The 228,419-nt window shown below is 48.3% G+C and overlaps 4 protein-coding genes and 1 pseudogene across 16 annotated transcripts; 2 read left to right on the forward strand and 3 right to left on the reverse strand.

The window, feature by feature from the left end:
- Positions 1–16,368: 16,368 nt before the first annotated feature.
- Positions 16,369–49,401, reverse strand: C10H6orf89 (chromosome 10 C6orf89 homolog). Of its 8 annotated transcripts, XM_022581774.3 has the most exons (10): positions 49,298–49,398; positions 45,847–45,938; positions 44,755–44,862; positions 41,169–41,376; positions 40,498–40,711; positions 29,347–29,501; positions 29,089–29,228; positions 27,797–27,926; positions 24,808–24,931; positions 16,369–21,922 (listed from the first exon to the last, which is right to left on the reverse strand). In XM_022581774.3, the coding sequence occupies exons 4-10, from the start codon at positions 41,355–41,357 to the stop codon at positions 21,828–21,830; spliced, it is 1,047 nt and encodes a 348-aa protein (XP_022437482.1). In that variant the 5' UTR covers positions 41,358–41,376; positions 44,755–44,862; positions 45,847–45,938; positions 49,298–49,398; the 3' UTR covers positions 16,369–21,827. The 8 variants fall into 8 exon arrangements, 7 of the variants coding, with proteins under 7 accessions (XP_022437482.1, XP_022437483.1, XP_089774935.1 ...); XR_016394628.1 differs by lacking the exon at positions 44,755–44,862 and having other exon boundaries at positions 16,369–20,968; positions 21,232–21,922; positions 45,370–49,397; XM_022581775.2 differs by lacking the exon at positions 44,755–44,862.
- Positions 49,402–53,344: 3,943 nt separating this feature from the next.
- On the forward strand, positions 53,345–79,590 carry PPIL1 (peptidylprolyl isomerase like 1). Of its 2 annotated transcripts, none has more exons than XM_089918817.1 (4): positions 53,345–53,643; positions 56,062–56,310; positions 73,043–73,111; positions 73,653–79,590. In XM_089918817.1, the coding sequence occupies exons 2-4, from the start codon at positions 56,079–56,081 to the stop codon at positions 73,871–73,873; spliced, it is 522 nt and encodes a 173-aa protein (XP_089774943.1). In that variant the 5' UTR covers positions 53,345–53,643; positions 56,062–56,078; the 3' UTR covers positions 73,874–79,590. The 2 variants fall into 2 exon arrangements, with proteins under 2 accessions (XP_089774943.1, XP_022437480.1); XM_022581772.3 differs by having other exon boundaries at positions 53,346–53,643; positions 56,156–56,310; positions 73,653–79,589.
- A 9,039-nt stretch (positions 79,591–88,629) lies between these two features.
- On the forward strand, positions 88,630–181,385 carry CPNE5 (copine 5). Of its 2 annotated transcripts, XM_022581768.3 has the most exons (22): positions 88,630–89,073; positions 102,700–102,740; positions 104,745–104,791; positions 129,112–129,215; positions 130,684–130,723; positions 130,938–131,014; positions 132,786–132,845; positions 134,988–135,038; positions 135,324–135,387; positions 146,772–146,875; positions 151,645–151,749; positions 159,089–159,130; positions 161,200–161,275; positions 165,280–165,333; positions 168,601–168,662; positions 171,776–171,822; positions 173,441–173,622; positions 174,532–174,659; positions 174,901–175,003; positions 175,772–175,829; positions 176,258–176,331; positions 177,548–181,385. In XM_022581768.3, the coding sequence occupies exons 1-22, from the start codon at positions 88,979–88,981 to the stop codon at positions 177,764–177,766; spliced, it is 1,833 nt and encodes a 610-aa protein (XP_022437476.1). In that variant the 5' UTR covers positions 88,630–88,978; the 3' UTR covers positions 177,767–181,385. The 2 variants fall into 2 exon arrangements, with proteins under 2 accessions (XP_022437476.1, XP_022437478.1); XM_022581770.3 differs by lacking the exon at positions 134,988–135,038 and having other exon boundaries at positions 88,632–89,073.
- LOC111178747 (allatostatin-A receptor-like) lies at positions 180,869–185,353 on the reverse strand (annotated as a pseudogene).
- A 115-nt stretch (positions 185,354–185,468) lies between these two features.
- On the reverse strand, positions 185,469–218,529 carry RAB44 (RAB44, member RAS oncogene family). 4 transcript variants are annotated; one of them, XM_022581761.2, is made up of 14 exons: positions 218,406–218,529; positions 211,276–211,495; positions 203,656–203,767; positions 201,781–201,955; positions 200,417–200,563; positions 199,661–199,751; positions 199,158–199,253; positions 196,971–197,158; positions 194,916–196,378; positions 191,524–191,605; positions 190,360–190,474; positions 189,185–189,286; positions 187,552–187,628; positions 186,115–186,370 (listed from the first exon to the last, which is right to left on the reverse strand). In XM_022581761.2, exons 2-14 carry the CDS (start codon positions 211,480–211,482, stop codon positions 186,130–186,132), a joined length of 3,096 nt encoding a protein of 1,031 aa, XP_022437469.2. In that variant the 5' UTR covers positions 211,483–211,495; positions 218,406–218,529; the 3' UTR covers positions 186,115–186,129. The 4 variants fall into 4 exon arrangements, with proteins under 4 accessions (XP_022437467.2, XP_022437469.2, XP_022437468.2 ...); XM_022581760.3 differs by lacking the exon at positions 218,406–218,529 and adding an exon at positions 217,782–218,375; XM_022581759.3 differs by lacking the exons at positions 186,115–186,370; positions 218,406–218,529 and adding an exon at positions 185,469–186,108 and having other exon boundaries at positions 211,276–218,373.
- Positions 218,530–228,419: the final 9,890 nt, after the last annotated feature.

A 228,419-nucleotide genomic window follows, 5' to 3' on the forward strand; every position in this document is an offset into this window, starting at 1 on the left:
ATAGTAGGCTCTCAGTAACAGTAGACAACAACCACCCAGCCTTGGAATAGGCTTTTCACTATGGATACAATTGTGGCTTGCATGTGCTTGAGGTGCTCATTTGGAAGTGGGATGCTGGGACCCTTCCTGCTCTGAATATGTAGAAAATAGAATGTGTCTGTTTTTGACATCAAGAGAGAGCAGAAAAGCAGAGTGGTGAGTGAGTTGATATAGCAGGAGCTCTGAGGTGGGTGTATTGGAAGGGAAATAGGCCCAGTGGCCAAGCACTTGCATTGCAATGACCATGCAAGGGCAGGGACCAAGGTCTTGGCCTTGGTCCCTGCCCTTGCATGAGGTAGGAAGTGGGAACCAGTACTCTCGAGTTTAGCTGGGATCCTTGAAGCCTGCACTTTCAGTGAACTATACACATAAAACTGGTTAAGATAGCCCAATGAGCAGCATTTATTCACCCATTCATTCATCTGTTCATTCAACAAAGATTTACAGAGCTTCTCCATTGTGCCAGGCACTGAGCTGGGTGAATAAGACAGATCTGGTCCCCACCATCACGAAGCAGGGAAACTGCCAGGAAACGTGTAGAGCATTGCGGTTAAGTGCATGGGGCTTATCATCTGGGTGGCCTTGGGCAAGCTATTTCCCTGCTTGCTGGCCTCAGTTTCTGTAAATTGGGCTTAGAACAGAACCTACCTCATAGGATGGTCATGAGCATTAAATGAGTTAGTACACTGATAGGGCTTGGGATAATGCCTGGCACATACTAAGTGCTCATTGAGTTAGCCAGTATGAATGTATTCATTATTATTATTATTACAGGTGGGAGAAATTACAGGGCCTCAAGTTGTAGTAGAGAAAAAAATACAGCAGCCTGGCCTGGCTTTTCCTCTGGGGAGGAACCCCCTTGGCCTGGCGGATCTCACAGCTGGACGGGGAGGACATGCACCCTTGGAGGGCAGAGGATGCAGACTGAGGAGGTGGAGAAGGAGCCTGGTTTGCCTGAGAGGGGAGGGTGAGATGGAACAAGACTGGGAGGCCGACCAGAGCTGGCCCGAGTGTTTGCGGACCGCTGCATGCAGCCAGAGGGCCCTGCTCTGTACATGCACATGCCCACACAGTGCTCAGAGTCCTTGCTGTGTGGGTGACCTCATTTACTCCTCATATGACAGCTCTGAGGTGGGTCTCATAATCACCACACACGAGGAAACTGATGCTCAGAGAGGTGAAGTGATTTCCTCAATGTTGGGGGCTGGGGAGGGGTGCACCAGAGCCTGGGACCTGCCACTGGGGAGAGAGGGAGGTTGAGGGCAAGCAGACTGGGGAGAGAGAGGAATGGAGGACAGGAGGCGAAGTTAGGGGAGGAGGAGAGGGAGGGGTGGTGACACATTTAAGCACATGCAGGATTGGCTGTGGTTTACATCAACTGTGTTTTTCTCTTTAACCAGAACTCGGGGGAAATTTATTTTGTGTTACTATCTATACATGCCTTAAATCGTTTCTTTTTTTTTGGCTGCACCGGGCGGCTTGCAGGATCTTAGTTCCGTGACCAGGGATTGAACCTGGGCCCCCGCAGTGAAAGTGGAGTCCTAACCACTGGACTGCCAGGGAATTCCTTAAATTGTTTCATTTTGAATAGCAATATAATTCCACAACAAAAAATTAAGCCAAAGAGGGGAAAAAAAAATCCCACCTCTAGTATTTGCTTCTCGTCTTTGAGCAGGTGCTACTCAAAGTGTGGTCAACAGCCCAGTGCCATTCTGCCAGATGTTCACTACTGCTTCTCAGCACAACAGGTGCAGAAAACAAGAGTGGGCATTGAGGAACTCTTAACGGCAATTTGACATAGTTGTTTTATGTCTGCTGAACATCTTATTCAAAAATTGAGGCTTGCATCTTTTTTTTAAAATTAATTAATTAATTAATGGCTGTGTTGGGTCTTCATTGCTGCGCAGTCTTTCTCTAGTTGCGGTGAGTGGGGGCTACTCTTTCTCGCGGTGCGCGGGCTTCTCATTGCGGTGGCTTCTTTTGTTGCAGAGCAGGGACTCTAGGCGCGCAGACCTCAGTAGTTGCGGCACGCAGGCTCAGGAGTTGTGGCTTGCGGGCCCTAGAGCGTGGGCTCAGTAGTTGTGGCACACGGGCTTAGTTGCTCCGCGGCATGTGGGATCTTCCCGGACCAGGGCTCGAACCTGTGTCTCCTGCACTGGCAGGCGGATTCTTAACCACTGTGCCACCAGGGAAGTCCCCAGCTTGCATCTTGTATATCTAGTTTTCATTTTGCTTTTCTAATAATAATAATAATTTTTTAATGTTTTATGTTGTTTTAAGCTGCCCAGTTTGTGGTAGTTTGTTATGCAGCCCTAGGAAACTGATGTGGTCATTTTAATCGGCGTGCAGTGAGATCTCATTGTGGTTTTACTCTGCATATCCTAGTGGATCATTTGATAGTGAACATCTTTTCATGTGCTTATTTGCCATCCTCTTTGGTGAAGTGTCTGTTCATGTCTTTTGTTCATTTCGAATTGGATTGTTTTGTGTGTTTTTTGACTGTTTAGTTTTGCAAGTTTTTAAAAAAGTATAATTTTAGGGCTTCCCTGGTGGCGCAGTGGCTGGGAGTCTGCCTGCCGATGCAGGGGACCCGGGTTCGTGCCCCGATCCGGGAAGATCCCACATGCCGCGGAGCGGCTAGGCCCGTGAGCCATGGCTGCTGAGCCTGCACGTGCGGAGCCTGTGCTCCGCAACAGGAGAGAGCACAACAGTGAGAGGCCCGCGTACCGCAAAAAAAAAAACCTACAATTTTAGATGCTCGTCCTTTGACGCATACATGTTTGTCGTTTATTTTTATGGTATTTTACAAAACTGTTGGTTTGTAATGGACTGGAAATTTTAAAAACACAAACTCATCCTTTACCACTGACAATTTGAGAAGCACGGTCCTAGTATGTTTCCTTTTTCTTTCCTTAATGAAGGAATAGCACATGTACAATGTTGGGTTGTGACTTTTTTTTTTCTCCAACTTGCTCATACCTTTCTAACTACCACTTTGCAATGTTCGCAAAATATTCCACAGAGTAGCTGTGGTGTAACTTATCCCGTTCTCAAGGTTAGACATCAGGTGAATCATTTGCCTTTGGGCGCAAGGCTTTTTCTTATATCGTGGATATTATTTTCTTAGTTCCTATTCTCACCATTGTAGCTCAGCTTGCTCTTTTATTAGAATTTACACGTCAGGCTCAGGTCAGATTGCTGGATGCCACATTCCGTGTTCTCATGGAAACGAAAGGTCACCGGCACTGAATCCAAACCCTGGAAGCCTGGCTTTTGCAGTCCCAGCCACTTGATGGTACACAATTCACTGTATAGTGAATTATCTTTGTGTTTCTGGGTCAGGGAAGGAGAGGGAGTAGGGGAGATGGGAAATGGGGCAAAGAGAAAGGAGCAGAGGAGGGAGTCACACAGAGGTTCAGAGAAAGGCTGGGGAGGAAGAGACAGACTGAAGGGCAGGGAGGCAGGGTGAGTGCCAGAGGAAGGGAGAGGAAAAGGGGGTCAAGAGAGTTCAGAGGTGAAAACAGGTCAGACACATCCACATTCTAAGCATGACTGTCATACATTAGCTGGGCAAATCATTTACCCCCTCAACCCTCACTTTGTTCATATGTAAAATGGGATAATACCACCTTCCTCAGAGACTTGCAAGGATGATTCAATAAAATCAATGTCAAATACGTAGCACTTGATAAATGGTAGCTGTTTTGAATCAGTGGAAAGAGGCAGGAGGTCCCCAGGTGCCTCAACAGGGGCAGAATGGGATCTGCTAACTAATTTCCTGGTCTAGGGTTTCTTGCTTTGGGAATAGGGACTAGGGGCTCTGAGGAGACAGCATCCCCACCAGAGTGGGGGCCACAACAAGTGGCTCCAAAGAGGAGAGCCTAGCTGACCCAGCCAGCTCCGAATCATGACCAGGTCCCGGCGCCCAGCCCACTGGGGTCGGAGTCTCCCTCTCTCCCCTGAAATACCAAGCTCAGCTAAGGCCCAAAGCCTGCATCCCGGAGACTCTTGGCCTCAGCAGGTCTGGGCGCCTGGCCCAGACCTCCCCTGGGCCACTGGCTTCCTGGTGCAAATTCCTGACAGAGCACAGCTGTCCCAGGCCTTGCTGGGACACTAATGGGACATGAATGGCCCTCTGTAGGAGTGTGGGCCGGCTTGGTTTTGGAGCTGGGGTGAAGGAGCCTGTGGTCAGAATTGTGGGAGCTAAGTCTGGGCCAGCAGGAGGGCCACCTGGAGGTGTGTGTGTGACCAGCAGGGGGCCAGCCTCTACAGGTGTTTGTGCCTGCCCCCGTCACAGCTGTCTGGAGGCCAGGTAACCAGGGCGACGAGGACCAGAGAAGAGTGTCTATGAGGATGGAGGATGGTGATGGCAACAAGGGAGTGGCTGAATGGTACACGTGGGACGGTGTGGATACCAGAATGAGGAAGGTCAGATATCCCCGCAGGCAGCACCACCCCCTTCCTCCTGCCATTTTCCAGGCAAAAAATTCAAGCCATTTTTGTCTCCTGCCTGGCCTGTATGCAGTCTTCATCACATTGTCCTTCAGGTCCATTCCAATCTTCTTTTTTCTTTTTTTTTGGCTGCATTGGGTCTTCGTTGCTGCACTCGGGCTTTCTCTAGTTGTGGCAAGCAGTGGCTACTCTTCGTTGCGGTGTGTGGGCTTCTCATTGCGGTGGCTTCTTTTATTTCGGAGCATGGGCTCTTAGGCACGCGAGCTTCAGTAGTTGCAGCACGCGGGCTCTAGAGCACAGGCTCAGTAGTTGTGGTGCACGGGCTTAGTTGGTCCGTGGCATGTGGGTTCTTCCAGGACCAGGAACCCATGTCCCCTGCATTGGCAGGCAGATTCTTAACCACTGTGCCACCAGGGAAGTCCCAGTCCATCTTCTTTAAAAATGTATTTATTATGAAATGCTTAAGGCATAGGAAAGTATAGATGATAATATAATGAGCACTCATCTAGCCACCACCTGGCTTCGGAGATAAAACATGGAAGCCCCTAGTGTCCCTTCTCTGATCCTAACACTCACCTTCCCAGGCATACCACTGTCTGAATTTGTTCGACATTTGCATGATCTCCATTGTACTTTTACTATACATTCCTTATCCAGGCACAATATGTAATATTGTTTTGTATGTTTTAAAAGGTCAGCGCTGTCCAAAGGAACTCTCTGTGATGGTGGAAATGTTATCTGCACCATCCAGTATGGTAGCCACTAATTGCATGTGGTTATCAAGCACTTGAAATGTGGCTAGTGGGGCTAAGGAACTGCATTTTTATTTTAATTAATTTAAGCTTAAATAGCCACATGTAGCTTGTGGCTACTGCATTGGACAGCATGGGTTAGATCCTTCTAAAACTTGTTTTTCCCTTCTTTCCCTCTTCCCTCTTTCCTTCCTAAGATTTCTTGACATCAAGGCATGTAGAGCTACCTGGTCATTTTCCCTGCTGTACAGTATTCTACTGTATGAATACATAGCCATCTACCTATCTGTTTTCCTACTGATGGACATTTGGGTTGTTTCCTTTTTGTTTTTTTGTTTTGTTTTGTTTTCAATAATACAAACGATGCTGCAGCAATGCTTTTTGTACATATCCCTGCCGGTCTTTCCCAACTTTATTTCTAGTGCCTGCTGTGGCAAACAGTCCCATGACCCTGATGTGGGTTATTCCACAGCCTCCTAGCTAACTGCCTGGCCCCCGGTCTCTGCCCCCCACATTCCCATTCCTCTCCTGGCACCTGTCAGCAGCCCAGCCAGGCTGTTGATACTCAAACACCACTTTCATCCTGTGTCATTCCTTCTGAGGAACTCAATGGCTCCCACTGCATGGCATCTGATCTCACAACCTGGCCCTACCCTAGGACTCGCTGTTTGCCAGCCTCCTTCTGGTCCTCTGCACACATCGTGCTCTCCCTACCTCTGTGCCTTCATTTTCCATGCAAAGCACCCATTCTGGAATATCTATTTTCCTGCCCCTCGTCCACATACCTAAGTCCTTTAACATATTTGAGGGTCCAGCTCAGGCCTCACGTTCTCTGGGGTAGTTTTCATCCTGCAGCATTCATTCAGGAAACGCTCGTGAAGAGCAGTGTCCTCATGGAGCTCACAGCCTGGCTTTCACCAGCGACTCCAGTCCACCCCTGCCCCCCACCCCCTGCTCCCAGCTTTCTGCACTCCCCTGGCAGCTTAGCATGGATGAAGCTCTGGAATCCAGGGAGGTGTGGGTAAGGCCAGTTATGCCAACCACCTGGGGGGCATTGTCTCCCCAGTCAGATGGGCACCACCAGCCTCTGCCTCCAAGGCTCTCCCTTTTCTGGGCTTCCACCGGTGGCCACTCTCTCCATTTTCTGATGGGCACAATCTTTACATTAATGTTTCTCTATGTTATATCTCCATTCTGATTTCAGTCAAGTCTGGAAACCATTCCTTCAGGTGGCTTTGCATCTAATTCATCTTGTATTGATACGGTTTAATCCTCAGAGAGCATCTTACTTCCCAGTATTTAGTTCTTAAAGTGCACTTTACACTTGATCCCCATGTCTCCACAACAAGATTTTTAAACCTCAAGGGGCTGGGACCACGTTCTTTTCTGTAACCCCAAGGATATCTAGACTAAAACATAACACGTACAGCCAGCCCTTGGTGCTCTGCACAGCTCGACTCAAGATGCCTGGAGACTGGCAGAGGATAGACCTGCAGGCACTGGGGGTCGGGCAGGAGTTGGGGAGCCTGAGGGCCAAGAAGTATCTTCTGGGCCAAGACAGTTCTCTCTGATGCCTCGTAAGTATGCTGTTGGCTGCACATCTGTGTAGAGTTTTGTCCTCAGCCAGGAAGGGATCTGTGTGGGTGGAAGGAGAATGTGGCTGCCTCTGTCCACATGATCCGCCTTAGGGAACCAGAGGGCAGGAGAGCAGCATGGGGCCTCTGACAGAACATTGAAGGACCCAGCCTCTCGAAGGAGCTGGCGATGAATTCAGCTGAAAAGAACGAGCTTTGTCCTTGTTCCACAAACCCGGGCCAGACAGGGTGAAGGAAAGCATTAAATGCTGGGAGCCAGCAAAGAGGATGAAGGCTGAGCTTGGTGGGAGGCTGGGAGGTGGTATCTTCAGGTGATTTTTACCGAGGGTTCAGGATGGAACTGGGCTAAGGGGAGCCAAGGAGAGGACTATGCAGGGTACCGGGGAGCAGAAAGACAGTATTTCCATCAACCTAAGAGGATTGGTGGTCGGGAGCACTGGGTGGGTGCTTCCACTCTTGATTCAGCCACCAACTACGGGCCTCAGCTTTACCTATTCATAAAAAGGGAGGGGGTGATTAGAGAACCTTTGGGGTCTGGTCTAACTCTGCCTGTGATTTCAAGGATGGCTCTTGAGGCTGGGGGAGGGCTGTCCACAGTGGAGGGCAGAAGCTAACTGTGAGAGAGGACACAGGCTGAGGATGAGAGGAAAGTGGGAGAACACACCGAGTCCCTGATCTGTGCAGGGACAGAGCTGGGCCCTTCACATACCTGGTCTCAGGTATCTTTATACTGATGTTCCGAAGACAGGATTAGCTGCATTGATTTAGGGATGAGGAAACCAAAACCAGAGAGGTCAGTGGAACTCCCCAAGGTCAGTGTCCCAGCAAGCCAGAAGTGGGATTCCTACTGAGGCCTTTGGCTCCTGAGTCCCTGGCCCTTCCACCTCAGGGGGAGGCTCCTGAGGGGCAAGGAGGCCCTGTGTGTGGGTATGTGCCTGAGTGGATGAAAAGGAAGGGACTATTGAGTTGGCTTTTAGACTAATGCTGTAGTTTCTTAGATTTACAAGGTTTTCATTAACTTAGTTTTCAGTACTTTCACTTTGTGGGGATGGAAAATAAGGATTTTTTTTTTTTAAACAAGAAGATGGAATATGGTAGGAAGTTGAGAAAATATGAGTTCCTGATCAGGACAGAGTGAAGACAGAGAAAGTCGACTCGAGGTCAGGAAGACAGGGAGAGAGAGTCTCAGCTGTCTACCTGGTGAGGAGGATCCTCAGGTAAGAAAGTGCAAAGATGGGGCTTTTGTGGCAAGTGCTAAATGGGTTGCATAAGTCAATACTTCGTTAATATGGTAAAACGTTAGCATTTGTAAAATCTTAGTGGTGGGTACAGACGCTGTTAGAATTGAGAATGTACCCAGATTATACAGAAACAAACAAAAGGTTTGGCCAGAGCTGCCATGTTAAGCATGAGACATTGAAAAGAAATGGCAGGGTAGCTACAGAAATATATGAAAGAAAGGAACATGTATGTGATCGATGAAAACCAAGTCTAGAAAAAAATGTAACCCAAGGAACAGAAAAAAATTTTCCTACAGCATTTGAACTACAGAAAAATTTAACGGGACGTCCCTGGTGGCACAGTGGTTGAGAATCCGCCTGCCAATGCAGGAGACATGGGTTCAATCCCTGGGCTGGGAAGATCCCAAATGCCAAGGAGCAACTAAGCCTGTGCGCCACAACTACTGAGCCTGCACTCCAGAGCCCGCGAGCCACAACTACTGAGCCCACAAGCAGCAACTACTGAAGCCCTCGCACTCTAGGGCCCACGTGTCGCAACTACTTAGCCCATGTGCTGCAACTACTGAAGCCCACGCGCCTACAGCCTGTGCTCCACAACAAGAGAAGCCACCGCAATGAGAAGCCCTCGCACCACAATGAAGAGTAGCCGCTACTCACCACAATGAAGAGTAGCCACAGCTCACCACAACTAGAGAAAGCCCGTGCACAGCAATGAAGACCCAACGCAATCAAAAATAATAAAATAAAATTTAAAAAAATTAACAACAACATGAATTCAAGTAAGCAAAGGTGAAATGACAGAATGAGATAAAAAGGGAACAAACTGATGGCACTTTTATAAAACTAACATATCAGAAGTAACAAGAAACTGAGTAGATATGGCTGAAAAATAAACTGATATGGAGGGAAGACTTAAGATAATCATGGTAAATGAGAAAAAAGGTAAGTTTTTTTATGGTATTCATAATAAGACTACATTAAAGCCTTTTATTGTATTCCCTAGACCACCAGGTACAACACCCAACACGTGGTATTTTAAAAATTATTGTTAGGGCTTCCCTGGTGGCACAGTGGTTAAGAGTCCGCCTGCCGATGCAGGGGACACGGGTTTGTGCCCCAGTCCGGGAAGATCCCACATGCCGCAGAGCGGCTAGGCCCGTGAGCCATGGCCACTGAGCCTGCGCATCTGGAGCCTGTGCTCCACAACAGGAGAGGCCACAACAGTGAGAGGCGCGTGTACCGCAAAAAAAAAGAAAAAGAAATTATTGTTAAACTGTACCAAGTAAATGTAACTGTATATGCTAATACACAAAATGTCCAGTTCTAGATTCAGCATAAGATATAAGTATACCTCCACAGAGAGGCAAAAAGCTAGATGCTATTTTTACATATTTATAAGGCCCAAACAGGTTAATGTACATTCTTGACATCACAGATTTATTTCTGTGTTAATTCACTTTCAGAAAGCATGTATAACCATAATATACATGGTGAGAAAGTAATTTTATTCATATGTTTGGACATAAAAAATATCATTATGCAGTGTAATAATCCCAGTTGACAGAATCATTTTTTTTAAAAAAACAGATATATTAAGAAAGAATTCAAGAAAAGCAACAACCAAGCCCTGATCAGGCTCCTCTGTTTTGCCGGGTGGCACTGATTTATACCAGCTGTGTACAGTCATTTGTGAGTTCATTTCACGATCAACGCCTGGCCGAGTTTGCTTTTATACATTACGGAAAGTCATCTCAACATTTGCATTTGTGCAAGCAGGCCTGCTAAAGAACTCTGCCTCTGCTTTGCAGGCAACTGAGAAAGCAGTTCATCTTTTTTTTTTTTCCCCTGTTTTATTTACATACTGAATATTTTTTTTTACCCTGTGATGACAGCACAGGTACTGATCTCTGGAGAAACACCGAAGTTCTACTATACACCATTTCAAAAGCTTAAATGGGGTTATTTTAGATGTCGGTGCAAATCTTTCCCCAAAATAAGAAAGGACATTTTTATTCTGTTTGGGTAACGCTGAGATTTTTCTAAAGAGATTTAACCTAGAAGGCGTGAAAGTCAATCAGGGAATGCTGCTCTTCACTATCTTTGCCAAGAGTGGGGCCCCAAGGTCAGGCCAGCCTCCAGCCAGCCCACAAGCTGTGGGTAAATCGTGCGCTTCTCGGACAGAGCTGAGCCCCTACACTTCCCTCCGCCCACGATGAACACAGAGAGAAAATGGCTCCATTCTTTGGAACCACAGACCATTGAGAGAACTTCGTAAGATGGCTTTTTTCCTTCCTTTTGAGAAAAAAGGTAAGTATTAAAAAAGAGAAGACACTAGTCATAAAAGATCAAGACAATAAAACAAAGGAATAAATATAGAATCTGAAACAGAGAACCTAACAAATGGAAAAGAAAAAGTAGTCATTTTAAAGAAAATACAAACCACCTTCCCCAGAATGAAGAATGGAATTGCAACTCAAAAGAGCACACCTTGGGAATTCCCTGGCGGTCCAGTGGTTAGGACTCGGTGCTTTCACTGCAGGGGCCCGGATTCAATCCCTGGTCAGGGAACTAAGATCCCCCAAGCCGCGCACAGTGTGGCCAAAAAAAAAAAAAAAAAGCGCACACCTTTTTCCAGGAAAAACTGATAAAGAACAAGAAAGAAAGAATTCTTCAGGTACATAGATGAAGAAGAAGGAGGAGGACTTCCCTGGTGGCGCAGTGGTTAAGAATCCGCCTGCCAATGCAGGGGACACGGGGTCAAGCCCTGGTCTGGGAAGATCCCACATGCCGCGGAGCAACTAAGCCCGTGCACCACAACTACTGTGCCTGCGCTCTACACCCCGCGAGCCACAACTACTGAGCCTGCATGCCACGACTACTGAAGCCTGCGTGCCTAGAGCCCGTGCTCCTCAACAAAAGAAGCCACCGCAATGAGAAGCCCACGTACCACAACAAAGAGTAGCCCCCGCACGCCGCCACTAGAGAAAGCCCTCGCACAGCAACGAAGACCCAACGCAGCCAAATAAATAAATAAATACACTTATTTGGGAAAAAAAAAAGGAGAGGAAGAAGAATGAGGAGCGGGGGGGGGGGAGGGGAGGAAGAATAAGAAAGAAAAAGAGGGGAGGAAGAATAAGAAAGAAAAAAAGAAAGGCACCTTCATTTTAAAGGGGAATCTTAGGCTGGCCTGTCTTGTCCCTACCAACAGTCAATGCTGCCAAATGACAATGGAGAAATGCCTCCGAAGTTCTGAGCAAAAGGAAATGTGATGCAAGAATATTTTATTCAGCCAAGTCATATTCAAGCATAAAGACCACAGAAACATTCTCAAATACAGAAAACACAGCGTTGATGAGCCATCCTTGAAAAACTTAGTGATGATTCAGCCAACTGAGAGTTTAAAAACAACTCAGGAATGAAGAAGTGATGGTAAAAGTACTGGTGGTGAGTCACAAATCATTTTAAATATAAAATGAAGGCTAAATAACTCTGAGAATTATGGTTTCAGAGCAGAAGGAAATGCAATAGACCCTGATAATGTCAATATAGTTATAATTCACACAAATTGGAAAGTAGAGGAAGAGATAAAGTTGGTAAAAGAGCAGGCTATTCCCTTATCTTCAGAGCCTTGAACCATGCCATCTAAAAAGGAAACCTTATTAAGAACAGCTGTAGTTTCTCAATGTTTCTCATCATCTTAACTTCACAGAGATCTTTTAGGAATTAATTTTTTGTGTGTGTGGGAAAGAAATGTCTACTTCACTTTCTTTTTCTTCTGTTACATTCACATAAAATTGATGTAGTGTTTTTATTCTTTAAATGGCATGACTGGGCCCATTTTAATAAAAGCATTTCTATCTAGCCTTCTAACTAGAAATACCCTCGAGATACCTAGAATGCTGTTCACCTAAAGTCAGTAGTTATCGCTGGGTGGAGGTTTTCATAAGATCACTCAAACTGTCTTCAATTCTTTATAAGATGAATCATTTTTATAGAAATAATAAAGTCATTATTATGAAAAAATAAGATTGGTGAAATATCTACATGGTACCTAGAGGCTTGTCAGTTGGATTTATTAAGAAAGCCTAAAGTACATGTGTCATGTTGAAGGAATGTGCCCTAATACAATGGAATTCAAACTGAGCAAAAGGACATATTGGAGTATAAAAATATTATCATGGGATAGGAATTATAACTTCTAATTTAAAACAACCTGGATGCAACTAGATCTGCAGAGTCAACGCAATCTCAATCAAAATTCCAGCAAGTTATTTTGTGAATTTCAACAAACTGATTCTGAAGTTTACGAAAGGCAAAGGACCCAGAATAGCCAACTCAATATTGGAGAAGAATAAAGTCAGACAACTGACAATACTGGACCTCAAGACTTACTATAAAGCTACAGTAATCAAAACAATGTGGTATTGGAAAAAGAAGAGACAAAGTATCAATAGAGCAGAGTAGGGAGCCCAGAAATAGATCCACATAAATATGGCAAATTGATCTTTGACGAATGAGCAAAGGCAATACAATGAAGCAAAGATAGTATTTTCAACAAATGGTGCTGAAAGAACTGGACACCCACACGCCAAAAAATGAATCTAGGGCTTCCCTGGTGGCGCAGTGGTTGAGAGTCTGCCTGCCGGTGCAGGGGATGTGGGTTCGTGCCCTGGTCCAGGAAGATCCCGCATGCCGCGGAGCGGCTGGGCCCGTGAGCCATGGCCGCTGAGCCTGCGTGTCCGGAGTCTGTGCTCCGCGACGGGAGAGGCCACGGTGGTGAGAGGCCCGCGTAACGCAAAAAATAAATAAATAAATAAAGAATCTAGACCCAGACCTTATACCCTTCATAAAAATTAAAATGGGTTATGGACCTAAATGTAAAATGCAAAACTATAAAACTCCTAGAAGATAACATAGGTGAAAACCTAGGTGACTTTGGGTATGGGGATGACTTTTTGGATACAACACTAGAGGCATGATCCATGAAAGAAACAATTGATAGGATGGACTTCATTAAAATTTTGAATTTCTGCACTATGAAAGATAATGTCAAGAGAATGAGAAGACAAGCCACCAGTGGGAGAAAATATTTACGAAACATATGTTTGATCAAGGACTATTATCCAAAATATACATAGTCTTAAAACTCAACAATAAAAAACTGAACTACCTGATTACAAAATGGGCCAAGGCCTGAACAGACACCTCACTGAAGAAGATACACAGATGGCAAGTAAGCATATGAAAAGATGTTCAACATCGTATGTTATAGGGAATTGCAAATTAAAACAATGAGGTATCACTATACAACTATTAAACTGGCCAAAATCCAGAGCGCTGACAACACCTAATGCTGATGAGGATGAAGAGCACAGGCACTCATTCATTATCAGTGGAAATGCAAAATGGTACAGACGTTTTATAAGAGCTTGGCAGTTTCTTACAAAACTAAACATTACTCTTACCATACGATCCAGCAATTGTGCTTTTTGGGTATTACCCAAAGGACTTGAAAACTTATGTCCCTACAAAAAACTGCACATGGATGTTCATAGAAGCTTTACTCATAATTGCCAAAACTTGGAAGCAACCAAGTAGGTGAATGGATAAACTGTGGTACATTCAATGGAATATCATTCAGCACTAAAAAGAAATGAGCTTTCAAGCTATGAAAAGACATGGAGAAAACTCAAATGCATATTTCTAAGTGAAAGAAGCCAATCTGAAAAGGCTACATATTGTGTGATTGATGTCAACTATATGACACTCTGGAAAAGGCAGAACTATGGAGACAGTAAAAAGATCAGTGGTGGCCAGGGGTTAACAGGGGGGGAGGGTTGAAGTGGCAGAGCACAGAGTATTTTTTAGGGCAGTGAAACTATTCTATATATTATATTGTGTATGATACTATAATGATGGATACATGTCAGTATACATTTGTCCAAACCCACAGAACGTAGAACACCAAGTGTGACCCCTAATGCAAATGGACTATGGATTCTGGGTGATGATGTGCCAGTGTAGGTTCACTGACTGTGACAGATGTACCACTGTGGTGCAGGAAGTCAGTGGTGGGGAAGCTGTGTCTGTGTGGGACCGGGGGTATACAGGAACTCTCTGAACTTTTTGTTCAGTTTTGCTATGAACCTAAAACTGCTCTTAACACACACACACACACACACACACACACAAAACACACACATAGCCTGGATGCTTCCAGGAATTATGGATGGTCTAGTAGAGGTGGGACACAGGAGATGAGGAGGGGAGGCAAAGCCAAGAAGTGGAATGAGGCTGGAGGGGCCAGCCAGGACTTCTTGTCTTGTGGGTAAGGGAGAGCCATTGAGGAGTGCTGAGCACGGAAGTGAAGTGACACGTGCTTTAGAAAGATCACTGTGGCAGCTAAGTGGACGGTGAATTGGGATGGTAGGATGTGCGTGAGAAACAAATGAGGTGGGGGGTCGGGGGGGTGGGAGGGAGGTCCAAGAGGGAGGGGATATAGGTATATATACAGCTGATTCACTTCACTGTACAGCAGAAACTAACACAACATGGTAAAGCAATTATACTCCAATTAAAAAAAAACTGGAAAAAAAATAAAGTCATGAATTCACAGCCAAAAAAAAAAGAGAAACATATTAGGCAATTACTGGCAAAGCCTAGGAGTGAAACAGCAAGGTTCTAAACTGAGGCAGTAGCCAGGGGGTTGGACATGTGACAAGGAGGCAAACGCTCCAGAGCTTGGTCCTGACCAGAAGTAGAGGTGCTTTGGGAGACAGCTGATGGAGATGAGCTCCTGACACTTGGATTTACAGGACTAGAGCTCAAGTGAGAAGTGGGCTGGGCACGGAGGTTGCCCATGGGTGGAAGGTAAAGCACAGAGTTGAGATCTCTCCCAGGGAGAAAGAAAAGAGGAGAACCCAAGGGCAGACTGGTAGGGGAGACCAGTGTTTCAGAGACAGGCAGAAGATCCTACAGCGGAGACAAGCGGAAAGAGGAGGTTCAGGAGGGGAGTAGTGAGTTTCACAGAAGCCGAGGGAGGGAGGTGTTTTCCACAGGTCAGTGTCAAGGGCTACAGAGGGATTGAGAAAGAAGAGGACTGAAAACAGGCAACTCTGCCACCTTTTTACATGGAATCAAGCCTTACTTTTATTTATCTATCTATTTATTTATGTTGAAGTGCATTTTTCAAGCAGGTAAATGAATAGCACTGTGGAATGGGATAATTTTTGAAGAACCTACATGAGACTTGGAGCAAATGAGAAGGGATATACATTTTTTAAAAACAAGTATTTTAAAAATTAACTGCAGACTTCTTGACTTATAATCCGGATAATCATTTAACAGGATGTGATTTACCGACAACGGTTGAATTCATACCATGGAATATTAGCCATTAAAAAGAATGGATTAGAGAGCTATGCCAGCTGACTTGAAGAGAACTCTGTGGGGTATTGAGTAAGAAAAGCAAGAAACATCAAGCGCCTGTAATATGATCCCAATATTGGCAAAGCAATGACCAAAATCTTATGATTTCTGATTGTGATTAGAGAACAAGGAAGAAAGTGTGGAAAGATACATGGCAGGGTATGGCTGTGTATATATTACATTTACCTGACATGGGAAGGGGGAGGGATAAGGAGGAGGAGAGGGAGAAGGGTGCAGCAAGTAATAAAAGAAAACAGGACACTAAACACTATATAAGAAATGGCCATATTTATGCATTTATATAAAACTATGCATATATTAAAAAGAAATTATAAAAAAATGAACACACAAAAATGACTTAAATCAAATCTCGACTGAGTTGAGCGCTGAGTGGCCCTAATCTTGTGGCAGCGGGGGTGAGCCAGCAAGGGGGCCTGGCTGTCCTCCTGCAAGGACCAAGGACATTCACGGATGAAGTGACACTGTGAGGGCACCTGGGCCGTGTGCAGCCGTCTGGGAGAAGGAAAATGGCGTTGAGGGTCTCATTTGAATTTTGGGCAAAGTGCAAGAACAGGGGAGAGTATTAACAGGAGGACTGAGATTTGAGAACTCATGGAACAGGAGATCAGAAGTCATTGTGGGCAAAGGGTTAGAACAGGGATAACAGAAGAATCTGTGAACGCAGGCGAGTACAAAGCCGGGTGTAGGTGTTAGAAGGACCAAGGCCCATGTGGACAGGTAACCCGGAGGCCCACAGAAGAGCCTTGAGGCCTGCCTCACGAGTAGGATGTGGCTACAAGTCTCCGAGTTACGGGTGAAGAGAAAACTGGAAACCAAAGAATGACATCAAGTACAGGAAAGTTCTTATCAACCAACGTACACACTTTTAATTGCAAAAAGTAAAAATTTTTGTTACATAAAAGTTTAATTTACATACATTCTTTACAAGTTTGCAGGACATTAAGTTATGGTCAACATTCCACACTGAACACAGAGTAAGAGCTTAGACCATTTGGAGCACTCGTGGCGGGACAGGTGTCCCCCTTCCTCTGCTCACTGGGACCACCCAGGCCCACCACCCTGGTTCCCTGAAGACGAGCTGCAGCCGTCCTGGCTCCCGTCCCTGATGGCGGCGGGGAAGAGGCTGAGCACTGAGTTCCTGCTTCCCTTTGCCTCTCCAGTGTTCTCCCCCAGCCTAGGTGTCTGTTACTGACCTTTCCCCAGGAGGGAGGGGGAGGAAGAGACCACAGCCAGCACTTTTCTGAGGGTGAAACTATGGAAAGAAGTTTGGAGGGAAAGTCGCCTATGAGGCTGGGGCTTCTCTGGGAATGCCACAGGTCTGTCAGTTTCCGTCACCAATTTTCATAGGTTAAGTGCGAGTTTGTTCCTTGAAAGGCTGGAAGTGCTCTGAGGGGCTGAAGTTTGAAGGGTGGGACACTGCTGACCTCACCTACCCCACAGAGCTGTTGTTAGGAATAATGAGGACAATTATGCCTGGCACAAAGCAGATGTCCCGACACTCCAATTTCTGTCTGAAACTCTAAATTGGTTTCCCTCCTCAGCACAGGTGCTTGCAGCTGTGGCTCACTCTTGGATTGATATGGGCTGACTGACAGATTTCAGCTGCATGAAGACAGGAGGAATGGCCTGTGGGCAGCCCCACCATGTCTGGACAGTTCCAGGCCTCCACTTGCAGTTAACATTTCTTCTCTCTACTATTCTGAAGAGGGCTGGACATTTCACAGTCTCCAGAGAGGGAGAAATGACAGATTTATAGCTCTAATGCTTAAATTACGCAGGACAGGGAAACCAGACACTAGAGGACCTGGACCATAGACGAGCTGGCTGGAAGGTTTCTCACCAAGGCCAGCACTTAAAGCCACGTTGCGCCCAGTGGGTGGACTCGGATGTGGTGCACAAGGGAGACCGCCCGTCCATCTTCTCTGAGATGCTTTTGCAGAAGAAGCTGCTGGAGATATGGGGAGGCTGATGGCGACACAGCACGTTCCCAGAGCCTCCCATTTTTCATTTGTGACAGGGCTCTCTCCATAAGCGCCTGACCTTCATAGCCTCCTGGCTCAGATATGCGTCTGCTCTGGACCCAATATATGCAGGTCCAAACGTGGAGAGGCTCTCAAACCAAAATGCTATTTTAAAGCACATCTCTGGCACTCCCGTCCTTCAACCAATTTTAGTGGGTGAAAAAGTTTAAAAATTAAAGTTAATGAGTGTGGAACTTGTAACTCAGGAGAGTTTTTCTTCCATCGATAGGAGAACTCAGAAGCCTAAGAGATTCCTGTTTAATAATTGATTCTCAAAAGGTAGACAAGAGTGTCTTTCTCCTTGCAACCAGACTTCACTTTCCCCTACGACCTGGCCTTCTGCTGGACAAGGATTAGATGAGAAGCAAACATCTGCTTTGAGGTTTTGAATTTTCACTATGGAAGGCACTGGTTAATGAGCAAAATATCATCTAGATTGTATTAAAATGCTTGAGGCCATCACCTGCAGCTGAGGAACTATCTTGTTTTAAAATAATTGTTCCTACGCTGAGGTGTATGCTGGGTTTTGGAAGAAGGGAATAGAAAACCGAGAACTCAAAAACAAGTGATGTAAACTCCAAGGGGACCCACAACCGGAATTGGGCAGAGTCCTTCTTCTGGTCACACATCTGGAAACTTGTGGTGATGGGAAGATGGCTGGACATGGTTGTGTTCCAGCCACATTCACTCTTAAAAGAGCTTTCAGATGGGGAGGGAAAAAGTGAAAGGCTTTTTACAAAAGTCATCTGTTAGATTCTCTCCATTTCTGGCTAAAACAGTTTTGAAAACAAACCCTGAAGAGTTCCCGGCTTGCTGACCCTGCCCCTAGGTTCTCCTACCTGGCTGGGCACACCTGAGTCAATTAAACCCACAGCTTCATTCCTGGGCACCATACTTGCTGTAGCAGGAAAATAATGTGGAACCATTATTGGTGGAACCAGCCATCTACAGGACAGTCCTCAGCCCCAGGACTGTCCTGTTTCTTTACTTGTAAAATGAGGATCTAATACCTGCTTTACAGGACTGACAAAAGATCAGAGATCATGTATATCGAGACACTTTTTCTTAAAATTAATTAATTATTTTTTTGGTTGTGTTGGGTCTTCGTTGCTGCGCGCGGGCTGTCTCTAGTTGTAGCGAGCAGGGGCTACTTTTCTCTGTGGTGCATGGGCTTCTCACTGCGGTGGCTTCTCCTTGTTGCGGAGCACGGGCTATAGGCGCGCAGGCTCAGTAGTTGTGGCGCACGGGCTCAGTAGTTGTGGTGCATGGGCTTAGTTGCTCTGCGGCATGTGGAATCTTCCCAGACCAGGGCTTGAACCCATGTCCCCTGCATTGGCAGGTGGATTCTAAACCACTGTGCCACCAGGGAAGCCCCTTGAGACACTCAAGCTGGAATGGACTGGACAAATGTTACTATTTCTTTCTCTCAGAAAATGACCCCAAATTTGTCCACTTCATAGACGTTTTGTATTTTGCCGAAGAGGCAGATTCTGTTTTCATAAACCAGTTATTTCACTCTCTCCTTTCCTTGAAAAATTGAGAGTGGCGAGCGGGTAAGTTCTACCTCTCTTCATAAGCCAGAACAGGTGTAGAGTCTGTTCAACACCTGACTCCTGGGGACCTCAGGACACCTGGATGTAATACTTCAAACTGGTGCCAAAGCAGCCTTTCTCCCCTGAGAGCTGAATTCTGGGGACATGAGCCTCTGCTCTGGGAACTGACAAGAAAGGGAACCTAACCCATGCGCGGAGGTCACCGCCATGTGACCTCTTACTAAACAACTCAAATTCACGAGAGCAAGTCCCTCTGTTTAAAGCAAGCTCTGCGGTTTTGCTCTTACTGTGGTGGTAGAGATGGGGAGTTATGTGGTCCCACCAGCCCCCCGACCCTGTTTCCTCATCTTTATGACCTTTTTCCCACACCGGGAAACGTGGAGGGACTTTTGCTGCTTCAACGGAGGAGCTGAGAGCTAGGTGAGCAGGGGAGATCCTGCGGCACCCTCACACAAAGACTTGGATAACTAGAAAGGAATTGGCTGGCAACCCATTGATCATTGACTGGTCAGTGGTAGATTCTGCTTTTCAGAATTACCTTGAGAAAAAGGTGAATTACTTCTCAGTATCCAGTAATTAAAAGTGGAAAACCTCTTTGGAGAACTTCTCCCCTAACATAAATCTATATTCAATTCTGAACTGGACAGATTTTTAAATGATTTTAAAAAGTCTCTACTTATCTGCTGCCATACCATTCTTTGTTGAACTGTAGACAGCTCAGGGGACCTCCCAGAGGATGACTCAGAACACCAACACATACAACGGTTTTTCAGTTTTGAGCTGAGGAAGGTATTTTATGAACATTTAAGGTGTAAAGGGCTGGAGTAAAATGGGGAAGGAACACAGGGTAATTCATAAAAACAGAAATTTCCATCAACAAAACAGTTGCTTTGCTCCTAAGGAACCCTGTCTTTTGTTAACCCAGAGGACCTAATTTAAGAAAAACGCTGAGAGGCCTCTAAAGAACTTGTTTACGTATAAACCTTCCCCTTATGCAGTAGGGGTAAGGACACTGAAAAGGCTCGAAAAACTTGCACAAAGCTGGCCTCCAAATGATCTCTCTGATCTAAAACCTCTTAAATTGTAACTGCTTAGCAGCATGACTTTCATATGGACACAAAGTTTTGTTTTTCCTGTATCAATTCACACAAGGCCTGATTCTTTTAAGGAAAAATTCCCTCAGGTACAATTCATCCTAGTTTCACTCAAGACCGTGGAGGAGGCTCTGAGCTTTTCCACCCTGGACTCTGCGAACCCTCCACGTCCTTTACAAGCCCACACACAGGCCACTCAAGCACCTGACGATCCTCACTGCTGCTTGTGAGATGTGTAGAGAAAGAGGGCCTGGGGACAAGGTGCAGGGGTGCCTGCAAGGATGAAGAAGACCCCATAAGGAGTCACACCCACCCTCTTCCCTCACCACTGTCTGCCTCTGGTCTGTAACTCGACACAGACACCTCCAGTATCTGTTTGATTTCTGCAGTTCAGAACCAGGGCTGCAGTGTGGTTTGCTTTTTCTTCAACTTGGCAATGGCATTTTCAGAAGCCAGATTTTTAAGAGTCGATAAAGGAATAATAAAGGGAAAAAGGAAACAAGAAAAGAGTGTCCTTCTTTACACACTTAAGACACACTAAAAGCACTTGGGGAAAACAATGAGCATAGTGAATCATCCAATCAAAAGAACATGATTTTATAATTTCACAAAAAATAAAAACACCTCACCTTGGCTCCCAGTACAGAGAGAGAAATCATTTCAAGACAGAGGGTCACACAGTCGTACGCCCAGCTGGCCAAGACTCTGGGTCTGGAGTTCCTTCCCCAACCACATTACAACATCAGCTTGACACGTCTGTAAAACATCTTTCCTGCAGAAAGTTGGACCCTAAAGATCAAACCCGGGGAGGCACCCTCTCCCCCTCCGAAGACATTTGGTAAAAGCAACAGAGCTGACAAGAGCAGTGCTGCCTCAGCAGTAAAGGGCGCTGGCCCATCCAAGGGAGGGGGACCAGGAGCCCAACTTCTGAGAAGCCATCCAGATACGCAAGGGAGAAGCGGAGGGAGGGGAGAGGCATAAGAACTGATAGAATGGAGACAAGAATTACCATTTCAATTACAATCAGACTCTGACCTGGCATCGCTGATACTCCAAGAGCCATGGACACTGGGAAAGAAGTGCACTTCTTGAGTGCAGTTTGAGGTTATTTGATCCTTTTTCACCGGTTCTAGATTCCATTCTGCTTGGGAAACTGCAATGACTTCTTTAATCATCCATGGCTTTCCAAAAAAAGTACAGGGTGGTGTGACCAGGAAGAGAGGACAGGCAGGCCCACCTGGTAGAGGATGGCTCTAAAGTCAGGACCTGGTGACTGCCCTCTCGTGGCCGGGGAGCCAGCAGAGGGGATCATGTCATGCAAGTGAGGGAAGGTATCAACCGTGCTCCCTGCCTGAAGGGCAGCCTCAAGGCTTTGGTGCCAAAAGGCCTGGAAGAGGCCAGTCTCTCACAGATGGGTATTGGCAAGGTCCTGGCCAAGCAGCTGGGCTGGAAGAGTTGGGAGGGCTGGGCTCTGGCCTTTGCTTCCAGCACACAACTGGCTCACACACGCATGCACAGGGCAGGCAACTAAGCAACCAACCCCTGGAAAGTGGTTTCATCGTTTTTTGTTTTTATTTTCCCCCTTTCGATCCGGTCTTCAGCTCTCAAACCTGTTCCTTTAGTTCTGTTTCCTACAGTTCTGAGAGGGTGGTTCCATCACAAATGACCAAAGGCTGGACCCCTCTGGCTATAATGTAGACCTTCCAGTGGGTGGCGCCAGCATAGCCTTGAAGGGAGACACGAACAAGGAAAGCATGTGAATGTCAGGCCTACCCGCGGGCACGAGCAAGGCAGGTCCACCAGAGCTGCCCTCAGATTCACCTACAGACTCAGAGGCAATGCTTGCTCTGGAGGTCTTTTAGCTCTTCCTGGCATAAGTATCCCCAGTTATTATCAGTCCTCTCTGTAACCTGACAGCCAATGGGAGCCACTATGAACCAAAGTGCTTCATCACCAGCCCTCACCTGGGTAATTGTGAATCACCATTCAGCAGTTTTACAAAAGCAGGATGCTCTAGATAAGGCTGATATGGGACATCAATTCTCAGGTCTCATTTTTTCCAGCAAGAAGACAGAACGGGTTCTGAGGGGCGCCAGGACCCCCTATCCAATTCTCCTGAGGTTATACATAATATGGTCTCATTACAGAATTTCCAGATTAACCCAAACCAGTATTTCCTAAATTGTATTCTGCAGACAGTAGCATCCCATAAAATAGTCCAAGGAAAAAGGGTTCCCTGGTCAAGTAAGTTTGAAAAACACTGGATTTCTCCAAGGCTTCTCAGAGCCTTTTGTACACTAATGTATACTATGTTTCAACAAGACAGGCATTTCCCAAAGTCAATGACTCAAGAGCCCTATTTGCCAAAGGTCTTTCCAAGGGGCTCCTATTTGCCCCCTAGGGTCATGAGTGATCCGAAGAATCGATTAGGAAACACTGACCTATATCATTTGAGCAATACGAATAGGCTAGGAAGGTAAAGTTACACAATTTTAACACTTCAATAACTTCCTGATGGAAACATTTCTAGAGAATGATATATACCACCCATCTTTGAACTGACAGCACTGAACGGGATGTGCCCTCTACTTGGTGGCTCCAGAAAGGTTACTACGAGCCGTGACTGTACCATCATGGCAGGTGTGTGGGCTCACCAGCATCAACCTCTGATGCCTGACTGACACCCACGTCATTCTTGAAAACGCCGCCCGTCACAGGTTTTCTGGTGATCCCCTTCCCCTCCGCTTTCACAGGATAATGCTTATTTTGTCAAAAAACACAGAACCTGCTTGTCACAGTGCTATTCTTAAGGGTCTCTTAGGTGCATGAGCTGCCACCTGTCCTACAGCCACTAAATTAGTCCCCTCCACTGTCAGGGTCTGCTTTCTTGCCCTCATTTTTCACTGTGGCAGCTGCGGCCACTGCTTCTATTTCTGCCGCTGCTTCAAGTGTCCACTGTCCTCCTCCGCCCTCTCCACCTCCACTCTTCTCCTGACTTGCCCGCTTCCCCTTGCTCTGGTCGGTCTCCATTAGTTCTCGACGTTCCTGTCATGTGCTGGCCTTCATGGACGCTGCCGACCACAGGGCTCCTTCCCCTCTGGTCAGCAGTCTGCCGGTCACAGCACAACAAGCATCAGGCTCTGGATTTTAAGCTGTTCTGGACCAGCCGCAGCAGGCTTTGTGGCGCAAAGCTTCTTGGATCACTGCCACTCACCATCTTTTTTTCTTTTTCCCTAATTCTATAATTGGCATTCTGGATGCTTGTGGGAGCCGAAAACATGGAATTTGGATAACTAAAGTGTTTCTGTAGTTGTCTGAACTGTCAGGCGTTTGTAGAACATAAGGCAGAAACTTTTTCAAGCACAACTACACACTGCAAACCCAGAATGCCATACAGACTTGTGCAGCGTCACTCCACTAAAGGAAGATGGTTTTGGAATAATTTCCACATAAGAATCCTCTTTTCCGCAGTAAGTCTCAAGGGCCAGACCAGCTGTGCTCCATTATCGGTTAATGCTTAATTTGTGCATTATTTTTATTTTTTCATTTTTAAATGGAAATAAAAGTTACGTAACTTGGTTGGGTTAAAGTTTGGCAGTTCGCAGTCTGCATCCGACCTCCAAATGAGATGAGAGGTTTCTAGGGATTGGGATCTTCCGAATAGATAAAATTAAAAGAAATCAACTGGAAAACCAGTCTGGGCTCTGCCAGGAACTCCAGGGCTCCCCTAGGTTTTGTGAGGCAAGAAAAACAAGGAGGATGATGGTGATGCTTGCTGATTTATGTGCTTCTGCCAAGGAAATTCCACTGTCAAACTGACAGCTACTGACAGCAGTTGATTCAAGGCTGTTTCTTTGGAACGGATTTTTAGAATATCAGGTACAGAACAAGTCACATTGGGAAATCATGGAGCCAAGGGTGAGTGATGACTGTGAGGCTGTGACCTGGCTGTGGGACACACACGGAGGGTAGTATTTCCTTGGGTGGCTGCTGCCCTTACATACTGCCTGCATCATTTTATTAGCAAAATAGGCACAGAAAGGCTTTCCTCAAATCTGAACTGTACCTCCTCTGGCCTGACTCAGTGAAAGGAGTCACTTAACACTGATGCTTTGCCTAACTGATGGTGGGGCCTTGAGGTGGTCACCTCTCCTCTCTGGATCTCAATCTTCTTATCCGTAAAATAAAGGACCACTCTAAATACTCCCCATAATAATTCTTTCTAAATTGAAATCTCTAAAGCCAATGGAGGGAATTCCCTGGCAGTCCAGTGGTTAGGACTCCATGCTCTCACTGCTGAGGAACTGGGTTCGATCCCTGGTCGGGGAACTAAAATGCCACAAGCCACGTGGTGTGGCCAAAAAAATAAATAAATAAAGCCAATGGACACATACATTCTAAATGTGCATACAAGACATTTCTCTCTGCTACATTTTCTCATTACTTCTCATTACATCTAAGCATAAATATTGACCTTTTTAATAAAAGAAGGCTATTTTTGACTCTACTTAATGAATCTTTGTGAAGGCAATATTTAATTTTTAGAATGTTTTTTGAGTTAAAAAGTAAAAAGACCCTCCAGTGACCTTGCCCGCCGGAGGCTCCACCTACCAATATCCCCTGGCTCTAGTGGCATCGCCATGGACTGGCAATGTCTTCGGCACTGGAAGGGAGGGATGAGTTGCAACATGGCCTCGCCGCTGCCAATGGTAAACAGGTCATGCATCCTATGCATCTGGAGGAAAAGACATGGGGGAAGAAAAGGAAGGAAAGGAAAACAAAATAAAACCCCGGAGCATGGGACAGTAATACACAAAAACTCTTACACATATGGCTCTGAGCTTCCTCGCAGCCTAAGCAAAGGGGAAAACAGTACCAAGAACACAATTCACAGTTATGTCCAAAAGACAAAAACAAACTAGTTTCTCCTAAGTATGGCATCTCCTGGTACTGAGACCAGGGTAAGATTTCTTCTATGGTTTTTCCTAAAGAGACGTCGTGTAGTTTTGTGGGCACCATCCTCAATGACAGCCCTGTAGCAGAAATGGCACGAGCTTCATAATTCACAACTATTTCTAGCCACAGTTTCAAAGTAGGTCAAAGGCAAAGTACCTAATTGTATTTTAACAAAAGTCTAGCAGAGGCCAACATGTGGTGATCTAAATAGGCAATCTTCTGAGGGTCTGGTTTGACCCAGATAGATAGTTTGCATATCCTTCGGACAATGGTCCATGGAACATTATCACTTACTGTTAGGCTTTTGACAGCAGCAAGTTCAAGTTTATACTTTTTGGCAAGACTCAAGTGAGCAGATACATGTTGCTACTGATTAAAAACTAATGACAGTAAGATCAGCCTCTGATTCTGAAAGCTAAGGAGATAACAGGATATACACCTACACAGGTAACTACTGCACTGCTGAGGGCATAATACTGCTACCAACAGGCATTAAGTGCAACCTGCTGTGTACCAGGTAGAGCTGTGAACCCTGGGGTTGGGGAGGGGCAGGGAGTAGAGATAAAGGGAGAGGTTGGTCTTGCTCAGGCTTCTCTTCCTGTCTAGATGGTGAGAGAAAATCCTAGCGTCTCCCGTTCCCTCCCCTCTTCCCCCTCCTCCCAGCCCCTGCCCTCTAGGGAAGCTCTTTATATGCCCTTATAAAGCAGGGGTAAGAAGTCTGACTCCCTGGGCCACATCCTGGTTTTTCCTTCACCGCTTGGGTCCTCTAGAGCCTTGGGATGTGGCCCTATCTTCTCCTGCTTCCCAACCCTGGTCTCTTGGTTGCTCCCACAGGCCCTGGCCATGACTCTGTGTCCATGGAAACGCTAGCGCCATTTCAACTGCTGCTATAGTGACAGAAGGAGGACTAGTGTCTTGAGCTGGCCTGTGACTAACTGGTAGTAACACTGGCAGAAACCCTGACATATGCAGTCTTGAAAAAATCCCAGAAGACAAAAATAAGCGGATGTATCTCTGTTTCATATAGGCCTGAGAGGGGGTGGGACCATGTTCCTCCACATTCAGGATGAGGAGGAACTGACAACGGGATGGAGTGGGCCAGCCCTAGGCAACACCGTGGGGTGGGTAAAGTGGGCCTTGGAACCCCTCACCTCTTCCCCCAGGGCCTCTCAACAATCAGCCCCCACTGCTTATCTTCTATCCCAAGGCTGCCTCTTGGATTCTGGGCCCACAGACATGTGACTTTACCAGGGTCCAGGGCACAGGGATGTGGACCAAGGGCGGAGTAACAAGGCTGTGGAGGAAGGACAGCCTGGGCCAGGGTGGGGAACAGATGCTCTAAGAAATCAGACTCTCAGGATTTTTGCCTATTTGGGCCACTCCCCTTCCCAAAACATCCTTGAGAACTGCAACAAGATGACTCTGACAGTCTGTGTAACTGTGTATTTAACCCTTTGGCTGGGCTCCTTGGTGTCCCTGTTAAGCAGACTGGTGAAATTAACTTAAGGCTCAAGTGGGAAAACCCAAGATAAAGATCGAGGCCCTCACCCAGAATTATATCATAATTATGAAGATGAAATCATACTATGGCCCCGAGTTCTAGCCGAAAACAGCAGGATAAACTTCTTTAAAATCTGAGGCAACAGCCCAGCACCTCCACCCTACAGCTGGCAGACAGAAGTTCTTACTTCTAGATGGAATGATTGTTTTTAAAGGCTTTGAAATTCCTTTAACACGATTCAGCAAATTGGAGCCAAACAATAGTGTCAGGAGGTTAAAGACACAACCCAGAGTGGGTAGGGGTCACAGTTCAGCAAATTTAATTTTTTAATAAAGGAAAACTCATCCTTTTAATTATTCCAAACCAATCCAGGCTCAAAAACCTTCTTCAGGAATGAGACTCAAAAAAAGAGCAATTCAGAGAAAAGTAAACAGACACAAACACAGAACAGCTATGCCCAGTCCGCTGGCCCCAGAGACGGTAAATGTGGGCTCTGGGTACTTGGCCACGGACTGAGGTGAGAACCACTGCCACACACACTGGGCTGCCTGCCTCAGGCACAGGCTTGTCAGCCCTTTTGTTCCCAAACCTCTCCATGCTCCCAAGCTTTTTGCTTTCCCGGTTCTCTATCTGAAGTTTCTCATTTGTTTTTTTCTGGGGAAAGCCAACCTGGGAGTGGAGGGTGAGGAGAGACCTCTTATTAACTTGCTGTGTCCTTGGGCAAATGACAATCTCTCTGGGGCTCAGTTTCCTTCTCTATAAAATGAGTAAGCTGGACTATTCATTTACATACTATTCATTCATAGTCTGCCTGCTTTCTACTTGGAGGTAGGGAAGTCAGACTAACGGGATGCTCAGGACCCTTCAGTTTTTAGGATTTTACTTCCTTTAATATAGAAAAGTAACTTGCCCCCAGGTGTTAAGGGCAGGAAATACATCTGCAAGGTAACTAGACTTTCTGTAAGTGTGTCTTCAGTAAAAAAAGTCAGGTCTGTTGGCAAGCAGGAGGAGGAGAGAACTTTAGATTATGTGGCTGACCCCTCAATTCAACCCCTAAGTTGACACGCAGGGAAGGCTTTATGACATCAGCCCAGGTACCAAATGAGAAAAATTCTAGAGCCAAGTCCTCTCAAAATTTCCTACCTTACTCCCCACAGTAGGTTCTGGTTGAAGAAGGAAGCACTTTTTCAAGGAGGCTTCTTTTGGAAACGGCAGGTAGGTGAACACAGGAAAAAGCTCACGTAAAAGGTGTGATCTGTTCAGAGGTCTTCTCCTGTAAAATGTGTAAAAGAGAAAAATGTAGTTAAACTGGGCAAGCCAGCCTAACTCCGTGACTAACAGAGAGCTCGGCAAGGGTGGGAAAACTGTGGGCGGTGGGTGAAGAGGGAAAAATGTCAGGACAATATCTGAAGTATTAGGTCCATGAAGAACAGTCATGCCCAATCAATTAATAGTAAAATGTACACACACACACAAACTCTACTGCCATGATTTGTCTGTGTGGGTGGGGTGTTTATAAAATCCAGCTAAAACAACATATAGAGGGAGAAAAGAAACACTCCATTCATCCTCTTGGCAAAAAGACTGAAGTAACAGCAGACAGGGCAAGATAGAAGAAGGGAGGAGGAGGAAGCAAAAATCGTGAACCTTCTGAGGTGGAGCAGCATGAAGGGGGAAGCCTGTATCAGCTTGTAACACTGAGTATTTGATCATGTAAATAAACGACAAATTTAAAGAAAGGCAGAAGCACAGAAATCATCCGACAAAATGCCTGAAAAAGCAGTTTTAATTCTCTTTGGAATGGTTCTAGAAGTAAACTGGCCTTCCTTTTCTTCTAGAAAACAACTTTCACCTGAAGAAACAGACCATGTCTTCTATAGGACACAGCAAGGAACAAGGAGATAGACCTGGGTTTCAATTCTGGCTGGGTGACCTTAAGCAAGGTACTTAACCTGATTCCCACTTTTCTGATCTGAAAAATGACAGTGATAATTCCTACTTCCCAGAGCTATTATGAGCATCACCAACGAGTAACAGATACTCAGTACCAAGGCACACAGCCTGGCTGCCAAGAAATAACTTTCCCTTTTATTCTTTGTGCTCTCTCTGCAGTCCTCAATGCTCAGGGCCCACTCAGCATGAACACAAATGCTAAACACATACTTAGAAGTAAATTATGAGTCTATCAGGCAATCTCGGTGTCCACCACAGTGGTGCCCCTCTTGACACACCTCTTTGGACTCACCCACTTTCTCTCATCAAGTTTGCAACAGTGCACTCCTGAGTATCATTTGACTTGAAGAGTGTATTGTAAAGTGCTTGCACAGTGCTGGGCATAGCAGCGTCTTGGCAGTAATTATCCATAGTACGGTTCTGACATTTGGTCTGCCCCCTCTCTGCACACATGCACGCTGAGCGGCCCTTTCCACACTCACCATGGGTAAGGAAACGGGAACCACCGTTCAGGAAAGCAGCGCCACCACTTGGTGAAAAACCCTTCGGTGAAGCCTTCTGTAACCTCAGGGTACTGGCACAAAAAACGCTGAAGCCCCTCAGATGACAGGGGTTGTCCGGTCTTGGCAAGGCAGAAAACAAAAGTGCAACAAGACAACATGGAATTACTAATCACGAATGTCACAGCCTAGCCATGAAATGGGTAATCGATCAGTGGGAGAATCTGCCTTCTTGCTCACCTTGATCACCAGAGGATGGAGTCTCTCAAATTTCCTTGGGGTGTCTTCCAGGAGCATCACCTTGAGGGGTAATTTCTGGGCACAGCCGGTGCAGTTGGCAGGGATGGGGTCCGACTCATTCTGCTCACACTCATTGGTCCACCAGGGGTCAAAGTCTGAGAGAGGAAGGGATATGGAGAAAACAGATAGAGCTGGTAAATCTAGTCGCCATAGCAATGGAAGCAGAAAGACATAAGAATAATTTTAAAACCTAACAGTGATAAGCGCATGTGACCTCTGAAAAGGTACATATCAAATACATTAACCCCAGAGAAGGGAATAGAGAGAGGGCTTAGGGGCCAGAGGTGGAAAGGAGAGGTACTTTTCTCTGTATACTCTTCTAGGCTTTGTGGAAAATATTTTTTAACACATACAAGTATCTCCTAAGTCAAATCAACAACTGAAGTCGAACAGTTTGAGGAGCTATATTCAGAGACATGGGGTTGGAGATGCAGTTCTTCCACCATTTTCAAACCTGCAACCCATACGCCTGACCCGGCTACAGCACATGGGGGAGGGGCAGGCAGGAAGGGTGGTCCCATCGTCAGTGATGAGCCCCTCTGCATGCATGTCTTCTCTGACACCCTAGGCCCTGGGTTCACAAGTACAAGTGGAGGCCAGGACGGCTCTGGGAAGGAAAACTGAGAAAAGGGCACAGACAGTAGGGATGGAAAGGAGAGACAGGACTTTTCAGGGGCCCATCTTTGGAGTGGAGTGAACTGCATCTGCCCGTTAAGCACTCTGTCCGAGCTCAGGGTGGGTAGGGGCTACTAATCATGGTTTCTAGCCCCAAGGACTGCAGGTTGGTCAGAACTAGAAGAATGTCCCACCCAGACCCTGATGTGACAGCTTGCTGGCTCCCCACACCTTTCTCTGGTCCTTCTGTGAGGGGTTGGCTCTGTTTCTATGCAGCTCTTCTCAGTTTCTCTGTGTTCCTTCCCTCTGAGACTATTCTGTTCATATTATTATTACATTATTTCTTGTTTGCTTTCTGTTCCGTTCTGGGTTTCACCTCTGTTCTCTGAGATAGATGTTTCTTTCCTTTTTTTTTTTAAGATGAATTTTTCCCCAATATTTTATTATGAAAGATTTCCAGAATACAGTAAAGTTGAAAGAATTTTGCAGTAGATATCAGTATATCCACTACCTAGGTTCTACCATTAACATTTTACTATGCTAGTTTTATCATATATCTATCACTGCTACTTTATTGCTTACAGAAGGGATTTAGAGAGACAAGTAGTAGCTTTCTAACCAACAACTTCCTGTTCTAAGTCATACATAAAAGTTAAAGTATAGTAGACAGTACTGTATTGGTCAGAAAGAGTTGTAACTGTTCACATGTGTTTCAAACAAGTGGGGCTTTTCAAATACCTCAACTAACAAATCACCATCTCCCTTTAGTTCATTTAAATGTTCATATTTTTACTCATTTGATTAGTAGTAAAAGAACTGAGGTATTTAATGTTAAATTGCTTTATATTAAATCATTACATATAATTGAGTTTGTGATTGACTTTATTCACAACTAATCCTAAGGGACCAGATACAACGTAACCATATAGCACTTTAATTTTAGTATTTGAAGCATACATGCTAGGAGGCTAATGTAACATAGCAGGTCTTTTGAGTGGCCATTGTTGACTGCCCAGAATCCCAACATCTCAGTTTTCTTGAATCTGCTATAGTTAATAGAGAACATTTCATGTAAAAAAAATATGCTAGAGAATTGAGATAGATGTTTCTGATAAACTCTAATTTGAATCCAAAATGTTTCACCAGATGGTTTCTGATTAAAACCCAATGGAAACCCAATCAGGAGAGAGCCTACAACAAAAGACGACAGACAACCAAATGTGGCCGAAACCAAGTCAGCTCTTTAAACCAATAAACACATGTGGAAACCGACTCTTAACCACAAAACATTTTCTGTAGTCAGCAGAAGGCAGCAGTCATGCAGTATAAGAAATCCTCATCGGGGGGAGGGCTGTGTTTGTTCTCAGCATGTCTCCTGAGCATCCTCCATCTCCTGCAGACAGAACCTGTGTTTCCCTGAGGCAGCTGCCACCCACTCTTCTCATCCAGGGGACTGCGCACACCTTGGCACACACAGTGTTCACCATGAGCCTCCAGGGGCAGCAGAAAACCCTTTCATGGAACTTGTTTCAGTGGCACACTGAGGCTGCAGTATGCTTTTTTTTTCCAGTGGCATACTCAGGCTGCAATTAAACTTTTTTTTTTCCCTTCTGGAATATTTTCAAATGTTCCTTATTAGAGGTCAAATATGATGAATTCTTGCCAAAATACAAGAACTCTGGGTAATGGACATACAACGAGGCATAAATAATCGTAACAACATGTTACAATTATACAGCATTTCCATTTCCAAAGTACTTGTGAGGGAGGCGGTAGGAAGCGGAAAGAAAACTAACGTGCTCAGCGCCAAGCCCAATACGAGTCATTTCTGCAGGTAATATATCGTTTACTCTTTACCACATAATTACTGAGGAGGCACTGCTATTCTCATTTTACAGATGAGCAGACTGAGACTGAGAGGCAAGAGGAATTACCGAGGCACCTGGGTGCAGTGGGAAGAGCACAGGGGATGCGGTGGGGCGGGGATAAGAGGACAGAGGCTGCTGAGGAAGACTGTGATGAGGACTTCTAGGGCTTCCTTCTAGGAAGGTTATTCTGGATTGTGACTAGGGTGTCCTGGAAGAGAGAGGCTGGGAAGAGGAAGACCCGGTTGTACTTTGTTTTTGTCCTTTTTTGGGGGAGGGAGGGGTTGTACTGTGATGAGAGGTGAAATACGAGAGTCTTTTTTCTTTAAAAAAAAAATTTTTTTTTGGCCGCAATGTGCAGCATGTGGGATCTTAGTTCCCCAACCAGGGATTGAACCCACACGCCCCTGCACTGGAAGCACGGAGTCTTAACCACTGGACTGCCAGGGAAGTCCCTATAACGAGAGTCTTAACTGAGGTAGTGGGCTTGGGAAGAAAGGGGTGATTCCGGAGGCAGTGATAACACAATCTATGGCTCTAAGTAGCACTATGGAGAACGTCTGTGCAGGCTGAGATGGCACAAGAGCTCCTCATCTAAGGGAGACACTGGAGAGCTGCATATATTTATCATCACATTTTTCTGTAGTAATGTGTCATATTCCAAATGAATCAATTAATTATGACAATCTTCCCAGGAGATAAGAGTAAAGTGTCAGGAGAAATTCTTCTAATTTATACAGAGGTGCTTCATGGGCTATAGTAGCAGGCAGTTCTGAACCTAAGGGTATCAAGAGATTATTTTAACTGTAACTTATTTTAGTTTTATTCTGAGCTTTAGATATTCTTGGGATTAACAGGTAGAGATATGTGAAAAGCAGGTGGAGGAAGAAAACCCAAAGAAAGTCAAGAAAGGAAAAGAAAACAATAACAGATAATTTAACAAGGCGGCAGAACACAAGATGAGATCTGTAGACATGTAAACATCAATAGTGTTCTTACAGTGCGGACCATAATCATTTAAAAATGGAAATGGAAAATGATCTCATTGATAAAGACTGGCAATAAATTTAACAAGAAAGGTAAAACTAGAAAATTTTACTGAAGGATATAAAATAAGACCTAAATAAACATATCATACCATGATCCTCGATGGGAAGACTAAATGTCATAAAGATGTCAAGTCTACTCAAAAAATACATATATGAACCTTAATACAACTTGGATAGAATCCCATCAGAGTCTCTTACTGGTGAAGGTGCAGATGGGGTGGGGTTGTGACCACGGCATTCTAAAGTTCATCTAGAAGAGAAAATGTGTGAGAATGGCAACAGGCAACAACCCGCCCCCTGACAAATTAACTCTGGGAAATACTTAAGTGCCAGAAGGCATGCTGGGGTAATACAAATGAATCACGAAGTATGGTCACGGCTTAAAATCTACAGCAGATACTCCCCTCAGGGCACAGATAGAGTCAGAGACTATATTAAGAGCCTCATGTGACAGACACTGGGCAGACTGTGGACCTGAGGACCCTCACCTCTGACTGCTCATGGGTCACTGGAGAGCTCGAGCCTCTCTTTGTGCCACACATGAGGAGAGCAGGACTAGAGGGAAAGGGCATTGCTTTGCTCTCTCTGTGTAGATAATATGAACAAGTAATTCACGAAAAATAAACACAAATGGCCTAAAAGAAACACATGAAAAGACATCCAACTCCACTAAAAGGTGACTTAAAGTGAGATACCACTTTTCAGTTTCTTGACTGGCAAAACAACGGCAATATCCAGTGTTGATGATCTACATATGCTGTTAATAGAAGTTACACATCAGTGTAAGTTTACGTAGATAATTTGTTAGTATTTATTAAAATGTAAAATGTGAACGATCTTTGACCCAGCTATTCTACTTCCGAGAATCTATCTTACAGAAATAATAGTATATGTATATAAAAGTGTGTGTATATGAATGTCCCTAGTCTTTTTTTTTATAATAGTAAAAAATCTAGAAACTGTTCAATTATGGAATACTCACAGAATGGAATAATATAAAATCTTGAAAAATGTGTATACTGGGTTGAATAGCGTCCCCCTTAAAATTGAAGTCCTTCTGGAACCTCAGAAGATGACCATATTTGAAAATAGGGTCCTTGCAGATGTAATTAAACATGAGGTGATACTGAAGTAGGGTTGGTCCTAAATTCAATCTAAATGGTGTCCTTATTAGAAGAGGAGAGGACGCACAATGACACACAGTGGGAAGATGGCCCTGCAGAGATGGGGACTGGAGTTATGCTACCACAGCTAAGGAATGCCAAGGATTGATGGCAACCACCAGAACCTGGAAGAGGCAAAGAAGGATTCTTCCCTAGAGCCTTTGAGAAGAAGAGCCCTAAAACACCTTGATTTTGGACTTCTAGCCTCCAGAACTGTGAGAAAATTAATTTCTATTGTTTTAACCCACCTGCCTTTGGTACTTTGTTACGACAGCCTTGGAAACTAATACAATGTGTCTAGCCAAAAATATGGACATAAGCCCTTTCTTGCATGTGTGACTCAAAAACTATTTTATATTTATAGATATTAAGTATAGCTATCTGTACAGCCATGGAAAAATTCAGAAAGATGTATATGAAATTATTACCAGTGGTTGCTTGGGTGGAAGAGTTAGAGGGATAGAGGTGAGAAAATTCACTTCATTAAAAGTATATTTTTGAAAATCAAAAATCTCATACCTCTTTTTTTGTTTTCGTATGTAAGTGTTTTTTTTGGCTGCGCCGCACGGCATGTGGGATCCTAGTTCCCTGCTAGGGATTGAACCCTCGCCCCCTGCATTGGAAGCACAGAGTCTTAACCACTGGACCGCCAGGGAAGTCCCTGTATGTAAATGTTTTATGTTATTTTCCAAATAAAAATGTCTTTGGAGGGAATTCCCTGGCGGTCCAGTGGTTAGGACTCCACATTTTAACTGCCGAGGGCCCAGGTTCAATCCCTGGTCAGGGAACTAAGATCCTGCAAGCCGTGCGGCACGGCAGGGGAGAGGGGCGGAATAGATATACGTATATGTATAACTGAATCACTTTGCTGTACACCTGAAACTAACACAACATTGTTAACAACTATGCTTCAATATAAACTAAATTTTTTTTTAAAAAAAAGGTCTTTGGAGACCATGAAAACTCAAGCTGAGATTGTTACCTTTTAATGTAGAGTTCAGTCATCATGGAAGGCAGGCCCCTGGAGAGGTATCCGACAGAAGAAGAGGCACTGTGGCTAGGCTGGCGGCCAGCCAAGGAAGAGGGGACTGATGAGGAAAAAAGATCACTGGAAAGGGGTAGTTTATACCATCCATCTGAATTAGGGGAGCACACTGCAAGAGGAAGAGCTACTTTTGATTTCTCTGCAGGCTTCGTCCTCAAGGTGGATAAAGAATGTGCTTATATTTGGTCTGAGGGACTGAGGAATGGCCAGGCAGTGAGTAGGGGGCAGTGTACAGTTGGGGCTCCTTCTCCCCTTCGCATAGAATTTCCAAAAACAAGGAGAAGTGCCCAGACTTCAACTTGGCCTCCATCTATCTGAAAAGGTTTTATCTGATGTGTGCACTATACAACTGGCTGGAGCCAACATACCACGGAGTGATCAAAGTCCCATGCTAGAAAACAGCCAGGAGCACACAGAAAACCATCCCATGCCACCCCAGGCCACAACTTTTCTTCAATTACCTAACATGCTGCATCTCACTTCTCTGCAGCCCTCCTCTGCTTCTATCCACTCCTCCAGCACCAGACAGAAAGGCGAGTGGAAGCTGGATAGCGACTTCCTAACTTTCTTTTGATTTCCAAGGCTTCTTTATGCAAGACATCCTTCTTATACTAGCTATTTCATACTAAAAAAAGGTGTGACAAAGAAGTGAAACTCCATATCTAAGAGTTCAATAAAACACCATGGTCTGTATTCCAAATTCTCACCGTGATTATGGAATCATTTTGCTGTCTGAGGTGTCAAAAATGGTCTTGCAGACAAAACACAGCCTTGAAGTTAAGAAAGGCAGAAACTGTAACCGCCCAGCCTTCTCTGCAAGTTGGGCACTCTGCAGAACAATGGTGAGCCAAGACTGTCAGGAGGCTTCCTGGTGCCTGAGAGTTGTTTACAAAGAAAACGCACTCAGGCTGGCTCGCTGTGGACAACCATAACATACTCTGGAATTCTAAGTGGAGAGAGTCCTTTTACACAGACTATTAATCTGGTGAAAAGCAAAAAGCAAAAAAATAAAAAATAAAAAACAGATTTTTTTCCAGGACCAAAAAAACCTCCCTCTGGGTAAAAAGGATAGAGAAGAAGAAAGGCACAAAGCCAAGACTAGCTCTGCAAGAGGAGGGGGACTGTTTTGTTCACTGCTCTGTTGAGAACAGTTGCTGGTGTACAGTAGGATCTGAATACACACTCACTGAATGAATGAATGAATGAATGAAACCTTGACTTTTCAGAAGCTTTAACAATAGGATTAAGTCCAGGGGGAGAAAAGTCAAACAAGTAATCTGAACTTGGAGAAACCTCAAAATAAGGATTAAATAAATATAACCTCATGATTTCTTAGATTTCTCATATTAGAAACGTATCCAAGAAAACCCTGCAAAAGTCCACGACAAAGTCTCTGTGACTTTCACTGGTACGTGCTCAGTATTTAATCAGGCTACTCTCCAGCAGCTTGTTTTGCTTAGCACTTCTAGCATCCTGGGCGTGAGGCAGGGGTGATGTCTTGACCTTGGCCAGGCCCCCTGCATGGGTGGTAATAGGCCCAGAGCCACTTTCGTACACCGTAGGGATGGAAGGAACCCAAGAAATCATCTCGCCAACAGCTTTGCCTTCAGGAAGCAACACGTTTGAACCATTCCAAACCAGAAAGTCCATCTATTTTTATAAGTTCTCCTTGTATAAAAATTTGTCTCTAAATGTGAGACTTTTGGCAAGTTAGTCAACCCCCTTGCTCATCAGCTTCATCTTTGAAATGGACATAAAAATATTAACTACCTTACGTGACTAATGTGAAGACTGAGGAATACATGGCACAGTATACAGCACAGTGCCAAGTATACTCTAAGTGCCCGACAGACCTGTTATCACTTTACTCTTTTATTTGTAAATAAACAGGTCCTAGCATTTCACGCTGAGCACTGGCCTGGACTCTAATTCTGATTAGGTCCTTACCTTAGTTCTAAGTCAGTGAATGATCTGCTTGTGAATGATCCCAAACTCCTTGATATTGGTAGATCTACTTCAACCTTCCCTTGAAAGTTCATGGGTACATAAAGTTCCAATTATGCAGTACAGATACAGAGATGCAGCTTCTCATTGTATGTGAGAACTGTCCCAGGCCCCCTCAGTATATATGGATGTTACAATTACAAATTATAAATGCCCCAAGTAAACAAAACAGTTGGGCCTAACATTCTGGAACCTGGCTTGAATGAGGGCAGAGGCAGCAGACAGTAACTGTAATGTGCTAGACTAAAGAAACTAAGGTTCAAGTGCTAGTCTGTCACATTTAGCTGGGTAAGCAAGCTATTTCACCTCTCCTGGTTTCAATTTCCTCTTTACAAAACAGGGGTATGTACCAGATCAACTCTATAAAGTTCCTTTTGAGCTCTAAGACTCAATGATTCCACAGAAGGGTGAAAGCCAAGAGGGTGGCTGGCAGGGTCAAAGCAGATATAAAGATATGAGGCCAGGGGCGGGGGTGGGTAAGAACTAAGAATGTGAATGTGAAGAGAAAACTGCAGGTTAATAAGAGAAAGGACTTAGTCAAACAGTAAGTCAAACCTTACCTATAAGGGTGCAGACTGGGAGGATGAGCTGGGCTGAATGCCTAGGAAAAGACTAGTTCAGGAAAATTCTAAAGGGCCAATGGCTTGGAGGACCATTTATTTTTGGACGTGCAGTACCAGCCAGAAAGAACCTTATTTCTTCGGGGACTAGGGAGCTGAGAGAGAAGGCATCTGGTGACCTGAAAGAGTGTTGAACTCCAAAATCAAACTTACAGCTAGACTCTTCAGGTATACCATGTAGCTACAAACTACTCATATCAGAGGTTAAGAGCTCAGACTCTGAAGATGGGCGGCCTAGGTTCAAATCATGGTTCCATGACTAACTAGCCTTATTAGATCAGGCAAGTGAGCTAATCGCACTCTACTTCAGTGTCTTCATCTGTAAAACAGACATAAAACCAGAGCCTACTGCATAGGGATACTGTAAAGATCAAATGAGCCAATATATGGAAAGCCCTTTGAACAGGGCCTGGCATCTGGTAAGTACTAAATAAGTCAGCTTATTTTCTGCTGCAGAGTGGGATTTTACATGACTCACTGCAGAGTCACTTCATTCACTCCATGAAGAGGAGTTAGGGTCAGGGTATCCTACCCAAGGCTGAAACTTAGAAGAAGAACAACTTCTGTTGCCTTTTGTTCCCTGGGTAGAGTCAAGCGGAAAACCCACCAGTGGTCAGGAAGAAACCTAGCAGCACTGGAGGCGGTGAAACTGGTAGGTCACTGCTGCTCCCTTCAAGGAGTGTCAGATGATCCCCGGGAGCGTTAGGCCAGCCCTTAAGGAAACAATACGCTGAAGGGCTTTCCCACGGGAGCTACATTCACTTTACATTCTCCCTCGGCATTTACTTTAAAGGTAATGCTAAGTAGTCCTAACTGAAAGGCAGCTGCTTTGGGGTACCATGACAATAGGAATGAGTTATATATTTTTTACTTTTCTGGCCCTCTTTCAGGCCCAGCAGTTTGCCCTTCTTATACCTAGTTCTCCCCAGTATGTTTCTATTCACCACTTAATTATGCATTCTTAAGTTTCCTTCCAAGTGCTATGCAAAATGCTGTTAGTTTTACATGTCTACAGCTTCCCAGAATTATCACACATAGGAAAATAGGGTGCAGTATCTCCATTTACAAGTAAAAGCAGCACTTTAATAGAATCAACAACATTAAAGACCTAAAACCACACCCTTCCAATGCTCTCTCTTTACAAGTGAGCTCTAAGGACTCATTTTTATTTCTATCTGCAAGGCAACATATTCATTTGGAGTGGCCAAACAACCTGGCTTGTTGACAAGACACCTATGTTTCTTGACCTTTTAAACTCCGATACACAGAATGAGCAATCACTGTCCATTGACTATTATTGCTTAACTCAACAGTCTGTGGAGATGTACTTTGTAAGATGGGGAGAAAGAAAGTAGGTGCCATCAACTTGGTCCTAAAAATTGTTGACTTCATCTCATGTGCCAAAGAGTAGAAAATGACTTTAGGGAGGCTGTGAGGGGAAGACAGGAAAGGAGGCTGATGCATCCGAGGCAGCAGCACAGGCTGGCCTAACTGACACGTTTCTCTGGCTCTTTCCCCTACATGCTCTGGACCTTCCTGATAGGAGCTGGAAACTTCATTTTTTTGAGCTTTGTTGTTTCAAAAACAACCTCCCCAGTAAATACAAGAAAGTTATATATTTGGAATTTAAACGTTTAAATACATAAGTTGATTTTTTAAAAAAACTTACGAGGCTGGGTTTTTGTTTTACAATGTTCCCTTCCTCTGATTTTGATACAATTCTCGAAATCTTTCCATGATTTCCTCAAGTGCACAAAAATAGCTTTGAAAGGAGACCCAAACCAAGTGATGATTTTTATGACTGATTAGATCTTGGCTTAAAGAGTAGCATTATGATTATAAAGCTTAGTTTCAACTGCTAAATATTTTTTGAAAACACTGAAGAGAAAACATACTTCCTCAACAGTTATGCTGAAGCCTAAAGGTTTCAGAACACAGTTAAACAAAAAGTTCTATAATCCATTTGTGATATTAACTTACATATTCCTTCATACAGGCAAATAAGATAAACACTAAGATAAAACAATAATAAATGAATAAAATAAAATCCCCAAATAATACCCCCTTATTCTTTCTCAAAAGTAAATTTCGAATCTTACCACATTACACTATTCTCAAAAGGGAACTCCTCAAATGGTCTATCGGACCAGGAATTCCTATGCTACCATTGATACATTGTTACTAAATTTAAGTGCTTCTTTAATTCAACTTACTGGCAAAATTGTATACTCAGGAGCACCACATAGTGAACTGTGAAACAGAGAGAAAAGACTCAATTGAAAGAGAGGGATATACCTAGACAAAAACCTAGCCAACAAGCTAAGGATTATTAGAGGATATGGACTCAGATGCTTTCAATAAACCAATAGCTATTTATTAAAATCTATTACGGATAGGGATCACAGGAGAGAAAACAGTAGAGTAAGATACACTCAAATCCCTCCTATGAGCGAAAACACTCATCCCCATCATGTGTTTTATAATCAGGGGCTTGAATTTGGCTCCACCCGGTGTGTTTCTCTGACAAGCTTCTTAATCCTCTGAGCCTCAGTTTCTCAATCTGCAAAATGGGGTAATAAAACCCATCCCATAGAGTTTCCCTGAGGATTGAATTAAATGAGACAACATAGGGAAAGTGTCTCTCATTAGATGTCAGTAAATGTTATTTCCTTTCTCATGATATACTGCCAAGAAAGCCGTATCTAATAAATAACAAATGCAGTATTCTACCTGGAAAGGGTCTGTCTGCATCACCCCCATGCAGAGGAACTCCCTTATTTTCTGGCATATACTTCTTGGTAATGGGCAAAGACATCAGCCGGATGTGATGGATGAGTGAGCGCCAGGTATGAGCTCCAGAAAGCACTGGTTCAGGTGGTAATGGGCTGAAAGGTTGAATCACAAAGTAGGCAGTGAGCAAGATTAATCCCAGGGTTACGACGACCTACAAGGAAAGACAGGAAATGGATTAATAATTGTTACAGCAAACAAAATACTTTTAGGCCAAGGAAAAAAAAACAGGCATCTTCTACTATTTCCAGTGTGCTTTAAGAACTAATCCGTTTTCATAAACAAGCCATTGACATTCACTTCTGAAAGCATTTAAAGCTTGAGAACTGTGAGGACTGCAAGGCTCACCAAGCTTTTATCATACAGACCAGGGGCTATGTCCATCATTTAAAAATATACACAGATACAGTTAATGATAAATACACATCTTTCATCTAGAACATTTAACAAAGTAGTCAAATTTGCTAATAACACATCGTAACAAAGAGTAAAGGCCAATTTATTCATAGAAAAACCAAGGTTCAGTGGTGGAATCAGTCAACAGTAATATTTGGGGAGAATGTTGAAGAGTTTGTGCTCTAAGCTATTTCCAAGTCAGAACACATTTTTACCTTGTACACAGCTAGAAGGAGGGGATACTGGGGTGGCCCCCTCTGAGGTTCATTCTTTTCCAGTAGCTGTCTGATAAATTTTTCAATTGCTTTCTCTGACATGCCACACTGATGGCCCGTCTGTCTTACCAAATCAACAGTCTCTGAAAGTTTGTCATAAATGCTGAGCTCATTAGCAGCAAGATCCATGTCTTCTAATACAAAATCCCTGAGAGAGAGAGAAAATGAATGCAAAAAGAAAGATGGTTTCTTTAAAGTACTTCCTCCACAAAGTTATTTCCTTTAGAACAGTGCTTTCTGACCACCTGTGGGGAAGGAACAATTCTTCTGTAAAACACAATGAATACACTGAGACAATGTCAAGATGCAATACAAGTTTTTAAGTGTTTTTTAATTGTGGGCTAGTAATAAATGGTTCACAGGCCAGCACTTTGAGGAATACCTGTCCAGGGCACAATAAATCCCTAATGGGACTCAGAAACACTAGCGCCATCCAAAATGATTTCTGAAACCAATCACAGGAGATCTGCTGCTGGTAATTTACTAAAATAAAAAGAAATGAAATATGGAAAGTGTTGTTGATCAATTATTTATTTCCTTTCACATCAGATGAACCTTTTAGCAACACAAGGGGAGGAACTTATCACTGAAGGCAAGATTTACTGAGGAACACATTGATATGCTTTGCTCCTGACAGACCAAGAATTTCAGACAACACAAAACCATGGCATGGTAGCGCTTCAGACTTAGCAGGTTGCAGTCCTCATGCTTTTCTGCAAATACAATCTCAGACAATAAAGGGCATTCTGTTTATATTTTACATACTTAAAGGCCTAAGATCTATAACTCATTTCAAAATTCAATTTGCATTCTAATAGTTATTTTAAAGCCAGATTGTTTCACAGTGGCCACAGAATCAAAGGCAAAAAAGAATTCTCTCTGTATCATGTTTCACAGTGGCCACAGAATAAAAGACAAAAATTAAAGGCAAAATAGAATTCTCTGTATCATTTGTAAAATGAAATAAAAAAGTTCTTTTAAAAAGTGCTTGTGCTACAGAACAATGTTTTTCTTCATTTGTAGGAGGAAAAGCAGTGCTTGGGATCTGTGCTCTCTTCTGCTGGCTGGGTTTTGTTGTTGTTGTTATTTTCTTGCTTTTACATTGCAGAGGGTCCTCTTATTTCACATATTTCATCCCCAAGGTGTTGCTAAGATCAAAAAGCACTGACATGGTACAACTATTTCCTCAGTAAGGAGATGCTGCCCCCTGTAGAACAGAGGACAACAGTCATGAAGCTCCAGCAGAGGAAGAGGTCTGCACTGCCACAAACCAGCACACATCCCGGCATAGCTCCTCTTCTAACAATGCCTCCTCTGATGACTCCTTCCCTTTGGTCCTCTTTCTATTAACCTTTTACTTCACTGGTTCTTAACTGTGCCTGCACATTAGAATCACCTAGAGAGCTTTTAATGAATGCTCATACCAGGGCCCCAACCCAAGACCAACTAAATCAGAATCAGACTTCTAATGGTGGATTAACAGGCAGGTAATCTAGACTTTGGGGATTGGGGGAGGGAGGGAGGAACCCCACATTAAAGGGGACACAACCTTTCTCCAAACTCTCTGCCGTTGCTCAAACTGTTTTTTTAAGACCACAAAGGCCTTCATTTCAAGGTTCAGGTAAAAGGATGGTGAAAACTCTATTTTAAAATGTGCAGTTTTGGGAATTCCGTGGCGGTCCAGTGGTTGGGACTCAGTGCTTTCACTGCTAAGGGCCCAGGTTCAATCCGTGGTCGGGGAACTAGGATCCCACAAGCTGTGTGGCGTGGCCAAATAAAATAAAATGTGTATTTTCCACAAATGGTGCTGGGACAACTGCATATCCACATGCAAAAGAATGAAGTTGGATGCTTCCTTATACCACAGACAAAAATTAACTCAAAACGGATAAAAGACCTAAACTTAAGAGTTAAACTATAAAACTCTTAGAAGAAAACAAAGGGGGAAATTTTTATAACACTGGATTAGGCAATGGCTTCTTAGATATGACACCAAAAGCACAAGTAGCAAAAGAAAAATAAATTAGACTACATCAAAATTAACAATTTTTGTACTTCAGATGATACCATCAAGAAAGTAAAACGACAACCTACAGAATGGGGGGGCAATATTTGCAAATCATATATCTGTTAAGGGACAGGTATTCAGAGTTCATGAAGAATTCTTACAACTCAATTATAAAAAGACAAATACCCAATTAAAAATGGGCAAAGTATTTGAATAGATATTTCTCCACAGAAGATATACAAATGGCCAACAAACTCATGAAAAGATGTTTAACATCATTAGCCATCAAGGAAGTGTAAATCAAAACCACAATAAGATACCACTTCTCACCCACTGGGGTGACTATAATCAAAAAGTCAGATAATAACAAGTGCTGGCAGTGGAACTCTTGTACACTGTGGCTAGGAATGTAAAATGATGCAGCTGCTTTGGAAAACAGTTTGGCAGTTCCTCAAAAACTCAAATGTAGAGTTACCATATGACCCAGGAATTCCACGTGTATGTACCCACGATAATTTACAACAAATATCCACACAAAAACTTGTATGTGAACATTTAAGCAGCATTATTCATAATAGCTCAAAAATGGAAGCAACCCAAATGTCCATAAATGGATACACAAAATGGATATTAATAATATCCATACATCAATAATATTCATACCATGGAATATTACTGGACAATAAAAAGGAATAAAGTACTGATACATGCTACAACATGGATGAACCTTGAAAACATTATGCTAAGTGAAGGAAGACACTCACAAAAGACTACGTATTACATGACTGCATTTATATGAAAAGTCAAGGATAGGCAAATCTATAGAGACAGAAAATAGATTAATTAGGGGTTGCCTAGGGGAGGGGGTGGGGAGGAATGGGGAGCGACTGTTAATATAGGGTTTCTCCCTGGAGTGACAAAAATGTTCAAAACAAATTGTGATGGTTGCACAACTTTGTGAATATACAAAAACCACTGAATTGTACATTTTATAATGAATTTCATGGTGAATTTCATGGCATAGAAATTATATCTCAATAAAGATGTTGTAAAATGTGGACTTATAGAATCTGAACTTACCCTGTTGTGGCATTTATTACACTCATTGCTATGATTCTGGCTAAGTCACTCGGTCTATTTCCTCATCCAAAAGATAAGAGGATTGAACCAGAAAATTTTTCAAGTTTCCTCTAGCTCTAAAATTCTAGGAGTATATGAATATTTCAGGAAGCAGAAAAAATTCAATACATTAGAAGTTAAAGCCTTATGTCCAACTGCATTCCTATATTACCATTTCTTGTTATGCCATCTGATATGCCAGGTGTTGTGCTAAGCACTGCAGAAACATTATCTCAGTAAATCGTCACAGCAATCCCATACGGTAAGTGTGATTAATCCCGTTTCACAGATGTGGAAACTAAGGCTCAGAAAGGTTTCATAACTCGCCAGGATGTGAACACAAGTGTGCCTGACTTCAGGGCTGGTGCTTTTAATCTTTATGCACGCTGCCTCCCTTACCAAGTATGTTCCTATTCTGAGCAGGCAGTTCCGAAACCACAACACCGTGTCCCTTGATTATCACAAATGAGTGGTTGAAAACTGGAAAGTGATCGACTACAATGATTCCTGAAAAAAGAATAAAGCAATAACTTATTACAATATTTTTCACATCTTGCTTTTGTGACCAGTGATTCCAGAGACACAGCATTTTCCTGTTTAAATGAACAAAGATATTCCAAGCAAGCAAGCAAGCTACAATAAATTATCCAACAATACCCAGTCAAAATCCATTAAAACTCAGTAGAGGACCAGAAAAGGAAAGCAGTGGGAATTCTAAAAAAAAAATTCCAGTAAAAAACTTTAAAGATTTGAGAGGTGGGGGCACCTGTAGGTATCCTCAGGGAGAAGAGAACGTCACATTGGTGTGCACTTAGGGGCACCGTGAAGGGGAAAGTGCAGGTGAGGCTAAAAGGAGAACCAACTATCATCGGTTTTGAAGACTGTTTCACAATCTTTGTAAACCTCTGACCACTTTTGATACGCATAAAAATCTCATTAAACTCCCAGTTTGTGTTGCAAATAGGGTTTTTTAAATTTCAAGTACACAGTGGTAATATGATACTGAATACATACATTTTTGCAAGCTGTACATCCTTCTTCTCCGAGATTCTGACACATTTCTCAAGTTATCAGAAGGGTAGTTACTAATAATTTAGTGACGTTTTCAAGAGCACATGGAGGTCCTGATAAAAAGCCTTCCTTTCGCCTTTGGTAAGATCAGTGGTTCTCAACTGGGGGCAACTCTGCCCCTGTGGGGATATTTGGAAAGTCTGGAGACATTTGTGATTGTCACACTTGAGGGTACTACTGGCATCTAGTGGCTATGACGTTAATTAAACAACAAAAAAATCTTGTCCCTTTAGGTCAGACTATAGAGCAGCTCCCTTGCTGCAATCTGCTGCAATTCAACCCTCAACACGACAGTTTGTATTAAAAACAAAAACAAAAAACTTGTCCCTTAAAAAAAAACACACAAAATCATGGCTAAGCATCAAGTATATTCATTTAGACTGAGTGAAATCAGCTGAAGCTTGATGGCAATCCCTTTACCTCCAGAAAGAAGGTCCAACTCTGGCAGAAATGAGCTTTGCCTCAGAGGGAAGTTCCGATGAGCGAGCTTGACTCTTAACACTGGCTTATACCTGCAAGGGCACAGGCAGAATCACTTGCAGAGTTGCAAAAATCAAGGTATCATGCACCACCTTGGATATACTGAATTGTCAGAACCTTGGGAATGGGACCCAGGTGCAGATTTCAAACCTCTTCCCTACTGATTACAGACACACCCCACAATTAGGAGACTTTGCTGCGGAACAGTGGAATCTCAACTGGGGTGATTCTGCTCCAGAATCATAGCTATTAAAATGAATAATTCTCTAACATCACCTAATATCTAGTCCACAGTCAAATTTCCCCCAAAGGTCCAAAAAAAAGAAAGAAAGAAAGGCAAGCCATGTAACTTTTTAGAAGTCTAGGATACAACCAATGATCACATTATCACAGTGAGCTGTCATGTCTCTTTGGTCTACTTAAATCTACAATAGATGCTGGTGTGTGTGTGTTTTTTTTTTCTGGCCTTTTATGACATTGACATATTTGAAGCAGGAATCCCCACATCTTTAAACATATTTCTACTTATTCCTATCTTCACCACTTCTAGTTTCTACCATTAAAAAAAAAAAATCCTTCCTCTTCAGATTTCCAGAGCTCATACTCTTCCTCCCTTCAGAGCCAAGCTCCCTTTAAAAAAAAAAAAAAGTATCACTTCACCTTCTTGTTTCTCAGGTCACCATTCGTTTCTGACCCCCTCAGGCCACTGATACTGCTCTCACTAAGGTCACCAAAGGCTTTCTACACATGCCAAGTCCAAAGGACGTTTTTTCAGTTAACACCTTATCTGACCTCTCTGCAGCAGCTGCCATTGCTACCCATTATCTCCCTCAAGGGCTCTCAAACCTTGGCATAATTCTCTTGTTCTCTTCTGAGTCTATGTCCTGGAATGTTGGTATTCATCACGGTTGTCCTTGACCGTCTCATTCCCTCCATGGCTTTAATCACCAGCTATTAGTGATTTCCAAATCTCTTCTCCAGTCTAGAACTCTCTCCAAAACTCAAGACCCATCTATCTACCTACCTACCAGACACCCTGGCCCAAATTTCCTATAGTCCCCTATATGTAATGTGTTCCTAACTGACTTATTTTTCCCCTGCAAACCATTTCTCCTACTATATTCCTTTTCTTAATTAATGGAAACACCAGTTCTCCAAATTTAAAACCTCTCCTCCTGCTTCTTCATCCCCACTAATGAACCAATCACCAAATCCTCAATTCTACATCCTGTATAGCTCTCACATTCATCACCTCCTCTTCAGCTCTACGTGAGCGGCAGTCAAGGCCCTCAACATCTCTCCCACACACCATCACAAAGATATATTTAATCTCTATATTTCCAATCCTCTTTCTCCTTTCTTATCCATCCTCTACAAGTTATTTTTCTAAAACACAAATTGGTGCACATTGCTCATCTATTTAAAGCACCCTCCTTGACTTCCCATGTCCTGCTAGGGAACAATTTAGCATGGTGGTTAAGAACACAGGCACCGGAGTTAGAAAAAGCTGAATGCAAATACTGGATTCTCCATCTACTGTGTGGCCATGAGTCACTGTTTACCCTCTTTAAGCCTCAAATTTTCATTTATAAAATGAGGATAATTGTGTCTTTCCAACCATGTTGTTAAGGGATTATAAGGTGATGTATCGAAAACATTTGTCTCAATACCCAAATTAAATACTTAATAATTATTATAAGATGAAGTCCAAATTACTTAGCATGGCCCTTTATGATCTGGTTACTGCCTACCTGTTCAGTCTCATTTCCCATTCCTCCCTCACAGTTTTCACTGCCATACTATTTCACATCTTTTTGCTTTTGTACACGTAATTTCCTTTGCTTACAAAACCTAGCCCCCAGTGCTTTGCCCAATGACTGAACGCTATCCCAACCTTCATTTTTGCCCTATGAACCTTAAACACAATTCTATCATTTTGTATTACATCTACTTCCTTGTCTTCCTCTCACACTAAATTGTTTCTTGAAAGCAGAGATAAGTGGAGAAAATAACAACACAAATAACAGACATGGAAATTCACCTCAGAGACATGGAACCTTATCAGTGTCTGTTGAACAAATTTATAGAAAAGATCTAAAGTGATCATTTTGTTCTCAAACTAATTTGATGTAAGTAATGGTTCATTTATTTTACTTTTTCTTCTTATTTTTTAAAAATACATCAGCCTAATGAGAGGTTAGGTGAGCAAGTTAGGAACTTTACACTTGGATATTTTTTGTCGAGTTTGAGAGCAGCTGTGGAAGAATAGGGATTCAAACTGGGTCTCGAAAATTGTTTTGGTCCAAAGCAGAAAGGGTAAACAGGGCCTATGGTATTCAAGCTGGGCGATGTGAACTTCAGTCAAAAGTTCAATGTAGGGCTTCCCTGGTGGCGCAGTGGTTGAGAGTCCGCCTGCCGATGCAGGGGACGCGGGTTTGTGCCCCGGTCCGGGAGGATCCCACATGCCGCGGAGTGGCTGGGCCCGTGAGTCATGGCCGCTGAGCCTGCGCGTAAAACTTCAACGTAGCAAAGCTAAATTTGGTTAAGGCATGTTGTTCCTTAGAGGGAAACTGTGATAACTCAAACTCAAATAAGCAAACTTATTAAGGGAGAGATGCCCAAAGAACATTTCACCATGGGAACAACTAAATGAGCAAACAGAAAAAGCCAGAATAGTAAGTATCTGGGAATAGTCTCTATTATAAGGAGACGACCAAATACTTTAAAAGAAGTATACTGGTGAATACCAAGGCTATGCAGGCTCTTAGACCAGAAAAAGTGTGGCTTGCAGGGTTAATGGTCTTAAAATACTACGCGGAACACGAGGCAGGCAAATTTCCTTGTTCTAAAAGATTACAAACAGCTCATTTACTTGGGTTAATAAACCAAGTCATATTCCTTTCTGAAATCCGAGATGCCATGTTTATCATATACCAAGATCACACTTTAAAAAAGCATTCTCTCCTTAACAATTATTAGAAAAAGATGTTTCGGAGGGGGGGCGGGGAATCTACTCTCAACCTACCAAAAAGAAAAAAAATTAGAAATCTGTCCAAAGGGCAGTGAAATCTAGACTTCGCTAGCACCGCTGTGTTGGACACTGCTTATGACGCCCGCGAAACAAGTTCAATTAAGATCGAACTCGCTTTGCTCACCCCGGCAGAGCCAAGAAAAAAAGAGGAAAAGTCACAAGGGACTCGACCCCGGGGGAGTTGCAGGAGGATGCCGTCAGTCTGCAAAACGCCGAAGGCTCAGAAAAGGGGTCAGCCCAGGGACAGGAGTGGCAGTGGCCCCGAAAGGTGGGCTGCGCGAGGATGTCATAGACGGGTGCGGTGACGAGGCTGTCACGAAGCTGCCTCCCCCCTCCCGGCCTCGGGCCCCAGTCACTCACATGCGGGGCCCGCGCCCCCTCGGGCTCCTCCCGCCTCGGGGACACTAAACTGCCGGGCGTGGAGTATAGGCCGACAACTTCCTGCTTCCGGGCGCGCAACCCGGAAGCAACTCCTACGCCAAAGGCGAGGCAGCGCTCTTTCTACCCGCCCCACGCTTCCGCCAGAAGCCGAAAGCACAAAGACTCGGAGCGCTCGGGAACTCTCGCGAGATCTGGAGAGAACGGGTTCCTGCTCCCCCTGGCGTCCTTTCTTCTTCGGTCCTCTTCAGTTCTCTCCAGGGTTTCTCCTCTTCGTGGGCTACCACGGACTTCATAGCTGAACTGATTCATTCAGTGAGCGTTTGCTGAGCCTACTACGTGCCAGGCAGCGTGTTAGGCATTAAGGGGTCGGAGTGGGAGGGATAACGTAAATGGTGGGCAGGCCCTTGGGATCTAAAAGAAAGGCAGGCAAACAAATCACTCAGATTTACACACTGCCCACTCATTAATGTTAATTGAGAGTTTACTCTTTGCCAGACATTACAAAGGACTTTACATTCGCGAAACTGCTTCAACAACCTCCATTTACCCTCATACCAAACAAGCTGAAGTTTATGGAAAGGTTAAATTGCTCGAGATTACACTGGAAGCTCCCTCTGTTCAGGTTCTGGTGTGGAACAGGCCGTGTGAATGTTGAACTGAATTAGGACATGGTCCGTAACATGGGCTGTTAACAATCTTCTCGGTGAGAAGAAAATCTGACCCAAGCAGTTAGACAACGATGGAAGGCGGCACTGAATTAAAGACCAAGAAGAGAGAAGGGGAGAGAGTCTGCTGTAGACAGGAAGAGTAGAGACGTTTTCTGAAGGAGTTGGAACAAGGACATGGGCGAAGTTTGGGAAAGCATTGCAAGGAAAAGGACTAGCTTGGGCAGAGGTCTGGAAGTGGGAATGCTGGTGCCACATTTAAGGCTTGGATAATAAAATAATAGGAAATCAGGCTGGAGAAGTCAGTGAGTGGTCAATGATGAAGGGCCTTCAAGCCCAGGCCAAGTGATTTGGGACTTTAATGGGCAAAGGGAAGCCATTTAATACTTCATGGCAATATCTTGTAGTATTTCGGGAGGAGGGCTTTGGCTTCTGTGTGTAAGATGTATTAGTGGGGGGAAGCCAAAAGGCAGGGAACCCAGCAAAGGGGCTTCTGAAATAATCCTGGTGTTAAAGGTCTGAAACAGCGGTGGGAATGGGAAGGAAGGGATACAATTTGGGGATCTTTGGAAAAAAGAACTGACACATCTTGATGTGTCACTCATAGGGAGCAGAGAGAAAGAGGATGATCTTCAGGTTTCCAGCTCAAAAAATGATGTTTCTGTAAAAGTTTATAATTTTGTTTTTAGTAAGGGACATTTATTCAGAAGACACATTAAGCTTAGATACAGAATAAATGAAGTATTATACAAGCTACAATTTAATAGTGAATTTAGAAAAGGAATCCACACCTCTTTGTCAACTCTGTCCTGAAGTCACATCTAATGTTCTCTTGGGGACAAAAAGGCCAACAAATACTGAGCCTCTTGAGGAAGGATTTGGAATGAGCCAGCAAGACGCTGTCTTATTCTTGTGTTAAACCCCAATACGTCCTCATGGTACCCTAAGCCTCCCAAGGTATACAGTAAGGAACTACATAAAGTCCAAAGAAAGGAAACTCAGATAACAGACAGAAAGGACCAATGATGAAAACTTTTCCATCCAGCTCAAGGGTCATAACACAAAACTGCAGGAAGTGTAAAATTAATTATACCTTACATTAGCACAACACTCATCAGTCTAAAAAGTTATTTTCTGTCCATTAGTCATTCAATGAAACCTGAGCATCCTATGTTCAGTCCTCTTCAAGGAGGGCACAAAGATGAAGGAGGCACAGTTATACTTTCAAGGAGCTCACTGTCTACTTTGACCTTTACAACCTTGTATACCCTTATTCCTGCTTGGCAATTAAGGAAACTAGGATTGAACTGTGGTCAAGAGCACAGGCTCACAGCTGTGGTACTTTGAGCAAATTATTTAATCTCTGTAAGCCTCAGTTTCCTCAAAGTAAAAAGGGAATAGTGATATCTACCTCCTGTGGGTTTGAAGATTAAGTGTTGTCAAAAGTTCAGAAATAAGCTACAAGGATATATTGCATAGCACAGGGAATAGAGCAATAGAGCAATATTTTATAATAACTATAAATGGAGTAAAACTTTTAAATATTGTGAATCACTAGGTTATACACCTGAAACTTACAAAATATTGTAAATCGACTGTACCTCAGTTTTTGTTTTTTTAATTTTTATTTATGTCTGTGTTCGGTCTTCGTTTCTGTGCGAGGGCTTTCTCTAGTTGTGGCGAGCGGGCCTCTCACTGTCGCGGCCTCTCTTGTTGTGAAGCACAGGCTCCAGACGCGCAGGCTCAGTAGTTGTGGCTCACGGGCCTAGTTGTTCTGCGGCATGTGGGATCTTCCCAGACCAGGGCTCGAACCCATGTCCCCTGCGTTGGCAGGCAGATTCTCAACCACTGCGCCACCAGTAAACCCCTGTACCTCAGTTTAAAGAAAAATTTTTTTAATCTTTGGCTGCGTTGGGTCTTCATTGCTGCATATGGGCTTTCTCTAGTTGCGGCAAGAGGGGGCTACTCTTTGTTGCGGTGCGCAGGCTTCTCATTGCTGTGGCTTCTCTTGTTGTGGAGCACGGGCTCTAGGCGCAGGGGTTTCAGTAGTTGTGGCACGTGGGCTTAGTTGCTCTGTGGCATGTGGGATCTTCACAGACGAGGGATCGAACCCATGTCCCCTGCATTGGCAGGCGGATTCTTAACCACTGCACCAGCAGGGAAGTCCCTGTACCTCAGTTTTTTAAAAATTTCAGAAATAGCAGAAGTAAAACACTGGATCACTGGAATAGTAGTTAGTAAAATTTATTGCACACACACACAATCACACACACACACACATACACACAACAGTTTGCAAACTGGGGCACTCAGAACATGGAAAGAGGCTCAAAGGTATATGTTTATAAAGCAGCTTATACAGTGAGGAGGCAGTGATTGTTTATTCTTCACAGTGGTTGGTTATACTATTAAGAGTTTTCCTAGTGATAGGGAATGGGTTAAAAGTGGTTACCTCACATTAATTTTGGGGAAGTTTAAGTTTCGTTTATGATTTTCAGAGGCATTAACAAGAAATGGCCCAAGTTAAGTTTTGCTTGTTTTACAGAATAAGCTAAATTAAGTTTTACTTGTATGACTAACCTGATTTGTCTGCTCAGGGAATTTCCAAGTCTGGGCTCCATTTGTGTTTGATTCTTAACAATGTGAAAGTACACAATAGTCCTTAGCTGGATGCCAGGCACAAAGTAAGCATTCATTTAGCCATCATTATTAAGTGGTGTGCAAAGCATTTACTATATGTTTATTTACCCCATTTCTTTTTTGTCCTCCCTCCAAACCTCGTCTCATTGCCTCTACTTTGCTTCTCTTTGATCCTGAGCAAACTCTAACAACCTTGGGGCATCATCTATCCCAGCCACAGTCACTCTAAGCCTTGCTCTAGCCCTGATCTATTTGATCTTCATTCTCCTGTCTCTCCCTTCCCTTATCTCTCATTTTCTTCCCTGTCCTTCCCTCTCCCCTCTCTCCAGACTGTGCCTTTGGAGTCTAGAAGCTCTGATTTGCTGTATGGCTATGGACAAATAAGTCCTTTAATTGCTGAGTCTCAGTTTTCACATCTGAAAAATGGGAATAACAACATCTACTTTATATGATTGTTTTGCGCAGTAGATTATAATGTTCAAGTGCTCTGTAAATATACAGCGCCTTACAAGCGTTAGTTACTGGCGTCTCTCATCTCTATTCCCTTCCACTCTTCCTCTCCTTAGACTGTGGGACTTAGTGAATTCTTCCAAATGAAAGGTTAGGATTTAACGCCAATAGAAGTGCAAATTTGCTGGTTGGTCACGCCTTCCACGCCTAAAAGAACCAATCAGAGCGTCCGGAGAGTGGCGCGGCCTCTCTCCACTTGGAGGCCAACTTTTATAGAGCTTGCACTTTTCTCCGTCCTTGCGGACAGCTTGCTTTCGCCTTGCACCCCGGATTCTCGTCCTTGGAGGTGGGGGTCCTTCCCCTTCCTCATCTCAAACACCCAAATTTTGGCATCGCTAGAGGTGAATGGCGGGAACCGGAAGTGTGTGCAGCGGCGGCGGGTACCCGGCGAATCGGGTCCCAGGCGAATCGCCGGAAGTAACAATTGCTACGGGAAGTTTCCGCCAGCTTCGCTATGGCGGCGATCCCTCCAGACTCCTGGCAGCCGCCCAACGTATACTTGGAGACCAGGTGAGGGTCTGGCCTCTGGGCCTGGGCTGGCGGAGGCGACGCGGAGCCCAGGCTTAGCCGCGGGGCTGGGTTCCCGGCGCGCTCCTTCTGGAGGCCGACCTCCTCGTGGAGCCGCGGTCGTGGGGGCGGCCTGAGGGCTGAGTGGGGACCGCCAATGCCCGCGTCCGAGCTCCGCACCGACTCGCGCTGAGACTTTAGCGACAGAGGCCCGATTGCCTTCCTCTCACCCCTCCGTTCATTCATCCTTTCATTCAACTAACGTGTATTGAATCTACAGGCCGGGGACGTAGGATCTGAGGGTCAGAGGTGGATAAAACACAGCCTTGCCTTTAGAAGCTTACAGTATAGTGAAGGAGACAGATTTGTAAATATTAAGGTTGTAAGTAGCACAGTTGTATAAACAGATTCTTAGGAGAACACAGGAAGAAGCACATTTATTCTCTCCTATCAAAGAGTGATAATATTGAGCACAAACAGCTAGTGCCATGCCCCTGATGTGTAGCATCCCATTTAGTTTAATCCTCTTAGCAACTCAGATCATGTAGGTACAATTCCAGCTTCTCTCCAGTTTTAGCAGGAGAAATGTCAAAATTTGCAGAGTAGATGGCTTGATTAAACCCATGTAGCTAGTAAGTAGGGGAACCTCATTTGGAGCCTGGTCTGTCTGCCTCACGTGCTAGGTTCTTTAGCCCCATTCATTCCATTGCCTCCTTGGAAAAAGTTAAAAGTGATCTTTCCAAAGTAGGACAAATAACCTTAAGTAACTTCTTACTACTACAACAGTATAAAATTGAAATTCTGTAGTCTGACCTTCATCCTGGCCTTTGCCTACCTCTCTCCCTACATCTGCTGTTCTCACATCAGCAGCCAAGTTCCAGCCATCGTCTTTCCATCTTTCTATTCTTGCCCATGCTGCTTTTCCATCAGCGCACAGTTCTCTGAGATGCTGCTCTTGCCCCTTGGCCATTTTCCCCACCTTCTTAATGAGAAAATTCTACTTTTTCTGGCCTCAACTTGAAAGTATGTTATTTCTGAATTCACCTGTTAGTTTTTTAATTACAACATAAATCAAAATTTAAATCCAAGCAGTTGTAGAAGTGTATAGAATAAGAAGTGAAAGCAACTCCTCTCTGTAAAAACACCATTAGTAGTTTGTTGGATGACCATCCAGATCTTTTTCTCTGTACACACAGGCATCTCTTTTATGTTCTATTTTTAAACAATAATAAGATTGTATGATCATATTATATATATATATATATTTTCTGTAATTTGCTTTTCTTTCGCACACTAGTACATGCAGCCTTCCGTAGTATTGATATTTCATAATTTAGTCATTCCCTCTTTGAAGACTCAAATTGCTTCTCATATTTTTTTTTGTTAGGACAAATAACTGGCATAAACATCCTTGCACATATTGTATTCTTAAGCATTTTTGTAAGTTTCTCCATAGAATAGAAACTTAGAAGTTGAAATTGCTGTCAAAAGGTATGCACATTTCCAACTTGTATAGGTATTTTCTGATTGCCATTCCAAAAAGTTATTCCCTGTATTTTACAAATATCCACCAGAATGTTGCTCTGTGAGAGGAAAAGCACTTAGAACTGTATCTTGCAGAGTAGTTGTTAATCCGTGTTGAATGTTAGGAGTGTGAAGGATGAATTGCCAGTAGAAAGGCTTTCAGAAAGCTATGTTCTAGCACATAGTACATTTATTAATAGAGTGCTCACACTGTGCTTGGCACTGGGTATTCAGGCTATACAGAGTTGACTCAGTTCACACATTCTTGGAGCTTAAAGTCTAGGTGAGTGATGAAATGGAGGGGAAGGCACCTGTCCTAAGTCTTACTTCTTCCTTTTCCTTAGCACTACTTCTAGGGGAAAAGCACTCATCACATTGGGCAGGTATAAAGCTTTGAAGTAATCAGATTTTGCCTTTGTTGTACCCTTCCTAAATACACACAAACTATACCTTTTTTTTTTTCCCATTAAATTTTTTAATGAATAGGTAGTAATTTACATAGCTCTAAACTACAAAAGCTTAAAAAAGATGTTCACTGAAAACCTTCCTGTCTCCCATTTACCCACTTTCCACCCCCACCCAGAAACTTATATATGTATAAATAAATTTGAATTCCCAATTTTTTAATGTCCAACTTAAAAAAAATTACAAATTAAGTGTAAGATTTTTTTCCCCTAATTCAGGGGTTGGTTATATTGGTTTCCAATGATCAGTGATTTCTTGTATACAAGGTGTTAGAATTTTTAGTTGTCCATGGTTATTTTGCTTAAAAGAAGTACCAGAAGCCCCTGCATGTTTTACTCAAAGGAGGTATCTGTGTTTATGTTATTTGCATTGTGTTGTTTTCCTTTGCTGAGCATGAAATCTGATATTTATCATAATTTCATGATTTATAAGCTTGAAAAGGAAGAGTCATGGAGCAGTCCCATAACGTTTCTGTCTGCTGTGACCTTGTTCTTGACTGGAGCTCTACTGTCCTCTCCCCCTGCAGCATGGGGATCATCGTGCTGGAGCTGTACTGGAAGCATGCTCCAAAGACTTGTAAGAACTTTGCTGAATTGGCTCGTCGAGGTTACTACAATGGCACCAAATTCCACAGAATCATCAAAGACTTTATGATCCAGGGAGGTGACCCAACAGGGACAGGTACAGTTAAGTCAACGTTAGTTTCTGAAGCCTCATGCTGTTATAACTGAGTAGAAGGTAGCCAGGGCTCTCTTCCACATACCAGGGACTGGGTTAGTTGATTCTGGTGACTACTTCTGCCCTTGCTAGCACACCCCCTTCCCCAAACACACACAAGTGGAATTGACCAGAAACCAATCTTGACTCCCGGACTCTATAGAGCTTCTCATGACTTCTGTGTATTGCTTACTAAGAGCAAATAATGTTTGCCTGAATTATAGTAATGCATAGAGTAGTCTGGATAATCAGGAGTAAAGAAGGACATTTTCAGTGTTTTGAGGAAAAGAAAATAGTGGGTTCTTAGATTGATTCATTCATTTAACAAATACTGAGCACCTGCCTTGTGTCATATATTTTTCTGAGCTCTGGGATATGGCTGTGCCTAGAGAAAAAAAAAAAAACAAAACTTCCTGCTCTCAATAAAGCAGGAAAAGGATGTGGGGATGGGATTTTAGTAGAAAGGTCAGGGAAGTCCTGTCTGAAAGATGTGATTGGAACAGAGATCTGAAGGAAGTGAAGGAATGAACCTTGTGACTGAGAGAAGAACATTCCCATGGAGGGAAGAGTAGACCCAGAGGCTGTGAGTCAGGAGCCTAGATAGGAGATCATGTAGGACCTTGTAGGGCATAGTAGAGACTTTGGGTTTTATTCTGAATAAGATGGGAGCCATTAGAAGGTTTTGAGCAAAGGAGTGACATGATCTGACTTATTCTTTAAAAAGATCACTCTGGGAATTCCCTGGCGGTCCAGTGGTTAGGGGTCTGTGCTTCCACTGCAGGGGGCACGGGTTCGATCGCTGGTCGTCAGGGAACTAAGATCCCACATGCTGTGTGGCACAGCCAAAAAAAAAAAGGTCACTCTGACTGCTGTTTGGAGAATAGATGATGTGGGGCAAGAGTGAGAGCTGGGAACCAGTTGGAAAGCTGTTGTAGTCATCCAGTCTAGATATATGTGGTTGGACTAGCCTAATAGTATAGACGGTGGTGAGAAGTGACTGGATTCAGGTTATGTTTTGATAGAAATGGAGCCAGTGGGATTTGCTGAGGTTGGAAGCTGGGAAGGACAGGCGTGTGAGAAAGAGGTGGTCAAGAATGACTTCAAGGGTTTTAACTGGAGTTAAGTGAAATGTGAAGGTGGAGAGAGGAGCATGTTTGGAGGGGGAACATCAAAAATTTGGTTTTGGTTCTGGACACACTATGTTTGAAATGCTTGTCAGATCTTCTGGTGGAAATGTTGATTAATGGGATATGAGTGTAGAGTTCATGGAAAGGTTGGGGATGGAGGTATGAATTTGGGAGTTATCATTGTTGAGTTGGGATTTATTAGTGAAATTGGTAGATGCCAACATTTATAAGTTTCAAGGGCCCTTGCTTCCCAGTCTGCATTTTCTCTGCTAATTCCTATTCCTGCTCTTTTGCCTTTAAATAAGCTTGGTTCTCTCTGTGGCAGTTTTTTCTCAGTCTTTTTCTTCCTTGTCATTCTCAGTTGTCCTTTATCCTTTATGATGAAGAGGCATTCTAGTTTTTCAATATATATGGACGCATTTCAAAATATAGAATATAGAGGAAAGTAGAAAAAAGAATGGAAAAATCACTCATAAGAGGGAATTTCCTTGTGGTCCAGTGGTTAGGACTCTCTGGTTGGGGAGCTAAGATCCTGCAAGCCACGCGGCGTGGCCAAAAAAGAAAAGAAAAGGAAAAAAAAATCACTCATAAGTTTAGCTCCTAAAGATTCCTAACCACCATTAGCTATTCCCCCAATGTCCCACCTCTCAGAAATGATGAACGTTAACTTTTGGCGGCCATTATTCTAGACATCTTTCATTTCAGATACCTAGTTAAAAGGATGGATAACTAGCTAGATGGAAATAATTTCAAGAGAATAGGCTATGTCATGCATGTTATTGTTTTTAAAACAAAAAGTATTTTATTTAATTTTGTATATACTTAACAGAAAAATTGACTTCCTGCTATGAAAGATGAGACAGTTAGTACTTAAATTTCTACCCATTCCTATTGTTTAGGGAAAACTTAGTTTTACTTGCTTCCTATGTTGGGAAAAACTCAGTTCTTCCCTCCTGGGTTTTTCCTTTACTTTTATATGGTCGCACAGAACACTTCACTGACACTTCTGGTCACCAAATGTATGGAATTTTTTCCCCACAACAAGCAGTTCCCTGTGACACCAGCTGTGTTTGATTAATTTGCTAGAGCAGGTCAGAGAACTCAGGGAAACCTAAGTGCTTACTTACATTTACCAGTTTATTAAAGGATATTGTAAGGGATACAGATGAACAGAGATGCTTCAGGTGAGGTCTGGGAAGGTGCTGAGAATGGGAAATTCTGTCCCCATGGAGTTGGGGTGCATCATCCTCCCAGGGTGGATGTGTTCGTCTGCTTTGAAACTCTATAAACCCTGTACTATTGGGATTTTATGGAGGCTCCCTCATGTAGGCATGATCAATTATTAGCTCCATTTCTAGCCTTTCTCCCCTCCTTCCCTCTCTGGAGAAGGGGGTGGGGCAGGCACTGAAAATTCCAAGCTTCTAATCATGACTTGGTCTTTCTGGTGACCAGCCCCCATCCAGGATTCCACCCAGAGTCACCTCATTAGAACAAAAGATGGTCCTAGTGCTCTAATCACTTAGGAATTTATAAGGGTTTCAGGAGCCTGACCCTATCCCCTGTGTCAGGGATAGGGTCAAAGACCAAATATTAGAACAAGAGATGCTCCTGGTGTTCTTACCACTTAGGAATTTACAAAGGTTTTAGAGGCTCTGTATACATAGATACATCTTTTTTTCTATTATCTCACACCTGTCCTCCCTCCCTTGCTCCCACTTTTTTGTTGTTAGTTTTATTTTTCCTTATCAGAGTTTCCAGCATTTTCCATTCTGCACCCGTGAGTCCCTCAGTTACAGTGTGGGTTCTACATTTCAGAGGGTTCAGTGCTCACCACTAGGCTTTTCTATTCACAAGTGGTAGAAGGCAGAATTTATTGTTGAGTGGTTTTTATTGCAAGGGCTGGAGGGTGTTATATTTTCAAACTCAATCATGTTTGAGAATTTCTGCCAGTTACGCTTATAGTTGAAAAAGATCATGGGGCTTCCCTGGTGGAGCAGTGGTTGAGAGTCCGCCTGCCGATGCAGGGGACACGGGTTCGTGCCCCGGTCTGGGAAGATCCCACATGCCACGGAGCGGCTGGGCCCGTGAGCCACGGCTGCTGAGCCTGCGCGTCCGGAGCCTGTGCTCCGCGGCAGGAGAGGCCACAACAGTGAGAGGCCCGCGTACCGCAAAAAAAAAAAAAAAAAGATCATGACTTATTTACTGTTTTTGGGCCAGACTAATTCTCTCAGATCTTTTTAGACAATTCTGCTCCATTGCCTTCTGGTTTTGAACATGGCTCTGGAGAATACTGAGGCCAGATTTACTCCTTCCTTCAGTTCAGGGAAATTTTTAAATTTGTATTTCTGAATATTTTCTCTGTTACACTTACTGGATTTTCTGTTTCAGGAAACTAGTTATTCCTTATTTCATTGCCTTTGCCTTCCATATCTGTCACATTTCTCCTGAGTAAGTGAGATGATATTTTTCTATTTTTTCCTGCATCCACTGAAATAATCTCAGACCTTTACTCTGTGCCTTATTCAGTTTTGAGCCCTGTTTATTCTGTTCTTTACTGCTCTAATTTATTTATTAGAGCTGTCTTGGTGTCATTTGGCTCTCAGCCTGTTTTCTCAGCTCTGCAATCTTTTCACCTTATTCTGTCGATTTGTTATCTTGTCTTTGAGCTCTTGTTTTCTTGGATTCTTATTTTTGTTGAAGCATCTGTAGCTGAGACAACCATGGAGAAGCCCTTCTTGGATTATATTTTCTCCCTTCTTTTTTTTTTTTTTTTTTTCGGTACGCAGGCCTCTCACTGTTGTGGCCTCTCCCGTTGCGGAGCACAGGCTCCGGACGCGCAGGCTCAGCGGCCATGGCTCACGGCCCCAGCTGCTCTGCAGCATGTGGGATCTTCCCGGACCGGGGCGCACGAACCCGTGTCCCCTGCATCGGCAGGCGGACTCTCAACCACTGTGCCACCAGGGAAGCCCATATTTTCTCCCTTCTTTCTCTCCTTCCATTTGTTGTATATGTTTGCGTAGTCTCTGTGCCATTTCTTGTTGTCACATCCACGCTTAACGTCGGAACCTGCATTGACCTTATCTTTTATTTGCTTGGGTACAGTGTAAGTGGATTCTCTTTGTCACTCTCCCTACCTTTGTGGGACCAGTCATCTTCCCCATCCCAAATGCTAGGTTGCTTTCTTTCCATTTTATTCTAGCCTGCTGAGGGTGTGGGAGAGAACACCAGCTCAGCCCACAGTGAGCCCCTGTGGGAGGGCTGACTTTTGTTCTATCTTCCCAGACTCCATGCTGGTGGTGTCCCTCTACCCCCACCCCAGGCCCTGGGTAGCCCCTGAGTACAGCTGTAGCAGAGGAAAAAGAGGCCTCATACCTTTTTTTCGTTTTCAGCTGGGTTTCTATAACAGAAGACATATTAGCGAGAGAAAAGCATACAAATTTATTTAATATAAGTTCTGCATGACATTTCCTTTATAGGGAAATGAAGACCTGAAGAAGGGGTTACCTTGAGCGTTTTTAGGCTAGGTTTGATAAAGAGTGGAAAGTTGTGGGAAAATGTGAGTGGACAAAAGGGTTATGAGTATAAGCTCAGTGTAGTAAACTAGGAGAGACTTAGCAAGGCTTGTTCATTCAGATTCCTCTTGGGTGTCCCTCTTTCATGAAAGTAGGGATGTTCCTTTCCTCCAGGTATATGGAGGGGACCTCTCATTTGAGAGTCTTATGACCCACTTCAGAGGAATGTCAGAAAGTCCTTCCTGCACCTGCTGTTTCTCACATTCCTTCAACTTGAAATACTCATTATGCCAGGGTGCCTAATTTTGGAGTAGCATGTCCTGATCCCTGTCATGGCCCTGTGTTCCTCCACCTGACTAAGGTGGTCGTTGCTATTATCTTGACCTGCCACTCCTGAGCGCCTGTGGTGTGTGGGCTTCTGTCTTCAAGGGCTTCTTAACTTCTTCAGGGTTGTTCACCCACTCCCCTTGTTGGCTTCTCAAAATTGGATGGTATTTGTGAGAATTCTCTGGGTGACACTCCTCCTTTCCTGATTACTACTTTTCAGGAGTGCAGGCAGAAGGATCTCTTATTTCTTTCCCTGACTGACTCTTTTCAGAATCTTTGGAATAAGTTTGTCTCCCTTTTCTTATTTGGTTGTTGCTGATGAATTTTTGGCTTTGAAAGAAAGTGAATTTTTTGTGTTTGCTTCATCAGTTATTGGGGAAGGCTGAGTCTAATTCTGCTTCAGTCCACTTTCTTTATCTGAAAATGTCCTGTCAACACTTTGTTGTACTTCTTTCCTGTCTTCTTCCTCTTTCTTGTTGTTATGAGATAAAATTTTAATTCATAACACCAGTGAACTGAGAGTTCTTGATTAGTGTACAAGAATTGGAAGTGACTCAGATGTGAGTGCTCTTGTCAGAGCTTCCCTGTATTTCTGTAATTAGTTTGCAATCCTTCATAATGTCACATTTCCATGAGGTAATTTTAATGAAATTGAATCACTCAAAAGATTTCCAAATAATTGCGTCCAGCCTCAAGTATAGTGAGCCTGTTGGCAGGCTTATGGTGGAAGGCAAACAGGAGTTAGGCCCTCCTGGGTCACTAGTATGGACTGCTGGCTGACTAGGTAACATAATTTTTGCTGAACATCTCAGATGACCAGCATGTGGCATTCTGGGCTCTTCAGCAGGTCGATGTAGCTTTTCTATCCCCGATGTATCCTTTCTGTCCCTCAGTCCGGCTCCTCTGGAACTATACTTTCCATGTCTTTCTTTCTTTCTTTTTTTTTTTTTAATTAATTAATTAATTTTTGGCCGCATTGGGTCTTCGTTGCTGCGTGCAGGCTTTTCTAGTTGTGGTGAACAGGGGCTACTCTTCATTGTGGTATGTGGGTTTCTCATTGTGGTGGCTTCTCTTGTTGTGGAGCACAGGCTCTAGGCGCGAGGGCTTCAGTAGTTGTGGCACATTGGCTCAGTAGTTGTGGCTCGTGGGCTCTAGAGCACGGGCTCAGTAGTTGTGGCACACGGGCTTAGTTGCTCCGTGGCATGTGGGATCTTCCCAGACCAGGGATCGAACCCGTGTCCCCTGCATTGGCAGGCGGATTCTTAACCACTGTGCCACCAGGGAAGTCCTCCAGGGTCTTTCTGATACACCTTTGCCAGATGTTTTCTCAATTCAGATGTCTTTGACCTCCTGCTTCATTTTAAACCATTTTTCTTCTTTTAAATTTCCTTTATTGTAATAACTCTATGCTGGATCTTCTCTTAGCCCTCTGAATGTCTTTTCTCTGTTTTCTACTAACTTCTTCTCTTTATCCTCTTCCTATAAGACATGGCATCCTATCAAGCTCTTCCTTTCACGTTTCCAGCTCTGCACTTAGCCCCACAGTGCTCACCAGCTGCCATGATTACAGTGATTAATTATGTGCTGATTATGCTGTGTGTCCCCCTCACTCTGATTTCATCTCACCTCTTAGTAGCTCCAGGAACACCTGAAATTTAACGTGTTGAACAGCAAGCTCTTGTTAATTTTATTCATTTGATGAATATTTGCTAAGAATCTGTGGGGTATCCTGTACTATTCTAAGGCCTGTGAGGAGTATTTAAGCATTAGAAGCCAAGGCATTTTTCTCTTCTTTGCAGAGAACCCTGCCCTGCCAAGAAGACAGTGTATTCATTATAAGAAACAACTAGAAAGTAATAATATGATAAATATGCAAATGCATGGTGGTATGCTATGGATTATGTATAGAACATTTGTTGGAATAATTCATAATGAGAGAAAAAGTACAGTGGAATGGGGTTAGAATGGGATGGAGTAATATTTTGAGGTGGGCCTTGAAGGAAATGTAGAATTTTAACTTTTGAGAGGACAGGGAAGGGCATTTTATTGATAGATTTAGGAAGAAGAGTGAATACAGAATGGAGGCACAAGTGACACACCTGTAGGGTGTGAAGGAGAACCCACCACCCCAGGTGTCGCGTCTCATGCTGGACTGGCTCTGTGACGTGACCCAGCCACCTCTCCACGCCCAGGACAGATGCATAAAATGTGATTTCTAAGACCCCCGAACTGCATGCTTAGGGGAGAGTAAGGGAGGAGCAGTTTGGGGCAGAGTGCACAGAGTAGTAGGAGACAGCATGGGGGTTAAGATCGGGCCAGTTCATGGAGACTCCCAGATGGGAGTTCAGATTTGACTTAGCATCATTCGGGGACCATATGGGACTCTTGATTAGAAAAATGTGTGAGGGCATTTAATCCAGCCGTGATATACGGCAAGGTAGTATAGTGTGGGGGTGAACAGAGGGTCGTGGAGCCCGCTGGGCTTGGGGTTGAATCTTGGCTTCACACGAACACTTACTAAGTGTTATGTTAGACAACTTATGTGACCTTGCTGAGCCTTCTTATATATAAATGGGGAGTGTGGTTATATGTACCTCATGAAGATTGTTGTGAGTAGTAAACGAGCAGATGTTTATAAAATGGTTAGCACAGGTTCAACACAAAATAGGAGCTCAAAAAAGTATGAGTGTTTATTATTTATTTTGGTTGTTAATTCATTTAACAAATGTCTGTTGGACTCCAGGCATTATTCTAAGAGCTGGGGATACAATAATGAATAAGAAAGCCCTCATGGAACTCTCATTCTGGTGGGAGAGGCAGTGAACAAATAAGTACGTAGTACACTGTCAGGTTGTACATGACAAATGATATGGAAAAAATGATGTACAAGGGGTTAGAGCAGGGATTCTCAGCCTTGGCAGTACTGACATTTTAAGCTGGATAATTCTTTGTTGTGGGGGCCGTCCTGTGTATTGTAGAATGTTCAGCTGCATCCCTGACCTCTACTCCCTAGATGCCAGTAGAAGTCCTCGGTGTGACAGCCAAAAATGTCTCCACGCATTGTTCAGTGTCCCCAGGGGGCAGAGTCACCCCTGGTTGAGAACCACTGGGATAGTGAGGGAGGTGCTACTGTGGATAGTGTGATTAGGGAAGACCTCTCTGATAAGAAGGAATTTGAGCAGAGCTCTGGATAAAATAAAGTAATGAACCATGAGAATGTCAGGGACAAGGACAATCCAGAGGGAATGGCAGTCAGAGGTCTTAGAACCAGAATGTGCTCTGCAAGAAACAGCACAGAGGCCACTGTGGCTGGAGCAGGTGAGTGAGGGGGAGAGTGGCAGGAGGTATCAGAGAACCAGATCATGGAAAGTCTTGTAAGTTGTGATGAAGACTTTGGACTTTGTCTGAAGTGTGATGAAATGTCACTGGAGGATTTTGAGCAGAGGACTGCCATGATGAGACTTGTTTTAAAAGGATCCCCTGACTTCCACATGCAGAATAGACTGGTGTGGAAAGCAGGAGGCAAGGCCGGAAGCAGGGAGATGAATTAGAAACTTTCATTGTTGTCAAAGCTAAAGCTTATAGTTTGCACTATGGTGATAGGGGTTCTGTTGGTTCTGGTCCTCTGGGAAGCACATGCCAAGACAGAGTGAGAAATCCAAGAGATTTAATGGGGTAACACTTGTGAAAGGTAAAGGGGGGAGGGAGCAAGTATTGGAAGGAGAAGTCTTCACATATCAGTGCAGGTCTAACTTCTGTGAAAGGAGAGAGGGAAGTGGAGAAGGAGCCAGTAGAGGAAAATGAAGAGCTGCCAGTAAGGTGGGATTTCAAGAAAGGTGACATCAACTGTCCGATGCTGCTGTTGGATCAGGCAGGGTGAGGCCTGAGGATTGACCAGTGGATTTAATGACAACGTGGTGGTTCTGATGACCTTGACAAGAGCAGTTTCAGGGAAGTGGTGAGGGCAAACATCTGAATGGAGAGCGTTCAAGAGGCTGGAGAAGAAGTGGGATGGGTTTTTTCTGGAAATTGATGAAGAGAAATGGGGAGATACTTGGAAGACAGTGTTGTTGTCGTTTTTCCAAAATGTGAAATAGTAATACCATGTTTTTATGCTGATAGGAGTGATCTATCAGAAAGAAAAACTGATACAGGAGAAGGGAAAATTGTACCTGCAAAGTTCCTTAAAGGTGAATGGGATTGATTAGTATGTGGTGGTGGGATAGTCATTTGAACAATTTATTTATACAGTGTATTAATAATGGATGAAGCAAGGTAAATGGGTAGAGATGTAGGAAGGAAAGTGGATTTGGTGATGAGAACATGTGAAAGCTTTCTTCCTTTTTCTCAGTGAAATAAGAAGCAAAGTTATCCACAAAGGGCAAGGAGCAGAGGGGGAATGGTGGAGGTTTGAAGACAGAGGAACTGGCGTAAACTTGGCCAGACTGCCTCCCAAGGTGGACTGTTGGTCACAACCTACAGTCGTCTCTCAAAGAAAATGCTCAGATTATCTCAGTTAAAGGAGGCTCATCATCACTGATACTACTGTGTTTGCTTCATGTTATATACTACATGGTTTCCATGCATTGTCTTATTTAATTCTTATAACAGTCCTATGAGACATAAGTGCTACTACTGTTCCTATTTTTTGGACAAGGAAACTGGGGCTTAGAGAGGGTAAGTATATTGCTTAAGGTTACACAGCTAGTAAGTGGTGGAGTGGGAACCGAAATCCAGATCTCTCTGACCCCAAAGGCAAGTGAGGAAAAGAGGACTCTATCTTAAGAGCTAAAGCTTCTTGGAGAACTGTAGTATTGTTTGCTGTGTTAGATCTGGTATCTGGCATTTGCCCTGGTAATCCAATAGTAGCTCCACTAGTCAGTTCACCCTTCCTACTGTTACTAACAAAGTGATTGTATCAATTTGGGATGCTTCTGGCTGCAAGTAACAGAAAACTCAACCACAGAGGCTTAAACAAAGAGAGATTTTGTTTTTCTCACATAACAAAATGTCTGGAGGTAAGCAGTTGCAGGCACTGGTTCATCTGCCCAGCAGAGTTGTCAGGGACCCAGCCTTGCTGTGTCCTTCCACTCCATCATTCTCAGTGTGTTGGCCTTTGGTCTCAAACTTGTCTTATGGTTGCCAGGTGGCTGCTGCTGCTCCTGACATCACCTCTGCTTTCAAAGAAGGAAGATGAGGAAAGAGCTATGGGTGAAAGACAAGAGTGTGTTGTCCTTTTTTAATCAGGAAAGCTATAGCTTTCCTAGAAGCTCTACTCAGTGGCTACTGTTTATGTCAGTAAGTCAGAACTGGGTCATCTGGCAACCCCTAGCTGCTAACGGGACTGGTCAGTACCTGCCTTTTTTGTCTCTGAGGTTGAGGTAGGCCATGGAGAAGGGGTTGGAAATGCTCAGAGGATATTTGCGGTATGTGTTAGAGGCTCTCTTGCTGGAAGAGAGGCTTTGATTGGTTTGGTTAGTTGCCTTCTTGTGTCGAATGCCCCAGGCAGAGCTTTCATGTGGGCCTCCTAATGGCTAACTGGCTGACCTGTGGCTGCTTTAGGGCTGGATATTAATCCGTGATTCCATCAGCTGTGGCATGGGAGTGGTAGGCACAGGTAGCACCAAGTATGGTAATCTTTGTGTAAGAGACCACTCTCCATGTCTTAGATGCCACTCTAGTTCATCTTGAGAGGTTTCTACAGTCAGTGAGCAGGAGAAGGAAGAAGCACATCAGAGCAGTCTTGGGGATAAGACAGGTTTTTTGTTTTTGTTTTTTAAAGAAACAGAAAGCACAGATCATAAAGAAAAAGATTAAGGAATTTCAACTGCAAAAAATTCTTTGCATGAGAAGATCCCATTAAAAGAGTGAAAAAAGTAGGAAGATGGCGGAAGAGTAAGACGCGGAGATCACCTTCCTCCAAACATTTAGAGAAGAGCTAACACCTATCCTTCTCAAACTTTTCCAAAATATAGCAGAGGGAGGAACACTCCCAAACTCATTCTACGAGGCCACCATCACCTTGATACCAAAACCAGACAAAGATGTCACAAAGAAAGAAAACTACAGGCCAATATCACTGATGAACATAGATGCAAAAATCCTCAACAAAATACTAGCAAACAGAATCCAACAGCACGTTAAGAGGATCATACACCATGATCAAGTGGGGTTTATTCCAGGAATGCAAGGATTCTTCAATATATGCAAAACAATCAATGTGATAAACCATATTAACAAATTGAAGGAGAAAAACCATATGATCATCTCAATAGATGCAGAGAAAGCTTTCGACAAAATTTAACACACATTTATGATAAAAACCCTGCAGAAAGTAGGCATAGAGGTGAACTTTGCTCAACATAATAAAGGCCATATATGACAAACCCACAGCCAACATTGTCCTCAATGGTGAAAAACTGAAAGCATTTCCGCTAAGATCAGGAACAAGACAAGGTTGCCCACTCTCACCACTCTTATTCAACATAGTTTTGGAAGTTTTAGCCACAGCAATCACAGAAGAAAAGGAAATAAAAGGAATCCAAATCAGAAAAGAAGAAGTAAAGCTGTCACTGTTTGCAGATGACATGATACTATACATAAAGAATCCTAAAGATGCTACCAGAAAACTACTAGAGCTAATCAATGAATTTGGTAAAGTAGCAGGATACAAAATTAATGCACAGAAATCTCTGGCATTCCTATACACTAATGAAAAATCTGAAAGTGAAACAAGAAAACACTCCCATTTACCATTGCAACAAAAAGAATAAAATATCTAGGAATAAACCTACCTAAGGAGACAAAAGACCTGTATGCAGAAAATTATAAGACACTGATGAAAGAAATTAAAGATGATACAAATAGATGGAGAGATATACCATGTTCTTGGATTGGAAGAATCAACATTGTGAAAATGACTCTACTACCCAAAGCAATCTACAGATTCAATGCAATCCCTATCAAACTACCACTGGCATTTTTGACAGAACTAGAACAAAAAATTGCACAATTTATATGGAAACACCAAAGACCCCGAATAGCCAAAGCAACCTTGAGAACAAAAAACGGAGCTGGAGGAATCAGGCTCCCTGACTTCAGACTATACTACAAAGCTACAGTAATCAAGACAGTACGGTACTGGCACCAAAACAGAAAGATAGATCAATGGAACAGGATAGAAAGCCCAGAGATAAACCCACGCACATATGGTCACCTTTTCTTTGATAAAGGAGGCAGGAATGTACAGTGGAGAAAGGACAGCCTCTTCAATAAGTGGTGCTTGGAAAACTGGACAGGTATATGTAAAAGTATGAGATTAGATCATTCCCTAACACCATACACAAAAATAAGCTCAAAATGGATTAAAGACCTAAATGTAAGTCCAGAAACTATCAAACTCTTAGAGGAAAACATAGGCAGAACACTCTATGACATAAATCACAGCAAGATCCTTTTTGACCCACCTCCTAGAGAAATGGAAATAAAAACAAAAATAAACAAATGGGACCTAATGAAACTTCAAAGCTTTGGCACAGCAAAGGAAACCATAAACAAGACCAAAAGACAACCCTCAGAATGGGAGAAAATATTTGCAAATGAAGCAACTGATAAAGGATTAATCTCCAAAATTTATAAGCAGTTCATGCAGCTGAATAACAAAAAAACGAACAACCCAATCCAAAAATGGGCAGAAGACCTAAATAGACATTTCTCCAAAGAAGATATACAGACTGCCAACAAACACATGAAAGAATGCTCAACTTCATTAATCATTAGAGAAATGCAAATCAAAACTACAATGAGATATCATCTTACACCAGTCAGAATGGCCATCATCAAAAAATCTAGAAACAATAAATGCTGAAGAGGGTGTGGAGAAAAGGTAATCGTCTTGCACTGTTGGTGGGAATGTAAATTGATACAGCCACAGTGGAGAACAGTATGCAGGTTCCTTAAAAAACTACAAATAGAACTACCGTATGACCCAGCAATCCCACTACTGGGCATATACCCTGAGAAAACCATAATTCAGAAAGAGTCATGTACCAACGGAGATGGAAACAACCTAAGTGTCCATCATCGGATGAATGGATAAAGAAGATGTGGCACATATATACAATGGAATATTACTCAGCCATAGAAAGAAACGAAATTGAGCTATTTGTAATGAGGTGGATAGACCTAGAGTCTGTCACACAGAGTGAAGTAAGTCAGAAAGAGAAAGACAAATACTGTATGCTAACACATATATATGGAATTTAAGAAAAAAAAAATGTCATGAAGAACCTAGGGGTAAGACAGGAATAAAGACACAGACCTACTAGAGAATGGACTTGAGGATATGGGGAGGGGGAAGGGTAAGCTGTGACAAAGCGAGAGAGTGGCATGGACATATATACACTACCAAACGTAAGGTAGATAGCTAGTGGGAAGCAGCCGCATAGCACAGGGAGATCAGCTCGTGCTTTGTGACCACCTGGAGGGGTGGGATAGGGAGGATGGGAGGGAGGGAGACGCAAGAGGGAAGAGATACGGGAACATATGTATATGTATAACTGATTCACTTTGTTATAAAGCAGAAAAAAAAAGTGAAAAAAGTAAACTGGAAAAAAGTATTTGCAAAAGCATTAACTGACAAAGGATTAGTGTCTAGAATAATCCTGCTAATAAAATATATATAAATTTTAAAATGTGAAACCACTCGGTAGAAATGTGGCTGTTGACAGGAGGGAAGCTAAATAGCCAGTAAACAGGAAATTACGCACAGCTTCAGGGAAACGCAGTTTAAAACACACAAGAGATCTGACACCTTTCAGACCGACAAACATTAGAAAAAGCCTGGCAAAAGGACCTCGAGCAGTAAGGGTAAGAGTGAGAGCGCTGTGGGTGGGACGCACATTGGGGCCACTTCTGGCAAGATAGTTGGGGAAATCTAGTAATGGTGAAATGCTGATACACTGTGAGCCTGCATATCCCCCATGAGGTATAGTCCCTGAGAGCTCCTGCACTTGTGTTTGGGAGACAGTATAAGAATGGTTATTGCAGCATGGTTTATGATAGCAAAAACATTGGAAAGATCCTAACTACCCATCACCGTGAGAAAAGATGGTGTTGTAATCATTTAGTGGAACGAATGCTACAGAGAGCTGCATGGAACAAAATGGACGAATATCACTTACAGTGGTGACCCAGAAAAAGCTAACTGAAGAAGAATATATAGAGTATAATACCATTTATATAAACCTAAACACATGCAAACAACAGTACATTTGTTTAGGGATGCATACAATATGTAGTAGAAAAGAAAATGCACGGAAATGACAAAACTCCTGGTCAGAAAGGGTAGTGGTGACCTGAGAGGAAAATGAGATCCTTCACAGCAGTTGTTAGCTCTTGGGGGAGTGGTGGAGTTGGGGTAGGGAAACAGGGTGTGTGTGCCTGGGGTCTTCGACTGGATTGGCCACACTTTATTTCTTGAGGGGAGGCTGCACAGTTGTTTGTCGTATTATTCTTTGTATCTTTTTATGTCTGAACTATTAAATACATTGAATAAATGTTTAAAGGAGAGGGCAGAAGAGTGGAAGAACTTTGAGGGCACAGAGTTTGGAAAACAGGCCTGTGCCTGTCTCCCTTGTATCTGTACTAGAGGAGGCACACAGCACGTTTTTACCACAGAGCTTCCTAATTTTTGGCTTTATATGTGATCATTGACATCTGTTGCCTGCTGTGCACCAGAGAACTCTTTAATCACTCCCTGTCCATTTCCCCACTATTCTGCATGCCCAAAGGAATGTTTTGATTGGAATTATTTGTCTTTCTGACAATTTGCTGCAAACCCTACTGAGTTGAATTAGGTTATGAAAAGATAACATATTATGATTAAATGGTGCCTTCGAGGCCCAAACTACTTGGAGTTGGTCAAACTATGCCTAGTGAGTGAAGTGGGGCTTCCATGCCCTTTCCTCTCATCTCCTTCCGATTGCTTAAGCCCCCAGGCTTTATCTGTGACTCTTGACTGGCCTATCCTGTTTGTGGTGCCATTCATATGTTCGGTTTCAGTTCCTTGAGAGTGCGGCCCTGAGGTTCTGGCAGTCCTTGGCTTGCAGAGATCACACTTCCAAGGCTCAGCCTGCAGACAGACAGTGCACTGCTGAGTTTCATCCTCATCATGCTCATTCAAGCCCTGGAGGTAGGGCTTGACCTTAGTTTGTCCCCATAGCCCTCTTTCTCCTCTCTCATCTTCAGCCCTAGCACTTCTACTAACCAACCCCCCACCCCAAGCTCAAGCAGGAACCTTGACTCTGTAGTCAGAGGGAACATACTGCTTATATAATTGCTGTTTGGAGGTATACTGGCATGTTGGAATTTTTGGAATGAATTTTTACATAGTTTGGTAGTTCAGTAATTTTCCAGAAGCATGGGTAGCCTGGGCCAGGTGGGAGGTTTCCCCAACTCTGTTAACATTCACCCCCATTCCTCTTTGCATGAGAACAGCGTTTTCTTCCTGAACCGGGGGCTGTGACAGGCTCCCTGTGATGGAGCATCCTAAAAGACACAGCAAAGGATTTTTTTACCATGGAAACACCTTAGCAGGGCCCAGGGGCCTCTGGGGGTGGACATGGTGCTTTAACATGCTACTTTCACAGCAGGCTGTAAGAGGAAGTGAGCTCCTTGCCTCTGGCCTGTTTCCTGTCTGCCAGGCAAGCAGAGTAAGCTGATAAATCTGTTCACTTTGTTTCAGGCTGTTTTGTCTTGACTGGTCAACTTGGAGAAACCAAAGTAGTTCAACAAGACATATGGTTGACTAAATAATTAAGAGAGGTATCTCCTATTAGGACATTTTTTCCTATGGAAAAATCGTATTTAACGTATCATTTTTCTCTAACAACAAAACCTGGGTGCCCAGAACAGCAAGGGTATGGACTCTTGTGGATATATAAATAACCTGTGATGTTGCTAGCAAATCATTCCCAATGCCATGTTTCTTCATATTCTCCTTACAGCATACTGCTTCTCCTCCCAATGAATTCTCCCTACTGTAATATTATTCTTTTCTGCCACATTGCCACTCAGCACTGTCCTTGTTTCTCCTTAAGCTAGTTATCTTTGACTTAAATGAATTTTATTTTCCTTCATCTAGGTTAAGGATGACAAATAGGTTTCAATTCTTATGCTGTATCTGATCCATTAAAAATGGCTGCCTGGATTTCTGGGTTGATAAGGATTCAGAGCCCAGTCTAAGCTCAGCAGGGAAGAGTGCTGATTGATTAGCAGTGTCTGTGATGGACATAGGGTTAGGACTTGGAGCACTCCTGTCTAAAGTACCCATAAAAATGTAAAAAATTAGGAAACCTCTTAACACATCAAACCATGAATGGTGGTTATTTGTAGATGGTTAGATTACAGGGGACTTTAATGTTCCTTTGATAATGATCTATGTTTTCTACATTTTGACAGTGAAAATGTATCACTTTCATAAGCAGGAAAAAAACACTCAGTGTTATTTTGAAAAGAAACGTCTTACCTAACTGAAACCAGTGACTTGAATGTGCTGTGCCAATGCTCGATTCTGCTGCCGGGCTGTGTAGTTGCAGTGTACTTAGCACAGTGCTAGGCGTGCTCACTGATTTTCCTTGCCTGTACTCCAAAAGTCATTTAACCCTGGACTGTGGTTCTTGGTGTGAGGTGGAATGTGGGCTGATTGGTTTCCTGTCTTCTAACTGGCAGGTCGAGGTGGTGCATCTATCTATGGCAAGCAGTTTGAAGATGAACTTCATCCAGACTTGAAATTCACAGGTAGGCATATGACCTGTCTGGACTGGGTAGGAAGAGGGAGTGGATTTTAAAAGCTCACTCTTTTGGCTGTGATTCAAGGTGAATGCCTGACACCGTGGCCCGGTGCCATGTAGCTGCCCAGCTGCAGAGCCACAAAGAGCGCTGGCGGATTAGAGAAAGCGGCCTCAAGAGTCCTGAGCGATTCAGAGTGCCAATCTGAGTGATCTTGATTCTAACTACTTGTTGAATGTTGCTGTTATAAGCTTCCTCAAAGAAGCAGTTGACCTTCTTGAATTTTTGAGGGGAATTGAGAACATGGTCCAGAGTTTAGCAGGGATCATGATGGATAGAGGCTAGGGAGTAGGTGAAGACAAGGAAGATGAGGCCATCGGGTAGTGCAGTTTTTAGCCCTTGTGCAAGGGCAGAGAGCCTGCCCTGAGGGGAAGGTTGTCTGGTCGGGTGGTTGGTCTGGCTTCTTTTTATCCCTAGGCTGGTGTTGCAGATCCAGGCTGGAGCTATTGGGGTTATTCATACTCTTTCCTCTCTTCCTTTTTCCCGCCAGGGGCTGGAATTCTCGCAATGGCCAATGCCGGGCCAGACACCAACGGGAGCCAGTTCTTTGTGACCCTGGCTCCCACTCAGTGGCTTGACGGCAAGCACACCATTTTTGGCCGTGTGTGCCAGGGTATAGGAATGGTGAATCGAGTAGGAATGGTGGAAACAAACTCCCAGGACCGTCCTGTGGACGATGTGAAGATCATTAAGGCATACCCTTCTGGGTAGACTTGCCGCACTCTTGCGCACGCCCAGGTCTTCTGAGATGGCCCCAGTGAACCAGTTTCCAGATGACCTAGAATGACACGTAACTCTAAACTGCATTTTGGTCTTGCAAATCTGAGGCGCTGAGGAGGCCTGGGGTCTTGGGTGAGTTAGAGATGGAAGTGTATTTTAATAGGATGCTTCTTTTCTCTTCCCCAGTGCCTGTGTTAACAGAGCATTTGCAGAAATGCCCATGCATGATTGTTCACAGGTTACTGCTCACTGCAAATGACCCATACTGCTCCTTCTTGTGTGTATCTGCTCTATACACTTGGAATGAAATGAAGCCAACTCTGTCATTTCGCAGTGCCTAACCAGCCTCTTCTTGCAGAAATTTATATTCTGGGCTACACTGCAGTCTTTGGTGGCTGACAGCCGTAGAATTCAAAACCAAGTAGTGTCTATCAGCCTTCTTAACTGTGTGCACCCCCTATTTCAGTCTCTTGCCTTTGTTCTTCCAGGGATTGTATGCATCTCTCTGTATATTTTCCCTCTCAAAACCAGAACATCAACACTGCTGTTTCCGACACTTAGACATCCCACGCAAAGCCACATTGAATTTTTGCCAAGTGAAAAATGCATCCAACAATCAAGTTTCTAAGAATGTGTCAAGTGGGGAATGATAATGTGTAATAATTGAGAAATTAATTTATTAAAAAGAAGCAGAAGCATTGACCATTTTTTCCCCAGGAAGGAGTAGAAATCTATAGTGAGCATACGGAAAGACTATGAATTCTTCTTAGAAAGCAGTATCCTCATAAAGGAGAAGCACCACTTAAGTTTTTTTTTTTTTTTTTTTGCGGTACGCGGGCCTCTTACTGTTGTGGCCTCTCCCGTTGCGGAGCACAGGCTCCAGACGCGCAGGCTCAGCGGCCGTGGCTCACGGGCATAGCTGCTCTGTGGCATGTGGGATCTTCCTGGACTGGGGCACGAACCCGTGTCCCTTGCATCGGCAGGCGGACTTTCAACCACTGCGCCACCAGGGAAGCCCACCACTTAAGTTTTTTAACCTAAGACTTTAGAGAAACTAGATAAGAGATTTTATATATATATTTTTTAATCTTTCTGATTTTTTTAGGGAGGGGGCAGTGAGAGAAAGGAAGTTAATACCTATGGAATACATAGAACTTCCAAAATAAAATGCCATTGATGGTTGAAATCACTGCTGTAGTTTGATTTTAAATATTGTATGAGGTTCTAACAGCCATTTGGACCTCTGAGCCCTTTCAAGTAGTATTGCAGGACTGATATTCAAGTTTTCATATCATTTTAGGTTTTTGCATCTCTAGTAGACTTCTCCCATCCAATAGTAGGTTTGACTTTAAAAAAGCAGCACCAAAGAAAGAAGTGATGTTGATTAGCATTTCTGAGTGAGGGGGAATCCCCTGTAGATTGACCAAGTGGATGTGCTGAGAGACCTGAACCATTCCCTGAACTTGGAAGAGATACACCTGCATGTCATCACAAGCCCAGAGGCAAAATGTGTTGTGGTGTTTGTTTTCTTTTTTTTTTTTGCGGTACACGGACCTCTCACTGTTGTGGCCTCTCCCATTGCGGAGCACAGGCTCCGGACGCGCAGGTTCAGAGGCCATGGCTCACGGGCCCAGCCGCTCCGCGACATGTGGGATCTTGCCGGACCGGGGCACGAACCCGTGTCCCCTGCATCGGCAGGCGGACTCTCAACCACTGCGCCACCAGGGAAGCCCCATTGTGTTTGTTTTCTTAAATGGGTAGTTTGTTGATTGAAAAGGGGATTATAGCTTAACTGTTCATCCTTATCACTCTACATATTTTGGAAATGGTGATTTACTTTATGGAATGGCCAAACAAGGTTCTGTTCCCCAAGCCTTCCCCATGTTCAGCCTCTTTCTCCATCTTTCTGTCTCTTTTCTCTGAAAAACAAAAAAGCAAAACCCATCAACAAACTATATAAATGACTTTGTAACCTCCCAGAGATGGTTTTGGGGTATAGAGTACTGTTCTGGGAAAATAGAAATATATTTCTTTCAGCCTGGACTGGGTGGACATAATTGGACCCACCTCTAGGAGCAAGGAATAAGACACTCAACCACTGACCTTCCAGAATTATAATCCTGAAAATCCCTGCTTTCACCCAGGTCATTGAGAGAGGTGGAAACATATCATCGCTACTTTGAGAAGTAAAGAAGGTTGTGATTACACTGGGAAGAGCTACACAGGCACAGGTCCTTGTTTCTGGATAATATACCAGATGTATGCCGAGGTGATCACACATGCAACATATGCCAGTTTTCCTAAAGGATGTGACCTCAAAGAGTAAAACTTGAACTGTTTCAGTTTCCAGTGATTCTGCCAGTTAGCCAGAGATATAGAAATTCCTGACTCTGTGTAAAGGGAGCTTGCGTAAAAGGAATCCTGGTTGATCCTTTCGTCATACGAGTGTCTACACCCTCTCTGGAAAAGTACAGTTACGACAAGTCTTGTGGAAGTGGGGTGTGCTAGGGCACAGATAGCTCATTTCAGTCACAGCTCAGATAGATCAAGGTGAAGGTAGGTTACGCAGAGAATGCAGGATGAGTTTGTAACTTAGATGGAGATTAATGAAGATAGGTTGTGGGACTGTGAGAGCTAATCAAGGGACAGGAGATATATAGCTTTGGTGGGAAGGGTAGGAGATTCCAGACTTTTTAGAGAAGGCTTGAAGTTGGGAGTAGATAAGCCAACGAAAGAAGCCTTCAAACAACTGCCCATGGGATGGGTTAGAAGTTTGGTACCCAGACTGGAAAGTGCGTGGCCCCCAAGGGTCTTAGCCCAGGGCTTCTCACTCTTTGCCACACTCAAGAATCACCGGGGAGTCTGCTAGAAAGCAGATCCGGATTCAGCATCCGGCTAGAGCTTCTGGGTTTCTAACCAGCTCCCAGGAGATGGTGACTGCTGGTCCAGATACTACACTTTGTGTGGTGAGAGCCTAAAGGTCATGTTTGTCAACATGAAATTGGGGGGGGGAGTGGTTCCTAGAGCATGGAGCAATCAGGACAATAACCTTTTCTTCTGCCTCCTAGACCAGTAGTGGTCTTAGAAAACGGAAGGGATTCAAAGCTCTTGGCTTTGGCTGCTAAGATTGAGCTTTAAGAAACAATGCTCTTCCACCTTCCGTTCCCATTTAGTACACCGCGGACATCAGACCATGTGTGACACTAAGATCCTGTGAGGGTACCAGCGTGGGTGAGATGGTATGGTTCAGTAGATATCACAGAAATTCAGGGGAGAGGTCATCAGCAATTATGACACTGAGGATAAAGGGCTCTGGAACCAGACGCCAGAGTTCAGAGCCCAGCTTCACTGCTTAGCAGCAGTGTGATGAACTATTAATAGTTTCTTAATCTCCCTGTGCCTTAGTTTCCTCAACTATAAAATGAGGATAATGGTCCTAACCTCATAAGGCTATTGTGAAGATTAAATGAGCTAGAGCAGGTACTTAGAACAGGGACCAGTATTTAGGAAACAGCTGTCCTTATTACCGGCGGCCCTTGAAGCCACCACATACTTCTGCCTTTTCACACCAACGTTTCAGCAGCCTGACCTTGCACACCTCTCCCTCCCGCTGGGCTAACCTCTGAGAGCAAAAGCCCTTGTCTTATTCCCCTCTGGGAGTTCTCTTAGCACCTTATGCAATTCTTTGAGGTTATTGCTGAATAAATCAAATTAAAAATTGTTCTCTGTCAGGAAAAGATTTGAGATCCATTTGCAGAAATAATAGCATTACCCCAAGTCTCCAAACCCAGGCTTTAGCTGGTATGGTAGCAAAGCCTTTCCACTAAGCCCTGTGGAAGTCCTCAGCTTGATTTATTTTTGGACTGTGTCTCCAGAATATGTCAAAATAGCTTTCCCTGCACAAGGGAAACGATTCCTACCCTCAGATCCTCGAGCCAATCTGAGCTGTCACCGTGGCCCCTTATGGCACTACATTCTTGCAACGTGTGGAGGAGGAAACATTGAAGAGCACATTTGTTTAAGTGGCAGAGTTTACTGCCTACAAAGCACTTCATGGCCTCAGAGCCCTGTTGCCTGTAGGGTAGATTACTATTTTTCAGGTAAATATTGGATAGGGATCTTCCAGCAACATTTTTTTTACAGTTAAAAGAGGGGAGAAAAACAACAAAAAAAGGAAGCAAAGTATAGGGGAAGAAAACATGTTAGGGTCTCACTCTAAGGCCGGCTTGGTCTGATTTTGAAAAATGGGTCCTTATTTGTTCTTCCAAGTAGGTAATCCATGATCCCTAACTGTCTGAAACCACAGATGGCCAGTTTTGGGTCAGGTTTGTGGACAGTGAGATGTGAGGCTTTTGTGTGACCTTGGGTGAATCACTTTACCTCTGAAACTTGGTTTTCTCATTCATCAAACGAAGATCAGAGCAAGGCCCCTATTAGCCCTAAATTTCTGAATCTAGGTCATTCTGAGAAGATTCCTTCAGCTGCCGAATTTCCATTTAGAATGCTGTTTTGGAAATTTGCCACTAGAGGCCAGTGTGAATACAGTTTAGCCTTGCAGCTTCTTCAAACGGCAGATGCCTACCAATGCCTTTTCATGATTCTAAGCCAGGCCTGGCACCCCTTGGGTGTGGAAAACCAGCAGCTGCTCAGACTGAGTGGGGCCAGAATTGAGACATCAGCCTGGCATTGAAAAGGCCTGGGAAGACTGTCGGCACAGGCCCGCCAGCCCTCTTTCCTGTCTACTGGACTAGATGGAGGAGAAGCCCTCCGTGCATGATGAGGGTGCTTGAGCCCCTGTGCCCGGGGCCTGGTTCTGTAGCATGCCTCATTGTAAAGAGCCAGCTCCCCCGTAGCCACTTAATATTGCACTTTACAGTTGAAGCCATTCATTCAGCAAGTAATCTTGGAGCCCCTCTTTTAGGCCCAGCAATAGCAAATATTTTCAGAGTCAACCAGAAGGAACCTTAGAGGACTTCCCTGGTGATGCAGTGGGTAAGAATCCGCCTGCCAGTGCAGGGGACACAGGTTCAAGCCCTGGTCTGGGAAGATCCCACATGCCGTGGAGCAACTAAGCCCCTGCGCCACAACTGCTGAGCCCACGTGCCACAACTACTGAATCCCGTGCTCCTAGAGCCTGTGCTCAGCAACAAGAGAAGCCACCACAATGAGAAGCCCGCTCGCCGCAACTAGAGAAAGCCCGCATGCAGTAACAAAGACCCAATGCAGCCAAAAGTAAATAAGTGAATAAATTTATTAAAAAAAAAGAACCTTAGAAGAAATTATTGCCCTTTCTCTGTTCCATGGTCTGTGGAAGCTTCTTATATGTATTTTTCTCTTAATCTCCAAAGCCATCTTCTGAGGTTGGCATTATTATGCCCGTTTGCAGGTGAGCAGACTGAGGACCAAAGACAAGTAGCGCTGAGCCTTGTACAAAGTGAATGAATGTATGGAATAACAGGCCCAGTGTTGCAGGGCTAGTAAAAGGCATGTCTAGGACTTGAACTTGAGAACTTCTGATCCCAAGTTTAGCCCTTTTATCTCTACCTTTGACGTACAGAGGAGGAAGATGAGGTGCAGAAAAAGAGAATGATCTGGTGGCAGGGTAGGCATTAGGACCCAAAACTCCTGCCTTGCAGTCTGTCCATCCTAGAGCATCCTCAGCCCAAGCTGGCTGGGAGGCCCCAGCCTTAGTTATCTCCAAGACCCTTCTAAGCAGAGCCTGCACTAGGCCTGCCAAGGCACGGCAGGAGGGGGGGAAGGAGGGAGGGAGGAAAGGAGCACAAATGACCCTAATCAGTGTGTTTATTGGATCATAACTGTATTAGCCTCACCACTCAGCTAATCTCATAGACTCACTTTCCTCTTTGTGAGGATCTGGCCACAGCTCCATTAAAAGCTGCTGGCCTGAGTACCTGTGAGGAAGCTCTTGTACAGCAGAGGTGGTGGGGAAGGAGGGAGAAAGCAATATTTCTACTCCCTCGTTATGCTGACGGGGAAAATGGCCATTTCACATTCACTGTATAAGGAAAGCCCCCAAGGAAAGGGAGTCCAAGGTTCACAACTGTCTTTGGAAACATTCAGCTCTAAGAGAAAATGTTCCCTTTGTGCCTCCCCTTTTTGAAAGCATTTGTGATACTTTAAGAGAAAACGAGAAGGGAAGAAACTCATGTTTGGGGAACGTACCACATGCCAGGTGCTTTACATCAATTATTCCATTTAATCCTCTGAAGGCCTGTGAACAAGACATCATAATGTCCGTTTCATAGATGAATCCATTTCATGGATGAAGCTCCATGTCAGATGGCTGGGTTTTGGCAGAGCTGAGCTTCAGGCTTGGGGTCTGCTGTCTCCCTCGGCCATACCCGAAACTCCCACAGGAATGGTTTCCATACCATTCTCTGCCCCCTCCTCCCTCCAGCTCAGAAAATATGGAATCTGGTTTTCGAGCCAGGTCATTGTGTAACCTTGGCAACTTCCTTGAGCCATAGTTTTTCCATCTATGGAATGAGAAGGCCAGACTTGGTTTCTCTGGTCTAAACCTGGGCAGTTTTATGATGGTATTTTCTTGCAGCACATTCTCATCTAATTGGACTTTTATACCAGTTTGGAGGGGATGGGCGTATGGGTATCATCATCCCCATTTTTTAAGCTAGGGGAACCTGAGAAGCAGAGATAGAATGAGGGGTTCAAGGTCATAACATGAATGGTTGGAATGGAGACAACCCAGCACTGCCTCTTGCCCCCAGGCAGGCGGGCAGGCGGCCTCTGAGAGGCTGTCAGCAGCAGCTCCCAAACCCTGACACCTGAGCCTCACCCTGGCTCCTGATAGAATTATCGGAGAACTGGGGAACACATACTTACCGTAATCAGAGCAACTTTTCTTAGCCAGGGTTGGAGGAGGCAAGATGTGAAGTGTGTCTGATGAGCTCCTCTCTCAGTGCAGGGCCCAGAGTTAATAAAACTCAGGGAAATCACATCGGGCAGCTGGAGATGCAAGCAGACGGGCTCCAGGGGCAGGGCCACTGGGACTTCAGCTTCCACACAAAGCCAGGCTCGTGGCATTTTGTGCACATTTCAGTTTTCTTCAGCAGCCAGGCAGGCAGATAAAAGCAGCTTGGCATGAAAATGAATTTAGCACTTGGGGAAAAAAAAAAAGAATGTTTCACCCTTGGTGGCTTTTCAGACTGCCCAGTGCAGGTACAGCCAGGGGACATGCTAAGGAGCAGCAGTGTAGGGAAAATCCGAGGGCGGGGGTGGGGTGGGAAATAGCCCCCTGCCCCACCCCATCAGCCTGAGGTGAGGAGGGGCACAGAGTCCTGAGGCCTAGGCAGACCCTCAAACAACTGTGGCAGGGGAGAAATGGGAGGGATTTGGGGGAATAGACTCGATCAAGCCTTTCCAGTTGAAAGTCCAGCTCTTTCATCCCTCACCCAGGCCAATCAGGAAATCATCAAGTGTGTCGGTGGGAGGCTGGGACTGCAGGGAGGGACATAGGCTGCTTTTAAGCTTCTGAAGATTCAAATGCGAGGATTCATTCTCCAGTTCCCAAGATGCGAATATAAGAGGAAATGGGCTGATATCAAGTGGAGAGAGAGTTCAGGAGGCCCAAGAGCAGACTGGCTGACTGGGGGGTAATATATTCAAATGTAATTAAATCCAGCAAAAAGGAAGAGAGGGAAGCTGAGGCCTGGGAAAGGCTAGGCTGTGGAGGACCAAGATCCAAGACCAAGACCTTCAGGGCACGCCCCCTGCTAGGCAGGAGAAGAGAGAAGTGTCTACCTAAGAGAAGTGTTTTGGAGGTTCAATGGAAGGAGAAACTCGGTGACCTTGGGTGAATCCAGGCTAGCTTTCTGGAAGAGATTTTACCTGAAAGAAGGGTAGAATGTGGGCCTGGTGGAGAGGAAATGGCAGGAAGAAAGGCTGGGGGCAACCACGTGGCTGGTCCTGGTTGGGTGTAAAAGGCTGATGGTGGGGGTGGGGAGATGGAGGTTCACATTGGCCCTTATCGCAAAAGGCCCAGAGATAGGACACTTGCATTTATAAATAAAGTCAAGGGGACCCATCCCTTCTTGAAGGAGCTGAGGTGAGAAAAAAGGTCTAGGAGTTGATTCTAATCTGAACTCCTGTTAGTTTTTACCTCCAGTTGCTGCTTATTAGCAAAACAACCTCGGGCCGATTTCTTTCCCTCTCTAGGACTCAGTCTTCAGATTTGTAAAATCGAAGTGAGTTGCATTATCTTAAAAGTCCTTTGCAGCACTGAGGTTTCCAATACCGCAGCTAACAATAGTGACTAAATACTGGGTTAAATGTGTGTGTGTGGCGGGGGGAGGGTGCACAGTGACACGCTGTGATGTCTGTGCTGGACAGGGTGAAAAGTGGAAGGGACAAGGCTCTGAGCACAGATCACATGGTGCTGGACTAGGCCCCATGGACATGCGAGGGGCTGTGTTGCAGACACTGAGTCACCTAGACAAGCCCTGAGTGAAGATTGGAACAAGAGAGCCTGGTGTCAGGCGAAGACAGGGGCTTTGGTCTCACACAGTCCTGGGTTTGCATCCTGTCTCTGCCACTTATCCGTGTGAGCTTGGGCAAGTTAAGGCCCGTATTCTACAGATTCCTATAGCATAACTCAAAACGAGTGCTCCAACTCCACTGGACAGAGCTTCTGAGGAGACTGGGTCTCCCTCATCTCTCTATCCCTGGCAGTGAACTAGCCCAGCTCACTGCACAGAGTAGTAAAGTTTTATCAAACGAGACAATAGCATCATAGTTATCGTGAGGATTCAGTGTGTGATGGATGTTAAATTCTTATTGCTAAGCTTATTACATGGTAGGTTCTCAGTAAACAAAATAAATAGATAAGAATCCCTTCCCGGGCTTCCCTGGTGGCGCAGTGGTTGAGAGTCCGCCTGCCGATGCAGGGGACACGGGTTCGTGCCCCGGTCCGGGAAGATCCCACATGCTGCGGAGTGGCTGGGCCCGTGAGCCATGGCCGCTGAGCCTGCGCGTCGGGAGCCTGTGCTCCACAACAGGAGAGGCCACAACAGTGAGAGGCCCGCGTACCACCAAAAAAAAAAAAAAAAAAGGAATCTCTTCCCTTCTCTGTGCTACTGGTCAAGGAGCCCAGAGATTCTCAATCTGATAGTTGTCAATTCAACAACTGAATTCGTAATAGATGCTCAATAAATGCTTGCTCAATAAATGGAAGGCTAGATGTGAGATGTATGTGGTAGTGAAGACTTGGGCCCTGTTTGGGACTGCTAGGTGGAAGCCAAGGGTCATCATGGAGTCAGTGTTTCAGAGGGGAGAGGTGAACTTTTCATGTAGTCATACGATCAACTGAGCACCTATTACGTGCTAGGCACTGTCTTTGGAGCTGGGAGTGTAACCATGAACAAGGCAAAGTTCTTGCTTGCATAAAACTCGTATTTTCGTGGGGGAACAGACAAGGGTACTGCTCTGAGGAAAAATAAAGGAGGGTCAGGGGGCTGAGAGTAACAAGGTACTGTGTTAGGTAGTGTGGCCAAGGAAAGCCCCCTGCAGGGAGGGCATTTGGGCAGAGACCTGGGTGACCCGGGACAAGTGTTCTAGGCTGAAGGAACAGTAGGTACAAAGGCCCTGAGACAGGAGCCTGCAGGGCCAATAAAGAGGCCAGTGTGGCTGGAGTGAGGACTGTGAGGGGGAGAGAAGGACGAGATGAAGTCAGAGAGATCACAGAGCCCATGGCCCATCAAGTCCTTTTACCACAGAGAGAGATGGAAGCCAGGGCAGGGTCTGAAGCAGAGGAGTGACACAACCCGACTCTGGTTTCAAGTGGATCCCCTGTCTGGTGTGAAGATTCTAGTAGCTAGACTGTAAAGGCAGGGAGGCCTCCCTCACTTGGAAAAGCAGGAGAGGCTGGAAGGAGGAGCACAAGAGAAGTGAGAGAGGAAGCCCAGGGGTGGGAGTGGGGGGCGCAGATGGGATCCTAGGGGCGGGAAAGGCTGCTGCACCAGCAGCTGGAAGGCCCTGGGGCTTCCCTTTGCCCAGATGACTGATCTAGCCATGCTGTGATGTGGGGAGAGGCAGAAAGGAGGGGCAGGGTGGGGTTCCAATTGGGATGGTGGGGCATCTCCAGGAGGAATGGGGGCTGGAGGTGTGGAGAGCCCTGTGGCCAGCTTGTGCCTCTTGCTCCACCCCAGCAGAACATGGCTGCTCCTCAGACCTTCTCAGGCAGGTCCGCACTGCACTTGGGTGCCTGACCTTGCTGTTATTAGTGGAGTTTCTTATTGAGGGAAGAGTCAGGTGACCTTGAGTCCTTTACTCCCCCTCTCTAAACTTTTTAGTGAAAGAAGGGGTTTAACCTAGATGGTCTCCAACCAAGCCCCTTCTAGCATTTCTATTAATGGATGGAATCAGACACTGCATCTCCCCTACCTCTCTACTGCCACAGTGGTTTCAGGTTCCTGTCACGCCCTCTGTCTTTCCATCTCCCCAGGGCTCCCATGTACAGTGGTGCAGGGCATTCACCTCACAGGGGCACCCAGCCAAGGGAGTAAGTGGAGGCTCAAATCAAGCCCATAGTCTGCTCCACAAGCCATGTGCCCTGGCTGGCTCAGGGATGCATTTACCCAAAGTAAAGAAGGCCTTTTTCCAGCTTGTTCTGAGGTGCAGTATGGATAGCCCCCACTCCCCTGTCCCATGCTCACTCCATCTTCTGCTCCTCTGTGTTCCTTTTGTCTTACCGTCCCCAGCCTCAAACAGGGCAGATCTGAGGGCAGCATTTACACGACAGGCCTGGGGGAGGGCGGGGGGCAGCAGCTGCCTCATCTGTGAGCTCTGCCTCCCGAGCCCTGTGGTGCTTTTCCTCTCCTCACCAGTGCTGCGGGTTGCCTCTCGAAATTGCTCTGCTGCCATTAACACTGCACATTAGGTCAGATGAGAGTATGTTTGCAGTCTTGGATGGCAAAGACAAAACGCTGATGCTGATTATTCCAGATCTTCTGGACATGGCCCATTCTGTGCTCACAGTTTGTAATCAGAGGGACGAGCATTGGTTACAGGGTGGGGTGGGCAGAGCTGTGGTTGGCTCTAATCTGGTTGCCAGGCCCAGACAACACGTCTGCAGTGCCTGATGGCCTGCCGGCTGGCTTGCCTAAATATCACAGGTGACCTCAGTTACTTGACACTATCACATCCCTCGAAGAAGAAATGACCTCTCCAGTGTCAACACCATAGACTGCTTTTGAACCATCAGCAGTTCATTTGCGCGAGCACTGTGAGCATTTTGCTCTGGGCCTGATCAGCAAGTTTTGTGTTCTGCGGTCACTGGTTAGCTATGTAGCTATGGGGTGTCTGTCAGACCACCCCTCCTTCAGTGTCCCCTTCTGAAAAGCCTCTGTGCCCAGAGGAGGCCAAGGCCCATGACCTTGCATCATGGCCCCTCACCTTCTGGCCTCATATTCTATCTCTGCCACTTTCAACCTGTGCTCCAGCCACACTAGGATCCCCAAACATAGCTCTCTGGCCCTGAATCATGCTGGTCCCCTGCCAGGAGCACCTGTTCGGCCTTGTCTTCCAGGCAGAAGTTAGTTCATCATCCGTAGCAGCCACTGTCCTGTCTGTACCCTCACCTTTACCACTTCAGTGCACTCCAGCCCCACATCCAACTGTCAGCACCTGTACTTCTTTGCCTGATGCTTTCTCTGGCTTCTGGAACCTGCATTGCCACTTTGTGCTGGTCAGGCCAGAAGTGTCAGGGAATTAAAGCCCTCCAGAAGCGGCCCTCAGCCACTGAGCCAGTGACTGATGAAAGTTGGTGTATACATACCCCTGCTCCCTCGCCGCTCTGGTGGGCTAAGTGTGAGGTGTGTTTTGTATGGTCTCCTAGAGCTCCTCAGTGGGAATGAGCCTTAGTTGCCCACAGTGATAACTGGTTTGATAAACCACCCTTATAGGCTGCCTTCCTTACCTCACCTCCACACTCCCCACATAGCATTTCCTTAATCTCCCCAATAAACTGCTCACATTTAAATCTTTCTCTCAGGGTCTGCTTCTGAGGGAACCAAACAGACATCATCAATGTCCATCTCAGTGTCACCTCCTTTTTGCAGTTGCTCCTGACCCTCCCTTGTGCCCACTCCTGGGGTAGAGCTGTTGGTCACTCTTCTCTACTCTCTGGGCCCTTTATACCTACCTCAACAGCACTCCTCATGCTGCATTGTCATTTATTTTCTGCATGTCCTGGGGTCCCCACTGGCCTGGAACTCTTTGGGGACAGATACTATGTCCTTTTCACCTCTTTATTCTCTGAGCCTAACACAGCACCTGGCACAGAGATGGTGCCCAGTATAATTTTTTTTCCCCAAAGAGCCAGCCATGGAAATGCAATGACTGAGGGGGAACGGAGAGAAACAGACAAGTTCCAGAATTTTTCTAGAAAGAGAATCAGGGGATGCTGTCACATTACAAGGTTATGTGACCAGATGCTGTCACATTACAAGGTTATGTGGTAGAACTTCAGTCTCACCACTCACCTGCTTAATTACCTACAGTGGATCCCACCTGTTGTCCTCCTCAACTGGGCCTAATTTCATGGATGACTTTTAAGACCCTCCATCATCTGGCCCCATCCTAAGAGGCAGTCAAGGTTTGTTCAGTCAGGCTTTGGTCTCAATGGCTGGGGTTCAAATTCTCACTCTGCCAGTTCCCAGCTGGGTGATCATGGGCGAGTTACTTAGCTTCCCTGGGATAATAATACCTCATGCCTGTACTTATTTTGAGAATTTATAATCACGCATAGTCCTTGTGAATATATTTAAAACCACTGAATTGTACACAAGATGGTGGAATTTTGTAGTACGCAAATAATATCTTAAAAATTAAGCATGGTGTCTGGCCCAGGACAGTCTCTTCGAAAACGGAATGGTGGTTATCACTGTTACCAAGGAAGTTTTCCAAGGGGCCCTAGCACCTGGCAAGGCACAGGGCAGGTATTCTGTAAATACTGGTAGAATGAATGGATAACATATTCCACAAGTATGTCTGGAACATGTGTAGGACAGGTATGGGGTGGGGGGAGGGAACAGAGAGTCCAAGCCCAGTTTTGCATCCTTCAGAAAAGGAGGCCCGACTTATCCTGCAGAGAGGGTCTTAAGCCCAAACCGGAGAGTGGAGCCTTCTGACGCAGCAAGCCCCCACTGCCCTGGGCATCCCAGCGCCTTTGTTCTTGCTGTCGGGTCCCAGGTTGCAGAACACACTGCAGCCAATCCTGAGCCATGGGTAAAAGGAAAACACTTAACCCAGGCCGATGAATGTGTTCTTATTTATCTTTGACTCTGGCTGTATCTGATGTTCTGGGAATTGACTTCAAACAGAATCTCGAGGCGCCTGTTAAGGCCCAGCTGCCAAAGCCAGGCCCGCGGGGCGTGGCTTTTCCAGGGCCAGCCTCAGGCTCTAGGCCTCGCCAGGACCCCTCTCCGGGGCACAGGGGCGCGTCGTGTCCAAACGCCGGGCGGTGGGCGCGGAGGAGGTTTCAGCTCCGCAAGGGTGAGACTGAGGCTGAGGAGGGGTCGCTGGAGATTTCCTGGAGACGACCCTCTGTGCGAAGCCCTGGAGAGACGCCACAGCACACCCAGAAGGGCGAAACTGGGGCAGGGTGGGGCCGCAACGGGCCTGGCTGGGAGGGGGCCCGCCTGAGAGGTGCCTCAACTCTCTCCTCGCTCCCACGGCTGGGATCAGAGCCCAGCACACAGCAGGCGCCTACTTGGTGCAGGTTGCAGAGAACCCCCGGGGATCTCGGGCCGCCCTCTGTCTGGCTGGAGGAAGCTTCTAGACCTGGGGGCTGGTTAAGCCGTGTGGTCACGACGGGCCGGGGATGGGGAGGGCACTGTCGCGTGGCTTAGGTGGCTGACTCCGCGTGGCCAGGCCCGGCGAGAACCAGAGGCGGATGGGGGAGCGCCCATGCACCCACTCTGCCTAGGCCTAAGGACCCTCACTGGGAAACCGAGGCGGCTCCTCCAGACACCGGGGTCGGCCCCACATGCTTCCCCAGGAGATGTGTAATCTGTTTCTGGACTGAGACCTGCCCTCCGTTGGAGCGCACCCTCAGCAAAGATCCCCCCCTCCAAACCTCTGGTTGGGGGTTGCTGTCCCTTTTGCACAGGTCCCTCCCCACCCCCGCTCCGCATAGACCCTTCTCATACAGATGCCCCTTGGTTCACACATCCCTTTCCCTCCCCGGAGATGGAGACCCCTCAGGGAGGTGGGGAGTGGAGGGCGGGCGCAGACGGAGACGCGCACGGCCGAGACCATCTCTAGCTGTCACTCCCCAGGCTCCCAGCATCTGGAGCCGCGTCTCCACGCCCGCCACACGCACAGAGATTCACATGCTCGCAGGGACACACTCACACTAGCGCGCAGACCCCGCCCGCGGCCCCGCCCCGGCCCCTGCGGGCGTCCCCTCCAGCGCTCGCGCACCCGGCGCGCAGCCCGCCCCGGGTGGCGGGAGGCGGCGGCTTCGGGCAGATTTGATTTTCCCGCAGCCCGGGAGCCCCGGAGCCAGAGCCCCAGCCGAGGAAGTGGCGCTCGCAGCCGCGTCCCCAACCCCGCCGCGGAGACCCAGCGAGAGGCGCCGCAGCCCCTGCGCTCCGGGCTCGCTCCGCGCTGCCTGAGTTCGGCCACCCCCGCAGCTCGCGCCCCATCCGGCCCCCCACACCCCTCTCCTTCTCCTGCACCCTTTCTGTCCCCGCCCCAAGCTCCCCGCCCCTCTCCCGGTGCCCCCTCCACGACTCCGCGCGTCCCTCCCGGTGCCCTCTCCCCGCGCTCCTCCGCCTCTCCCGGCTGCGCCTCAGCTCCCTTGTGCTCTTTGCGCTTCTCCGCTGGGCCCCCAGCCTCCTCGTCGCGTCACCCGCGCCCCCTCCTGTATCCTCTGCCCCCGCTCCCTCCGCCCCGCTTCCCTCTCTCACTTCCCACGCCCCCTCTTCGCTCTCCTCTTTCCTCCCTTTGCCGCCCAGCCCCGGCTCTGGAGTTGGGGGAGAGCCCAGGGTTTCGGTTGCTTCGGAGGAGGCGTGAATCGCGCAGGGATTTACTAATTTGGGGTGGAGGGCGCGGTGGGCTATGGAGCAGCCCGAGGACATGGCGTCGCTGAGCGAGTTCGACTCCTTGGCGGGCAGCATCCCGGCCACCAAGGTGGAGATCACCGTGTCCTGCAGGTGAGCCGCCCGCTGGCCCTGGCCCCCGGCCCCGCCCCTGGCCCCGGAGCCCCTGCGCCCCTTTGGCTCCGACCATCTACCTCCGTGCGCCCCCTTCCAGAGTGTCCTCTTCTCCAGGACGCCCCTTTGCCTTTCCTGCAAGAGCCCCTGCCCAGCCACGGGTGGCGACTGCGGAATGGGAAGCCAGGCTTAGGGTCGTATCCCAGAAAGTTTGCACTCTGGGCTGTTGTTGAGAGGAGAGGAGACACAGGAACGGGGGTCCAGACGCCCGTGTGGGGAGAGGGAGGGAGTGAAAGGACATAGCAGGGTCTTCACAGCAGTCTATTTCTGATCATCCCCTCCCCAAATCCAGAAGAGAATGATTTGCCTCATCCCTCCCAGGCGTGCCCAGCCTCTGCATTTTGTGCCCTCCTTCCCTCTCTTCTCCCCCCTCCTTTGCCCCAACACCCTCACCCTCTCCTCCCTTACCCATCCACCATTCTAGACCCCAGGATTTGAAAGCCTTTCTTCACCTCCAACAACAAAACTGACTCTCAGGAAAGGATCAGATTGACTCATTCATCCTGAGATGTGGACAATTGATAACGACTTAAAGTTGCACCATTAGAAAAACAATAACTGGGGGTGCAAAATCTTAAGCCAAAGGACTAGAACGCTGAGTGTGGAATTTTAGAGTCCAGCAGGGGAGGGGGAGGAGAGTTTTTGTGGGCTGCCACCCCCAAATCCTCAGTCGTGTCACACAGGCTTTGGGAGTCACTTCTCCATCTAAGCTGGGTCTCCCCCAGGTTCTCCTATCTGAGAGGAAGGCTGCCCCAGGCAGTAAGGGATACAAGTGGGGAAGGGGGAATTTATCCCTAGTGCAGTCACCCTGTGGCTGGCCTAGGGTCACTGCCTTGCTGGGATTGTGAGGGGGCACTGTGGCCTACGCAGAGGCCACCTCTTGAGTTTCCACTGGAAATGCCATTCCCCTGCCCCAAGTGACCAACAGCATTTCCGGGGTCCTGGGTGTGCACTTGTTCCAAATCGCCCAGGCCTCTCTTTGATCAGACCTTTCACCCACCCTCATGGCACCCCAACCCTGTGTTCCCAAGTTGTGGCATTGGGGAGGTGTAGATGGAGCCAGGGGAACTGGGCTGGGATGTGAAAGAGGGAAGGACTTGGCGGGGGCTGCGGTTTAGGGTGAGTGGGAGTGAGGGCTGATGAAGTTGAACATAGCTGGCCCCTGCATCAGGCCCTTCTGGGGGCTCCTGTGGTAACCCCACATGTCTCCCCTATGGTCCTACATACGGTTTTGTCAGAATTATCTCCCAAGGCCATTTTGCATCTTGCCATTACTCTGCTGGGAGATTCCTGACTGCCCATTAGCTCCGGCCTCACCTCCTCAGCCATCCACAGCTGCCCCAGCCTGTCCTCCCTTCCCTGCTGGTGCATAGCCCTGCGCCAGATGCTCCTTCCCAGCCTTCAGTCATGCCTGTGTCGGAGCTGTCTCGGGAGGCTTTTCACCTCAGAGCCTCTGAACAGCACAATCTCCATCCATATCTCACCCTGCCTTCATCTCTGCCAGTTTGTGTCCCCCCATCCTGAAAAGCCCGGCCTCGTGCTCCCCACTTCCAGCCATCCTTCTCACCCTTGAGAGACACGCAGCCCAAATCACTGCCTTCTGTGTTCCCTGGGTCCTGAGCACTCAGCCTGGGCCACCGGGTCTCTCACATATTGAGCACAAAACCTCTGAAGACATCTCAGGTGTGTAGACTTCATTCCTCTTCCCCCAAAGCAACTTTGTAAGCATTTGAGGGCAGCGATCCCCACCCTGACTCAGACCCACGAACCCAGAGGAGGCAGAGGGCACAGGGCATTGTGGCTTTGGAATCAGATACTTTAAAATGGAATCTGCTCCACCACTTGGGGCAAACTTTTAGCCTCGCTTTCCCCCATTTGTCAAGTGCAAACAACGAACCTGTTATTCGTGGAGAAACCTTATTCACAGAGGTACCCCTCATGCTTGGAAGCATGGCTGGCATGTAGTAGGTCCTCACCGAATACTGTTGGAGGACTTAATTTACAGGAGTAGAGGATCATGAAGCATCCAGCATGCTGCTTTGCACTTGCTTCGCACACAGTAGGTGCTCAATAAATAATTACAGTGATTATTGTAAGGCAGTAGCACTTGGCCCCTCCTGTTTGCTCTCTGGAAGCAGAGGTGTCCAAAGACTCAAACCTTTTGCCTAAGCAGTACCTAGGGATGCAGTTGAGTTCCTGGGGGATGTGATTCTGGGATCAACCCTGGTGTTCATTCCCTTTCATGGGACATCAACCTGAGAAGGGCATGACCCAGGCTCTGCTCCTGCCCTCCCAAAAGCCAGAGAGTGGGGAATAATGAGTTTTGGTAGGAAGGGGTGAGGAGGGAGGAGTCACCTGGAACGGAAGGGAGGCAAGAAAACAATGTGGATAAACTTGAAATTGTAAATCCATCTCTTTGCCTCAACCAGGTCTAACTATCCAGTTTCTAGAACAGATCGAGAGAGGGAGAGAGAGAAAAGGAAAAGGAGGCAAGGAGGAGGAGGATGGGGAGGAGGGAGAGCTGCACAGAATGGCTTTCTCCAGCATATTCTATACTCCATGGCCACCAGTTAATGAGAGCCAAGGCCTCCTCCCCTGCATCTCATGGTCAGCATTCACTGAGCCCGGGGGAGGAGGCTACAGGGTGCCCCTGCCCAGAGCATCTAGGTGACACCTGCTGGTGGGCAGGGAATAGTAGGGCAGGCAGAGGGGTTGGTGGACTGAGAGCTCCAGGGGGCTTCAGAATGGGCAGCTGGGGATGAGGGGTCCAGTGTTTCAAAGGAACTGGAAACTAGCATTCCTGGGAGCTAGTTCCCTTCCCTTCTGCTCCTTAGGAAGGTCCCTGCCATCCCCTGCAGCCCTAGGAGGTCTCTGCTGTTGCCTAGGGGAGGACCTGACCCCCACCATGCCTATCCTAGGACACTCCTAGCTGAGCAAAGCTGCCTGGCACAGGGGCATGTCTGAGCCCTAGCACAGGACCACAGCAGAGGCCCATCCAAGCCTCTGCTGAAGGCAGGTGACACTGTGGGATGGATGTGTTTGGGCCCCTGCTTCTTTGTGTTGGGTGTCTCCTGGGCTAATCTATAGTCTACTCCCAAACAATTGTTTTCACTGATTTTGGTAAACTCGGGCCAAAGATTTTAAAGCCTCTGGTTGTCTGGCTCAATGCTTGTAAGAACATGAGTCTATGGGGTCTGTCTACCTGGGTTCAAATCCCTGTGATTTTGGATAAAGCACTTAACTTGGGCTGTGGTTTCCTCACCTGTAAAGTAAGTGTAATAATCCTTATCACAGTAGAAGGATTAAATGGACTAAGCCATGAATAGTAATTTATGTTGCCTATTATTTGACACCTGAAAGTAAATAAAAATCTGTCTCTATAGCTGGTTTGTGTGGGTTCTGGAGATCTGATCCATCTAGAAAGTTCTATTTCCCCCCACCCCCAGCTTTATTGACATATATTTGACATACTGTGTACATTTAGAGATTCTGAGGGGTTGTTTGGGGAGTAAGGTAGATGGTTTGTGAAACCAGATTCCAGCAGGCATCGTAGAAAGTGTGAGCCACGAGCTTCTCTTTTCTCTGTTGGTCTGTTCCAGACCTTTCCTGACTTTATTAGCCTCCCTGCAGACCCAGTCAAAACTCACCTGTCCAGTGTCCTGTTCCCAAGGGCCCCACTATTTCTCTATGCCTCGTCTGATGCAGGGGTCCAGACCAGCGTGTTGGTTAGAAAGAGCAATTTGCATTTTTTATGTAACAGGAAACCTGTGCACTTCCGCGGGGTCTTGCTGGCAGAACCACTGAACGATTCTACATGGCGGGGCTCCAGAGACCCACAGGGAAGGCAAGGAGGGGACAGTCCAGAGGCAGGTGGTGGCTTAGCCCTGCTGGGATCTCTCAAGCAGCTGCCCTCTCCCCTCCAGCTGACGTGGGGCTGGTGGGCAGCTGTTGCCTCTGCCCCAGAGATGTTGTTTTCTGCTGTCTGTTCAGGTTGGCGTTTTGGAGAGGCAGCCTAGCTCAAGAGCTGTGCCCTCAGCCTCTCAGAAGGGGTGTGAATGGGCTCAGAACACTGTCTTCTGACAGGCAGGGGGAGGGTGGCTTTGGGGGAAGGAGGAGCCTGGGGGCAGTGTGGCAGCTGTTAGAGCCATTGCTAGGAAAAAGAGGTCTATTCAGCCACTGACTACATTAAGATACTGTTTAGTGGAGCCAGAGGAATAAAAACAGTGGGATTTATTGAGTGCTTACTACATGCCGGGCATTAACATCTGTACTAGGCTGAACCATATGCAATTGCCTGTACTCAGCTGTTTTTAACCTACTCAAATAGCAATTTGGTACAAACTCAGACTATTATATTAGTTTTCAATTGCTGCATAACAAATCACCATAGTCCTAGAGCTTAAAACAACAGCCATTTATTATCTCACAGTTTCTGTAGGTCAGAAGCCCAGGCACAGCACAGCTGACTTGTCTGCTCTGGGTCTCTCCAAGCTGAAATCAAGGTGCCTGCAGGGGCTATGATCTCATCTGAGGCTTGGGGTCTAAGCCAAGCTCATTTAGGTTGCTGGCAGAGTTTAATTCCTTGCAGCTGTAAGGTTAAAGTCCTGTGTTCTTTTTGGTTGTTGGTTTGGGGCTCTTAGCTCCTACAGGCTGCCCTCAGGTCCAGCCACGTGGGCCTCTCACAACATGGCAGCTTCCCTCTTCAAAGCCAGCGGGATAATCTCTCCAGAGTCTGCTACTTGATATAAAGTAACAGAAGTGAGTATCCTATCATATTCCCAGGTCCCACTCACACTCAAGGGGAAGGGATTGTGCAGGCTTGCCCACCGGGGGTGGGAATCGCAGGGACCATCTTAGATTTCTGCCTACCACAATTACTGCATCTTTTTTAACCTTACGACAATCCTGTGAACTAGGAAAATACTAGTAGTATTTTCCCCTTTTTGCTCATTAGGAAATCGGGGCTCAGGTTAAGGAACCGGCCCAAGGCTGTACAGTTAGTGTGTTTTGGAGAAGGGGATCCAAATCCAGTTTCCTCAGACTTCAAAACCTTGAGAGCCTCTTGAGTTTGAGGATTGGGGTCTCCAAGGATGAGAATCATGGTAGGGCCTGGGTACCAACCATGGTAGATGTAGCCAAGAAGTAGGTACTCTATCTCCAAGGATGAGAGGCCTTCCTTGTTCAGGGATGCCAGGCAAACCCAGAACCAGAGGAATCCCTAGGGAGCAGAGACCAGAGAGAGTCATGGGATTGCAGCTGGCCTTCCCTGGCATCTAGACCATATGGTAGTAGCTTACCATTTGTCCTCTTCCAGCCCACAGGTCTCCCTGCTCAGACCTAAGTCCATTGCTGGAGATGACCTACCATTGGGAAGAGAGGGTGGGGAGGAGGTGAGGGGAATAAGGCTGGAACGAGTTTGGGGCACAGAGGAATCAGATTCAGTTAGGAATTCTTTGGCTGTAGGTAACAGAAAATCTGATGGTAGGTCAAGCCCAAAATACATTTATTTTTCTCAGATCACAGTGAGTCTCTACGTAGGTTATCTCAGTTCCGATTTGTCAGCTCACTTTGCCATCAAGGATGCAGCTGTCTTTCTATTCTGCCATCATCCAAATGGTGGGCCTCATTGTTACAAAATGACTGCCTCTTTTCTAGGTATCACAACCACATCCAAAGACAGGAAGCAAGACATTGGACCAAAGGCCTCTCTCTGAAAATTTCTTTTTATCTAGAAAGCACAGTCGCTCCCAAAATCTCTCAGCAGACTTCCCCTTCTATTTCAGTGGCCAAAGGCAGGTCTCATGTCCACCCCAGGCCAGTATATTAGTCAGTTTGGCTGGCAAAACAAAATACCATAGACCGGGTGACTTAAACAAGAGAAAGAAAAATTTATTTCTCACAGTTTTCAAGGATGGAGGTCCAAGATCAGGGTGTCACATTCTGGTAAGCCCTCTTTCCTGGCCTCAGATGGCCACCTTCTCACTGTGCTCACATGGCAGAGAGAGAAGGTGAGAGCAGAGAGCAAGTTCTTCTTATAAGGGCACTAATCCCATCATGAAGGACCCACCCTCATGACCTCAAATAACCCTAGTTACCTCCCACAGACCTCATCTCCAATACCAGCACATTGGGGGTTAGTGTTTCAATGTATAAATTTGGGGGATTACACAATCAGTCAACAGCAACAAAGGACAGGAGCCTACTTTCTCTGACTTTAGGCCATCTGCATCAGATAACTGAACCAGTGTGGATTCTATTAGGAAGGGAGTGAGGAATGCTTGCTGGGTGGACAGCCATGGCCTCTGCCACAAGGAGGCTTTCCAGGTGACCCACAGACTACCTGAGATCCCTGGGGCTACAAGGGGCCTCGAGTTTGGTGTCTTTGAGGACTGACTCCTCAGATTTTCCTGCAGTCAGTGGACAGCCAGTGTTAAGTGACTGGGGACTGATTTTCCAAGCACAGCTTGGCTGGACCCCTGACAACCTCTTTTCCTGCTAGTTTCCTGGTCAAGAAAAAAAGACTTAGTGTGATTCCAAAACATTGCAAGGTGCCTCTGTCTCCTAATGTCCCTCACCTCTGCTGGCCTAGCCTAGTGCTCCCAGTAGGAGAAATTTTAAGACTTGATGAATGGGATGGGGGGTGGGCGTGAGGGAGAGAAAAATCAAGCACACTTCCTACATTTCTGTTGTAAGCTATTGGCTTCACAACTGCACAAGGCAGGTATGTGACTGCGTGCACAGATGAGGAAACTGAAGTTAAGTAGCTTGTGCAAGGTCACAGAATTACCATGTGGCTGTGTGGAGATTCTAGTTTGAATGGATCTGAGGCCAGAGCTCAGGCTGTTTTTCCTCGGTCACGTAGCTTAAGAGGGACAGTTATTACAATAATTAATAATAACAAAAATGCAAATAGCTCCAGGAAGGAGAGCTCTTTAAGCCACGTGAAAATTGCCATTTAGACCTTGCTGAGGTTGCCTGGCAGGGAGACAGTGCACGGGAGTGAGGAACAGGATTTGAAAGGGGAGATGGGCGAGTGCCAGGGGCTGGATGCCAAGGTCCCTCTCCTTTCCTGGGATTACTTCTGCCTGTTAGGACAGGGAGCAGGGCAGGGAGAGATGGGAAGCCCTCCAGTCCTCTTCAGCTGTTCCTTTGAGAGCACCCCTGATGAAGCTGGGGGTAGGAAACGGGAGAGTGAGGATGTGAGGGGCACTGCTGGTGGGGATTTGGGAGACCCTGGATTTTAGTAATGCAGGCACCTCTGAATGGTCTCCGGCTTCAGAGTTCAGTTTCGGTGCTCCTGGCAAGCTGGGTGACACTGGCACACCTCAGCCCCAGCTGTCTTGCCTGTACAATGAGGCAATGTCTACCTCCCAGCATTGATACATAGGGTGAACAGGGTGTCATAGGTTAAGTACACAACAAAGGATTTGGTGCCGATTATATCCACGGTTAATGTGGCCCCCTCCCACCCTCTTTGCCTGCTTGGGGTTAACCAGATGTTTGGTGTTAAAGTGCTCCATGGAGAAATAGGGTGCATCTGGAGGGCCCCTCAAGCTCCGGGGTCTCTCCAGCCTCTTCAGGATTCCTGTTTCTCCCTGATAGTGGTTTACCTGTCCCCAGTCTGCTCTCCTCAATGAAGGCTATACAACAGCCAGGTGGACCCTGATGGGCGAGGACATGAAGGTGCTTGAGGTCCTGATCAAGCCCAGCAGTAGGGAGCAGGGAGGGGAGAACATGGGGATTCCCTAGAAGCCACCTTATTCTCCACAGGGCTTTTGTGAGCATTTATTGTATGCCAGGCACTTAAATGCAAATTAGTATGTGCCAGACACTGTTCTGTTTTGCATATATGAACTCCATTAATTCTCAGAAAACCTGTAGGAGAGAGGGACTATTATTACTCCCACTTTACAGATGGGGACACTGATGCATAGAGAGGCTAAGTGAGGTCATACAGCTAAGGGGTAAAGCTGGGTTTTGGACCCAGCATTGAAGATCCAAGCTATGTGCTCATCACCACCAACTTTTTGTCAGAGGTTGGAGGGATGATTAGGGAGGCTTGTTGGAAAGAAGTTAAACCATATTTTTGGGGACTTCCCTGGTGGTCCAGCGGTTAAGAATCCACCTTGTAATGCAGGGGACGCGGGTTCCATCCCTGGTCGGAGAACTAAGATCCCACATGCCCCAGGGCAACGAATCCTTTGCGCCACAACTACTGAGCCCGCACACCACAACTAGAGAGCCCATGCATCACAACGAAGAGCCCTCACACTCTGAGTCCGTGCACCACAACTACAGAGAAGCCCGTGAACCGCAACTAAGACCCGACGCAGCCAAAAATAAATAATGAAGAAAAAAAAGACCCAAAACAAACAAACAAAAGAACCCCATATTTCCTTAGCCTTTGAACCTCAGGAAGCTCTTTGGGAATATGATGAAAATTCTGCAAAAAAAAGAATGCATCCATATGGACCAATATGCCACATTTTGCTTATAGTTTCAGGGGGGTCCATGGACCTCTATTAGGGACCGCCAGTCCAGGAAAAGCTGAGATGAGTGTTCTTGGTGCGTTTCCTTTTATTCTATAGCCAGAGTCATTTGCTAGTAAATCCACGGAGCGTGTATGGGCTTCGTTTAGAGACAACCTGAATGTGTGATGATCAGTTCACTGAGTAATTTAGCACAGGAGGGACTGTGTCTACCCGCTCGGACTTCCTGAGGCACGGCTGTGTCTCTTCTCAGACTGGGACTCCCTGAGGGCAGGGCTGTGTCTCCCCTCAGACTTCTGCTCCCTGAAGTGAGGGCTGTATTTCCCCTCCGAGTAGGCCTCCTAAAGGCAAGGCTGTTTTCTCCCTCTCAGACTGAGGCTCCCTGAGGGTAGGATTGTGTTTCCACAGGCTGGGGCTCCATAAGGGTCAGGCTGTGTCTCCCCTCAAAGTGGGGCTCCCTGAGGCAGGACTGCGTCTCCCCTCAGACCGGGGCTCCGCGGGGGCGGGGCCGCGTCTCCCTTCAGACCGGGGCTCCCCGGGGGCGGGGCTGTGTCTCCCCTCAGACCGGGGCTCCCCGAGGAGGGGGCTGCGTCTCCCCTCAGACCGCGGCTACCCGAGGACGGGGCTGTGACTCCCCTCAGACTAGGGCTCGCTGAGGACAGGGCTGTTCTCCCCTCAGACCGGGGCTACCTGAGGACGGGGCTGTGTCTCCCCTCAGGCTGCAGCTCCCTGATGGCATTGCTGTTTTTCCTCTGACAAGACTCCCTGAGCGGAGGGCTGCATCTCTTCCTCTTTCTGACTGGAGAGCCCCAGCTTGTATTCTGATTCTTGTAAGCTTCTCATTGCGAAGGTGTCACCCTCAGGCCCTGTCCTTTAGCACCAGGCAGGAGTTCTCATTTCAGCCTTTCCAGTGCTTTCTGTCTTTGCTGGGGTCTTCTCAACGCCCAGTGCATGCTCGTTCTTCCTGCAACTGTTTTTGAAATGATTTTGGGGGGGAGAGCAGTGAGGAAAAGAGCATTTTGTTCTGCTCCCTGATCTTGATTTAAGGAACAAAAGAAGCCAAGCTTTAGGCTGTCACTAGGACATCTGAAGAATTTTATGCTTTTTTGGGGGGAAAAATACATTTGCCTGTTGGAAAAAAGTCTCTTTGAGCTCTCCAAAGAAAGATAGTGGAGAAAAGCACTTATGGTTTGGTCTCTCTGTGTCCTTGCGGTTTGAGCCCTGCTTCGCGTTGGAAGACCTGGTTTTTTACCCCTTGGCTTCTTACTGGCTCTGTGCCTGTGGGCAAGTCACTCACCATCTCTGAGCCTTGGCGTCCTCAGTGGATCAACCCCAACAGGGCACTGGGAGTGTATGTGATGGGATGGGCTTCCTGGGACCTGTAAGTAGAAGTGGCTTGTGTCACCTGTCCTGTCTCTCCTTTGTCACCAAGTGAGCCTGAGCACCCACCAGGAGAATGACCGCTCCGCTCAGCACCAGGCCGATGATGGAGACTAACCTGTGTGATGAGCCTCACTCTGTCCAAGTGCTCCCCAACAGTCCTAAGGGAGGAACTGTTTTTTAACTCCACTTTACAGGTGGGGAAACTGAGGCACAAGGAAGGCAAGTAACTTGTCCAGAGGTGGGATGTGAACCCAGCTTATGTGACTGCAGTCCATATACTTAACCATTAGGCTCTACAGCTAAGAGGAAGTATAGGGGCCAGCCCTGAGCATGACCATGTTGGGAGACAAGAGGCTTGCTCACCCATTGGCCATTCCTTTTGGTTTTCCTTCATCCATCCAATTTGCCAGGACCCTGCTCTGAGTCAGGTGCTAGGCTGGCCTGGAGCAGAGTTGGGGTCCCTGCCCCGTGTGAGAGACAGAGGCACCCCTGATATTGCAGTCCAGGGTGTGCTGAGTATGGTAATGGGTCCTATAAGTCAGAGGATGGCACAGTACAGGCCAGAGAGAGCTCAGAGGAAATGGTTGTTGGTCAGTGTCTGTCCAAGGAAGGCAGAATTGAGGAGAATGAACAGGAATGGTTCTGGAAGGATGGTAAGGATAATCTCAGCAGAGTAGGGGGAAGAGGGTTTGCATTGTCTTCAGGTGCCATAGCCAGGATGACCCATGCCACGCGGCTCAGTGAGAGTCCGGAGGGTCACTGGGCAGGGAGCCACCGAAGCTAGGTGACTGGGTTCTATTTCTTAGTCCAGCTGTGTGCCTCTCGCCCAGGCAGGTCCCATCTGCTTCTCTTTGAAGATAAGACCCCATATCTGTATCTCTCTCTCTTTCTGTCAATCTCTCCCTCTCTCTTTCTCTTTCTCTCTCTCTCTCTCTCTCTCTCTCACACACACACACACACACACACACACACACACACACGGTCTCACTCTCTTTCTCACTAGCTTAGACATGACTGAACCTGAGTTCCAGAACTAAACTTGGAGGAGGCACAGACCTTGGAGAAGTCAATTGCCTTCTCTCCGAGTCTCACACTCCTGATTTATAAAGGAATTAGAAAAGGTGGCCTCTGAGGTCCCTTCCAGATTGAACATTCTAGAATTTTATGTAATTATAGAATTTCATTACAGAATTCAAAGATAAACCTCAGCACTTGCTTTAGTAGGAGTCCCCCTCACCCTGCCCCCTCTTTCTCCATCCCCCAACCCTCTGTATTACTTTCCAGCTCCTCACCGCATCTCAAGTTCCACCACTGTAGAGGCATCTTTGGAATTTAGGCATTTTGTCCTTTGTTTAAATCAAGACAGACACTCCTGCCCTGAATCCTAGCACACTACAGGAGGGGAGGGTCAGCCCAGGTCCAGGTCAGCCCATCTCGGTGTGGATGAGCATATATCAAATTGGTATCTTACCTGTAGCTCCTGCTGCCTACTTTTCAGAGCTGCCTGTGTATCATTTCATCTGATGCTCACTGCATTGGGCTGGGAGGTTTATCAGAAGGTTTCCAAAGGGACAGCCGCTGGGAGCAGGTCTGGGAGAGGGGTGATGGAGGCCAGCAGAAGGGTCCTGTGCCTTTGGGTCATGGAGGGCTAGCAGGGTAGCTGCCTCTGGGGAGAGGACCCTGAATGAAGAGACTGGAGCAGAGGATGGGAATCTGGTCGGGGACCAGAGCTGGTATGATTGATGAGCACCATCTGGGACCTCCCCGGGTAGCAGAGGATGCCGTATCCTGGCACCAGGCTGCTGTTGCATCTATCTGTCTGTTGGTTGGTCTTTGGCTCCCACCTCAGAGTGGGGAGCATGGGTGGTGGGGTTGACTGTGGGTCAAGTTGTCCAGACAGGCTGTCACTGCTGATGGCTTCAGTGATGGTGACTTAGGGTGAGGTCTCCTTCTAGACCTTTCTGGCTTTGCCACTGCTTGTGCAGCATGGCTACTCCCTGCCCCTCCCTGGGCCTCAGTTTCCCCCTCCTCAAGGAGAAGGTGGAACAGATGATCCTGAGGGACCCATCCAGCTCTGATATTTGGAGTTGGCTGGCAGGAAGCCACATAGCCTAGTGTTTCTCCTCTCTGGGGAAAGGGTGCAAGGGGCATCGGGGCCCGTGGGGGAGTAGGGGAGTGGAGGCGGGGACGAGAAGACCCCCGGGGACATCTGGGAGGCAAGTGGGACATGGGTAAGATGGTTGGCAAGGGCAGAGCTTGACCTTAGGACAGTGTAGGAAGGAGTCAGTAGCTCCAACAGGTGGGAGGGCTCACAGGAAGCCCCTTCTGCAATAAAGCCCTTGCTCGAGTCAACAAGGGTCTTCAATGAGTGGGTCTCCCGGTGGGCACCTCTGGGAGGCTGTGTGAAGCACAGCTCAGAGCTGTCCCGGGGGGAGTCAGGAAGCCGGGCATTTATCCTCCAACTCCTGCCCATCATGGGCTGCCGTGGGGAGTGTAAACTTCCTGGTATTTGCAGCCCTGCCTCCCCGAGAAAGCCCTTGGAAGAGAAGTAGGAGGAAACTGTGGGTGTGTACAGGAACTAGGAGGGCTGAAGGGGTAGGGCCGAGCATCAGCAACCTTCAGAGCTGGCACTCTTCTCTCTATTGTACAGATGAGGAAACAGACTCAGAGAGGTTAAGTCACTTCCCAGCCAGAGACCAAGTTTTCTTTGAGCCATGTTGCTTCCTGACAGCAGTGGGTCACTGTGGAGTGAGGGACACCAGATGTGCAGGACACGCCCTTGCCTGATCTCCCTATGATCTCCCATCTGTGAGATGGGATAATGCTTACCCAGTACTGATCTTGCAGGACAGAGTGAGAATTGGGAGCTAATATTTGCAGAACGCTTAGCGCAGTGCCTGGGGTTCAGTGAGTAGGAGCCATGATTGCACAGAGGCACGGAAGGAGGGGCTCCGCTCCTGTTGTGAGAGCTCTCTGCCTCCAAACATTGTGTCCATCATTTTCTGTTTGTTTGTTTTTTTGGCCACGCTGTGCGGCTTGCAAAATCTTAGTTCCCCAACCAGGGATTGAACCTGGGACCCTGGGAATAAGAGCGCAGAGCCCTAACCACTGGACCACCAGGGAGTTCCCAGTCATCTTGCTTCATGAGTTCAAGTCTAATTGTTAGGACCATGTGTTAGCTCTGGCCTTGACCACAAAAGGACCCTGTTCAAATGAGTCTGCATCCCCTGGGAGGTATCATTAATTAATCCACTGGCACAGGTGAGATGATTGAATAAACTGGCTGTAAGTAGAGCCCTGAGAGAATGGTACATTAGTGGCTTGATTTCACTTTATTTTTTCAGAGACAGAGAAGTGGTAAAAGGAGAATTTCTAGAACAATTTCTACAACATTGGGCAGATTGTGTTTCGGCCCAAGAGCAAGGGGCTGTGGGATCCAGAGCACCAGGGTCCACAGGAGTGTGTGTTGGTGGCGGGGGTGAGAAGCAGGAAGCACCACACACCCTAGGAGCTGAGCTGAGGAACCTCTGGGGCCCAGCCAGCTCCAATGAACCCTAATAAACTGTGCTGAAGGAGCCTCCTTCTTCGCATTTGCCTGAAGCCAGGCCCGAGGCAGCCTCCGGATCTCAGTAACAGCCTGAATCCCCTGAGATCCTTGGGCTGTGCTAACTCCTGCTCTCTCCCCCTCTTTCAGGAACCTTTTGGACAAAGACATGTTCTCCAAGTCTGACCCATGTAAGTCCTGCACTGACAGTAATAACAGTAACAACAACAGCAACGACATTGTTTTATTTTTTTCTTTTCCATGATAGTTTATTCCAAGATATTGAATATACTTCCCTGTGCTATACAGTAGGACCTTGTTGTTTAACTATTTTATATATAGTATTAATTCCAAACTTCTAATTTATCCCTCCCCCCTACCTTTCCCCTTTGGTAACCATAAGTTTGTTTTCTATATCTGTGAGTCTATTTCTGCTTTGTAAATAAGTTCATTTGTATCACTTTTTAGATTCTACACATAAATGATATCATACGATAGTTCTCTTTCTCTGTCTGACTTACTTCACTTAGTATGATAATCTCTAGATCCATCCATGTTGCTGCAAATGGCATTATTTCATTCTTTTTGTGGCTAATATTCCACCGTATATATGTACCACATCGTCTTTATCCATTCATCTGTCCATGGACATTTAGGTTGCTTCCATGCCTTGGCTATTGTAACTAGTGCTGCAGTGAACATTGGGGTGCATGTATCTTTTCAAATTAGAGTTTTCTCCAGATGTATGCCCAGGAGTGGGATTGCTGGATCGTATGGTAGCTCTATTTTTAGTTTTTTGTGTTTTGTTTTTTTTTGCCGTATGCGGGCTTCTCACTGCCGTGGCCTCTCCCGCCGCGGAGCACAGGCTCCGGACACGCAGGCCCAGCAGACATGGCTCACGGGCCCAACCGCTCCGCAGCATGCGGGACCCTCCCGGACCGGGGCACGAACCCGCATCCCCTGCATCGGCAGGCAGACCCCCAACCACTGAGCCACCAGGGAAGCCCTATTTTTAGTTTTTTAAGGCACCTCCGTATTGTTTTCCATAGTGGCTGCACCAATTTACATTCCCACCAACAGTGTAGGAGTATTCCCTTTCCTCCACACCCTCTCTAGCATTTCTTCTTTGTAGACTTTTTGATGATGGCCATTCTGACTGGTGTGAGGTGATACCTCATTGTAGTTTTGATTTGCATTTCTCTAATAATTAGCGATGTTGGGCCTCTTTTCATGGGTCTATTGACCATCTGTATGTCTTCTCTGGAGAAATGTCTATTTAGGTCTTCTGCCCATTTTTTGATTGGGTTGTTTGCTTTTTCTGTTATTGAGCTGTATGAGCTGTTTGTATATTTGGAAATTAAGCCCTGTTGGTCGCATCATTTGCAAATCTTTTCTCCCAGTCTGTATGTAGGCTGTCTTTTTGTTTTGTTTATAGTTTCCTTTGCTACAACGGCATTATGACTACTACAGTAGCCAACACAGGAGCCTATACTGAGTGCTCACTATGTACTAGGCATCGTTCCCAGTACATCAAGGCTATCTAATGTTTCACAGATACTGTCTGGAGAAAGAAAACTTGGAGGTCTGACCCTTCCCAGCCCCCGTACTTGTGAAGCCTCAACACAACCAAGTGGGTAGGGAGGGCTCAGAAGGTCTCAGCCCCAGTGAAACCAGTGCATTTAAGAGCCCCAAATATCTGTGGCCTAGGGGGATGAGCACTGATTTTGGAGCCCAGGGTTCTAGCCCTAAGCAATGCTGCTCAAGTATATGACCTCAGACGACTCATTGGCCTCCTCTGATCCTCAGTTTCCCCATCAGGGAAGTGGGGCTGATGATAATAATAGGCCCCATGAGGCCACCTTGGGCTCTAAAGGGACAAGCAGGTTTCAGATGCTCTCTCCTGCCACACCTCTGCCACTCAGTCCTCTGTCATGCACACCTGTCTACCTGCCTCACGCTTTACACTTGCTCTAGCCTAGATGTGAGTGACCCCGACCCTCCTCCCAAAGGGTGCCCCTCCCAGACACACCTATGTTCTGGGCCCCCTCCTCCAAGCTGACACCACCCAGACCCAACACTGCTACCCAGGCCATAGTGTCCTGAGGCGCCTGACCCTCCAGGGCCCTCCGCATCTGGGGCCCACACCTTCCTCTTGGCCTGGGGTGTTAACCCTTTTTTCTCTCCTCTCCTCACAGTATGCGTCATGTATACTCAAGGGATGGAGAACAAGCAGTGGCGGGAGGTAGGTACAGCCCCTCTCCCACCGTGGAAACATCAGCCTGTTCCTGATTGTCTGTCTGTCTGTTCATCTAACTCTGCAGTCATCCCACCTGATGTGTTTCCAACTTCAGCATCTAAACCCCCGGGAAGGATAGTAAGGCGTGCAGAGTCTTGTCCTTGCTGATGCAAGAAGAGACTAAAGATGGAGAGAAAGTTCCTGTCCTCAGGGAGCCCCAGTCTGAGGGGGGAGACAGGGAGTCCAGGCCCACCAAGATCATGACCAGAGACATGGGCACAGCATCTAGCACCATGTCTCAGCCAGAGCAACCTTCCCGTGGTTTTTGACTAATGTGAGTGAGTGTGGCTTTAGTTAGGTGACTCCCCTCGTCTTTGAATCAAGTCTCAGCTGCTTAGTCTGACTTCCAAGCTCTGCCATAACTCAGGATGGCCCGCTTTTCCAGCCTTGTCTCAATTCCATTGTCCCCACCAGAGGCCTTTTGCCCCTTGTGATAGGGTGTTTAAGGAGAGGGCAGACTTGAAGTGCTCACTCTTAAGAATCACAGACACTTTTAGTGGGTGGCTGCTAGATACCTTCAGTCTATTCCCCACCCAAAAGCCAGAGGAATCCTATTAAAACCCAAGTCAAATTCTGTCCCTCCTCTGTTCAGAACCATCCGGTAGCTCCCATCTTGCAAAACTAAAGTCTCTGTGGTGACCCAACAGGCCCTAAAGGATCTGACTTCCTTTACCTGACTGACCCATTCCCTACTGCTCATCCCCTCCATCACTCCACTCCAGCCACACCTGCCTCTTCCTGCCTCAGGACCTTTGTACTTGCTGTTCCTTCTTCCTGGAATGCTCTTTCCCCAGATGTTCACGTGGCCCCTCCACAGTTCCCTCAGATCTTGACTCAGACATCACCCTATCAAGGCCTTCCCTTGGCTACCCCATCTAACATTTCAGCCTCTCCACCCTTTCCTGCTTAATTTTGCCTCCTTATCGCTTTTCACCATAAGCCATAAACGATACTCTGGTTTACTTATTTATCTTGTTTGTCATGTGTCAGCTCCATTAGGGGAAGGATTTTCATCTGTCATTAACTCTTACATTTTGAGCACCTGGAAAGATGCCCAGCACACAGTAGGTGTTAATAAATGGCTGTTGAAGGAATGACTGGATTAGGAAAAGGAGCCAGGTGACAGAGGCTGGCAAGGATGTGGCAGCTGTTGTCTCGTTCCCATCTCTGCTTCCTTCTTCCCTTAGACCTTCTGTGCCAGCTGGTTTTCAGGTGCAGAGAATAAAAGGGGGAACTGGTCAAGGGGGAGGGTCCTTGCAGCCCCTGGCTCCTGTCTGAACAAAGAAGGAGCAGACCTCCTTACTCTTAGAGAAGAGGATCTGGCCAAGCAAGGATGAGGTCAAAGTCTGGGAGGTGAAGAATGTTTTCTTCCAGGGTTGAGGAGGTGGGAGTGAATTTACTGGACTCAGAACTGAAGGGAGTTTCCCGTGACCTTCATAGCTGTGCTCACTCCTTCTGGTGATCAGAAGAGGCCCAAGGATGGGACGAGAGGGAATTTGACCTTGGCAGCCCTACCCATGCCCTTCTCTACCCAGACCTGGGAGGGAGGCCCAGGGGCTCCGGATAGAGACTCAGCTTGGTGTCTCCACTGAGAGAGGGAGGTACCAATGACTAATGGAACAGAGACAGCTCCAAAGAGCAGAAGGACACAGGTCCAGACCCCAGAGCCTGCGGAAAGGGAAGGAAGAGGAGTGGTGCATGAGATGACCAAAGCCAAGAGCCCACAGGGGCGGTGGTCCCAGGTGACTTGATGCGAATGAGAGCAGCCAGTAAAGCTTCAGTAATTCAGACTTCAGAAACGAACCTCCCCTCCCTCGTTGGTGGACTGACTGGAGCATCACCTGCCCTGCTCCCTGATCTGCCCTCCCTCAAGCTTGGCAGAAGCAAGTGGCCAAAGGGAATGAATTTTATCCATAAAATGTATGGGAAATATTTCCGCAGGGGCTGGGCTAAAGTTGACTTTTTCTTCCTCTCCAATACTCTAAGCCAATTAAAGCGTAAACCAGATTGCTGGGGAAATGTTTAGCTTAAAGGAACTAACTACTTTTGAGACCTTTTGGCCGAGCTTCATAGAGAACAGTAATGTCCTAATGTCTCGGTGATTCATTCAGGAAAGTCTGGAAGGGCCTCTTCAGAAGGGTTCTGCTCCATGAACCCTTAATTACATCCTGTAATGAGACTTGTCTCATTTGGGTCAGGGCCCATGTTGCATCTTTTTTTTTTTTTTTTTTTTGGCTGCGCCTTGCGGCATGCGAGATCTCAGTTCCCCAACCAGAGATTGAACCCATGCCCACTGCAGTGGAAGTGCAGAGTCTTAACCACTGGACTGCCAGGGGAATCCCCATGTTGCATCTTGTTATCACACACACTGCAGGGTGGAGCAGAGGAACGGTGACAGGCCTTGGAATCAGATACACCTGCGCTTTCACTTCTGGCTCCAACCCTTTCTGGAACAAGTTACTTTTTTTTAAATTAATTTATTTTTTTCCCATTAATTAATTAATTTTTGACTGTGTTGGGTCTTCACTGCTGCGCACAGGCTTTCTCTAGTTGCGGTGAGCGGGGGCTGCTCTTTGTTGCGGTGTGTGGGCTTCTCATTGCCGTGGCTTCTCTTGCTGTGGAGCATGGGCTCTAGACACGTGGGCTTCAGTAGTTGTGGCATGCGGGCTCAGTAGTTGTGGTGCGTGGGCTTAGTTGCTCCATATCATGTGGGATCTTCCTGGACCAGGGCTCGAACACGTGTCCCCTGCATTGGCAGGCAGATTCTTAACCACTGAGCCACCAGGGGAGTCCCTTTTTTTTTTAATCACAGTGTTTATTTATTTATTTTTCTTTATTTCTTTATTTTTTGGCTGCATAGCGTCTTAGTTGTGGCACGTGGGATCTTCATTGAGACATGCAGGATCTTTTGTTGCAGTGTGTGGGTTCCTCGCTGTGGCGTGTGGGCTCCAGAGCAAGTGGGCTCTGTAGTTTGCGGCACGTGGGCTCTCTCGTTGAGGTGCGCGAGCTCAGTAGTTGTGGTGCGTGGGCTTAGTTGCCCCAGGGCATGTGGGATCTTCCTTCCCAGACCAGGGCTCGAACCTACGTCCTCTGCATTGGAAGGTGGATTCTTTACCACTGGACCACTGGGGAAGTCCCCTGGAACAAGTTGCTTTTAACCTCTGTTTCCACATATGTAATACGGGGGTAACACCTACGTTGTAGGCCTGTGGTGAGGGCAAAGCAAGATGATGGATATAACATACATGCTGTGTAGTCATTGTCTGGTAAATATCATTGTACAACATCATCCAGAGTGTTCGGGCCTTACTGGTCCCTCCCCCATTTCAGTCAATATTTACAACAGTAAGCATTCTTGAGATGGGGCGGGGGGAAGAGGGAGATAGGCCAAAAGAAAAGTGTTTCACCAAAAGCGCAAGATGGAACTAGGGAGTTTGCAGCCTAGAAGGGGAGATTCCCATGCGTGAATGATGCTAACAGAGGTTGTGATGAGAGGTATTGATGAGAATAGAATGGGAGTTCAGAGGAGAGAAAATTACAGCCAGAATGTCATTTGGATTTTTCAGTGGAATTTGAACCTTAACACCAGCCATCTGGCTAAGGGATGCATGATGTGGAGCAGAGGAGAATGTGGGTTGGAAGGAACTTCAGGGCTCAGCTGGTTCACCCTCCTCATCCTATAGAGGAGCAGGATTGGCCTCATGTGTTGGAATCAGGGTGCTGGACCCCAGTGCAGTGGCAGTGTCCACTTGGAGGAGCTGAGTCGATCTGGGTTTCAGTGAAGCCGGGGGCCATACACAAGGACCCAGCATCAAAGATGGTGGTGAGGGCTTCCCTGGTGGCGCAGTGGTTAAGAATCCACCTGCCAATTCAGGGGACGTGGGTTTGAGCCCTGGTCCGGGAAGATTCCCACATGCCGCGGAGCAACTAAGCCCGTGTGCCACAACTACTGAGCTTGCGCTCTAGAGCCCGCAAGCCACAACTACTGAGCCCACGTGCCACAACTACTGAAGCCCGTGTGCCTAGAACCTGTGCTCCGCAACAAGAGAAGCCACTGCAATGCGAAGCCTGCGCACCGCAGTGAAGAGGTAGCCCCTGCTCGCTGCAACTAGAGAAAGCCCGCACACAGCAACGAAGACCCAATGCAGCCTAAATAAATAAATAGATAGATAAATAAATAGATAAGTAAATTTGTAAAAAAAAAAGATGGTGGTGAAAGCAAAGGCATGGAAGTGGCTGGAGTAAGCAGGCCAGTCCAGGTCCTGCAGAGTTGGGAGATATAATACAGGGCTAATTATAAAGGAGTGGGGGTTCAGGGAAACCAACGTGGGCTGGTGAATCACAGGGGCTGGGGACAGTGGGACTACTCCAGGCCTGAGGAGGTAAGGGGTGGGGGTGGTTCCTGGAACCCCAAGGGAGCTTGTCTACAGGAGCAGGGGCCCTCAGTGGACGGACATGGTCAGCCTGGGCAACCTCACTCTCTCCCCACCCTCTGCTCTCCTGCCTTCACCTCCCATTGGTGGAATCCCACTGGAAGACTTAGAGCAGGGAGCGGCTGTTGATCCAGTCCACACAGGTTGGCCTCCCGGGCACAGAGCAGGGCGGGGAAGGGCTGGAAGTAGATCCAGAGGGCCAACGGAGACCATCCAAAACAGAGGGTGAGCAGATGAGTGAGGTGGTGTTCAGGGTGTGAGGCTGGTAAGATACAGGGAGAGGCAGCTGAAGGGAGCTCCTGACTCTCAGGCTGAGGACTGCTGGGGTCATAGGGTCAGAATGTCAGAGAGGAGACTGACCCCATTTACAAGAGACCATCAGCACCATGCCCAGCCTTCAGGGGTGACAGTGACAGAGCTCTGTTGCATGGGCTACCCCTGGGACACAGGCTTCAAGCTATTTCTGTAGAAGGAAAGATACCCTCAAACATATCAAGGCCCTACTTTGCCTGATTCTTTGTGTGACCTGCAGAGGAAAGTATCAGGAAGGTAGAGTTTAAAGAATAATCCAGATCCATCTCTATGGAACTGTCTCTGGGATGGAAGCCTGTTTTTCCTAGTAAACACGAACCCATTCCCATGGCTCCACCTGCTAGTTCATTGCAAAAAGTCTCTCTGTTAGTGGAATCTTGGCCAAGAGATACTCATTCCATGGCCGGAGGGAGTCAAGTGCAAGCACAGCAGTTTCCCTAGGCAGGGTCTCCCATGTTTGCATAAGACCACAGAAGGATGAAAGCTGCTCTCGCAGCCCCTGGCTGCCTGGTTTCAGCTGATTTTAACCGTTTGGGTCATTGTAATGCCTTCTGAGAAAGCTCCGTCTTCCCATCACCTAAATCTGTCACTGCACTTTGTGAAAATTGACTCAAGATGTAATTTTAGCCCAGGAAATCGACCACTATTTGCATCAAGGCTTACTAAGCCCTTCTGCGTGTCAGGAGAGGCAGGATGGCCAGGTAGGAGGAGTCCCAGAAACTCTCTCACTAGGAAGAGGGAGCTGTGCTTGGTTCCCCATTTGAAAAGTGTAGGGGTGCAGCAAATAATAATAATAATGAATTTCACATTGGGAATTCCCTGGCAGTCCAGTGGTTAGGACTCCATGATTTCACTGACGAGGGTGAGGGTTCAATCCCCGGTTGGGGAAATAAGATCCCACAAGCCCCACAGCCAAAAAAAAAGAAAAAAGAAAAAAAGAAGAAAAGTGTAGGGGTGATCCCTGCCCCTCCCTTGCCAGGTGGCTGTCCAGGCTGAGGGCCCTTCAGAAAGGAGGACATGTGTATCATGGAATCTTAGGGTGTCCCGCTGATCAACCCACACCACCTGCAGAGCATGTGGCCCCAGCCGCCATGACCACATGTCCCTGCCTGAGCGCTCAGTCTGTTTTTGAGCAACCTCAGCCTGCTGAACATCTTAACACCAGCTGGGAATGACAGTTCATCTCTGGATATTTGGGATGATCTTCCTCGGAGCATCTTGACATGAGCCTCCACATAACTTTGACTCAACTTACTGTGTGCTGGGAGATGAATGCTGGGGACACAAAGGGTGACCAGACACTACCTACAGCCAGAGCTCACTTTCAATTCAGGGAGGTAACAAAAACAACAATAACTGCAATAGTAATGCTAATAGCAAACATATCCAACAGTGATGTACCAGGCACTGTTCTAAAAAGCACTTACTGTAGTAACTCATTTGATCCTCACAACAAACCTGTGAAGGAGGTAGCAGCAGCATTATTACTGTTATTATTATTATTGGCCTCATTTAACAAAACAGGAAACTGAAGCCCAGAGTGGTTAATGTGAAAGTAGTTTCTAGAACATGACGTCAGAACTATAATAGAGTTATACATAAAGGGCATAATTCCACTCGTTCCTAATTCCACACTCCTTAGATGTGCAAGTAAGTTGATTTTCTCATTCACATATTCTTTATTTTTAAAAAAAAATTTATTTCTTTAACTTATTTATTTTTGGCTGTGTTGGGTCTTCGTTGCTGTGCGAGGGCTTTCTCTAATTGCAGCAAGCGGGGGCTACTCTTCGTTGCAGTGCACGGGCTTCTCATTGCAGCAGCTTCTCTTGTTGTGGAGCACAGGCTCTAGGTGCGTGGGCTTCAGTAGTTGTGACATGCAGGCTCAGTAGTTGTGGCTTGCGGGCTCTAGAGCGCAGGCTCAGTAGTTGTGGCTCATGGGCTTAGTTGCTCTGCGGCATGTGGGATCTTCCCAGACCAGGGCTCAAACCTGTGTCCCCTGCATTGGCAGGCAGATTCTTAATCACTGTGCCACCAGGGAAGTCCCCCACATATTCTTTCAATGTTTGAGGACAGCTCACATGGCCCTGTTAGTACGCTTTGGGGCAGACCTAGAATGTGACCATTTCTATCAAGAGTTCCTCTTTATATAACTGTCTCTTGTCCCTTTGCTAATCTGGGCACACTCCCTGGAACACACGTCCATTTGTCAATGTTCTTCCCAAAGTGTGTGTCCTGCACCATTCCCTTCTCCAGCTCAGAGCATCGTGGGCTGGCTCCCTCCTCACAGGGGCTTAGACTAGACAATCATGCATTCTGTGTGTTTGTTTCCAAGGGTTATATATCTATCGACATTACCTAGAATTCCACTGGCCTTTTTGGCAGGTGTCTTCGACTTACTTCATATTGAGTTTGGGGGCTCCTGTATCCTCCTCAAACAAGCTGCTATCCAAACAGAATTCCTCCAGCTCAGATTTGGCAATTGAGTTTTTGAAACTAAATGTGAAATTTTACATTTATCTCTGTTACATGTCATTTGGCAGATTCAGTCTGTTGTTATGGTCTGTGAAGATCACGTTGAATTATGGTTGTGCCTCCTGGTCCTGGGTCAGGGGCAGTCACTGTCCACGCGAGTGATAGGGATGGAGAGCTGTGGTCCTCCACTAGAGACCTTTTCCCAGATTGATCTCAGTTACCTAGTTGACCTTTGGGGAGTGCTGTTCAGCCACCTAGGATCTACATAACTTTGTTATAACCCATCTCGTATTTCTGCGTCTGGTCCCTAAGGACGTCATGAATAACAGTCAAATACCTTGTCAGATGACGCCCTGAACTTGATGCCCATCCCAGCTCTGAGATTTACCACGTGACCTGGGTGAGGTATTTATCTTCTCCAGGTCTCATCTTACTCATCTGTAAAATGGGGTTAGGAGAGCTTCTTGGAAGGACTAACTAAGATAATGCTTGTGAAATGCCTGGAAATATCAACTGCAGTGTGCCATTGCCCAGCTCGGGCCCCTGGGCGCCCTTCACAGGGGGAATGGCCACACTTGGAGACCCTGGGAACTAAACCAACCCTGCCCGCACCAGGAACCCAGGAGCAACAGCCAACATTCTCAAATACTCAAGCTTCCTGGGAAACCCGAGTTCCCTCCTCAGCCTGGGGCTGTAGGACCTGATTCGCTCCAAGGAGTGAGGGCTTCCAGGGGGAGAGGGGCTTGAAGGGAAGCATCCCAACCCTGTGTGTGAGGAGTCCCTCATCAGGAGGGGCTCTTTCAGGAAAGGCCGGACACAGGGATGTCGTCCCTGTGTCGTGCCCAGAGCATTGTAGCATGGCATACCGGCCACCAGGATGGTGGCTGCGGATGGTGCAGGAGACCCACTCCCAGACTCTGTGGCGCCTTTGTCCCCTGCTGGTGTTTATCCTGGGTATCTCCTCTCAGTCTGCCCACAAAACTCTGCCTCTCTGGTGGTGGCCTGTCTGCCTCCTGCCCCCTATCAGACCCCGACTATCCTCCCTGGCTCTGGCCCCAAAGGTCACCCCCAGGCTCATCCCCAAGGTCTCCTTTTTAGCTCCTCCTGAACAGAAGAGGGCTTTTTCCTGTGGCTCTCCAAATGACAGCTCAGGAATTCACCCATTTCTCAAGGCTCTAAGACAAAACATCAACTTCTTAGCCTGGTGTTAGAGCCTCTCCCATTTGGACTACCCTAAACATGGCCATAAGACAGGAACTACCATGGATTCAGCCCTTGCTGTGTGCTCTGCTGGCGCATCCCTAATGCTGCAGCCAACTGTGAGGAGAAGTGATTGGCCCAGATCACAGGTAGGAACTGAGACGGGAAACGCTGAAGCGGCTTATGCAAGGCCATGCAGTTCATCAGTGTGGGGCTGGGACTCAATCTGTTATGAAGCCACCTAACCCTGGTTGGCCAGCTGCCAGGTCTTTGGGACAGAGACCTGCAGCCTCCCACAGTCAGGAGTGGGTGCAGGCACATCTCTGCTTCCGCTCAACCTCGACGCCAGGACCTACACAACTGTGAAAGCAGGTCTGAGGCTGATTTCTGCCGCACGCACCTGTGAATTAGATTGAACCGTATGAATCTGCAATTTGAAAATTTTGGCAATTTCATATGGTCTAACAGTTAAGGTTAGACTCTAACCTAATATTAGTAAGTGGCCCCTAGTCACACACCTGTCCTTACAAGCTCAGAGAGGTCCCTGGGCCTGCCTCTTGCCTGAAAGGCTTCTGAAAGTCAGCCAAGGGATGATGTTCCAGCGTTGGTAAGGATCAGGCCACAGCAGCCTCCATCTGTGGGAGAACCCAGGGGTATCAGGAGCCCAGGCCCACTCCCAAGGCGTGAGGTCACTGGTTTCTGCAGATTCTCACTCCCTGCTTTTGCAAGTGCTTAAGTGCTTGTACAGCACTCCTAACCATCCAGGTGTCTCTCTACCCCTTCCTGTTGGTTGTGAAAAATCATTGCTAACATCCCTCTGTTAATAGGGCTCTCCAGTACCCAGGAGATAACGTATTAGAGGTGAGGCCTCCTAATTAGGGTCTTTCAAATGTAACTCCCACTCATAAGATGGATGAAACTCATTAAAAAATAATTTAAAATAATGTGTTACAGACAGTAGAACAAAACCCAAGCTGTTTGACTCCAGGCTTTTCCCTCCCTACCTCAGGGCCTGTTACCCACTATCTTAGGGAAGAAGCTCTTCTTAGCTCTGTCCCTCTCCCTGCATCCAAACACTCATAGCCCCCAGTCTGGCGTACTGCCCACCCTCACTCTATTCCTCCAGAGGACATTCTCCACCATGCCCTTTCCTTTAGCCAGCTCTGATCCACCTTAAGCTGTCTCTGAGATCCCCAGACACCCCTGTCCCAGCAGCCATGATTGCTCCCTGATAACTCTGATTATTTAAGCTACTCAAAGAATCAACCAAGATGTATGGAAAATCTGTGTGACAACGGGCATCCTTTATTGAGTGCCTGCCATGTGTCCAGCATCTCATACTCATCATCCCTAATCCTTATAACAACTTTGCAGGCAGGTACAGATTATGCCCAGACCACGGAGGAGGGGTGGGATCCTGGGCACTTTTAAGAGTCAGACAAACCTGGGTTTGTTTCAGGACCCTGGTACTTAGAGCTGTGTGGCCTAGACACTTATCCCCTCTGAGCCTCAGATTCCTCACATGTAATATGAACAACTAACAATACTTACCTTCTGGATTGTCTAAGGATTTGAGATAACATAGGATAAGTTGCAGGAGCCAGGTAGGCACTTGGTAAAAGATAGCTCTTGTTAATAGATCACTGATGGTGCCGGGCAATGTACCAGGCAGTTTATATACTTTATCTCAGGTAGCCCATTCTATAAATAGCAGTGTGGAGGCCAAGAGAAGGGAAGTAATTTAGGTAAGACACTGTGGTATCCTCCAGGGTGCAAAGCTGTAGCAGGGAGGTCCCTGCCCTCAGAGACCTTACAGGGAGCTGGGGAGAACAGACACATATATAGAAAGATTTATTTATTTACCTTTTAAATTTTATTTTATTTATTTTTATTTTTTGGCTGTGTTGGGTCTTTGTTGCTGCATGCAGGCTTTCTCTAGTTGCGGCGAGTGGTGGCTTCTCTTGTCGCGGACCATGGGCTCTAGGCTCGCAGGCTTCAGTAGCTACAGCACGTGGGCTCGGTAGTTGTGGCTCATAGGCTCTAGAACACAGGCTCAGTAGTTGTGGCGCATGGGATTAGTTGCTCCGCGGCATGGGGGATCTTCCTGGACCAGGGCTCAAACCCGTGTCCCCTGCATTGGCAGGCAGATTTTTAACCACTGCGCCACAAGGGAAGCCCTATAGAAGGATTTAAAAGCCTCATTTATTCATCTTGTTGAGGGTGTTGGAACAGATCCTCTCTGAGGCCCCAAGTTTCAGACCACAACTAGTCCAAGAGCCTCCCAAGTAGTTTAGACATGAATTCTCAGCACTTCACAGCAGGGAGAGATCAAGAGGGCTAGGGAGGCTTCCAGGGGGAGACAACACCATACTTTGGACTTGAAGGATGGTGGGAGGAGGAAAGGGCATTCCAGGAATGGGACCCGACATGAGCAAAACCTGGGGGTGGGAATGGCCTGCGTGTCCATGAGCTAGCTGGCTGTGACTTAGCCCAACTGCAGCCCAGTGTGTGCTGGAGGGAGGTTAGAGATCAGCTCCAGAGGGGAGGGCGGCGCCCCCCTGGAGCCCTGTTGGGAGTATGTGGTCTTAGATTTTATCACGGTTTCCAGAATCAGTAGTCAGGGAACTGGCATTTATTGAGCACTTACTATATGCCATACACTGATCCAGGCATACAGTGGAGAACAAGACAGGCAGAGTCCATGCTCTGGAGAGGCTTAGTGTAGTCAGCAAAGAAATTGGATAATTTCAGGTACTGGTTGATCAGTGCTGTGAAAAAGATAAGACAGTGTGATGAGACAGTGACCTGGGAAAAGGGAGCTGCTTTAGTTAAAGGGGCGTCAGGGGAGGCCCTGCTGAGGGGCTGGTGACGCGAGTTGAGCCCCAAGTGGTGCCATGCATTAGTCTGGTGGTGGGGAGGTTCCAGGCAGAGGGAACAGCGAGTGCAGAGGCCCCAAGGTGGGAACAAACTCTTTTCGTCAAAGGACCAAAAGAAAGACTGGTACAGTTTGAGTGGTGTGAATAATAAAGACAGTGGGCCATATGGTCACAGAGGTTGCACAGGCAGATCCTGCAGGGCTTTGTAGGCCATGTAGGAGTTCAGACACTGCTCTAAGTGTGATGAGAAGCTATTTGAGGGTTTTGAGCAGGGGAGTGATGTAGCCTGGTTTATGTTTCAGAAAGATAACTCTGTCCCCTGTGTGCAGAGCAGATTGTAGGGGAAAGGGCAGCCGCAGGAAGACAATTTGCAGTGTTTGTGGAGCTCCTGGGATAAGATGGGGTGGGCAAGGGCAGTGGGGATCCGCTTGATCCAATGGCCAAGAGTTTAAGTGTGAAATGAAATGACCTTCCGCCCACTAGGCTGTGAGCCCAGTTGGGATCCCTGATGACCAGAACAGGACCTGGCCCCCGTCATAAAATGTAGACCTTTATCAAAAGATTTAAAGTAATGAATGGACTGTTATTGTTGCTAAAGCCCAAAACAGGAGGCAAGCCTCGCTAGGAGGTGGATTCCCAGGCCAGCATGGGGTTGGCTTTCCGACTCTCCCCTTTTTGCAGAGAGGAGTCTGCCTCTGCAAAGAAAGGTCCCTCTTGAGCCTTGGGTCCCTTGGGCAGCCTTTAGTGGTTTTTGCTCTTGTCACACAGCTGCATTTCCAGGGCCTTGACTCCCTGTCATCAGGAGCAGGCAGTCTAGGACCAAGGCCTTACTTCAGGGACCAGGTGAGTCCACAGGTACCTTTTCCCAGTTTTAAGGTTAGGGCTTTAGAACCTGCTTACAATGTCCCTTCAAATCCTGTCTTTTCCACATCCCATAACCTCTCTCAGTCCTAGTTTTTTTCATCAGCAAAATGGGACCCTGGGACCCTGATGCCTGCTCATTGGGCTGTGATGGGACGTAATGACAGAATCACCTCAGTGCCTTGTTGTGCTCAATACTTTAAATAGTATTATTATGCAATACAGTCAGACAAAGCTATGAGGCAGCTCTGTCCCCTGTCCTGCTGATCCTCAACAGGAGGATGACTGACATTCCTACTCCCCATGCAGTCTCCACATCGGCAGCACCGTGTGATCTGCCTTGGCCCTCACCACATCCCAGATGAGGAAGCAGTTGGATGGAGGGGTCCTTGCTTCGCCCAGCGACTGCTAGCAAGTGGCAGAGCCGGGGTGTGATGTGGTCTTGAGTCTGAGTCCGGGCTCCTTTCATCTGCCCAGGCCACTGACTTTCAAAATGGGCTTTTCTGGCTCCAGGGTTTGATGTGGTGCCTCAGGGTCCAACTGTGAATTTGTGTGTGGCTCCTGCCACCCCTTCCCCCATTCAGCCAGAGGTGTTTGTTAGTTCTGTGTGATAACATTAGACAGGAGCCTAAGATTCCCTTTAAAGAAAGGAGTCTGCCTTTCTAGTAAACCCCGAGGATCTAGGCCAGGTCCCTTGGTAGCTGATAAATCTATTTATTCTTTGGCGTTAGTGTCCAGGCACACTTCATAGCTGCAGCTGAACTGTTGAGAGCGCAGGCTCTGAAGTCAAGGTAACTGGGTCCAAATCCAGGCCACCACCTTCCCAGCTGGGGCGCTTAGGCAAATGCTTAGGCTCAAAAGCCTGCTGTGAGGATTAAAGGAGTTAACTCGTGTAAAGGGGCTGGCACGTAGAGAATGCTCAATAATGGCTTTTCCTGTAAGAAGCCCTTAAGTGAGAAACCACCGATGCTATCATTTCACTGATGGTGTATAAGGAAGGAACCACTGATGCTATCATGTCAGATGTCATGATGCCATTTGATAGGAACCATAGACATTTTGGGGTGTGCTGGGGGACAGGTGCTATTGTGGCAGGCTTTCTCAGGCTCCCCCATTCCCCCAAAAGCGGCTGCTCAGGCAGGACCAGAAGCACAAGCCAGTGGAGCATGTTTTGCCAGCAGGTTGGCAGCCAGGCTTATTGGTAAAAGGGCCACTCCCCCAGGAGCTGGGACAATTTAACAGATTATCGGAAACAATGGCTAATTAGGAACTAAGCTTTTTGGCAGGAAGTCTTTTATTATGAAGCTTGATAAAATTTCACAGGCCACTGCTGGTGTCTGGGACCAGAACAGGAACCTTCTCTGTCCAGGCCTGAGCACTGGGAAGGCCATTGGAGCCTCAGGCCCCCCATCCCCACCTCTGCCCTTCCTCACCTAGAGGCCTTGACAAAACAGGAAATGGTCTGGGAAGCCACCAGGCCACAGAAGTCATGGTTCACTCTGTGTGCCTTTAGGTAAGCCCCATGCTTTCTCTGGGCCTCGTTTTCCTTACTCTCTAAGGAAGAGATGGCCACAGGATCCTGGACCCCTCCCGTGAGAGAACCTGAGAGAAATTTCCAGACCCAAGACGGTGGTGGACCTGGCATGGGACTTCTGTGCCCCTCCGCACAACCCATGCCCTCCTGCCTGATGCCCAGACCTCTGGCCATTCTCCCCAGCCCTGGATACCCACCCAGTCCCCTATTCCCAGAGCCAAGAAGATTCCCTCGTCCTATTTGTATTTGAGTCAGATAGATTTCTGGCCTCTAATTTTAATCCCAGTGAACATGATTCATGAGGGTCCAGGGGCTGGGCTCTGCAGCAAGATGTTAGAATCTGCCGTTAAGGAACCATCAGTAATATATGAAAATTATAGGGGAGCTCCGGCTGGGGAAGGGTGGGCAGCTTGGAGGTAGAGAGCAGCCTGTCAGCTCTGGCCTCCTTCTGTCCTGGCCAGCACAGTCACTGGGGGCTTCGCAGCTGGGGGGGAAGGTCTCTGAGGCTTCATCCAGCTGTAATTTGTAAAAAGGCAAGAGCTGCTTAAATCAGGGGCCGTTAAGATTGTTCAGGCTTGCAGAGCCACCCACTCACTACTGAGGCAGAGGATCGCAGTGAACACCGTGATCCTGTCACTCCTGGGAGCCCTGGCCCTCCCCCCGGGCCTCCTGGAGCTCTGTTTCTTCATGTGTAAAATGGGGATGATAATAAAATCATCTCCATGGGGGTCAGTGGGGGGTTAAATGAGATCATGAATGTGTGGAAGTGTTGTGAAGATGAGAAGTCACGATACAAAGCGGAAGGAGGAGGAGGATTTGATGGAAGGGAGAAACCTGGGAGAGGGGGGCATAGACAGGCTTCTGGGACAAGAGGGCACTGCTCAGAGCCAGAGCCCCGCCTGGCCTGGGCTCTTGTCACTGCCCGTTTCCTAATCAGCTATGTGACCTCTGTCAGAGCACCCCATCCCCGCTTCCCTGCCGCTCTTTTCTCATTGGTTGAGAGGATTTGGTTCCTTCTGGCCCTAAAATCTTCAGTTCTGAGTCAACTTGTTAGTCAATGAATGTTCACAGAAATCATAGGAAGGACCCGGACTGTGGTGTGTGTGTGTGTGTGTGTGTGTGTGTGTGTGTAGGGGTTAGAGGTGGTGTGGAGGCTGAGCAGAGGAATAGATCGGGGCGCTCACCTGTGCCACCTGACCTGTAGAACCACCCAATTCCACAGGAAGAATTAACCAGGTGGAAGGGACAGTCAGCACTGAAGAAGTTCAGAGGTTGGGCTGGGGTAAAGACTGATAGGACATAGTCCCAGCCTCATTCACAGTATTAACCTCTTATTGTTGAGTGACTCGATCAACTCCTAATTGATTAGGAGCCAGAATGCCTGAGTTTGAATCCTGTTCCTTCCACCCATTAGCTGTGTGACCTTGGGCAAGTCACTCAGTCTCTCTGAGCCTTATCTTAGTTTACTTTTCTGTAAAATGAAGATGATAATAGTACTGCCTCATAAGGTTATTATGAATATTAAATGAGTTAATATATGGAAAACACTTAGCACCTGGCACCTGGTAGGGCTTGGTGACAGTTGTTATCAGTATTGAAGACCAACTGGGCAGCAGATGCTCTGTGCAGCCTTTCATGCACATTTCCCTCTAGCCTTCCCCTGGAGAAGGAAGGATGTTCTGTTTTAGCGATGGGGAAATGCACCTTCCGAGGGGTTACCCAGGTGGTCCCACATAGATAATAAGTAACAGAACCCTGGCCAGTGGGGCTCCTGGGCCACTGGCCTGGCTACCCCTCTGCACCTCCCTGGCTCCAGCCATGGGCATCTGTGGGGAGTTGACCGACATGTTGGAAGACATCCCTGAGCTGCTTGCTGTCACTGCCCCCAGCAAGTGGGTTGTGAGGAAGAAGAAGAGGACCAGATTTTGGAAATCTGGAAGCAACAGAGAGAGCCTCTTCCCAGGCTGCCTTTGTTCTGCATCTCCAGTGTCTGAGCTGGGGATGAGTGGGCCAAGGGCACCACTCCCCCCATTCTCACTAGCAGCCTCCTTGCCCAAGGGCTCCTCCTGCCTTCCCTTTCCTGCAGTGGCCAGAGTGAATTTTCTTCTCTAGGCCTGGGTGGCTAAGCAAAATTTACACATTCTACTTCCTTTTTTCTAACTGAGGCCTGGGCATTGCTAGGTGTTGAGGGGAGCCCACAGGGAGGGCAGAACCTTGATCTTAATGGAGCAGCTAGTTTGTAAGAGCAAAGGGCCAGCCCTGAATTTTCCCCTCAGCCTTACCCTGTATGTGGAAGTTATTTGGAGAGAAACCACACAGAACTGGGACCTCCAGGGGACTTAAGCACAGAGGACCCCTTTAGATGGAGGATAGAAACCTTCTCAGGCATGGAAGATGGGTAGGAAATGTTAGCGGCTAGGGCCAGGAGCATCTCAGAGACAGGGCTGAGTTCAGAGACTTGGGAGATATATACCTCCTGGGTGGCTGGGCCAGGGTTTGGGATTTATAAAGAACCAGAGTGTGGAATCACAAATTTACAGAGCATGTTTTATGTCCCAGGCTCTCTTCTAAGTATATTACATACACATTTAAGCCTCCAACAACTCTATAAAGTGTGGATAAATGGTCATTTCCATTTTATGGAAGAGGAAATTAAGGCAAAGAGGTGAAGGTGTTGCAGGAAGGGGGACCCCTTCCAGGGCCCAAGGGTGGGCTCTTGTCTAACACTCAGAAATGAATTGTCTGAGGAGACACACACACTGACAAAGCAAAAGACTTTATTGGGACGGGGTGCCTGGGTGGAGAGCAGCAGGGTAAGGGAACCCAGGAGAACTGCTCTGCCACGTGGCTCACAGTCTCAGGTTTTATGGTAATGGGGTTAGTTGCCGGGTTGTCTCTGGCCAGTCATCTTGCTTGGCCCAGACTTGGTCTGACTCAGGGTCCTTCCTGGTGGTGCGTGCATCTCTCAGCCAAGATGGATTCCAGCGAAAGGATTCTGGGAGGTTAGTAGGACATATTATGGGCTGGCGTCTCCTCCTTCCTTTTGGCCCCTCCCAAATTCTTCCAGTTAGTTTTACAAGACGTATTATGGGCTGGCATCTCCCCTCTCTCTTTGGCCCCTCCCATATTCTCCCAGTTAGTTTTCAGCAGCAGTACCATGTTCCTTATCAGGACCTCCTGTTGTGAGAAACTTATGCAAGTGGTTATCATGGTGCCTGGCCAAGGTGGACAGCTTCGGTCAACGGTTCCCTAACAAAGGGATTTGGCCAAGGTCACACAGCCAGTGAATAGCAGAGCCAGGATTTGAAACCAGGAAGCCTGGCCTCAGACTGCTCTATTAACTACTTCACTTTACTGCCTTATGTGCAAACCCCCAAGATCTGCCTCCAAAGCTAGAATTAGTGGTTCTTAAAGCTTTCTGCTTCCCTTTGAGAAATTGATGAAAACCATGGCTTCTCTCCCCAGAAAATGAGGACATGTACAGATATTTGCATTCAATTTCAGAGTGTCACAGCCCACTCAGAGCTGGTTCTAATCTAGCGGTTGCCCTTCCCTGCTGGGCTCTCTGACATCTGTGTGGATGGGGCCGGGTTGGCTACTTTCTACAAAGCAGAGGCTGTGGTGAGAGCCCTAGACCCTGAGAGTCCCCACCAAGGCCCACAGGTAGGATGGCTGGGTTGGGACCCTGCATCTCTGAGGGCTGTCACAGACCTTGGGTACCTAGGCTGCATGGGCAGGAGTCACACACTTTACTGGTGACATGAATGTTACCGTGTCTAAGAAGAATGGGGTGGGGGTGGGGACCGTTCTTGGTTTGTGTTCAGGTGAGTTGGAAATGGTATGAGTGTGTGAATGTGTTTGTGAGAGAGAAAATATATCAGTCAGGGTCCCAGCAGGAGAGAGAATTCTACTCAGTTGTTTTCACTGAAGAGATTTAATGGATTTCTTTCAAAGGTATGGGTGAGGTTGAGGACACCCACAGGGACAGTGCAGCACCCAGGGCCTGGCAACAACAGGGAGCTGTTTCCACCCAGGCTTGAAGAGGCAGTGGGAGGAGACAATGTTATTGCGCGTGAGTGAGAGGTGAGCGTGGTGGTGGGCGTGGGGGGAGCAGCCCCTCCCAGAACCATGGTGCTGAGACTGGGCCAGAGACCGAGGAAATAGTCCACATTCTCTCATCTCCCGTCTCCCATCTGCCATCGGCCATCTGCCAGTGCCTCCCACTGGCCAAACCCAACTGGAACCCACAGAGCAAGGGAACCAGGTGATGGAGTTTGATGGGAAGCAATCTCCTGGAATGGAGAAGGAGCTGGGCAGGGTGGGGCGGCAGCAGGAGACTCTCCGGCACGGAGAACAAGCCTCCAAATCAGTCTAGGACTAACTGCCAGCTCAGTGCCCCCTGCAGGTCAGAAGGCCCATGTCTTGACACAGGCTTGCCCCTTCCTGGCCTTGTAGGTTGGATGTGGGAAGGGAAGACCTTCTGCCTGACCTGGGTGCTCAATCCCAGCCTTGCACTGGCCCTTGTCCCAGGGCAGTTTGGTGGGACAGCTGCCCACCTGCCCCCATAAATCTCGACTTCTATGTGCAGCACAGCCCCTGGGAGCCACTTAATTTAGTCCTCAAAGAAGTTTCAAGTCTGCCTCCCCTCTGAGGGTCTTGCTCAAACTGATGATATATAATTAATGCTGCTTAATTGATATTCTTGGGACTTAGTCATAGGGGTTTTAGGAACCCTTGGGAGCATCTTTTGTGACATGTCAGGAGCTTTTCCCACTGAGTTTTGTTGCCAGGGACAAGAAGTAAGCTTTTCAGAGGGTGAATACCCTAATTTCCAGGCTTATTTCTCATTTGTACTTTCTCCTCTCTGGGAGGCTGTCCCAGCCCCTGGGGTCAAAGTCCCCTCACCTCCCCGACTGCTCAGCCCCTTCCCCAATTTCATACCACAGCCTCCCCAGTCCACACTTGCCACCTACCAACAGTTCTCTAGGGTTCTCTGCATCAGAATCACTTGGTAAAACAAAGCAGATTTTGGGCTTCCCTGCAGCTTTGTTAATCAGAGAATTCCTGTGCCTACCAGTGTTTGGTGGTCTGTGCCCCAGACTTGAGCAGTGTCAGGCCCCCTCCCATCCTTAGAGACCAAGTGTGGACAGAGGGCTTCAGAATGGAATGGAGGGGGGGACAGGCCCTTCCAGGGACCTGGAAGGGCGTTCAGGGCTGGCTTGGCTCAGGATTACAGAGTGGTGAGGGGTTAACCTACCTTCCCCTCCTCCCCAAGCCCCCCTTAGCAGAGTCAGATCTCGTGCCTTTGCGTGCTTCCCGCTGCTAAAACCTCATCTCTCCAAGTCCCTTCTGGCTTGAAATCTCTAATTCTCTATGTAGAACGAAATACAACCAAATTAATTTTTTCTTTTTCTTTTAAAAAAAAACATCAGTTCAGCTGTGATCTGACCGTCATTAATAGGGGTATAAATTGGGTCTGACACGGACCCAGTGGCTTCTTGGATTTTTAAAATCCAAGTTTTCACATTTTTTTCCCTTTGTTATTAGCCCAAGTAATGAAGGCTATAAAACATCTTTAGTAAGTCCCTGGGTTTAAGATTTCATTCGCAGTAGTTTAGGATGTGCATATATGTTAATTACCCCTGGTCCTGGTAATTTATCACCGCCCAGCCAGGCTCACTTGTCCCCTTTCCTGCTCTAGGAGATATTGGGTGCCCTTGGAGTCCCCCTCCGTGTCCTGTTTCCAGGGGAACTCCATTTTCTTCTCCAGCAGAGATCAATCTCTAGGGAATTCCCCCCTATTGAGCTTCAAGTGCCATTTTAAAAGCAGCGCTGTCATCTTCCCTAATGGGTGTTTTCCTTGGAGTCTCTGCCGGGAGTGGAGGGAGATGGAAGGATGCACAAAGGAATACTTGCCTCTTCTGGGCTGGGGTTTATATAAAATTCTGCCGGAGGGATTTTTTTATTGTGTTTGAGAGAGGAAGGCAGTGCATTGAGGAGGAGGTAGGCCCCTTTCTTAAGAGAGGATTCTCTCGAACCTGGGTGTTTTCCTGGAATAGTCTACATTCTAGAAAGCTATTAGGAGAAATTTTCTTTGCATCTGAAGACACGCGGGATTAAGAATTAGAAAGGGCAGGAGAGGAAAATGCAGGAACTGTTTTGCAACCAGGGTTATAAGATCGTTATGGAATTTGTGGGGTGGGGCAGGAACCCAGTCTTATTCAACTCAATGTCCTTACCATGGCCTTGCACACAGGGAGGCTTCTATAAATGCTTGTGAAGTAAACCTCATCTTTATTTGGCTTTCATAATGCTTGAGGACTCTTGGCAGTTAGATGAAGTAAAAATATAATAAGCCTTGGGGAGTATCTCTGTGCTTCCTAGATGAGATGCTGCCCGATTCGTGAGTCATTTAATAAAGCCAATTAGATCTTCAAATTTAAAATATATATATATATATGTATATATATATATATAAATATCAAATGAGCTTTGGAGTTAGACATTCTTAGGTTTAGATCCCAGCTGTGCCTAGCTGGTGTGAGCTTAGGTAAGTCACTTAACCTCTCTGATTTTCAGTTTTCTCACTTGTAAAATGGGTAAATGGTCACAGGGTTTTTGTGAGAATTGAATGCGATAATTCAATGATCCACTTGATCTGCTAAGCATTCAGTAAGGGGCTCAGTAAATGTTAGTTTTCTTCCTTCCTCCTACCATGTTCCTACTGAGAATCTGTGGTTCTCAACTCCATCTGCATCTTAGAATCATGTAGGAAACTTTTTAAAAATACAGTTGTTCAGGCCCCACCCACTGAGATTCGGATTTAATTGGCCTGTGGTAGGGCTTGAGCACGGGTGGGTTTTTTTGTTTGTTTGTCTTTTTTGCCGCTCCTCATGGCTCGTGGGATTTTAATTCTCCTACCAGGGATTGAACCCTCACCCTTGGCAGTGAAAGCGCAGAGTCCTAACCACTGGACCTCCAGGGAATTCCAAGCATGGGTATTTTTAAAAATCTCCTGTTAAAGGCTACGTTTCTTTGAAGATAAAATCATGATTCCCGTAGAAATATAAAATGAACACACGGCAAAGATTTATTCAACTTATTAATCAATGAGGGACCCAGAAAGATGTTATAACTGGTTCAAATAATTCCAACACCACACACGTATATGAAATCAGGAATACTGAAATGAATTTACAAATAGCTGCAAAATTGGTCTGTATCCACAGGGTGGTAATCAAATGATCACTTGCGTTCCACTGAGGAAAATCCATTTGCATTTCTATGGATAAAGTCATCTGCATTACTCTATGCTTTCTGTAATTTGCGGAGTTGTAAAGTAGCTCAGAGATAATGAACGGGCAGACCTCTATGAAATCAGATACCTGGACTAGTATGCGAAACAGGATGCCCAGTGCTCTGCTTTTTTGTACATTTTAATAACTTTCACACTTCCCCAGCTAGGGTGGAGCACCCTGCCTTAGACCTTTGTGTATAGTTCTGTTAACAGTGTTGTCACACTGTATTGTAGTTATTTGTTTGAGTTGTCCCACCTATGATAGTCCTTAAGTACAGGATTCGTGTTCTATTTATGTTTGTAACCCAGCACCCACCACACTGCCTGGCCTACTTTATAAGTGCTTAAAGACTGTTGAATTCATAATTGGATTGAGTTGGATAACTCTAAGAAGCAAGCAGAACAAGTATTATTCTCCATCTTCTGATGAGGAAACTGAGGCTTTGAAAGTCTCCGATCGAGTCACACCATCAGCTTGTGATGAGGTTGGGACTCAAACCTTCTCATCGATTTCCTCATTCAACCTTTCTTCATTCAACAATGAGTACCTACTGTATACCAGTCACTGGGAGCAGTGGGCTTCTGCTGTCCTTGCCCTCAGGACCTTATATGTAGGGTAACATGGCTTAGAGAACGTGAGCCAGAATGCCTGGGTTGTGCCTTGAAGTCAGCAATTATTAGCCATGTGACCCTGGACAAATTACTTGGCTTTTTGGTGCTTTCATTTTCTCATCCATAAAATAGGGAAGCCTGCCATAAAAGGATTAAATAAGGTAATATGGTGTGAAGTGTTTACTGCAGCTGCTGGTGCTATAATCATGTGGGACTGTGAGCCTGTGACTCTGTTAAACACTGTGTCAGGTCCTGAGCTGCAAAGATGAGGAAAACTTGGATCCCCGCCAACCCATTGCTTGAGAAGCTCAGTCTAGTGGGATGGAAAGAGTAGATCATTATTAGGTCTTGTGATGAGTGCAGCCATAGGGATATGAGGAGGATTATGGGAGTGCAAGGGAAGGGGTGGGAGTTAGAGAGCTGGACTTCCTGGGAGCTGAGCCTTAAGCATTAGCGATTGGCCTACCTGGGGTACCTGCCAGGAGGTGGCTACTGCAGTGTTTGAGGCGAGAAAATGAAGAGTCCTGACCAAGGCCACGGCAGAGGAGGCAGGGAGAGGGGAGAGATTTAGCTGATGGAATCGATGGGAATGAGAGATTGATTTGCTGTGGGCCTGAGGGCAGGAAGGTGCCAAATCTAGTGCTCCCCAGATGACCCCACACTGCCCTGGGTGGGATGTTCTCTTTGCAGGTTTCTAACTTACTTCAGGGGAGAAGGGGACACCTAGCTATGTCCCAGACAACTGGAAACATGTTAAGAATGATTGACAACCTATTTAAAATATTTTCATTTTGTCTGCCTATCTTGTTTAGTTTGGGGAATATCATGCCCTACCACCATGGGGTGTACAGTGCTTTTGCACTTTATCTTTTAGACCCATGTCCCTTTTTAAAAATAAAATCTCACCAAAAATATCTAGTGGATTGAAGACATAAAAGAGCTGCTTTGATGGAATTGGTAGCCCGGAACGGTGCCCACACTGCGCGCCCTCCATGACATGGGAAGGCTCCTGGGAGCTCCCATCCCTGTGGACCACAGTCTAGCCCAGTGGTTCTCCAAGGGAGGTCCCTGCACCAGCAACATCAGTGTCACCTGCATTTTTAGAAGTACAGATTCTGGGCTTCCCTGGTGGCACAGTGGTTAAGAATCCACCTGCCGGTGCAGGGGACATGGGTTTGAGCCCTGGTCTGGGAGGATCCCACGCTCCGCGGAGCAACTGAGCCCGTGTGCCACAGCTACTGAAGACCCCGTGCTCCGCAGCAAGAGAGGCCTCCGTGATGAGAGGCCTGCGCACCACAACAAAGAGTGGCCCCCGCTCGCCGCAACTAGAGAAAACCCACGCGCAGCAACGAAGACCCAACGCAGCCAAAAATAAATAAATAAAATAAATAAATTTATTTTAAAAAAAGAAGTACAGATTCTTAGCCCTCATCCTAAACCCACTGAATCAGAACCTACAATCTATGTTTTAACAAACCTTTAAGTAATTCTCATGCCCAGAAATGGGGAGTGACTTGCTTTAAGTCATTCAGGGAGTTTAATGGGATATAATTATTGAGTGTCCAGTGTGTGCCAAACTCTAGTGTATATGTTGCAGGGGTTACCAAGAAAGTTAAGTCTCTGAATTAGTTATGCACTGCTGAGTAACAAATTAGCCCACAGCTTAGCCACTTAAACAACAGGGTCATGGATCTGGGTGTAGCTCTGTGGAATCCTTTACGTCAGGGTCTCTCACAAGGCTGTAGTCAAGGTGTTGGCCAGGGCCTCAGTCTTCTCAAGGTTCAGCTGGGGCAGGATCCACTTTTAAGTTCACTCAGTGGTCTTTGGTAAGATTTAGATTTCTCAGGGGTGGGTTGGCTGATAGCCTTGGTTCTTTGCCACATGGGTCTCTCCATAGGGCAGCTCACATCATGGCATGTGGCTTCATCAAAGTGAGCAAGCAAGAGAGAGAGGGCGCCTAAGACGGAAGCCATAGTCGTTTATAACATAACCTTGGAAGTGACTTGTGCTCTAGTCCAGTCTTCATTAGAAGTGAGTCACTAGCTCCAGCCCATATTCAAGGGGAGGGGATTGCACAAGGGCATGAATGCCACGAGATGGGACCTTAAAAGATCCCACAGTCCCTGTCTCTGCCTTGCATTTACAATTGGGGCATCAAATCAATACACACCTAATGCGGAATCAGTCAGAGAAGGAAGGTGGTCATAGAGGTGCCACAAGTTCAGTGGTGGCTCAGAGAGAAGTAATTCTCTGGTTGGAGGAATCAGGAAGATTTCCTGGAGGAGGCAGCATTAACAACAGACCTTGAAGGATTGGAGGATGTGCCCTTGGCTGAGAAGGGGAGGCCAGGTGGAGGACACAGCCTAGGCAAAGGCAGTGAGGTGAACAAGTGAAGGGCCTGCTCAGGTATCCAGGTATCAAAACCATCTCACTTGAGTGGAGCCTATATAGAGAAAGGGAGGATAAAGTGACAATGGAGATTGGAGCCATAGGTGGACAGCTTCCACTGTTAGATGTGGGGGCTCTCCCCTTGATGGGGGGGTGGGGGCAGGAGCTGGGAGAGGCGTGGCTTCCTTCATTACCGGGTTCAGGACTGAGGGGCTCCGAGCCCAGTGCTCCCCTGTTCCACCAGCCTGGCCATGAGATCCACGCCCCATCTCCTCCTGTAGTTCGGACGCACTGAAGTCATCGACAACACACTCAATCCCGACTTTGTGCGCAAATTCATCGTGGATTACTTCTTCGAGGAGAAGCAGAACCTCCGTTTTGACCTGTGAGTAGAAGATCGTGCTGAGGATGGAGCTGGGGAAGGAACCATGGATGGGAGGTGGGGCTACAGGACCTGTAGTGGGGCGGGAGTTTCCTCACGAGGGAAGGTAGCGGGGAGCTGTGATAGTAGAGGAACTCAGGGTTGGCCTAGGATAAAAGTGACAATTAGCTGAATCCAGCCCCACCTCCATCAGGAGGTGGAAAGGAGGTGGGGAGGGGGAACAAAGGCACCCCCCCCATTTGTCTCAGTGTGGGAGGGTGCTGGGCAAGCTACCTGATTTGGGGGGTGGTGAGGAAAGATCTTGGGGGCAACCCAGCTCTAATTCTGGGGAGCCCTTTTCCCCCCAGCTCCCCATTGACTTCTCCCTCTGTCAAAGCTTGTTCTGGGAGAGGGTCCCCTCCAGTTTCCCCTCCTGCAGAGGTAACTTGGCTGATGGGGCTCAAAGCATCTGTGTGTTTATCACAAAGATGCAGAGTGCCCCTCTCCTGAGGTTAAGGATGATGGTGGGATTTTAGTCTGATGAGCAGGTGGAAGAGTGGTGTTTTGTTGTATTTTCAGGGTCTAAGGTGATTAGAAAGGATTGTGCCCTAGAGAATTGTGGACTGAGTGGGGAAGAAAAGAGGGGTTGGCACCTGAGAGAGCAAAGGAAAAAAAGGCAGTGAAAGGAAATGACTTTGGAGGCACCAACAGAAGGACTTGAGGCCCAGAGCAGTCAATGCAGCCCATTGTAGGGAAGTCACCTGGTGACACTTTGGAGAGAGAAAGTGCTCAGGGAAGGGGACTGGCACAATGACGACTGCCCCTCAGTAGGAGTTGTCTGTACCTAGAATGACTGTTTGGCTGCAGAGATGGCCAGTGTGAGTAGAGGCGGAATGCAGGAGGCAAGGGCTGCAGGTGAGGCTGTGGGTGAGCCAGCCCCAGGTGAAGAGAGGTGCCCAGCTGCAGGATCAGCTGCCTGTGGCGGGCTGAGGTACAGGTATTCATGCCTCCCTCTTTTCTGAGTGCTCAGGCCTGAGGGCAGGTTGGGCAGGCCTGGGCAAAAGGGAACAGTCAGGGAAGGTCAAAGGCAAGGTACTGAAGTCCAAGGGCAGCTGAGCCTTAGCTGGGAAGATGGGAGAACAGTCAGTGAAGAGCAGGGTGGCTCGGGTATCTGTGAACCAGCCAGGGTGGCAGAGCAAGTTTATTTTATTTTTTCAATTTTTAATGAGGTATAACATATACAGTGAAGTGCCCAAATCTTAATAGCGCTACCCCAATGATGCCTTTTGATACCCATTTACCACCCAGATCAAGAGACAGACTAGCACCTTAGAAGGCTCCCATTTGCATCTCCCTGCTATTACTCCCAGAAATATCCACTGTGTTGGTGCCTGATTTTGGGGGAGCAGGGGTCCTGGCTCAGCTCAAGAAGCCAGGCAATTTGGGGCAGGATGCCCCAGCTGCGTTCACCATCTCTCTGTGTTCCCTGCAGATATGATGTTGACTCCAAGAGTCCTGATTTATCCAAACACGTGAGTTCTGCCAGTGCCTGCCCAGCAATTCTGAAAGTCTCTTAAATGCCAAACTCTGAGTTGGCCTTGGGCTTCACTGTGACACAGAATGTGTCTGATGCTGCATCCTGTCATTTCAGAGCCCTCATACTTCCAGGGGTGAGGTGATGGAGGAGGTGGGATGGCTGTGAGCAGAGTGGGTGACAGTGGTCTTTTCTGTACCCTGGATGTGCAGGATTTTCTGGGCCAGGCCTTCTGCACCCTTGGAGAGATTGTGGGGTCCCCTGGGAGCCGCCTGGAGAAGTCCCTCACGTAAGTGTTCAGGGGAGTGGGACCTGTCTGGTTTGCTTCCTCAGTGATGGGCCAACTTCCTGTTCATCCTTGCTGAGGGCTGGCTCAGGGGAGGGGCAAAGCAGTCAGCCAGTCATAACAGACAATCAGAAATAAGGAGACCTCATGGGCCTTGCCCTTGCAGGGCTTTTAACCCAGTTATCTTGGAGGGACCCTGGCTCAGTTATTAGAACCCCATGTTCCTTAGCATGGCCCGAGATACTATCTACCCCACTCTCACACCCCACCCCATCATTGTACAGGGGAAGAAACTGAAGCCCAGAGAGGGAAATTGATTTGCCCAAGGCCACACAGCTAGGAAGTAGAAGAGCTGGGATTTGAACCCAGGGATCTACTCACAAAGAGTATTCCTCAGATTGTTCATACCTTGTTGAGGCCAGAGCTGGGCATGGTGAGGCCCTCCCTATCCTACCCTGCCCTTGCATCATAGGGTTTTAAGTGCTTTTAGGGGAAGACTATTATACTGAGCAGGCTCTGGGATGTGGAGTCCCAAGGCTTGTCACAGTGGAGGTGAGGGTGGCTTCAGGGACCAGCCAGGTTGGCCAGGTGTTGGGGTGACCTCTCTTGTCCCTGTTTCAGGAAGCCCCAGGAGTAGGGCCCAGGCAAGAGAGGCCTGCACACTAAGACAAGTGTCCAGGTCATAGGGCAGGGTGGGCAGAAAAGCCCCCCACTTGCTTCTGAAAGTTCACACTGGATGCTGTCCCCTCACCGTGATCAATAACTGCAGAATGTGTTATTGTGGGGGGGTGGGGGGTGGTCTCTCTCCCAGGCCCTTGTCTCTGACCCCCAGTAACTGTGTGGTAACTTCGGGGTCCCCAGAAAGGCCTCACTATCCCCACAAACATCTCCTCCTCTGGGTTCACAGAAAATAGTGACAAATAGCTATCATTTATTGAGACAGGGAGTAAACTTATGTTTGGGGGCTCTGAAGTTTATAGAGTTTGGGGTCCCGGGAGTGAGTTTGTGTCGGCCCCTCTCAGCTCCCCACTGCCTGGATCAAATACACATGAGTTATTTGGGTCTGTGCTGTCCCCTGACCCACCTTTGGTGGAGGGACACACCTTCAAGAGGGATCAAGGAAGACTTGGGATAGGGGATGGCTACTGAGAGGAGCCTTAAAGGGTAAGCGGGATCTAAAATGTCGAGATGCTGGGTGTTGGTGAAGGAGGGGGATATACTCTTCCCGCTGAAGACACATGAAGTTTTCATGTGTCTAAGTCTAGTTGTCTCCCAGGCTAGACCTATGAACGGCTCCCTTTCATTGGGCATCTGTTCTGAACCAGACAGTCTTTTGTCTCCATGGCCTCATGTGATTATCTCAGCAATCTCCCCATTTCACAGCCCAAACACTGAGGCTCAAAGAGGTAGAGCAGAGGTTCTCAAACTGTAGCAGGCATCAGCATCACCTGGAGGGCTTGTTTAGTACAGACTACTGGGCTCCAACCCCAGGTCTGGGCAAGGGCCTGAGAATTTACATTTCTAACACATTTCTAGGGGCTGTGATGCTGCTTGCCTGGGGACCACACTTTGAGAACCCCTGGGGTGGAGCTGCCCAGGGCTTCACAACAAGGTTTGGGAAGAAGACCTCTTCTTCCTCTGGCCTGTGGCTCTTGGTCCTGGTTTGATGTTTGACCCAGAACAGAAACCTGTCTCCAAGAATCTAGATGCCAAGTGCTCTGGCCTCTCAGAATGGGGATACTCAGCTCATGACCTGCTCTCTCTCTCTCCACAGAATAGGAGCATTCAGCCTGAATTCCAGGACAGGCAAACCCATGCCAGCTGTATCCAACGGGTAGGCCACCAGACATCTCTAGCCCTGGAGTCCTCAGACATTCAGCCAGCTCTGCAGAGGGGGCCTCAGAGTCCTGGCCCAGTCCCTGCTCCTACCACTGTGCCTTTAGCCCTGGTCAGGGACACAGAGAGGGTCCTGGGTCCCTCCTAAAGTGGCACTTTGGGCCACTCTGCAGCTGGCCCTCCCCCCGTCCAGGCTAGAGCTCCAGCATCCCCAGCCCCAATGGCTCATAGGACTTCAGGGAGCAGGGTGGGGCTTAGAGGTAGGGGCTGTTTCTGGGAATCAGCAGGGGCTGGGCACTCTTCCTTCCCTTCCTCTCTCCCGGCCAGTTTTCTTCCACCTCCCACCCCCTCTAACCCTTCCCCTCTCTTCTCTTCATCTCCTCCCCATCTTCTTCTCCGTTGCTTCCACTGCTGGATGTCAGCCTGCTCACAGAGTGGTTCCGCTAAATCCTTACTCTCCGCGTTTGCTTACCAGCTGTGGCAGAGGCTGGCCTTGTTCCTCCGGCCCCCACCCTGAACATCTGCTTTTGGCTGGCCTCACGCAGATATGGCAACCAAGACCCTCCCACTCTTTCCCCTTCCTCTCCTGGTTGGAGAAAGGGTCCTCACCTGGCAGGGGTGGGGGAGCCAGGGTAGGGAGCATCTGCTTGGGGGACCAGCCTGGAGGTGCCTCTGGAGACGAGCACTTTGGCTGAGTAAGCAAAGCTCCACTGGCCTTTGCAGAGGGCACCTAGATGTTGGGGTCCCAGCAGCTGGATTGGCCACCAGCCTAGTGGGTTGTGGGAAAGAGGCCTTCAGGGGACCCAGGGATGCTCACAGCCCAGGAAGTATATGGATGCTAATTTATAAGAAGAGTAGAGAAGCAGCAATTGGAGAGGGAGCAGGAGTCAGAGAGAGAAACAGAAAGGGAGAGCAAGAAAGACCAGAGGGATGGAGGGAGGGAGGGAGGGAGAGAGAGAGAGAGAGGCCGAGCGAGCAGGTGGGAGCAGACTGGGGCTTGAGAGCGTGGAAGGAAAGATTGGAAATAGAAGAGGGGCTAAGAGGCAAAGAGAGGAGCAGATGGAGAACCATTGGACAGAGGAGGCTGGTGTGAGGATTCTATCTCCCTGGTCAAACAAATCAATCTTTACTAGCAAGGAGGGCCAGATTGGGGGGCGGGGGAGGTAGGGAGGGGCTTTGGGTTACTCAACTCAGCTGCCCAAGTCTAGGGGGACAAGCTGTCAGGCACCGCCACCTGCCTATGGCAGGGGAACCTCGAGATGCAGCCTCTGCTCTGCTCACCTGATTTGGAGAGATTTGGGCTGTCTCATCAGCCCTCAGGGCCGGCTCCCATGCCTCCCCTGTTTGAGAACCTCTCCCTTTAAGAGCTGGCACTGGGGAGAGCTCCATCAGTGGTTCTCAAAATGTGATCCACAGTCAACATGCTGGTGACCCTGAGGCTGGCCCAATTGTGGGGCTGGATTTTATCAGCTTTGCACGATTGTAAAGGAAACCAGGCAGGGAGAGAAATGGTGCTCTTGAGGGCCTTCTCTGTGCCAGGCACTGTGTGTGTGCATATTAGTTAGTAAAATGGATGCTACAATTACACCCATTTTATGGGCCATGAAACTGAGATTCAGAGAGGTGTAGTAGTGAGCCCAAAGTCACACAGCTACTGGACAACGTGCCATTTTCTTCTCCCTCCCAGTGGCCCCTGGCTGCACTGGGACCCCCCTGGGTTAGTCCTAAACAATCGGAATGGGATGGGATGGTGCCTGGGGGAGGGGGCCCTCCTGATCAAAGGAAGAGGTAGTGCAGATCCCCTGGGTAGAGCTCCACCCTGGGAATTGCCCTCCTAGAGGGGATTCTCTGGGTGGGTTGACTTCATGTCCCGGTTGCCTCCCTCACAGAGGAGGCACATGGTTGGCCGGGATCTCTCTCCCCCAGAGAGACCCCAGCCAAGAAGTTTAAGGGGAGGGAGCCATGGGAGAGGGCCCGGCAAGCTGCCACCAAGAGTATACCAGTCCTCCTGCTTTACCCCCTTTTACTGCTCTCTCACCTACGATGAATCAGAGTGGCTCAGAGCTGGAATGTTCCAGGACTCTGGGGATCAGCTGGGTGCAGGGTGGGGTGGCTAGCCCACGAGGTCTTTTGCCCACAGAAGTGGTCTTTGGATGGAAAGTTTGAGGACCACTGGTCTGGAAGCCTCCGGGTGAGTCTGGATGCTTTTCCAATTCTAGGACTTTCACTGCAGACAGTACCCTTCTTGGCGGGCTCTTGGGGAGCAGGGGGCGGGGCAGCTCCAGGCCTGGGGGCCTGGCCCAGGAAGCAGTGCCCTAGGCCACAGGAGACTGTGTCTTCTTAGGGGCTTTGGGGCAGATCTGCTGGATGGTTGGGGGTGGCGGGAGGAGGATGAAGAGGGCTGATTCAGGGAGAGTTCAGGCTTGTGGCTCTGTCTTTGTCTGACTTTCCATTCTTTCATCTTCTCCTCTCCCAGTGGTGTCCCAGGGAAGAAATGTGGCACCATCATCCTGTCCGCTGAGGAGCTCAGCAACTGCAGGGTGAGTGGCAGAGGGACTCCAGGACAGGACCTGGTGGGGCGGGGAGGGGTTGAAGCAGTGACAGAGAGCAAGCTGGCCTCTCTGTGACCGTTGTGTGTCGTTGGAGGGACTGGGGGAAGACAGGGCTCCTCAGTCTGACCTGGCTGTCGTAGAAGTCCACAACATCGGAGCTAGAAGGTGTCTTCCCTTTTTACAGCTGAGCTGAGGCCCAGAGACAGGAGGAAACTCGCCCACAGTCAGCAGCAGAGCTGGGCTGGGAGCCCTGGTCCACTCCCCATCATGGCCACCGCTCACTTGTCCTTGAGCCAAGACTGCCTTGGCACTGACACTAGCAACAGAGGGGCCTTTTCTTGGAGCCTGGGCGCTTGGCATTTAGTTGTCATTTTTCACTTTTAGCTCTGGAGTAGGGTGACACCCCTGCATGGGGCTGAGGGAGAGAGAGCATGTGGTGTGTGTGTGTGTGTGTGTGTGTGTGTGTGTGTTGGGAAGCCAGAGTCTGCAATCCTAGGCAGCCCTTGGTTTTGCTTCTTCTGTGGGACTGTGGAAAAGAAGGAGATGGGGACAGCTGGCAGGTAGCTGAGCACCCAAGAAGGGGCTCAGGGGACCCAATAGCTAATAATGCTGATAAAATGCAGTAATGGTGATAGTTTCTGTCTATCAATGTCTGGGCATTTTACATGTTATCACTACTTCTGACAACAATCCTAAGAGGTAGGGTAACCATTGTTATTCCCATTTTATGGATGAGGAAAGTGAGGTTCAGAGAGGCTAATCACCTGTTCAAGGACAATAAGTGGTAGAGCCAGGGTTCTAATCCAGGTCAGCCTGATTCTGAAACCCAGGCTTATTCCCCTAAACTACCCAGGCTTGCATGCCCCTTAGGTTAATTAGGAGCCACAGGTGAGAACATAGAGGGTCATAAGGAGAAAAGGAGGAGACAGCGACAGTGTGAGCACAAGTCTAATTCTGGGGTAACCTGGGAACTCAGCTTCCTATGGGGCTGGATCCAGCTCAGATTAGAGGGCCTGGGAGGGATGAGGAGAAACAGCATTTTCTGACCTTCCTGGGAAGGCAGTATAACTATTGTATCCATTAGCTATCAGTATTTACCATATTAGAAGTTAAAATTGAGGGACTTCCCTGGCAGTCCAGTGGTTAAGACTCCGTGCTTCCACTGTAGGGGCGCAGGTTCAATCCCTGGTTGGGGAATTGAGATCCCATATGCGGCAGCACGGTGCTGCCAAAAAAAAAAAAAAAAAAGAAATTTAAATTATGTATTAATTCATTTAAAAATAACAATAGTTTAACCCATTATAGGTTAACAGAAGTAACATCTTTTTTGAAAAATAACTATATTTTCCAAAATAAAATTCATTTATTGAGAAGACTGCTTTGCTTTATATTTTAAAAAATCACTTTAACGTCTGGCTTAACAGAAGAGCTGGATTTTCATATCAGCTTCTGCAGTCAATCTGTTATGATATCACTGTTGAATAACTTCTAGAAAACTCCATGTCTTATCAGCATTATTATGAAAATAGTTTTGGCCTCGTGGACTCCCTTGGGGGTTCCTGGTCCATACTTTGAGAACTACTTGTATGTATGGAGGTATAAATTGTTAGCCAATATTAATTGAGCGATTATTCTGAGACACACACTGTGCTAAGTGGTATATAGTATCAGTTTATTTATCTGATGTATTATAATATGTAATGTAATCCGTAGAATGATGTATTATAATATCTGATGTATATGGTTCTCATTTTACAGAGAGGTTAAGGGACCTGCCCAAGGTCACACAGCCACTGAGTAGAAGAGATGTGAGCCCAGGCAGTCTGGTCCTAGAGCCAGGGTCTTTAATGACTAGGCTGTAGTGCCCCAAATTCTGATTTCAGGGCCTTCCAGTTGGAGAATAAGACACAGAATTGTTAGGACAGGAAAGTATTAGGGCAGTATAACAATGACCAAATCATCTCAAACACAATTGCTCAATCTGGTTTCTCTACTTGTCTGTTTACCTCAGTGGGTCTGGAGGAACTTGACCGCAGGACCAAACCTCCCCCTCCTATACACCCAGTAGAGGGCGTGGCGTGCAGCAGGTGATCACAGGGGTTCTTTTGTGAATCTGTGACTGAATGAATAGGAAGCACAAACCAAATGTCTAGAAGCAGGTGATGATGCAAACTCCTACGCCTGTATATGCTGGCGGGCGACCTCAACGCTGTTAGAGTCCCAGCAAGGCAGGGAATGCAGCTGATGCGTAGACTAGAGCTTCTGTTCAAGCTTCCTGAGCCTCAGTTTCCCCACATGTATGCTGGGGCTGATCGGGTGGCTGTGAGGATTAAAGGAGATTGTGAAGGTGACTGTGCCTAGCAGGGGCCGGGCTCCTAGTGGGTGTCTGGGAAAGGTTGAATCTGAATTCCCTGACGCCTAGATTCAGTTTGCCCCCATGCTTATAACTCAGTTGGTGACTTCCTCCCTAGTTTATAATTAAATAAAGTAATGCAAGTGAAATTGCTTTGGAAATTCTAAAGCTCTAGACAATGCTGGGTGCTGTTATTGGTCTACTTTTCCGGGATTGGTAAACAGTCTGGGTTTAATACCCCTTAGGCTCTGCCTCCTCCTCCTCCTTCCCCACTCCTCCCTTCCCCGCCTTCATCCAGGGATGACAGCAGTTTCTTTGATTTAAGCTGTTTCAGAGCAAGTGGGGGTTGGGGGGGGCTCCCTCCCTTCCTCTTGATATTGTCAGCTCCTTTTCTTTTGGGGCATCTTTGGCTGAGTTCTGTCTTTCCCTAGAATACTTGCAAGGAAAAGAGACTAATTCCCAGCATCTGGCTGAATTAAAATAATTACATCTGAACGGCTTTGCTTCTGTCGTTCCAGCATTCAGTAGGAGGATCAAAGGAAGAGGGTGGAGTCTGAGAGATGGTTTTTCACCAGAGCAGGGCTTCCTGCTCAAATGGATATATTCTGCCAAAGCAGACAAACCCTCCCTTCATCCATGGGGATGGTGTGGGCGGGCAGGGACCAGCAAAAGATTAGAGTAGACTCCAGCGGGTCACCAGCATGCTTTGATGGGTTATAGAAAAGCCCTTCTCATCTGGAATTTAAATACCAAGAAAGTTCCAACAATCCGAATTTGATCCAAAATATTATTCAGTGATACTTGATATTGACGATGACGAGTTAATCTCCTGAAGGGGCTCTGAATGACCCAAGAGTTCATTATGCTCATCAGTAAAACAATGATTTTTCCGTGTAATACTGAGCAATATTTGCATAGTCCTCACAGTTGACCAAGACTCTCATGTTAACAGTCTATTTGATTGTCACCATGGGGCTCAGGGCTGGGTGGGTGTGAGTAACCCAGTGCACAGATGCAGATGAAGTGACCTGCCTAAGATTGCAGGATTCTAGCCCAAGCCTTGGTTCAGGGAGTGTTTCCCTCACCCAGGGAAGTCCCGAGTCTTCATGGTACATGGAACAGCTGTGGGCTGTGGTCTTTGTCAGGCCAGTAGCCTTTAGCAGGCATGGTGAGTGGCTGGGCTTCTGGAGAGAGGCAGTGGGGTGTTGCGGGTGCAGGGAGCAGATAGCTCCTTGCCTTCCCCTCCCCAGACCCTTAGCTACCCTTAGGGCTGCCAGCCACCCAGACCAGCCTTGCTCTGGAGCCAGGAGATCCTGGCCGGATGCACATTCTAACTGCCTCCCAGTCAGGTCCCTGTACACACTGGCAAAAGTGTGGCTCACCTCTCACAAGCCAAGGGAGTCAAAGCTTCACACTGCAGCTGCCCCTCCCCCGCCCCTTTTAGGTATCACCAGCCTGCTCGTGTATTCATTCATTTCATTTCATCAGATATGCTTTGGCTCAGTTCATGCCCTCCCAGAGTTTCCAATTTAGTATGAGAGAGAGAGACAGAAATTGCCAACCAGCAATCACAGCACAGCAGTGGTCCTCAACCCAGCCTCTTTTTTTTTTTAATACATTTACTTATTTATTTATTTATTTATTTATTTATGGCTGTATTGGGTCTTCGTTTCTGTGCAAGGGCTTTCTCCAGTTGCGGCGAGCGGGGGCCACTCTTCATCGCGATGCGCAGGCCTCTCACTGTCGCGGCATTTCCCATTGCGGAGCACAGGCTCCAGGCGCGCAGGCTCAGTAGTTGTGGCTCACGGGCCTAGCCGCTCCGCGGCACGTGGGATCTTCCCGGACCGGGGCACGAACCCGTGTCCCCTGCATTGGCAGGAGGATTCTTAACCACTGCACCACCAGGGAAGCCCCCCTGCCTCTTTTTTATAACAAATATTTTATAGCACTCTTTAGTATCTTGAAGGAAAATTCATGGATATACTATACACTATTCCAAAATACATACAGGTGAGGCAGTGAGCCCTTGCAGCTACCTGGGGGGAGATGGATCCAGGCAAAGAGGTTAGCTCTTGCAAAGGCCCAGGAGCAGGAAAAGAGTGATGAGTGACATCAGAGAGGCAAGGGTGTGGGTGAGTGTGGAGGCCAGGTTGTGTGGGACCTTGTGGCCGGGGAGCTTAGCTTTGAATCCTGTTAAAGTCAGAACTCTCATTGTTCTAAAGACAAACTTCAGAGAGAGCCCAGTGTCTTTATATGGGAGGCTCAGGAAGAGTCCTGGGACGGAGGGAGAAAGGTAGGAAGAAAGAGGTAAGGTGAAGTGGGGGGTAGTGGTGAAGGTTTTCTGAGTGTCAGAATATGCAGGTTGATGTTTGGGAAAAATGTGTGTGTGGCCAGCACAAGTGTAAGTGTCCTTCATGATAAATGATCAGGATTCAGACATCACCTTTTAAAAAAGTTAATTTGTAATGTTTTGGTCTTAGAAATTATCTTTCTGGTTAAAAAAAAAACAGAATGAAAGAAAACAAAACAAAAACACTTTTCCTGATGCTAGAAAAATAACATGTTTCTAACAGACAGTTGGAAAATACAAAGAATAGAAACATCAACATCAAGAGATAATCACTGTTGATGTGATTTGATGCATTTCCTCCAAGGCTTTTTTTCTGGGCGTACAAATATATAGTTTTTTCTTATAATTAGTAGAATATGGTAACCAGATTTATTTTCCCATGTCACTAGATATTCTTGGAAGACATTTTTAATAGCTGTATATCATTTTTCTGTTTATGGATGGGCCATAATTTATTAAAGCTATTCTCTTAAAGGAAACAGTATACTTATTACTGCAGTGAACATCCTCATAGCTGAATTGTTCCATTTTTCTTTGAACTTTAGTTGATGGATTTTGGTTAGTATGCCAGACACACAGGCTCAATGAGCAGGAGGAAAAATGGTCAATCTGGAGTATTCAGCCTCTGAATGACCAAATCAACAGTTACACAACTGATTGGATTGCTTGAGAAGTCAGTCATTAAGACAGGAGAGAAAAACCAGCTTGACCTCAAGGTGGTTGGTTATTCCCGTCAATGTGTAGCGACAGGCCTAGCCTCCTAGACCAACTTTAATACTCACCATCTGCATTAGAATAAACTCTAGCCTATGGAGTCTTTGCTTCTATCCCTGAATGCCTACACCCCAGGCAGGCCGGGGCTCTGGGCCCCTCTATGAATGCAGAAGCCCTTCTGAAGGTCACTGGTCACGGAATCACCCCCAGCTCTGAGTTGTGTTTCTCCCTACGGAAATGCTAAATTTCAGAGTTGTGGCTAATGATTCTTTATTTTTATTTTTTACTTTAATTTTTATTTTATATTGGGGTATAGTTGATTTACAATATTGTGTTAGTTTCAGGTGTACGACAAAGTGATTCAGTGATACATATATATATATCCATTCTTTTTTCGGATCCTTTTCCCATATAGGTTTTTTCTTTTTAATCAATGTCTTCTATTTTCAGACTAAAAAAGGCAATGTACTGATTCCAGGAAATTTGGACAATGCAGCAAATATTAAAGAGAAGACAGTAAATGTCACCATGGTTCCACCATCTATTTAAAAGTGCTTCTTAGGGTACAGCATGTGAGCAGTAGGGCAAAGTGGTTAGAACTTGGGCTCTGGATCCAGACCAAATGCCATTGCTTACGAGCTCTGTGACCCTGGGCAGGTTACTTGACCTCTCTGTGCCTCAGTTTCTTCATCTGTAAAATGGCTTTATTCAGATTTTTGATATTTTATGTATCATGGATTTTTGCATTGATTTTGATTTTTTAAAATATCGCATTAGAGACTTCCCTGGCAGTCCAGTGTTTGAGACTTCACCTTCCAATGCAGGGGGTGCGAGTTTGATCCCTGGTGGGGGAGCTAAGATCCCACATGGCTCGCAGCCAAAACACCAAAACATAAAACAGAAGCAATATTGTAACATTCAATAAAGACTTTAAAAATGGTCCACATCAAAAAAATCTTTAAAAAAAAATCTCATTAAAATCTTTGATTATTGAGATTTTTGGAGTCCCTTAAATTTTACACTTGCCTTATCCTTGCTCTGATCCTGGGGGCTGCCAGCAAGACCCAAGCCAGAGCAGCCTTCCATTCTCCACCCCCAACCCCCGGGGGTGTTGCTACCCTCTCCCAGCCTTCAGCCCACTTGCTGACCACCTGGGTCAGGGAGGCCTAACATGCTAGAGTGGGCCAGGCCACCATCCCAGAGAGAAAGGCTGTTTGCTGTGGTCTCCCAAGCAGCCTGATTAACATGCGGAAAGATGCAAATTGAGGCAATCCTGCTGTTTTAGAAGAACTTAATATGTTTTTTTAAAAGATAGGGTGAAAAGGCAGAAATTGCAGAAAATTATATATTGCGGGAGCTGTTTTATCATCTCTGCAGTTGATTCCAGAGATGCTTCTGGTTTGGGACAGGCATATCATGTGTTCAGAGAGCCCCACTGCCAGGCTGAGAATGTCAAACAGCAGGACCTCTGACCCTCAGCCAAAATTTGCTGCTCCCTGATCCTGCTGGCCCAGTGCATTTTATTGCCGCTTCCCTAGCCTCTTCCTGGGGTCACATGTATATCAAGGGTTGATTCATTCATTAACCCTTATTTAAGGGGAACAGTTGAAGCATAGTAAATAAGACTATTGACATAACCCAGAAGCACCTTCAAAAGCAAGTCCCCAAGCAGCTCCATGCTCCTTGTCTCACAGGCTCCCCATGGGCCACACACCCATTAGGGAGGAACCTTGCCTTGGTTATAGCCTAGAAAGCTCTCTGAAGTTCTGTCTTATGCCCACGGATTTGACAATGGCCCCATATAGTTTATCATAATGGACTTTTGGCGAATGTTTCTGGGTCTGGGTGGCAATAGGGAAGGCAGATCAGGTTGAAGAACAAAATAAGCTCCCAGCAATGCCTCACACATATTTGCCATGGGGGTGGGGTGGGGGAATGAGATGTGGCTCACTGGTGGATGTTTCCAGTTAGATGAATTTCAGAGTCAGTCTTTTTTTTTTTTAGCTAGCTTGCATAGAGGAGACTTTTCTAAAATGGATTTCACACTTCTCTGACTTCTCAAACTGAGGCTACAAAACATAATTAAACTTATCTTGATGATTCGGGGTCATCATTTGGAATCTCAGTTATTAATCTTTGGAGCCAGACTGTCTTGTTTCAATCCAAGCTTCTCCTCTTACTAAGATTTGTAGCTTCAGGAAAGGGTATTAACTTCTCTGTGCCTCAGTCTCCTCAGCTTTAAAATGGGAATAACGATTGTAGTTATCATAGATAAACACGAGTTGAACATTGGCAATTCCATATGGGTCAGCCCGGGAGTAGATGGCACTTGGCGAGTGTTGGCTTCTATTCTTTTAGCTGTTCTATGCTGGGCACTGTGGACTGGTACTTAACATATATCATCTCCCTTGGTCTTCCCAACAGTCTCACAGGGGGCATTATTACTCCATTTTTCCAGAGGAGAATACCAAGACTTAGGTTAAATTGCTTTCCCCAGGCTGCTCAGCTAGTAGATGGCAGAGCTGGGGTTCCAACCAGGTGTCTGTGGCTCCTTTGTACTGTTCTCTCTGTCAGGTGCTGTGCTGGGACCATGGCCCTCCCAGTGGAGCACTAAATAGTCCTGGAAGTTAGGGTCTATTAAGTTCTGCACTAATATTTTTCTGATATTCCCCCTCCCCTCCCTGATCTTGCAGGGCCCGCAGGGGTCCTCCTAGGAAGGAAAAATAAGAGCTTTGCCTCTGGATTTTGTGGCATCTGTTTTGGTTGTTTCAGATATATGTGTGTATTTCGTAGTCAACCAGTATAGGTGTCATGTGCAGCTTGCCTGTATTCATTCAGGTGAAGGTGTCACACAGGTGACCTCCAGATGTGGGAGAGGTCACTGTGATAACCACCAAGCTATGCTGGAGGGATCCTGGATTCCCAGACTGTCCCCTGAGCGCCAGCCTTCCCCAGATGCCGCCCCTTTCCCAGTACGCTCCCTGTAGCATCAGCACCAAAACCTAAACCGCCCAGCTGAAAAGGACAGTGGTGATCATCCTGCCCAGTGCATCACTTTATAGATGAGGAAACAGGCTCAGAGGGCTTGAAGGACTGCTGGGACAAACTAGAACTCAGAGCTTTGCATTCCTTGCTGGGGCTCCTACTCAGCAAAGTCTGGTCTGTTTTCTGATGCCGCTGATGGTTCCATCCATGGGGAGGAGCCAGGGCCCACTTTATGGGCATGTGATCTGTTCAGTCACACAGGACCTGCTCTTGGTTTAATGCTCTGCTGTTACAGTCTTGAAATCTCTTAATACTCTTTGAACAAAGGACCTCACATTTTCCCTTTTTACTGGGTCCCACAAATTATATAGCCAGTGCCGGGAGGAGCCTACCAGGTCCTAGGCTTCCTCCTCTTTCTAGGCCTTGGGATGAAACTCCCCAGGGAGGCATTTAAAGTGCTCCCTCCATCCAGCATGGGATGGGATTGGAACTTTCTCCTGGGGAAAGATAGTGACTGCTGGGGATGGACTTAGAAGGCTAGAGATCTTTCTGGGAGGGTGTGAGGGAAAGCCCTGAAGTCTAACTGCCTTTGTTACCATCACTGTGTGATCTTGGATGACCTCTAAAAGCCTCAGTTTCCTCATCTGTAAACTGGGAGACTAGAGGAGTTACTTCATACTGTTATAATGAGGATTCAGTGAAATAATGTATGTAAAGAGAAGGCTTAACACAGCACCTGGCATCGAGTAAGTGCTCGGTAAGTCAGCCATTCTCTATTCCAGATCTGAAGTCCTAGATTTCTCAGGAGGCTCTCAGATTCCTGGGGCTTCTAGGCCTTGGAAGCCCTCAATCCGGCCTCCTTGTCCCTCTCAGGTGGGCGATGCTGAGGGACATGATAAAAGCCATCATTATCTGGGCGCCTCCGTGTGCTGGCCACTGTGCCCCAGCACTGCCCCTCAGGGCCTCCCTTCAGGAGACCCTCTCAGCCCAGGCTAACCCAAATCCAGCCCTGAGCCGAGTCAGAAGAAATCAGCGACTCTAAAGATACAGGGAAGCGGGTCTCATGAACTATAGTGTGCTCTGTGCTGGAAGAGGCATGACTTTGAAATCATGTTGAGTTCATACATGCTGAATTTCTGCTCCACCAGTTGCCAGCTGGTGATCTTGGGCAGGTTACCTAGCTCTCCCAACCCCCAGCATCCTCATTTGTAAAAAGCAACAAAGGATTATTCTGAGGGCTAAATATGATAAGGCTGTAAAGCACTGAGTTCGGTGACAGGCCCACACAGATGGTATCTAATACATGTTTGTTGAATGAATGAATGAGCAAGTGAATGGAGGGATGCTCTGTTTGCTGTTGTCAGATGTCCTTGAGGGAAGGCATATGAGGTGGTAGAGGTGGGAGTGGGGCAGGGACAGAGACCACACACAGTGGGCGGGGGGAGGGGAGAAATATCCAAATCATCATAACTTGTACACACATAGTACTTAGTGTGTGCAATATACTGTTCTCAGCGCTGTACTCAATTAACTCATTTCATTCTCACAAGCCTATGAGGTAGGCCTTGCCTGTACCCCCATTTTACAGATGAGGAAACTGAGCACAGAGAGGGTGAGTAACTTGCCCTAGGTCACACAGCTAGTAAGGGGATGGAACGGAAGCAGGCAGCCTGGCTCCAGAGACCATAATCTTAACCATTATATCGTACCCACTGCCCCAACCTTTGACCATGTCCTTCAAGCTGTGAGAGGTTGCATCTTCATCCCTGCCACCATTTTGGTCCTCACTGGGCTGTAGGACACTGATCTCCAGAGACCCTCTTCGCCACTGGGAGGAAGCGGGCAGCGTGAGAGCTGGGTGGCTTGCTTCCTCCCTTGCTTCCCTCAAGGGCCAGGCCAGGCCCCAGGGACTATTGACAGAGCCTTGAGCTCTGGCCAGTTGGCAGCTGATTTGTCGGGATGCAGAGCTTTCAGGTTGAAGAGACCACACGGGGATGGGCGAAGAGGAGGACACGGGGGCATCTCTGCCCAGTGCCCTGCTGGCTGCAGCGAGCTGAGGGGCTAGGAGCCATGTGAGAGGAGAGGTCAACCGATTCTCACTAGGCCTGGTACCTTCCTTATGCTCTTGGGTTGAGTGTTAGGTCTGGGTCAGCCAAAGCCGTGAACTAGTCAGGGGAGTCAGAAACCCAGGGCTCTGTTTGATAAACTGGTAGGGGTTGCTCCCTGCTCTGAGCTTTAGGCTCCTCAGCTGTAAAATGGGGGGGTCATGGTCCAGCTATAGCTACCTCAGAGTTAGATGAGCCTCTTGTGAGTCAGTGCATGTGAAAGTGATACTTAAACTTGAATGTCCTCTAGGAACTATACAGTCATGTAAGGGAGTGAGGCGATGTGGCCAGCGAGGGCTTGGGGTTAGGGCTTGGGGTTAGGTGACCAAGCTCAGAGTGGCTTGAGTTAGTTATTGCACCTCTCTCTGAGCCACTCAGTACAATAGTGATGATACCTTGTGCATGAACCTTGACCGAGTGGGTGACGTGCCTGCACTCTGCTCCAGACTTCGCACACTTGATCTCATTCAGCCCTCACCACAGCCCTTTGAAGTGTGTACTGCAATCAGCCCCATGTTACAGAGGGGAAACTGAGGCTCTGAGAGGTTACCTCCCTTGCCTGGTCACACAGCTACAAAGTGGTAGAGCCAGGATTCAAACTGGGGCAGCCGGCTCCAGAATCCACCTGCTTCACTGCCCGGCTGCTCCACCAGACCTGCCGGGTGGGGTTGTTTGAAGATGAAATGAGACCCTCCTAAGTGTTAGCTCAGGGCTTGGCACGTGGTGCGGGGCAGTGTGAGCTGCTGTCCTTTCTAACTGGCTTGGCGCCCAGAATCCCCAGGCCCTGGGGCTGTGTCCCCGTAGGGACGGGGTCCCCCTCCAGCCTTCTGTGCCTCACACCCCTCTTCTCCCTCCTTCCCACCAGGATGTCGCCACAATGCAGTTCTGTGCCAACAAGCTGGACAAGAAAGATTTCTTTGGGAAGTCTGACCCCTTCTTGGTGTTCTATAGAAGCAACGAGGATGGAACGTGAGTTCTCCGGCAATGCTTCACCCCCACTTTTGGGGGCATGGGCTTTGGGGGGAGGGATGGACCGTGGTGACTTGCCGGGCGGGGGTGGCTTGGGCCATCTCCTCCTGCTGCTGCCCTGAGGCCCCTGCTCTAGAGAGGGCAGGGGCTCTGGGTGGAAGTCAGGGGCTCCAAGGTAGTACCCTGGCCACACAGATGGGGCTGGTGGGGGATAAGGGGCAGACTGCAAGCCCACAGTGCCATTCTGAGGGTCATTACTAAATGGCTGGCGCTGGGCATGTCAGAGATGGAGGGAGCGGGCAAAAACAGGGCTAGGGAAGGAATGAGGGGCCCCTCTGATAGTCTATTCCTTCTTCCACATGCATCAGTCCACATCTCTAAGCCTTGTCCTCGCTCACGCACAGCCTTCCTAACACCCCACTACACATATTCCCCCCACTAATTCCTACTCAGCATGGCAAATCTGGACCCCTTTCCCCCCTTGGCCCCAGGCTTCATTCAAAATCCCTCCCATCTTTGAAGCCCCCATTTCCTTCTCTCCTCTCCCTAATCTGGAAGCCACCCACAATATGATGGAAAGACAACTCATTGGGCAATGTAAGAGGTCAGTGATGTACACAGAGGGACAGATTCTAGGTTGAGGGTCTTGGGACGTAAGTCCTCTTTTCCAACCCGCTCTGTGACCCTAGACAAGTATGCCACCTCTCTGGGCCTGTTTTCTCGTCAGTAAAATGATCTGGTTAGATTAGGTGGTCCCCATGGTCTCTAAGCACCACAGCTCTGGAAGGCTGCAGCTTAGCTGGGATTCTGCAGAATGAGGAAGCGATGGGGCCAGGGAGGTTAATTAGAGAAACGCTGCTGGAGAAGGGAACTAGGAAGAAGGTTTTGAAGGAGAGGAAAAAAATGGGTCCACGGGGTTTGGGGTTTGGGGTTTGGGGGTGGGGGGAGGAGCAGGGAAGATAACAGGCTAGAGAAACAGTGTGTGCAAAGCAAGTGTGCCCTGAACAGAGGGCAGGGAGGCCTCGCTAAGTCCCCTAGAATCTGAAATTCTGGGTGTGTGCGTGTGCGCGTGCGTGCGTGCGTGTGTGTGTGTGTGTGTGTGTGTGTGTGTGTTGGGGGGCAGGGCAGCAGCAGGGAGGAGGTATGTTTCAGTTGAAGGGAAAACTGATCTTTAAAGGAGCGTACAAAACAAGGGAAATTAGGTACGATAATTTGCATAACAAAAGGATCCTTTGTCTCACCGTAGGACTCTTAGCAGGATTTCTTTAAATAATTCTTGTTGACTTTGACTTGATTTGAGGGAGGGAAGAAAAGGTCTGAGTAATGTTCTGGGTGCCCATGGAAATGTCCATGCAAGTCCCCTCCAGAAAGGAGGGCAGGGGCCGCCCCAGGGCTTGTCTCAGCGGCGAGGGCTGACTGGCCAGCAGGAGGGAGGGATTTGGGTTGTGGAACAGGAGATGGACATGTTGCAGAGTGTTTGCCAATGATTATTCTAGCAGAGCGGTGTGTAGGTTGGGTGGGGAGGGGGCGGGGGAGAGGGAGAGACTCGTGACTGACGTGGTGAACAGGTGGGAGGTGCTGCGCCAGGCGAGCTGTGGAAATGCAGGGGAGGAGGCAGGGAGGGGAGGACATGGGCAAAAGGGCAGGGCAAGACCTGGCTCTGCAGAACTTGGGTGGGGACCGCCCACCGCCCCCTCCCTGGCAGACGAGCTGCAGGGAACCCAGACTGTTGAAAATGGCAAAGGAGCTGGTCAGATGGGGCAGGCGATGGGGGTTTATTTGGGGGCGAGTTTCACTTGAAGCATGGGCTGGATCTTTCTGGGGTGAGGGGACACCAAGGGCAGCTGGAGAAACCGATCCAGAAGGACCACAGGGAGTGAAATGTCAGGCCTGCCACGCCAGAAGGGAAAAGGGCAGGAAGCATCCACGGAGCACCCGTGCTCCTGGCACTGCACATACCTTGTCTTCTTCAATCAGAATCACTGGTCTGGGAGCAAGAATGTGGTGATGGAGAGCCGGGCTCGGCCAGTCGCTGCCAATCATTAACTCTGTAATTTTAGGCAAGTGTCTAACCGAATGGAACTTTATGTGATGGTGGAGATGTTCTGTATCTCACTGTCCCTTATGGTCGCCATCAGCCACATATAGCTGCTGAGCCCTTGAAAGGGGCTAGTGTGACAGAGGAACTGAATTTTTTATTTCATTTCATTTTAGTTAATTTAAATGTAAATAGCCACGTGAGGCTAGTGGCTACCATTCTGGACAGTGGGGCCCTACCCTCTGCGTTTCAGTTTCTTGGTGTGTGTGATGGGGAGAATCATAACACCTCCCTCCCAGGGAAGCCGTGAGGATTAAATGAGTTAATTCGGGTTATTAGAACAGGGTCTGGCAGCGTTAGTTACAGTTCTTTGGGAAGCTCAGTCACTTGCCCAGGGCTGCACAGCTGGAGGTAGTGGTCCTGGGACCGGAGCCCACATCTGTCTGACCCCATTGGTTCACACCCTCACCCCACGGCCACGTCCTGAGTGTGTGTTGAAATGAATTGAGTTGAGCTGGGAGATGACTGCAGGGACCATTTCCACACTAGGGCCTTGTCCCCCACGGCAAGTACATCAGGGGATCGAGGGGCCTGTGGATTTAGTGATGGCAAAGGAGGGGGGGGTTGGGGGAGTTTAAAAAAAGTGGTTTCAGGCAAGAGTCTGAAGCAGAAAACAGACAACACAGGGCTCAGGAAGAAAGACCTAGGGAGGAAATGAGGCTAATAGCTTAGAAGACTTGGTCAGGCAGTTTGGCTGGCAAGCGAGAGGAGCTAGAGAAGGCAGTGGTTCCAAAGAGGTGGGGAGACAGGGAGGGTCCACAGCAGGTCTGTGCGACTGTTGCAGGTGGGAGGTTAGGGCTTCTGCAGGGTGTGAACCTCCCTCCCTTCACCACCAGTTGCTGCTCCTGCCATCTCCCCCAGTCCAGGCTCCTCTTCCTGCCCGACCTACTGCCCCAGCCATGGGCAGCTGTGGCCCCTCCTTTCCCTGTCCCCATTCCTGTCCCCATCACCAGCTCTGGAGTGTGTGGGGAGGTCTCCCACATGTACCTCACACTCCAGTGGGTGGGCGAGAAGGAGCACAGAAGAGAAACGCTGAGCCATGGTGACAGGAATGACATTTTGACTTGAAAATTGCCAGAGAAGAAATGGCACAGGCTGTGTGAGTATGGGCGGTGCCCAGGCACCTTCCTGGGTGACCTTTCCAAGCCAGGAGGTAGCTGGGGTGGATGCTGGGAAATCTCATGGGGACAGCCCCTGCCCTGAGCTCCTCTCTGGCTTCTCGCTGCCCCTCCACGTGGCAGGGCAGGCTTCCATGGCGGGGCCAGTCAGGCATGGCATGGGGAGTGGGCAGGGGTGCTGGATCGGGGCCCAGCTGGGGTTAAGCCAATTCTGCACTTTTAGTTTGCAAAGCAAGCTCATGGATTCAGACTACAAGAGCTGAAAGGGTCTTAGAGATCATCTAAGCCAGCGGCTTTAATTTCACTGGCTTGAAATGCCAGTGAGAGCTATGGAAACTCTCCTCTGAGAAATACATTTATTCATTAGTTCATTCTGAAAAAAATATTACATGAACACCTTACTAAGTGCCAGGTGCTATTCTGGGCACTAGAGATATACCAGTGAACAAGGAAGACAAACCCTTGCCCTTATGGAGCTTACATTTTAGTGACAAGACTATGAAAGAAATAAGGAGAAAGACAGACCATGTCAAATGTCAAATGGTGACAGATGGGATGGAAAAAGCAGTATGGAAAGGGACTAGGATATCTCAGAGTCAGGGGACCAGGGGGCTATAAATTTTAGATAATGGTTCTCAGGGCAGGTGTTCATGTCAAAGAGATGACAGTTGAGTGAAACCTGAAGGAAGTGAGGAGGTGAGCCGTTAACATGGAAATTTGGGAGAGAGTCCTTTAGACAGGGGAACACATGAAACTCAGGCACCCAGTTCCACTGATGATTTCAAGGGTTCATAGACCCCTAAAGCCCGTCCCCAGATCCTTCCATGGATCTCAGATGAAGAAAGTCTAATAGTGGCCAACTCCCTGGGTTTACAGGTGAGGAAATAGAGGCCGAGAGGGGGACAGCCTTGCTCAAGGTCACACAGAGAACAGGGGCCAGAACCACATCTTCTGACACTCCTACCTGGTGCAGGAATCCTTTCTGTAGTGTTATCAAGAAATGGCTGTCTAGGAATAAAGACGCAGATGTAGAGAATGGACTTGAGGACACGGGGAGGGGGAAGGGTAAGCTGGGAAGAAGTGAGAGAGTGGCATGGACATATATACACTACCAAATGTAAAATAGACAGCTAGTGGGAAGCAGCTGCATAGCACAGGGAGATCAGCTGGTTGCTTTGTGACCACCTAGAGGGGTGGGATAGGGAAGGTGGGAGGGAGATGCGAGAGGGAGGAGATATGGGGATATATGTATATGTATAGCTGATTCACTTTGTTATACAGCAGAAACTAACACACCATTGTAAAGCAATTATACTCCAATAAAAATGTTAAAAAAAATAAAATAAACTGAAGTTTATGCAAAGATTTAAAAAAAAAGAATGGCTGTCTAGCTTCTACCTGGATGCTGCTAGTGACAGGCAGCTCATCACCTCACGAAGCCATTGTTTCTACTGTCTGGCAACTGCAGAGATTAACAAGCCAGCCCCTCTGGTGATCTGAATTCTGCCTCCCTTGGAGCCAGGACTGACAGACTTCCCTCTCTTCTTTGCCAGGTTCACCATCTGCCACAAGACTGAGGTCATGAAGAACACCCTAAACCCAGTCTGGCAAACTTTCTCCATTCCTGTGAGAGCCCTCTGCAACGGGGACTATGATCGGTGAGATGAGAAAATGTCCCCTGTCCGCAAGCACAGGTGTGGGGGGCACGGTCACATTGATGAGGGCCATCCCATCAGTACAAGCGAGCAGAGCCTCCTGGAGCTGCGTGCTGGTGGCCCTGCACAGGGTGGAACTGGGGATCCCTCTGGCTCCCTGCCCTTCCCTCACCACACCCCGCCTTTTTTCCTCCCAGTCTGACTTTCCCATTGGTGGAAGCCCTCCCAGGTTGGGGGGATGGGAGGTACCAAGGATTTCAGAGAAGCCCTGGTGTGTGTTGGGCGCCCTGCCCGGAGCTCTGTAGCTGGTCTTTTCACTGTGCCCAGTGAGGGGCAGGTGGGGGCCAGATGGCGGCTCTAGATGCACGTAGAGGTGACTTGGTCCCCAGCAGCCCCAACTCCTGGCTGAGAGACTCTGGGGAGTCAGGATCCCAGGATATGCGCTGCCAGATGAGTTGCCATAAATGGGGGTGAGGGATGCAGTGCAAACAGCTCATGGAATTTTTTGACGCTACAAAGCCTACTCATAATACACCTCATCATTGTTTGAGTGTAGATTGTTGAGTATAGATACAGATACCTAGTTTCCAATCCTGACTCTGTGACGAAAAAAGCACTCTCAACCTGGGCAAACTTTGACCTGTCTGAGCCTCAGTTTCCTTATCTGTAAACTGGGTACCTAAACATCCACCTACCTTGTAGGGCTGCTTTGAAGCTCACAACCTACATGTAAGGCTCTGGTATACATAAAATACCGTTCAGCATTTCATCCACAAACGTTTATTGATGCCCTACCATGTGACAGGCACTGCACTAGGTGCTGGGAAGTCAGGAGGAAACAAAACACACAGTCTTCACCCTTCACCCAACCTCTTGGAGTTTACACGCTAGTGGGGGAGGCAGACATTAATCCAATAATTGCACAAAGAAACATATAATTACAAATTGTGGCAAGTGCAGGGGGGAGAGGGGACACGTAGGATGGGAGCTGTAACACGGTATTGGTCTGTGTTAAGTCACAAGAACCCAGCCTGGTTTCCTGGTGGTTGCTATAGCAGGTGGGCGAGCTGGCAGGGGCTTCTCGGGCAGGGCTGTCCAGGCAGCCCTGAGGAAGCTGGGCCTCTGCTGGCCACTCTGACAGGAGCCCTAGGGTGTCAGAACAGATACCTCAGGGCATCCTGGCTGGTGGCATTGGCATGGGCTCCCTGGCACTCTGTTCACAGTGGCTACTGACAGGGTATGTGCAGTGGGGTGAGGGGACAGGAATGAGCAGACAGATGGCCTCCAGGCACCCCTGCCTCTCTCCCTATTAGGCTGCTGATCCAGGAGATGAAGTGGCTTCTTTTCCTGCCTCAGCTGGGACAGAAGAGCCACAGTCTGTTCCATAGGTGGTCATTGAGCACCTACGATATGCTCAGCACTGCGCCTCCAGCTGTGTGACATTCAAGGGAATGTAGCCGCATTTCTGTCTTCAGGGGGCTTACAGGGAGCTCAGATGTGCACACGTATATTTTAGACAGTTAAATAGTTGTGCAAAATGAGACTGGAAACAAAAATAGGCATTTCAGCCAAACAAACCCCTGTTCCATGTCTAGCCAGGTCCTGGGGCTTCTGGAGTGGTGGGGAATGGGAGGGGTTGAAGCAATAGGGTCTAAAGGAGGCTCAGGGCAGGGTGGAAGGTTGCGGGGGCAGCGTCAGTTCCTGGGGACAAGGGATGTAGGAAAAATGGTTGGGATAGAGAGGAAGGGAGCGGAAATTCAAAGTTGGGGGATGGGAGAACATGGCAGCTCCATTCTCATAGGGGTGGAAGGAATTGGGATTTCCGACCGCACTGCCTAGAGGTTTCGGGGTTTGTCCAGCTGACCCCCCACAACCCGCATCCCAGGGAAGGCCTCCTAGGGCCTCAGAATCCAGCCTTGTAAGGAGGTCAGCCCAGCTCAGAGGCCTGGGCTCTCCGATCAGCCATCGGAGGAGGTGCGGGTGTGGGGGGAAGGTGCAGGCTTTGCGGAAAGCCCAGGTGGGCTCCCATCCCCCTCCCAGGCTGAGCCCTGGACTGGTTTCCCTCCAGGATGGCTGGGCAGCTTGGGCCCTCCTCCAAAGCCAGGGACAGATTAACTGTGATGCGACTGACAGTGGTGCTAATGGAGGTGTCAGGTGTGTCACACTGGCCTGGTAAGCGAGCAGACCTGCCCCCTGCTGAGCCCTAGGGTCACCCACATACACGACAGCCACTCAGGAGGTGCAGGCATTTGGGAGGCCCCCGTAGGGCAGGACAGGGTGGGCCTTGTTCAGGAAAACAAGGCCGCTTTCCTCTACTTCCGAGGCACCTCTTGAAGTCTCACAGTACACATTGGGTTTAATCCAGCAGCCCTGTCTTCCAGGCCAGCCGGGCACCAGACACCGTGTTGGGTGCTGTGGACACAGTGAGCTCTCAGACCCAAGTCTCCTTCTGAGGTTGCTCCTAGGCCAAGTTGGGAGACATGGGTCATAATAATAACAGCAAAGGCTCCTGTGGCACTTCTGAGGTAATTGATGTATATGAACTAATTTAATCCTCCCAACGATTAGTACCTCTTCTGAAAAAGGTACAAATACTATCTACATCTCGTAGGTAAGGAAACTGAGGCCCAGAGAGGTTAAGTAACTCACCCAGGGTCTTACTGCCAGTAGCATCAGAATCTGGACCCAAGCAGGCTGGCTCTAGGATCTGTGTTCTTAAACTCCAGCGCTCTGCTGATGAATGGTCAAGGCGTGGGGTGAGTGGGGTGGGACACTTGGAGGACAGCTCTAGGAGAGTTTGCTCAGGGGCTTGAGCAGGTCTGCTTCGAGATAGGAGGTAGAAGGAAGACTCAAAAGGCCTTGACAGCTGCCTGGATATGGGAGTGAAAGAGACGTAGAGATTATTAGTGTTTGGAGTTTGGAGGATGAGAGACGATGGTACCACTAGTGGAAATGGGAAGTGTGACAGGGAGCCAGACTGTGTGGCTATGGGACAGGTACAGTGGTGTTCTTCCCAGGGGAGAGGAGAACAGAGGTCTGGGAGTCCCCACGAGGGGGGCTGGCAAAGGTCAGGAGTAGGGGGATGTCAGAGAGATAAGAAGGGACCAGGGGGAGGGCAGCCATAGTCAGGGAGCTGAGAGAAGAGAGTTCAAACAGAAATATCAACTTACTATTGTGAAAAAGAGGGCCAGGGGGTGAGAACCAGGGATCTGCTGAGAAAGGGCCGTTTTCTTGGAATGATGGGGGTGGAAACGAGTTAATCTTATAAAGCTTTACTGAGTCTTTAGGACATGGGCCAAATTGTGTCCTAATTGGTTTAAATACAGTATCTTATTTTGTGAGTTTAAATTTCACAATAACCCTAGAAGGTGGGTACTAATGACATGCCCATTTCACAGATGGGGAAACGGAGGACCACAGATTATGTCACTTGCCAGGGCAAGGAGAAGGTGCATGTCCCTTCTCCAGAAGTCACTTCTGGGCTGGCCCTCTAATTTGGGGTTCCCCTGGTTTGGGGTCCCCCTGCCTTTGCTGTGTTTCCAGTCCACACAAGACCAAACCCAAGCAACCCAACTGAGCAGAACCTGAGTCAGAGGAAGTGGACTCAGGGTCAGAATTAATCTAGCCCTCCAGTGGGGTGAAGTGGGGTGAAGGGTGATGAAAGCACTTCTCCTGCCTTCCCTGAAGTCCCCCTGCTCTGTCCTTGAATATTCTGCTACTTGAGGATTTGTCCCTGTTAAACCAAATTCCTCTGGGTTGGGCTGCTATCACTCACTCACACCTTCATGGTGAGTAAGTAGGTTTTAAAAGGGTGTTAAGGGTACTGGGTCTTCACCTGGAGAAGGGAGAGGGTTCCCAGGAGCTGGGGGGCTGTCACATCACCCAAACTTCGACCCCCTGGATTGAACCAGTTGCTTCTCCTTTGAACCCCACCACACGCTGAGCACCGGGAGGGGCCCATACTATGGCTTCAGTTAGGAGTGTCTTATCCCTGGTTCACACATGCACAAGCTGAACTCAGACACAGGAGCCACAGTCAGTGCAGTACAGCTGGGGTTGCACAGCACCTCTGCCATCAAGCCTCACTGTCTGGGCCTGTGAGGCTCGATGCTCTTCTTCCTCCCAGCAGCTTCTCAGAGTAATGGACTGACTCAGTTAGTTTAGGGCGAACCCCTCAAGGCCTGTCAGCCCTCGGGACTTGTAAGCATCAGGGAAACATACCTTTTCCTGTTTTCCCTGCCTGGGAGAGGGAGAGGCTCATTAGGAGCAGACCTGCCGCTTGGTTCAGAGGAGGCTATGGACAGAGCTGCTTGGTGTGCTGGGGGGCAAGCCTGGAGTCTTTGCCAGCGTCCCCCATCCTTGCTGGCCTGCTGAGGCTCACACACCCCACTCTGTCACTCCTGCCCCACGCGTTCAGAGACCCACAGGACACTGGCTCCCTGCCAAGAGGCCTGGTGCTGCTACTGACCAGCTGTGTCTGGCTTTTGCTACTGCCTTCCCCTGCCTCTGGGCACCTCCTTCTTCCCCAGTTCTGGAGATTTCGGTCTCCGAGCTAATCTGACTCCCTGCAGCCATCCCTGGAACCTTGGCTGTGATTGCTACTGGGGTGAGTTGGCACAGGAATCTCAACCTCAGCTGCAAGTTCAAATCCCCTGAGGAGCTTTTTTTTTTTTTAATTTATTTATTTAGGCTGTGTTGGGTCTTCATTTCTGCGCGAGGACTTTCTCTAGTTGCGGCGAGCGGGGGCCTCTCTTCATCACGCGGTGCGGGCCTCTCACTGTCGCAGCCTCTCTTGTTGCGGAGCACAGGCTCCAGACGCGCAGGCTCAGTAGTTGTGGCTCACGGGCCCAGTTACTCCGCGGCATGTGGGATCTTCCCAGACCAGGGCTCGAACCCGTGTCCCCTGCATTGGCAGGCAGATTCTCAACCACTGTGCCACCAGGGAAGCCCCCCTGAGGAGCTTTTAACAATTCCCCTGCACAGGCTGCACCCCCAGACCAATTGATTCTGAATCTCTGGGGTGAGGCATCAGCATCAGGATTGCCAAAGCTCCCTGGGGGATCTGATGTGTAACCAAGTTTGAAAACCAGTAATTTCATCTAGAGAGGTTAGTGGCTCTGGAAGCACATTAGAATCAGCCAGGGGACTTTTAAAAACTACCTGTGCCTGAGCCCTATCCAGACCAATTAAATCACGCCTTCTGGCAGTGAGATTAAAAAAAAATTCTCCCCAGTGATTTTTTTGGGTATCCAAGGCCATGGCTATGACTGGGGTCCTCCTATAGCCCCTGAGCATGTTGGCTGTCACTGATCTAGTCACCTGAGGGACTGGTGTTGGTGGTCAGTTGTTGTGGTGTGCCCACGTGCCACAACTACTGAAGCCCACGTGCCTAGAGCCCGTGCTCCGCAACAAGAGAAGCCACTGCAATGAGAAGCCCACGAACCGCAACGAAGAGTAGCCCCCGCTCGCCACAATCAGAGAAAAGCACGCGCGCAGCAATGAAGACCCAATGCAGCCAGAAACAATAAATAAATAAAATAAAATAATAAAATAAATAAATTTATTTTAAAAAACAAAAAAAACAAACAAAACTATCCCAGGTGTGGCCCAAATGCTAAAGTGGAGAGAAGGCTTTTTTTTGTTTTAATTTCTTTTGGGCTGTGTTGTGTCTCCCTTGCGGTGCGCGGGCTTGTCATTGCGGTGGCTTCTCTTGTTGCAAAGCACGGGCTCTAGGCACGTGGGCTTCAGTAGTTGTCGCTCGCGGGCTCTAGAGAGCAGGCTCAGCAGTTGTGGCGCACGGGCTTTGTTGCTTCGCAGCATGTGGGATCTTCCCGGACCAGGGATCGAACCCATGTCCCCTGCACTGGCAGACGGATTTCCAGCCACTGCATCACCAGGGAAGCCCAGGAGGCATGTTTATAGAGATCCAACGCATGCCAGGCAGTTTTACCAATTTGTCTCCACAGCTATTCTGTAGGGCCGTTATTATCCCTACTTTAAAATGATTTTGTGGCTCAGAGAGGTTAAGCGACATCTCCAGGTCCCAGTGCAAAGGGCCCAGCATCCAAGTCCACACCCCAGACATTTTCTACTCTTTCCAGATCACCAGCCTACCTTCAGAGGCCTAGATTTTATTTTTCTTTCCATAATAATTCTCCTCAGAGAGACATAGTTTTTTGTTTTTCACAAAAATTTAAAGGATTTCTCTAAATGGTGGGCTTCTATGCCTGCCCCATTTTACATTTTGGTAACAAAAATCCAGTTGCTGCACAACGTACTGGGCATCCCTTCATTTCCTGAACAGTTTCTACCCTGATGCAGGAGAATCCGCGTCCCACCCCCATGCCCCATGGAGGCTCATCTGAAGGGAGACAGCGCCTCCTTCTGGGGGTTCTGGAACTCCAAGGCCGACTCCCTGCAGACTTGAGGAGATGGGCCGCGGCCATGGGCCAAATGATGAGATATTCATAGAACACAGGCCTGGGCAGCCGCCTCTGTGTGCCCCATTTAGAACTGAAGGCTGGAGACCCAGCTCCCCCATGCCTCTTCCACCTTTCCAGACCCTGACCCTGCAGAGAGACCCGGGCATCTGCCCCATCCCTGGGCATCCCTGGAGGACTGCTGGTACCAAGGGTTAACCTGCAACCTCCACCTCCCTCCTCTGCCTCTGGTCTGCTAGCCTGTTGCCATAGAAACAGGCTAAAAATAAAATGGGCTCCCAAAGCCCAGCCCCAAGCTCAGGAGTCAAAACAAACTAATTAAAGCAGACAGGCTAAAATGTGAAGATAATTACACCCTCACTCAGGAGCCAGTCTGGCATGGAAAAGCTCAGCAGGCCATCCTGAGTCAGGACCCCTGGGTCCATCCCTGACATGCGGGGTAGCTCCCCACCACTCAGACTCCTTGAACCCCAGGGTCCCACCAGGAGAGCCCACCCTGCTTAGGCCTTGGATCTGCAGAGCACCACACTCACACTCTAACGGCCCCACCCCTGATAAACTGCAGTATGGCTTCATGCTGGGATCTGTGCCCCATCTGGGGTGGCCAAGAGAAGGTGGGGTGAACTGAAGTCTGAGGCTGCCTTTCTACATCTTCCCTGAAATTCAGGGAAGTCCCAATGCAGCTTTGGCGCTGCCTCTGTCCCTAAGACCTTTAAAGGCTTCAAGATAGTTCCTTTGTCTCCTGGGCTGCTGCCTCTTCACCGAGGGCCCTCAGAGCCAGGTGGGTGTTCCTCCAACCCCTTTTGGCCCAGGAGCGTGAGAAGGCCACGCAGGTGGCCCCATTCTCAGGCTACGCAGGTGCTGGGTCAAGTCCATCCCACCATGGGCCCTTTGCCTTACAGGACCATCAAGGTGGAGGTATACGACTGGGATCGAGACGGCAGGTAAGCTGGCAGAAGGACAGAAGGTGAGCAAGGAGGGGGACAGCCCCTGGGAGAAAGGTGGATCTTGCCCTCTCATGGAGAGAGCTATGCCCAGGTCCCCACCCATGGCAGCTTGGGGGGTGAGGGGCCTGGGTTTCCTGTGAAGGGACCACTGCCTTGGTGGCTCATCCGTGCCCAGCTCCACTGAGGCACCAGAGGGCCTGTGTCCTGCAGGACATGGTGCAAGGGGTGTAAGAGGCCTCTTTTCCTGAAATAGCTGCCTAGCGACCAGCCAGTATCTAAAGTCTCCCCACATTTGGAAGAATGTAGGATTTTCTGAAATGTGCATGTTCTAAGGTGCAGGCAGATATTAGTGACCTCCTGGGCATTCATGACCACGTTCTCTGTGTGAGGCTAAGCATCGTGTGGTGACTGAAGTGCAGAAGATGAGCTTGGCTCTCAGAGACTCCCTGAAATCTAGCAGGAGGCCCTTGACTCCTCAGAGGAGTTGTTTGTGGGGAGCAGGGCTGGCGGAGTGGGATATGGGAAAGGCAAGCATATGAATGGGCTCCGGAGCGGTAAGGCAGAGCCTGAGTAGGGCTGAGCCTAACCTTGGAGAGGCCAGGGGCTTCCTCTTCTGTGTATCTAAGTGCCCCCAAGGAGCCAGTATCACTGGGAATTCATAGACAAGGACCAGAACAGGCCTCTCACAACTTTAGTAGAACCCTCACCGGCTCCTGCTTGTCTGTTGAACCAAATCCAACCAAATCCAAGTATGTCATACTTCCTGACTTTTGTGAGCCCTCCATCCTGTGGTGCTACCAGGGGGGTCATAGAGGGGCTTTAAGCCCTCTGATCTCCACTGGTGCCTATCCAGTCTGTGACATGGATGGGGGATGCCGTGAAGGGCTGTGCAAGTACAGCTCTAAGTTAGGCCGGAGCTCCTTCCAAGGAGCTCACCTGCCCAACACCTTCCTGTAGAGAAACTCTAATGCCAACACTACTCTACCAGCTCACTCTGTCCCCTCCTCTCTTCGCTTTAACCACATCACAGGCAAGTCAGCTTCAGGCTTCCACCCACGATTCACCTCATCACCTTACCCTGGAGTTCCCCATACCTTTCCTTTACCAGGGAAGCTGGAGACAGCTACCAGATGCCATTGGGTCCCACCATCAAGGAGCTCATAGTCTGAATGCTGAGAGCTGTAAATATGTAGACAAAAGACAGTGTGGACTCAAGGTGGGGCAAGGCCCCAGGGGTACCTCCTGGGCATCACACTCCAGCAGGCATTCCTGGCCAGCATGTTAACCACTGCCCTCTATCAGGCAGAGTGGTGGCGAAAGGCAGCCAACCGCAGGGCAGATGGGAGTTCTGCTTTGTACAAGGTTTTGCTGCACTTACTGTCAACACATGCTTGTGGGGCAGAGATGCAGAAGGTGTAAACACTGCAGAAAACGCCTCAAGCTGCCTGGACGGACCTAAAGCTAATTGTCTTTTCAAAAAATGTTATTGGAAAAATGTCAAGTACACAGAAAAGTAGAGAGAAGAGTTTAATGAACACTTTAAGCCTATCACCTGAATCTAACAAGTGTTACATGTTGCCATAGTTGCCTTGTCTATGTTTTGATGTAGTTTAAGTTACAGTTCATGGCATTTTTACCTCTAAATATCTCATTGAGAATGTCTAAAAGATAAGGGCATTTTTCTAAATAACTACAAATGTCATTATTGCACCTGACACATTGAACAATAATTCTTGAATACCATCTAATATTCATTTCATGTTCAAATTTCCCCAGTTGTCCCCAAAATACATACTATTGCTCGTTCGTTCAAATAAGAATCCAAGTATTAGAAGTGGGTCCTATTCTCCAGGACCCTACTCCTTGCTGGGTGTCTGTTGGGTTTCTTACTCCATGGGTGACACTGGACTCTTCCCAGGGGCCCACCCTCTCTGCTGGTGTGTACCCCTGGAGCAGAGGCCCCGGGCAGAACTGAGAGCCAGGGGAAGGGACATGAGAGGCGGGGGGATGAGCAGAGGCAGCGCACAACCTGGGCCTCGTGGTTCAGCAGCAACTTTCCCTTGCAGCCATGACTTCATCGGGGAGTTCACCACCAGTTACCGGGAGCTGGCCCGCGGGCAGAGCCAATTCAACATCTATGAGGTGAGGCAGACACCTAAAGGCTGGGGTTTGCTCTGACTATATGTAGCTCCCAGTTGCTGAGGACTAACAGTGAGCCATGGCTGGGGTTTTTTGTTTGTTTGTTTTTTTGTGGTCCGCGGGCCTCTCACTGTTGTGGCCTCTCCCGTTGCGGAGCACAGGCTCCGGACGCGCAGGCTCAGCGGCCATGGCTCACGGGCCCAGCCGCTCCATGGCATGTGGGATCTTCCCGGACTGGGGCACGAACCTGTGTCCCCTGCATTGGCAGGTGGACTCTCAACCACTGCGTCACCAGGGAAGCCCGTGGCTGGGGTTTTTGCATGTTCTCCTGTGAGGTGGGTGTTATTGTCCCATTTCACAGTTAAGGAGACTGAATTGCAGAGAAGTGAGGGGACTTGACCAAAGCCCAGTAAGTGGCAGAATCAAGAGGCAAACAACCTAAGCTTATCTGACTCCAAATCATTGAGTTATAGTGCCCCCCCCCCGAGAGAGCTCTTCCAACAAGGAGGGGGAATAGAAGTACAGGTGGGCAGAAGGTGGGGAACAGTATCAGAAGGTTCCAGGCCCAAGACCTGAGGTCCTGAGTTCAAGTAGCCTTCTGCCTTTAATCAGAGCAGTCTCAGGGCCTGCAGAATATCTTCTCTTTTCTGGAAGGAAAGAGAGGAACAGGAATCAGGATACCTCCATCTAGACCAGAGAACCTTGGACAAGACACCCAATCTCTCTGGAGATAATATCGTCTGCCTTCCAAGGACACTTTCTACTGCTGAGCCTTTGCCTGTGTGTGTGCTCCCTCTCAGGATACCCTCCCACCTTCCACATCTAGCTCAGGTCCTACTCCTCTGGTGGCCTATTTTCTCCCACTTATGAACTTCATGGACAGCATAGTTCATGCCAGACCTACTGAACTGCAGATACTTATAACCCTAATTTACAGCCCAGGGTTCATATCCTGACTCCACCATGTATTAGCCGTGCGACCCTGGCTGAGTTCTTGCCCCACTCTGTGCCATGCACACTGAGAATTAAATAAGTTACTAGAACAATGTCTGGCCACTAGTGAGCATTACGTCAGTGCTATCTCCTAGTTTCATCTGTTGAGCGCTTGGGTGCCAGGAGATTTACATTTCACAACCATCCTACAAACTGGGTCTATCCTTACATCACTCAGCTAGAGCTGGCTTTGACTCCCATCTCTGAACCCTAATCCCTGTATGCATCCACTCCCTCAACCTGTATCTCTGTTCCGAGTGGGCAGGTCTTGTGTTCCAACTAGACTGAAGCTCCCCAAGGGCAGACAAAGTGACAGCCCTTCCTGTTGCCCTGGTCACATTGGCCTGGGCCCTCCTGGGCACACAGTAGGTGCTTATTATACATTCACACTGAATTCAATTGAACAAGGCTATTTGTGAGAATGGAACGTGATGGATTTCTTTGAAAGAGCCATGATCCTCATAGTTAATTGCTTTGCTTTTTGTAAGGACAAAGGACGGAGCTGTCTCTGTCCCCTCACCCAGGCAGAGAGAAGCACGCTCCGTCTTTGGACTCTTTTTTTTTTTTTTTAGCGGTACGTGGGCCTCTCACCACCGCGGCCCCTCCCGTTGCAGAGCACAGGCTCTGGACGCGCAGGCCCAGCGGCCATGGCTCATGGGCCCAGCCGCTCCGAGGCATGTGGGATCCTCCCGGACCGGGGCACGAACCTGTGTCCCCTGCATCGGCAGGTGGACTCTCAACCACTGTGCCACCAGGGAAGCCCTGGGCTCTTTTAAGGACATTTTTAGGGAAGTGAAGGGAAGGGGTCAGGTCTCTTGGAGTTTGATTCTAAGGATGCTTGACAGGCTCAGATGAGGCCACGATCTCTCAGGCTTCAGTGACTTGTTTTCTCAGTCATTGGTCCCTGCCCCCTTGCAATCAATGAGAGAAACTGCAGCGCTGGCAAAAAGAAGTGCTGTCTTTACACATCTGAAACGCCATCAGGTAGAAAAGGAATTAACTCTGGCAGCCCCGGGGCAGGCCTTGCACCATGGAGGGCATCCCTGGGAGGCCGGTTTGGGCTCAGGAAGGCCCTTCTAGAGTCAGAAGTGCCTGAAGAGAGAACAGGCTTCTGCCAGGAAAGACCCTCATCTCAGGCCCCACCATCAGCCTGGGTGTCCAACGCATATGCCCAGCTGTCTTCTGGCCACTCCTTAGACTCAGCCTTCCCAAACTGAATGCACTGGCTAAAGTCCCTGCAGCCCTCCTCTCCCCCTGGCCAGCCAGCTCCTCCTCCTGTGTTGTCATCACAGCGGCCATGGCACCTGGGGAGGCATCCTTGACACCTCCTGCCCCTCATCCCACACCCAGTCCATGACTGAATCCTACTCCTCCTGCCACCTAAATATTCTGACATTTGTCCCCTTCATTCCCGTCTACCCCCACTGTCACCGTCTCCCCTGTGTAGGGGCTTTGTGACAGCCCCATAATGGCCTTTCCGCCTCCTTCCGTCCTCCAGTCAGTAACCCAAATACTCCTCCAAAATTGTAATTGACCACATTGCTGCCCTGCTTAACCCCCGACTGTGCATGTCACCCACTGCCTCTGCCTGGTTCGCACAGGGGAGGGGGGAGACTCCACACCAGCTGAGATCCTAAAGGGACCTTTACCTACAAGGGGAGTCCAAGCTCCTTCACACGGGTGCCATGCCCCAGTGACCCGCAGTCTATGTGCAACCGGCGGGGGGGGGGGGGGGGGCGGGGGAGGGTGTGTGTAAGCAGCCATATACATCACAGCTCTAGGAGCCCCTACGGTCTAGCCCTGTCCGCTTCCCTCTACCCATCCCCACTCTCAGCCCCATCATGCCATCTGAGGCTCTCTGAACCTCCATGCTGTCTCAGTCTCTGTGGCTTCATTTGTGCTGGTGCCTCCCTTGGGGTTCCCTTTGCTGTTCTTGCCTCAGGAAGCCCCCACCTGCACACCCACTCTACCCCAGGGTCTGAAGTGGATGCCTCTCCTTGGTGCTCGTGCTCTACCCCCCACCCCACTCCCATACCTATTACCTGTTTATCATACTTCCTGCCCCCTCAAAGACCACGATGTCCTCAGGAATGGGGGCAATGTCTTACCACTGTATCCAGAGTCAGCACAGCTGCTGGTCCTGGGAGCCCCTCAGTGCCCCTTGCACAGGAGGGCAGACCCCACACCTGCCCTGGAGACCCTGGGGATGTGAGGAGAGGGAGAGGAGGAGGCTTAGAACTCCAGCTCAGGAGTTGGGAGGTTGCTAGGCTGGCCCCTAGGGGGTGCAGCCGCTTAGGGCTGGAGAGGCTGGTGGGGTGGGGTGGGGGTGGGATGGGGGAGGGGCTGTGTGCCAGGTTATGCATGAAACCTCAGAACAAACAGCATGCTTTCTCAGTGCCCACTTCACAGAAGATCTGAGAACAAAACAGTGCTTTAATATTAAAACAGTTATAATTAGAGAGTGGAAATGTGGAATACAGGCAGATTTAAAGATAACAGAGAAGACTTCAAAGAAATGTACTTGTGGCCAGATTTTTCGGTGATGCCCAGGCCCCCAGGAGTCCATGTTCATGCTCCTCCACTGGGAGAGCTACTTTGGAGTAAAAGTTCGAGATCCGGTAAATTCTAAACGTTCCACACCCTCATAGAACAGGTTGGGAAACTGAGGCACAGTCTAGTCTTGGGGCTGCAGTGTGCCCTCATTCCGACAGGCTGCCTAGCAAGCTGTCGTCCCATGAATATGTCAGTGAGCACCATGCCATCTGGGTGACTTTCATGCCTGTGGTGGCTCCAAGGTTGTTCTGGGCTTCTCTCCCCAGGCTCTCAGTTTCCACCTGCACAGCCTGCTAGCCTCCCACCTGCACTTCCCACCTGTGCCCGAAATCCAGTTTGTTCTTCCTTCTGTGTCTACCTAGTCACCCATGACTCCTCCCTCTCTCCTGCCTTCAGGGCCACGCCCAGCCCTGACTGCTTGGAAACACTTCTTCTTACCTGGTCACCGTTTTTTTCTGCAGGTGGTAAACCCGAAAAAGAAAATGAAGAAAAAGAAATATGTGAATTCTGGCACAGTGAGTAGCCACCCCCTTTCTGCCATGGGTGTAGACATCCCGAGCTAGGTCTGGTGGCAGGAGTCATGTGTGTCTGTGTGTGCTCCTGCGGGGTGTGGGAACGAGACCTGGAGGGTTAGGGGTGGGGAGGGATGGGGCCGATGGAGCAACACGAGGTAGACGTGTAAGAGACACATCAGGCCCTGTGATACAGAATGAGAAATCCCAGAGAGAAACTACCATGGGGACTTCCTGTGGAAGGAAGAGGAAAAGGAGTCGCATTTATTGGGCCCTCTGGGAAATTCCCCATTTAGGTGCTTTTCACAGGTTGTTTCCTTAAGAGGCAGACGTTATCATCACCTCATCATGAAAGCGGAAACCAAGGCTGCGGGCAGGGAAGTGACTCAACCAAGGTCACAGAGCTAGAAGGTGGTAGACATGGCAGTGAGCACAACAATTAAATTCAGAGCTTGCAGCTGCTGTGGGCTCTACCCCTGTTTAACCATGACCATGCTGGGATTATACCGGCCCAGTGGCTTCTGGGGGCTGATCTTCAGGACATTCGTGCCTTTCTTCAACAAATATTTACTGTGTGCTACCATGTGCCAGGTGCCTTTCCAGACACGAGGGATACAGCTGGGAACAAGAAAGACCCAAATCCCTGCCCTCCTGGTGCTTATCGTCTAGTGGGGGGGAGACAACACGAATATACACACAAATACCTGTGTGTGTCAGGTGGTTGTGATTGCTGTGGGAGGAAGTAGGGTGAGGTAAATGGATAGGGAATGCAAGAGATGAAACTACTATTTTATTTAGAGTAGTCAAGGAAAGCTTCTCTGAGAAGGTGACATTTGAGCAGAGATTTAAAGAAGGTGAAGGAGCAAGTATTGAAGATATTGAGGAAAACGAATTCTAGCTGTAGGGATCAGCATGTGCAAAGGCCCTGAGGTGGAGTCCACCAGTGCATTTATAGAACAAACCAATGTCTTTGCAGTGCAAACGCACCCAAGTCTGTACCCTTCGTGTCCCTCCCACTCTAGAGGGCCACAGCCCCATCACTTAATACAGCCAGATGTAGCCATTTGAGTCAGGCCAACTGCAACTCCAGACTAGAAGAGGTCACAGACAGGGAACTCCAGCATTCTTCCAAGGAACCTTATTTTCTCCATTTGTAAAATGAGGCTAATACATCATCCCTCCCCTGCTTAATGCACAGGGTGGCTGTGGCAGACACATGGGAGATGCAGGACTGTAAACTGCAAAGTACTCTGCTCATTCAGAGGGGGCTGACCACTGCTTCTCTGATTGTAATTGTTTCACACGCAGGCTTGGAGTAATAGTTCTTTTGTCTGAAGCTGCAGTGTTTCTCAGTGGGGATGCTATCGGTTTTTGGGAAAGAATAATTCTTTGTCTCACAGGACTTCCCCATACATGGTGGGATACTTAGCACCCCCGGCCTCAGCCCATAGCTAGCAATAGAGCCCCAGTCATCATGAGACCCCAAAACTCTCCCTCACATTCCCAAATGCCCCTAGGAGAGGCAACACGTTCCCCAGCTAAGAAATATTAGATGTACAGCTAAAAAAAAAAAGGTTGAAAACCACTGATCTCATCCAGCTTTCTTACTTTAGAGATAAAGAGACTGAGGCCCAGAGAGGAGATGTGATTTGTCTCAGGTCACACAGTGAGTTAGGCACAGAGCAGGACTGGGCTGAGATCTCCTGACTTTCCCTTGCTCCAGTATTTCCTAATCTTTACCATAAAAAAATCACTCAGCGTCCAGGATGCTTGTTAAAATACAGATGCCCAGGCCAGTTCCCTGGGGTTCCATTTTAGGAAAGCCAGGCTGGACCCCAGGAATCTGTATTTTGTGCTTCTCATACCTTACTTACTATGTGCAGAGCCTCCTGGGGATCTTGTTAAAATGCCAAGAATCTGCATTTCTACTCAGCATCAAGGTGATTCTGATGCTGTTGTTCGGGGACTATACTTTGAGTACCAAGTCCCTGGGTCAATCCATATGGCCAGGCAAGTTAGGCAATTACTTCATCCCAGTGCCTGGAGCAGGGTTCAACTCTGGCTGCAGGTTAGACTCATGTGAGGAGCTAAAAAAAAAAAAAATCCAGGGCTGGAGCCCTATCCCAGAAATCCTCATATTATTGGTTTGGGGTCCTCACTCCAGCTGCAAGATGTTTTAAAAGCTTCCCAGGGAGTCTAGTGACCACAGTCAGAGTAGAGGCCACTGTCACAGTCCATTCCTAGAGAAAGGAGGCTTTGTCCATCCAGGTGCCTAACACTGTAACCACAGCGAGTGGGGGTCTCCAAGGCCCAGCTCAGTACTCACAGACCCTCCCATTATTCGGGCTAATGGCTGGTCCCCTTTGTCAAGCAGAGGCACTACCTGGCCTCCCACTGAGTTGATAAAGATGACTGAATCTGTACCAGTAGGGGCCACCCCAAATCCTAGAGTGGAGTTGTCTGACACAGGTAAAAGGTTCCCTGCCCCAATCTTCCCTCTTTTAATTGATTTTAGCTGCCAACCTTTCCACTTGTTTCCACCATCCTAAATCATTTTCATAAAGCGCTGCCCGGTAGCTACTTGTCTTTGGAAAGCTGTTGCCAGAGAACTGCCAGGGGCATAGATCAAGAGACCTCTGCCTGGGAGAGGGGGCCCCAGATGCTCAGTTACCTCCAGGGAAAGGACAGGCTGTTTAGCAGGAGGGTCTTGTGTCTGAGAGGGTAGAGATCAAGATGCTAGAGGGATGAGGTGGGACAAGTAAGATTTAAAACAATTGCAGACCAAAGAGACACATTTCAGGATTAACAGTTAGCGGAACATGGAAGCATGGAGCTTGTCAGCATTGACAGATCTTAGTCCTATGTCAGGAAGACCCCCCTCTCCCTCCACACTCCACACCTGTGTCCACTCAGGGGCAACTCGATTCCTTGGCTTGAGCCCCTGTACTCCAGTGACAGAGACAGGGCCCTTCCAAAGATGCAGTTTGGCATCAAGGTCAAGAGCACAGGGTCTGGTTCCAGATGGACCTGGGTTCCCATCTCACGCGGCCATGTCCTGGTAGTGTCCTTGGACACACCGCATCGCTTCTTTGAGCCTCAGTTTCCTTGCTTGTAGAATGGAGATAATAATAGTGCCTCACGGAGTTGTTGTGGGCACTGTTTGCAATGAAGCAGGCAAATGCTGGCACGTGCTGGGTGCTCCATATCTGTCAGCAATGCTCTCCCTCTGCCTAGTGCTCCCCACTGACCAAGCGTCTTTTTGTTTTCAAGGTCACACTGCTTTCTTTTGCTGTGGAGTCAGAGTGCACATTTCTTGACTACATCAAAGGAGGGTGAGAAGAGATGCAGCCTGGTTTCTTCGGCCTCAGGGAGAGGGAAGGGGCCCCGCACATGGACATGAGCAGCTCCGGCCCCACCTGGCCTCTTCAAGGCCATGGCTGAAGCCCGCGATCATGGGCTCTGAGCAGACCCTCAGACAACTCACACAGAGCCCTGCATGCCCCTGATCCTGAGTGGCTGCAGAGGGCACTACTGAGCCGCGGAGGCCAGCCTGGGTCCCATGAGGTCCCTGTGTGGAGATGGGACCTGCAGGTGGTAGGGACTCCATGACAAAGAGAAATGGGCTTAGGGAGGTGGAAAGAGCCCCGGTCTAGGAGGCAGGAGGCCCAGGCCCTAGGCCCCTCTTTGCCTTGAATTTGCTGGGTTACTTTGGGCACGTCACTCTCCCTCCCTGGGCATCAGTGTCCTCTGCACAGAGAGTTGGAATTAAGTGAATTCTAAGCTTCCTTCCTGCTCTGAGCTTCTGATACCGATGGCCTCTCTGGTGGGGGGCGGGCAGTGATTAACCTTCCCAGTGTCATTAGAGACCTACAAAGGGCAGGAGGAACTGGGAAATGAGCCAGGGGATGGTCAAACACAAGTTTAAGGAGCAGAAAGAACCAGAAGGGTCGGCATCCAGGCAGGCAGAGAAGCCTGGTGGCTCCAGCCAACAGCTCATGGAAAGAGAGCCTGACTCCAAGGTGAGGTCCTACCCAGCACGCTCCCTGCCAGGACAGGCGCCAGGGCCGGGTGTGGGTAGCCGAGCCCACAGGTGCAGGCAGGTGAGCGATTACACCTGTCTGGAAAGGAGACAGGCAGGGCGGTTGCCAAAGGCTCATCCCAGCCAAGCGGGCTCTTGGCCGCCTGGTTCTCTGGGGCAGAGGGAAAAGTCGGGCCCTGGCAAGCCACACTTACTTTCTCATGACAAGGCTCCCTGCTGCCTTGAGCCTGCAGCGCCCAGGTTTCGAGCTCTCCTCCTACCCCCTGAGCACATGCCCTTGCTGCAGTCACCCACAGGCTTTCCTGCCCCTCCTCCATGCCTTCTCCAGGCCCTGCTCTGGCTCCCTTCCCCCATCAAAACTGCTCTATCTGCTCTCCATCTATTAAGCAACCACCCCTTATATTCCATGGTAATTTTCAAACAGTCCTCATCCTGTTTATCCTTCTCATTTGCATAGTGCCCCCAATTTACAGAACACAATGGGCTGGGTGAAGATGATTGTCTCCATTTTACGTCACGTGTCCAAGGCCCCAGCACTTAGTCGGTGGCAGGGTTCTTTCCGTCACCACATGCTGCATTTCTTCCATAGTAATGAACCCACCTCGCAGCTCCCAGGTGAGGTGTGATAGAGATGGATGAGTTGAAGGGCTGGGTGCTGTCTCATTGAGAAGGAGCTCACAGAGGCAAGCCCTGGCTTTCCTCCTCCGCTGTCTTCACACTCTGGAGAACCTGAGTGAGAGGCCGACGTGTGTGTCCAGGCAGGCAGCTGATGGAGGCCTCTGTCTAGGGATTCTCTCCTGCCTGGCCTCCCTCCCCCGCCCCCCTGGACCAGGAGGAAGGCTGTGGGTTCCTCTGCCCCCACGTCAGAGTCCGAGATGGAGCTGGTTGCTGAGCAGCCTGCAAGGAGTACCTTTTCCACAAAAGTAGCTGCTTTCCAGTCCCTTCCTTCTCTGAGCTGTTTCAGAACCCAGAGCAGGGTTTTTACTTAAGGAGTAAAAAAAAGCCTGACTCTCCCCTCACGCTTTATTTGGAAGAGCCAGGCCAACAATGTCCCTCAGCTGTAGTCCTGCAGGCCAGTACCACCTCTTGTCGTCTTGTGGCTCCTTCTCCCTCAGAGCTTGGAGTCTACTGAATGCTCTGTCCCCAGGCAGCGGACGAGGGGGAAAGAGTGTGGCGAGGACTGTCTCTGGCCAGCAGACCCTGGGTGGGGTATCCTGCTAACCATGCCCCTCACCTTTCCTGGAGATTGAAGGGTCCCTGAGCAGCAGCTCAGCTGTGATGAAGTGGAAAGAGGGCTGTGCTTTCTGATAGGGACCATCTGCTAAATGCAGGTGAGGTGAGCCCTGCCTCATCTTTTTTAAAAAAAATAAATTTATTTATTTATTTTTGGCTGCATTGGGTCTCCGCTGCTGCGTGCGGGCTTTCTCTAGTTGCAGCGAGTGGGGCTACTTTTTGTTGCAGTGCGCAGGCTTCTCATTGTGGTGGCTTCCCTTTGCTGCAGAGCACGGCTCTAGGCGCGTGGGCTTCAGTAGTTGTGGCGCACGGGCTCTAGAGCACAGGCTCAGTAGTTGTGGCACACGGGATTAGTTGCCACGGCAGTAAAGGTGCCCAGTCCTAATCACTGGACTGCCAGGGAATTCCTAATTATCTTTTCATCTTGTGATTCCCCCAAGCACCTGAAGGATTTGCTAAAAGAGATTCCTGCAGCACACCAAGGGATTTGGATTCAGTAGGTCCACGGGGGGGCCTGAGACTCCTTACAGATTCCCAGGTGATCCTGATTCTGCTGGTCCATGGGTGCTCTTCCAGTAGCGCTCCTACAGAATTTTCCACAGACCCACAGACTGGCTTTTATTGGCCGCATCCCCCATGGTGTCATTTAACATATTCCTCTATCCCCTGCGTTTCCTGTAAACAACCAGTAGATAGTTCTGGAAGCTCAGTTAGATTCCAGTTCAGTTTTTTGGCAAGACGACTTCATTTGTTCTTCCCTCAGGAGATGCACAATGCCTGTTTGTCTTTCTTTTTTGCCAAATAAGTTTTAACCCTGAATCTGACTCCAAATTTGCGCCAGGAACACAGGGAAACCCTACTTCCCCGGCCTCAGGTGGACCCAGGGGCAGGGTTTGGAGAGGAAATAAGAAATCACAGCCATGTGTGCAGCAGAACATGATCACCTTCAGAGAGCTGTCACACTGCCTAACTCTTGCTGCTGACAACAGCCCTTTGGGGGAGGGTGTAGCTGATGATACCATCCCGGTTTTCCAGAACTGGAGATGAGTGACTTCACCAAGGCTACATACCTGTCAAGCAGTGGGGCTGGGGTGGAAGCCAGGTTTCTCGCTCCCTGTCCAGTACAGGCCGGCCTCTGTCCAGGTTACTCTACTGCTGTTCTTCCTCTTCTAGGACCCAGATCAACTTCACGGTGGCCATCGATTTCACAGCCTCCAATGGTGAGTGGGGGCATGGGCAGAGGAGCTGAATGGGGGCTGGGGGCCTGGAAAGGGGAGGGCTTTTCAGGGCTGTGGTAGTTGGCCCTAGCTGGGAGCAGATCTCCCATACCCTCTGGCCTCATCCTCACTGAAGAGGAGGAACTTAGGCCTAGAGAACCAAAGATGCAACCAAGGTGGCGAAGGTACCCCCAGATTGGATCATGGTCACCAACAAATCTGGCCTCTGGGCCTACATACCCTGAGCCACAGCCTTGCCCTTGAGGATACCCACTCTCCCTAGGGCAATAGGACAGCTTCTCTGGGCCCATGGAGAGCCCTGGAGCAGAGGTATTTCCTCACAGGATCAGATTGCACAGCCCCTGTGCAGTTCACCCCACAAGCTGGAGGGGAGAGCCAGAGGCAAGACTGAGCCTTGTGGTCCTCAGGGAGGCAGGAATGCCCAGGAGCTCCGGTCCTCACCCTTGCTCGGGCTTCCTTCCTCCTCTGACCTTCTCCAGTGTCGGGCTGTGACCAAGTGGCCGGGAGCAATCAATGCCAAACTTTACACTGTTAGAAACATCACAACCTTCCTTGGATTCTGGACCCCCATTAGCAGTGCTCAATGCTCATTTTTGTGCCAATCAGAAGATGCTCAGGTCTCGTACTCCACAGGTGTGTCAGAAACCCCCCTCATGGCTGCGGGCCCTCCCATCACAGAGTGATGGGATGTCAGAGCTGGCAGTGGCCATAGTATTCATAACAGTGAGGAGAGTTATAATAACATCTGTTTAATCCTCACAACAGTTCTGTGAGGTGGGGACTGTTATTACCCCCATTCTACAGATGAGGAGACTGAGGCTGAGTGGTTAAGAAACTTATGCAGGATCACACAGCTAGTAGGAGGTAGAAAGGATTAATACTTGGCAGTCTGTGCTGTACTGCCTCTTGTTAATAAACGAGTAACTAAAATATGGACAATATTAGTGGTGACAAGGGCTGTGGAGAAAAACAAGTCAGGAAGAGGGATAGGGAGTATGGAGGAGGCTGTAACTTTCAATAGGCTGCTCGGGGAAGACCACAGCAGACCTCAAGAGGTGAGGGAGCAAGCCATGTGCACATCTGTGGAAAAGCGTCCCAGAGCAGAGGGAACAGCCTTTGCCGAGGCCCTGAGGTGGGAATGGTGAGAGGCCAGAACTGAGTGAGTGACAGGATGGTAGGAGATGAGGAGAGAGGTAACCGCAGGCCAGATCAAGTGGGCTTTTGTAGGCCCTTGTAAGGACTTCAGATTTAATTCCTGGTGAAACGGGAGCACTGGGGCATTTTGAGCAGAGAAGAGGTGTGATTAGCTGCCTGAGTTTTGACATAGACTCACTCTGGCTGGTGTGCTGAGTATGGACACAAGGGTGGAAAGACGGAGATCGGGCTGCTGCGGTCCTATGAGCAAGAGGGTGGTATCATGGAGGAGGGGAGAAGTATAGGTGGGATTCTGGATGTATTCTGAGGGTTTAGCAGCCATGATTTGCTAAAGGATTGAATGTGCGGTAAGAGAGAAAGAAAGGGGTTCCCTTGGACACCGCATTCTGAGCCTGGTGGCTTGGAGTGTCCAGGCCGGCAAATGTCCCCATGCCCTGTCTTGCAGGGAACCCCTCGCAGTCCACGTCCCTGCACTACATGAGCCCCTACCAGCTGAACGCCTACGCACTTGCACTGACCGCCGTCGGGGAGATCATCCAGCACTACGACAGCGACAAGATGTTCCCTGCCCTTGGCTTTGGGGCCAAACTACCCCCTGACGGCAGGGTATCCCATGAGTTCCCGCTGGTAGGAGGTCCTGGGAGAAAGGGCTGAGGGCTGACCAGGCTGGGGGTGTGGTGACGGGCCTGGGGTGGGGGGCATTCCCATCCTGCCCGCCTAGGGACTTGAGGTGCAGTCTTTGCAGAGGTAGGCTGCTTGCTGGATGTAGGGGAGCTTGTATCAGAGCTTCCAGAAACCCACTCCCCACCTCAGTCACGAGCACGTCCCCTCCAAGTCTGAAGCCGTCCACAGTGGCCTCTGCCCTCCTTTTCCTAACAAGACCCAGGTGGAGGTGGAGTGGGGATGTGGCTGAACTATTCCCCAAGGCCCCAGAAATGAGGCTAAAAGGGTGTGGGTTGGGTATGGACAACTGTGGGTAGTTCCAGGAGTTCCCTGGGTTGGTCTGAAATGGGGGCCCTGTAGAGATGGCTTCTCAGGCCACCTCCTTTCCCTCCCTCCCATGAGCTGGGGACACTCAGTCGGTTGCTGGATCACTCACAGCAAATGTCCCTCCCATGCCCGTAGGGTGCCAGGCACCGTGCTGGGCACAGGACACAGGAGGATGGAGCAGCTGCTGGCCCTTCCAGAGCAGCTCAGACTCTGCAGTCATTTTAGGGGGTGGTGGGTTTGCCCGAGGTTCCCTAAGCAGCCAGGACTCTGGGGGTCAGGGGGATGCTGTCTGAGCAGGTACAGGGAGTAGGGCAAGGAGCAGGTCTGGACCCTGCTCACCTAGAGCATGTGCTGCCCTTCGCGGTGGGCCCCGAGTGCTCCCTCCCCTGTCCCGAGCCCCCGAAGCCCCACCAGAGAAGAGTCTAGGAGAGCCCAGGCCTGTTGACCTCCCCAACCCTGGCTCTGCCCCCACAGACCACCCAGCTGCCCTCCTTCCCATCCCTCCTTCCTTCCTGGGTTCAGCCTCCTTGCCCTCTGTGCCCCCAGAACGGCAACCAGGAGAACCCCTCATGCTGTGGCATCGATGGCATCCTGGAGGCCTACCACCACAGCCTGCGCACGGTGCAGCTCTACGGCCCCACCAACTTCGCCCCCGTGGTCACCCATGTGGCCAGGTGAGTGTGGCGGTCACTGGACCATCCCCACAGCTTGCAAGGTGCTTCCTTCTACCACTGTCCTCCCGGGAAGGCGGGAGGGAGTGTCTCTTCCCACTGATTTGCTTTTCAGGGAGGCCTGACCCTAAAGAGAGCCCCTCCCACCGAAGAGCTGTCCCCACCAGTGTTAAGGGTCCTTGTGTTGGGGGGATGACATGCCCAGAGTCCCACCAGACAGACCTCTGACCTCACCCTGCCCCAGGAATGCGGCCGAGGTGCAGGACGGCTCCCAGTACTCGGTGCTGCTCATCATCACGGATGGGGTCATTTCAGACATGGCACAGACCAAGGAGGCTATCGTCAATGTGAGCAGGGATGGGGATGGAGCATGGGGAAACCTGGGGGTGCACCTCCCCCCTCCTTTAGGGAAACCCTTGGGGCATGACTTCTCCTCTCCCTGCCCTCTTTGGGACCACTCCTGGCTTCTTGCTGTAGAGCCTAGAGGGCCAGCAGTAGGGTTTTGGGGGTGGAGGGTGTTCCGGCTGATGAAAGATCTGGCTGGCGAGCTCTCTACCTACCTCTTCATCACACTGGATGGTCCACTCCATCCAGACTCCTATGGTGCCCTCATTAACCCATCTCTAGGGCTGCTGCCCCAAACCCCAGCCTGGCTTGGCCAGGTAGAAGAGGAGGGAGGTCCAAGGAGCGGGAGGCCCAGGAACATGGCTCCCCCTACCGGGTCGTCTCCCTATATAGGGGACCCAGCCACAGCTGGCCCTCCCTCTGGGCCCACGTAAAAGCTGTCCCACATGACGGAGGTCCAGAGGCAGAAGAGGGGACAGGAGTGTCTTGCAGAAGCAAACCTATGACCCATTTCCCCCTCTCCCTCCTGCCCTCTCCACCCCCGCTTCCTCTCTGGTATCCCTGTATCCTTGGCTATCCTCTCTCCCTCCTCCTCCCCCTTTTCTGTGTTTCTCTGTGTGTCTCCATCCTTCTCTCTTCCATTTCCTCCCTGTCCTCCTGCCTTTCTTCTTTTGACTCACCCCTTCCTGTCCTTACCTGTGATCTCCCTTTTCTTGTAACTGGCCCCTCGGCTGGGTACCACCCCGCCTACCTCCCGTGTTGTGTCCCAGGCCGCCAAACTCCCCATGTCCATCATCATCATCGGCGTGGGCCAGGCAGAGTTCGATGGTGAGTCCCCACCCCCTAGATGCGCCCCCAGAGGCTTCAGGCCCTTGGAAATGGCCCCTCCCAAAAGAGTGAGAGCCCGCACCGCGGTGTGTGCAGCTATCTGGATGAGCAGGCAGGGTGTGAGTGTGTGTTTGTTTGCACAGGGAGGGGTGTGTCAAGGTGTGTACCGCACACCCACACACCAAGGCTGTGGGGAGGAGGCCCCAAGTCACTCCTCCCTCCTCCACCCTGGGAGCCTGTGGAGGGTGGGGGAGTGGCACCATGGGCTAGAAGTCAGAGACTCATGCGATTGGGCTCCTCCTGTCTCCTGGCCTCAGTTTTCTCATCTCTAACGTGGGGGTCTGGGCTGGCGGTCTCGGTCCTGCCAGGCCCAGGTGCCCACCAATTAGTCCCCCCACCCCATGCCTTTGCCCCTCCCCCCCCCACAGCCATGGTGGAGCTGGATGGTGATGACGTGCGGATCTCCTCCCGGGGAAAGCTGGCCGAGCGAGACATTGTCCAGGTGAAGCCCAGACCCTGCCTGCCCCACAGAAAATGCAAGAGCCCCTCTAGGCAGGCTGACCTAACTCCCCCTTCTAGGGGCTTCTCTGGAAAGGGGCCCTGGAAGGAGGCACTGGGAGCCCTAGAATGGCTTGGCCACACAGAAGGAAACAGGAGTCAGTCTTAAGGCTGGACCCACCTCTACCACGTCTGAGACTCACCCCTAACACCGTGTTGCCCTGACTGGAATGCTCTGCCATGCCCTCCCTAAGCCCCAGGCCTCCAGGGTCTCCTGTAGAACACAGAGGCCTAATTACTTGTGCCTTCTGTTATCTTCTGCTGGGCTGCCTTCCTAAGTGAGATGGCAAACCCCATGAAGCGGGGGGAGGTGTCTTTAGTGTTGCTGCAGCCCTTTCTAAGAATGAATGTTGCTTGGTTGATTGAATGAATACCAACGTCTCCATGTAGGATGGCAAATGTAACGAGCAGACAGGTCTTTGTCCTCAGGGAATCCCAGTCCAGTCAAGCCTCAGAATGCACGTCAGTAAGCACATCCCTCTGTGAATCTCTTGCACACGGAGTCCCTAGTGCTTAGGAGATTCAGAATAAAAAACCCGATATTCTCCATACCACCCCCTCCCCCATTAAAAAAATTAAGGGGGAGGGGTCATTCCAGGTGTGGAGACCAAAGACAGGGAGCTAGAAACTGGAGCAAGGGCAGTCTGGGAGGTGGGACCTGTGTATGCAAAGGCCTGGAGGCAGGAGTGAGCCTGAGGCACTGGGAAGGGGGGCAGACATCTCCTGGGATAAAGCCAGAGGGGCCTGACTGTAGGTGTTGGCCCAGAAAGGGAAGAGCAGAAGCAGAGACAGAGAGCGCCCTGCAGGAGAGGTGGGAGGAGACCCGCAGGGCCCACTTTCCAGAAGCCAGGGGATTACTTCAGCATTTCCTGAGTGCCTGCTAAATGCCTGTGCTTGGTGCCAAGACTTCAGAGGTGAAGGGATCTTGTTCAGTGGTGTATTGTTTCCTGGCATGAATAGGTGTGCAGTAAGTTATTTGTTGAGTGAATGACAGAACAGGGACTATGATACAGTCCCTCCGAGAATTCACCATGACGGGGAGGGCTTGAGTGAAGTGGGCAGAGGCTGGGGAGGAGTGGGACAGGATCCCAGACCTGGAGATTTGGGGGACTAGTGTCCAGAGGGAGACCTCGCCTGACCCTGCCTCCCCTACTGGACAGTTTGTGCCCTTCAGGGACTATGTGGACCGCACGGGCAACCACGTGCTGAGCATGGCGCGCCTGGCCCGCGATGTGCTGGCTGAGATTCCTGACCAGCTGGTGTCCTACATGAAGGCGCAGGGCATCCGCCCTCGCACCCTGCCCGCGGCCCCAGAGCGCTCGCCCCCGCGGTCCCCCACCCGCACGCCCCCTGCTTCCCCCCTGCACACGCACATCTGAGCCTTGTCTGCTCAGATGGCTGGGGCTTAGGCCAGTAGAAAGGGAGGCGGGGTACCCAGACCCAGCTACAGACCATCCTGCCCAGCCTTTGGAACACGTGTGCCTGGGAGGCCCACAGCGGGTGGGGCTTCTGGAGACTCCTTCCCATACTGCCCAAGCCCCTAGAGTTTGGGGGTACGGGTGGTGGAGGAGGGGATCTGGGCCCCTGCTCTTCTCTCCTTTCATTGATACCTGGTTCTGGACCAGCCAGGAAGATGTTAATCAGGACGACTGGGGTCCCGCTCAGCCCACTTGAGCTATTACCTGGGTAATCCCATCTGCTCCTATATCACCCTGAAGCCTGGGCTAAGCCTCCCACCTCCAGGCCCCCTTCTCCCTCCCCTCCTCCTGTGGTGTCTACTCCTATACCTGGCCCCTGACCCCTACCCAGTCTCTATCCTGTCCCATTTCCAGTGAACCCTGTGAGGCTGCTGGGTTTGCAGGAGTGCCTAAACATGTGACCCCTCCTTGGGACCCTTGCATGAAGTGGGAGTCCTACAGACGCATGAAGGGGATGCTGTGATAGTAGATGGAGGCCACATGGTGGGCAAGGAATGGAGGCTTTTCAGGCACAGAGTCATTTCTGGTGCCTCTCAAGCCCAGTATGACGCTGGTTCTAGACACACAGATCCACAGGCCTCTCCCTGGTCTGAGCTCGTAGGTACCTCCACAGTTGGCTCCTGGCTCCAGGAATCCCCCTTTCTCCCCAGAGACTGCCCAGGGTCCTTGGGGCACCATCTTCTGCTGCCCACCTGGAGGCCTGGGCAAGAAGCAGCCCAGCTCCAGCACTCCCACACTGCCCCTCTATCCTATGGGGATAGGGGATGGGAGTCCTGGGTTCAAGCCCTGCCTCCAGCCGTTGCCGGCTGTGGGAACTTGAACAAGGCCTTTCTACCTTCTGGGTCTCAGTTTCCACATCTGTAAGGCAAGAGGATTGACCAGATGACCCTGGGTTTACCTTCAGCTCTGATACCCTGAGAGTCCACATTCATCCCACGCCCAGCTTCCGCCATCCCACTCCTCACCAGTGCAACCCCTTAAGGCCGTCTTGGTTTTAGGGTCACCCTGTTCCATCCCATCACCCCAAATCCACCCTCGTCCTTCAGCCTTGGGCTCTGGCATCTGAGCCTGAGCCCTTGCCCCTGCTGTGGGAAAGGTGAGAAAGATGATCTCACCCCTGGGCCCACCCAGCTGCCCAGCCTTTACCCACATGGTCATGCATGCCAGTCCCTCCTGCCGCATGGGGCTCCTCAGCCCACTGAACCTCCCGTTCCTGGGTGGAGACCAGGCCCCACCCCGTCTGTTGCCAGACACTGCTTCCCTTCCTGTCATGCATGATGGTGGTGTTTCTATGCTGTCTGGTCCTGTGCCTGTCTCTAAGACAGTCTCTGTGTGGAATTTGCCTTAAACTGAAGTAAATTTGGTTCTTTTACTAAAGTTCCTTGTTTTCCTTTCTCCTGTGAAAAATAGCACAGATGTTGCTGTGCGACAGAGTCCAGGTTCTCCTCTCTCTTTCTTCCATCCTTTTGTTCAAAAAAATGTACTGAGCAACTACTATGTGCCAGGGTCTATGCTAGGCACTGAGGATGCAGCAATGAACAAAACATAGGCCCTGTCTCCACATGGAACGTACAACAGACACACAAATAGGACAGGGGAAACACAGTAAGCACATAATAGGTAAATAATATAATTTCTGGTGGTGATAAGAGTCACAAAGAAAAATAAGAGAATGAGAGGATAGAGAATGACAGGGTGATATTTTAGATGAGGTGGTCAGGGAAGGAGGGCCTTTCTGAGGAGATGACAGTTAGATGAGCCCCAAGGAAATGAGAGGGGAAGGCATGCTGATATCTGAGGCACAAGGGCTCCAAGGAGAAGAAGCAGCAAGTGCAAAGGCCCTGAGGTGTGTTTGAAGAACATTAAGGAGGCCAGTGTGGTTGAAGCTGCATTAAGGAGGGGAGAATGCAGGAGATGGGGTTGGGGGTAAAGAATCTGGAATGTGCAGGGCCTTGCAGGACACAGAAAGGCCTTCAGCATTACTCTGAGTGAATCAGGGAGCCACTGAGGAGGTGAGAGAGGTGAGTAACATGATCAGATTATTCCATGGGTGACTTTACTCCATCTGATCACTCATCTCTCAACAAGTATTTACTGAGCATTAGTGCCAGGCCCTGCTCAGGTTGGAGACACTGTCTCACACACAGTTGCACCCTCATGGGCCTAACCCCTGCTCTGGAGCAATAAGCAAGGAAATCCTACCACCCTGGGGTATCGACACCAAACCAATGAGAGGGACCAGGATCTGTGGCCACCAAAGCGGGGCTCTTGGGGCAGCCTAAATGCCACACAGGTCATGTGCCCAGGATGACTTACTGCTCCTCTGTGTGAAGGGACTGTCACTCCTACCTTGCAGGATCGTTGTGTGGTCAGAGTGACACGTAGATGTGCACGCATGAAGCGTGTGACATTCCCAGGGCCTGCTGCACTAGGTGCACAGTAAACACCACTTTCCTCCTTGTCCCTCTTCACATATAAGTCCCTGTGACCATGAGGGACCAGGATCACAGGGAAAGGGGATTTCTCCCTTCTCTGGGTGAGTTTGCTCTCAGATTAGCCCTCCAGGCAGCCTTTCCCAACTAGCACATCACAAGAAATTGGTGCTAATTATACCAAAGTTTGGGACTTGCTTGCTTCTTAGACGATTTTATGGTAAATTAGAGCTGATTCACCACGGTCCTTATAATTAGATGCCCCTTTGACTTGCATTCCCATCCACTTTGAGTGGGTACCGGCTGGAGTCATAGCTCGAGAAGAAGAAAGTTCCCATAACCAGCAGCCCGTTTTTACCTCATCTTGGGCTCCCGTGGGAAAGCATGGGGAGGAGAAGGCCGCCTGGCAGGGCAGTCGAGGCTCAGAGCCGCTGCCACTGGTGCACCGAGAGTGTCTTTACTGTGCTCAACACGGTAGCTGGGTTCTTTCCCCAGGTGTGTTCCACGGAACACTGGTTCCCTGGCATGGGTTTTGGGAAACTGCCCACTCTGAGCCCCTCTCAGAGAGTCCCCATGGCCTTCAGGGTATTAGAGGCTTTGATTAGTCCTGTGGCAAAGAGACTATTTTGACTTGGTTCATCCCAATGTTTTCTAAGCGTTTTGACCATGGGGTCAGGGTGTATGTGTGTGTGTTTAGCTGTAACACTATCACCAAGCAGAACATGTTGTCTTGGGAATTTCAGTAGAGACAATCTCCCTGGTTTCCAGGCCAACACAAAAGCCTGAGGCTTTTTCCCAGGAGGCCAGAGGAGGTCATGGAGTTGGGGAACTTCTCAGAGGGGATGGGGTAGGAGAGGTGAAGACCTCCAGTTGCCTCTGGAGAGAAGGAAGGGGCCTCAAAAGGGGCCCCTGCCCCTGCCACATCAGGAAGAGAAACCACAGAGAAGAAAGGAGGGCATTCAGAAATTCACAGGCCCAGACTCACGGCTCCATTTTGACTTTACTTCATGATATTCCTTTATTGGGCTGAGAGGTGTGTGGGGGACAGAGCTGGGGGAGGACAGGCAGAGAAGGGAGAGGCAACTGAAGGGTCCCCCTGGGCTATGAGCCTCTACCCAGGCAGCCCATTCAATCCCCAGGCCTTACCCCAGGAATGAGGACCGCAGGAATGATCAGCCCCCAGATCATTCTTCTACCCACTTCTCTGCCTTTAGAAGTCCCTTTACCACTCTCACTTCAAATGCCCCTGAATTAATAAAAATAAGATTATAATAATAATGGTAATGAGCAACACTCATATGTACTTGCTAAGTACCAAGCATTCTTCTAAGCACTTTATATGTATTAAGAAAGTTTATCTTCGTAACAACACCATCAAGAAGGTACTATCATGATCCTATTTTCCAGATGAGAAAACTGAGGCATAGAGAGGTCAAGGGACTTGTTCAAGTCATACTACTAGAAAGTAATGGAGCCTATAGTTATCCATCTGAGCCCCAAGGTGGAATGGGAGCAGCGACCTAGTTGCCGTTTAATTGCTGTGTCACCTTTGCTGGGCTATGCCTGCCCTCTCTGGATCTTAGTCTCCCAACTGGTAAAATGGAGAGGATGGGATCTATGTCATAGGGGTCTTCCCATCTCTCTTGAATCTCAGCTCTCCCATCAGCCTAACGTCTCAGACCCCCACCAGACCCCATAGGCTTCCTGGGGCCCTGTCATGTCCAGGCTGGATTCTCTCTATCGCCACACCAGCCCCTCCCACATCCCTGGGATGCCTGGCTGCCACTGGCCTGCAGAAGAGGTCCCTGAGCCTTGCCTGGAAGGGGCAAGAGAGGTAGAAGCAGAGGATGGGGCTGACAGCACAGTTGGAGTAGGCCAGGATGGTGGAGAGGCTGGATGCCACAAAAGCCACCAGCATGGCAGGCCGGTCACCCACAACTGCCACATAGCCTAGCACAGAGCAGGGTCCCCACATCCGCATGAAGACCACCAGCACCACAAGGATGAGCCCTGTGTTCTCCCGGTGTTCCCAGATGTTCTACCCCCTGGGGCTATGGGTATGTCTCCACAGGAGCCAGCCCAGGTGGCTGAAAGAGGAGCCCAGCCCCATCATGCAAGGCAGGAAGGCCAGAGCTCCCAGCAGGGTGAAGTAGCAGGAGGTCTGAGCAGGGTTCAGGAGCAAGAGGCAGGCCTGGGCCTCCTCCTCCACGACCACTCGCTGGAACAGCCAGTTGGGTAGCGATGCAGTGAGGCCCAGGACCCACGTGGCCCCACAGAGCAGCAGGCGGACACCCAGGCCAGACGGGAGGGCCGCGTCAGGCCAGGCCACTGCCACATGGCACAGAAGAGCCATGGCCACCATGCCATAGAAGGTGCAGAACATGGTGGTGGTGTTGGCAGCCTGGCTGATGGTGCAGATGGTGGGGCCCAGCCACCAGTCCTGCCACAGGAAGCTCAGCAGGAGCACAGGCACCACGCCGGCCAGGAAGAGCAGGTCAGACAGCGTGATGCTCGCCGTGAGGCTGTTGGTCAAGGTGAGGAGTGGGTGGGGGGCGCCCGGACCCCGGCCCACCGCCAGCAGCCCCACCTGGGGACGAGGCCACAGACCCCGGCAAAGAGGAGTCGGAGCAGTCGCTCAGGTGTAGCTGTGAGCCCGGAGGTGGACGTGGTGTTGGCCTCCATGCTCCTGCTCTGGACACACAAGGACAGGATAGAAACCTGCCCGAGGGCTGCCTCCCTCTTTCCCTGTTGAGCTCCCTCCTTTCACAGACCCCTGCACACAGTGGGTGCCCTTGGCATGCACCAGCCCCTTTAGACCTCACAACAACCTGATGGCATGGGCTCCATCAATTCCCTGGGTTCAAATCCTGACTCTGCGCCTTGGGAGCTCCATGATCTCGGGAAAGTTACCTCATGTTTCTCTACCTCAGTTTCCTCAACTTTAAGGAAACGAGGAAATAAAGGAAACAAAACAGGTGTCAATAGTAACTGGCACTAAAGGATGAGATTCAGGTAATTTTCATTTTCTTCTTTTTAATTTCTGTATTTCTAAAATTTCTGCAGGGAGTACAAATTTAATCTGATAAACATTATTTACATATTTAGCATATATATTTAGTACAGTATATATATTTATTTATTGTGTGTGTGTATATATATATATATTTTAACAAAACCTTGCCCTGCCTGTGAAATGAGCAAGGTTTTTTTTAATATCTTTATTGAAGTATAATTGCTGTACAAAAATGAGCAAGTTTTAATTTGAAGTTCAAGTGGGAAAATGAATGTGCAAGTGCTTTGAGAAGGTATAAAGCCCCAACCAGTGGTTCCCAAGCATGTCTACACATTGGGATCAGTTGAGGAGTTTCAAAAATACTAATACATGGGTCACACCCCCAAAGACCCAATTTGATTGGTTTGGGCTTTGACAGTTTTGAAAGACCAGCTTGGGAACCTGAATAATCTGAATCCAGGTTATTAATAATAATATTAATAATAATCTGAAGAACTCAGCATTTGCCTGGAAGTTCACTCTGAAGTCTACCTTGAGTCCCTCCTGCTGCTCTCCTCACCTGCCTTGTGCTGCTCTGAGGTTCCCGGGCCCTGCTGAGTGACTTGGAGCCCTTTGACACCAGGAAAGTCTAGCGCCCCCTCCGCAGCTGTACTCCGCACAGAAGCTGGATCCAGCCAGAGAAAGCCAGGAGAGGCCTCTGGGCAGGTGTACAGTCCCTTCTAGCACTCCACCTCCAAGGAACTTGAGCTAGCTGCCTGAGGTGGGACCAGAGCTGAGATGGGAGGGGCAGGCAGAGAGGCCATTTCTATGCTGGATCCCCCAAACAATAAGGGCTCTATCCACTCTACTGGCTCCCCCAGGAATCACACCCTGCCTACCTGCCTCATTAACCCACTGGCCCATAGGACAGAGATGTTGGTGCCTGCCAGATCCCCAGACCCCTGAGACAGAGCCATTAGCAACAGTAGGACCTGCCCCCCCCACTCTCAGCCAGGGCGAGGCATCATTTACTCCAGCTCACCTCTCCCTGTCTCTCTGTCTGTCTCTGTCTTTCTCTGAGCCTACTACAGCCTAGAACCTGCTCAGAACAGGAGGAGGCTTGTGGGCTGACAGGATCCAGGAAGGGAGAAGACATTGGAGCTAAGAAAGAATCAGTGAGCGGGACCAGTAAGAGAAATGGCTGGACCACAGGAATCATTCTGCATTTACTAGTCTAGAGATTGAATGGGATCCATTAAGGGCATCTAATCTAACCCTCTGGTGGCTTCTGATACCTGAATCTTCCCCACCTCACCTCTTTGCCAAGTGTTACCTGGCTTTGGCTTGTATGCCTTTAGTGACAGAGAGCTCAATCTTTTAGAACTGAGCAGAGGGATAGGGGCCAAGAGTGGAGACTCTGATTAAATTGATTGGAGGTCTCTTTCCTCTATCTCATTCCCTCCTCTTTCTCCTTCATTCTCTCTCTCTTACCCTCTGCCTCCGGAACTGTATTTGCTTGTGTCTATGCAACTGAGGTTTCCTCTGATTCAGCTGAGGAAGTCACCAGTACCCGAATGATTACAAAGTACCAAACTCAGCACCCTGCCCACACTGGACCGCAGTACCTGGTGAGCATTATTTTGGTTAACGGTAAGATGACACAATCGACATTTACAGCAAACACAGATGACAGGAGATAGTCCAACACCAAGAGGCTGTCTGAGACGCTCAAAGCACTCTCCCTAAGGGCAATGAAATTCCCAGCCCCAGGCTGTAATGTGCAGCCACCTTTCAGGAGGCAAATGTTGTGCAATTCTGGGAATTCTCACAAACGCTCCAAAGAGGGACCCTTGAATAATCTGAATCCAGTTTCCCCTGTGGCTCCCCAGGCTCTACCAGCCACACCCCAGCTGCGCCTCAAGTGTATCCGGAGATTGACACCTCAAGGCAGAGGGCTGCACCAGGGGCACCATGGCATGGGGCCAGGAGTGGGATCCCCAAATGTGGCCCCTTAGAGGCACATCTTGGGGAAAGAGAGTGGGGTTGGGGCTCAGGGAGACAGGGGGGATGGAGCATATCAGGGGCCATCAGAACATCGCTCTTCCCCAGGAATCGGATTCTGCTCGAAAGAACCCCATGCTTGCAAACAGATACAGTGAGTGTGACAAGGTTCACCGGCTTTGCCAGGCATGGAACAGTGGGGCTGCTTTAATAAACAGTGTACTTTGTGATTAACAGGCCATATCAATTTGTAATCGGCACCAAAGCAAGTTCTTTGAAAAGTTTCTCTCCCACCCTTCCATATTTGCTCTTATTTCTGACTACACAAGCAATACCCAATCATTATAGAAGATCTGAAAATACAAATACATATAAGAGGGAAAACACCCTCACACATTTACCCTGTAATTTTACCACCCAGAGATGTTTTGCCAATATTGTGGTGTATTTTCCTTAAGTCACTTTTCTAGACTCTTCTTTCTTTAAAGAGTTTTAACCTCCCCCCCTCCCCCCACTACCAGTCTTATTACTCAGAAAAGTCCTTTGGAGTACAAAGGGCAGCATTAGTGCAGCCACTCCCCTGGGATCCAAGTCCTGCCCCGAGGAGGATTTTCCTGAACTTCCAAGCTGGCTGTCTCTGTCATTGCTGTGTCCAGGCAGGTGGGACAGGACCCGAGGAACAGGAAACCCAGGGAGGTGGCCCACCTAACCTGGCCAGGCCAGGTGCTCAGGAGCAGCAGCCAGCTCTCTTGGGTGGCCTCTCGGGGGCCACCTCCACCAGTGAGCCCTTCAGGCGGTCTTCTTGCATCTTGAGTGACCTGCGTGAAGATGCCTGGGCATCAATCCTCTCTCTCACCTCCCAGGGGCAGCAGGGAGGGGCCCAGGGGTGCAGCTGGGGGGCTGCCCCCCGAGCTTCCTCTCTCCCAGCTGCTGTGCCCCTGTCCTGCGTTCCACATGGCACCAGAAAAATGGGGCCACGGAGACTTCGGCTTCCTGTCTCTTTTCTGGCATTCTCTGTAGCCTACTGTGTGCCAGGCGCAAGGGACTCTGATTATGACAATGAAGCCATCATGTCCTTGCCTTGAGTAGTGAGAGAGACAGAGGGGGGAAGGGGCGATCAGGACCCAGGAATGGGGAGGCACACAGAGGGACTTCACACCGGGTCCTGGAGGGATTTAGGGAACAAGGAGGCAGAGATGGAGCTGAGACTGAGGAGTGGACAAGGGTTCACTAGCAGAAAAGAGGGAGAGGTGTGTTCTAGGCAGAGGGCAAAAGCTCAGCGTCGAGAGAGAGCTTGGGGGTTGGGGAAGCAAAGCCCCTTCGTTCATTCATTTATTCACAATATATTTACTGTGTGCCTGGCTCTGTCCTAAATCACAGAGCCTAAGGACTAAATGGCCAGAAAGAAGCCTTGGAGGCAGCAGGGATTCAGGGCTCTGCCGGCCAGGAAGCCACATTCAGGAACTTGGGCTTTTATCCTAAAGCAAAGGGAAGCCACTGAGCAGTTTCCTGTCGGAGGGATCTGGCGTGATCAGGTTTGAAGTTTAGCAAGCTCACTCTAGCTGCTTTGTCAGAGAAGGGGCCCAGAGATCATCTGGTCTAATACCCCTCCCCCCTCACTCACTTCATTCATTTATTGAACACCTAGTATGTGCCAGGCCCCAGGAGGAGGGGCTGAACAAAACAGACATGACCCTGCCCTCCTGGAGCTACAGCCTGGTAGGGAAGGCAGGCAGCAAAAAGAAAACAGACAAATGCATGTGTAACTACAGTTTGTCAAGAGGGGCTTTTTTGTTTTTTTTTCAAGAAGGGCTTTGAAGGACACAGAGAAGGTAATCATAGCGGTGGGAGGGGGTGTGGTCAGGCAGGGTCCCTCTGAGCGGCTGAAGCTTATGCGGCGGGGGAGGGGGGGTGGCGTGGGCAGGGAGATGGCACTGGAGCCAATACAGGCCACTGAGAGGCATTTTGCCGCACCGCTTGGCTTGTGGGATTTTAGTTCCCCAACCAGGGATCAAACCCGGCCCCTCGGCCACTGCACCAAGGCTCAGAGAGGGGACGGGAGATTTCCCAGGGGTCATGCAGCTAACAGGACTGGCAGAATTGGAGTGAGGAGACTCCATGCAGTGTTCTCTCTCCTTCCCCAGACTCCTGAGCCCTGTGCTTTCACAGGTGCTTCCTCGGAATGGGCCTTCCCCTCCCACATGAGTCAGCTGAAGGCTGTCCAGAAGATTCTGGGCGGGGAGCAGCAGGGCGGCACTCACCGGGCCAGGTTCACCACAGGCTCCAGGATGTTGTGACCCAGGGCAGCGCTGCACTCTCCAAAGGAGACCCCCAGTTCCTGCAGCCAGACAGATAGGGGTACAGGTGCCATGGGGGAGACCACTGAGCGTCTAGGTGGCAGTGCCCACCACCAAAGACCTGATCATCAGACAGAGTCCCACCCAGTACACCCCCAGGCAACCCCAACCGGTGAGGCAGCCCATCTCCGCCTCCTTGTGGCCCATGGCCCCCAGCCTTGCCCCTCTGCCCACTGTCTCTTCACCATGGCTGGACAAGGTATCAACGATGCCACCTAGAAAACTCCACAGCATTCAGAGTGACGGTGGGAAGCCTGTGTCCCAACTTGGAGGAGTGTCCTTGGGGACATTTTTAAGTCATTAGTTCTATGTATTTTTAATTTTAAAAATATTTAATTGGGGGAAATATTTGAAAATATAGCATAAAAAAGTAGAAATACAAAATATAAAACACTCCTGTTAGTATTTGAGTATATATTTCCATTGTGCTTTATATAACCCTTTTATTGGGGGGTGAGGGGGTGGGCTAAACGTCGTTATACTTTAGGTTAAACATATGAAAGTGCTGTTTTGATAGACACCAAACAGTCAAATATCAGATTTGACTGATTCAACCTAACCTATACCCAGAGATGCAGCTGCTTTTCTGACTTCACGTTATATTGTAAGCATTTCCTCCACACCCTTAAATATTTTTTAGAACAGGATTCTTAATGGCAAATGCTAGCCTCTCACATGAAGCTCCACAAATTAACCACCAAAGGTTTGTTCTTATCAATAACACTGTAAAGAATATCCTCATACAAATGTTCAATTATACATAATACACGGGTATCCAGTACGTCATTCTCTCAAGAATTATTATTTCTGACTCTTTCCTTAGGATAAATTGCTAGAGGAGGAATTACTGTGTCAAGGAGATGAGCTACTACTTTTTTTTTCTTTTTTTTTTGAGCTACTACTTTTAAGAGGAAAAAGTTCCCACCAACCAGGAGTCACAATGATGACCTCATGATCAGGAGAAATGAGAGAAGAAACAGGAAGGAAATACGATATGGAAATGCCAAGAGGGGTGGTGTCAGAGGTAGGGCAGGGAGCGAGAGTCTTTGTTCCACCTTTATTATTCTCCAGATTTTCTGGAATGTAGTTCAGTTCTATTCATAAATAAATAGTATCCACTGTCCCCTGTCTGGTGACAGGGCTTTTGATGCAATCTTCCCAGGGAAGAATTTGGATCTTAAGATAGAATAAATTAGAAGGAATGTTATGTTAATTGGAGACCAGAGATAAAATTAAGATTTGATTGGGAATTTTAAGTGAAGCTTAAAAAGATTTTTACTCTGAAGATATTTTTAGGTAGGTAGGGACACTGTGGGGATTTGCTAATTCAACAGTGAGGTTCAACGTCATGCCCACTGTTACCTTCTCGTGTTTGGGTCTTAGGCCCCGGGTGTGGGGGAGGCTGTCGGTCTTTGATGGAGCAAGGGCAGGAATGGATCCTTCTCTGTGGTATCAGCCAGGGTGACCTATTCATTACCCTCGAGGGAGGGGTCTGCCCAACCCAGGCTGGGGGAGGGGCTGATGCCCAGGTACTCACCTGGGCCAGTTGCTGCCCAGCCTCGGTGGACACTTGCCGATCCTCCTCACAGTCTGTCTTGTTTCCCAAGAGAAGGACGACCACGCTGTCAGACACTGCATCCTGTACACAGAACATCTTCCCTTAGCAACACACGTTGAGCGCCTGCTGTGTGCCAGGCCCTGGGTAGATTTGGCCATACTCTCCAGGAAGCTGACTGTGTGCCACTTTCCTCCACACATGCCCACCTTTCCATATCACACCCACTCCACACTCTTCCCACCTCTGACACTTTCCCTTCCATCTGCAGTGAACCTCTCTGCCTGCAAACATGTCACCCACTTTCCAAGGCCAACCTCAAAGTCACCTCCCCCAGGAAGCCTTCCTAGATTGCTCCTGTCCATGCTCCTCTTTCCTGCCTGTATTGAGCAGCCCAGCATTTGACTATGCAGGCTGCCTTGGCTCATCTCCTAATTGTTTCATGGATAATAATAATAATAGCTTCTGTTTACTGAAAGTTTACTGTATACCAGGTGCTGTGCTGAAAGCAGTTATATCAGTTAATCCTCACAACTGCTCTGTGAGAAAAGTTGGGAAATTGAAGTTCAGAGAGTTTAAGTCACTTGTCCAAGGTCACAGAGTTGGGATGGGATAGTTGGGATACAAACCCAGGCCTTATCAGAACCCAGAACCCAGCTCCCCTCATGTATCACCTTATCCTGCTTCTCTTGCATCTCTTCAACTAGACTAGAAACTTCTAGAGAGAAGACAACATATCTTTCTTCATACCCCTCTTCTGTGCTAGCACATACTGCAGAGTTTCAGCATGTATACATACAGCAAGTAAGTACGTGGGGGAAAGAACTAGAGATGTGTGAACAGAGGAATGATCACCTAGAGTGGCACTAGACTTGCATTATCCCCAGGTGTTAAGAAGACATCACAGAGCTTCTGTATATAGGAAAAAATGGTCATAGGATAAAGGAAAGAGTTTGTTTTGGAGGCCGTACTATGTGGTTGTAGTTTCTTTGTACTACTATGTTCCCAGCCCATCCAGCCACATACCCTCAGTAGATTATGTCACCCATATGTCTGCTGTGTCATTTGTAATCCTGGGAGAAAAGAGGGAGTGGGAAGGATACAAGTTCCCTCTTGACTCCGCACACTGGGGCCAACTCCAGCAGCCATCAGCTCACCAGGAGACAGTCCAGCCAGTAGCGCACATGGGCAAAGCTCTCCTGGGAGGTGACGTCGTACATGAGCACCACTCCATCAGCCTTGCGGAGCAGCTGTCGCGTCATGCTGTGGTACCTGCCCAGAGAGTCCGCATCAGGCCATGCCAGGCGGCCTGACCCCAAGCCCTGACCTCTCTAGGTCTCAGCCACTCCATCTGCTTCTAATTGCTTCCCAAAGAGAACGTGCATGTATTTTCCTTCTTACAGTGTGCTTATTGTTAATAGGTAACAGTCCTCATGGCTCAAATTTCAGAAGGTACCAAAGGGCACCCCGTGAAAAGTCTCTCCCAGCCAACCCCACCCTCATCCTGCAGCCACCCCCAGAGGCAGCCAGAGTTCCCCATTTTTTTTTTTGATAGCAAGAAGTTTATTTTACCCATTTCTTAAATAGTTTCACAGAGGTATTATATATATATATTGATACATAAATGTATATGTACACACACACACATATACCCATATACGTACTGTTTAAACAAATACAGTGTAAAACACTGTACCTATTAATATTCAGTATTCTGTACTTTGTTTTATCCACATAATAAAATGTCTTGAAGATATTTCCCTATTGGTACATAAAGAGGGTCCTCCATCTTTTTTGTGTTCATAATATTCTATTGTGTGGAGAGACTTAATATATTTAACTGGTCCATTACTGATGGTGTTTAGTTTGTTTCCAATGTTTCATAATATAAACAGTGTTGCTATGAACAGTCTTGGTCCCTTTGATATTATAGTCATGTATGAGTTTATCAATAGAATGAATTTCTAGAAGTAGAACTTCTGGGTCACAGAAGATGTGCCTTTTCAGTTTTGATCACTACGGCTTAACCAGAAAGTGGAAAGCCAGCGTTTTCAGAAGGACAGGCGATTGGGTGGCTGTCCCCTGTTGGAATGGCCATCACAGGTGCCCCACCATGCTGAGGGGAACTCTGGGTCTGCTGTCCTGTCTCCTGCATGGGATCTGGACTCATCTCTCCATTCCTGACCTCCTGAATCATCAGGGGTAGAAGGTGCATTTGCACTTGGTTGCCTCTTAGCCCATATTGGACTCCTCAGGGTCGGGGTTGCCCTCCACTCCTCTGCAGCCCAGACTCAGCCAGTAATGTCGACAGTGCTCGTTACCTCTCCTGGCCAGCTGTGTCCCAGAGCTGCAGCACAAAGCGCTTGTTGTCCACCAGCAGGTTTGTGACCCGAAAATCCACTCCTAGGACACACAGAGGAGAGTCAAGCTTACTTGACTTCAAGTTACCATCCCAGACTTGCAGCTGAGGCCTGCCTGAATACATACCTGTCTCCAATACCAGCCAGGGTGGGATGGGAACCTCCAGCTGCTGGGCTTCCCTTTTGCTCTCCAAATCCCATCCATACTTGAGGGCCCACATCCTCTATGAAGCCTTCCCTGGCCACGCAGCTCCCACTGCACTCCCGCCCTGAGAGTTGGCCAGCGTGAGGCACCTTGCATTGTTTTTGCCTCTACAAAAAAAATCTGTCTTCTCAACTGCACGGCAGTGTTTATTCCTCAGGCTACTCAGGAAAATCAGTTTTGTTAATTTATTTTTTATAATACTTCTTGTTTCATTCCTAATTATTGCATGCATCTTCCCCCTTTACCCAGACAGCAGCCTGGGAGGTTGGAAGGAATGTTGGCTTCAAGGATGACCAGTTGGGCCGTGAGTTGTCCACCTTCTGCTGCTATACTGGCTGTGTGACCTCAGGCAAGTCACTTCACTTCTCTGAGCCTTCCTTCCTCATGTGCAAGGTGGCAATTTAAAAAAACCCACACCACTGGGTGGTTGGGAGGATTAAATGACTTATGTCCAAGGTTCAGCCTAATTTCTAGGGGGTGCTTAGGAGGTGGTAATTTTTATTATCACTATGAATTCTCACCTCCCTGAGCCCCAGCTCCTCAAATTTCACAGACCCACCCTTCCCTGTGTCATGGTTCTAGACACCTCCTGTGCCTGGAAATATGGTAGTAATAGTGAAGTCCCAGGGAGTTTTGGAATCTTTGGGGAGCACCTTCCAGCCAACGTCCACTTCCCAGGGACACCAGGCCGGGTGGGGCTGATAGAGAGGGGCTGCTTTGTCCATGCTGAGCCCACTGCAGGACCCAGACCAGCTCCGGAAAGGGGCATCTCCTCATATTATCCCTGAGCTGGTAAGACCTTCCTCAAGGTCTAGGTCTCTCATGCAGCCCCCAGAAGCACCTGCTGCTGTCCCTGGTGGTGACTGAAGCCACAGACCACCCCCTACACCCATGCTCTCCACAGGAAGCTGGGAGAAGTGGCAGATGGGAGTCCTGACCTCAGCAAAATGCTGAAGCAAAAGTCTGTCTGTAGCATCCACTTCTCTTTTTTTTGGCCGCACCACGTGGCATACGGGATGCGGGATCTTAGTTCCCGACTAGGGATTGAACCCGTGTCCCCTGCAATGGAAGCGCAGAGTCCCTTAACCGCCAGGGAAGTCCCTCCATTTCTCCTTACTGCCCCCTTTCCTCCAGGTCTAAGGAAGCCCAGGGTCTGCAGGAACTTCTGAGGTTATCCAATCCCACCCCCCGTGATGATATCCAGCCTCTTCTTAAATACCCACTGTGTGATCTATTGAGCAACCCTAACCCTAACTAAACCCTTGCATTTAGTAACTTTGCTCCCACTTTCCACCTCCCTGCCCATCACCCTCCTCAATCCACCCATGTATCCCCTGCACCCTCCCTGAAACATGTTACAACTTAACCACATAACCTGTTAGAAATATAATGTTTTCAGCTTCCCAAGGAATCTGCTGTTTTACATGAACAACCCCAGGGAGAGGGCAAGGCTGAACCCATAAGAGGGTAAAACTTCTGGAGTGGGGGCGTGTGCTTTGAAGGCAGGTGGCCCCGGGTATGAACTTTGGAGCCCAGGTAGGGCATGAAATTTAACTGGGGCCTTCAATTCTTTGTCCTCCTCATCTGTAAAATGGGGGTAGATTCGGAGAAGCCTCAAAAAAATGCACAATCAGCTATAACTTGATGGGCTCTGGCTCTGGTCCTCCAGCAGCCCTGTTCTCAAATGGAGGCAGGTGAGAAAGGGGGGTGGGAATGGAGCAGGGTGATGCTGAGTGGGGAAACGTTTATGGCTGAGGAAGCTGGAATCGTCCCCAGTGATAGTTAAACCAGATGGATGACAGCCACCAAGGGCACCAAACCACAGCTAGCAGTGGGACAGATTTGGATCACACACCTGGATCTCAGGTCCTCCCAGCTGGCTAGCAGTGCATGCAAAGTTGCCTTGTCTTTTTACAGTTATGCAATCTGTATTTTTCTCTACTGAATTTTGTGGAAACTTCTTACCACATAATAATGGGAGAGGCTCAATCACAGGGAGGGCTGATGTAAGGAATAAGGCATGTATGCCTGGTGCATTGTAGGTGGTCAGTAACCAGTAGCTTAGGTGATTAAGGGTGGTGGCCTTGCAGACCCTGTGACCCTGTTCAACATCAGACCAGGTCTCCTATGGGTCCCCTTTTCCTGACAAGTCTGCATTTTTAATTGGCTCCCCAGGTGAGGATTCTCAGGCAGAGAAAATTTCAAGAACTTTTCCTGGGGGGCCTCTCTTACATAAAGTTTGAGAACTTTATCCACTGGTCTAGCACTGATCCCCATCAGCACGCACCCTGATGGGACACAAAGACGTGGACCATTCCAACTTTGCTCCTAAGATGGCTGTTCCCACAAACTCTTTTCTGTGGCTCTATGCAGTGTTCAAGTGGCCACATATCCCAATATTTTTAGAGAGAGGAGGCTTTGTGCTATGGGACATTTCATTTGCAGAAGCCACTGAATTAGACATTATCAAAAATTTACTTATAATAATAACCATAAAAATAACTAATATTGAGCACTTAATACATGCCAGATATTATTCCGAGAACTTGATATGTATTAACTGAACTAATTCTCACAGCCCCTCTATGAGGTCAGCACTACTGTTGCCCCCATTATGCTCGGAGGGGTTAAATAATTTGCTCAAGTTCATACCACTAGTAAGTGGCAGAGCTGGGTTTTGAGCTCAGGGACCTGTGTTCCTAACTTACCCCACTCTACAAATACATTCTGCATAAAATATTCAACTTGCCAAAGGCCACTTCCTGCCACAGTCTGGCCTAGGGTCGGTCCTGAGCAAATTCAAGCAGCAGGGACCCTGCGGTGGCCTGCCCAGGGGCCACGTGGCTGGAGACCTGCTTGTTTTCACCATCAGCCAGTGCTGGCAGCTAAATTGCAGGGTGCTTTGTTGATGTGGCACATTATTAGCTAATCAGATCAATGCAGAAAAAGCCAATTACCTGTAATTAGAGATGATTAGTAAAATAGCCAGATTATGCCCATATAAAATAATGTCTAATGCAGGGCCTGTGGTGAGGGCAGAACCTACAGCTTCCTCAGGGATGGCTTGCTCTGGGCCTGCTCCAGCTCTTCAGCCTGGTCCCCCAGTTCTCCCCTCCCTCCCCTGCCGCCCTTCCCAAGTGGCCCTTACCCACAGTAGCTGTCAGCCCAGTGGCGAAGGTGTTCTGGTGCAGCAGGTGCAGGAAGGATGTTTTGCCCACATTTGAGTCTCCCAGGAAGATGACGTGGAAGGCGTAATCAGGATTGGCCAAAGGCTCACTGACCGTGCAGTCCCCTGGGGATGGGGTCAGCCCAATGCCTCTGGAGTCCATTCCTGGATCTTCAGGCCTGTTCTCTGCCCTTGGCTCCCTGGATTGAGGGGACCCTGGTTCTTCTACTGCGTGAGCGGTTGTAGGTTGGAGCCTGGGCTGGGCTTCCAGCTCAGCCCTGGTGGGGAGGGTTTGTGTGGGCTCCTGGGGCCCTGCTGCATCCCCAGGCTGAGCCCCTGTGCGGGGAGAGCCCCTTGAAGGTGATGGTTTTTCAGGAGCTGGGGCTTGTGCCTCAGCCTGAGCCTGTGCTCTGTCAGGTGGGAGAGGAGCAGGTGGGGAATCGTGCTGGGGGAGTTCCGGGTGCCCAGTTTTCAGGCCATGAGCCTCAATGGACAGCTCCGACCTGAAATCCTGCCCTCCTTGGTCCCCTGCTTTCCTTTCGTCAGTCCTGGGCTCCTCTTCCGGACTCTGGTGGGGTAGGGCAGGCAGCCCTTCAGGCCCAAGGACCTGGCTGTGAGCTTCCTGTAGTCCCCCAAGATGGCCCTCCTGTGCATCTGGGCTCAGCTTGCCCTGCTCCAATCCCTCTGTGGGAGCCTGACCCACAGACTCCAGGCCCTGGGAGGGCTCATCCAGCCCTGCCGTGAAGGCTCCAGCTCCTGAGGACCCCAGCCCTGGCTCAGAGCCAGCGGCATGTGGGTCCTGATGGAGGGCCTCTCTCTGCCTAGGTGGCTTGGCTGGGACAGGCCCAGGCCCGGAGCCCTCGTCATCTGGGTATGAGGCCTGGAACTGTTCACTGGGCCCAGCTGGGGCCTGGGGAGGGGGAGAGGTCACATGAGGAGGGGCCCCATCCTCCAAAGGAATGAGCACTTTGAGCGCAGCTGCCACCAGGCCCCCTGACTCCCCAGCTGGAGCCCCTGGAAGCCCCCAGCGGAAGTGGAGCCCAGGGCTAGGCCCTGACTCCTCCTTAGGTTCCAGGCTGGGGGGCTCTCCAGTCTGCTCTGGGCTGATGTCCTGCCCCTCTGGGTTCACTCCTTTCTCTTCCTCGGTCCCGGAAGGCACCCCAGGGGGGCTTCCTGGAGACCCATCTGGATCTGAAGGTGGCTCCTGACCAAAGAGAAAAGCACGCGGCTCCGGGATGGAGATCTGCCTGACCGCTTGGGGTGTCTGGGGGCCTGAGGAGGCTCTCGGAGCTGGGGGTGGGCTCCCGGAGAGCTGCAGGGCACTGTGGCGGGTGCTGCTGAAGCTGCTGAGGAGCTGGTCCCAGTCATCGCTGTCCCCAGTCAGTCCAGGCAGGGGAGCCTCCTCAGAGGAGACTGAGGCCTTCTCCTCACCTGCTCTGGGGACACTAGAAAGGGTGCAGGAAGCTAAGGTCAGGGGAGGGGCGGGTAGAGGTCACGCCTACACTGTCGGCATCCATCACCACTGGGTGCGCACCTCACCGCTAGTCCCTCCTCCCAGTCTTCCCGTTGGCAGTGCTTCTGTCCTGGCACACACCCCCTACCCTTCCCCACCTCCAATCCTGCTCATCCTTCCGGGCCTATATGGAGCCTCACCTCCTCCAGGAAGCCTTCCCTACTATTCTGGCCCATCCCACTCCTCTGACCTGTAACGAGTAGAGTGGGCGCTGTACCTGCCAAGGATCCAGCACTGCACTAGCCTGTGTGTGTGTGTGTGTGTGTGTGTGTGTGTGTGTGTGTGTGAATCCCAGTTGTGTGATTCATATGTCATGTGTGTCTGGGCACATGACTTTCCCCTGTCTGTCTCCTCGTCTGAGAAATGGGCATGATAATCCCAGCCTGGCAGGGCTGTTGTGAGGTTTAAGGAAGGAGTCTGTGTGCTCTGGGCACTGAGCAGAGCCTCGGAGAACTCAGAGCCGCCCTCCCCTCTTCCAGGAAGCCCCTGGTCTCCAGCACAGCCCAGGGGTGGCAGCTACTTGCCTCGGTTCCTCCTCCATCTGCCAGGACACACGGCCCTTGGTGGCGTTCAGGTGTTCCCTGGTCACCTGCAGCTGCCCCCGCACCTCTTCCAGCCTCCCGGCCAGGTCACGCTGGGCCTCCCGAAGCTGCTGGTTCTCCGAGCTGGCCTCCTGGTGTGTGCTGCTGAGGCGGTAGAGCTGGGCCTCCAGCTGCAGGAGGTGGAGGGTGAGGAGGAGGGAAGCCCAGGTGCCCTTCAGGGGAGCAAACAGCCTTCCAAGGCCCCTGTGGGGCACAGACTCCAGGCTCCTGGACACCCAGCTTAAAACATAGGATTGGGGCGGGGGGCGGCTGTTACCCCCTCACTGGCCTAATTAGCTCCATTACCTCCCACCCGGGAGAGACATTGGAATTTGGGGGATGGGGAAGAGAGAGGGAACTGTGTAAGAAACACACACTGCCAGTACCACAAGGGCCTGAAGCATACATGGGATCACACCCTCCTCTGCTCAGCATTCTGCAGTGGCTGCTCATCTCTGAGTGCATCTGGTCTGCAAGGAGCTCCTGATCCAACAGCAGGTCGCAAGACTGGGAGGTGGAGAGCTTCTTGACCATGCCGTATGGAAGGTAAAGGCCTCACAATAGCCTCCAAGGCCCTGCACAGTCTCCCCCCCCCAACCCCACCTCTGTTACATCTCTGGCCTTCTCTCCCACTACCGCCTCCTCCCCCACCTGCTCCCTCAGTCTGTTCCAGCCCACAGGTCTCTTTGCTGGTCCTTGAACATTCACAGCACATCCTACCCACCTCAGGGCCTTTGCACTTGCTATTCCCTCTGCCTGGACTGCTCTTCCCCCAGATACCACATGGTCCACTCCTCACCTCCTTCAGGTCTTTCCTCCAAAGTCATCATCTTAGTGAGGCCTTCCTTGACTCCCCTATCAAAACCCTTCTGTCCCCCTGCCCTGCTTTACTTTATTCTCCTTAGCACTTTCACTATCTAATATGTTATAGATTTTCCTTCTTATTTAGTTTATCATCTCTCTCTCTGACTAGACAATAACTCTGCGGACAGGAGTTATCTGTGTCTATTATGTTCCTCAGAACCTAGAACAGTTCCTGGCACATAGTGCTTGCATCATAAATAGTTGTTGGGTGAAGGAATGAATAGCCTTGGGGGGAGAGGCTTCACATCCACAGGGGACAGGAAAAAATGGTCCCATGTGGAAAGTCTAACCTCTTCCCTTGGCAGAAGGGGCCCGCCTCAGTTTCCAAGGAGCAGCTACTGCAGAGGCACCTGGGAAATCAACCCATGTCAGGAGGGTGAGACCAGGTAGCAGGACCAGCCAAGGCAACAGTGGGGAAGACTGGGAGCCTGGTCCAGTGCTGAAAGAATGCAGGTTGTCCTGGTTACAACAGATGGTGATTTTACTAAGGTCAGCGGTCTGAAAGTTGAGGAGGGAAGAGACAATGGGGCAGGGTCTCAGACCCAAAGGCTTAGCACAATGCCAACTGGAAGTGACTGTAGGTTATGAGACCTGAGGTGTTGGGGTAGCAGGTATTCTGACCAGGAAGCTAGGTCAGGTTCAGCGACAGTAACAACTGTGATAATGTAAAGCACCTACTACCAGCCAGGCACCATCTTAGGCCCTCAAATATAGTATCTCTAATCATCACAGCAGCCTTCTAAGGCAAAAGTTCTGATCTCCATTTCTCTGATAAGGAAACCAGGGGTCAGAGAGGTTAAAAACCTGCCCAAGGTCACTCAGCTGACAATGGAGATGAAAGTTGAACACCACCCTATCACCAAGCTTCTCCAATGCTGAGACTTTGTATTTGCCCAGTGCTTTCCTGTTTCAAAATGCTTTCCCATTTATTACCTCATTTGACACAACTAGCTGGGGAGATGCAGTAGATGTGGCTATTCCCATTTTACAGATGGAGAAACTAAGGCCAGGACAAGCAAAATTATTTCCTCGGATTTGCATGGTTTTTAATTGGAACAGCAGGAATTTGAACTTGGACCTTCTGACTCATGTCCCAGTACTTCCACTGCAGTACCCAGCCTCATCTCAGAAAAAGGCCAGAGACATCGCTTTCCTAGGGGCCAGCTCTGATGCAGGAGCCCAACGAGTCCAGGGAACCCTCAGGAGATGGGTGTCAGGGTCTGTGAATCATCAGAAATTGGGCTCCCGGGGAAACCCATCACTCACCTCCTTCTGGCCCTCAGTCAGGCGCTGCACCGCGCGTTCCTTGGCCTCCAGGACCTCCTGCATCTGGGAGCTGAGGGCCAGGCCCCGGGCGTCGCTCTGGGGAGCAGAAAGGTCTCAGCCCCTGTATTGCCGAATCTAAGACCCAGCTGGGCTGGGCTGGCTCTCCCCACACTTCACCTCCACCCAGGCCTAGGGTGCAGGGTCCAGGATGTCTCAACAAGGAGGGGTCTAGGACAGCTGCCCTGGCTCAGGCAATAGGAGACAGAAACCCAGAGAGCAGAAGGAGTGGCTCCGGGAGACACGCGAGACCTGGCAGAGGTGAGCAGGGGGCCCAGGCTCAACACTCCCCACCCCACCTCTCTGAGGAATACGAGCTCAGGGATGTGAGAAGATCTACTCCCAGCAGCCTCCTGCTGCCCCACACTGGCCAGTGGCCGGCCCGCTGCTCGGCCAGCAGGGGAGTTCAGGGCCGGGGGTGAGGTTGGCTGTCGCGGAGAGCCTACCTCAGCCTGCAGCTGCTGCTTCTCCTGCCGGATTTGCTGCTCCATCTCCTCATAGAGCTGCTGGACCTCGCGATGGTGGTCAGAGTCCCGCCTGGAAGGGGTGGGGGGAGGGACCAGGCAGCCCATCAGCACCCTGGGACCCTGCTGCTGGCAGAGGTGGTCTGGGCCTGGGTTTGCAGTCTATGCTACTGTCCACCTCACTCTGCTAGCGGTCACTGACCCCCGTCGCCGTGAGAACAGTCATCCCAGTAACAGCTCCTGACATATGTGCCCTTGATATTGGTCATCTGATCCCATCCTGCTGACTCCCATAACCATCATCAAGATGTTGGTTCCTGTGGCCCTGTCTCATAGTCCCCAAAGCCCCATCACTCTCTCCCCACTTCCCGCTGTTGCTGTCCTCCTACCCCCATAACTCAGACCCCCTGGCAAGGCTGTGCCCATACCAACCCCAGGATCACCACATGCATTGTAATCTATGTGAGTGGTGACCTGGGGTTAGGTGCCACAGTGGCCCTGCACCAAGACACACTGACCATTCCCTCTTTGGCTGAAGGCCTAACTCTGTCCTCCCCAATAGGTCCCCTTTGTCACCCCTTCTTCCAGTTCAGCTCTGCCCGTCTGGCTCCCAAGCCCTGCAGTGGACGCCTGGCCTCCATTCTTTGGAACTGAGAGAATTCAATTAAGATTCAACTAAAATGTAAAGAGCACCCACTGTGTGCCAACACCGGGCAAGGCACCCCGACCCCAACTCACTTCCTCAGGGTCAGTTCCAGAACCTCCTTGTCAGTCCGTGCTTCCTGCAGGCGACTGTTCATCTTGGCCAGAAAGCCCTCCAGGTTGCCTGCCAGCTGGGGCTCCTCCTGCTGCAGCTTCCTCCATAGCTGCCAGATTTCCGCCTGCCTGGGAGGGGAGGATAGCCAGAGATTAGACACGAGGCGGGACCAGGAGGCAGGGGGAGCCCCACTCCTCGGTTTTAATGGCAACACTCCAAGAGACTTGGGCACCTGGGCCACGAAAATCTATTTACACCCTACAAGGTGAAGCTCAAATGCCACCTCCCCCAGGAACCTTTCCCAGTTGTGCCCTTTCCCTTCGTGAATCCCCACAACACTTTGTCTCTCTATGGTTTGGTGATTAATTGTGGGGTGGGGGAACTTGGGAGTCCGATGGTCCAGGGCTTCCATCTGTCTTCTCTCTTCTCCCACTCTAGCTGTGTGACCTTTTAGCAAGTCCCATGCTCTCTCTGAACTTACTTGTAAAACGGCCACTGGAGAATGAGACACACCCAGTGAAAGCACCGGCTTGGGGTCTGGTACCCAGTTGGCACTCAGTAAATGCTGCTTTCACATGGATTTAACTAAGTCATGAAGACAGATGCCTGAGGGCTTAGCCCAGGCCAAAGCTGCCAAGTGGGTAAATCACTCCCCACCCCAATCCCACCCTGCCTGCCCCACAACAGCTGCCCCACCCTCTGAGAGCTTGTCCTCACAGAGCCCTGCGGGGCGGGAGAACCTGGGCAGACAGGCTAGGGTGATTCCCTTGCTGGTTCTAACAGACCCAGTGGGACCTGGGGGGTGTGAGAGGGGCATTTCTAGGCAGGAGCCCCTTCTCTAAGCATGAGTGAATGCCAAAAGCCCAGAGCCTGAGGCAGTCTCCAAGCTCTCCTGTCTCCAGTCCTGCCCAACTCAAAGCATCACCATGCCTGAAAAGCATCCCCCATCATACCCCTGGAGGGTATGGCACCCTCGGGTAGCTCTGTATTTTTAAGAATTGAGTCCCCTTAGGGAGCTGACCCTTCAACTCGCTAATCCTTCTGAGGAGTGACCATGTAGGTCAGGACAGGGAGGGAGAGGTTGAGTGGGATGGACTCCTAGTGGGTAGGCTTTCTCCACATGTGGCTTTAATCCCACAGCAGCTCTTATGCTCACTCTGTGGCCGGGGAAACAGAGGTCGGAGGTTAGGCTACTTGCCCACAGTCGCACAGCTAACAAGTGGCTAAACCAGGGTTTCTGCCCAGCTCTACCTGGTGGCTCCCACTCGACCTTGTGTCCAGGAGAGTCCTCACCCCCACTGACCAGCAGTAACTCTCCCTGCACCCACAACCATGCTGGCCTTACTCGGGAAGTGAGTGGCTGGCTTCCAGTTGCTCCATGAAGGCAAAGAACGCCTCCTTCTCCTCAGCGTCGGCCTCCTCCTGCACTGGGAAGCTGGTGGCTACAGATCCTCGCTTGAAGGACTGTGGCCTCCTTCTGTGGAGCTTGTGGGTGCTCGGGCTAGAGCCAAAGATGCTCTCTGTGAGACAGAGGGGTGCAGAAGGGAGCAGAGTGGGGCTCGGCTCAGTCCCTTGACCTCCCACCTTGCCTTGCTCCAGTCATTGGGGAAATCATTATATCTGTGTCAGTCACATTTTACAGGGCCAGGGTCATACATTCCTCACATCAACCTTTGGATTCTACTCAAGGTAGACACTGTGTCCCTTTTACAGATGGACATCTGAGGTCCAGAGAGGCCAAAAGACTTGCTGGAAGTCACACAGCAGCTCCACGGTGGCCAACATAGTCTTTTCACTCAGTCAAGGGATATTTATTGAGCATCTACTATGTGCTAGGGACAAAATTGGCCAAAATCCCTGCCCTGGTGGAGCTGACAGTCTATGAATGCTGAAAAGGACACTTTTTTTTTTTTTTTAAGTAGATTTGCCAAGTGAGCTAAAGGAATGAACAGGGTAATTTCCACTGAGAGACTAGATAGAGTCTACTTTAGAGGGGGTGGTCAGGAGTGTCCTGAGGAAGTGACACTGGAACTGAGATGTGACTAACAAGAAGGAACAAGCAATGTGGATTTCTAGGGAAGCATATTCCAGGCTGAGAGAACAGCACATGCAAAGGCCCTGAGGTAAGAGCCAGATTGGCATGCTGGAGCAGGCAAGTGGTATTGAGTGAGCCCAAGAGATTGGAAGGGTCTGGATGGTGCTGGCCTGTAGGCCCTGGGAAGGGGGTTGAATTTTGTTCCATAGACCTTGGGAAGTCCCCAGTATAGTGGGCACAATGGACACAGATGTGAAGATGGCCTCTTGGGGCTACATGGACAAAACGTTCCCTCTGCCCCACTCCCGATTCCAGACCCTCATTTCCCTTCCCTACTCCCGGTTTCTCAATCACCAGAACTGGAGCAACCACCTCCTGGGGCGGCCCCAACCTATAAATGCAGATTCCTGGCCTCCCTTCCTGTTGTCCCCCAAACTCTTGGACACTCAGCAGACCTGAGAACTCCAGATGGCTTTGCAGACTTTAAAAGCTGAACAGTGCTTTTCAGGGTCTCTGCAAGGACACCACTCCTTCCATTCCCTGGGCCAGAAGGTCTTCCCCCATCAAGCTCAGCAGGAATACTGTGCATCTCCGGCTTTGGTGTCGTTAGGTCTTTCTGGGCATGTCTTGAGAAGCCGGTGTTGGAGTAGCCTTGGCCAGTGAGGGCTAAGGAAGGGCCAGGGAAGCCCCCACCCACTAAACATCACCCTTTGCTGCTCCCTGGGGCCTTGATTTCCTTTAACCAAAGCTAGAATGTGACCTTCTTCGGGCAGAAACAAGGCCTGTGGTCTCAAGAACAGGTGGTGCTTAACCTCTTGCTCAAGGGAAAGATTTACTGGGGAGATGACAAGGGAGGTATCAGAAAGCAAGCCTGGAGGCCTCTCTGGAGGAGGGGGATGCTCAGGGGAGCTGCCAGCTAATAAACTGCTCTCTCTGGTGGAAAGGAAGTCAAGTCTCCTGGGCTAGAGTCTTCAGGCTCAGCTCTGCGTCGAACCAACTGCCTTCCCACTCAGGCTAAGTGTTCTCATCTCCACAGAAATCTGTATCGTCATCCACGCCCAGAACTGCCCTTGGGCATGTTATGAAGGTCCTGTGATTGGTAGGGAGTCCTGGGGTCTTTCCTGTCTGCCCAGCCTCGCCTCATGCTGGGCACACTCCCCAGAGGCCCTCCCAGGACAGACATACTGAGCCCAGAGCTGAATTCTTCAAGGGAGAGGCGTCCCTTCCGCTCCACATCCACCCAGTCAAAGATCATCCCTGGCTCCTCCTTGCTGCCCAGGAAGCTGAACTTGGCCACCTGCAAGGAAGAGGTAAGTTGGGCACTGTTCCCACTGGGGAGGGCTCTGGGCCACCCTCAGAAAAGAAGAGTGTGTTTGTCTGTAGCCATCTTCACCTCCCCTCTCCCCAGTTTTGGAGACCCACCGCCAACCTGACCTCAAGGCAGACCCTTGAGGCTCTTGGACCCTATCCAAGGCCGCCCTCTCAGCAGTGCCTTGAACTTCATCCACACCTTTTCCCTTCCTCCATCCAACATCAAAACCTACCTGTTCTGAGTCTCATCCCTTTAGGACTCTAATAAAGGACAGTAGCCAAATTTCCCCAGAATGTGTTTATCAGTCTTCAAAAATTATCTGAAACTGGGCTTCCCTGGTGGCGCAGTGGTTGAGAGTCCGCCTGCCGATGCAGGGGACACGGGTTCGTGCCCTTGTCTGGGAAGATCCCACATGCCGCGGAGCGGCTGGGCCCATGAGCCATGACCGCTGAGCCTGTGCGTCCGGAGCCCGTGCTCCGCAACGGGAGAGGCCACAACAGTGAGAGGCCCACGTACCACACACACACACACACACAAAATTATCTAAAACTATTCAGTGATGCAGTATAACAGATTATGTTCTGCATTAAAATATTAATATCTAGTTTAAAATTTTAATTAGAACTTGGAGGACTTCCCTGGTGGTACAGTGGTTAGGAATCCGCCTGCCAGTGCAAGGGACACGGGTTTGAGCCCTGGTCCAGGAGGATCCCACATGCCGCGGAACAACTAAGCCCATGAGCCACAACTACTGAGCCCGCGTACCACAACTACTGAAGCCCATGCGCCTAGAGCCCGTGCTCCACAACAAGAGAAGCCACCGCAATGAGAAGCCCATGCACCGCAATGAAGAGTAGCCCCCGCTCGCTGCAACTAGAGAAAGCCCACACACAGCAAGAAGACCCAATGCAGCCAAGAATAAAATAAATAAATAAATAAATTTATTAAAAAAAAACAACTCGGAATTGCTTGTTCATGTTAAATACAGAATGAATCCTAGATTATTTTTTTATTACATAGGGGTTAGGATTAGGCTCAGATGCATTCAGCAAAAACAAACTAACAAACGATAACAGAAAAACTCAAATAGCTGAGGCTTAAATAATAAAAGCTGAGATAAGTAATCTGAAGTACTCGGGCCAGGGCTGCTGTGGCAGCTCCACTATGTCTGCAGGGCCTCAGACTTCAAGCTCGAGGCTTAACTGTTCCTCAGTGCCACCCTCTACATGAAGGTGCAAGAAGCCTCCGGAACTCAAAAATCTCTATTCCAGACAACAGGGTGGAAGAAGCAAGAAATAAAGGTGTCCTCCTTTCCTCATATGAAAATAATTCCATCCCACCTTTCCCAGATGCATATATTTTACATAGCTGCAATCATATTATGATGTATATAATGCTGAACCTTTTTCTTATCCATAATTTCTTCATATCCGTAACTCTCATTGAAATTGCTCCTTCATACTCTTGAATGGGTGTTCCAAAAGTACTTGACTTTTCCCCTATTCTTGGACATTTTTTGGCTCTGTTTTCACTTCTATAAATAAAATGCAATGAATACTGAACAGAAAATTATCTAAAACTTGAAAATAAGTACAAAAAGTGGACAGCACATCCTTTCAGTATTCTACAGGGGGACCAAGGCCACCCAAGCATCTTCTAGATTCTGTGAATGTACTTAATTCAACACATGGTACTGATTAGGGGTCCCAGACTAAATGAAGTCACACGTTAACTTGTAGATTTTGTCCAGGAGAGATGTAAATAACTTTTGTCTGACAGAACAGATAACCCCAAAGATTTATGGCCTGTTGTACATTAACCAACTTTTAAAAAATCTATCTCAGCAATTCGATTCTAACATTTCTTTGTTAAATTGTCCAGCTTTTAAAATGCTCTTTCAACCATTCGTAACATTTCTCATTAATAAATGAGTTAAATAAAACCTCTGGTATAGACTCATTTTATTTTTGTCCAAGGGTCATGATTTTACCTTTTTGGAAATGCTACTTTGACAGTTTTGGAGGTTCATGGAGATGCCCCAGTGGTCTCAGCTGTCAGAACCCTGGAAACTGCATTGCTGGAAAAAGAGCCCCAGATGGACTCTGGGAACCCAGGAACTTTTTTCATTGGCTCTTGAAGGGAATCTCAAGTGTGACAGAACTTTAAGTTTGCTGACTCTGTTTCTCTAGTTTTTACGTTTTTGTTTTTACTGATTTTCTGCTTCTGGTTTTGGTGGTAGCCATGATGGGGAATTCCGTTTTATGGACTGACCATTTGGAGATCTCCATGGGATACATGAAGGAGACCTAGTGTCTGTTGGTTGAGAGACAACAGAAAATCTGGTTTGCTAATCCTTTGTTGTTGGTGGTGGTGTGTTTGTTTTTCTAGGTGTGACCTCAAATCAGTTAAGAATTTTGAGCCCGCTGGGGAGGAGAACAGCTCTTTGAAATCTGAACTGGAGAGTTTTTGTTTCTGTGTTTACTTTTGACCTGTGGCTAGGGTTGGAGAAAAGAAGCCCTGTCTGTGTGTCTACATGTCTGTAATTCAGAACGGCCCTTAACTCTCATTGTGAGTGTGAATATTTTTCTGTATCTGGGTATTAATGACTTAGAGTACTACATCTCTCACAGGGGTTCTGTGTGGATTGGTTTGTAGAGACAAATAAATGTTTATATAAATCTAAGGGCCCCCAAAGTCACAGGAAAAAAAAAAAAAAAGAAACTGAACTTCTAATGCTTTAAATGTGCTGGACTTAAAAAAAAGATCCCTCTTACAAGAAATTGCTAACTCAGAAAACTTTTAAGGAGCCAGGTTCAGATAATTAAGGTGAATCTTTGACAAATGAAATTAAATTGGTTTAGGACTTCCCTGGTGGTGCAGTGGTTAAGAATCCACCTGCCAATGCAGGAGACATGGGTTCGAGCGCTGGTCCGGAAGATCCCACATGCCACGGAGCAACTAAGCCCATGCGCCACAACTACTGAGCCTGTGCTCTAGAGCCCACGAGCCACAACAACTGAGCCCGTGTGCCACAACTACAGAAGCCCGGGTGCCTAGAGCCCGTGCTCCGCAAGAGAAGCCACCACAATGAGAAGTCCGCGCACCGCAACGAAGAGTAGACTCTGCTCGCCACAACTAGAGAAAGTCTGTGCACAGCAACGAAGACCCAACGCAGCCAAAAATAAATAAATAAAATAAATTTATTTAAAAGATTAATTAATTACTTAAATTGGTTTAATAATTTTGGTTTACAAAAGACAAATATAATAGCTATCTGTGTTTTCTCCATCTTATAGTAAATATAATACAAGTATATATTCTATTTTTCATAAGATCTGGATTTGTTTTTCGTGAAGAAACTAGTTAATCTGAATTTCCTACACTTCTCATTTTGTTTCACTTATCAAATAAGCCAACATTATCTTTACATGATGTTTAAGATTATAAAAATGTGAATCTGGTAGCGTAGTGGTTAAGAATATGCCTGCCAATGCAGGATTCGATCCCTAGTCCAGGAAGATCCCACATGCCGTGGAGCAACTAAGCTCGTGCATTACAACTACTGAGCCTGTGCTCTAGAACCCGCGAGCCACAACTACTGAGCCTGCCAGCTGCAACTACTGAAGCTTGCGTGCCTAAAGCCCATGCTCCGCAGCAAGAGAAGCCACAGCAATAAGAAGCCCATGCACCGCAACGAAGAGTAGCCCCTGCGCACCGCAACTAGAGAAAGCCTGTGCGCAGCAGCGAAGACCCAACACAGCCAAATAAATAAATTTGTTAAAAAAAAAATCAATCAATCTTGTGAAAGTTTTACTGCCACATGTTATATTAATGCAAAACTAGAATTTGGCTCCATCTCTATTAAAATGATAAACTGGTCTTAGAGCTCTAGGCAAGGGTTAAAAAGGGGTTACTATTAATCTTCTGTGTAAGTTGCCCGGAAAACTGATTCCATGTCTCAGCAGAATAATTTTCTCTGCTTTATTTTGGCTTTATCGTGTTCTAATTTTCTTTAAAACAAAAAGCAGAGCCACTTCCCCTATAAAAGAGCTAAATATCCTTGCAATAGTGTTGCCTTCTATGTTTATTTCAAAATGTTTTATTTTATTGTCACTTTGATTAAATAGGAAACCAAGTACTATTGCCCAGGATCCCATGATTCTGCGGGCCTCTCACTGTTGTGGCCTCTCCTGACGCGCAGGCTCAGCGGCCATGGCTCACGGTCCCAGCCGCTCCGTGGCATGTGGGATCTTCCCGGACCGGGGCATGAACCCGTGTCCCCTGCATCGGCAGGTGGACTCTCAACCACTGCGCCACCAGGGAAGCCCAGGATCCCATGATTCTATCTTAATCTAGCGCCCTATCTTCTGTGATGGCTCTTTTGGTTTTGCCTTCCCAACATCAGATCCTAAGTTTAGAAAAAAATAAAATTAAAATGTCAGGTTATCTTTTTATTTATTAAGTACCTCAACACTATTATAAGAGCATCGTGGGAAGAACTGTCAGATCAGAAAAGATATTCAGCCTTTCCTAGGCTAAGTTTACATAGGCAAAACACTCTTAATATAAATATTTCAGAAACTGCATGCTTTAGGGGAAGGCCCTAGAGATTTCTCAATGTCTTTACTATGCAAAATATATTCTTATCTTCAGGGGAAACACTAATCAAACTCTTATGAAATAGTTATATACCATATCCCAATAGAGCATTTTACTCTCTTCCATTCTGATATTATTAGTTACTGTAATAACTACAGGCCTTCAGTCTCATTACTAAACACATTTCTGCTTTCCTACCCTTACCTGAAGGCTTGGTTACAAGCTGCAGGGTAGTTTGTGTCTTCCACAAAGCACACACTCAAAGTCTTGTGGAAAAGGACTGTACCAGGTTCTACGAACTATTGATGCTTTACTTGGGTACAGGATTCTAAGCTGGCATTAGCCGACCTTCAGACTGAGCCAGTGGATCACAATTTCTAGGACTCTTTTCAGTCCAGAAGCAGCCAGCTCACTCAAGATCCAGTAGATGAAGAATTAATTACATGGAACTGAATGGATCGTTAAAGGAAATCAAGTTGTGGTTATTTGCTGGGAATATAGTTGATATTATTTTTCTATTGTTTTATTTTTATGGATGTATGAGGAAATCTTCTCTCTGTCTTCTTGAGCTGTCTCTAACCTTCAGTTTAGGAAATTATGCTTTCATAAACTGAAATTTAACATTTTAAATGGTATCTGAATCTCACTGACCCCCTCCTGATTCAGAAACCAATACTTCAATACTTTTCCTGAATCTCTTTCCTTTCTCTGGCAATATGGTTATTTACACAGTTTCAATAAGAACCTGTCCTCCTTTTTACTGGGATATAGTTGAATAGATCAGTTGTGTAACTGGATGTTGTATTAAAAGATGATTCTCATTTAATCGATTGTGACAAGTCCACTGTAAGGTGCACTTGTCGAAGCAATGCCTGCAAAGCTCTCTCAGGAAGCTGGCCTGGAAACAGGTGATAAGGAAGGTTACTTCTGGGCAGGAGAGGGACCTTAGAAAAATTGGGAACCTCAAGAAGGGAGGAAGTCCCTCACTTTTATAGGTGCTGCAGGTGAAAGATGCTAGAGAAAGTCTTATGCTTGGTTTCTATATTAGTAGGGAGGCCAACTTGTTCCAGTTTGCCCAAGACTTTCCCAGTTTCAACACTGAAAGTCCCACATCCCAGGGACCCCTCCAGCCCAGGCAAACTGGGACAGATGGTCACTCTAGGTAGAAGAGCGAATAACAGAGGTTTTAAAAGTCCAACTTAAGATTCCATATGAAAACTTCTGGACAGAAGCTAAAATGGCTCAATACTTCAAAACTCTAGATTTGCAAAGCCCAGTCAAGGAGGTCCACATGCTTTATTTGCTCCCTCACTGCATCTAAGGAAATGATCGAGTCAAACCAACTGAGATCAGACTGTTTTACGTCAAAAATAAAAAACTTTGGAGATTATTTATGATCACAGGAAATTATCTAAAACTTGGAAATAAGGCAAAAAGGTAGACAGCACATCCTTTCAATACCATATGGGGGTAAAGACTACCCAAGTGTTGTCTAGACGAGAGGAATGCACTTAGTTCATCTCATTGTTTACCTTTCATTAGAAGTCCCAGACTTATCGAAGTTACTTGTTAACTTGTAGATTTTGTCCAGGAGAGGTGAAAATAATTTTTGCCTAGTAGTACAGATAACCCCAAAGATTTATGGCCTGTTGGACATTAGCCATTTTTAAAACTGAACTCAGCAAACTTATCCTAACACTCTTCTGTCAAATTGCCTATAAATATTCCAGCTTCTCAAATGGTCCTTGAACCTGTCCTAACATCTTACTGGTTCCCTCACTGATTGATAATAATAATGAATTAGATAGATCTTTGATAAGTATTGATTTTATATTTACTCAAAAGTCTTTTTTTTTTAACCATTTTGAAAATTATATTTTAACATCAGCCATTTGTATTTTTTTGTGGGCCTGAGGGTGGAATATAGGAAGGGTCAGTTTTGATGGGGGAAGAACAAAGTCTGGAGCATAGAGCAGTATCAGGAGGAGACAACAGGTCCAGTGAGACTCCAGCAGCCCACATAGGACCCTTTGTAGAAAATGAAGAGAAACCAAAAAAAAAAAAAAAATCCAGCCAATCTCAGTCTAGCTCACAGCCTAAGATTACTTCTTGGCATGTACAACCTTGGCTGGTCTTCTGTTTCATTGAAGTTTGCAGTCATTGACATTGTTTGATTCCCAGGGCCCTGACTGCTCCCCAAGATAAACTTCCCTGCTCAGTGGGCCTAAAATTATACCATTTGCAATTTAAGAAAAAAGAAAAGGTCATGAAGAACCTAGGGGTAAGACAGGAATAAAGACACAGACCTACTAGAGAATGGACTTGAGGATATGGGGAGGGGGAAGGGTAAGCTGTGACAAAGCGAGAGAGAGGCATGGACATATATACACTACCAAACGTAAGGTAGATAGCTAGTGGGAAGCAGCCGCATAGCACAGGGAGATCAGCTAGGTGCTTTGTGACCGCCTGGAGGGGTGGGATAGGGAGGGTGGGAGGGAGGGAGACGCAAGAGGGAAGAGATATGGGAACATATGTATATGTATAACTGATTCACTTTGTTATAAAGCAGAAACTAACACACCATTGTAAAGCAATTATACTCCAATAAAGATGTAAAAAAATTTAAAAAAATAAAAATAAATTATACCATTTGCAAGTTACTTCTTTGGCCTAAAACCTTTCCTTTGTTAATATGCAAATATTTCTGGAAGAGGGTAACACAAAAGGCCTTATCAATCATTTACACATTAGTATGAACAAATTCCTAGCCTTTCCTAAGAGCAAATTTGAGATGAGAGAAAGCGAAAACAGCAGGCAAGCTCTGCTTTCCTGGGATGGGGGGGTCTCAGAAGGCTGTGGAAAAGGGATTCAGGGGGATGGGGCCTTGGACTCACCGCCAGATCCTCTCGAGTGACAAAGCCCCTCTCCTTGGCACCGCAGTCCTGGAAGAAGCCCTGCAGTTCTGCAGCTGACTGGGAGGACCAGGACTCTGGCTCGGGGGCCACAGAGACATCCTGGCCGTCAGCTGGCTCTCGCATCTGCCGCCGGCGGCTGGAGCCTAGCTTCCGGCTCTTTCGGGGCACTCTCTGTCCACTCTCCATGGTGCTTTGGCCTCTGGGGACAGAGAGGTGAGGGGACACTGGGCTGCTGAACACAGTCGCTCCCTGCTCCAAACTCTCCCATGACTCCCCATCACCCCTGGAGAAAATCCACGGTGGCTGATGAAGCCCTGCCTGATCTGACCTGCGCTGGCCTCTCTGACTCATCACCTACCCCCAGCTGACGGCCTCCCACACATCCCGCTCAGGGCCTTTGCCCTTTCTGTTCCCTCGCCTGGAATGCTCTTCCCTGAGGTGTCCACATGCCCTCATCTCCTTCAATTCTCTGTTCAACTGTCAAAAGTCTTCTCTGGGACTTCCCTGGTGGCGTAGTGGTTAAGAATCCACCTGCCAATGCAAGGGACATAGGTTTGATCCCTGGTCCTGGAAGATCCCAGATGCCGTGGAGCAACTAAGCCAGTGTGCCACAGCTACTGAGCCTCCAGTCTAGAGCCCACGAACCACAACTACCCAGCCCACACACCACAACTACTGAAGTCTGCACGCTCTAGGGCCTGCATGCCGTAACTACTGAGCCCACATGCTGCAACTACTAAAGCCTGCGCACCTAGAGCCCGTGCTCCGCAACAAGAGAAGCCAGCGCAGTGAGAAGCCCGCGCACCGCAACGAAGAGTAGCCCCCGCTTGCGGCAACTAGAGAAAGCCCATGGCAGCAACGAAGACCCAACACGACCAAAAAAAAAAAAAAAAAAAAGTCTTCTCCAGCCATCATAGGTTCTATTGCCTTACTTGGGGGTGGTTACACAGGATGGTCCAGGATCTCACTGTCTGAAGGACCAGAAAGAAGCAACTTGCTGCTCTACCAGCTTATCTCCTCACATCACAGCTTCCAGCAGGGGCTCTCTCCATCCTCCCTTCCTCCCTCTCTCCGCCTCACCTGGCCTCCAACCTCTTTTTCCTCCTTAACAACGTTTCTCTACTCCTTCCACATATGCACCAGGGAATCCGTAGCTCCCCCACATGGCTTTTATGGCCTTTCAAGACATGCACATCCTTCACCCCCTCACCTCTGCATCCCATCATGGTCCATGTCATCCTTTCTGAACCACTCGCCATTCCTGGAATGCCAGATTCCCTCCCACGCTTGCTCCCTTTGCCCCAAACCTCCCTGGTTCTCTCATCCCCTTGCCTAGTTGATACCTCTTCCCCCTTCACCTTAGAGTCTAACCTCCTCCTTGAAGCTCCTCCATGCTTCAAGCAGCGTTCATGCCCCTTTAGCTGTGACCCCATGATGTTCTGGGCTCCCCCTATAGGAATATTATTCTGTGCCTCGGTCCACACTGCTCCCAGCTCCCTAGCACATAGTAGGTGCTCAAGTAAGGGTTGTCAAATTCATTAATTGGGCTACTTTCATCTGTCACTCAAGGTCAGTCAATTGATAAGGATTTTGATGGATAAGGATTTGTCCAGGTGAGACCTCAAGGTAAGAGAGAAGGAGGCTGGAGTCTGGAAGGAGTAGAGTCTGGTCCTAGTGGGGGGTGGCGAGGGGGAGGTGAGAATAAGTCTGGGGCACGTAAAACTGTATAGGGTGGGAAGGGTTTGATGCGCACATAGGCAGCTTCCTGCAGGTGCTGAGACTTGAGCCCAGCTCTAAAGGAAGCGGGTAAGATTTAGAAGCAGCGAACAGCATGTGTGAAGGGACTGATGAAGCAAGAGCACTACACCCACCCTGGACTTTTCCTGTTGGGGTCAAAGGTCATAGACAGGCTGAGTGGAGGGATCGTGGACTCTGCCTCAGGGATAATGGGCTCATTGCAGGGGTCTGGAGCCACTGGTCTAGCCTCCCCTTGGGCAAGTTCCTTCACACAGGTTGCATAGAACCTCAATGAAGCAATTCCTCACCCTTGGGGTGGCCCCAAACTTTAAAGTGAAGTAGAGTCTCTGACTCCTTATCAGTAATTGCCTCTTTCTCTTCCCTTTCTGCTTTTTCTCTCTACCTGTTTCTCTCCATATCTCTTTCTGTCTCTCTCTTGGGGCCTTCAAAGTCTGCTTCAGATGCAGTTTTAAGATTATGGATGTAAAACCACAGTGGTGTGCTGGAGCCACATATTAGAGGTTTGCAAGAGCCAATTGTGTACCTCTCTTCCCAACTCAGCGGCCTGCAATCAGCCACTGTGGGAGTATTTACACCATGGGAATCAGCAAATGCTACAAACCAGGGGTTTTTTCCCCCAAAGAACAGTTACCAGAACATCTCTTCTGCCCAAACCCTTCCCAAGATCTAGCATGCATTTAAGCAACAGCTGTTCACTGAGCACCGACCGAATGCCAGCACAGTGGAAAACGAGCCTGCTGTGATGTGTGAGGCTCCATTAGGCAAATTAGGAAAAGTGCCCCTTCCTCTGGGCAGGTGCAGCCCAGTGCCAGGGCCCACGGGTTGGCAAGTGGACTGTGGGCTGGATTCCAGTCCCCACTCACCCCCTTGGTCAGGCACCCTTGTACAGGACACAACCTACATACCCAAGTGGAGCCCCTGGCCCTGTAGTTATAGGGGTGGACTAACTCCTGGTCTCCCCTAGAGGCACTCACATAGCCTCATGCAGGAGAAGACACAAAATTAATTACAGCACAGTGTGGAAGGGGCAGTAGCCCTGTATGCCAAGTGCTGTGAGAGCACTGCAAAAGGAACAACTCGCCAGTGCCTATCAGGGAGGACTTCCTGGGGGAAGTGACATAATTTAGCAGTGAGTTCCAGGGCAGGAGAGATCAGTTTTAACCCTGGATCGCCTCATGATACCCAGCCTTGCTCTGGGCAAGTGTTGGACCCTCAGTTACTCACTGTTTCCTCCGCTGACACACACTGTCCTTCAGAATGTGGGTTGTTCTACTAGATAACTGAGTAGACTCAAAAAAAGATTAGTGTCATAAAAGAAAAAATAAAGCCAGGGGACTGTTCTATATTCAAGAGAATAAAGATAAATGCCACCTGAATATAGTATGCAATCGTTAATTGGATTTCCCTTCAAAAAACAAAACAGTAGGGGGCTTCCCGGGTTCCTCAGTGGTTGGGAATCCACCTGCCAATGCAGGGGACATGGGTTTGAGCCGTGGTCTGGGAAGATCCCACATGCTGCGGAGCAACTGAGCCCGTGCGCCACAACTACTGAGCCCGTGCTCTAGAGCCCGTGAGGCACAACTACTGAGCCCACATGCCACAACTACTAAAGCCCGCATGCCTAGAGCCCATGCTCTGCAACAAGAGAAGCCACCACAATGAGAAGCCTGCACACTGGAACGAAAGAATAACCCCCACTCGCCGCAACTAGAGAAAGCCCGCGCACAGCAACGAAGATCCAATGCAGCCAAAAATAAATAAATAAATAAATATTTAAAAAAAACAAAAACACAGTAGGAATAAGGAACATTTTGGGGGCAAATGGGGAAATTTGAATATGGACTTCATATTAGATGATATTCACTGAGCAATGTGGAATTTCTTAGGTGTGGTACAAGTGTTGTGATCATGTAGAAGAATCTCTTTGTCTTTACGGGATCCATGCTGAAGTGTATAATGTCTGCATTTCACTTTCAAATGGTTCTGAGTAAATACATAAGCAAATGAACAGGAAGTAAGTGTGGGTGGGAGGGGGAGAGTAAATGGGGCAAATTGTTAGCCATCTGTCCAATAGCATTCATTGAACTATTTGCTCAACTCCTTTGTAGATTTGAAAGATTTCTTAATAAAAGGCAGGGGAGATAGGAATTCCCTGGCGGTCCAGTAGTTAGGACTTCATGCTCTCACTGCCGGGTCCCAGGTTCAATCCCTGGTCGGGGAACTGAAATCCCGCAAGCCATGGTTTGGCCAAAAAAACAAAAACAAAAACAAAACACCGGTCGAGGGGGAAGCCAAGAATGAGATTCCAGGGGTTAGAATAGAGAATTTCCTCCACAAATCTAACTGTCCTTCCGCTAGTATCTCCCACTCCCCCATCACCCTCAATGTTGCCCCTGGAAACAATGATGAGATACGCACCCCTCCTTGGGGTGCATCTGTCCACACCCAGAGGCCAGTATCCATCCTCACTCACCATCCCCCTAAGAGGGGAGTTCCCTCCGTCCATGACCCCACGACCCTCCAGTGGGCTCGGCCTTGGGCCTTGTGTATTGTAATCAAAGAAACACTCACTGAGTGTCAGTACCAGAAGAGAGTCCAACCCACCCTCTTGACCCATAAATGTGGAAAAAGTGGCCAAGAGAGGCAGTGACTTCTAGTCCCATTGCTTTAGAGTCAGACAGACTCTGCCTCCTGAGCCCTGCCGCTCACTGGCTGTGTGACCTTGGGCAAGTCACATAACATCCCTGTGCCTCAGTCTCCTCACTGGAACATGAGACTAATATCTACCACACAGGGTTGTTGTGAAGATGAGAGGAGACAATTGAAGTGGAAACACCCCTTCCCATTCCCAGCAGAGCCCACCTCCCTTCTGGCTTTACTTACTTTCTTTTTATTTTAAATTAATTTACTTATTTATTTTTGACTGGGGATCTTAGTTCCCCGACCAAGGATTGAACCCATTCCCCCTGCAGTGGAAACACAAATTCTTAACCACTGGACCACCAGGGAAGTTCCCTGGCCTTATTTTCTCTTAGCGCTTGTCCCCTTCCCAGAATAGAGTATTTTTATTCATTTATTTGGTAAAATTTGCGTCTCTTCTTACTGAAACAGAAGCCTCATGTGAGTAAGGAATTTACTCTTTCATTCACTGCTCTATCCCAAAGGCCTAGAACAGTGCCTCGCATACAGTTGGCGCTTAGCAAATATTTGTTGAATATATAATCCATGTAAAGCACTCACAGCTATGCTCCGAAAACAGCAACCACTGGGTTAAGTTAGCCATGACAATTGTGGTGACAACATGGATGAGGGTGAAATTCCATCTGAGTCTCATAAAAGTTGGGTGCTGTACAGATATGATTTATCCCCACTCAGCAGATGAGGAAACTCAGGGAGGTAGGCTCCGAAAGGCAGAGACCTGCCCAAGCCATGATGTCAGAAGCAAATCTGGCACCAGATCCACTCTCCTGGTTTGTCATGGGACAGACTTGCTCCAAGACCACTTCTTGGAGAGGTACCTCCTCGGCGGACAGGAGGCCCATCTGTGGATCACAGACACCTGACAGAGAAGCCATGATGGGACAGGGCTTTGGAACAGGGCAGAATGGGCAGGCTTTGCTCGGGTCATGAGACTTGGGAACTCAAGTTCCACGAGTACTTCTGTTGACAGAGATAACACACACATGAGATAACACACACATGAGGCAGCAAGATAAGATTCCCAGTGCGGAAGCTTCTAGAACTGAAGTGCTGGGGGAAGAGTCTACTGTGATGTGGGTGTCACATCACTGAGTCTGTCAGGCTTCCACAAGTGAAGGGAGTTAGAATCCCGAAATAGATTCCCTGCGACCACATCGCAGGACATGGGATGCTCTTGACATCGCTGTCCGGGAGTTCCTAGTCGAGCTGCACCCTATTTCCGTCAGTCCCCTGGCACTTTGTAAGAAAGCAGCACTTCCTGGACACCTCACCAGTCCCCACTATGCCAAAGGCCTCAGCATCAGCCCTCTGAGTCTGTCAATCCTTCTCTCCCTAGAGGGTACCTGGTGGTCCCCTCCTTGCCTGTCAGGAGGTCTAGGTCAGAAAGGCAGCAGGTGACCTACCGCCAGTTCTGTCTCAACACACCTGTCACCATCAGTCAGGGACAGTGGACTGCTCCCTCACGGCTTTGCAACGTGCACCTAAAAACAGTCTATGCCCCCATCATGGCCAGGTATGGCCACTCAGAGACAATGGGGACGTCCTTCAGTCAGTCCTCACGTGTGTACATGTGTGTGTACACATATATGTGCACACACACACACACACACACACACACCTCCCTCACGGTCAACTCTCACAGTCAGACAGGACACCCCTCACGGCTGCTGGCGTCTACGAAGGTCCCTGCCCTCTCAGAGTCACTCAGAACAACACCCTCAGAGTCAGCCTGCAGGGGCAGCCCTCCTTCAGAGACCCCTCCTCTGCCATATTCCCCTTATTATTATTATTTTTTTGGCCAAGTGCTGTGTCTTGTGGGATCTTAGTTTCCCAACCAGGGATCGAACCCAGACTCCCAGCAGCAGAAGCGCAGAGTCCTAATCACTGGACCGCCAGGGAAGTCCCCACATTCCCCTTATTGATCATCATTACCTATCATCATTGTAACAGTGGGAAACCTCATCCTGGCCAGGAGCACACATACATACACGCACCCCCAGCACTACTACCTCTCCCCACTTCCTCACCCAAGAAATCATATAAAGTTTGAGGCCAGACTTGAGGGCAAATGAATCCTGCTCCCAGACATCCCAGAAATCAGCTCCCCACTGTAGGATTCGGTTCAGCAAGCAGGCACCACAGGCTTTCCCTCAGGAAGTGGAGAGTCTTGTAAGAAGGATGCTGTAGGGGACAGGGACAGAATCACAGCATCTCTGATTGCCTTAGGGCCTCTCCCAGTTCCATCATTCTCTCTCCAAAGGGCTGAGGAACTGGGTCAGCTCTTCACTCCAACTACTACAATAGCTATAAGTAATAGTGATAGTCACAGAACCCAAATTGTCCATGTCAGTGGGTCTCAGAGACCTCCTAGTATATTTATCCTCTCCCTTCCCCCCACTAACCTGATAGAGAAACCGAGGCTCTGAGAAGCCAGGTGACTTGCCCAGGGTCACGTGGCCATTTAAGGGTAGGTAATCTATCCAAGTCTCCTGCCCAAGTGCCTTCCGCTAGATGCAGAGAGGTCCAAATTCATGAGAAAAGGGCTTAGCCCTTTGCACCTCGTTCCAGGAGCTGGGTGGGGACCACAGTTCCCTCCCCAATCCTCACCCCGCCAAAGAAAAGAAGCATTGCAACTCCAGGGTAGCTCCCACCTCTCAGAGGCTCCCAATCGTGCATGCAGCTCCGTGCCTCCTGGACCCGGTAATGAGGCAACCACTGCCCCCAGGAGCCCACGAGCTCTAGAACTGTTAACAGTCTTGTGTCTTGCTTAATCACTCTTTCCGTTCCCCGGGGAGCCAACCTCCTGTGTTAATCTATGGGACTTCCTGTCAAAGTGACCACTGGTTACACTTTCACCATCTTGCCTGGTACTCCCAAGGAGCCCTAGCCCTACAATCTTAGAACTGAAGAAAGCTGGAGCTGGTGGGGAGGCCACAGAAGCTCTTCAGGGTAAGGTCATCCAGTTCTCAGTGGCAAAGACAGAACTTGGACCCAAGTCTCTAGTTGCCAGAGTGATGCCTCACCTTATCCCAGCCAAAGTGTTGAAGGGCACAGTTATGGCTAAAGCTGAGTGTATACACCATGGCTTACCTCAGATCCTCATTCTCAGACCACGTCTTCAAAATCCAGGGGAGGCCCACACCCAAAGCATCTTTTAGGGAATGTCTAACCTAACACCAAAATATATTGTAGAGCTACATCCGTCAGAACTGCATGGTACTGGAGCATAAATATAAATGGATGGACTGATGGGACAAAATAAAGAATAGAAAGGGGGACTTCCCTGGTGGCGCAGTGGTTAAAAATCCACCTGCCAATTCAGGGGACACGGGTTCAAGCCCTGGTCCGGGAAGATCCTATATGCCACGGAGCAACTAAGCCCATGCACCACAACTACTGAGTCTGTGCTCTAGAGCCCGTGAGCCACAACTACTGAGCCCACATGCCACAACTACTGAAGCCCGTGAGCCTAGAGCTTGTGCTCCACAACAAGAGACGCCACCACAATGCGAAGCCCGCACACCACAACAAAGAGTAGCCCCCACTCACTGCAACTAGGGAAAGCCCGCGAGCAGCAATGAAGACCCAACACAGCCATAAATAAATAAATAAATAAATAAATAAATAAATAAGAATAGAAAGGAACAGACTCACTATATATAGGAATTTATTGTATGATAATGATGGCATTTCAAATCAGTGGAGAGGGACTTCAAATCAGTGGAGAGGGACTTCCCTGGTGGTCCAGTGGGTGAGACTCCGTGCTCCCAATGCTGGGGGCCCGGGTTCAATCCCTGATTGGGGAACTAGATCCTGCATGCATGCCGCAACTAAGAGTTCGTGTGCCACAACTAAAGATCTCGCATGCCACAACAAAGATCCCGCACACTGCCGCTGAGACCCAGTGCAGCCAACATAAATATAAACAAACAAACAAAAAACAAATAAATAAATATGTTTAAAAAATAAACTTAAAAAAAAACAAATCAATGGAGAAACAATGGTTTTTCAGTAAACTGTGGGAAGAATGGGCTAGGTATCTGCAGAAAACAAAGTTGGAGCTCTAACTCTAAAATAATTCCAGATCAAAAGTTTCAGCATTAAAAAAAATCGTACAATTATATGTTGTTTGCAATTTGCTTCAAAATAGTCAAGGGATGGGGGAATGTGTGGGACGTAGGTGAAATGAGACTGGCCCTGCCCTATTCTGACCGCTGTTGAAGTTGATGAGGGTAACTCTGGCTCCTTCTATTCTTCTCTCTACTTTTGTGTATGTTTGAACAAATGCCAAAAGAAATTATTGGATAATTTAAAAAATAATCTTGGAGCATTTAAGGCCTTTCCAGTCATATCAAAAAGCATTAGAAGCCATAAAAGAAAAGACTGAGGCAATCCACCAGATAGAAATTTTTAAAGAAAAAAAATGAATGGCAAGAACAAAAAAAATTACCATTGACAAATAAAAAGGCAAACAAACTAAGAAAAAATATGCACATAGCACAGAAAGAAAGCTAATTTCCTTTTTATATCATGAGTTCTTGCAGATCAATGTAAAACCAATAATGCATTAGAGAAATTGTTATCATATATGAATAGACAACACATGGGAAAAAATATGGCTTTTAGACACATGAAAAAATGTTTACCTTCACTCATAATAAAATAAATAAAAAATAAAACTACAATGAGATAGCATTTTAAGTTATCCAGTTGGTAAAACAAAACAAAACAAACAAACAAAAAATTAACATACCATGTTGTAAAGGATGTAGAAAAACATTTTCACAGATTTTTTGTAACAACATAAACCAGTACACCTTTCATGAAAAGTAATGTGATAATATCTATCAACATTTAAAATGCAAAAAGCTTTTTACTCAGCAATTTCAGTTCTAGTCATTTGTCCTACGGGTGATGTACAAAATGACGATTTAAAAGGATATTCATTACAGCATTGTCTGTCGTAGCAGAGGATTGGAAACAACCTAAATTTCCAACAGGAAACTAGTTAAATAAGTTCTGATACATGCACATGATGGAAAATGAGAAAGATCCGGGTAGACTGATATGGAATAACCTTCAAAAGATATTGTTGTTGTTTTTTTAATTGGGGTATAGTTGCTTTACAATGTTGTGTTAGTTTCTTCTATACAAAGAAGTGAAACATCTATATGTATACATATATCCCCTCCCTCTTGGACCTCCCTCCCCACCCCCATCCCACCCATCTAGGTCACCACAGAGCACCGAGCTGAGCTCCCTGTGCTATACAGCATGTTCCCACTAGCTATCTATTTCACACATGGTAGTGTATATATATGTCAATCCCAATCTCCCAATTCATCTCACCCCCTTCCCCCTCCCCACCATGGCCACAAGTCCATTCTCTATGTCTGTGTCTCCATTCTTGCCCTGCAGTTAGGTTCATCTGTATCAATTTTCCAGGTTTCACATATATGCCTTAATATACGATATTTGTTTTTCTCTTTCTGACTTACTTCACTCTGTATGACAGACTCTAGATCCATCCACGTCTCTATAAATGACCCAGTTTCATTCCTTTTTATGGCTTTTTATTCCATTGTGTATATGTACCACATCTTCTTTATCCATTCATCTGTCGATGGGCATTTAGGTTGCTTCCATGACCTGGCTATTGTAAATAGTGCTGCAATGAACATTGGGGTGCATGTTTCTTTTTGAATTATGGTTTTCTCAGGGTATATGCCCAGTGGTGGGATTGCTGGGTCATATGGTAGTTCTATTTTTAGTTTTTTAAGGAACTTCCATACTGTTTTCCATAGTGACTGTACCAATTTACATTCCCACCAACAGTGCAAGAGGGTTCCATTTTCTCCACACCCTCTAAGAGATATTGTTGAGTATAGTTTTGCATGAAGAAAAAAGTGTTTGTTTGTGGATGACATTTATGCTATATAAATGCACATGCCATCATATATGTTTGTAAATGCATAGGATATTTTTGACAGAATAGACAAGAAACTGGTAGCAGTGAGGGACATGTATCGGAATGGACAAGGAGGGAGATTTATATTTCACTGTTTATTTTGTACCATCGTTAGACATTACCCATTCAAAAATGAATTTAATACAACTATAAAAAAATAAAATAAAATAAATTTAAGAATAATTGGTACATTATTTTAAGAATAATTTTTGTACATTTGTACATTCTCTCCTTCAAGAGAGACGTTAAAATGTTAACATTTAGGAACTGTTGGTGAAGGGCCTGTGGAAATGATTTTACTATTTTTGCAACCTTTTTGTATGTCTGAAACGATTTCAAAATAAAAAGATTTCAAAATTAATAAATTTAATTCCTAAATAAATAGATATTCTCACAACCAACCATCCTTTTCACCCCCTTCTTACCACTGAGAAATTGATACTCAGAGTTTCTGTGGCTTTACTGAGCTAAATAAAACACTGATTTTTTTTTATTCAACAAATATTTATTGAGTGTCTAGTATGAGCCAGCACTGAGGATACAAAAGTGAAAAAAAGGGCTTCCCTGGTGGCGCAGTGGTTGAGGGTCCACCTGCCAATGCAGGGGACACGGGTTCGTGCCCCGGTCTGGGAGGATCCCACATGCCGCGGAGCAGTTGGGCCCGTGAGCCGTGGCCACTGAGCCTGCGCGTCCAGATCCTGTGCTCCGCAATGGGAGAGACCACAGCAGTGAGAGACCCGCGTACCGCAAAAAAAAAAAAAAAAAAGTGAAAAAAATAGGAAAAGCACCATGTGTAATATAATGTCTGGTAGCAATAAGTGTTATGAAGAAAAGTAAAGCAGAGTGAAGGGATAGAATGGCGGATGGTATATTTCAGATAGGGGAGTGGTGGTCAGGGGAACCTTGTCTGAGGAGGTGATGCTGGAATAGAGTATGTGAGGAAGAAGTTTTGGGAGAATTCCCTGGCCGTCTGGTGGTTAGGACTCCACGCTTCCACTGCAGGGGGCCCAGGTTCGATACCTGGTCAGGGGAATTAAGATCCCGCAAGCCTCGTGGCCAAAAAGAAAAAAAAAAGTTTTGGAAGAAGAATGTTCAGGGAGAGGAAACAGTGAGTGCAAAGGCCCTGAGGCAAGAGCTTGCTTTGTGTACATGAGGAGCAGTGAGGAGACCAGTATGGCTGGAGCAGGTAGTAGAGGGTAGAGTAAGATGAGGCCAGAGATGACAGACGGTGTGACCTGTAGGCCATGTAAGGACATGAGTTTTTGTTATAAGTGAGATGGAAGGCATTTGGAGGATGACATGATCCTGTGTCATGAAGTTTGAAAAGGATCCTTGTGGCTGCTTTCACTGTGGAGAATAGACTGTATTAGGCAAAGGCAGAAAGAAGCAGGAGACCAGTGAGAAGGCTGTTACAATCATCCAGACAAGTGATGGCTTGGACCAGGAGGGCAGCCGTGAGGTGACTATGAGAGGCAACTGGACTCTGGATATATTCTGGAAGGAGGGCCAGCAGTGTTTGCTTCTGCATTTGGGCAATTGCGACAAATCCCGCATCTTTTTATCTCCAGCGAGGGACTCTCTCCACTTCTCTGAGAATAGAGTGAGTTTGGATTTTTAAGACCAAGTCCCCAGCATCTCAAGAAATCCCCAGTTCACTTTCCCCCAACCCCCACACCCCCACCTCCCAACAATGGAAATAAAGGGGCACAGAGATGGCTGGGGGAGGTCACAGCCCTCTCTGATGGAACCTGAGTGTGACAGAGTTGAGTCTGTAGGTGATGAGAGCTCAGGCTGGCCTCGCCCTCCACACCAGGCAGAGGAAAAACCTGCCCATGAGCCAGCTGACAGGAGGACATAGCCTGGTGCTAGGAATAAAGTTAGATCCAGGCCTTTCTGGAAACAGTAGGACTAATTTTAAAATAGTGTCACTGGACTGAGCTCAGAAACTAAATTTTATGGAAACCGAATGAATGAACAAGGATCAAAGACAGTGAGACCGTTTTGTGAATGGGAAAGTTTCACGCTCACTAATCTTCAATTCCCTAAAGATGTTTGAATTCACTTCACAATTTGGTAAACCTTGAAGCAAGATACTCGCTGTTCCGGGGTGCAGTGGTGAGAACTGGGGCTCAAACTGGGAGACCTGGGTCCCCCTGCCTCCAGCTGCTGGCTCCAAACTATCTTTAGAGCAAGCTTAGGCGGGCTGGTGATCTCAGGGGAAAGCAAGGCCAGGGAACCAGTTTCAAAGTTGCATTTACACAGCATGCTTTACCTAAGACTGAGAAAACCTAAGTTACATCAAAGACTGAGGAGGGACACAGAAGGAGACAGGTGCCCTAAAATAAAGCCTCCTCTGAAGAGCTGTCATGGCAGCAGTGGCCCTGGGCGAGGCACTTCCCCTTTCTGGGTTACTGAGCAGGCAGTATGACCTGGGTCATCAGCGTGAATATCCTGGTGCCCCACCACTTCATAGGGGTGTGACCTCAGGCAAGTGACGTAAAGGTTTGTTGCCTCAATTTCTTATCTGTAAAACAGAGGCCATAATAGTGCCCACCTTGGTTGTGTGTTGTAAGGATTCAGCGCTACATAAACCCATATAAAGCATTTGGAGCCGTGTCAGACAGATGATAATCAATGTCAGCTGTTGTTACCTTGTGGGTTTTTTTTTGTTTTGTTTTGTTTTGTTTTTGATGGTTTGTTTGTTTTTTTTTTTTTGTGGTACGTGGGCCTCTCACTGTTGTGGCCTCTCCCGTTGCGGAGCAACAGGCTCCAGACGCGCAGGCTCAGCGGCCATGGCTCACGAGCACAGCCGCTCCGCGGCATGTGGGATCTTCCCGGACCGGGGCACGAACCCGCGTCCCCTACATCAGCAGGCGGACTCTCAACCAACTGCGTCACCAGGGAAGCCCAGCTGTTGTTACTTTTGTGCTTGTTAATAGGAGACTGAGAGAACCTCCAACTTCTCCATCCTAGCAATTTGCAGGTGGCCTTGTTCACACGCCAGACTGGTTGTTGAGTGATGAGGGGCAGTGAAGTGAGAGCTGGGATCGGGGGGGCGGATAGGGTTGAGGATTGGGGCTGGGGTGGAGTTTGGGAGACAAATGCTCAGGTCAAGATGGAAATTCAAGCCGCAGTGAATCATTCAAAAAATATTTATTGAGCACCTGTGATATGCTGGGAACTTTCTAGGTGTTGGGATACACCAGTGAATACAAGAGGCAAAGACCAACCCTCAGGGTGCTCGTGTTTCTGTAAGCTGGGTGGGAGGGGGTAAAGCTGCAGTGATTTTTGCCAGCTTGCTCACCTGGGCCCTAGGCTGGCTGAAGCGCAGTTATAGCAGCCACTGCTGATGCCCCACCTGCATCCCCAGGCCCATGTCTGTGTTCACTGGAAGTTGTGGTTAATAGTTCCTGACAGGGATATAGCTTCTCACCTCAAATGCTTGCATCCTTCTCATTTTCTCTGGCATCACAGGAACTAGATCCACCCAGGGAGCAACCTGAACTTGCTCCTGGAGGCTGCCCTCAGTCAGCCATGGCTGGCGTCAGTGGTTAAGTACCTGAGAGATACCCAGGCAAGTACCCCCAGGGACAATCCTAGGGCGCGTTCCACACTGTCTCCTCAGACCTCCCAGGTGGACACAGCAGAACTTGCTCACCAGCACCTCCAGTGGCTTTCTCCTTTCCTGTCCCGCACTCTCCACTCTCCCACTTGTGCTTCCAGGACCACCTCCCAAGTAAACCACCTACACACACGTCCTTGTCTCAGGTTGCTTTTGAGGGAAAAAAGTCTAAGTTGGTAGCAGAAATGGCAGGTGGGCTTCTGAAAATGGATCCCTCACCAGTGAGATGACAATGGAGGCCCGATGCCAGCAGTGAGTGGGGCGGTGACAACCCCCAACCCCACGTAGGCTGCAGCCTCATGGTGACAGAGACCCAGCTGTGGGAGGCGGACCGGGGAGAGGTACAGAAAGATATGGGGCCATGGTAATTATGAGGATTGCAGGGTTGGCTGGCTTCTGTTGACTGCCCTAGAAGTCTTGAAGAAGGAGAATCACAGACTCAACTCAGGGCAGGCTGTGTGGGACAGGAGACCCCCATCAGAGCATTCTAAATGGCCCTCATCTCCTGTGGCCCAAGAGCAGTCTGTGCTGATAATCAGCCCCAGGATCTAGTATAAAGGTGGTGGAGCTACAAGAGAGACCGGATGCACAGCCGCAGCTGGCAAAGAAAGAGCGGGGTGCTTGGTCCTGGAATGGAGATGTTTGTATGGATGAACCTTATACTCCCAGCTTCCCCTGAGCCCTCCAGGCCTGCAGAATGCCCCCTCCCTCTCTAGAGGAGAACACTCTCCCATCACATGACGATTCACCCCACCTCCCCTCTCTGCCTCTAGACAAGAGTCAGCAAAACACCTTAAGGACAAGAGAGTAAATATTTTAGGTTTGTGGGCCAAGTGGTCTCTGTCACAACTACTCATTTCTGCTCTTGTACTACTTAAAGTGCAAAAACAGCCACAGGCAACAAGCAAATGGGCGTGTCTACATTGAAGTAAAACTTTATACCAAAATGGTCAGTCGGTCCACAGAGTAGGGGTTTGCCAGCCACTTCTCTTAGACCAATAACTGGGTCAGGTCTCAGCATTGCCCAAGCAGGAAAGTACAGCCCCTGCTACTGGAGGAAACAACTTAGCAAAAAGCTACAGGTGTGGCTGGTACGTATTGGTAGGAACAGGGAAACACATGGAAGAGATCTCAGGGATATGGGACTGGGGCTGGGGGAGATGAGGAATACAAGGTGGCTAAAGAGAGTGTTTATTGAGGCCTCTCTCTTGATTCACGATTAAACATCCTGGGGAATTCCCTGGCAGTCCAGTAGTTAGGGGTCTGTGCTCTCACTGCCGAGGGCCCGGGTTCAATTCCTGGTCGGGGAACTAATATCCCACAGCCATGCAGCGCGGCTCCCTCTCGGAGTCCGATGAGTCCAATGAGTCTGTGGCTATTTCCTAGCCCCTGAATGCAAATTGGTGTGTATGTACTTAGCAGCTAACAGAACCCTCACATTGGTTCCCTAACCTGTGGAATAAGAGCCATTAGGGAAAGGACTGAGTAGCAGTCTCTTAAGTTATCCCACTGGTCAAGATAGTAAATCAGAAGCAATACCACATCCCTGGTGGAATTACAAAGGTTAGTCCTACCTTCAAAAACGTAAAGGACACAGAGTGTTTCCCAATCTACCCCCCCATCTTGCTCTTACAGAAACCAAATGTAACATGGTGATTGATGATTATCCATGAGGCAGCCCTAATTGCAGCCATTATATCAGATATGGTATCTTTACTAGAATAGTCTCCACGGCCTCTGACAGCAACGAAGACAAAGCCCAACACAACCAAAAAAAAAAGTGGGTCATGACCACATTCCCCACAAAAATTCAGAAACCTATCACGTTAGTTTTTTTTTTAATAAATTTATTTGTTTGTTTTTAGTTTTGGCTGGGTTGGGTCTTCGTTGCTGTGCGTGGGCTTTCTCTAGTTGCGGTGAGCAGGGGCTACTCTGTTGCGGTGCACAGGCTTCTCATTGCGGTGGCTTCTCTTGTTGTGGAGTGCGGACTCTAGGCACACAGGCTTCAGTAGTTATGGCACACAGGCTTAGTTGCTCCACGGCATGTGGGATCTTCCCGGGCCAGGGCTCGAACCTGTGTCCCTTGCATTGGCAGACAGTTTCTTAACCACTGCACCACCAGGGAAGCCCCGTTAGTTAAGTTTTAAATGGTCAAATGAGTTGGGGCATGCTGAGACACTCCCTCTATAGTAAAGGACAAGTTATTATACTGTGGACATCCTACCACTAAAAAGAGGCATAGCGCTGGTGGCCAATAAGGATTTTGGAGGCAGTATACTAAATACTGATCCAGCCCATATATTCTCTGACTTGTTTAAGTGGAGTCCAGAGCAAAAGAGGCTCTGCAATAGGTCCTTGATATGGGGCAAGCTCTTGGGATGTATGACCCAGCATATCCCACGATACTAGAAATATCCATGGGCAATAAGTAAACAGTGTAAAGTCTCCAAAAGCCCCAATGGCAGAGCCTCATCTCAGACCCCTAGGATTCTGGAGCAAAGCCACGCCCTGTACAGCAGAGAATTATTCAGCATTTGAAAAGTAGTTCTTGACCAAATTGCACAATCCAGAGCAAACAGATCATTATTGTTTTAAGCTACTAAGTCTTAGGGTTGTTAACTATGAATAGGTAATCAGAAGATGCAGTAAGAGTACTTTGTTCTTTTTAATGTCATATCGTATTCCACTATATACAGATACCACAACTTATGTATCTTTTCTTATGTTATGGACATTTAGGTTGTTTCTGGTTTGGCTCTGTTATGAATAATGCTGCTATGAACATGTCTTTTGGCAGAAATGTGTACTCATTTCTCTTGAGAACAAACCTAAGAATAGAATTCCTGGTCACGGGGCAGGCATGAGGGAAGGCATCTTCAGGAGATATTGCCAAAGAGTTTTCCAAAGTAGTTAAAATAGTTTATAGTTCCATCAGAAGGTATAAGAGTTCCAGTTGCTCCATATCCTTGCCAACGTTTGGCATTGTCAGTCTTTTTCATCTTAGTCATTCTGGTAGGTGTGTATCTTATTGTGGTTTTAATTTGCATTTCCCTGATGAGTAACAATATATTCTTT

The sequence above is a fragment of the Delphinapterus leucas genome, chromosome 10, assembly GCF_059928025.1.
Source record: "Delphinapterus leucas isolate spDelLeu-1000000601 "Yukka" chromosome 10, BTC_Dleu_Yukka2, whole genome shotgun sequence".
Taxonomy (NCBI): Eukaryota; Metazoa; Chordata; class Mammalia; order Artiodactyla; family Monodontidae; genus Delphinapterus; species Delphinapterus leucas.

Coding starts and splice junctions, on each gene's coding strand:
- C10H6orf89 (XM_030759388.2), bottom strand. Junction 40,712..41,168: donor TCCTTCTAGCTGTGTACAAG/GTAAAAATGTGT, acceptor CTTTCCTTGTAG/GTCGTCGTAACCCTGGGATT. Junction 24,932..27,796: donor AACCTACTGTGGGGAGTAAG/GTAGGAAATTTT, acceptor CTTTTCCTCCAG/ATGCATAGGATGCATGACCT.
- PPIL1 (XM_089918817.1), top strand. CDS start 56,079: ATGGAGCAGTCCCATAACGTTTCTGTCTGCTGTGACCTTGTTCTTGAC. Junction 56,311..73,042: donor AGGTGACCCAACAGGGACAG/GTACAGTTAAGT, acceptor TCTAACTGGCAG/GTCGAGGTGGTGCATCTATC. Junction 73,112..73,652: donor TCCAGACTTGAAATTCACAG/GTAGGCATATGA, acceptor TTTTCCCGCCAG/GGGCTGGAATTCTCGCAATG.
- CPNE5 (XM_022581768.3), top strand. CDS start 88,979: ATGGAGCAGCCCGAGGACATGGCGTCGCTGAGCGAGTTCGACTCCTTG. Junction 129,216..130,683: donor CAGAACCTCCGTTTTGACCT/GTGAGTAGAAGA, acceptor TGTTCCCTGCAG/ATATGATGTTGACTCCAAGA. Junction 130,724..130,937: donor GTCCTGATTTATCCAAACAC/GTGAGTTCTGCC, acceptor CTGGATGTGCAG/GATTTTCTGGGCCAGGCCTT.
- RAB44 (XM_022581758.2), bottom strand. CDS start 211,647: ATGAGTCAGAGAGGCCAGCGCAGGTCAGATCAGGCAGGGCTTCATCAG. Junction 196,379..196,970: donor CAGATGGAGGAGGAACCGAG/GCAAGTAGCTGC, acceptor CACCCTTTCTAG/TGTCCCCAGAGCAGGTGAGG. Junction 187,629..189,184: donor CTGGGCAGCAACTGGCCCAG/GTGAGTACCTGG, acceptor GTCTGGCTGCAG/GAACTGGGGGTCTCCTTTGG.